Source organism: Passer domesticus, chromosome 4 (assembly GCF_036417665.1).
Source record: "Passer domesticus isolate bPasDom1 chromosome 4, bPasDom1.hap1, whole genome shotgun sequence".
Classification (NCBI taxonomy): domain Eukaryota; kingdom Metazoa; phylum Chordata; class Aves; order Passeriformes; family Passeridae; genus Passer; species Passer domesticus.
The window spans coordinates 18,301,790-18,590,147 of record NC_087477.1 but is presented as its reverse complement, the minus strand read 5'-3'; the positions used below and the strand labels follow the sequence as shown (position 1 = coordinate 18,590,147).

Sequence of the window (288,358 nt, the reverse complement as noted above, 5' to 3'; positions counted from 1 at the left end):
AGACATTAGAAGCACCGTTCTGTCCTGATTTCCTGTGAAAGATATTTTAATTGGATTTAATTGTCACAGTGTATTTGCTGTGTCCCCACCCTGAAATGGGGGGCTTAGCCCCTCCCCCAGGTAGCTAAAGTTAATAAAATAAAGCAATCCTTTTCTGCATTCTTATCTGCCATCTGGGTATTGCTAGGGTCAGTAATTCCCTGTACCAGTGGAAGCACAGATGGATTTGGGGAATTAGGGCTTCACACAGATTGTCATGTAGATTCCCTGGAAATGGGAGCTTTTGTTTTTAAACAAATTAAGTACCTCCTCCTCCTCTGCTTGGTTACAAAGGCCCTTTTCCAATATCCAATCACAGATCCCTGTAATCCTTTTGTTATTGCAGCCTCAGTAACTACCTCACAGGGAGAAATTAAAGCCAACCTCTGTCTAGAAATGGTGGCAGCTTCACCAGCTCATCGAGACAGGCTGGGAGCCTTTTGTGCAGTGCCTGACTTGACATACGACTCCCTAAAGGACCACAGATGCAGTATTTGCCCTATTTTTGCCTTTCTCCCATTATTTCCTTACCATTTGCCCCACTTTGCCTCCTTCCCTGAGTCTCTGGAAAGTGCTTGAGCCTGGGAAGGGCTTTTGGAGCAAGACACCCACAACAGAAAATGAATCCTTTGCCAATCCTTCAGCTGGCAGCTGTTTGCCATCAGTCCTGCTTGGACACCAAACTACTTCCAATGGGCTTTTCCTCCATGTCTCCGTACCATGGAGCTCCTGCATCCAGGGAATGTCACAGGGCACATTGTGTTTTTAAGGAGCTGACTTCAGCCAGTGTGTGATGCTTGCATGGTTTCCAGAAAACACATGGGACAGAAAATTAGCCATATTCATCCTGATGATTTAGAGTTCCTATTAAATTCTACTTCCATTCTAATGAATGCTGAAAAAAAATCAGCTTTTTTTTTTTAATTGTTATTTATGACATCCATGGAACAGAAAGTAAGCCCACTAGACCAGAAACAATCTCATAGTCTTCATTCAAGTTACAAGTTTAATAGCCAAAAATGTATTAAATCCATTAGAAAGCTCAGTAAGCTGTTTTTACAGTAAGCTAAAAAAGGTTACAGTCCCCAAAGTTTGCCTTGTTTAAACTACATTCATCACCAGTTTGGAGAAAAACATGCATTTAGACACTTTGTCTGGCTGCAGAAGTATTTTCCAGCATCTATTATTTTCTGTCAGCTGACAGCACTGAATCTTCCAAGTATTGAATTTAATGCTGAAAGTAGAAACACTATTCCTGCTTTGCTTTTGCTGTCCCAGGGCACTCTCCAGGCTCCAGCCTTACTGCTAATCCTGGGCTGGGATTCCAGCTGGTGTCCTGGGCAGTGCTGGGGCCCCAGGGAAGGGAAGGTGGCCACCTCAGATGATTCCCTCCACCCTTGCTTTTCTAAATAACATTGGTCTCCTGCCCCAGCTGGTTCCTCCATTGGTATAAAAGTAAATTTAATTTTCACCAGGCCACAGTGAGGCAAGGAAGTGAGCAAAGAGGTCATCTGTGATGTTCTGGCCTTGAGCTCTGCTGACATCCAGATCTGGGTGAACATTATTATGGTGATCCAACTGCAGCTGGTGAAGCTAAAGGCTGCAAATTATTTAACCCTAATGTTTGATCTATTCCTAGAAATCTTATTCAATATTCTGGGAAGGGTTGTTTTTTTTTTCTTTTTTTATGCTTTTCCATTACCTGCTGAGTAAGGAAAGGATTACAGTAATGTCAAATTCTTCACATTCTTTCTATTGCAGAAGGCTGAGAAAGAAAAGAAAGAAAGAAAGAAAGAAAGAAAGAAAGAAAGAAAGAAAGAAAGAAAGAAAGAAAGAAAGAAAGAAAGAAAGAAAGAAAGAAAGAAAGAAAGAAAACTCACCAGAAGTTTTTAATAAAAAAATCCTGAAAAAAACCTGTAAAGCAGAACTCCAAGCTTCAGCAATGGGAGATGATTTTTTTTTGTTGTTGTTGCTGCTGTGTTTGAAACATTTTTGTACAATTGAAAGCCCTCAATTGAGAATGCAAGGTTGAAATTCAGATTATCCCGATAAGAGGTGGGGAAGCATACCTATAAAGGCATTCCCAAAGAGGGCTGTTTATGGTGGTGGTAAACTGGAAATTCAAAGGATGATTCCTCTCTGTGCAACAACTGTGACTGAATCTTGTTCATGAGAGCTCCCTACTGAGGCTGAGAATTATTTTTGCCCAAGGAATGAGCCTGCTTTGTCCTTCCTTCCCCAGCATCAGCAGCAGGCAGCAGCAGCAGGGGATCCACTGAACATTCAGAACCTCTTTCTCAGGACCACACCTATTTGGGGACAGAAGAAACTTTCCCACCAGAGATGGGAGAAGATTTCTGTCTCTCAGGTTTCTCTACAGCACGAGGGTGGAAGAAAACCCTGCAGAGGATCCCTGCAGCCATCCAGCCATCCTCCCTGCAGGGTCTCTGCCTGCAGAGTCGTGTTTTACACTTTGGGCACTAACACAGACTGACTGAAGTCTGTGGTCTTGAGACAGAATATTTGACAGATGCATAATGGTGTGTTTTACAAGCCTGTGCAAGGTGATCTTTTGATCTCTCCTTGGCCTAAGGAGCAAATATTTAGGTATGAAAACCCCAACCATACCTCCTCCAGTGACCTACATGCTGTGAGCAGGAATACCCCAGGCACTTACCCTTTATGGGCCTTGGAGCAATTTGAAAACATCACCTACACAGTTTTTCCAATCTTCACAAAGAGCTTGAACCCAAAAAAGAGGTGAGGGGATCATTACTAAGAAATAGAACAGGCAGTGCTTTATGTGACCAGGAGGTATACAGCACCTCTGCTCTTCAGCTGCAGGGCAATTGCTGACTGCTCAGGCCCAGGAAAAATGTCTAAAGCCAACTTGCATGAACATCTCGTGGTTTTAAAACATGCAGTACTTTCATTTTGTTTTAGCATGGTCTCCTCTGGTCCAGTGGCAACCCCAGTGGAGAAGCACTGCAGGCTTAAAAACAGTCTTAAATGTGGAAGGCAAATTCATGTCGAATCCATGTCAAACACTGAAATAGGATGCCCTTTACACTTACTTGTGTGTAAGGAATCTTGATTGTAAGGGATTAGGGTGCAGCAAATATAATAATCAACTCAATCATTTGACTGGGCTCCTTGCATGATCACCAAGTGTGCTTTTTCTATCAATAATAAGAGAAAAATCACTTCTAAATTGAGCAGCATATCTAGTATAGACTTCAGGACAGAAAGTCTGTTTCCCCAGCTTTAACATGCAATGAACTTCCCTCTTCTCTTTGGAAATTCTTTAATTATTTGTCTTTCCCCCTCTCCCCCTAAATTAACACTTGGTAACTTGATTTGAAAACTCCTCTCCTTTTTCACAATGATGCCAAAAAAATTACAGGAATTATTTCTACCTACTCAGTGCTCTCAAATAATTTCTGTTTGATTCCTGTGAGCAGTTTCAGCTGCAAGCTGTAGTGTGTAAATATCCACCCTTTGAGTCAGAGCAGAGGGAAAACGGTGCAAGTAGAAATGATGTTTGAGGACTGTATGGTTTTCTCTACTACTTAAGGAGAAAATAGAAACAAGAACAGCAATATTTTGATAACCATCAATTATTCAAATGCTCCAATACTTTTTTTTCAGACCAGACTTTTTTTCACTACATGCTGATGCAGTCGAACAATGAACTGGAAAAGGAAGGCATATTAATCATATGCCTTGTTTCAGCTTAAAAAGTACTTGATTTAATATGAAAAATCTACAGAAGCCTGTGTTTCAGAAAAATCTAAAAATTTTAGATTGACATGGATATAATTTAACAGATTTTAACCAGGAATTATAGCATACAAATGCAGAATCACAATTCAGTTATCTACTGTATGCCCACAAATGCCCTTTGTCTGCTACAAACACTTGATTTTTGTCTTAAGTGTACAGGCAGGATGGTGTTTGGAAGGTGAACTGACAAATTTTTCAGTCTTTTCACCCAGCTGACGTGGGTGACATTTCAAGATGATACAGATGACCTCTTCAGTGAACTGCAGGAAGTTTTTTTTCAGGTTAGGTTTCAGATACCGCGTGAAATGCTGGTCTGGAGCCATTTTCTGTATCTGACACGGCTCAAGCCCATGCAGAAAGGTCAAGTAACTTGCCCTAAAGTGACAGAGTGACTGAGTGCCTCCTAGACCTCTGCTCCCAGCTCCTGGACCTCCCATGCTCCTCAGCCACATCACACAGAAATTGAACAGCCTCTGCCTAAAGTGTTACTGCCTCAAGTCATGTCTTGCTGAAACTGTGTCCAGAGGGGGAAGTCAGTATCTAAAGTTGTAGAAAAGCGTGACTTTTGCCCTCATCAACAAGCCTGCAAATGCCTGTTTTCCCCCCCTCTTTTCCTGCTGTCCCACCTGGTCCAACATCCATCAGTGCATCTCCCCTCGCTGGCAGGCTGCCTCTGCATCAGCACCTTTCCAAAGAGGGCAGATTGCAAAACACACTTCTGCTGAGGGGCTTATTTATTTCTTCTCAGTCATAACCTCCTGGCTCATTTAATAGACTGAGTATCTGGGATAGAGCCCAGATCTTTGTAGCTGGATTCTGTTTTCTGTCCCTTAGGGCAACTCAGCCCTCCAAACAGTGTGAGCTTGAGACCCCTCTATAGTGTTCCCTGCTTGATCCAAGCAAGGACACTGAAAATGAAGGAAAAAATCCAGTCTGTTGAACCCCAGCTTGTGTTCCCAGCAAAATATTGCTGCTTTGTTTTTAAAAATGCTCATTTTTAAAAACAAAGCACATATAAAATAAAGCAGTCAAGCCATCCAGCCCCAGACCTGAAGTGTGTTAGACAGACAGGTTGGCCACGGGGCTCCCATTGACTTTAATGGGAGTTTTGATACAAGGTCTGTTTGCAGGGTATTGGTAATCTGTACATTCACTGCCACTAGAGAAAGTTTTAGAGAAGTAAAATGTCTTGGAGAGGTTCAAGCTAATGGAAAAACCCTGTGATGTCATGACAGCGTGGCTCAGATCTTAATTTACTCTTGAGTGTCTGAGTGGATTGGTGATGCCATGATTCCAGAGCTCTGGTATGAGGTTTTACATGCTGTCTTATTTCCACATGTCTGAAGAGTCCTGAAGGTTCCCCCTGCAGTATATCACAAGTCTTTGTAAATATGAGGATACAAGAGAAAAAAATTCTTCTTCCTGAAGGTAAAATGCTGTACTACTTTTTAACTTAAAGCTTTCTTTGAGGGGATTTTAACTTTTAATACTTTGCCACATATAGATAGAGGCTGTTATTTTTCTAACCCCTCTGAATATTTAGCATTCCACCAGAGGTATTTTTTTTATTGGCTTGTGCCATAAATCTCAGTGTCATGGGTCTTTTGTGCATACTAAAAAGTTAAAGAGGTTCACCAACTCAGCAAAACCACACATAAATGCAAAGCTACAAAAACAGATTGTTTCTGAGATTTTAGGAAGAAAAATTAATGCCCAGAAATATGGCTTGATGGGATAGATCTGCAAGGAAACAACTGCATTAGCAGTGAATATTTATAAGTGATTAGGTATGCCTGTTATAATGATCCTTTGGAAGCCAGACACATTGCAGTACATCTCTTTTTCTCTCAAAGGATTTACATCTTAATTTTGGACTTGACACTTCTGTGTGTGAGTGGATCAGCTCAAAGATCACATCACTTTTGTCACCGAGAACATTTTAGCAGCACCACTGTTCTTCCTAGTGCCCTCACTGCCTCTGATTTTGGAGACACTATAAAAGCAGTAAGTTTTTCTGCCAGTGCCCTTAAAAGAGAGGGGAATCAGCGAGTGAAATGAATTCAGAAATGATTTCAAGCAGTCTGTCACCCTCAGATGATTATGAGGAGGTTGCTTTACAAGGAAGGCAGGCAGCTATACCATGTCAGTCTAGATTGCATAAGAGACAAGAGAGGTAGCTGAAATCTGATAGTGTGTGAAAAAAGAGCTGGTAGATTTATTCAAAATGTGGAGCAAAGTGGCTACACAAAAGTAGGGAGAATAATTTAAACAGATGGTTCTTCAGGAAGGCTCAGAAAAGAGAAGGTCACAAATACCAGAGTGGGAGATGCCCAGGAGATAAATAGATTAACTGGAAAGAGAATATGGATTTTTTTGCTGCTCTGTAGAAAAAGCAATGCCAAAATATTCTATGTCATGCAGGAGGGGTGAACAAAAAAGGCAGAAGTCAAATGGGATCAGCTGGGGAGAGTGGAGTTCGTTCTAAACACTTGAGAGAAAATAAAAAAATATATATGGTTTATATGTCTGTGTCTAAACTGATATAAGGAGCAGACTTCTCCAAGATTCTGTTCACTGATTATCTGGACAGGAGACCTGGCCAAAATGTACTGCACTGAGGCTCCTTTTTGGCCAGTATTTCTGCACTTAGTTCCATGGAAACTATGGAGCTATGGACAGGTAGGAGGAAAAGACCTCAAGTGCACATCCAGATCCCAATCCAGCACAGATCTGGGATGTGTCCAGGACCTGCACTTGGAGCCAGAAGCTGGGAAGCACTGCCAAATCCCCCAATATTCGCATGGCCTTAGCAGGGCGCGGGAGGATCGTGAAACCATCAGTGCGATGCAGCTGTGAAAGAGGAAAAGGCTCTCCTGGGATGGAGCAGGGGAGGGATTTCCAGCAGAGATAAGGAAGCATTAATGCCTTAGAAGGTCCTTGTCTGGCACAATGTACTTGGTGCCCTCCACTTTGGAGGAAAACTGACTTGTGCAGGAAGATGCGGAGTCAGGAGCTGCCTGGGAAAAGGAGGCACTGAAGAAATCAGTTAAAGAGCTAGGTGGCTTGGTTTCCCCATAAAGGAAAAATAATCACTACATTTTGACACTTGAGGACAAAAAAAAATGGCAGCTAATTCCCATCCACTTACTCCTCAGAACTTTTCAGCATGACCTGCTCTGTCCCTCTGGAGGGTGACAGCATCACCACCAGTGACAGCTGTGGCTTGCTGCTGCTCTCCCCTCCATGCCACAGCTGCTGCTAAGGTGGAGGAGTACTTTAACTTTTCCCCAGGTGGAAGCATTGCTGTTCGTCCAAAATAGCTGTGCTGTTCAGGCCCATATTGCTTGCTCTCTCCATAAATTCAGCTACTTGACCATGGTTTTGGTTTTAATTTTTTTTCTGGCACATGGCATTTGGTCCCACAACACACCCAGTGGCTCAGGCCAAGAATGACACTTAATTTTCGAGCAGCCTTATTGATGGTATTATAGCTAATATAAATTATAGTGAAATATTTAAAATAGCAGCAAGTTCATTCTTTTGCCCAAAAATAGTATATGAAGGACTCTGTATTTTCTTTTAATAATTTTCATTCAACAGATAAACACTTTGCAAGCAATTGTTTCTAATGCAAAGCCAAGTCAGGTATTTGATAGGAGGGGTTATTAAATATCTGAGTTTGGGAACACTGAAACACTAAGAAATGCTATGTTTTCACTCAAAAAAAAAAAAAAAAGAGGCACACTAGCCAAAACCACCCCTCTCTAATGAGCCTGACAAGAGGTAGACACTTTTTAGAAGGAGGCACATCTGGGGCAAGATCACCAACTTGGGCAGCCAGCCCAGACTCGCTCGGGGGCCGCCAAATTTGCCCATCTGTGCATACACTCTGTGAAGCATTTTCCCTGCACAGAGAGCCTTCAGCACAGAAACCACCATCCAAATTCCACTTAAATCCTCAAAACACAGCCCAAAAACAGACTTAAGTGACAGAGATCCATGTGCAAACCCTTTGTGGAGGAGTAAACTGGGTCATTTTTCAAGCATTGACACCTGCGTGCACAGCTGATAGATTCTCACACCTGGCCAAACAGATGATTGGACTTGCACCTGGAAAATCCATTTTAGAAATGATTTTTGCATGTATAAACTGCATGATGTTACAGCCTCTATAGGAGTTTATGCTTAGAAAAGACCATGTGCAAGGCTGGTAATTTGAGGTAAAAGTTGCCTCTCAATGCAGAGAACAAAAGAGAAAAAAAAAATGGGGGATAAGAAGCAGAATTCTTATCCTGTGCTCCTCAACTGTTATTAAAAAAAAAACCTGGAAGCATGTTTTCCCTCCTTAATTCCATCAATACTTGAAAACCACTTAAGGCTACAGCCTAGCACAGGAATGTATTAACCTTTCTGTCTTTCCCAGGCTTTGCCAAACTTTTTAAAGTCTTTGCACCCTACAGTTTTGTATCTCAGGTTTCTCAGTCTGAGTGGAGCAGACAAAATTACAAGCACTCTGGTCCCTTGCATCCTTCCTCTGACTGAGCAGCCCAAATTCTTCCCCCCAGATCAATGAGCAAAAGTCAAATGGAGGGCTAGGCAGCAGCCCTGAGGCCTGCCTTCCCTGCTGCTGCTGGCAGCAGAGAGCTGTGATGGGATACACAGGCGCATCCCCAAAGTGGCTGAGCTGCTGGGATGGAAAATCAATCTCACAAACACCAATCCCAAAGATCCTAACTTTATAATCATCATCCATGTGCTGTGCCCATGGGCTGCGGGTGAGGAGCCATGCCTACTCCAGACTTGGACCAGAGCAGACAAAACATCCTCCTGTTACTTTGGAGCCATTCTTTTCCTCACCTTCAATATTAATTGAATTTATATTTTCATCTGTCAACAATAGAGTGCAGATAATTCCAAAGGCCTCCAGGTTTTGCACTGAATAACTTTTATCATGAAAACACCCCCCAAAACATGCTGCTGGCAGCAATGCCTGGAAACAGCCCATGCAGGAGGTCCAAATAAAGGTGGTGACATGTCAGAAGAAAGAATCTATGTGTTTCTGCCACGCTGTTGCTGTAAGAACAGTCAGAATTAAACAGAAATGAAACAGAGCAGCCAAAGGCTATGGCAGACAAGGAGCACCGGGATTGCCTGGAAAGGCAGCGAGAAGCACCTCCAAGAATAATTGGTGAGTGAGACTATGCCACACTGGAGAGTCATCAGCATCCAGGACCTTGCTCAGCAAGCTAGGAAATGCCTGGGTGCAGGCATCAGTTTGGAAACGCCGATGGAATTTTGCTCCAGCAAGACAAAACAGGACTGACCCGTTAGGTGTGAGAATTGGCAGCCCGGCTGCATGGAAAATGTGGAGCTGGTGGAGGCCATGGATGAAACAGAAGTTTCTCTGCAGCGCCAATCAATCATTTCACACCTTTGTCACTTTGTGCTGCCCACAGAGCTTTGGTGGGATATTCAAGCTAAATATAGATTTACAGGAAAATGTGATGCCGCATTCAGAGGTGTCTCACTTGGGTCTGAATAGATCCCTCATTTCTAAGCTCTTCCATCCAGACACTTCCCAAAATAACAGTGATCATGACAAAGGATGAAATAGCAGAGAAGCTGGAAGAAATGAAAAAGCACAGAAGATAGAGAAACATCCTTTGTCATTCCTCTGTCCAGGGAAATGGACAGAGCTCTACCTGCAAGCTCATACCTAGATTGTTAGAGGCAGCAAGAAGTACAGTGAAAGACTGTAAGAAAGAGATGCAAAGGAGTTTGATTCCTTTAATTGCACTACAAGAAATAGTTGTACAGATCTGTGGTTTGAGGGAAAGCAGGAAAACGAAGGAACCACCATATCCAGGTCTCATACTAAAACAAAATATGTATTACTCTAAAAAGTGACTGCAAATGGAGTGCCTTGTGAGTAAGCATTACACTCAAAACTGTTCATATCTGCCATTCATTACTGTATCAAAATTGCTGATTTCTGGAGCAGTGCTGATTTCTGTCAGTCCTGAGATGCATCCAGAAATTTCAAAGTGAAGCTGAGTTTATTTTCTCTAGTGAGTGCAGCAGACTAAATTATATCTCTGGTGGATTTGCAGAAGAATAGCTTACTCAAGATCTGCAAGTGGCTTTGTTGGTATTCAGAAGAATTAGAATCATCTCCTCTGCTTTGCAGCAAAATCCACAAGGCTATGGGGGAATAAATGTCACACCTCCCCTACCTAAAGCCAGCAGCTGATTTTAAGCAAAACCCAGGAACAAAATCTGCTGACAAAAATCTCAATAAAGCTCAGGATGTTTACATTTGTAACCAGACTTTTGTCTGAAAACAGCAGTTACACTTCACTGAGGTGCACTCTCCAAGCCCTGCCCCATGGACACTGAGCCTTCCACATCTGCATCAACTCAGACCTGACCCCTCTGGGGCAGGGAAGATCATCAGAGTCCTGCCCAAACAGCCCAGCAAAGTCCTCTGCAGCTCCACAGCACTCAAGTCAGAGGGATTCTATGACTCCATAGCTTCAGAGTTTGCTTTATCCAAAGAGAGGAAGAGCACTGGCTTTGCCAATGACACCAGGCAGGAGGCTGGGAACATTTTTCTCCCACCCCTTTTTTCCCCTTCCCCAGCACCTCACCAGGTTTTGGCATCAGAGAATCAAATTGCATCATCAGCTTATTACACCTGACCCCTTGATTTTTAAAAGTTCACAAACACAGAGGGCTGCTGAAGTTTTTCCAGCTTAGCATCTGTGCCCATCAGCTCCTGTGTTTCTTTGCAATAAAGTTATTAAAACTGTGTGTTTTGTTTCTGTGGATTTATTACTTGGATGCTTTTCAAAGCCTTAATCTTGGGAGTTTTTTTTTGAGGCCTTAAAATGTTAGAGAGTTTGGGTTAATCTTTTTGCTTTTTATATTCTCATCATTTTGGTGCACTAAAAACAAAGTATAAATAACTGGCTTTACTCCTATCTGCTCTGCCTAAAGTTTTGATAACTTAAATGCAGGCAAATTCTTCTTTGAAGCCAATTAAACTAAAGACTTTTGTAAAGAACAGGACGTGAAGTGGAAAAAAACAGATATCATATATAAAATAATGTAGGATTCCATTATTTTTACCACAATAATACCCTTGAAGGGCTTGCTTTCACAAATAATTCAAATCCAGTGAAAGTGATATAAGTCAGCTGAAATCAGAGGAACAGCCCTGAACTTTGATTCACTGTTTTGCTCAAGTAGTTTAAACTTTCAGCGACGTGTGATTTAATAAAGACAGAATGGAACTGTCTACCCTGGCTGCTACCAAGTAATTGAATACACCCTCTTCTCAGCTGCAGATAAACAGAAAATACCACGACAGGGCTGCATCAGCTATGGAAATATTCACTGGAGAAGGAGACTGATCTTGGAAGTCCTTCTAAAGGAAAGTGAGTGCTGTTGCTCCCATGAGCTCATCCTCAGCAGCTGCAGGGCCAGGAGGAGGTGCAGGACCAGCAGTGGGGACCTGGGGGGACACAGGGCTGTGTGGCAGGGCTGACATGCCAGGCAGGAGTGGGACATCACTTCCATGGGAAGAGTCTATGGCTTAAGTGTGCAGCTCAAAACAGAGGAGGAGAATAAATAAAACAGTGCAAGAACTGAAGGAGCTGAAATAATAATATTTAGATATTTCCGAATTATTGATAAGCGGTTCATCCCTCTGTGTTTATGTGAAGCTCAGCAGACTGCTAAAGAGCAAACTGACATGCCTTATTCCTAGCTTTTATACCCAAATAAATGTAACAGTTCCCTGATTACAAGGGAATTGTGGTGCCTCTCAGTCCTTCTGCCCAGTCAGTTCCAGGCTGGTGCAGAAAAACCTGGAATAAATGCAATTTTTCCTTCTTCAGTGCTGGTATGGTTTTCAGAGGTGAACAGCAGTTATTTCTGTGCCTTTTCCATGACTGCCACTTCAGGGAGTAACTGATGCAAGCAAAGGGCTGGTTATAAGTTTATATTTGATATTCTAGGTACAAAATGCTGCCTTCTTGCATGCCCACTGTTAGAAATCAGACCTTAGGTGTTAATAATGAAAGAGCCAACACCTTGGGGCTAACCAGACATTAACAGGAATAAGACACAAACTTTCTAGGAATTTTCAATTTGAAAATGCCAGCAGTAACAGAGGGACTATTAAATACACCACATTTTCTCCCTTGCTGCTGCTTTTACTCAAAGAGAAATCCTAGAGGAATTAATTTGGAGAAATGAAATTTAGCTTTAAGTTTTGAATATTAAGTTTGCATGCTAGTTATAAAAATGTGCATACCACAGGCATTTTGGTCAGCAACTCCAATAATCAGTCATTTTATATTTAACTCAAAAGCATACCTTTCATATCAGAAATATTATAAGCAAGAAATAAATTATTCTTATTATTCTGGACTCAGTGAAATTAATTGATTGATTATGACAGACTTATGGTTGGTACAGGGAACATCAGAATCAACTCTTTTTTTTTTCAGAATGTGCCTTTATTGAACAGACAGAATTTACCTTTATTGGCAACACTCATGTCTATAGTCATTTATTAAAAAAATGTCAGAACTCATGAGGCAATTCCTAGGAAATGGCACAGGAGAGATAGGAGCTCTTCAAAGGATAGCTAAAAATAGCCAGTAAGCAATCCCAACTTAAAAATTGTACAGAAAATTCTTCAAAGAACATTGTTATTAAAGGTTTCTCCTAAATGACCAGAAGCAAGACCTGGCCATTAAGATTGCAGTTATTAGTGCTGAGATAATTAGCTCCTAGAAAGCTTCTTGGAGTGTATGTAACTTCCTTTCTTCTAAGGAAGAAATAACATTATTTCATCTCAGAAATTAACTTCATTTGCCTTCTTTACATTAGGGCCAAAGTAAATATATAAGAAACCTTGGGGCCGAATAATATTTTATATTACAAAAGAATACAAAGGCAAAAAAGGACCTCTATATTTAATGGGCTTTTTTTACATATAAGACCATGAAATTCATCATACTGTCCTCGTGGAGGAAGAGGTTCCAGCTAAGCACAGGGGGTAGAAGTTGCAGAGCCATATTTTCTTCTACTTCTTCTAGCAGACATATTCAAAGACATTCTTCAGCCCTGAAGTTAAATTAAAACCTCCCTTTCATTAAAGGGCTGAGTCAGCAAGAAAGAAAAGAAGTTTTACTTGCTATTAGGACAGTACCTGGGATGCAAAAGATCCTCCTCAGCCTCAATCCCTGTTTTAAGTTCAGTTTGTCCCTTTTACCCACTAAATGTGGAAGATATGTAAGCACATATTTGCACACACAGTCAGGCATGATCATTTAAGGAAAAGAGGTATCAAATACTTGCAAGATGAAATCAGAACAGGAGCTTCTAAAACCAAAGTACATCTGGATTGCAGAGGTTTAAAGGACTGTTAAGCAGTCAGGTCTGCTTTTGGAAGTCTGGGATTTCAGGATTGGCTACTAAGGCATTGTTTCATCTGGATGCACAAATCTCTCTACCTGGAAATGTTAATTCAGCACCTAGGTGTTAAGCTGGCACTCAGACCTTAAGAGAGACATTTTATTTGAGTCCCTTATTTAATTTTCCTTGTCCTTGTGTGAGGATGTTTCTGCATTTCAATCCCTCTAGGGGTGCTTCATCCAGGGTTATTTGCTTTCCAAACTTTCTGCTTGTCTCTGGCACACTCCACCTCAATCACCTCCCAGCAGTTCAGGAGGCTGATATCAAGGAGAAACCTTTGGCCTGGATGTCACCAGAGGACAAGTGAAAAATTATGTAGATGTCAAGGGGGAGGAAAGGCAAAAATACTACAGGAAGAGGGGCTAAGTCAAACTGCAGGGAGATGTGTAAGGCAATGAGCCTGACCACTCAGCTTTTCCTATGGTGAGCCCCAGATAGTGCTTGAGGCTCTTCAGAGCAAGAACAAGCCTCAGCTTGTCCTTAATTTTCATTTCTCGCCTCTCTCATATCTTTTGAAATATATATTTATAATGTTTTTGTAAAGGGTGAGAGCAAGGAACAGGCAATCAATGATCATTAATCTCCCATCTTAGTGTCAGGAAGGAAAACAGTCTTTCGACAGAGTCAATTTAATTATTTTTATGGGAGATTTAAATATTATTAAGAGCATTATTTAGTAACAGGAAATCCCCAGGAGTGGAGGCACTGGAAGGCAAATCTAAGACTTTTTTCACATGAGCATTCCTGACCTTCTCTGAACAGGATTGCACAGCCATTACCACTTCAGTTCCAGGAAAAAAAACCACACCAGATGAAGGAAAAGAGAATGGAAAAGTGCTTGGAAACGAAGCACCAGAAAGTGGATGTAATTTACCAGCCGTGTTACACGTTTGTGTGCTTGATATTTAGGTAATTTTCTTCAGCTGGATTAATCCATGGGCTCATTTGTGTGGGTCTTCCAGGTGCTACAACTCTGTCTAAAAGCTCAGGTGCCTGTTGAGGTCCATTTATGTGCAGAAGACAACAAAGAATCTGCAAATTCTGGGTTGCTGGGAGTCCTGCAAACGCAGAAGTGATGACACCCTCCAGTCTGCCAAGGGCGTCTTGACATGGACACCCACATCTACATCCTCTGAACATTTGCACTGTGAGGATGAAGAGTGTGGGGAAGGCACGAGGGCAATGGGGAAGCACATCTGCATCCTGGGAGGATCTGGTGGCCAAGCACTGAAAAGCAGAGACATAAAACAAGGAGTAATGTGCATGAAACCCTTCTGGAGGAACAAAGAAACCTCTGCCTGGAATCTGGCCCTTCTAACAAATCTTTAATCCATAATGCTTGCCTCAGCCCCGCTCCAGAGCTGGGTTTATTGACCTAAAATTCTAGGCACATGCGAGAGCGTTTAAGAGAGGCATGTGCTTCATGTCACACTTATCTTTCAGAACAGGAAAAGGAGGACAATTGGTTTTCCTCCATGTTTCAGTTTCAGCCAAAACCTGAAAGGAATAATAGGCTAGTATCGAGGTCTGCGCCTTTAGGCAGCTTTTATGCTAGATAAAATTCAAACCAGAAACTGTCCCACCATAAAAACAAATGCAGAAAGATAAAAACTTTGTAGCAGAAAGTGGAAAATGAGGGTAATATGCTGGATTTTCCTGTAGCTGTTTGAGTATCAGTAGGAAAGTCATGAACAGAAAGAAATTGAGCTGTAACATTTGGATCTGGATCGACTGCACTGAAAGTTTTGATTTGGGCCCTGAAATTCTGGGTTTTTAATAAAGGGTATTTTGAGACTGAGAGAATCTCACACTGAAAGAATTTGAGATCAGGTCAGTGAGGGAACATTTCCTCACATGGCATGAAAGGTTGAATCTGGAGGCACTAACCAGTTCAAACACAGAGCTGAAGTGGGGCTGCGGTGACATCAAAGCCAAATGTGTCCTCTTCAAAACCAGTTGCCCTGCTGAGGCTTTCTGCTCACTATTTTAATATGGAGAAACTGAGCTGCAATCCAGAGCTATGATGTTTGGTTTATCAATTTACTCTGCTTTACTCAGCCTCATATGTCAGGAATGTCAGAGCATCACCAGGAGTACAGATGTCAGCAGTTGGCAGCCGGTGATTTCTGGCTGCTGAGAGGTCGTTTTTCTCTTGGATTCCCCCTGTGAAAGGTTTCGAATTCACCATTAAACAATATCACATTTCATGCCTGCTTGCTACTTCAGGTCCAGGAACTAAATTTCTTCTGAACAGTGTAACAGTGAAAGCCAGTGGAGAGGCTGTTCTCTTTTTGATGTTGGATGTTTCTAGGTATGACTGCAGTGCCATAAACTGTTTGTACCTGTGATCACATCACACATTGTAAAATAGCCAACACACACTTCTATCCACAAATGCATCAGAAAAAGGGGAAAAAATGGAACAATATAGTTAATTTATTATCAAAATAGGAGAAACATTAAAGAAAATATTTACTGATTTTAGGTTTCATTTCATCACAGTGTTTTGTGGTGGTTTTATTTTTGTTGCCAAACACAGACAGGGTTGCTGGATATTCCCAATGATATATTTTTCATCCCTGTATTATCACTTCATTACGTTTATGTACTTGGAGCTTAGCTTGATGGGCAGGATTGAACAGCAATAATGGTACTCTCTGCTCCACATTTCAACTTAGCTATAAAGTTGGGACATTCTGGATTGGAAGGGAGTGAATCTGGCTTATGAGGAAAAAAGGAAAGTTGGGCCAAAAAAATAGTTATTTTGTTACACATTGAATAATTTGCAAAAGATGAGCAGTTCATGCCACAGACATGGAAAGAGAAATCCCTCAGAAAGTTGGAAGGTCTTGCTTGTGCTGCTTTAAGGCAAGAACACGCACAAAAATGGTTAAAATTTGTTTTACAAGGGAAAAGGTAAATCATGCTTTTAGCAGAAGATGTATTGCCTTTCCTAAAATGTTGCTACTGGAAAATCCAACCTTTTGAGAAGATGCATGTCAGTACCACAAAACCAAGGAATACAAAATAAAAATATATACATTAAGATATATACTAAGTAGGTGTGTGTGTCTAAATACCAGGAATGACCCTCAGCTCCTGATATAAAGTTCTTTTCACTCTGAAAATTAACTCTGAAATTAACAAACATGTTGAGTGTACCAGAGGTCTGTGATGTCACCCAGACAGAAATGTAATGGGCACTTTTCATCTGTTTTGGAGGCGTGCTGTAAAAGAGCAATATTATAATTATGTTTTGGGGTTTTTTTTTCCAAAAGGTGGGATAATCCACAGTCACTTTTCTGACATTTAACCAATGAGCTCATCAGACAGCTGAACTTAATAGTGTGGGGCTATGAGCTGATCATCTGAGTTATTATTGCTGATGAGCATATTCTACAATCAACAGTAATTAATCAGTTTCATTAAGAGAGTTAGTATACAGTTAGTTAGTACACAGTGCGTTTCACCTCCAATAAATCAAGCTGTATGAAAGCATAAACACACAAGAGAATGTTTACAGATGGAAACTCTGACCTAAGGCTTTAAACAGCCTCAGACCACCGGAGTTTTGTCCTCTTGGTGTTCAAATGCCCCATGCAAAGAGTTGCCTGCATGGCACTTGGGACTCCTCAGAGCAAACCCCAGGCAAAGCCCCTTGGGTCAGGAATCTCCGGCAAGGAGGGTGACATTCCACGTGGCAATCACGTGCCTCGTGTCAGCAGTGAGCAAAGTTTTGGGCTCCAAAGGGCAGTGCTGCTCAGTAGGTGCCAGGGAAAACCATTTGTGGGTGGTTACACAGGAAAATGCCCACAGTTCATTTCTCACAGCACTCATTCCAGCAAATGTCTTTAACTGAAACAACAACAAAAAAAAAGCAATGGAGCATTTTTCCTACAGCTATTTTTTGGGCATTAGGGATGAAGGGAGGAGGAAAATTAGGGTGAGGCCTGTAGCAATCAACAAATCTAAGCTGCTGAAATCAGAATAGACATTATTGCAGTGGGGAAAGAGCTTCCATATAAGCAACATGAAACTGGTTTGCAATTTAAGTTACACAAAATGCACAAAAGAGCAACAAAATGTGATGATTTACACTATGATTTGTTTTCTCAACTTCCTTTGCTGGGGGACAATTAATCCCCCTGAAGAAGCTGACAAGTTTAGCATATCAGACCTTAAGCATTGCATTAATGGGAAGAGAGGGGGAATGAGGGGTGAGGCAAAACTGATGTGTCCATTTGCAGCTTTACTTAAAAATGCCACCAGTGCACTGAAGAATGTATATGTTTGCATTTCTCACTGGAGAATGGCCTATGCAGCAAGTTTCAAGACAAACTTCCATCAAGGCAAATCAAATATGCAAATATATATAAGATAAAATATTAAATTAAATAAAACAAACAAAAAAAATAAGACAAAATAAAATATATAGGTATATTTAAAATATTGTTAGAAAGAAAAGGAATGGAAATTCCAAAGATAACAGGCTATCTCAGTGCAAAGTGAAAGTATTCTACATTCATTCATGATGTCATGAGTGATTCTGTATGATCTTATGTTTTCTCAATGGGCCTTCTAACACAATCTGCATAATGCAGGCTTTCTAATAATAATTTATATTATCATATACTCTAACAATAATGTATGGACTTTCTAATAATAATCACCTATATAATTAATTCATTGTAGAATCATTCCATGTTTTCTCAATGGGCCTTTCAGCCAGTTAATGCAAATTTTCACATCAAGTGTCTCACCGCACTGCCAAGTTCACAAAAACCATTCCCACCAATTTTGGCTCAGGGTGGAAGCTGACCCAGCCTTGTTGGAGGAGCAGCACTCCGGGAGGGGATGGCTGCATCCAGGGGACCTTCCACGGGCTCTCAGAGCAGAGTGACACCAGCCATCTTCTCCCTGCCCATGGCAGAGGCAGCAGCACGGGCACCTGCCCATGCACACCTGGCTGCAGTGCCAGAGGCAGCCCAAATCACCAGCTAATATTTTTCCCCCTGGCTTATTTATAGAAACAGAGATGGGTGATTACAGGGCCAGTAAAAGCTGTTTACATGACGTTCATGACTTTGGTTTTTAATGGAAATGGTATATTCTGTCATTTCGGCTGAGAAAGCTCAAACATTTACTTTGGAAAGGAATCATAAAGAGCCAGAGCTGCCACTGAAATGCAACAAAGATAAACATTATTTTATGGTAATTAATTGATAAGGCAGATTTAAAAAGTTTAAAACAAAACAAAAAACAAAAGTCTTGCAAGCCTGAGGTAATTTTTACTTATTTCTCTGTCATGAATTGCCTCTTTATCCTTCGCACAGAGAGAGAAAAAGTGGATTCTTTTTGGTCTCTGGCACAACACACACGTTATAAACACTGCTTTTTTACAGTCTCTTTAGCTCATTAGGGTATCAAAAGTCTCCCTCAGCTTCCTTCTGTGTAGGATGCTGGGCACTGTTGGACATGGGATGCTTGGCAGAGGCTTCAAGTGTTTTACTTTTTTACTTGCCAAACCTCTAATGCCAAGTTTGCCTTTGAAGTCCTTGCCTACTTGCCCGAGGACCACTCTGTCCCATGGTAATCCCATTTCCAACCAAAAAGCTTAACCATGAAAAGGTTCTTTGACCCATCTAATTCTTGGAGGCAGAGATTTTGTAGGCATATGTCGAGGAAAAATAGTCCCCAGCAAGTCTTTGATTAATCTGATACCTGTGCTGGGGAATGGCTGGGCTGCTTCTCTTCCAGCAGCTGTGGAGAACACTTCCAAATCAGTCACTGAGATGAACTCCTTTGTTCCTTCTGACCTGAAAAATGAGAAAGAGAGAGAGCCAGGCTCAGAGCTACACCCTAGAAAAATCTAGCAAGACTTCCATCACAGGGAGGCACCTTTCTGCAGTCATGACAGAGCGTTGAAAAGATGGTCTTGGAGTCACGCTCAGCGGACAAATACGGATTACAATTTGGAAATTTATTTTTTATACTTTTCAAGAAAAATCTTTTCTGTAACAACTAAGTTTCAAATATTTGTGGCCTAGAAATGAGTAGTGGTGCTTCATATTTTGCTAAAAACTGGGGGAAAGCAGATGGTCTTTGTATGTACTGTGTAGATATCCAGGAAGACAGGGTTTTTGAAAAGGTTTGTGCTTGAAACCCAACAGGAAACCCTTTGGTGATCTGTACTAGGGACTAAAACACCATAATGTTGCCTGGACAAAATTCACATGCCAGCTCATTTCAAGGAAATTCATGTCAGGTGTGTCTGCTGACTTACCCATGTTAAGAGTGGTGGCTCTGTTGGTTTGTGCTGGAGATCTGGGGCACTGCTTATATCAGACCCTAGGAATTGCAGTCTAGGAAGAGTGGACTGCAGTTACCCAAGGAAAAAGAAAGAAATTGCTGTCCTGTGGGACCATATGAAAGCCCTTAAACAGCATAATTGAACTTTTAACTAAAAACTGTTAAACTGAATTTATGAACTGATTATTCCTTCTTTATTCTGGTTGGCCTTCCACAGAAATTTTACCTCTTCTCCTCTAATAATCTCTACTTATTTTTTCTATTGACCCCCTTTTAGTTCCCTATAAAGCCATTTCATCCTTTTACTTTTTTTCCCAAATGCTTCAGATCCCATTCTTTCTGCAACATACAAGCCTGGTTTGATTTACTGAATATGAATATCCACTTATTTTTTTGCTTCTGGATAATCTCATGTTGAAGCTTACTGAAGATCCATCCTGTTGTTTTGCGAGATTGTTGCACCTTTATTTATGATTTTTGCTTTCACAGAATTTGAAAGCCCTAGCAAAAGATCACATTTGTAGCAAATATCAGTTATTCAGAATTACTGAAAAATAGAGGGTAAACACTCCACTGTTTTAAATCGGGAGATTTCCTTTGAACAAGAAAAATATTTTGTGCACTGCACCTTGAGAGAGTTTGCCATGATTTTTTTTCCCCCAGGTGTTGAGTGTGGAGCCTTTGGATATTTCCTTTTTGAACATACTCTGCATCTGAGGCCTCTAAAGAATTTAATTTTTAAAGACAGGAAACTAAAGCTCCTGCTGTCCTGATCACTGTCTTTCAGAACAGAGCAAGCATTAACAAACTTCTCTTTAAAGTTTTATGTCAGTGAAACCTGAAGACATTGATTTAAATCATGTTCATGGGAAAGACGTATTACAAATGGAATTTCACCAAATTAAAGACCAAACATTAATAAAAGTCACATGAAACTGCATGAATTGAGAACATTCTGCTCTCCCATTCATAGATGGGATAACAGAAATAAATTTTAAAAAACAGAAAAATAAAAGTTAAAATAAAAAAAGTCAAATGTTTTGTTTGCTCCCAAGTTAGAGCATAGATTGATGCACAAATTTATATGAAATCATGAATATATATACACATAGCTTTATAGTGTCCTTAAAAGCTGTGGGGAAGCTGCACTATAATAATTATGTTTCTCATGTAGCAGTTAACCTTTTTCTGTTTCACAGACAGTTAAACATGCAGTTACTTCTCAGTCATCACATTAACATTACTGTTCCTTCAGAGTTTTTCTCTGGCTCCATACACTTCATGCTCTAAATACTGCAGCTCCCAGTACTTACAAATGATTTACACAGATTATACACTGCTTCATTTATGTATAAAAATTATACAAATGCACTGGAGTATGAATTGGCAAAACAGAGTCAGCTTTATGCAGTACATTTTCCAGTTTCCATAGTATTTTCCTAATTCTGTCAAGTTAATTCATGTACTGTGAGACACTTGACTTTAAAACAGGCTCTGATTGTTGCTTCAAGAACATTATAATGAATGTTATTTGTTCCCCTTCATTATCATGCATTTGTAAGTGCCAGTAGTCATACTCCACCACAGGAAAATAGTTCCCTACCATAGGAGAACCCTGGTTCTTCCCCTCAAATCTGTGTGTTTTCCTTCAGGAAGACAAGCCTCATAAAACTTAACCATAAGGTGGCACCAAGACCTACCATGGAATTTCTGACACTGGTCCTGATGCTACTCCTGGTACACATTTTTGCTCTCTAGTCACATCTTTTGTACCAATCCTTCCCTACTTTTCCATTTCACCTCCTACCAGACTGGGGTTTATATTGCTGCCAGATGGTATTTCAGTTTAAATCACTGAACTAGCCAAAGATTTGACCATCCAGGTCATGCTGAAAAACACTGGAGGCTGTGGTTCGCTGGGATAAATTATCACTGAGAGCTGCACCCCAGAATGCAAAGTAACAACCAGCAAAGGTCTTGGCAGCTGCCAGCCCTGAAAAGAGAAAAAAAAAAAAAGGAATCCTATCCAAACTATTGTTAACAGAATCTGAATATTTTCCAGCTTTTCCTGAACAATTATTATAAAACTGAATATTTTCCTGAGTGATTATTATAGAACTGACAGATCCCTGGGTATTTCTACCCCCTCTTTCTCCTCTGGTACATCCAGGAGCAGCAGGATGCTCACCTGGCCACCAAAGCACCACGCCCTGAACAGCATCAGGACCAGAATACTCCTCTTTCTCCAAAAGTTTGGTGTTTCCTGGCTGCTAAAGACCAGTGAAGCTCAGGACTGGTGGTTTCACCACAGCTTTTGCCCCAGCTCGTCATTAGCTGCCCTCTCCATTGGTCATTACTCCTTAACGAGTGGTTCCATCTGTGAAAAGCACCCTGGGTGCATTTTAAAGCATTATAGGAGTATTTCAATGAAAATATTAACAATGACCTTTTTTTTTTTTCCTCCCTCTCTAATGGGGGCTGTATGCTATTTGCACTTTTGGAGCAAAGGCTATTTCAACTTTTTTCCATTATATAATTCTCCCCCCGCCCCCCCTGCCAATGGTTTATAACTGTGCAATAAAAATTCACTCAGTTTGAATCTTGGCAAACAAGGTTTTAAGTTGGAAAAAATGTCACTAAAGCCAAGTTGGAGTTTAAAGAGTGTAAAATATGAAGGGGACTGAATTTTCTTAAATACATTTTTGTGCTTACACAAATGAAAAACAGATTAATTTTTTATATTTATTGAACTTTGATTGCCATACACAAAATAAGTTCACTGTTGAGGGTGTTTTTCTTGGTCCAAAAATCCAGGCATGTTTGGTGCATTATTTATTGTCAGACTATGAAAAGGAGCAAGTTGGTACCTAGGAAAGAAAAATAATCATATGGATAATTAACTTAAGCTTGAAATAAAGCTCATAATATGAGGTTTTCTCAAGATTGTCTACTTACTTAAGCAATGAGGCAAAGCATTTATTTAAATGAAATGCAAACTGTGTACCAGGCTCAGAAACTCTGAGGCCCATTGTCACACACCATGGATGATAGATCACATTTTTATCTGATTTTTATTCATCACTAGGATGCCTTCAAGGAATCCACTGGAAGAAAATGGTCTGATACATCTCTTTGTTGCATTAGAAAGACTTTTGGGACTGGTGACACAGATTGAAAACATCCAAGAGCTCTGGATGAGTGCAACAGAACAGTCAGAACAGCACTGTAACTAAAAGGAAACCTGAAATACTACATGCTGCTCACAAAACCTTCCTTTGCTGTGACTACACAAATCCCTCATCAATGCCATGAAAGGCAGATTAATTATTGTATCATTTTGGTCTCAGTGAGGGAAGGTGCTGTTACCAGAAAAGCATCTCAGAGTGCCCAGAACTTTGTCACTCAGCTGTGTGAAACAGGTATTCACCTGTTGTTTCCAAAGCCAAGCAGATAAAAAAAGAGTCTCAGTTTGAAAGCACATGAAAGGTGTCTCATTTGATGTCCTTACACACTGTTCTGTGGATTTTTCTTCTTTCAGCACAAGGAGCTATGAGCTCTGGAACAATACCTGAAAGAGTTTTAGCAGCAATAATTTTTAAAAAGTGCCAGACCAAGGCTTAATTAGAGATGAAAAAATTATAAAGTGTTTAGTTCTATTAATAATGTTCAAATATGAAAATAAAAGTGCCTGGGAAGGAAAATGAGGAGAAACAGGAGCAGAAAGCCAAGATCCAATGGTGACACGTCCCATATTGAACTCCAGAAGTATTTCTCTTGTAAAAGATGCTCTGACCTCTCCTCTGAGTGCAACAAATTCTCTTCTGCCCAGTCAAATGCCAAAGACACAAATGATTCCCCACCTATTGCTCGCCTTTATCAACTAGTTATATATGGATATGGTGATTATATGATTCTTTCAATCAAAATACCTCAGACTTGGGAAGCTGAAAAAGACCTCCTCAGTGCAGTTTTATTATGTATTTCCTCCCCAAAAGAGTGTCCTTGTAGAATTGAATCCTAGTGCTTAATGGTTAGAATAAAGGTCCAAGAGTCACAGTTTCTGATTTTTATTGCTAATGATTCTCTGGGTTTGGCAAGTCCTTTACTTAGTTTCTCCTGATTTCTAGCATTACATTGATGTAAGATGTATAATATATCTAATATATATGATGAAGCATTTATTATACACTTTGTAATAATAGCATAAATAAACACACAAGGTAGACACTAAAAAAAACACTGAAGACCTTCAGTAGAGGTGCATAAATGACATATTTAACAACCATAATTTCAATAGCTCATCCAAGTATTTCAATGCATTGTGTGCCCTGGAAAACAGAGAATTAAAGGAGTACAGTAAAATTTCTCAAGAGTTGTAATCTCATCTAGAGATCTCCTAGGTTTGGTTTAATGTTGCACCAAGAATAAGCTGGTGGAATACAGTCTGTGCTTCTCTTCAGAGATTAATATTCATGAGAAACTAAGAAATGTATTCCATTTTGTGCTGTTTCCCACAACAGTCTGACACAGAACGTATTAGGAGAACTTTGGCAAGCGTCTGATATAATAAAATATTCGGTTTACAAAGCAGAAAGTGTGCCCCGCGCTCTTCCATAAATCTACTATAATAGGCACTTGTGGCAAAAAATACATTTCTGAACACATAGAAAACACAGATTACAGCATGATCATGATGTAATTGGTTGAAAGCCACCACGGCTGTTTTCTGCTGCGAGCCATATAAAAGCCTTCTGACTATTTTAAGTTCGGGGCAGAATGAAGTGAGAGGAAGCCTCGGCAGATTTGACTTTGCTGGAAGTCACATGAGCAGATGAAATGAGATCAACTTGTAAAGCAGAGGCAAGCTGTGGCTGGAAAGATTTCCTCATGGCTGCTGTGTTTGTAAGCTCAGAGGAGAGCTAAAGCCATGTAGGCCATGGCTGTGGAGTCAGTGAGCGCATTATCCTTATTTTCTACTGTGCTGCAGTTACATCAAGTTAATAAGGTATAGATGGGGCTCCTTCACTCAGCAGCACAGCAAAGGTGAGCCTGAAATGTCCAAATGCCAATACACGAGTTCCCAACAAGTCCTGCACATCTGGCTGTTTCTGTGAGCAAACAAGGGGATTTTTTTCCAGGAAGAAGTATTGGAAATCATTCACAAATGTGCTGCATCGATCCAAAACATTTACAGTCATTTGACTTTGGGTTTTGGGCACATGATTTGCATTTGCACTTGCACACAGGCAGACAGATCCTCCCTGTCTCTCTCCCTCTCTCACGCTTTCCTATAAAAGCAGTTACTATTTCCTGACTGGCTTCCTTCCAAATTTGTGAACTAATTTAATTTGGCACCTTTTAACTCATTCCATTATGCCCACCACGAACCTTGCCTAGGGAAAAAAAAAAAAAAAAAAGAAAGAGAGAGAGAGAGAGAGAGAAAACCCCATGGGAGCAAAGAAATGAGGTGGACAGAGAAGAAAGCTGAATGACCAGGGAGCCAAGAGTGTCTATGCTGGTGTATGAAACATATGGGACCACCAAAACTGAGCACCCTCTGTGCCATGTACTTCTGCAGAGCCAAAGGTGAGCTGGGAACAATAAACTCTGCAAGTTTCCCAGTCTGAGCCCCATGTGGCACCTATGTGATTTAGAGCCCTAAGTCAGCATCTGCACACAACCTTCTTCAGAGCTGCCTCCAGCCTCTCCAAGCAGGGTAATAATGTGGGGCAGATAAATGCCCCATCAGGACACTGTCCGTGCAGTTACGGGATACTGCCACGCTCCTGCCTGAATGGGTGGGAAATTCTGGCACCTTCTGGACGTTTCCAGGTGCTGTGGGGAGGCAGAGGCAGCCACACCTCTCTGCCAGGTGACAGCATCCCCCTGAGAGCAGTGAGGAAAGGACAAGCAAAGTGTGACTGTCACAGCTGGGCTCGGCGCCGGTGTGGAGCCAGCACAGCTGTGTGCTCCCCCTGCCCTCAGCCCAGCTGGGTGAGTGAGGAGTCCCAGCACCACCAGCATCAGGAAATGTGTGTGGCTGCACTGAACAGACATGGTGCTCCTTCCCCAGGAGCTCTCAGAGCAGTCCTTCAAAAAGTAAGTACGACATTTGGTGACTGGTATGAACCGTGCAATTTTCCCTCCTGCTACCAGGAAGAAAATAACTCAGCTTCTAAGTCTGGAATGTGTAAAAACACCTCATGAGAAAGATTCAGAATACCTGAATTAGATCAACCCCACTGCATCCTGTCCAGCTAGTGAAGGATCATGCAGCAGATGTACAGTTTTGGTGGCACTTCCACAGATCTATTAATCACCTCCAGGGTTGATGACACCAGCTCCTTCCCTGGGCAGCCTGTTCCAGTGCTTGGCAATCCTTTCAGTGAAGAGATTTTTCCTAATACCCAGTCTCAACCTTCCTGGAACCGTTGGAGGCTGTTTCCTCTTGTCCTGTCACTTGTTACTTGGAGGAAGAGAATGATCCTCCCCTCTCAGAGAAGTCTGGGACCCAATTAAAAGGAGAGTATTTGGTTTCCCAGAGCTACCACAGCTCTGCACTGAGTCTTCTGCACTGTTAATGATTTTGGGGTCAGGAGTGGTGTTACTTTTAGGGTGTGCCACATGGCAAATTCAGGATTTGCAGCTGAAATGGCAAAGGTAACTGATCCACCCAGCAGGAAGTGAGGCTCACATGAAATTAATCACCAGGATGAGGCTGGGAAGGTGTGCATGGCTGCAGAGAAGGTAACAAGTGTTCTGGTGTCCTGCAACGAGATAATCTTTTATAAACACTCACTTGGGATTCATCTCTGCATGTAATCAACTGTAAGTCCTGTCAGAAGCAGTGTCTGAGCCACTGCAGTGATGTTATACAGGACTTGCACATTTTCACAGTTCCAAAAATCCCCCTTTCCCACAAGGACAACTCCCAAAGGAACTGAGATTGTTGTCACAGTAAACCAATAAGAAACCTAAACAAAACTCCCCAAATTGCTGCTGCCTCAGAACCAGAATCTCCCAGGATTGCCTATCAACATTGGGGATGGAAAAACATGAAAGATTTTTTTCTTTTTCTTCTCCATATGGTGCTAAAGAAAGCTGGGAATGGTCTAACCTCACGTGCTGGGCATACAGCCATCCCACCTCCCATCTGCACCAGCCTGACAAGTGTGTTTATCCTTCTTAAAATCAGGTTATCTTTCTGTTTCTGTGAATTATTTTTATGAATTTAGACTAACAGAGGGGACAGGCGAAATGTCTCAGGAAAGGCAATGCAGCCTCTATGAGAACACATTTTCCTGCTTAGAATATTGAGAGAATTGGAGCACGTTGGAGACATTAGGAGTACAGGAAAATGATTTTCCACTCAGGAGAAAATAAATGCAGCTGTCAGTCAAATACAATACTGACACCACTATAACTAAAAGCAAAAGTTTTGCTAATATGACTATATGTTTTCAAAATCTTGATTAAGCTTTGTTCTCAGATCATCATCCATTGAATCCTAAGCCTTTGTAGGTTATCTAAGAAGGGAATTTCATACCCACTTGCAGGAAAACAAAAACAAGTGGAAATCTCATGACATCTGGACTGCCTTACTAACAAAGATGTACAAATCTTTTTTTTTTTCATTGTCTGTCTGTAAATTTTAGACTCACTTAAAAGAGATCCTCTTTAGGGAAGTCCTCTGAAGCTTGCATAATTTTCTGATTCGCTTTCATCCGGAATGCCTATCTGAAAATAGACTAAATAGAAGATTAAATAGAAGATCAATAGAACTTCTAATTAATGGATAACTTGTTGGATAACTTTGCTAATTAACCTCACTAAAAGTTTTATCAGAAGAGTTCTCTCTTTCTTACATTGACATCCCTCTGCTTTAGCAACATATTGTTCTTAAACTTGGAAAAGCAGCCCCAATTCTAAAATTTCTCTTCAATAAAGCAGAAACCACATATGTCTTATTCATTATTTCTAGCCACCAGCTCACAGTTTTGTGAGTCCACTGTAACTAAATACTTCCATTAATCCAGTGATCCTAGTTTAAATGTCATTATTAGGAAAACTTTGATTTTTTTCCTTAGAAGGCAAATTTTAGAAACTAAATAAGTGCAAAAAATATACTGTTAAAGTGACTGATGTTACTACAGCACTATCATCTAATAATTTCAAATTGTATCTTGTACAACTGTGACATACAGAGGCACCTCCTGTTAAATTTGTTAGAGATTATTAACAATCATAACTGAATATCCATCTGTACTTGAGTACATAAACCAGAAAACCTCCTCCTTTCCCTCCCCCTGCCAATGCCTTCTCAATACCTTGTCTCCAAAGGAAAGCCTCTCTACACAGTATCTCCATATTGCTATATGACTAATAAACCCTTTCTGCCAATGTGCACATGTAAATAAATTTAAACTAGATTTCACACATGTACGTCTCTCTTTGAAATGAAGACCGAAATTTATTCCTCTCCACTTTATGTTGAAACTATTTTTTAAATTTTTTTAAATTGTGTTTAGAAACAATTCTGCTTGAAACATTCAAAGCACAAGGCTGTTTTCAATAGATTGACAGAAGCTTTGGGGGGAATTCTCTGCCTTTACTGAAGCCTGGTAGGGCTGGCAAAAGAAATTAGGAGCAGCTGGAAAAACTACTAATGCAAAAAGAGGCAATCAATCCTAAAATATGAAGTCCAATACCCCCTTGACTTGTTGAAGCTGAGAAGAGGCAGGAATTTACCCTCACCTCCTCCAGACCAGCTCTGAGAAAGGTGTGAGGGCATTGCAGTGACACGGACACAAGGGAGATGGGAGACAGGAGGTTATAAAAGGGAAGTACAATCACTTTTCTCTCTAGCCTGAGTACAGTCTCAAGGTGTTTGGTTACAGCAAAAAACGTGCCAAATCATCAGAGGGAACAGACTATGATGAGAGCCATAAATCTATTTAGATTAACTGAAATTTTCACCATTTGGCTTCAAGTAGAAGAACTAAATATTTTTTCTTGCAACTAATCTGTTTTGACTCTATGAAAAACATTTTCATTGCAATGAAGTTATTAAAGTCTTAGCACTTACTGTTTTGTAGTTAATATAGGAACTTTTTTCTACCTGCCTGCTAGTTTCTCTGCAATAAATTTCTTTGCACCGGTCGGCTCTTCACTCTACTTCTCTTATTACTTCATTTAAGAGAATGATTTATTTTAAACCCCAAACCAAACATAGGATTGAAGAGTAGAGGTTAAGAAATGAAATAAAAAGAAAACAGACCTTCACCTTTCATTACGCTTGTCTTAAGTATCCGCTTTATTAAAATTACTCCATGTTTAAGTCTGGTTTATTAAAAACCATCAATGTTTAGCTTATGCTATTTTTGAAGCAGTCTGCACTGCGTAGTGTTTAATAGGCTGTCCAAAAGCAGATTTTTTGCTGTTGTTGTTTGAAAAGCAAACACAGAATGCTCCAAGATATCCATTTGCATAATGCAGTTAGCAGTCACAAAAGCTTGACCAATATCATATCATTAATTTTATAAACCAAAACCCGAAGTGTGTTTATTACATCTTGTAGGGCTACTCATTAAAGATATAATCTGGTTCCCTATTGGAAATCTCATCACAGACTGACATATCAGTGTTTAACCAGGCTCTTTACCCATATGAAAATCTCTTCACACTCTCAAGAACGTGCCAAGAATCACTTGTCAGTAGGAACCTGATATTGCATTCCACCCCTAAAATCAGAGCTGATGCATCAAGAATCACTTAGAATCAGCTGCACTTTACTATTTATAATATATATAATAGAATTATGTATATATTGTACCTGGTGCAATCAGTAGGAGCTTTGTTTAGGATTTAGATGAGAGGAGGATTGATGTACAGTGAATTTAGAAGCAGGATCCAGTTGCAGACACTACATTTAAAATGTTACCTCAAAGCCATTGCTCCCATGATGCTCACAGGGAATTCTGTCAAAATAAGGGACAAGATTTTGCTTATCAAGTGTTACTAGCAGTTTAATTGTATAATCTGCATTGTATCATCACCAGAAACAGGGAATTTGGTGTGAATCATGTGCATCTCTTTTCTTGTATTTTTTCCCCCTATTTCTTTGTATGACACCATTTGGAAAGCTACAGCAAAAAACATCTCCATCCAGCTGGGAAAGTCCCATTTTCTCTGGTCCTTTTAAAATAAGAAGAGTGCTTAAAACATGATAAGAGCAGCTCTGTATGGCACAGGCAGAGTCAGTCTCAGCTGAAACCCATACCCACAGAAGACAGACAGCTCCTCCTGCCCTGGCCACAAGTCCCTCTTCAGCCACAAGAGAGGGCAACAGTGTCACCAAGGACAGCATGGTCCATGCAGAGGCAAGGCCATGCCCTGTCCTTTCCTGTAAGGAATGAAGCACAGCTCACTGAAAGGCCGTTTCCAGCACCCTGTAAAAATATATCGGCGTTTTGCGAAAGCAAACAAAAAGCCCCAAACTTTGTTCTGTGTCAGAATGAAAAGTGGACATTTTTAAATTCCCAGTAGATAAGGCCGTGTTTGAGCAAACCCAAATTGCTGGACCTCACAAGTTGCCACACAGCAGAGCTGTTGTTGCCCTTCAGTCAGCTCTAATTTTGAATTAATTGAATGAGTTTTTGCCTCAGACATTTCTGCGAACAGCCTCAAACTACAGAGTCAGAGCCAAACATCTTCATCTAAAAAGCTGCTCCTTCCTCTAAACTCAGACATATTGCACACCCCTTTGGAATGCCCTGGAAAGCAGGTAAATAACTCAAAATTTGTGGCTCTCCAACTTACCCCAAATCTAATGTCTAGCACTTTGTAGAAATAACACTGAAGGGAAATAAATGCAAGAGAGGGAGAAGACATAAAGCAAAGCTCTAGGAAGTTCCCATGTAAGGTCACCAGAAGAGTTGAGGGGGTTGTTTTTCTTCTCCCTAACAGAGGAGCCTAAATTTAATTTCTCTTCTCATTTTCTACTTTACTCTGCTCTTTTCCTCTCAATCTCCATCCTACTCCTCCTTCTTTCTTCTCCTCCAGTCTGAAATTCCATTCCCAGCCATATGTTTCTCATTGTGATCCACCTTCCATTTTTGGTCATACAGCAGAATGTGGTTTGAAGATCCAAGAAAGTCAGAGCGTGTTGACACAAGGACATTGGAGTCTAGGTTTTGTCAACACTGAGCTGAAGAGCTTTGGGCCTTGAATCAATTTTAGCCTCCTTGACCAAGGAAACCCTGCAGAGAGTCAGACAAAGATCAACGAGAACAGATTTCCAACTGAACAGAGCCATATAAGTATATCTTGTATTACAGGGGAGTGGTTTTTATTTTCCTTATGATCTGCCCTTGCTCCAATATTAAATTCAAACACTGCTCAATTTTGCTTGGCATGCAGCTTTCTGCAATGAGACCCTAAAGTTTTCTTGCAGGTGATATCCAGTAATGAGAGCCCTAAGACAAACTTGAATTTCAAACATCAGATGGATTTCTTGTAGAAGCTGAGATAAATAATAAACCCAAAACTACTCCAAGGTCTCACTGTGATCCATTCAGAAAGCAAGTGATGGAGAGTCACAGTCTTTTCCCAGATGACCTGGGGGATTTCCTGCTAAATTGCTGTGCTCCCAGACGTCTGGGCATGTGAAGTGGGTCCACCAGCTAAAAGTCCATTCCCGACCTTGGGCTTCAACTAAAAACATGTGTATAGGGCTGGGTAATGGAAGAGAGTGTAAGGGAAGGGGAATTAAACTGATGTTGACATTATTTGAAATGTGCTTTAATTCATGCTCTGCCAGATAGCTGAAGATTAATCTCAAACTGTTTATTTTAATGTATCGTATTTCTGACTTGCAGCTAGCTATCAGCTAGTGTAATATAAGCTCTAATTTTGGCACCAACGAGTCGTCATTGTGTTTACATTTTCACTCACACTTTCTTTGGTTATATCATAAGCAATTTCATGATTTAATGGCACTTACTTTCCTGAGTAATAACTGGTGTAACTAATTTTTGGTGATGGGAGAGAGACTTTTTACAAACTACCTATTTTCTTTGTGAAGTTGCTTGTAACAACAAAGTCTTGAAAGATACCTTAGTTACACGGCCATTTCTGAGGGAAAATGAAAATGAAACAGAGGAGAATCTGTTTTTAAATTCTGGATTGAAGATCAGGCTGATCTGGAAAACTGGAAAAGTTTTAGTCATTTTTCTAGCTAACACTCCAAACTCCACATTGAAAATAGCACTGTTTCTTTGAGCTCAAACAGAGCTATATTATAATCCAGAAATAACCAGGAAAATGCTGTCAATATAAAATCACAACAACTAGAAAAAACAATTCAGTATTCTGCTGAACGGAGTTACTCTAGCACAACCCAGAAGAAAAGCTTGGATTAATCTGTTTGATCAAAAAAATTTTAACCACGTAAAAATGTTGCTTCTTTAAATTAATGTAAAGTTGGACAAGCAGACACTTGCAGATCCTGATGGCCATGGACGGGAAGTGCTCACTGGATGTGTAGTCAAGAGCTGCATTCCCATCTTCCTTAGGATAGGACTGGGTTCTTGCTCCTGCCAAAGGACAAGCCCAGCTCCACACTCAATTTACAGCTGCTGGTCTGGTTTTAGGATCCGTGGCAGGTTTCCAAGATGACATAGTGGGGTGCTCAGATGCCTTCAATGAGCAACAGTGACACGTCTGAGAGGAATTTTTATAAAACACATGGATGTAGAGCTCAGGGATTCATGTTTTACATGAGGCAGTGCAGTCTGAAGAGTCAGCCTTTATAATCAAGTAATGCCGAACAGTCCCAAGCTATGCTCCAAGCATTACAACTTGCAAAACACTGCAGGACCTCACAAGTGTGGAGACACACAAGCAGGAGGCAAAATACATCATGACTTCTAGCCAGATTTCTTGGCTTGGGAAAATTTCCCAGCGACAGAAAGTTGCTCTGATTCTGGATCATGCTAGAGAAATTCAAACAGGAACCATACATTTTGAAGATGCATAAAACTGTGAAAGGAAGACCAGATTTTTGCACCTATATCTGCAGATTTTGTCCTCTTGGGACAGAATTTGCATATAGCCTCTCTGGGGGAAAATGAACTGCGGAGGGGTAGCAAAAACAGAGACTGAGAAATTATAAAGAAGGCAATAAAAAGAAAAGAATAGGAGACGACTCCTAGACCTCACACAGCCTCTGTTAAACAATGGGGAGAAAATCTTCCAGGAATTCAGTAAGACCTGAGAAGAAATAGAGGGACTGCTGGAACAAATGGCTGCTGGCTCCAGTTCTACTGAATGACCTTGACTGTGCACATTAGAGCTAGCTGTTACATCAGGCACTGAAATAGAGAACAGACCATAAAAAACCCTGAACATTTCCTCCCATAAGATTCCTTTGTTATAGGACTCTTTTGTAGCATTTAGTAATAATTTCCTCTCTGACAAATGTTCTTGTGCAAATTATAATGCCATTATGTTCTGATGCGAGCTTTTCCCTCGTTTCTTAGTTAATTCATCTTTATGGAAGTTCTTCAGCTGCCAGCCAGTACTGGAAAGTTATTAATTCCAAGTGACTTTAATAATGCATGGGAGCTGAGGAGAATTTTAGCAAACTCTCAAAATATTCCTTTACCAACATTTAACTGAATATTCTATTTTCCCTCTCATTTATTCATCTGGATCTCTGCCATGGCTCATGGCTTTTCAGCTCTGACAAGGTGGGTTACCAGTAGGAAGCACAGGAAAGATGGGGAGAAAATCATCTCTCTATCCCCCATTTACATGGTAGGTTGATCATAGAGTTTCTGTAAAACCTCCCCTCTGCTCCTTTCTGCACAAAATGTGAATTTTCTTGCACACAGAGCAGAGCCAGGGAAGTCAGAATTTTCTTGCACACAGAGCAGAGCCAGGGAAGTCAGACAGAGCAAGTGAGAAACAAGAGTTGCTCCAACTATTCCTTCCTGCGTGTTTAGCCACAGCCAGCCATCAAGACAGCATGGACTTATTGCTCAAACATTAATCCTCTTCTGATTGTACACATTTTCTTCCTCTACACTCAGGTATGTCCAGAAGCTCTAACACACTCCCTAAGTTGCACTTTAGTGGTGCCAAAACCTCATAAATTATTATTCTCTCTGCTTCCCTAGCAAGTTAGCTTCACTAACTTGTGCTCAGTCTGATTAAAAACTTGGCAAAAGATGTAAAATGGCTGATGCACCAGAAAGATCGACCTTGGGGATTCAGCTAATGCTCACACAAAAAGGTGGTAAAAAGATGTTTATAAAGTAATTTGTAGGGAACTCAGATTGCAGGAGGTACCACATTCTTACTTTAGTGGCATTCATTTACCTGGTAGCCACTCAACAGATCAAGAAGAAAGATACTCTCTTGTCCTGAACAACCCCAGAGGAACCCCAGAAATGGGAGCTTACTCATCCTAAAGAATTTTTTTCTGGGGAAGGAAATATTTCACCCTTTTGTAAGTTTCCAAAAGGATTCTTCTGACTGGCTGTGAAAATCAGCATGATCTCTCTTCTGTTTAGCTTTGTTCAAGTTTAACACAAACAGCTTAAATTCTGTGTGGTTACTGGAACAAAATATACTGCCAAGGACTGAAACTATTAAATCTTTTCTTTTATCTGTTCCTCATGGATATCACATGCCCAGACAAATTGGATTGTTCATAGCAGTCTGAGCTTAATAATATTTTCCCTATTAAAAGGGAAATCCTTGTGATAACATATGCAGAGGTGAACCTCTCCACAGTGAGTTTATAGGCCTTTTTTTTTCTCAATGAGGCTCATGAAAGAAATTCATAAAGTACTTTCACTGTTGCAAGGCACAGGCATTTGCAGTGATGCTGTCTTTGGAAACTTGCTCAGGGTCTTCAAATCATAAAATGATGTATCTTCTTTCTAAGAAGCTAATTACACCATGGGACAGTTTTAGTACAATTCGAGTAAAAATACAGTATCTAAATGATGAGTTTTGATGAGGAAACCAGGAAGGGAGAGGGAGGAAACTGAAATGAGAAATCTTGAAATAAAATAGGTGCAAGCCACTGAAAAACATTATGAGAAGTTCATACAGAATATCAAAAGCTCCAAGTTTGCCTCTCAGCTGAATTATAGTTCAGCCTGACTGACTAAAGACACCTTCTGCACACAATTACTCCTTGGCTACTGTTTGTAAGACATTAGCACGATCTTGAAAACATAAAGGAAAAATAATTGCCTTTAACATTTTCTCTATTACACAAGCTAATTAGTCAGATTCTTTTTAATACTCATCACCCAAAGCAACCAGCTTGTTTGTTTTTGCTGTGTTATTTGTGCAGACATGAAAGCCATCACAGCCTCACAAAAAGCTACAGCCCTTGACCATGTCACACCACAGCTGAGTAATAGCCTGACACACTGATCTCTTCTTCCCTCACTCCAAACTGTGATAAGAAAGGACCATCTTGCTGTTTCTTGCTGTTTCTCTTTTTGTCCCAGAAAAAAATCCTGCCATCTATAACCTGCTCTCTGTTGGCAATCCAAGAGTGGGACAGACATCTTCCTAGCAGGAGAGCTGTTGTTTTTAACCTGAATAATCAAAGTGTAAATCTGACTGTTCTGAACCCCCAGCCAAACAGAAAGTCTGTTTATGGTATTTTCTGTGTTAATAAGAGAATTTAGGCAAAGCTCAAATGTATTTGCAAGTACCCTGAAACCTTGTGCCACCCAAGGTTTGTCATAGTGGTGTCAGATCTTTTGCTTGGATTCCTCTGAATTTTATCATGTCATTGCAGTGCCAGAAAATCATTCCAGCATGCTGAGCCAACCCTCCATCAGGTCAGGGAAAAAAAAAATAAATAAAAATTGGGGTTGGGCCACCCAGAGGAGGGAGGGACATAGAAAATCTGCTGATGAAGAAGAGACTAAACAGTCCCATCTTACCCCAAATCACACCAACATTTGGAGCTCTGCCAGTCACCCCTGTGCTAAACAGGACATATTTTGAAAACCTGAGCTCTGCCTTTCAATGGGGAAGTTGCTGACTTAGATCATTTTAGGCTGAGCTTTAGGATATCTGGAGCAGAGAGAATATCTGTTGCTCTTGTTTAATTTTGCAGCATTTGGGGTTTTTGTATTAAAGCTTTAACTCTATAGAGCTTAACATTTATAACTTGATATTTATAGGGTGTTTCTTTAACATTTCTTAAAGACCACCTAGATTTGCTTGCAAAAATTAGTATGAAATTCATTAGCCTTTGTTAAAATGGTGAAAAAAAATCAGAGTTAAATTGCATGAAATAACAATTAAGTTACTACCTATCCACAGAATTAGTTTCCCAAAGAAAAAGAATTTCCTAATTCCTTTAGATAAAAACTAGTAAGAACAACAAAAGAGACTGATGTAAATATTTAAATAGCAGCAGTATTGTTGCAGCTGTAACAGTCTAAAGGCATAAGAATCACTAGTAAGAAGATGCAATATTTTTTATTGGGCTGACTGACACAGCTGTAAAACACTGGAGAATAATGGACAAAGCTGAGAAGAAAAGGAAAACCCAGAAATACAGTAAATCAAACATAGATGTCCCCATGCCTCATAAGGGACATCTTCAGACAGAGCTGCACTGAGACTTCCAACACCGTAAGGTTTCACCCCTGCTGGGGTTCAGACATTGCACAGAACGTGGGACAGCAGGGACCCAGCTAAATACAGCTGTACCTGGGCATGCTTATCAGCTGAAAATAAACATATTGATGTGTCTGTTAGAGGAGGTTATACATCACCAGAGGCAGGACAATGAACTCCAGGGAGCAGGCTAAGAGATGTCACTCAACGTGATTTGTTCTCCTGGAATTTTATTTATGACTGCTGCACTTGAAAGCACACTGAAGTGCTGGCCAAAGCAAGACTTAAATTTAAATTTGGATTAACCCTGACTAAAGTTTATCCTGAAGAGGATGAATTTGTATTTATATCCAAGGCTCAAGTAAACTGTTTTCTCTCCCATCCTATTACTGCACATGAGCCACGTGGAAAAAAAATAAAGTTTACTCCTCTGCTAAGGAAGGAAAAAGATTTGCAATAATTTACAATCAGACAGTCCTGTTAACTTGTAATGAAATGTAGGTGCTTATTACTGACATAAAGTTTAAAACCTGAAACTGAGATAAAAACCAGTTATGGGCATACCCAACAACTCAAGCAGTTTGTACATTAAATCAAGATGGCATGCTACAAAACAGTGGCCAAAATCAGGATTCACTGTGAAAGAAAAATGTCATGAGGGATCCCTAGTCCATCAATTCTGTCTAACATTACAAAAAGTCTGTCTTTGAGTTCAATTGGCCTTTCCTTTCTATGCCTGACTCCAGCAGAACTCAGCTTCCATCTCCCAGGAGTTTTCCAGTCAATTTGACATCTGTAAACTTAAAGACTTACAGAATCAAATCAGATGAGTGTAAACATAAAAACCCCAACTTTCAGTCAGTCACATATTCAAAACAATTGGTTCATTTCACTGACTCTACATATATACATAGACTCAAAACTCCTGCTCCATTTAACAAAGTTATACAGGCATAGATCCACTGGTCTTCTCTCTTCCTGCCTTTAATTCTGGCAAAGATGACAGAAGAAACAGAAGAAGATAAAAGAGCATTCCCCTTTCAAAGAGCCAAATGAAAGAAATGCCTCTGAATACCAGGATTAATTTAACCCTAATTGTTTGAAATGCTCTTCCCAAGCATCACGTTGTCCCCAAAGAAACAAACGGAATTGGGATGCTGCCCTGAAGCACAGTTGTTTTTCAACTTACAAAACCAGAAGTTACTGAATGCAACTGAATGTGTAACTGGTCACCAGGAAGACAATGGAAACCTAAAACCAGGCTAGAAATGGGGAATTCAGCTGGGGAATTCAGCAACCATCCATTTTCATACAAAAAGGGTGGCTTCAGAAAGGTTTTTGTTAAAATATAGGCTGGATTTGCCCTCAGTGTAAAGAATTCTTTTAAAAACGTATTCCTACACTTCTTGTTGAATCTGTGAAGACTGTGTTGAATAACAGCAGTGCCCAGGAATTTACCAGACCTCTAGGAATACCAGGTGCTAAAAGGTATTAAGATCAAGGCATATTTTCAGACTATTTTACATCATGGGTGCTGAAAAATGGTAGGATATTAAGTTTTTGATTATTTTCATAGTTTTGGTTTTGTTTAGGTTTTTGGATTTTTTTTTTTTTGTTTTGTTTTTGGGGGGTTTTCTTTGAGCTGAACAGAGAGAATAGGAAAAAAATATTGTTAGACATGGAAATAAAACATTTCCTTCTGAATGAGAATATTCAAGCAGCAAATCTGACTGAAGCATTTAAATTCACTTTTTTGTGTGTGTGTGTTGCAGTGGCCACTCTGTGGAAAAAAAAAAAAAGTTTTGTGTTTTGTCAGACCATCACAAGTTTTGAAGTTTTTCTCAAAAAGGAGTGTGTCACAATAAGAAATTTTGTTCTTTTCTCTCCCTTGTCTTAAAAAGTTTAAGTAAATCACAAATTTTCTTGTTTTATGATAGCCTTCTATGTCAGGGGAGGGAAAACAACAGAGGATAAACAAAAACCATCTCATTTTTGTATACACAGGTGGGTTTATGTTTCAGCTGTAATATACATTAATGTAGTTTCTGTGGAGCCACATATTAGCAGGACTTTTTGAACAGTCTTTTCTGTCAAATAGCTACAGCTGTAGCAACTTCAGGTTTTATTATTCATGACTATGCAAAATATGACTGACCATCCAATAAATCTTCCTTTCTAAACTTCTGAGATACAAAAGAAATGGCTTAACTCTGTTACCTTCCTCTTTCCTACTGAATGTGTTGTAAAATGCTTAAAAATGAATTACTGTGTAAATTCTCAGGCTGAAGTTTTTATGTAAATAGTCCACACACAATTTATAGCATTCTTGTTTGTGTAACATTCTAGCTTATTGGCATTTGTCCTACGAATATACTGTTTTGGAAATTAGGCACAGTAGGGTTATAAAACACTGTTTTCCCCATACACCATTTCAAGAAAAAAGAAATAATAAAAGTCAGCCTTGAAAGACTTGTCTGGTAAAATATTTTAAATTTAAAGATCAGGGTGAAGATGTGCTTTCATGAGGTAAGGAAAGAGTAGCTCATTATTGGAATAATGACCTCTGCAATTGTCCATGTGGCTTTGGGACAGGAATGGATATTATTTACAACACAGACACCTTGGAAGTGCTGACTAGCTCATACTAACAGCAAGAATAGCCATGGCCTGAATAAACAGATTCCAAGGCAGAAAAAATGGGTGGTATTGAAGGAACCATCCTCAGGGTGCTCTCTGTGAAAGGCAGAAAGCTCCTTCATTCATATAATGACAAATTTTTTTTTGTTTAATCCCTCAATCATTCTTTCTTTGTATTCCCTCAGTGTATCCCAGGCCCCAGAAAGATAAAAAATACCAACAGGCAGCCACACCTTCCCTCAGGAGGAGAAGGTTGAAAGGGACAAAAAAGGAGAAGCCCTTATACAAACTAAAATCTGGACCAAGAGTGATAAGAATGAAATAATTCCATATACACAGAATAACAGGGACTCATTTTTGTTCTGTAAGGTTGAGATTTGGCCACAGACTCCAATTGGACTGACAAGAGGTAATGTTTTATCTTCCCAGTATATTAAAAACACATGGATCAGACTTAAAAGCACACAAATCAACTCCAAAAAAACAAGCTAAATAATGGATGAAAAAGAAGTAAATGAGGGAGAACAGTAAAATAAAAGCTAAACTAAACTTTGCAGTAATTATAAGGGTCATTGCTATATAAAAATAATTTGTCAAAGTCATATCAATCTCATGATTAGTAATACAAAGTTTAAAAATATCAATGATGTAGTATCTATAATATCCATTTGTTGGTTTTTCATTGTCTCACATTTGACTTCTGCTTTAAGTGCTCTTGATCCTGCAACAACAACAGCAAAATAAGCAGAGAGACTTTCTCATTCTTTGCTGGCTCCCTCCCATCTCTCCACTCCACTGGAGATGGAAGATGACAATTTGGATAAGGTGCTTTTCCCCAGAGAATATAAATTATACAAATTTCACCACAACACCTGAGAACCCTATAAAACAATGAAACCATTGGAACGTGTCCTTCTCCAGATCCTCGCTAATAACATGGGACTTAAACAACTCAGGCAGAGCCTGAATGCTGCTACAAGAGGTTTCCTAAACCCCTTTGGCTCCAGTGACACTCCAGCACCATCCGCACGTGGCCGGGAGGGAGCAGGGTTTAATCAGGAGGGCAGCAGACATGGAGCTGGCATCACAAAAGCATCCAGGCCCCAGGCTGCCTTCGATCACCTTTTCCCCCTCCAAATCTAAGCCTTGTGTCTTGAACTTCCCAAGAACTGACACTGCATTTTCCACATCCCATAGCCAGCTGTGGTCTCTTCTCACAATTGCTTAGCTGGGGTTCATAAGGGACAGCTGCCAACAGGATGTTAGGTGAAAGAAAGAGAATTTCATTATCATGTAATGAATTAATAAATTATTACAAACAGGCATAGGAGGGAGAGTGTGGTTTAGATCATTAGCCCAGAACAGTAATGTGCGTTTCCTCCCAGCTTTCGTGCTACAGCTGAGAAAGAAAACCTTGATAACACCAACAGACTACATGTAAGCAAGGAAGACTTGGAATATCAAGTAGACACTCCTTTACAGAGTAGCAGTCTGCTTCTAATCCCAACAGTGAGGGGAAGATGTTACCCAATGTTATCTAGTACCCCAAATCAGCATTTCTTTAGGATTAGGTCTGCAGTTTAGGTAAGAACCTTCAGTTTTAATCCCAACCTAGCCTAGCCTGCTGCATTCATTTGCTGCATTCAAAATGGATGGTACTTGGTGCTCTTAAACATTTTTTCAAACCTCTCCAGTTTCTACTGATCAACCATTTATTGCATCACTGCTGGCTGGGATTTCACACCCATCTGATATTTTGAGTGGTGAAACATTAACTCCACCTCCTGAGCAAACCAGAGCCATCAGTGTCCCCAGCACTAAATTACTCTAGGAAGTCAATGTAAAGTATCACCATCAGACCCCTTTTTGCAGTCTACCATATCCATAAATTCCCAATCATCCCTGGATCTCCTGGATTTTCTCCTACACTGTGACCATCACCTCCCACCACTTCCAGTGTGGCCCTGTGCCTGTATTGTTGAGCAATTGGCTCTCAGCTCTGGAAAGAAATTATCTCATGCTCTGAGATAATCCTCACCTTGAGCTAAGCCTGACCTACTGTGGCCTGATGTTCTTGTGTCTCCCTTCACCTTCCTGAGTAAAACATGTTTTTTACCTCTACAATACTCTTTATAAATACCAAGAAATACAGAATTGTCTGGGTTGGAAGGGACCTTAAAGGTCACCTCATTCCACACCCCTGCCATGGGCAGGGACACTTTCTGCTAGGCCAGGTTCCACAGGGCCCCATCCAGCCTGGCCTTGGATGCTCCCGGGGCTGGGGCATCCCCAGCTTCTCTGGGCAACCTGTCAAGTGTGAACCTGGAAGGAGTGGCTTTGCAAACCCTTTCCCCAGCAGGCAGGGGATGAGGCAGGGGAGGAAGGCATGGAACAACGCAGCTCTGATCAGCAGCCATGCCACACGCATCTGCTCAAAGGCTCCTGCCTCAAAAGACAGCCACAAACTGGGGTTTTCTCTCTTTCTAAGTCAGCTGCTCTTACTGAATCCAGACTTCATGGCCTTATGGTCTTGGTGAGTTTTCTGACTGATGTGATGAGGCAACGGGGTACCTTCTCTGTTCACCTCTCAGAGCTTAACCTCTGAATAAGCGAACTGAAGAAGTCTTCATTCTTCCCAGACACCAGACAAAATGATATCACCTCCAGCCCATGTATAAACAGATTTCTTCCATCTTTTCAGAAATTAATCAGCATCAGCAAACACTTAATTTCCTTCCTCTAGGAAAGCCCTCTATCTCAGAATATTTGCAGTAGGAAAGGCAGCCAAACATTTTCTTGGGTTTAGTTTTTGTGCTATTTTGTCTGCCCAAAGGGTATCCGGATGGTTGCTCCCTCCCAGCTCAGGAGCAGCAGCTCTGGCAAGCAGCACAGCCCTCAGCAGCAGATTAGACACAGCCAGGGCTCCTGCTACAGCAGCACTTTGCTGCTTCCCTGGCCTGATTCCCCAGCCAGCCTTCAAGGTGATGGCTTTGAGGAGAGTGTCTGATGTGCTTGTAAGCCCCTGCCCCAGAGACTCAAGTGCAGAGCCTCATCAGCACCTTTGAATTGATAAAGACATGCCAACCTTGGTAGCAAAGGCTAAAAACAAGGTTAGCTTAAGTCACCACGAAAGACTACATTTGTGCTCCCCTTCAAATATCCCTTTGTCCAAGTTTCTGAGGTAAAAATGCTTTTATTTTAAGCTGTTATTAAAACAAAACAAAACAAAAGGAATTCTGGAAGAGAAGAAAGAAATTAGGAGAAAAAGTGCTGGAGTTCAAGAGAGTTCCTAAAGTGAAGATAAGCAAGAGATACATAGATGTAAAGAAGAAATAATAATAATAATTTAATAATGCTAATAACAATAGCATTAATAAGGCCTCATTCTTTATAAAAGCTTGAGCCTCTCCTTTCCAAGGTCCTCCTGGCTCAGCTTCAGAATCTCCATTGGGGTGCAGCTTTTTGACACTTCTGAGAAGAGCCACTGTCCTTCATCACCCCTTCCCTGCCATGCTGATGGAATGCAGGTGGCTCTTCTCCCTGCCACAGGCTCTTGTTGCAAGGGGAATTTTCCTGGGAAGCACTCATTTTTTAACCCTGCCCCTGCCAGATCCTTCTGTAAAGGAATTTGACCCACCACTTCCTTAGAAGCTATGTACACCTGGATAGCACTCAAAAAGGAGGCAGAAACTGCAGTCAAGCACCTTTCAGTGTTTCTGCTGCTCTCCTCAGTAGCAGGGCCACAAAATGACAAAAATTACCAAAAAAGGGCTTTTAACTGAAAAGGGGTGGGATTAGATTAGATTAGATATTAGGAAGAAATTCTTTATTGTGAGGTGCTGGAACAGTTTGTCCATCCTGGAAGTGCTCAAGGCCAAGGTTGGACAAGGCTGAAGCAACATGGTCTGCTCCCTTGGGACACTCAGGGATGGCAGGGGCCAGCTGGCTGGAGTTATTCCTGTCCACCCCTAACCTTATGGACTGGTTCTAAATTTAGCCATGCCATGTGCCATCACTTATATCTGACCAGGATATAAGTGGGCATATCTGACCAGGACTTAGAACCCTTTATTCATTAAGGTGCAAAGCTGTTTCCATCCTGTTAAATTTCCTAGGTTTGGGCTGGCTCCTACAGGGGTGAATAAAGCCAAGGTATTTTTAATTTAGAGAAATAAGGCAGCTGTGCCCACTTTCCCTTTCCTCAATTAACTGAGGAGCTCCCATCCAGCTAATGAAACACTTAGACAAATTTATTCTTCTCCTTTCCTGATTCTGGAAACAGCTTTTTTGGTAACACCCAGCACTCCAAATCTGGTTCCTCATAGTCAGCAGCAGTGATTGATGACAAATAGTCAAGAGCCAGCTGAACGTGTACATCACCAATCATCTCAGTTCATGCATCCCAATATTCTTCCCATAAATTCAGCAGCAAAAGCTTATCTGACAGCAGTGCCTTCACACTGAGCCACTGAAAATCAGAATAGAACAAGGCCCTTCTGCTTTGCCTGAAATTAGTTATAACACCAGAGGATGGAGTGCAGCTCCATGAGGCAGGAGGATAGATCAAGGCAATTCAATCCCTTAATCCAGTGAATTTTCAGGGTTTTTTTCATAGTATTCAAAATTCATAGGGAGAGCTATGCTGAAACAGCAGCTCCTGACTGGACATAAGAGAAAATCAGTGTGTGTTATTAGGACTGGAGTTGACTGGTCTTGCTCACATCACATGAAATGATGTGAGCATCATTTCAAATATATTTGGAATTTAGGCCTGGAGTCTTGGCTAAATACAAATCAATGCAATTCACAGTCTCGGAAAATCAAATGAGATTTTCAAAACTCTACTCAAGGTGAGCTAAAAATCCACACTTTTTTTTTTAAATAAAATAAGTGTTTGCTTTTACAGAAGTGGGCTCTTGGCAATGGTATTTCTCTGTAGATTTGGCATGTGGTCTGACGTAATTTGGGGGATCATGCAGCCCACAGCAAAGTCCCTGCCACTTGTTTGCACTTTTGCTGTGCTGTACAAGTGCTCCAGGGCAAGTGCAGAAGGAGGGTTCATGAAAATCAGTATTTCCTTGAGGGGTCTGCTTAGGCTGTGGCACTTGTTCCTAATAAACACCCCAATGCCTTTGGAATTGCAGGGAAAGGCACCAAACTCTGGGAACTTTGGCTAGAGCTGGTTCCTCATCTAGGTTCTCCCACTCTTGTCCAAATCAGGAGAGCAGAGAGTGGGAGAAACATCTGAAATATAAGCAGAGAAATTTCCATATTGATTCAGAGTAGAGATCCACTTTATTCTTTCTCTCAGAAGAGAGATCTCAAAAGGAGAATAAAAGTGGAAAAAAGGTCCCCATGGAAAACACTGTGAATAGTTGGTTTATCTCACAAAGCATGAAGATCTCTTACTCCTTTCCAGTTTTCATTCCCACAGTACAGTTTAATCCTGCACGTTACAGATGGGAATTTAAATAAATGTCTCAGTTCCTGTTAGATCCTTTATGTCGGGTAATGACTTCTGAGAATGACATTCACACATTTCTTACAACCTGCCAATACACATAAGAGTGTGTTTGTGTGTGCATATTTTCTAAGTTTTTAAAGTGCTGTCATTGTGTTCTGTAGATTCTGTTAAATAAGCCAAGAGAAACAGAAATAGCAGCAACCAGCTATTTAAGGACAGAATAGGAAAAAAACACCATTGATACATAAATCTGGAAAAAGTGGGGAAAGGATTTACAGTTTTATGCTGCTATTTACAGAGTCGTACACCTTGGAGGGAATATAAATATTAATACCATTCTTTCAGCAATAAAGTATCTCTCCTTTTACCATTCCTCTGGTGATTGATCAGCCAACTCTTCTCCCTGCACTCTTTTAAAACTTGGGTACAGTGGACACAGCCAGAGCTGCAGAAAATTACCTGCATTTACTTTTCACCTCTCAAATTCTGAAGATGAAAAGTAGGAATTTGGGTGGGTTCTTTCTCAACACCTAGATCTCTGTTTCTGAATAGATATCCCTGGCTGGAGACAATTCCTGCCTGCTATTCCTGAGCAGTGGCTGAAGCCTGGCACATCAGCATATTATCAGTTTTAAAGTATTTTCAACTACTTTCTCTAAGGCTTTTGGGGGATTGTGACTGAAAAATCCTTTGCCAGGTTAAATATTTGTGTTTGGCTTTGTGAGGCCAGAGACCCAATTTGCTAATGTTTTATACTGATCCAACTCCCATAATCAGACAGAGATTAGATTAGGACACTCTCACAGAAATATCACAAAAATTTTCTGGTGTTCTATTTTCTTGTGTTATCTCTGAGGATCACTTTTCCCATACAAATGAGAGCTACCAAAAAAAAAAAAAAAGAAAGAAAACCCCCCAAAAAAATCCACTTGAATTTGCTGTACTTGAATAATTCCTGTAGAACGAGCATCCATCAGAGAGCTCCAATGGGACTGGCAACAGTCACTGCTCTCCACCCACTGGGAAGTTAATGCCAGATGAAAACTCCTCTTTATCCAAAACTCAGATGTTCAGTTAAATCATTACATATGTACTTTATATTACCTATTACACACGACACAAAATATTCGCCTGATTTTAATTAGACCGATGTTATTTGACCATCAGGGGGAAAAGCAGAATGAGATCAGAGGACAAAAAAAGAACAGGTAGCATTTAAACAATATCAGAGTGTGCCTGTGCTGTGGCTGAAGTGTCTGTCACACTGTAAAGATCCCCCTTTTATATTTTCCAGTAATTTTTACATTAAATTTACTTGCTGTAAAGAAGAAACAGTTAAAAAATCCTTACCAAATTGTTTTTAAAATAGAGCTGGACATGCTCATGAAAGATACATTGATAATCCAACCTTATGGGGTTCCAGCTCATCCCACAGTTTGAGGAGGTCCCATAGCCTGGCTTTGCCAAAATCAATGGGCTTGCCAAAGTCACAACAGGGAAAAATTTGCCACATATTTTTTCTAATTGCCAGGTGTTCAAACCATCCACAGCAACTCCATTTCTGAAATCAGGAATTAATTGTTGAAATTTATTAATATATTTTTATGTTGTGAATTAATTACTTCTTCAGTATCTTCCATGAGGGAAGTCCTTTCTTTTTGTTTGTACTGCTCCAGTGCCTTGTTCCAAATCAGGAGGACACTGCTAGGATGAATTTATTTAACAGTAAGTAATTTTCAGTGGAAAATCAGCCCATTCTGAAGTTGACAAGCACATCCATCCAATGATTGCCAAATGTATGCCACTCAACAATTGCAAAATTCTGATTTTCAATTACCAGAAAAATATAATCCCAGACCTTCCTGTGTACTTTAGTGATTCCTCCTAGATTGGATGTAGGAAGTGCTTTCCTTTTCCCCTACAGGTCACAGTCACTTTTATTCTGTTTAAAACTGAAGTGGTGACCTGCAATTAAGTGCTAAACAATGCAGGATTGTTTTTGTTAGACTAGAGATGGACAAATAATTGTTTTACACTGATCTGTGGAAAGCCTTAATGGAAGATGAGCAGACTGGGAAGGAAGTGCATTAGCATGAGCATTTGGGCTGTTGACAGGTTTTGTCTCTTCTCTCCTCTTTCTCACTCTTTTCCACTTGCTTTAAAGCTCCTTCTGTGGAAGATCATTAATTGATATTAATGGGTTAGGTCACAATTTTAAAAAAATCCTGAAAATGTCACTTTTTTTTTCTGTTTGTTTGGCTTTCCCCTCAAAAGAGTGCCCAGCTGAAAATGTATTCGACACTATTAGCAAAAATTCCATCTGCCTTCCTAGCAAATCCACTTCAATATTTGTGAAATGGCCACCAAACACCTCATTACACAATATCCTTGATCCCATTGCAAAGTAGGTGCTCAAAAGCAGGGACTTTCCACAGGATTAAAGTAATATTTGAGACATAAGGAGTTGGTGTCCAAATCCATCTGTAACCCTCCAGCACCAGAGCCTCTCTCGGCCAGGGACAGCCAGACCAAACCCTAGCTCTGATTTCCTGCTTTTTCCTCATTCCTTTTCAGGCTGTAGCCTTACAGCCTAAAGCACATCAGGTGCCATTTCTCATGCCTAACTTTGATGGACAAAGCCAAGACAAAAAGCTCCTCATTCCTCTTCTGGAAAGAGGAGCAGGGCAAGCGCTCGGGGTCAGGGCGCGCACGAGGAGCAGCCCAAGAGTGAGCTCATGCAGCTGAGCACGGGGAAAGGCAGCTCTGGGGCTGCCCAGAATGCCACTGCATGCAACCAAACCCTCTCCAGCCCCAGCTGAATCACAGCTGTGTGCGTGGAGACCGTGGCAGGAATGCAAGGGAATGTGCCACAGTGGGTGAGCTTGGTCGTGGAATCACTGCAGCGTCTCTGGGTTCCCCCTGAGGGGCAGAACAACTGCATCCAGATCTATTGCACGTGCAGTGGGTAAACCCTCAAGTGATTTGTCAAGGGTTTAGGGTTTACATTTGTTTATAGAAATGGGTAAATGCTGGGAAGTTGGGAAATTCTTTCCAGTCTTATCTGAAGCATCATGAACTTCCTTAAAAGGTAAGTTTGGGACTACACTTTCAGATGGATTCCTGGGACTTTGAAGAACTTGTTCTGTTTGGAAAGGTCCAACAGCTTCAGGCTTTACTGAAACACAGCTTTTCTCACTATATTTTCAACTATTTTCAATAAGTTCAAGTAATCTCAAGTAATGCTGTCATGCCAGAATCTTAAATAACTGCAAATGGCCAAGAAGCAAACTCATGCTTGTTCAGTGTGCATATATATAGGTAAATGTATAATTATTTGGTTTTATAACATGCCTGGCTATTTAGCAAAAGCAGATTTTAAAAATAAAATAATAGCTTTTGGTATTCTGGTTTTAAAACATTTATCATTTCTTATTTCCTTCAAATTACCTTTTTTCTTCTGATGACACTGAATGAGCACAAATTGAATGAGCAAAACGGCACAAATTTCACCTGTAGCATAACTAAAGGTTTCTGAATTACAGTCATAGCTCCACTGCTGTAACTTTATTTTTATTTCAATCTTAATTTTTAAGTCAGATTCTGCTCCCGAGCATGTCTAAGAAAGCACAGTCTGAGACAGAACTACAGAGGGACAGATTTAAACCCAGCAAAGCCCACACTGTGAAAATTTGGCTGCCAGCTGAGAGATTTTGGAGCTGCCTGGCTTGCTGTGACACACTGACTATGAGGTTTCAGTTCTTCTGCCTCCTCAGATACTGCTGATTTTCTGTCTGATTAAAAATGCAATCAGTGTAACTGAGGTATCAGGGAAAAAAAAAAAGAAAAAAAAAAAAAAAAAAAAGAAAAAAACCCCAAAAAATAAGGAATGGCAAAACCTCAGTAATGTTTGGTCATGTTTAACTGTAACTGACTGAGAGGAGTTAATGCCTCTCTGCAGTGTAAAAGCTGTAGTGAAAGAAACATAGGGAGAAACTGAGCCTCTGTCACTTTAAATGCAATTAATTATGAGCACAAGCTTGGCTGCTGAGTGAAGATGCCATTTGGAGGAATGGCAGGAAGGGCTTGCAGAAGCAGCAGTGCAGTTTGTGCATAGCAGATAGACTAAAACAAGTACAAATAACCACGGCAGTGCTGGCCTTCAGCACCTTCATCACAAACTATTCATCAGCAAACTGCATTTAGCTGAACGAGCAGTTTCTGGTGGGTAGAAGACCTCTCAAAGCACAGATTAATTCTGCTGATGGACCTTCCTCAGCTCTGTGGAAAAGGCATTGTGTGCTTGATGGTGATGCCCAGGGGAGTTTGGGATGACGCAAAATGCGTGAGTGCTTCCCTTCTCTTTTGTGGGCAGGGTACCATGGTGGTGCTGGATGGTGCTGCCAGGCAGTCCAGCAAAGCACAGCATTTCCAGGCTATTTTCACAGGATGTCGCACAACTGTACCCAAAAAAAGGTTTCAATACATCTTGCATCTGATTCTGAGCTCAGCTATCTGAGCCTCCATCAGAAATAACTCCCATGAAGCCAGTGGAGTCCCACTAATTTAAAACTAATGAGAGCAGAGAGTAGAGCTGAGTTCTCCCTCTGCCTTATTTTCTGCCAATTACTGCCTTCTATGGGGGCATATTTTTCCTTATGAGGCTACAAGCCTGAGGTGGATTTCATACACCAGCAGTGCTGGGTTCTATCTCTGTCACTGAGAGTACCAGGGTGGCTCTGCAGCCATGGCCCCACCACTCCTGCCCACTGCACCAAGGTGCTCTCAGCCAGGGGACACCTGGAAATGGATGATCTCAGCCAGGGGACACCTGGAAATGGACACCATCAGCTAGGAAGCATCTAGAAATCAATACCACCTCACACCATCCAGGTAACTCAGCCTAAAAAGAAAACCTGCAAACACATTTTCCAAAGCACTGAGGTCTGGGTAGGCAGTAGATTGTTGCCTTCACTCAGTGCCAGTATCAGTTTGTCTCTCTGAAAAGGATTTTTTCACTTCTGTTTTTGTTTCAAGACTATAGAAATGCAAGGCAGTTTGGGATGATTTCAGCTTGATTATCACCCTCCTTCCTGAAAAATGCAACCAAGTGTTCTGTGACCTGACATGATGCTAACAGATGCAATGTGGTTAAAAAAAAAAAGAAAGAAAAGGACACAGGAGAGGAGAAAGTCACAAAAATCAAGGGAAAATCGGAAAGAAAGGGACTATCTGAACAAACTGCAGTTTGCTAGTTCCTCGAGAGACAAAAACAGCTTCAGCAAATATTATTTTGGATGGTTCAGTGCTGTTTTCTCTCACCAGCATTTTGTGGAATGACTCTGGCAGAGTTTTACTGGTCAGACTGTCAATATATACAATGCTAATACAATAATAAACATCCAGAGTCATGACTCCAGAGGCAGGCTGTTGATAGAGGAAAGCTTTGGAAACACAATGGTTTACTGAGAGCAGTCCCCCTTCCCCCCAGTCCCAGCAAGCTTATTTATTTTTTCAGGGTCTTCTTATCATGGAATATTAAAAACAACCCTTCCCCTCCAAATAAAAGAACCACCCAGCAACACAAAGAGGAGTTTTCTTGTAAAGACAATGTGCAGATAGCAAGAAAAATGTTGCTATTTTTTCCTGCTTTAAGGTCGAGTGTTTGCTCCCACTTAATCCATAATAAGCCTGTCTTTATTTCAATGAACTCATTCGCCATATAAATGCCAGCAGACTCTTCCAACAGTATTTATGGAAATAAGCCACTTTGACAATGCTCTGCTATGCTTCCTGTTATTATGAAAGCAAACTAAAGTAATTAGGTCTGATAGCTCTGGAATCACTGGATGCTGAGTTAGGTTTTTTGATTTTATAGGGAAAAATGTTTAGCCAGGAACAGCATAACTGGCAGGAGACATGGAAGGGCCCTGCTTTATGCACAAAGCTGTGGATGCCCCACCCGTGGAAGTGTCCAGGGCCAGCTTGGATGGAACTCTGAGCAACCTGGGATAGTGAATGCCATCCCTTCCCATGGCAGGGGTTGGAATGAGATGATCTTTAAGGTCCCTTCCAACCCAAACCCTTCTGTGATTCTCTACAGGACACACCCTGTGCCCCAGAGCATGGGGTTCACGTGGGGCTGCATGGACAGGGTCACTTTTTAGTTTGGCTGTCCCTCCACCAGCACTTTGGTAAGTGCTACATATTCTCTGAAGTTTTTCCTAGGTTTACAGCTTCTGGCTGTAATCAATCGTCCATATATAGAGCACATAAACTGCTCAAAGAGGTGTGATATTAACACGGGGAAAAGCCATCCCAGGCCAGGAAAGAGTGAACAACAAATTGTAGATCAATTACCCCAGTTCTGTGCAGACTGTGGAACTAGAAAATGGGCCTAAATGCTACTCACAAATCACTACTTATATCCATGATATTTGGAGGATAATTATTTAATTTGAGGAGAAACCAGAAGGATAACCCAAAAGGACTCCATAGCCTGAGTTCTTCTGGACAAAACTTGCTCTGGCAAAGGCTGCTACATCCTCCTGATGCATTACTAAGATGAGACTCAAGTGAGAAAGCGCTGGTAGTTTTTTAAGTGTCAGGAACTAGTGATTCCCTTTGCTTTGGGAACAGAGTTTTCAGCAAGAATGTGGCACTTTTTAAATAGGGAGAGCAGAGGAGAAGAGGAAAAACCACAGCTGGTGTTCTCAGAGAAAAAAAAAAAAAACAAAAAACCAAAACCAGAATGGCAAATCTGCAGTGGGGAACTTCTTAAAAGGGTCTTTCATGTGGTTCTGCATCAGACAAAATCATTTACTGAGCTATTTCAGCATTTTTGGTTAGTGGGTGACCAGGTCATTATGGTGTAAAACATAGCTTATATATATGTTTCTCTTTGTTCTTTATTCTTGACCCCAAATCCCCACGGGCCCAGGAGAAAACTAATGAGATATATTGATGAAGGTTACTGCAGTATTTTTGTGCAGAACTTGAAGAGGGGAAAGTTTCAGTGCTATAATCTGCATCCTACTGCTTAACCCAATATCACTTCTCATGTGCTTCCACTTCATCCTATGAACTTTTGTAGGTTCTCTTATCCCAGGGAGGATGTCTAAGCACCTATATTCACCTGTAAACACTGTCAGAGGAATGTATCTCTCTTTGCTGTGCCCAGGAGCCTGGATTTGGGAGGAGGGTTAGAGCTGCTGCCCACTGCAAAGACCCCCAGCCACTGCAGCACACCCCAGAGGGGCAGACCTTGGTAAAGCAGGGGCTGGTTAGTGAAATAATCAGAATTTCCACTAAGATAACAGGTAACAGCATCTGGATTTTTTAAGAAAACAAAATACAAATTCTCCTATGCCTGTTTTGCACGCGCATGTTGTCTTCATGCACACAAACCCGCAGCACAGAATTTGACTGAGCTCTTTGTATTTCAGCTGCTTATGGAGGAATAGCACCAAATGAAAAGCAGCACTCCAAGACACCCATTAGCCTGTTCTGCAAGGCTGGGAGTCCAAAAGAGACATTTGCTAAGCGTGGTGTGTCTTTCAGCACAGGCCTGGTGGAAACACTCGAACCAGGATCAGCAACGTGCTCCTTAAAGCATCCCAGGACAAGCAGTGTCTTTGCTGTCACTCCCAATGCTGGAAGTCCTTCCACAGACACTATTTTTGGGACAGCAGACAACTCATGGCTTCAGGAACATCGTGTGGTGTCTTGTACTGAACAAGTCTGTGTGTGTGTGCACGTCCATGCCCACCAGGCAGTTTCAGTGCCTCACCACGCAGCAGCCTCACCTCTGCTTGCTTTCTCTCCTTGTTCTGCTCTGGTTCCACCCAGCAGCAATGTCCCTGCTGTGCCTGGCTCTCCCACTACTACAGCCTGTCCCTTCCCACCAACCTGGCAGCCCTTACACCGCTCTGAGATGGGATATGGCTCTGGGAACCAGGAGCCCTGCTGGTTCCAGGCTGTGAGCTCCCCCAAGCACCCAGGGTCGTACAAGAAGCCAGGTTTGATCCTCTTCTGCTTGCTTTGCTCCTGGGAAGCCAGCTGGGAAATGGGGATGCAGTAAATCAGCTGCAAGTGGGCTGCAAACACAGCAGTCCTGCATTGGCTCCAAAGCATCACAGAGGCTTTAGACCGCCAGACTCAAAATAGCAGGGATAACCTAAAACACCTGACTGCCTCATGGAACTTCTAAACATTTGGGATCAACATCGCCTGGAAAGGACCAGATTTTATAAGAATGACAGACCATCCTCAAAACACAGCATGGCCTCACCACACCCTCAGCAGCAGGAGGCCTCACAACTTGGCTTGTGCTTCATAAAGGTAATATTATTACTCCTATTAATTGTATTACCATTACCTTTAATATTAGTACCTTTATTTCTGTGGTGAGCAAGTAGGTTTGGAGTGCTAGTTTAACATGGGCAGCTGAAGAGCTGCAAGGTGATCCCTGAGCCCTAGGAGCACCCAGCCACACTCCAAAGGGCCATTTCCTCACTATAAATACCAGAAATCAGGAATAAAGAGGAAGGAATTTGTCCCACCGCAGCCGCTCCCAGGGCAGCAATCCTCAGTGATGTATGGAGTGGAAAATATGTCAGAGCAGTTTAGCAGGAACGAGGAAAAAAAATCGTGATGAAGAGAAGGGAGGCTGAGTGACAAAAGAGTCATGAAACAAACATCCAACCACAAATAATTTGTTGGTTTCACTGGTTCCCATTCTCCTGCTGACACGGCATCTTTTCCCCCTGCTGACTGTGCTTGCCATGAGGCACTGAGGCCTGGCAAACATGGGGGCTGCTTGCTCCAGAACAAAAAGTATCATAATCCACAGTAAACTCCTTGTGTGTCACTTGTGTCTGCACGTGAGATCAGCATAAGCAAGGAAAAGGGACCCCAGGATGAAGTAAAAAGGTGAAACAGAGGAGATCTGTGTGATGGTTGACCAATCTTAGCAGCAAATCTGACCTAGAAGAAAGGGAAGCAAATGGAAAGGCTCATGCTGGAAGCTGAAAGCATCCTGGTGCTTGCTCAAAGGTGGACAAGGATTTCTCTCCTCCATGTGTGTTATGTCAGTATGGAAGGTCATCTGCGAGTCACGTGTGACCCTCCCCATCACTTCTTAATCCTCAAAAAGCAGAGGAAAGAGCCCACTAGAACCAAAAGAAAGTAAAGCACAATAGAGCAGTTAAGACCATAAAGAGCCACTTAAAAGTTTTGTTCCACAGAACCCTTAAGAGTTTAGGAAAGCCTAAAGGACCCCTTGAAAACATTAGGTTGCCTGCTGCTTTTTGTTTAGGAATCTCCATCCAGCCGTCACAGGAAAGCTACACAGGCTCTTGGACACTTCCCTAACAGTTCTCATTTTAGGTAATGTAAATAACATTTTTTACATTAACATCTTATTTATGTAGGATCTTCTGTCCCAGCAGATGTCCTACAGCTGTAGGTGTATAAAATACAAAGCAGGGCTGGGGGCAGTGGGGGAGGATTAATCTCTTCCCTGTACTCAGGCAGCTGAGGAGGCAATCCAGTGGTGCTGTGGAAGTGTTAGCAGCTAATATCACACAAGTTGGATATCAGGCCACAGCTGACTAAAACTCAGTTTGTCTCATCCCTTGATGTCCCACATATAATCTTTTTAAGTCAAAGATGTAGAAGTGGTGTAATTATTTTTAGAGAAGCCATTTCTATTTTTAGGTGGAAGAGAGTAGGTGGAATAGAATCACAGGAGAGTTTGGGTTGGAAGGAGCCTTAAAGCCCATCTCATCCCAACCTCCCTGCCATGGGCAGGGATACCTTCCACTATCCCAGGTTGCTCAGAGCCCCATCCAACCTGGCCTTGAACCCTTCCAGGGATGGGGCAGCCCCTGTGCCAGGGCCTCACCACCCTCACAGGGAACAATTTTTTCTACTAATGCATGTTTCCCCTACTGCAACTACTCACAGATGTCTGTGGAGCTGCGCTGCTGTTCTTGACTAACCACAGAGAACCAGCTCTTCAGCTGCTACAAACCAGCCAAGTGCCCCTGCTTTCAGCAAAAAAGAGGCCAGTTTTGCACCAGGACTTAAAAACCCTTCAGAGCAAAAAAACACCATGAGGTAGTAGTTAGACCCAGGAATCTGCACTATTTAATCCTATTAAAACCATTTCTCAAAGGCAGATTTTAGCTTCACAACCTGTTGCTGGTTGCTGAGGAACTCCACAGTTCTGCCCACTGCCTTTGTTTTCCAGGCACTATAAAGTCTGCAGATTTGTTTTCCACCAAGTGAATGTCTCCTGCCAAAGGGCAGGGAAGTGCTGATCAGACAAGTTGGAAAAGGTTCTCTTAGTTGTCATACCACAGCTTTTCTCTTGTCACTGACATTTTCCAGATTAAAAACTCTCAGTGCTCCACAAGATTCCTTTATAAGTGTAAAAAAAAAAACCCAAAAAAACAGGTCAAAACTAGCTACAGAGAAACCCTATTAAAAATCCAGGACATGGTGTACTGCACGAGCAGAACAGTTAGATATGTACATGCCTGGCTATTTCATGGATGGAAAAAGAAAAATTGACCCAATTACAGACCTGTCATACTCCACTTCTCTCTTCAGAGTATTGAATGTCACTTAAACCAAAGCAAACAGCCAAGCTCATTTCCCGTGACAAACATCCAGGGACATCTTAAAGTCAAAACAGAAGCAACCAAAATGAGAAGGCAGAGGAAACTTTGACAAAGCTTCAGAACCTCGTCAGATGCAATTATTCAGTGAGTGCACTCAAGTCAATGAAAAAGAAGGGCCCCCTTTGCCACAGAAAGCATTGAAAAGTTTCAGGGGACGCTATTTGCAGCCTTAGCTTCATGAAAAGTTGCTCTTGGTTTTAAGAACAGGTGAATAAAACCAACACTGAGAAAAGGAAATGGGATACAGAACAACAAACAACAGAATTTCTGGTAGCAGCAAGAAAAGGGTCAAAATGAACAGAATTGAATATAATATCCTTCATAATAAATTCATGTCTAACTGTAATTAAAAACTTCAATCAAAAGTCAGTTCTGTTGAAGTAACATCAATATTTCTTACCTCTTTCATGCAACTCAAGCTGCAAACTCTGGAGAAAAAAATTGATCAAATCCCTAAACATTACAGGATTAGAAAAGCTCCAAGTGACACCCATAGCTAAGGCATGATTTGCCCCAGCTGGAACGAATTTCCTAATAAACCTAAGGCTACAAGTCTCAAGCATCACTGGCACTTACCAGGAATGACCTCCGTCAGGAGCAGCAGAGAGCAATCATCATCCCCAGGGACCTATTTGTTCCATCAGGATCTCTCTCCTACTTGTGCTTTGAGTGATTGGATGGTGCTGTAAATGCAGCCCGAGCACTGGAGACTCTGTGGGTAATTTTAATGAACGTGTATTTGACATGGATAAAATAATCTGGTTACTCGGATTTTCTGTGGCATTTCTGGGAAGCCAGAGCTTAATGCAATTCCATAAAACAATTGTTGAAATGTTGGGGTGCTCCAGTAGATTAGATACACTAATTTTCGGCTTTCAAAGGATTGCAAACTTACACGCTGTTACCTTTGAGTGCTTTCAGCTTCGATTAAATCTCAAAAAAAGCCCCTTAATTTCCAGTCTATTTTGCCTATATAGACTCAAAACCAGATATATGTGAAACTGTACAGATTCCAAACCAGAACAGCAGTCAGATGAAACCGTAGAGGGGTGATGCTGTGGATGTCCCAACCCTGGAAGCCAGGTTGGATGGGGCTAGAAGCAACCTGGTCTACTGGAAAGTGTTCCTGCCCACAACAGGGCGGGGGGTTGGAACTGGGTGATTTTTAAAGCCCCTCCTAAACTAAAGCTTTTGCCTGTCCTTTTTCCTGGTGACAGTAATGGGCTCAGACTGAAATACCAATCAATTTCCTCTCACAAAAGCATTTTCTCCCTTGTAAAAGAGCATTTAGGCAGAAATTCACAGGCAGTTAGGAATGTTGTCCTGGCAATATCAAAATCCACGGCTGCCTTGGGACACCAGCGTGGTCCAAGCATTCCGAGGCTGAGGGTGGGTTTTCTTTATCAGAACTCGCTGCTCTTTCTCAAAACTAGCAGGCTGCCTCTGGCAGGAGTTCAGAATAACATGTCATGTTGATTACAGCCCCTCCTGCGAAGCAGGGAGGTGTCACCATCACAGCAAAGGCATTCCCTGCCACATGGGGTTACACAGCTCTACAGAGTCCAGCCGGTTCTGATGATCGTGATAAATTCTACAGGTGTAAAAAAAAAAAAAAATAAAATTAAACACTATTCATTTTCCTTTTTAATATGCTTAACATCAGTTGTTTTAAGAGAGACAGACCATTCCAGCTCTCCCTTAGCTTTCTACGAACTACAAGGAATTCTTGTAAAATGATGCTGTCACATTGTTTCTTTGCCAAGGTTTAACAAATTGTTTTAATAAAGACTTGCATTATTGAACGAGAGTTGTATTTTAAAGGAAATTACAATGCTTATTTGTAAGAATTCTAGATTATTGCACCAAAATGTGCTTTTTGAATGATTCATCAATATCCATTTCTCATCCTCTATGTTCTTCTATATTAATGTTTGTTTTCTATATTAATGTTTATCTCCTATTCCCTAATTTGCTGTTCTAGCTAATTGCACAAGATATGCAAGGAGAAACACAAATTACTAAATCAGACTCTGGCTTTTAAAAGGCTCAGGGGAAATAAACCAACAAATGGGAAGACAGGGACCTGTTTATTTTCCCTGCTCCTTGTCTGATGGGCTGCACAAAGAGTCACAGGGCTTTAGGGGAACGCACGGAATCAACACAGAACAGCAGCCTGGGCTTTTGTGGCTGGGGGGAGGCAGGTTGCTGATCTGTTTTCCAAACCCAGAGTCCTGACAGGGAATTTGCAGGGCATTAATTGCCACGTGGAATGAACGTCCACGGTTCTGTGCTGTCACACATACGTGTCACACAGTCACTCAGCCTGGAAAAGACTTCCAAGATCACTGAGTCCAACCATTAACCCAGCGCTGCCAAGTCCACCACTAAACCACCTCCCCAAGTGACACATCCTTGCTTGAACAATTCCAGGGATGATGATTCCACCACTTCCCTCGAAAGCCTGTTCCAATGTCTGCTCCACTTTGTTCTCCCGACTGATGACACCACCTGTGAGTTATCCAAGACACCACACGTCATCCTTGGGGCTCACTCTAGAAAGACTGAAATGTTTTTAACCCCCTTGCTGGTGATTTGTCCTGACTGACACAAATTTTCTGATGTGGGGCTTTCATCCTTATTTTCTTCCAGCTGACACTGTTTGGTGACTCCCTAAAAATGCTTCCTCTGAGAGGATGTAAATTAAAGTTAAATGAATGTAGTTTAGCATTCCTGTTTCCCAGAGGTTAGGAGGAGCCATTTCCACTCATTCTCCATCTCTTGCCAGGTGTGCTTGCCAGCTGTAAGGGAGGAAGGAAAGCAACACCTTGCTGGATCCTCATTTTGCCCCACACTGGAAGCAGAGGAGTGAGAAAATTGTGGAATATCGGGATGAAGCCAAGCTCCAAGCAGGCACAGTGTGATCCCTACAGATGCCAATGGAATGCTGACACTCGACTGCCTCAGGCCACCACTTTGAGGGTTCTCATCAGAAAATGGGCTTGGTGGAAGCCACTTCTGAAAATTGCAAAAAATCTGCTTAACACTTATGAAAATACTTGCTTGGAATGACAGGCGGAGAATCTTCTTCTTCCCCACCAGTAAATGACAACTTAGAACAACAGATATTGGTAATCCATGTGTGGAATTACTTTTTTTTTTTTGTACATGCTCACAAATTAAATACATGTGGCCCTAAAATTGAAGAGCGAGTGTCTTGAGGATTTACTTTGTGAAGCCCAGAGATGAAGGTGGTTTTAAAATCAAAATGCAACTTAGAAAGATTCTATTCACTGCTGATCCTCTCAATACAGGACAATGAAACGTCAAAGCCACTGGAAAAAGGCTGTAAAAATTACTAGGAATCCAACCATATTTTATTGGTGGAAAAAGCTCTTGTAAGATGGTTGAATGGAAGGTGAGGTTCATGCACAATGTAGAAAAGGCCAGTTGAGTGCAAATATCTAAATTTTTAAAAAAGACAAGCCGTGGTGTTGACAACCTAAGCACAAGGTGTCAGTCATCCTCATTAAGTGCTCTTTATAGAAAACCAAAGTGAGCACATTGGGATGAACAAAATGCTAATTTCACAGAGCAGATGAAAAGATGGTGGAATTAATACATGGATGGTCATAGAAAAGGATAAAAGGGTGAACAGTAAAATGCTAGGATGATAAAGCAGGGAGATCAACATTTTCACTTTCTTCCCTCAATCCTTCTTAATAAAATAGCAATATATTCTCTTCATCATCACCCTCTCCTAATTGTCCTTCCCAATTTCAAAGGATCCATAATTACAAGTCTCTTCTAGAATCCAGTTAAGAAAATACCATTAACACATCCTAACACTGAAGAATAATACTATTACTTGAATTTTGTGCTTCAAAAACACAGTCTCCAATAAAAAACACAGAGCTCTCTCAAAGAGCTTCCACCACATCTAGTTTACCTTATGAACACTGGCAGCTCGAGTCCTTTGGCTGGCTCCTTCTCCTGCTTTTGAAGACATCAGTGAGCTCCTGCACCCCCTTCCAGCCCCAAGCCTTCTCATTCCCAGTAATGTGGCTCCAGCTGGATTTTGCACGGGTAACCGATACTCCCTGACACAGGTTGTGGTCTGCAGCACAGACTCACAGTCTGATCATTGATGGGGGATGTTTTCACCAAAACGTGGGACTCTACATTACTTTTCAATGTAACGTGTTTTACTTTTAATTTTGTGGTTTTAAAGTTACAAAACTCCCATGAAAAATACTGAGAAGTCTTGAATTGGAAAAATCTAGATTTCACTCCTTTTATTCATTTATTCATCTACCACAAATGGCAGCATTCCTGTATTTTCCTTTTCATATTTTCCTTTCTATTCTCTAAACAAGAGAATGCCAAGTAAATCTGCCATTTCTCTGTCCATTTTCATCTAATTAGTAACATCATCAGGAGAAAACATCTCCACCTGAGCTGGCAAAGACCCTTCAAGCAGTCTACCAGCAGAAAGACAGGTCAGAGACAAATTGCTGACATGAGATGTGTTTGGAGGCTCCTGTGCACCGCAGTGAGCAGTGCAGACTGTTTTTCTTTCCACGTATTTATGACTTATAATATGTCCCAGATCTTGAAACGGGACCACGTAGTTCTGATGATCAACCAGGGGAATTATGCAGCTCACTCCCTCACAACTGGTAACTTCGGATGATTGCTCCGCATGATTCACTTGGAACCCCTTGCTGATCCTCATCATGAAAGAATTATAAAAAAAGGGCAGGAATGGATCGTATGTTTAAGTGTCAAAAACAACTCTATGCCTTTCAGAAACAGCAAAACAAGGAAACCAGTAAAATATACATTTGTCTACCATACAGTGTCAAAATTTAGAGCAACGCACTGCCCCTCAATAAATTGTAAACTGTGCTAAAGTTATGACATGTATTTTGTGCAAGTCCACACTGCATATTATTCCCCTTTAGCAAAACTTTTTGATAAATTCAGAATGCTTAACAGGCATAACACAGCCCTCAATATGTTTGGTGTTACATTTAAAAGCTTTCATTTGCTAAAGTTTTCATGTGTTATTAAAATCACTGCTTGGATGTGGTACAATTTGTATTAAAGGATAATATTCAAACTAAACAAACAGCTTTTTAACAGATGTTTAATTACAGCAGCTCCTCAAACTCTGAAATCACTTGTGGAACTCATGTTATTTCAGATGAAACTATTTGCATACCAATATGGGCTACTTTGGCCCATTATCTTTTCACTTTTGTGGGGCACCGATGCAGTTGGGAGCACTTTTGGTCAAGAAGAGCTGGATCCTAATTGCCAGTTTCGGGACAAAATAAACTCTAAACCAAACAAGATACACATAACCCCCCCTTGACTTGTTGCCCTTTTTCTAAGTTCTTTACACTTACCACAAAGGGCAACCTCAGAACTCACCTCTTCCCTGCAGCCTTAACTTTTTCACTCTCTGCATTCTCCAAGAAGTTGTCCAAGTCTGACTTATCCCTTTGTAAGTACAAAAGAATGCAGTTATTTATTGTTCAACTGCTGCTTTATGACAGAAAGATCTTGTTCTCACACTCCTCACTGTCTGTGTACTGGAAAGCTCCAGCTTGGAGCAGAGGTGGAAATCATGGTTAACAAATGCAAAACCAGTTGCTGCTAATAAAACCCTATGGACTAAAATACAGCTTTTATTGTTTTATTAGAAATATGAAAGAAGATTTGATACTTTTGACATTATCTTAGGCTCAACAACCTCATGACACTCTTCCCCATCTTTCTGAGATACGTACTTGGTTCTTAAAGTCTGTTTTCTGATTAAAAAGTTTACATAGCTTAAAAACCTTATAACTGAAACCCCAAAAGTGAAGATTAGAGAGTGGAAATTAAAGAGAAAACACAAAAGTTTTCCAATAACACACACGAAAGATTTTAAATAAATATTTTAATTCTATTATTGGCATTTACAGGTAGAAAGCATACAGTATGTTACAATTTTATCAAAATGTGAAAAATATGGATGTTACATAAGTAACAAATGTAAAAAAAGTATTTTTCTTACCTTCCCTGAAAGTAAGAAAACTATTCAGCATAGGAAAATATTGATATAAAAAACACAGCTTAGGTAAAAAAAAAAAAAAAAAACCAACAAAATTTGAAGTTTTTACACAGTACAACAGGTACATCAGATCTGCGTGAAGATGTAAGGACTTTGTGAGAATCTATTTAACCTACAACTTTAGGGAATTGGGGACAACTGGTAAGCTACGTTAATGAATCTACAAGTAGTTTTCCCTCATATCTGCTCCAAAATGCTAGAGTGCAGTAATTTTCTATACAATAAATAATTCTTCAAAATTTCCACCATAGAAAATCACAGAATGCAGAAAATGCCACTCCAAGGTCACAGAGGCTAGGCAGTGCTTTAATAATAATTATGATAATACTTATTATAGTGCTTTATAATGTCGAAGCACTTCAGAAGAGTTAACTAATTAGCCCTCACAACACCCCTGTGAGGCAGGGAACCAAGTGTTCTTCCTGCCTTTCCACGGTACAGATGGGAAAATGGAGTAAGGGGAGAAGCACAGGCTGCAGCAGCAGCACAGCCAAGCTGGGAGGCCAAGAGATGTGGGAATGGACAGGTTTGTCCCTCGCTGCTGTGAGACAGGGAGCTGGGCTGGGCTGACAAATGACCATCAGGAATCACTGGGGTGGGGGCAGGAAGGGACCAGGATTAAGTAAGCATCCCCAAAAATATTTCATAGAGATTCAGAAGCTCTCACACAACTTTGTCCAAAAAAACTAAAACAAAACAAACAAGCAAAGAAACAAAACAAAAACAAAAACAAAAAAGAAAGAGACCTGAAATGAACAAATAAACAAACTGAAAAGAAGAAGAAAAAAAAAACTCCTAAAGTGCTGACTGGCTTGAGCTGCTTCTAGCACCTCTTGTATGGAATAAGACTTACAGCAAGCACTGTTGCCAGCAATTATTCAAGCTGATTTATTCCATAAAGTCACATGTGAGCAACTGCAGGATATGGTAACTACATTTTCTGAGACACCTCAATATGGTAATTCCTTCATTCACCATCTTACTTCCATGCACTTCTTAAGGAAAATGGAATCCTCAGTACTCTTGCATCGTAAAACATGTTAGTAGCTGAAGACAATATGCACATCCTTCACAATTGAAACAAAAAATTAGTTCATTTTCAGAACAAAGCATTATTAATTTAAGAACCACGAACCAAACAATGGTAAATAGGAAAACCCTTTCCAAAGGCTGCATGCCGAATATCTGGTTTGCAAATACAATGCATGCAGGAGAAATAAATTCATCCAAGCATAATTAAATTAAAAATGTCTTAAGTCTCTTTCAGCAGCATAATGGTTATTATTTTTAAAGTCTCCTCCAACCAGACTGGCCTGGGGATCAGATGCTGACCTTGGCTTTTCTACAACCATATAATGGTTTGAGCAGTCCCCGTGGCTTTGCACTGTGGCAGTACCAGGAGACAAAGCCTATACATACTGTTCTGCTTCCCCCTCCTTGGAAACAGGCTTGGCTGTACCACCTTTGCCGTCTTCACTCGCTGCTGCTGCTGCTGCTTTCTCAGGAAGCGATGCCAAATCTTTGAAAACATCCACATAATGCCCAAAGCCCGGGCCCCAGTTCAAGAGGTTGTCCCAGTTGAAGCTTCCTGCTTGCTGGCCCAGCTTCCCAGGCAGGGAGCCCTCCCCGGCGGCACTGCCCGCTGCCTGTGCCCCCACGGGCCCGCCCTCGCCGCGGCGCCCCGGGTACCGCCGCGGCTTCAGCCTCGAGCCGTAGTTGTCCTCGTCATCCGCGTCCGACTCGTTGACCTGGGACAACTTGGGCATCCTGGAGGTGTAGGCCACGGGCTTATCCCGGTCGTACTCCATCTCGGAGCAGGTGAAGGACTCGTGCGAGTCGCTGTCGGAGGAGGACTCGGGCGCGGGAATGCCGTCGGCTGGGTTCCTCGTCCGGGACAGAGGCCTCCTGCAGTCCTCCTCGGAAGAGGAGCGGCCGTGGTCTCCGCTGCAGATGCTGGGGTTCCTGGGGCGAGGAGTGTTCAGTCTCTCCACCTCTTCGATGGACAGCCCCACTGGGGGAGACGTCTCCAGCGGGATCTGCCCGATGGGCTGCTTCAGGCGGCTTCCCGGGCGGGAGCTGTGGCCCGCCATGGTCTGTGGGCTCTTGCTTCTCCTCCCCAGCCGCGTGGCGTAGTTGAAGATGCCGGGCTGGCAGACATCGCCGTGCATCTCCAGCGGGCTCCCTTCCCTGATGGCGAGGTGCAGCTCCCTGGCTGGGCTGTGCCTGTAGAACGTCGAGGATTTGGAGAAGGGTGCGGGGCTGTGCCGAGACAGGGGGTTGGGAGTGGGGCACGCCGAGTGGCTCAGGGACGTTGTCCTCAAGCCCTGCCCGTAGGCAGGCTGGTAGGTCAGGCTGCTGGCTCCCAGGGGCATGGGGGACTGCCGGGCGAAGCCCAGCGGGCTGTGCCTCTGGATGGAGAACTTGGGAGTGTGGCTCCGGAACTGCTTGTAGTGCTGGATGATGTCAGCGTCCGAGGGGGCGATGCTGCTGGCGTTATCGATGTCGTAGTGCTCGATCTCAGGCTCGGGGGAAGCCAGCGGGGCACTGGGGATTGTCTCCGTGGCGTGCGGGATGTCTGTCTCATCGTAGATGAGGTAAGGGTTTTCCCTTTCGATGATGTCGGGTTTCGGGTTCCCTTCGGGCTGCTTCCTGACAGTCATGTCATCACCGTAGGGCGGGATGTTGTCAGGGTCATCAAACGCCACATTCTCGCTCCCTTTCTTCTTCTTCTTCTGCTTCGTTTTCTTCTCCTCTTTCGGCCCCTTTGACTTCTTCCCCCGGCACTGGTTGCAGAGGATGAGGCTGAGGACCAGCAGCGCCAGGACCGTGGCGCAGCTGCCCACGATGGCCGGCACGGCCCAGAGCGGCAGGGACAGCTCGGTGGGGCGCGGGGACGGGAGGCACACGTGGCTGCCGCTGATGCCCGCCCTGCACTCGTGGCCGGGGGCACACAGGACCCCCAGGCAGGCCACCACGGTCTCGCACGTCCGTCCCGCGTAGGCCTCGGGGCAGCTGCAGGTGAAGGTGGCGTGGGGCCCGGGCTCGCAGCTGCCCCCGTTGAGGCAGGGGCTGGAGGCACAGGCGCCCGGGGGCACGCACTGGTAGGCGAACCAGCGGTTGATGCACATCAGCTCGCCCCAGCAGGGATTGCTGGCGCACACGTCGGGGCCGCGGCAGCCCATCTTCACCGAGGGGTCTGTTTTGGAGAGCGTGGCGAGGCTGTGCTTGCCGGAGAAGGGGAGGCTCTCCCCGCCGTACTTGATGTAGGAAATGCAGCCGTTGAAGCCTGGGAAAGGGAAAGAAAGGGACAGAGTTGTTGGGAGCTGAAGTTTGAGTCTGCACTGTCAACAGCGCAGTACATACTCTCTGTACATACTCAGTGCATAGTCCACTGTTCACTAAACAAGCCAAGAATTCACATGGTTACCATAGGGAAACACCTATTCTTACAGCACTTAATGTCTTTAAATTAAATTTGAATAAATACGATGTCTAATGACAGAAATACAGGATATTCAATGTAGTCAGTATATTCAATGTGTTTTGGTATATTCAATATATTGAAATATATCAATATTTCAGTATATTCAATATACTGAAATGCTTTTGTCTCCCGATTTTCCCATATTTCTAAAACTTCCTACTTCCCACAGAGAATCCTGAGCGTAGCTGGCTTGGCTGTGCTAGCATCAAACATTATTTGAGTTTGCCTACCATGCTTCAGCTAAACCTCCTGTCCCCTAAATTCACTGCAATGCTTTTGTTTCTTTGAGTCTTGAGGGGCCTTTTCCCAAACCTCCCATACCTTGGTTACAGTGCTACCCTACAAAAAGTTTTAGTGCTGTGAGAGCCCAGCGAGATGGAATTATCCCCAGGCTGTGTGCAGTGGTTGAGTGAGGTCACAGGAAAATCCAGTCTTTTGCCAGCCTAATAATCCTCTGTGTTCTCCCGACTAAATCCTTTCTGGAAGGGTTTTGAGGTAGTGCAACCTTATGGTGAGCTCTGCTTGGAGCTGTGGCAAAATGCTACACAAAGATGGATACCACTCTGTCATGAAACAGCAAACATACTTGAGCTGTATGAGATGCTATTAAAGGTTGAAGATTCAGGTTCAGTTGGGAGCCCAAGCAAAAGTGGCGATCACCTTGCTGCATGTGTGGTGGTTCCTTGTAGTACTGATGTGATCAACAATTTGTCACATGTGCCTGGATTTGGAAACTTTATTGGACACAGCAACTTCACAGCCCTGTCACCTCGTGCGTTGTCTGCCTTTAACAGCACTGCAGATATTTTTGACTCTGAGTTCATACAGAGTTTTATACCAGAGCCTTGTAAATCCTTGGTATGTCGTACCCAATGTAATCCAGTGTTAAAATAAAATAAAGTCATATGAATAAGGGATTTTGGACTGTGTGTGCTTAATGGAAGCCAGACATTCCTAATTTGTCTGCAACAGCATTGGGCAGTGGTGAGAGGTTAGTGTCCTCAATTTTCCTTGTTCCAGCTTTCCTAAAGCCTCTGCTTTTTCCACGCACATGCTGCTCATAAAACATACATGTAAAAAGGATAAAGGTCAGCACAGCATCCACAAACTTTTGTACCACATTTCATACACATTCACAATACAAAAGTGTAAAGTGTGAACTTGTTCCACTCAAAAATACTTTATCTGGTCACAATTCATGAAGCCAGGAAGATTTTTCAATACAGAAATATGTGAAAAATACATCTGTATTGTCTGGAGAATCTCACGTTTTGCAGCTAAAAATCACTTCCATCTTTACCTAGCACTTGGGAAATGATATCAAATACATGTTATCTACTTCTTTTGCCAGGGTTTGAGACAGTTACTTGAACTCTTAAGGGAGACTGATTTGCTCCTTAACAGCTAGACATCAGTCAGAGGGTGTTTCCTTATTATCCTTGCTCAGAAATAAACCCTATTCTTCATTTGACAGCAGGATAAAGTAGCAGGACCTTGGAGTTGCAGAAAATATTTTAATCATATTAAAATATGTAAATACTGCAGGCTAAATCCTGCAGTACTTACCAAATCCCTACGAAGTTTTTGTTTAGCATTTTTGCCCAGATGAAAGATTTGCCTTGATTTTCCAGGTTATGACTCAGGTAAAGAGTACATCCTTTCTTCTTCATAGGGGTAACAAAAATACAGCAATTGATGTACAGACAAGCAACCCCCCTGTCTCAGAAAAGCCCTGCAGATGGAGTGCCTGCTTTTGGAAACAAGAAGCCTGCAGTGTGTACTAAAGGAACAAAGTCTGTAATCCTTACTCATTCAATTTGTGTTTTTTCTGGCAAACGATGGACATACACTAATTACTGATGAAGAATTACAGTACTTAGGGAGAAAAAAAATATATACCTGCAGCTGTGCTCTTGAAAGGTTGGCTGGATGGAATTCCTCCCAGAGAAATGGTGAGGACGTTCAGGCCACCGAAGTCTTGGGTGGCATGGAGAATGTCCCGGCTGTGAGTCCTGTCCACTGACAGGATGGTGGCAGAGCCGTTCTTCTCCAGGAGGACCGAGTGCCACTGGCCATCTGCAGCATACACCTCAGGGATGTTCCTTTCCACTTTCCCAGCAACTCCAGCATCAGATATGTAGTGCACCTTCCCACCTTTTATCTGCTCAGAAGAACACATGACATGTGATTTTAAAGTGGTGTCACTTGAGTCCTACGCACACGTAACCAGTGTGATGCCTACTCACAGCTACAGTAACATGTGGCTTTGGTGTAATAGAAAGCTGGGGTGGGTATATTTTTCCCCAAAGAATTGCTTTGGGCTAAAAAGGCATTAATTATTTAGTATTAAAAATTTGGCCAGAACTAAATACATCACATTGTAGAAACTTCAGCAGAAAATTGCATCTTAGAGCTGCCAACCATTCAACCCCTGGCTAATACCACTGAGCAGCCAGCTATAGGTCATGCACATGACAACACATTTTAACAAGAGAAAGAATAGTTCTTCCTCCTCATTGAAGGCAAGTGTGGAAAATGCTTAGCAGAGTGAACAGATGTTGTTCTCGCCCAAGAAAACTGCATCCAGTTTTTATTACGACACAGTAGGAATGCATAAAGCATGGCTGGGCTTGAGCAAGAGCCCCATTTCATATCTGCTTTTTCTGCTAATTGGTATTTTGCAGAAAATTTTTGTGGTATTTCAGAAAACTTTCTGAAGAGTTGCAAAGTGCGTGATTTTGTGAGAATTTTCAAACAGTACTTTATTGAGCAAACTGCTTTAAAACTTGTGAACAGCTAGGGAAAAAAGGAAGAATATCTTAAGAATGATTCCTCACAATTCTACTGAATCATGAGATGCAGGATTTCAAACCTCTTATTATGATCCCAAAGTGAGATCAGTGCAAATTCTGCACTTAAGATGCAGGAGCTTAAAAAGAATCCCCAACATCCAACCCTGCCAGTTTCTCAAACAGTGCATAAATTTGGGTATGCTGGCTGACCTCCTAAGGGCGTACAGAACTGCGCAAACTCATGGAGGATGGCTCTGGGACCTGCTGCAAGTTTCCTTCAGTGCTCTGCATGCCTGGTCACACATATTCCTGCATGTTTGGTCACACACATTCCTCCATGTCTGGTCACACATATCAAATGGAACAATTAAATGGAACTGTGCCCCACTGCGGCTCGGTCAGCCTGAGATCCGTACCCCGAGCGTGCGGGACGTGCGCAAGCAGAGCCCAGGAAAGGTCACAGCCCCAGGTTTGCTGGAAGCTCTCAAAGCCTTGCATCCTTTGTTCCAGGAAAAATAAGGTTCACCTGGGAAGAACTGTGAGGTGACACACCGGCTACAAGAATGCTGCTCTAGTTTCCAGACACTGTTAAATGTTCTGGATTTGCTTCTCCGGTGATGCAAGCTGAGGACTTTGCTCAGACACTCCAGCTTTAATAAGGCTGTAAGACCACGCTCATGTCTTGGCAGCTGCCTGAATGAATGCATCTAGCACGTATTCCATTTGGATGGAGGAAACAGGAGTGGTTACTATGTGCATCCACTTCGTTTATGAAGGCAGTAATTTAGATTGTTTGAAAATGTATTGCTTGATAAAGGTTGCCTCACAGACAGGATGCTTTTGTTACTGATAAAACACAAGTGGCATGTGTCTAAACTACCACACAGCCCAAGGAAAATCCCACAGTTACAAATGCAGCCCACAGACTATTAAAACACATTAAACACCATTTCTCACAATAATTTATAAAAGGCTTGACTGAGCTGAATATATGTATGTCTGCAACCTGTATTGGTTTGTTATGTCTTGTTCTGTCTTTTGTGCCCCATAAAAATACTGCCTTGTATTTTAGTCTTTATGGAAACAGAAAGGAATACGCCATGCCAGACAATACCCTCCAAACTTAAGGGAAGACTGAGCACAGAAACAAATTTTTAATTTCACCTTAGAAAAGACCTGTAGAATTATTTACCTGCAACTGATATTTTCCATAGAAATTCAGGATTCTTTAACCCTATTTCTTTATCTTTAAAATTGCACGTGACTAATGCTAAAAGACTCATAAATAACATAAAAGGGGCATTTGGAAAAGAAAATTTCCAGAGACAAGACTGGTCCATGACTGCTTCAACCAGGACAAGATATGGAATGGTGCCTTGAAGCAGAACATGTTTCTAAATTTGAAACAAAGGCTGAAGTTGACAGCATTGAGTAACACAAATTTCTGGGTTTTATTTAAATGGCTGAGCAACTGACAAGTAGAATATAATGAAAAGAATGAACCATTAAAGCAAATATATTCCTAACTACAGGGCTGATTCGACTTTACTAATATTCCAAGTCTCATTTGCTGAACAAATTGGGTTTTATTTATCCTAAAACTAGCTATTGAATGGGATGTCATTTAAAAGGGTTATGTTCTGATTAGTTCCCACAACATGATAAATGCATAGAACCATGGAGTGGTTTGCGTTGGAAGTGACCTTAAAGATCATCCAGTTCCAACCCCCCTGCCACGGGCAGGGACACTTTTCTCTATCCCAGGTTGCTCAGTGACCCATCCAGCCTGGCCTTGAGCACTTCTAGGGATGGGGCATCCTCAGCTTCCCTGGGCAACCTGTGCCAGTGCCCCTCACACTGAAGAATTTTAGCTGAAATAGGTAAAATGTAATCCACATCTTCTACCCATACAATTAGAGCTCCATTTATGCTAATTTAATCTGACTGCAGCTGAGAAGCAAGAGAAGACAGGCAATTTCACAATTTCACCTTTAACCCACTGTATTTATCCCATTACCTCTAAATGAATTACTTGCAACATGCATTGGCAGGAAAATAAGCTGTGACAGAGTTCTAGTAATAAGGAATGCCCCACACTCTTTGTTGTAGTGGATTTTGGAGGAAGCATTTTCCATCTGAATTTGACAATTATTTAATGTAATCTGGAAACGCTTGCATCTTTCCTGGATTAAGGATCCCTTTAAATGATGAAGTCCCCTCCTGGGTTCTTTGCAGGGAGTTTACATCCATCATTTAGTGAATCAACTGCTCACAATCTCAGTGGGTGTGCTTTATTACCATTTCTCTAGTTTTACCCCAGTCCCAGCCACACCAAAACCAATTAGCTAAAAGAGGAAAAATGTGAAGGCATGGAAGTAGCCACAGGACTCGTAGCTTTTCCCAAGCATGGTTTAATATTAAAAACACATGGCAGGTTTTCTCTGAATGCTAATACTTTGGATAACGGGCATATTAAAAGACACAAAAATCAAGTTATAAAATTGTCTCTTTTGAAGACTGACAAGAATTGTCAAGACAAGTCCCTAAAGCCCAACTTCTGCACCAGGAGTGGATGGAGACGACATGGAGACCTTTGCTGGATTGGCTTCATTGGCATCTCAGGCCACCACTGAAGGGAATACTCATGGTGACACCTACTCTGGGAATGAGGAGCAGTTTAGAGGCCATACTGCACTAGCTACAATTAAATTACTGCAATTTTACTAACTAGCATCACCTGAGAACTGCTTGGCAACCAGCACCGCTCTCCTTCCTCAAACTTCTGCATCTGGTACTAGGCAAACCTCTGCTCTCTTCCCTTGCACAGCTGGGGCTGGGACTCAACACCCTCTGCTTGCTTGTATAACTTCACCAATATTAACAATAACAAGAGTGTTTGCTTAAACACAGCACCAGTGCCTTAGCCAGCAAAGGCAACTCTTTTTTTTTTTTTTAATAACACTTGGAGAGCTCACCTAGCACATTCTACTAGGGGGGGAGAAAAAGGTTTTTTCTCTCCAGAAGTCAAAAATAATGAGATCTTATCTGCTAATACAACCTAGGCAGAAACTTCCTATGAAATGATGTGGTAAAAGCATATGCCAGGGAAGTAGTGCAGACTTGCTTCTTAAATGCAGCCGGTGTGTCAGGAAAGCTTTGTAACTCTGATCAGGCAGGTGGAGGATATCCATGGGGCTGAAGCTTAGAAAGTGTGAATTTCTGTATCAGTTTCTCTAGAAGTAAGGGAAGAAAAAGTTGGAAAGCCTTGCAGCAGTCAAGGAAACTTGGAGCTTACACCAACCCAATAAAGGGGCTTGCCAACATCACTGCTGTACTCATTTAGAGTTATGAGTAAATGGACTGAGTCATCGCCAGGAACCGGACCATCGCTTTCTCTTGAGAAAGGTAACTTCTGCAGCAATAAGCTCTTTGAGGAAAGAAAAAACAACAAAAAGCCCCAAAACAGTGTGGCATTTGAAGCATTAATTTGGCTATGTATGCCAAAATAATTTGATATTGACACTGGACTGTAAGTAACCTCATGAATTTGAGTTATCCCTCACTTCCTAGTTTGATAAGCTTGAGCCATGTTGGTAGGAATTAATGAAAACTTTTTGGCAATTGTTTGCTAGCTTAAGGAGGGTCTGGGTTCAAGGCTCAAAAAAATCAGAAGATAAAAGGCCAATAACGAAATGATTTGTACTGTAAAGTGTAATGATGATAATAACCATGGCAATGAGCACTGTTCTCATCGCCTTAAAACAGTCACTATTTGGAGTCCAGACAAAACTGATTAGATATAAAACCATCAAGATCTTCTGATACCTTGGCAAATAGGAAGGGAATTGTTGAGAAGATGAATGACACTGGAGCAGTGCCTAGTCTCAGTTAAAGACCTAATATTTCATAAAGGAAACAGAAAGAGTAATGGAAAAACGCGACTTCGATCACCGCGCACGAGGCAGTCCAATCAAACCAAACTCGGCCTTAGCTGTAATCTCACCTTCACGGTAGTGAAGTTGCTGCTCTCTTGGACGTGGAGCAGAACACCGCTCTCGCTCCTCGTCATGAACTTCACTTCCAAGCGCTCCACGCCCGGCGGGCCCCGAGCCCCCAGTCTCATCAGGTAGTCCCGCTTCTTGTTGGGGCTCATGTGGTAGTCGAGGCGGCCCTTGCCCTCCAGCGACAGGGCCGTGTCAGCAGTGACATCTGGGACAAGCACAGGGAAGCGCTGAGCACACAGCTCCCTACAGCTCCAGCCATCCTGTGCCTCACCGCCACCGCCCTCGCCCGGAGCCCAGATCAAGTTCAGAGCAGGTCAAGGGCAGGGGGGAGCAGCAGTGAATGGCAACTGCAGCCCCTCTATTCTTTGGCTTCCACCAGAATGTGTGTTTGAGAGTGGGAGTGTGCGAGCAATTTACTGCTGCTATCAGTCAAGAGTAAATTAAAACTCGCTAGGGAACAAGTGAGGGAGTAAGGAAAAAAATTTGGCTCTCAGAACTGTAATTCCTTCCCGGGGATGTTACTGTTTCCATTACTGCATCGGGGTTTCATGATATATTGAACTCTAAGCTCTTCAGGGCAGAGATAATGACTTTCTATTTGTTATGGCATAAAAAAAAAGTGAATAAAAAAGGCTTGACTTTGACTACCAAATGCCGTTAAAATTATGGCTAAATTCTTTTGTAAACCGGTGCAATAAAAGCAAATAAATCAGCTAAACAATAATAGGGCATGTAAAAAAACAAAGCCCAGTCATTATACTACAACTACATGGAAATAAATCACTTTGCTCTCCTGAACAATCCCATATTGATTTACAGGGCTACTCCTATGAGAGTTAATCACCCCCAAGCGTAAATGCCTTGTTTACATTTACATTTACAATATTTTCTTGCATATAATCTACAGTCAATTTGAGGAAATGGACCTTAGTTTGGAGAAGCCATAAGCACATGAACTCAATGTTTATGTGAAGGGGTTTTTGCTTACCCTCTTACCTCCCCATAGCAGGCAAATCCCTCCTATGGGATACCTTTATTTTAGTTACAGATTATATGTTATTGGGAAGCAGGACTTTAAATGAGTGCAAGTTACCTGAAATGTGATATACTGACCAGAAAACATTATGTATTCAAAATTGTTGCCATTTTTAGCTCACAAAAGGACAACAGTCTATTGCGGAATTTTAAACTACTTAAGAGGCAACATGCTGCTTGTTTTCATTATTTTACAAAAATTCATTATCCCGTGTCCCTGAAAAGAAACTCTTAACAGCCTTTTGTTAAGCCACAGTCAGGTGTATGTTAAAGACAGTGAAACCTCCTCCTCACATTTTTCACAGTGCCTTCCTGTCAGTCCATCCTTGCAGTGACACTGCTGCCACGACCACTGATCGACACAAGTGCCACCGTGCTGGCAGGGGCTGGTCGTGCAAGCACCTTCCAGTCTGGGACACCTGAAAGGAATCAGAAAAGCAGATGCTGAAAAAAGTGCACACAAATAATTAGAGCAAATGTGCTGGGAAGTGTCCTCTGTTTAAATGGCACTCCCTTTCTTCCCCTCAGAGATGCTAAAGTGGCTCTTCTCCCCATCCCTGGAAGTGTCCAAGGCCAGACTGGATGGGGATTGAAGCAACCTGGTCTAACAGCAGCCCCATGGCAGGGATGTTGGAACTGGATGACCTTTAAAGTCCCTTCCAACCCAGCCCATTCTGTGATTCTAAGAATCTCTGTAGACAGCTCAAGTTTCTAAGCAGATCCCATTTTCAGCATCAATTCATAGCAGTCTTACAAAAGAGGAAGAAATTCAGAGACAGCCAAACTCCTACTATCTGTTATGCAAGAGAGAAGAAACCTTTTCAGACTTTTTTTTTATGCTGGAGACTGCCAGAGTCTTTGTATTACAATGATCAGTGCAAACATGGGGGCTGAGAGAGGAAGTGTGAATGAGGAAATCTGGATGGAAGACTGACAATATTGCTGCAACTGTGACTTCAAATACTGAGATGGAAAAAACAATAGAATCGGATAGTCCATCATTTCTGAAAGACCACTCAGAGGATATGAGGGAAATTCAGTGATACTTGAGAGGCAAAGTGAGAGAACAGACGTGGTGGATTAAGAGGAAATAAAAGGGAGTAGAGGGCTAGCAAACAGTATGAGTACAGTCAAAACCATGTGGAATTTATAAAGAAATCCAAGAATGGGGGCTACTCAATTTCAGCCCGCAAAGCAACTTGAATAATCATGGACAATAGAAATGTAATGATGCTGCTTTTGTTTTTAAGACTCTGTAATCTTTAGTGAACCTTTAATCCAAATTCACTTTCTTCCTACATTTTTCACATTTTACAGTAGCTTCTACTGTCTTTTTTTTCTAACAAGAAATATCTGTTGGTGTCTGAATGGAATAGCACTCATGACAGCTTCCTTTATTGCAAACGGGGTCCATTTGATCCCAAATATAGCAGACGTACTGATCTAAGATTCCTTGGGCTGCCAAAGCCTGGCTGGGCTCCAGGGGACGTCCATTGACTGCAAACTCCATTATGCAGCCCACAAAATCATGGCTTTCCACCTGTCCTCTCCTCTGAAGGATGGGCTCTATGGACCTGATGCCACCAACAGTAACTCGATTTGGCTGTACATCGAGAGTCCTGTGAAAGAGAAAAATGATTAATCAGTACCAGACATCAGAATAGTGATGACAGCACAGGAACTGCAACCATCAGTTGCAGCCTGTGGCTAAAATTCCTCTTCCCAAATTGGTATTTCACATTTATAAGGGGGCACAGAGATCAACAGCACTTGAACTAACAGTTATAGAGACTATGACTGTAAATTCACACTCAGTTTACATGTCAGAATTTCCAATCACTTGACTGAGCAGTGTGCTTAAGATCACAACAAATAAGGTTTTTTACCCAACTATAATTGAGATTATAGATGATACTTAAACAGCAGGAAGATGGACTCATTGTTTTACTAATATGTAACACCTCTGCTAGCAGGGAAACCCTGTGTGGCAGGAAACATTGTGATTATTGTAAGAAATTAGCCAAAGCAATTTGGATTAAAGTTACTGTTATCTCCAAAAATTTGAGCCAAAGACTACTGAGTTAGTTACAGTAAACACCAGAAATAAAGTTTGATTTCTTTACTGGACACTGTTTATGAACTCAAAACTGTAACAGAAAATACCTGAAAACAAAGTCAAAGTACTTACTGTTAATATTTTTTTAACAACAGCACTAATCAGATTATTTCATTTCCAACATCTTTATGAGCAATGAGAGGTGCAGTTTAAATAAATATATGACCCCAAATCATTAATTAACAGATGCTATTCTCATTTGTACCACAGTGCAAACTACTCATGGCCATGCACTTCCTGACTGCCACCAGAGCCTGGGGACAGAGATGGTGCTGAGAACTGGGGATTTCTGAGCAAACTCCTTGTTGTGATCCAGCTCCATGCAGAAACATAGCCTGAACTAGCAAGCAGCAGCACATGCAGGAAATTTAATTTGCTGCTGCAAAGATGGAAGAAACTGACACTTGGGAGCCTTATCATTATCCCAATTTTATCTGGCTTTACAGGGAGATTTCTTCTTAACTTATTCTAAAAAAAAAACCCACCCAAACCCAAACTAACGCCATAAAATGAAGAAATATTCACCAGTCAGTCGAAACAGCAACGTTGCTAACAGTGCAGTAGCCTGGCTCCTGGTCCTCAGAGCAGGAATCCACCGTCAGGGATGCTGCCTGCAGAAGGCGCACACACACAAACATGCTGGGTATTACAAGGCTTTAGTCCCCAACCACATGCACTATTTAAGTGTATTATACCAAGGACTTGGCCAGAAAGGAGCACTTGTATTTCATGATGTCACATGGGATTGCAGAGTGCTTCAGAGCCACTGCTCAACTCCGCACTCTGTCAGCATAGTGTGGATACAGAGAGGGAACCAATTGTCTGCCTCATATAGAGATAGATTTAAACACCAATTTTTCACATTTGGACAGCATTTCTCTCATATTTGTTTGCTTTACTCCTGGACACTGAAGTTATTTTGGCTCATACCATATCCTACTCCTGACATGGTTCAGATAATCTGAGCAAAAAGCTGCCCCTTCCGATCACAAAGGGAGTTTCTTCAGGGGCTTAACCATGACATTAAACATATTGAACTTGATAAAAAGCATGTTACAAAAGCTGGGAGTACATACATTGAGATTACCAGTTTAAAAAAATGACCCTGGGAGTAGAAACACTGAGATTACTAGTTAAAAACAATAACCAACCACTCAATAGAACTCAAAAAGTAACCAAATGGTAACCCCTTGACTAAGAGGTCAGGAGGGATCTCAACTTTGACAATGGAGAAGCATCTGGACACCTAGAGTGGGACCAAGCTGATGTTTAGAGAAGTACCAGGCATTACCACTACTTACAGCAGTCTTGCTCTTTAATTATTGTTGTTACTATTACTATGTTTACCCCCAAGCCGTCAAGTCCTAGACAACAACGTTGCCTCAACCTGGTCTAGTGGAAGGTCTCTGTGCCCATGACAAGGGGGTTGCAACCAGACCAAGGTTCTTTAAGGTTCTTTCCAACCCAAACCATTCTGTGATTCTGAGACTACCCATCTGACTTATTTACACTAAAGCTACTCATGGCACTTCTATTTGTAATCTATAAAAGTCTAACCAAGGCTGTCACTAAAATCATGAAATAACTCCTGCTGATTTGAAAAGGAGTTTTTATTTTATTCCTTATTTAGCAAAGAATTGTCCCCACAGTGATTTATTAATAACAGATGCGCTGAAAAAATGAAACTCCAACCAACCCTGAAGGTTATTCCTTAAAACAAATTTTCAGAAAAATAAACATAATCTCCACGTTGTACATCTCCTCATGTTTCAGCTAGATGTGTGGTAGAGTTTTACAGCAAATTTAAATCAAATGCCACCTTTAAAAATGCCTAGGTTTATATTTTGATTTAGATTGCTCTATGGGAGCTGAGCAAGCAGCACTGGCTATCAGTACATCATTACTCTGCAGAGGTTTTTTCTACTGCCTGCAAATAAGTTTGGTAACAACAGCCTGTTGAAATCCCCACAGATTGGCCATGCTAGCTCCAAATACATGCTGCAAGCTGACACACTGTATTGACCAAATAAATTCAGAGCTCTTAGCCCTAAATCATGCCCTACAGTACGATTAAATTGTTCAATCTGCTATTTTTAATGGAAGCTTATCTTGAATTTCTTTCCATACAAATGAGCAAAGTGCTTCTCCCAAGAAATGTCAGTCTGCAGTTCCAAAGCAGATTATAGGCTGTGTAAATGAAACAATTCAGAGAAAGAATAATAAGCTGGCTGCTCTGTATGCCACCACATGCATACATATTTTTCCTTCAGAACATCAACAACAAAAACTGAAATGAGTTTTTTGTTCTTAGCTCAATCAGCATAATCTCCCTAACTTACATCGCTATGTGCTCTGCAAGCCAAGCTCCAGCCCCAGCTGAAGGGCTGGATATTTGAGAATATATTTTACTTGGAACAGAGTTCATACAATTTATTTTCTAATGTTAGTCAAATGTTCCTGCTTGTTACTTAAGCATTACTCTACAGTTACCTTGCCACATTATGAGCCTTTCTATCCTGTCACTTTGCAATAGCTCAGGACTGACAACTTAATGATTTTACCAGTTTCCGATAAAATCCCACTGTGCTGTAGGAAATGACAGATTTGGAATCCTAAAGGGGGCCTATTTTATACAGTTTTGGACACCTGGGAGACATTTTTCCTGCAGCAGAAATATCTAAGACAAAGGCGATTCTCTTCACATATTGTTTGTAAACAGCTGACATTACTGAAGAGGTTTAAACATTAAAAACAAACAAATAAAAAAAATCATACAAAGGCATAGGTTGTGTTAAATATTTGCTTTTAGCCTGAAGCATTCATAGCTGAAATTTCTATAAATAGCCCTTTTTATGTTCTCTCTTCTTCTACAGTCTTCTGGCACACTGACAAGCAAAACATTTTCTTTCTCTGTTTTTTTTTTTTCTTCAGTGTACTTCATTTATTTGTTGCAACTTTTTACTCTGTGTCCCTACACTTTACCATATACATCTTATTTATAGAAGTAACATTCTACTTTAATTACTAGAATGGGAACCTGGTGCATGGTGCAAAGGTAAAGCACCTTTGGGTTTTACCATTAGGAACCCATGATGTAAATTATTAAATTTGCAAGATGCAAATTGAATATCTGATATCAAAGCTAAACCAAAGTCATTGCTCAACATCACAACCATCCTTCATCTTATTTGGATATATAAGTCCTAAAAACACACACAAATTGGATTTGCAAATCCAGCTGAAGACTGGATTTCACAGAACCATAGAATCCTTAATGTTGGAAAAGATCTGCAGAGTCCAACCACTAGGCCAGCACTGTCAAGGCCACCACTAAACCATGTCCCCAGGTGCCACATCTACACATCTTTTTAATACCTCCAGGGATGGTGACTCAACCACTCGCTGGGCAGCCTTTTCTAGGCATTGACAACCCTTTTGGGGAAGAACTCTTTACTGATATTCAATCTAAACCTCCCCTGCTGCAACTTGAGGCCATTTCCTCTTCTCCTGTTGCTTGTAACTTGGGAGAAGAGACCTACACCCAGAATAAATGGAGATATCAGCTATTGCACTACAAATGGAAATAGAGTTTAGGGTTCAATGGAGCCACACTGGGTAGAAGAGTTTACTGCTTTTATTCCCTACATCACTTCTAGCTTGACATATACAAACCAAAATGGGGAACCTCACAATATATTATTGCTCTATGACTTTAACTCCAAACATGAATTAGACGTATGCTGGCCATTTCTGCCTGAAAAGGGAACTGTTGGGCAATAGTTACTGATTATGGATGGCAAATAGATTTGGTTTCATTTCTAACTCAAACACTGCAGAGTCAAAAAACTTGGCTTGGATTCAAAGAGCATTTGGTTTATGTTCTGCTTTGGAAATATTATTAAAAAATGAGAGAAGAGGAATAGAAAACATTTACTGGAGAAAAAAAATTAAGGCAGGAGAGGGGTCAGAGTGCCAGGCATATGGTAATCAGTTGTCCCAATTTTTGGCAGAATTCCTCACCTCAGATGCATTCTGGGGGACAGAGAGAGAAGTAACTTCCCTCCTTCCCCTCAAAAAATTCTCTTAATGTAGCACCTTTTAACCCTTCACATATAAGCTACAGAGGAAAATCAGGCTCCCAATCTGATGAGATTGGAAAAATCTCTGAATTAGCTCAAGGAGGTCATGGATGCCTAGAATTTTAAGTCTGTCCACTTCTACTTTCCAAATGTTGAGAAAAATTATTTTGAGGCTTTTTGCAATTACTGTGGCTAATTAGCATTCCCTGATAATCATCCCTGTAATATACAGCAGTTAATTAGCCCTGTGCGTAATCATCTATGTCATTAATTATTCCTGGCTCTCATTTTTCACATTGAGAGTTTGGGGGCACTTTGCACATGTTTTTTTCATTACACTTTATCATCATCATCATCCCAAACAAATCACCACAGGGCTTTGAGTCACTTGGAATAAGGCAGAAACGAAGGAGGTTTTTCCCAAAGTTGGAGTTTCTGCTAGCAAACGCAACGCCACTAATTTCACCTTCCTCCGAGTTCGCCTGGAAGCCAAACTGAACGCGCCTTAAAATCCTCATTTTAGCCCTCCTTACCATGCCAGCCCGGCGGGCGATGGCGGTGTGGAACTGTCCATCAGACACCTTCTTAGCCGTGGTGAGCTTGTACGTGCCAGCGCCCAGGTTGTAGGAGAACCTCAGCCTCCCTTCCGCTATCTCCAGCGCCAGGAATTCCGCCCGCTCCCCAGTCTGGTTGTCGTAGTTGTACAGCAGCAAGGCGTTACTCTTTATGGTGGCAAACTTTATGTAGATGTAATTATTGTTGGGATCCATACTGGGGAATTCCATGTAGGACAGCTCTTCAAATCCGTAACTGTTCAGCTCGCAGTGATTCCCAAAAACACCTGAAAAATGAAAAGCAGTCTGGAATCGGGGAGGTTTTTCCTCACCGTGCCTTCTCCCAGGAGCGAAGTATGGATGTGCTCTCCACATGGCTGTGGAACCTCTAATGTACAATTAAAATCACACAACCAACAGAAGAATGCTATTACCCACAGCTGGGGGCTGAGGTACATTGTATTTAGAGTTAAAAATTGAATTACAAAGGACAGATGCATCTATTGAAAAGCACTTTGTCGAGTTCTGTGCTTCTTTGGAAAACACCAAACCAAGCCAGCTTGACAACTCTGTCAAGACATGGCTGTTAATTATGATCAGGCATTTATTAATCCAGCTATGGAAATAAATGTGCAAGTTGAGTTTATTTTTCGCTCTGCGGTTGTTATCTGAACTGTTTCTCACTGGGTGGTTCATTTTTTATACTTATGAAATAAGCATATGTGTGATTAAAATATTATGCCTCCTCATGTTTTTACTGATATTCATATTTTGGTGCATTCTACATACTTTTTTTCAGATCTCTGTCACAATTTCCCTTGATTTTTCTTTTACTGCAGCAAAAATGGGAAAAAACCCCTGATTTAATGTATGAATATTAGTTACATTTACAATGGGAAATTAATTGCCTGGAGGAAATGTACAATAAAGGAAATAAAATAGAATAGAGAAATTATTCCACATGCTAATAGAAAAACACATTCAGCATTAGTTACAAATGCATATTGAGAACTACACTTTTGCGAGAGGGTTGTCAGCAACCTTACAACACTGTAGATGATTTCTGGACATTTCTGTTTATTTATAAATTTGTTACATTTAGTATTATACTTTTCCATATGAACCATGGCAATTTTGTATTAACTATAAAAATATTGGTCTTCATTAGTAAGGTTTTGATTCTGCATTTAGAATTAATCTTGCTGCAGTCATGTAATGATGCCTTAAAATATCCATGTTGTTCTATGTTTTTATTGGGTCAGTTCCACAAACCAAATCTGGGATAATTAAATTCTAAAAATTATGAAACTATTTTGGCACTACTATATGCTTCTCTGATGTAAAATACTGATGTTATTTACAGTGGTCTTACTCTTCAGCTCCACTAAAAGTGCCTGTTATTCATCAGGAGAGCTTTGTTATCATCATACTTCTTCCTTCAGACCGAACTTTGGATATTCTTGGTGGTGAAGGCACTTCAGCCCTGATCCAGCTGTGGTTGAGTCAAGTTTCTTCTTTAGGAAGCCAATAGTCTTGATTTAAGTATTTCAAGCATCTATTCTTACTTTTGGACAGTTATCTCTATCTATCTAATCAGAAATATTCTTTCTAATTTTTAGGCACTGAGTTGTTTGGCTGGGTCTTTTGGGTTTTTTTTCTGTGAGAGATAAAGGACCTGCTACTAGGAATGACAAATATGTATTTGTTGCGACCACATCACTTTTTAACTTTCTTTTGAAGAAAAATGAGTTAATTGAACCTCTAAAAACATGCGGTTTTTCCAGACCATGAATAATTTTCAAGCCAGAAATAATTTATGCAGGTAAAAATAAACAGAAATACGACTAGGGAAAGGGGAGATGAAGGAGAGAAGGGTACTCACCAAAGGGACAGTGGCAGAAATACCCCTCCAGCCCACTTTGGCAGGAACCACCATTGAAACAAGGGTTGCACTCACAGTAGTTGACAGTGGAGTCACACGTTTTCCCTGTGTTGAGGGAACAAAAGCAATTTCCAGGTCAGACTATTCAGGGAAACAGGAAAGTCAGGCTGGTGTTGTAGGTAATGAGGTTATGAACACATGGCCAGGAGAGAGGGTGCCAGGGACCAGCTCTGGGATGGAAAGAGGAATCACAGACAGGACGCTGGGCTGCCCTCAGCCCTGCCATAGGCATAATGTGTGGCCCAAAGAAAGTAACTCCACGTTTCAAGTGTCTCATTGTGATTATAGGTACTGGTGGACTGTTGTTTTAATTGAATTACTTTATTAACTAGTGTCTATAAAAGAGAGATAATTCAATTAAAAGCAATGCTGAATTATTTCAGCATTGTAAAACTGAACTGTAAAAATGTATTTTTTTTCTCCCTGTTGAGTGCAAAGGAGATACAGACAGCCCTTGCTGGACCCTGCACAAGCAGGTCATGCTGAATAGAGGCTGCTATTGTACATTATATGATTTTTCTTATTTTTCCTCATCAATTACAACCTCCTTCCTGACTTGGAGAGACCACAGTCCTCTGGAGCTAAAACAAGCTACCCTGGATACAGTCCTTTTCTAAGCAGACATTGTCACATGTGGTAAAGATTATTCCCCAGAGAACAAACTGAAATCACATAATTCATTTCAGCAAGGAAGGGAACCAAGAGAAAATGTGAAGATTTTAACAGACACCAAATACACACACGTGTATTCCATGTATGAAACTAAAATTTTCATTGCATGGAAACATTACAAAAATAATGGTCTTCATTTCTGAGGTTTTCAGTGCTTGGCTTTGATGAGTTTAGCAACACTTCCACTACATCCCACTCTTGGAACCTGTCGTCCTATTGCCAGCAGTGCCAACCTCCACTGACTGTGCTCAGCAAAAACTTCGAAGTGTCATTATGTTCATCCTCCCTGCAACACTGCAGAAATTCACAAAAGCAGCCATAGTCTTCCAGACTTCTCCTGAACTTCATCTCAGCCAGACTATATGCATAAAACAAGGGCTAAGATTGTCCTAATGCTTCTTTCTGCATCGATAATTAATTGCTTTATTTCTTACACCATATGCGTATGTTTAAGTTAAAAGTACAACATGAGCTTGCACAGAGGGTGTCCGTTCCGTTCTTGTATGTCCCATATATCTTGTAATTTTACATCTCCCACGACAGGAATGCACCAGTCCTTAGAGGTTGCTGGTGCAACTTAAAACTGTAGCAAACCAGGACTGTGCTTTATGAACAATGCTACCTTTTTCAGAGTTTAACAACTAGGGTCACCTAATGAAGAAAACCTCCTGTTTTTCACCCTGCTTCTACTTTTTTTGTTTAACCCACAGTTTGCAAGCAGCTCTTCCATGTGAGCAGCAGCTCTCCATGTGTGACTGCAAGCAGGGTGGAAATGGAGCGCTGGAGGATTCCTGCGGTTAATACGTCACTTGTAGATGCACCATAAATCCAGGAAACTTTTCCAGTGTCTGAATCTAATTATGCTTTGGGGGTATTTATTTATGTTTTATTCTCTAATGGGCATGACTGAAGGATGAGCTAACTTTTTATGTGAGATTTTGCTGTTTTCTTTGTTTTCAATTTATGGTCTGTAGTAGTGGTCTTTGACTCATGAAGGAGAGCACATAGCAAGAGTGAGACAGATATGCTTAAAATAGCTCAGTGATGCTGCTCAGTTTTCACAAAAAATCAAGTGGAGCTAAACAGGCTTACTCAGATTTTTGCAGTTCAATCTAACTAAATACTCCTTCTCAACTAACATTAAAGCTGGCACATTTGCTGAGTCAGCAAGAGAATATGGATATTTATTTCAGCTGCACTTACTTTAACCAATGAATAACTGCATCTCCTTTATGCTTAACTGTTGTTTGAAGAGCTCTTGAAACCAACAGAAGCGTGGTTAAAATACCAGAATAATGTAACCATAGTATGGTTTGGGTTGGAAAGGGTGTTAAAAACCATCTTGTTCCAACCCCCTACCATGGGCAGGGACATTTTCCACGAGACCAAGTGCTCAAAGTCCCATCCAAATTGGCCTAGATGAAAACTGAAGTTAGCTGAGTTTATAGATAAATTCTTGGCTGAAATTCTGAAAGAAGCAAGGTATTCATTTCTGCATCAGAAAGATCTTTTTCTCAAGACCGTGAAAATTAGGAAGCATGCTGGATAATTGGTAACAGACAGCATTCAACATTTATCATTCATCACCCCCAGCTGATGTTATCACAGGCAGGGGCTTATGCAAAAATCTAAGTTCCTCAAACATTTTTTTTTTTTTTTTGTTAATTGAAAAATGTAGGAGGAACAGATACCAGCTGAATGGTCTTCAGTTAAGATTTCAGCTGATTTGGGAGTTTTAGTTTTTGTGGTTCTCTGTGTCCATCTTTAAAGTGGTTGTTCTAGCATTCTAATCTTGCATTTGAAACAACTTCACAAACTTACATTCCTTCATCTTAATGAATCCTGGAAAACAGGAAATGAAGGGTTCAAAGGAAGGGCAGACAACTACTGTAAATCACCAAGCATATTCCCTCCAGAAAGCGATTATTTTAAAAACAAAACCTGTTCATCATTAAGAGATATAATTATAACAGATTGTTCAAACCCTAATGATGTTGTTCTGAGGTAATCAGTCTTTATAATCCTATCCAGTGAAAAAAATGACATTACCTTTCGCAGTATGATGAAGTGAAATGCAGCTGACAAAACATAATAAATCAAGGAAAAGTAAGACTCAGTTTTCAGGTACACCATTATAAAGGTCTACAGCTCATGTACTCTAATTTACAGTGAACAGAGAGTCTGTCCCAGAAAATTCTAATTTCTACTTGCATGCACTACCATGTAAATATTATTTTTTTTACCAAGCATGCAAATTCAATTATGAGACTGTATTTTCATTCCAACAGAAGCAGCAAACCTATGTATATGGGGAACTAAATTAGAAATCCACTATTTTGGATGCCTCTTTTTTGTTGGTGTTGAGGCACTCGAGGCTTAGATTCATGAAGAAACAGTTTGAGACTTTATTTTTACATCTACTGTGGCTATCTTTAATCACATATGAATGCAAATTAAGAGCCCAAGCAGCTGTGTTCTCTTTCTGTTGGCAGTATAATAATGACATAATAGCCTCTATGTCAAGCATTCTCAAACAATCAGTACACTGACATTTGTTTGCAGAACCTATTGAATATTTAATTTGAAGAATTTCAAATATGCTTTTGCAGACATAAAATGTCTAAATATACTGTGTGATAATGGTGATCTTATCTAATAAGCTCTGTTGATATTAAACTCCAAAGATATTTTCTCTTTTAATTACACTGGTGCCATTTGTTTTCTGTCTGGATCAATTAATCTCAGGACACTTTAATAACTCTTGATGCTGCAATGGCCAACTGATTAAACAACATCTGACTCCCAAATAGAAACGTCTGCCTCACTGGCAGTCTATTTTAAGGTTATTTGTGTTGACAAGGAGTTTAAGAAAGCTCCTATCAGATGCCACATTTAATTCATGGCATGAAAGAAATCCAACACTTCAAACTCTAAGAGTCTCTCATCACATTCTCTTAGTAAAAATACTCATCTCTTTTTTTTTTTAAATTGTCACATGCAGTGCTTGATTTTTAGCTGACATAAGAGTTGAGCATTAATGTATGAATTTAATACCAGAAGAAATCAGCTGGATGCTTCATAAATGTTTCAAATTACAGTCTAGAGGCATACACCATAGTTTGCTGCTGGAGTTAATGAAGCGTTTTGCTTCACTGCAACAGCAAACACATGCCCATGTACTCTCTGGTGCTAACAGCCTCAAGAGTTACAGGGCATAGGTGCTCTAGAATTACTTTGCCATGCTCCTGGCAAAATAATTTGATATGCTAATACAACATGAAATAAAATCCTGGATTGGTAACTTAATTAGAACTGCTTGTCAATTAACAGCAATTGCTCCTGACCTGAGGCTCAGGAGCACATTTGTGAGATTCATGCAGAAGATCTCACCACCGTCCTTGATACTGCACTGAATATGTATCCACTGCTGCAGCTGTGATTTAAATTAAGTAATGAAACCTTTACTTTGAAATTAACTTTCCCCTCCATTCTGTCCTGCACAGACCCGCTTTAAGTCAAAAACCCAAAGGAACAGAGGATCCCTTCTGGGTTACAAGTGAGCTGTGGTGGTGGCAAGTCTCTCACAGCTGTGCTGAGCTGGGTTGCCCTGGGGCTTCTTCAATGCAGAAATACTCCTTAGAAAAGGCAATGAAAGCTTCACCTATTCTCCTCTGGTTAGATTTTTTTTTTCTGATTTCTATGAAAAGTGGCTATAAGCACTGGATAAAATTGTTCAGACCTCCCTTAAATATCCTACTAGTGGCAGAAGAACAGACCAGCCTGCTTTTCTGGGTTATAATGCTGCTGTGTTTGAATGTGGAATAAATATCAGAGAAAAATACTCAGAAGGGGTAGGAATGCTGCAGACATTTCTGCACTTAATGAAAAAAATAAATTACAAAGGGACAAAATACAGAACAGAGGGGCTGATCATTTTGCCTGAATTCTGTTTTTTTTCCCATATTCTTCATCTGTTTTCTGGTCTGCAAATAATTTGGGGCAGAGGCTGATTTTCTTGCTTGGCACACTTCTAGCAGACTTGAAATGCTCCCACAATATGCATAACAATAAGATGTATAGAAAAATCATACTTAAGCATTGGAAATGGTTTCCACACATTTAAAAAATTTGAATAGCCCTGGCAAAAATCTTTCTGTTCTAATGCAAATCAGGTAACGGAGATCTGCCTTGGGAGAGAGCTAAAATAAAATAATATTGCAGGCACCTGGGTATTCTGAGTTTTCGCACTATTAATGCCGCATTTTGCATGATCTCTTCATCCAGTGGGGATGCTTGTATTCAGACAATCTTGGGCTAAGAAGGTACTCTTGCCATCTTTTCTGGACTGTAAGGTGTATAGGGGAGTAAAAGCATACCTGTGTACCCGGTTTTACAAACGCAGTTGAAGCTTCCTGGGAAGTTCTGGCAGGCAGCACCATTTTTGCAGGGGTTGGAAAGGCACTCGTTGACGTCCCTCTCGCAAGCCATGCCGGTGAAACCCTCAGGGCAGCTGCAGGAGAAGCCCCCCACCAGGTTGTGGCAGGTGCCCTCGTTGTGGCAGGGCGACGGGAGGCACTCGTCGACGTCGGTCTCGCACAGGCCGCCCTCGTACCCCGGCAGGCACCTGCACACGAAGGGCCGCAGCGGCTCGTTGGCCACGATGATGACGGGCACGCTCTCGTGGGTCCTCAGGGTGGGCCCCACCGCCAGCCTCCTCAGGCAGCTCCCTCCGTTCTGGCAGGGGCTCTGCAGGCACCAGTCGTGGTCCACGGCCTCGACCCGCACCCCGCTCTGGCGGAAGAGGACGTCCTTGATGCTCTCGAAGAAGGTGGCCACGCCGCTGGGGTTCACGTACTGGTTGCCGCCGCGCTTGACGGCCGCCATCAGGAAGGTGTGGTTGCTGTCCTCATAGAGGCCGTAGAGCTGGATGGCCGTGCCCAGCCCCGTCAGCTGGGAGCTGGCGATGCGCAGGAAGTGCAGGTAGTGGTTGGTCAGGAAGTCCCGCACGCTGTGGGCGCTCAGGCGAAGCAGGACGCTGTTGTCGATGGTGGCGTTGCTGAAGCCCGCGAAGAAGACGCGGACGCTGCTGGTGACGGCTCCGTGCAGCCCGTCATTGCTGAGGACGGCCAGGTCAAACGTGCCATCCGTGGACCTCGCCTGCGAGTGCAGCTCACAGGTGCCCCCGGGAATGCTGAAAAGGCTGGTGACTCCTGAGGTAAGGGAGCACTGGAAGCTGTCTAGCACATCTGGATCCTGTGGCTTTACGTTGCCCAAAATTCCACCTGGGAAGAGGTTGCCATAATAATGAACAAAGATTTCTACTGTTCTGGGCTGAGACGGGTTGTCGTTTTGGTCTATTACCTTGATCTGCACAGTTCCTGTGGAAGACATCTGAGGAACGCCAGAGTCTCTGGTAATCACTGAGAGGTAGAAATCGCTGATTTGCTCCCTGTCAATCTCCCTCGTCGTTGTCAGGACTCCAGCGGTGCTGAGGCTGAAGTAGCTGGTGGCAGGGCCAGTGCTGAGCAAGTAATACGTGAAAGGACCTTGGTTGGGAGGGAGATCAGGATCCGATGACTGAAGTGTCATCACCAGAGTTCCTGCGCGGTTATTCTCCAGGACTTCTCCTTGGCTGGTGGACAAGGTAGGGCCGTTGTCATTGATGTCTTCCAAAGTTACCACTAGAGAGGCACTTCCTGTCGCAGACGGCGTTCCCGAATCGATGGCCAGCACAGAGAGGTTGTAGACAGGCAGCGTTTCTCGATCCAGCTCTGCAGTGACCGTCACCTGTCCCGTCTGTGGGTTGATGGAAAAGGCGCTGTTCTCGTTGCCAGACCCGATGAAATAGGAAAACCTGCTCCAGCTGGGGACAGAATCTGAATCAAAGGCACTGACGAAGGTGACATGGGTGCCTGGAGGAACACCCTCGCTGATCCGTACATTGTAGGTTCCCAAGGTAAAAACGGGAGGATCGTTGGCATCCAGGACTGTGATATTAACAGTTACTTCATCTATATCTGCGCCACGAATGCTCCCCAAATTTTTTGCAAGGACTTTCAAAGAGATCCGTTCTTCTTTTTCTCTGTCAAGAGGTCCTGAAACGTAGATCTGGCCACTTTTCTCATCTACCTGGAAGCCCTTCTTTCTGCTGTTGCCAAAGATGAGGTAGTGGACTTCTCCATCAATGCCCATATCACGATCACTTGCAAAAACTTCACCTACAACAGTACCTTTGGAGGCTGCCTCTGAAACCTCAAAGTAATAAAGCTTGGACACAAAACGGGGCACATATTCATTTGTCCCTTCTAACTGGATGTTGACAGTAGCAAAGCTGCACCTCTCTTCATCTGGAACATTAAAAGCTTTTACTGTTAGATGGTAACTCTGCTTTGTTTCATAGTCTAAAAATCCCTGGGTGGTGATGGTTCCCGTGTTGGGGTCAATGACAAAGAGGTCGCTGTCTGAGGACTGGATGGCATATGCAATCACAGCGTTAGATCCAGAGTCAGCATCAGTGGCGTTTAAACTAATAACAGTTGTCCCGCTGGGGGCATTTTCTAGCACGGTGGGAAAGTACTCCTCAGGGCTGAATGCTGGGGAGTTATCATTGACATCAATGACATTGACAGTGACACTGCAGTAGCCTGTTCGGGACACCCACCCTCCATCCGTGGCAGTAACAACCAGCTCGTGCTTTTGGTGTAACTCAAAATCAAGTGGTTTGGCTAGTGTCAGTGTACCAGTGGTGGTATTAATAGCAAAGATTCCAGCTTCATTTCCAGAGGAAATATTGTAGCTGATTAATCCGTTCATAGCAGCATCTCTGTCTCGTGCTGAAACCGTCCTGACCACCGTTCCAACAGAGTAGCTCTCCGGGATAGTAACGCTCATGCGGCTCTGGGAAAACTCGGGTGTATGGTAATTTTCTTCTGTCACTACTATTTCAACAGCTACCTCAGATGAGAGTGGGGGATTACCCTTGTCCTTGGCTTTCACTTTAAACAGGAAGTTTTTGTTCAAATCAGCCATTAGTGAAGATGACACAGAAATCCAGCCTGTACTCCTGTCCAGTCTGAATTTATTCGTTTTGCTCTCATCAGAGATGAAGTACTCCACTTCAGAATTCAAGCCAAAGTCCTTGTCATCCACCGCAGTAACTTTAATCAGATTTGTGCCAACCCTCACGTTCTTAGTCACAGGAGTGAAATATTTAGGGGCGAGGAAGAGTGGTGCGTTGTCATTGCTGTCTACGACGTTTATGGTGACTGTGGTCTCACTCACTAACGGGGGACTGCCCCGGTCTGATGATGTCACGATGAAGCTGTGCCTGTTGATGTTGACATTGCTGGAACCGCTGGAGTTTTGGTACCTTAAGTACTGCTTGTTGAAAATCTCTCCCGTGGTTGCGTTAATGCGGAAGAACTCAGACTGGGATTTTATGAAGTAGAAGACCTGACCATTGGACCCTTCATCTGGATCAGTGGCTGAAACCTGGGTGACCTTTAGCCCGATCCCAGGAAGCTCAGGACACTCCAGGTAATAGGATGGTTTTGTAAATCGTGGGGCATTGTCATTGACATCTGTGACAAATATAGTGACGTCTGTGCTCACCGTCCACCCTGAGTCATGTGCAGAGACCCTGATTCTGTAGCGGTCAGTGTCCTCTCTGTTCAGTGGTCTGCTGATGGTGATGTCCCCAGTGCTGGGATTTATGGTAAATGGGAGACTCGTATCCCTTATGGAGTACCTGCTGACTGCGTTCACCCCAATGTCCTCATCTGACGTTGTGACTCGTGTTACTGTAAAACCCAGAGGAGCATTTTCAGGCACAGAAGCACTGAATATCTGTGAAAACCTCGGAGCATTGTCATTTTCATCTAAAATGTTAATGATAACTTTGACAGTCGTGCTCTGGAGCGGAGTGCCTTTGTCTGAAGCTTTTATGGTTAGCGTGTACTGAGACAGTTTCTCCCTGTCCAAGGGCCGGACACTTCTGATCTCACCAGTGGCTCGATTGATACTGAAACTGTTTTCGGTATTGCCCTCAATTATTTCATAATTTAGCTGTCCATTCAGACCACTGTCCCTGTCAACAGCAGCCACCGTCAGTATCTTCCGTGGGGACAGGTTCTCTGCTATTTCTGCAACGAAGGGATCTTGCTCAAACTCTGGCACATTATCGTTGACGTCAATCACTGATACTTCCAATTTCTTGTAGGAGGAAAAGGGGGGAAAGCCCGTGTCTCTGGCCTCAATCCACACCACGTATTTCTGCACGGCTTCGAAATCTAAAGCCTGCCCGACAGAAAGCTGTCCTGTCACCTGGTCCACCAGGAAGGTGCTGCCCAGGTTACCGCTGGCAATGTAATAGGACAAGGAGCCTCCTCTGGCTGAAGATCCAGAGACGGTGGTGACAAGTGTCCCGACTGCTTGGTTTTCAGGGAAGGTGAAGGTCTCCTGCTCGGCCTGAACACGAGGAAATTCGGCTTTGTCCACAAACCTCACAGTGACAGTGGTAGAGTCTGTCTTGGGGTACCGGCCACCATCCCTCACGTGAACAGAAATGGTGACTTCGGACTCTCCTGCCAGTGGTTTTGCAGCCAGGATTGCCCCCCTTGCTGGATCAATGTGGAATTTCTCAGAGTTCTTCCCCACGAGGGAATAATGGAGCTCAGCATTGGAGCCGGCATCTGCGTCGGTGACAGTCACAGCAAACACAAATGAGCCTGAAATATAGAACAAAGCTAGGTCAGTCCTTTAATGAATGCACTGACTGAGAGAAACATCATGCCAGCCTTTCACTTGGAAGCACATCCTGGAGCAGCATGCTTTTCCCCACACTGCCCTGAAAATGAACTGCTTTTGTCACAAAAAAAGTGAGTTCAGCAAGGGGCAGGTGAGTCTGTGAGTCCACAAGACATGCACGCAGCCAAAAAATGTTGAATTGAAAAACAGGACACTGCATTTAGAGAGATGGACATACAGAAATCAGTAACTGGGAAACAAACCTGCAGCCTTTTGGAGGCCCAGCATCCTGCTTCTAGAACATTCACACAATAAAAACCATAAAGCCAGTAAGACTGAATGCTATTTTGATTTTTAAAACTACTCTTAGCCTATTTATCCATGAAAAAAACTCCACCCTGGAATTCAAGGACTATTAAGGTTACATAAGTGAACAGGCAGCATCCACGGATATTTACCCTGCACCACTGTCCCTTGCAATCCCTTCTCTTCCTATTCCCCAGATGCTGCTTCTTTCTCCCCATTAGACCCTTCTGATTTTCTGAGAGTATTCCAAGGACAGTAACTAAGAGGACTGCATTTTTGAAAGCACACTGGTGAAATAGATATACAAAACTATTGCACAGGAGTACAATAACATGATTACACTCAGACTTTTCAGGTGTTTTGAATTTATGCTTCACAATAAGCTTGACTGTATGTGCACCATTTGCATTAGCCTCTGTATTTGCCCACTTACAAGTAGAACCCAGGGTGTTCTTCCTCACCAGATTTTACAGATCTAAAGCTTGATATGTCTTGCAAATTTGTCCAACCAATTTGAAGAATACTGTTGATGTTTTACTGTTACTGAAATTTAGAAAATACCCAATTTTATATAAAAATCATACTGCTTTCAACCTCTTAAGGGAAAATCATTTGCAGGCAGGAATGGCTTTGACAGCATCCCTTAAAACTATACTTCATGTCACTATTTGTCATGTGCAGTGATTTGCACTCCAGGGGCTGGAATGTTTAGACAAGAACAGTATTCAAACCCTTGTGAGAAATGGGACAGGAAGAAAGGAGATTCTGTCCTTCAGTTATTCAAATTATAATATTAATATTATTAGTAATTCCTCTTCTTAAACACAATTAAAAAATACCAAAAAGAAAAGGAAGTTATAAGCAGTAAAAGTGGAAAATCCCTAGCTTTTTGATAAGTTAAAAACAGAGTAAACATTGCTTAGGTTTCTAGTTATAAGAGATTTCATACAAAAAGCACACAAAAGATATTGCCAGAAAACATCAGGTCAACCTCTGTGTACCCCTTGTGAAAAGAATTTCCAGAAATATCCCAAAAACAATCAGGCAAAGGCACTAGTCAGATTATACAAAGTTTCACCAATGTAATAATAAAACAATTTCATAATGTTGTTCTGGAATCAGAGAAGAATTGTAAACAAATCCATTCTTCCATAAAAAGGAGAAATAGTTGCAATTGTTTAAAATTAAGAGACAAAATCCAAGACATGGAAATAATCTTTTTTTCTGTTAAAAGAAAATTTGTTTTGTAAACCATTCGTCATGGAATCCTTTCTGTAGGAATCACATATCCATGTATGTGTATGTATGTGAAAACATGGAACATTAGCTGAACCAGAAATTAACTCCTGTGTTGAGTGAAGCAACTTCAATTTGGGTGTAGGCTCACAAAAGGAAGATTGCAGCCTGATTACTTTTGCTTTATTTTACTCTACCACTTGGCTCAAGGAAAGGCAACATAATAAACATCTGACATAGACACAGCATTTTTGGAAGAGGCTGTCAAAATCCTGTTTAGGAATTGCTCAGAGGAGACTTTCAGAAATAAAAACAGGCCATTGTGTTCCTAACCCTAGCTAAATAGTAACTTTTTTGAGTGGGTGATCATTTACAGTATGTGTACATTATGTAACTACAGGAACATAATTGAATTTGGATGGGAGGAACCCAATAGAAAAAACCTGCTAAACTGTGGACGGTAACTTGAGGTTTGTTCCTTATTCCCACGCAGAACAAAGATAATACCAGAAAAACAGCTGCAGAGAAACTGAAAGATTTCTGCTGGCACAGCTGAGCATTTCATTAAGATGTTGCCCAGAGAAGCCGTGAATGCCCATCCCTGGGAGTGTTCAAGGCCATGTTGAGATGGGATTTGGAGCAACCTAATTTAGTAGAAGATGTCTCTGCCCATGGCAGGTGGGTTGCTACTAGAAGATCTTTCAGGTCCCTTCCAACCCAAACCATGCCACGATTCTCAGTTCATGATTTCCAACCCAAACCATGCCACGATTCTCAGTTCATGATTTCCAACCCAAACCATGCCACGATTCTCAGTTCATGATTTCCAACCCAAACCATGCCACGATTCTCAGTTCATGATTTCCAACCCAAACCATGCCACGATTCTCAGTTCATGATTTCCAACCCAAACCATGCCACGATTCTCAGTTCATGATTTCCAACCCAAACCATGCCACGATTCTCAGTTCATGATTTCCAACCCAAACCATGCCACGATTCTCAGTTCATGATTTCCAACCCAAACCATGCCACGATTCTCAGTTCATGATTTCCAACCCAAACCATGCCACGATTCTCAGTTCATGATTTCCAACCCAAACCATGCCACGATTCTCAGTTCATGATTTCCAACCCAAACCATGCCACGATTCTCAGTTCATGATTTCCAACCCAAACCATGCCACGATTCTCAGTTCATGATTTCCAACCCAAACCATGCCATGATTCTCTGTTCATGATTTCCAACCCAAACCATGCCACGATTCTCCGTTTATGGAAGCGCTGTTGATCGGGTTACCTGAGGGGGTGGGCGACGGCACGTGGGTGACATAGGGGTGGTGCTGGAATTTGGGCGGGTTGTCGTTCACGTCGGCCACGGACACCAGCACGCTGGCAGAGCTGGAGAGAGCCCTAGGGAAGCCCCCGTCGCTGGCCACCACCACCAGGGTGTAGTTCTCCCTCGCCTCCCGGTCGAGGAGGGCGCTGGTGATGATCTGTCCCGTAGAAGGGTTGATGGTGAATTGGGAATTGCCGCCCCTAAGCCTGTAGCTGTTGGAGAGGAAAACCAAGGAAGAAAAACTGGATTAGTGTTTCAAAAGGCAGCCTGCTGCCTTAAGATAATAACTATTTTCTATACTCTTCAGACCACCATGATGATGGGTATCAATACAGACTGTCACATTTTCATCTGACTCTATGTCTTCACTGTTTGACTTTTTCAAATTTCAAGGCCTGTCATAAGTGACATTTCTGGGGATTTCCAAGCATAGCTGTTTAACACAGATTTCCAATACGTGAGCTGACTGAGCCTTTAGATATTTGAAGATACCACTGGACATACTCTCAAAACTGCCTACTGTAGGCATCCTCTAGCGCTGATTTCCCTGGGCTAAAGCATTAACTGTTACTCCAAAAGGCTGATACACCTCTTAACTGAATATAGTTAGAAAAAGTACCTGCAGAATATAGTTAGAAAATGTACTGTTTTTTGAGATATAATGATGACAGCTTTACAAAATAAAACGAACATTTAATATCCATATTGTTTCCTGATACTTAGTTTTGCTATTCAAGATTTCAATGTGAATTTATAGCAATTCATAGCAAATTAGTAACCACAGAGCTCTGTTAACAGAGAGTAATTGGGACCAGAGTTTAACCCTCAAACTGGTGGGTGTGTTTGTCTGTGCACACATCCCCATGTGATCTGATAAGAATTGACTGTGTGCTCACTACACGCACGTTGTAGGGGCTACCTCTGGCTTCCTACCACACTGAGTTTGTCCCCTCTCTTGAAATGCTTATCCAGCTTGTGTTCATACAGCACGAATCTCAAGGATGTATTTTTTAAGGTACTTGGTTAATATTACCTTTTTTAATAATTCAGATAATGGATTTTTGAGAAAAGAATGGAAACAAAAACTGGCTCAAATGAACAATTCTCATATTCAATATCATAACCCAACACAGCTGTGATTAGCATTGCTCCTCTGCTACAGCACAGCAGCAGCTCTTCTGAGGTATGATTCTATGAAAGGCTCAGAATAAAGTGGCTTTAATGAAAGAGATTAATATTCCAATCTTCACCTCTTTAAGACCAGAACAGGTTATGACAGCAGTAATAACACAGCCCAGAAGCTGCACTGAGCGGGTTGAGAGCCAGCCTGTGTAATAAGCTGTGGCAACTTCTCCTGCTCAGTCATTAATCTCTGCACAACGCCACGAGCATGCTTTAATTGCTTAATTATGATATAATGTGATTGCCATATGCAATTGTTCTCCAGCCATAGCAATGTGCACCTAGAATAGAAAGAATGTGCACAAAGCCTAAAGCACCACTTAGATCTCCCTAAAAAGCAGCACATTTCATCTGTGATTTGCAGTAGTTTAACCCTGAGTGGGGTATTGCAGAGACAGAAACTTTCTCTTCTGTGTTTCCACATGTTAGCACTGGAAAGATACAATGATTTTTAAATTTTTAAAAAGAAATAATAAAGACATATTACATTTGTCATAAGATATTGTGAATTGTACCTGCATGCAAACCAACTGGACAGTGTACATGTGTCTCAACAAATTGCAAAACATCCAAATTCAACCCAAAAAAAACCTAAGTAAAACCAAAAACCCTTTGAAACTCTAATGGTGGCAAGTGGCGTAAAAGGAATTTGATCCAAACACTTAAAATGTGGCCTTTTGACGCCCATGTACTGTCTTTAACAGGACTGCTCAAGTGTGCACTGCCATTTAAAACCCTGCCACCCTCCTTTAATGACTTGACAGGTTATCACCAGAACCAGGAGAACAAGAGTTGGCATGTATGGACAGGTGACAGTTCTGCAGAAGTTCACACACTTCCTTTAAAACACAGCACATTTTTTGACTTTGCATGAAAATGTTAGCCAAGGATTTTAAATATCCATATTGGAAACCAAAGGTTTACTTTTGAACAGACTCTAACAAGACAGAAAAAAAAGGAGTTCTGAGCGCTCAGCACCTCTGACATGACAACCATACATGTTCTGATCCTTCTGGCTTTCACCAGTTTTGCAATACCAGCCATACTTTAAGATCTGCTTTAAATGCTGAATCTGGACAAACCCTGTCCAAGAAAAACAAAGCCTGTTCCTGAGCCTAAAGAGTGTAAAACAAAACCTGAAAACAATGTTTTAATAGCTACTTATGAAGGGAAAAAAATATTTTTATCAACTAATTCTGTGATGCAGTACTGAGTGAATGACAAAGACTAATGGCAGAGATATTAAAGCAATTTAACCACACTAAAGAAATCCAAGAGCAGACTGATAATTTTTGATTACGGGGCGCAATCATTATAGTCATTCATGCTCTGCATGGAATTCTTTTTTTTTATAAAGGAGCTTGCCAGAAATAGTTTCTTAGACTATGAGTGAACAGAATTAAAAGCTTGATTGTTTCACAATTTAATAAATGGCAATTTTGGATGATTTTCAAATATCTAAACATGTCTAGATGTCAAGCTTCTATTTCTGGCTTGTAGCTAGTTGGAAAGAAAATATTTCAGTATTTTGTAGACAGTGTTTTGCCATAACATAGTTCTGTTTTATTTTACTTCCTTTAAAAAAAAATGACACAGTGGTATTCTTATACTCATTGAAGAAGGAACTGAGGTGAACTAACAAAGGTAAATAAGGAAGCTACTTTTATATCCTGCTTTGTGAGTTTGGAAACAGTTTGCAGCCACAATAGTTAAGTGTGGGAAGATTAAGAACTAATACAAACTTGCTTTACATTCCCTTGGCAATGTATCTGTCCTCAGTGGATAATCTTCAGCTTGTCACTGCCTCTCAGCATCTTCATTACTCTTGTCTGTGGAACTGGGAATGGCCAGTGTGCAGCCCAGTGCCCAGTTAAGTTCCATCAACTGAGCCCTGTGCAGAACTGCCAAATTCCAACCTTTAACTGGTTTTCTGAATGGCATAAGCTTTATGATTCACCTTGGGTAATTTTCATGTTAAGACAACAACTGACCAAAGCTTTACTCAAGGAGCACATTTGCTTTCAGTGAAAATTGCTCACTACATGAAAAGGTGTGAATGCAGCAGCAAGGCAGGCAGTGAGTGCAGGTGTAAATTGAACTAGCTTGCTTTTCACTCAGTAAAAAAATTAAGTAACTCCACAACTCTACTCATCCTCAATATAACTCTAAAAAGTCTATAAACAACAAAAAGACTGATTTGCCCAAGTAATTTAGTTACACACATAAAACTGTTCTATTTTTTGTCTTACAGCTTTAGGGCACACTGGTGATGGACACTGGGGAAAAAGGAATCTTCAGGCAAGATATGAGGCAGTATTACATGGAGCAACAGTAATCGACCCACCTAATAACAGCATTTGTAGAAGCATCAGCATCCGAGGAGTTCACGAGCAAAATGTCTGTCCCCGTGGGAGCATCCTCCGGAACAGTGGCAAAATACATGTTAAAGGCAAACGTGGGGACGTTGTCATTGACATCATCCACTGTGACAGCAATGGTTCCAGTGCCAGTGAGGGCAGGAGATCCTGGGGAAAGGGGGGATACAAAGTGCTAGAGGTTACAAACACCAGCAGGCTAATCGGAGCTCTGCCAGCTCCGATTTGGAGCCGAGCGCTTGAGCATGTCACAGTTCACAGAGCAAGGAAGCCAGCTCAACACAGAGGACAGGGTCAGGTTTGTTTCAAAGTCATCTTGACATAAAGTACAAGTTGTGAAAGACAAAAAAAAAAAAAAACAGTTATTATTTTTCTTGCTCCATCTAATTCCAGAAATATTTTGTAATACAAGCTCAGTGGAAAAAGATGGTCTTGGAACTGCTCAGAAAGCCTTCCTGTAACAATTAGGACCAATTTGAAGATGTGGTTGACTTTCCTGTTTCTCTGCAAGGAGACCTTCAAAGGTGGCACGCTGACAGACGTGAAGACTCCAGCCCTCAATTTATTCACCCGCAGAACAAATAGAGTGGAAACAGTGGCAAAACCCAGCTTCCCGCGTGGCTCTTCCACTGCCGGTCGCACCCCTGACCTGGGGAGACCTTCTGGGAGCGGGTGAGAAGGTTGCAGTGAGTCTCCAGCCCTGTTCAGACTCATTCTCTCCATAGAAGCAACCATCTATAGCAGCAAATAATGCTCGCTCCAATGGAATACTGGCTTACGGGAAATCAGACTGAACTTATTTAACCCAGGGCTTTCATCCTCCTTGTTATTCTAAACTTAACTCTGATGAGCAGCAAGGAGCATGAAATAGCATGTTTATTCATGTGCAATCTCTCAGTATTTGTCCTCTTCAGCTTTTCCTTTGTCAAATCCAAAAAAAGACAATGAAGACTTTTACAAGTTCATGTTAGTTTTGTGAGTCCATTCATTACACTTATTTTCAGCCAAGAATCAGCAAGACATCTTCTGCTAACCAAATTCTTCCCCTGGAGAAAAGGGATCATTCCTTTCTTTGAATACATAGAAAGGAGAAGGAAAAAGTGATAGCAGAGCAAGAAACACTTAAGTTATGGCCACTTTTACTCAAAAGACAGATGATGACCATGCCTGTTTTACCCAAGACTGCATCTCTTTCCCCTTCCAACTCAGATCCGCCAATTCAGCATTTGCTGGACTGGGATAAAGCGAGGATAATGAAATGCTTTGGGCTAAGATTGGTGGAGTCCTTGCCATGAGGCAGGCATATTGCACAGAGCTGTCACTCGATGGAACGCAGGCCACCCTGTGTGACCGCCCCAGTCCTTCCAGCCCGGCAGATGATTGGGTCACTGCTATCCAAGGTTACTGCTGGAGCTCAACCTCGGGGCTGGGAAGGAGGCAGGCTCTGCTCTTGGGTCCCATCTGCCCCTGGCAAGGGCTCCAAACACAAAGTTCTTATATAAAAGGAGAAATGACAACCCGTTTTCCCACATGTTAACCCTTGAAGAAGCTGGGAGCAGCCTCAGCACGGGAAGGAGGATTTTTCACCACAAAATCCCTTGGAGCAACGTGGTTTAATGCCCAAATGGGCTGAATGACAGAGCTTCCAATTGAAAGGCGTTATAAATCTCTCAAGGCTGGGCTTGGAGGCTGCTGATCAGAGGGAAAGGATCACAACGCCGGGGGAAGAACGTGCAAGCCAAGGAGTATAGATTTCACATCACACAATAGAGTCCTTTCTCTGCTCTGCTCTGAGGTAATTCACTCTGCCAATTAATACGCTTTCAGCCAGGAAGATTACATTAAGGCAATAAGTCTGACTCATTTTTTAGCCTTTTTTTTTTTAACTCATGATTTTGTCATTTAGCCAAACACATATAGATAGAAAAGCCTGCAAAAGTGCTCTTGATTGCTGAAATATTGCCTGTGAAGTGTTTATTATTACTGCATTAAACGAAAGAGAGTCCTCAGCGGCGTTTGCTGCGTGTGTCATCAAGGCCTGGCTTTCCAAACGCATTTTATTGACATTCATCTCGCAGCTAATGAAATGAAAGGTTGAAAGTTGTAAAGTTTCGCAGCTGATTAAACAATTTATATATAATTCAGAAATTAATCTTGGGTAAGTCACATTCAAAGAGCATCGGTAATGCAATTCAGCCTGGAAAAGAAAGCTAATCTCACAGCTAAAACCTGAAACTCGCCGTTTCAAATGTATTTGCTAAGACAAAGCCAAGGCCAGAAAATTCACACCGTGGGTTTTGTCACAAAAATGAACAGAGGTGGCAGTGCCTTTAGATCCCAGCCCTTGCTTCAATGGAAAATCCCTTTTTCTCCAATTCCCCTTCCTCCCTGGAAGTGTCTACAAGGCAGCATGCAGCGCAGTGTGGGCTCATTTGTCTCAGCCACAGGGAAAGGACTTTACCAGCCAAGGCTGAGCAGCACACCAACAAAATTAGCTGGGGCAACATAAGTAACCCAGACCTCATCAACGTTAGCTTGTGGCTGCAGAGTGCTCACAGAGACGTCCCCGAAGTCCCATTTTAATTCAGCTGTTTGTAACATCCCAAGTCACTGCTCCTCGGTTCTAAACCCCAAACCTTTCTCATCTTACTTGGATGGAAAATCTCACGTATTTACATTGGTTTCCTGTCTGTGTAGTTACCCAGATACGGGGGTTTTTTTTCTCTAAGTAAAATATCACGTCCACAAATTTACTCCTTTATTCTATTACAGCGAAAGACAAAGTTGCAATTTCACAGAGAGTCCTCAAAGCTTTTACTCAGTCAAAATTAAATGACTAGCTCACATTTCTGCAGTTACTGAGAAATATAAGAAGAGGAAATTACAAATGAAGTAATTTCATATGGAAAAGAAATAGCTCACGGCCAAATTCTACCGTCCTCAGTGAACTTCCAGTGAAAGCTGTGCTTGCATAAGGACCACAGAATTTGGCCCTTGGTAATAAGCAGGTTTCATAAAAAGTACATGTCATATTTGTGGTGAGAGAAGTAGTTTCCACGGTCAGGCTGAGTTCCCAGATTTCTTAGTTTTGCTTCAATAGCAAATCTTCCCCAAGTCAGTTAATTCTTATTATGGCAGAGCATCACCCCATTTTAATATTTTGCATAAATAACTGCAGTAAATTTAGTGTAACTTCTGCAATATTAGCCAAACACACAAGATGACCCCAAACCATTCTTAATAAACCAGACATGTTACAACGTATCTAAAATTGCTGTACACAGCCACACAAGCCTCTGAGTACTTTTAAAAACAGCCCCAAGGGCTAAAGCCACAAAGAAACATACACTTTTCCCTTAGTGAATTTGCATTAAAAAATTCTATGATTGTTCACGATAGTCTGAACTATTTTTCAGCAGAAGCAGCAAGTATTTCTTTGTCAGACACTCCTCATTTAGAGCATTTCTCTAGTGTCATACAACTAGCAGGTTTCTTTTCCAAATCCCAGAATACTATGTCTCACAGAGTCTTAGAATATCCAAGTGGGAAAAAAAGTTTTCTAGAAGGATGGAGGAGTGAAGGAACCAAATGATGAATAAGGAAAGAACATAAATTCAACTATATTATCTAAATGGAAGAGATTGACTTGTCTGTTCCCATTCAGTGAGTATCACATCTTTAAAATTTATAAGATGGTGCCATTCATATATTATTGTCATTATAACTGTGAACTTCCCATCTCTGTGTGCTGAGGTCTGTTTCTGTGAACTGCACAGTTTATTTCCTAGGTGGCAGCTGTACATATACACTAAGCAGACAGTCCCACAAATGTCCACACACGTCATTGCTGAAATAGAGATTAACCTGGGATAGTGTCAAAATAGCAACGCTGAGTTCAGGGGGAAAATTGCTTCCCACGGACGTTCTTCCAAAAATTTCAGCTTTTTTGCTTACATCTGCAAGTAAACATGTGTCTGGGGATGAAGAGAAGGAGCAGACCTTGGGAGCCTGTGGTGGAGGATGACTTACAGAGAGAGGTTATGAGAGGCCACCTTGGGCTGGGCCAGCACTGGGCTGTGGCTCCTCTCTCTGCATGGGACACTGGGGGAAGTGACATGAAGAAAAAGCCATGGGAATGTGGGTCAGGCAGGCAGCAGGATGGGACAGGATGTCTCTTGTCCCAGCAAGATGGGACTGCTGGAGAGCTACGAGCAGGTTTCCTGCTCCATTCACCCATACTTGCTTGAGGCTGATCACCACAAGAAATATGATGATATTTGTAATTTTTTTACTTAAAGAAGTTGTAACAAGCGCTCTCAATTTTTTCCTCTCCCTGTCCAGGAGAGGTGAGATGAAAAATATTGGCTCTGTGCAGTAATTCAAACAGACGAAAGGAAACAATGCAGGAAGGTGAGAATGCAGTGGGGAGAAATACCACTTAACCTGACAAACTCTGCTTTTCAGATGCTGGATAACCAGCAAAGAGAGGTCAATACACCTTTCTGGATTAACTCAATATAAACCACTCATTGCCCTCACCTAAATATTGTACTTGCGGGGTGCCCTTGTGGCAGGAAGGAATTGCTGAATCTGACTCCATGTTCTCAGAAGGCTAATTGATTATTTTATGATACTATATTATATTAAAGAATACTAAACTGAACTTTACTAAAGAATACAGAAAGGATACTTACTGAAGGTTAAAAAGATAATAATGGAAACTCATGACTCTCTCTCCAGAGCCCTGACACAGCTTGGCCCCAATTGGCCAATGAGTCAAAATAATTCACAGCAGAAACCAATGAAACAATCACCTGTTGGATAAACAATCTCCAACCACATTCCAAAGCAGCAAAACACAGGAGAAGCACATGAGATAATATTGATTTATTTTTTTCTCTGAGGATTCTCAGCTGCCCAGGAGAGAAATCCTGGGCAAATGGATTTTTCCAGAAAATATGACTGAAACACCTAAAGACTGCTTTCACTTTTGCCTTGGTCCATCCATGCAGCCTTGGAAGAAGGGAGCACCACGTGCTTGTCCCTTGTTCTGGGGAATGGGGAAGGTGAGCTGTTTGGGATCCCTGAAATCCCCCAACACGTGGCAGCATCTATTCTGGTACATGTTCAGCTCTCCACAGCACATCTGGGTGACTGGGGAATGATCAGAGCACTTAGCGCACTGGAACAGCAAGAAAAAGCCATGAAAGGAAACTTGCAAAGCCATTTAGGTTCTTCAGGAAAGCTCAGGAAAAGATGATGCTATTGGAAATTATCTCGGCTGCATGGTGCTGTTTGGCTCACAGCAAAAATTAGAAATAGGAGAATGTGTCCAGCACACCATCCACATATTGTTTGAAGCCTTAATGGTTTCTAGGTCCTGTCTGCACCATGCTTAGCACAGCAGATAGTAAAACCATCATTCCTTTCAGAAACCAGGAACTCCAAAGTTTTTGCCAGCATTAAAATATCAAAATCACGTGCTAGAAAACTAACAATAAACTTAAGCAAAAACCCCACAGACACATTTCAATAAAATGAAAAAAAAAAAATTAAAATTAAATAAAATGAATCTAAATGACTAATCAAGACTCATCCTGCAAGCAGTTTACTATGTTTTGTGGTAAATTAAACACATCATTATCCTGAAAATTGGAAAGCGATTTAACAGAAATGGAATTTTTGCCTCAGTGAAATGTGTTGCTTTGCAACAAAGTGGATTTCACTTCTCCAGTCAAACACCCAGTGAATGAGCCCCAGGACTAGGAGTTGTATGTGTTATCACAGAGAATTAACTTTTTCACTCAAGTAAACAAGGCCTTTCTCACAATAAAGTGGCCAATCTTTCTAAATGCATTTAAATGCAGACGGAGTGTGCTGAGCCTCACTCGGCTGGTGAGTTTTAAAATAAACACAGAGCTACATTCAGTGAAAATGCAACTAGCCTGCATTACACTTTACATTTCTAGTGCACACGAGGCTTAATTTGGAACATGGATGACTTTAACTAATTTTCCAAGAACACAGAAGAAAATGCGTCTGTGAAATGAGGAAAAAGTAGTCCTTTCTACAAGATTGCACCACAAATATTTGTCCTGGCTGGGTATGTTGACTGTGCTTTGTTTTCTTCTTACTCAATTTTTCACCACAGGCTATCATGCTAAGTCTTAAAAAAACCTGGTGAACCTAGATTATTTTGAGACAGAAGCTGAAATAAGTGGCCAATAAAAGATATTAAAAAGTTAGAAGCCATCCATATTCTCAATCAGTTCAGTGGCTGACTGAATGAGACATGCAGCAAACTGAGATTTTCAAAATTTCTGAGTGTGTCAAATTTGAGTTTATCTCATAGTTAGGTACAAAGCAGTAGCTGATCCCAAAGCTGATTTAACAGAACTTGAACTTCAAAAACCAAGGGACTGGATTGATAGCTGGGACAGATCTTTACTTTTGCAAGGATTATCTAACAAGAAAAAAAACAAACCCAGGGACTTTCTGTACTACATCAGGTGTTAGAAAAGAGAGTATCAACCCCCATCTAGCAGCCTAAATAAGCTGGGGGCAAATAGAACTAAATCTGAGAACATAAAAAGTGAAAACAAAATAATAAATTATTCACTAGACCAAAGACCAACCTTGTTCAAGCAACAGCACATCCAGCCACACTCAGGCTGGTGCATGTGCATGAACACAGAAACTCACACCTGCTCTGAGAGTGCAAAAGAAAACCCTGTCCCAAAACAGTGATACACAATGGGATCTCTCACCTGGTTTTATCCACACGGGTTTTAAATTTGAATACCAAAACTCCTGACTGACTGCTTCCAGCAGATTCATTAAGCTTCGGAGCTTCAGGACAGGGGCAACATCACATTGCAAGAAATGTAACATGCTGTTGAAAGAACAGGAGTTGCAGGCACACAGAGAGGCAATTTTAAGGCCTCTGGTGTATATACACATTTCCCTATCCCTGTTTTCTTCCTCTGATCAGAAGCAGTTTCCTGCAGCTGTTAACCAAGAGAGGTAAGAAAAAAAAAAAGCTGGAGCACTTTTACAGACCTACAGGAACAAAGACACAGACTGAGAACAAAACCCATGCAATAAAGAAAAGGTATAATATACTAGCACAGAAAAAGTATAATGTATATTTAGCACACCTTCAAGATGTTCAACAACCTCACACGTACATACTGCACGTTTCTTAGCCAGAAATGCATTTATTTCCAGAGCAAGAAGTTGCCTTCTACCAAATGTTTTAAAACAAGAACAATTAAGGAAAATGCTGAACTTAATGTTCATAAAAATAGTGGCACATGACAGATTGTAAGGAAGCGAGGAAGAAATTGTTCCCTGTAAAGGTGGCAGAGCCTTGGCGCTGTTTGCCCAGAGAAGCTGTGGCTGCCCCATCCCTGGAAGTGTCCCAGGCCAGCTTGGAGTGACCTGGTCCAATGGAAGGTGCCCCTGACTGTGGCAGCAGGTTGGAATTCGATGAGATTTAAGGTCCCTTCCATCCCAAATCATTGTATGATCTCCCTGTGCCTGCAGAAAGCAGGAGGTGCTGGAGGAGCTGGCATGGCCATGGGCCCCACCCAAGTCCTCTGGTGGCAGAAGTGAGATTGAAAGAAAGTGGAACAGCAAACTCAGGAGAAAGGCAGAGCCGCTAAAAAAATTATTTCCTTAAAACCATCAAATTACTCCTCTCTGTTACAAGTTATTGCTCTAAACAGAAAAAACAGAGAAGCTGACTCCTGTAGGGACTGCTGACTAAGGCAACTTTTGACAGCTTGTGACTCCTGAATATCCCACAGTGAAATTCCTGTAATGCACAATTCTGAATTATGCTTTAAAAACACCCTGTATAAATAGAGAAGATTAACCAGCAGGCTAAGTGTTCAGGCCATATGTGCATGTTTTACTTGTTTTAGCCTTGCAATTAAGGCTTCCTGAAATTGTAGCTTTGTATTTGAAGATTGAGCTAGCAGACTTACAATTTATAAGGTGTAATGTTTAATTTAAAAAACTGTTTAAGATCACCAAGGCTGGAAAAATCTTAGTATTTCTCAAAGGCTGATAAACTGCTTAACAACTACTCTAAGTACTCTTCTGCAAAACAGATTACATTCAGAGATCTCATTAGCAGCTATGAAACAGAATTTCACAGACAAGTGATGTAAGCAGAAGAACAATTGAAAATTAAGTTTAATGTAAAGTTCCAAACTAATCAGACCAAGATGGATGAATGAAGAGGTAAGGGAGGAAGTGTAATGGCTTGGAAGCTGAAAAACAGACAATTCCTTCTAACTTGAAAATTTTAAAATATTAAGCATTACCTTCTAGCTTGTTTTCCAGTTTAAATAAATGAACCTGGATTTTCTTTTTTGAAGAGATATATCTGGTTTTTTTCTCTGAAACTAGTTCGAGTTAGCTTGAAAATGAAGTGCTGTGCATTATTTTAATCTGAGTGAAAATCTTTCATTATTTTCACAGATATGCCAGCCTGAAAATAAATTTCTCCTGCACCCCACCCCAGAGGAACTTCTATACTTGGATTTAGCCCAGAGGCTCTTGCTGGACTATGTAGAAAGCAGTGATCTAATAATGAAGTTTCATGTCCAAAAAGAGGACTAAATGCCTCAAATGCCATTCAGGGGCTGCATTGTGCATCCCGTGGGGTGGTTCTCTGAGGGGATGGGCTAAAGCCCTCATCTCCTTTGGGGAGGAAACACGTCACATCCCACAGACTCTGACAGGCTCTCTTCCCTGACAATAACTCCTCAGGGAATCTTGGACTGACTCTGCCACAAACGCTCTTTCCTAAGTAGCTTTTGGAGCTTTTGTCTTCCAGGGAAAAATGTCAAAGTGCTAGCAGTTTCTAGGCTCTGTGATGGGGCAAGACCCTGCTATTACGTTGCCACAACCACAAAATGCCACTCTCAATTCTCTTGTCTCCTGATTTTAGAGGATGATAAGACAATATGAACACTATGAACGCATTGATGAGTGTCACCATCTCAGTTGTCCCAAGGTGCCATTTAGAAATAAATTTAAAAATCAGGCAGAACTACTGCACCAACAGTTTTCGTACCAGTATTAAAAGAACAAAAATAATAAAGGCAGTGAAACAGAAAACCACTAGAAGCAGGCTAGATCAGACAGCATTGACACAAGGAAGAGCTTCCATGAGCACAAGGAAATAAACGGAGCTGGGACAGAACCCAAAATGCATTTTGAAACAGTTGTGCCATAAAACAAGACCACAGAAGAGAGCAATCCTTCTGTAAACTGTGAAGCACCAAGGTGAGCAGACATCAGATTCATTTAGCTCACCACAACTTCAGCAATGGGTGTTTTTAGACATTGCACAAAAACCTGGCAAACAGGACATCTCTAGCAGAAATAAGCAAGTTGCTTGGGTTTTTTTTTTTTTTTGACAGCACCAGAATTTTAAAATAGCTAAATTTGTTCTAAAAATAATATTTGTTATTTTCAGGCAACATCTTTTCACACTGCAGGTTCTATGTTAGGTAGAAATACAGTGTCTGCTAAGGAAACAGGATGAGTACAAATGTCTTATGTCTAGCCACTTAAATCTCACACAATGTTGAGTCTTAAGACTTTCTAAACATTACTAGAAAATACAGCTGTCCTTTTGCTGTTGGGAAATATCTTGAAATGTGTTAAAAAAACAACACAACTGCACTGTCATCTTCCATTTGATTTTAGGATTGAAGGGAACCAAAAGCCTAGCTCAGAAGAGAATTCCTGAGAAGGATATAACCTCTCTACTTGGTTGCCCTCCTACATTCCTGAAGGAAAGAATGTATAAGTCAGGGACCAACATTTCCTAAAGAAAAAACATATGGTTGTTTTTCATCCAGGCCAGGGATGTATACAAAGAACAGCTAACTAAATATAATAACCATTCACTGATTCATTTCTTTCAGGACTATTTATCTAAATCAGTAAACAGGTTATTTAAGAAAATAAAATTAAACCCCCCCAAAACACAGGAACACAGCTTCTAATTAGAAACATCACGATTTGATTTTGGTTTTATTGTGGCCATGTGCCATTCTGACCAACCTAATCAAGAGATGGTGGCTGCAGTTTATTTAAACAGTAGTCCTGGGCAGTGAGCAGGTTTCCAGATGTGCTACTCCACATCCCTGCAATCAATAAATAAAAGGAGGACTGTTGGAATGCTAACATTTGCCCAGAAAATTGCTCAAAGAGTTAAAGACACGGATGATAAAAGCAGCTGCACCAGTTCTTGTCATGCTGCCAGAGTTGAATGTTTACCTAGTGCCGCATCCCCACCAGATGGGGTGGAAAAAAAAAGCAGAAAATCTCTTTTCCCAACCATTTTGCCATGAAGAAGGTACAGCAAAGCAGAAAAGATTTATGTGGTAGAAGCAGACCCGTGAAGACACATTCAAATAGTTGTGTGTAGGTTTCTTGGCATTTATGTTAGCAGACATTCTGGGGCAGCATCTGCAATCTAAACACTATCCTGTTACTCCACAGTCCATCACTTTGCCTGTCGCTGTATTTATAATTCACACACCCAGGTCCTACAGCCTGCACTGCAAGAGGGTCTCTAAATTGGGATGGCTGAGCTTTGGGGTTCAATTGTGCTTTATTTCTCGAGCAAAGCCGCAGGTGTACAGCTCTGGAAGATGCTGAATGTTCCCAGTGATGGATGCTCTGCATGTCCTCATAAATCCCCCCTGCCTAGAGCGGCGGCCGAGTCTCCAAGGCCCAGACACAGTGGAAGTGCAGAAGCAAGGGAAGAGTGATGATAAACCAAGGTAGGAATCAAAACCCTTTGTGCAGCCTGCCTTGTGGAAACTGGGCACGAGGCAGGCTGCATGGACACAAATCACTGAGCTGAGTGCCAGAAGCCGTTTTGTCCGTCCTTTCCCTCCCCCAGCAGGCAGGGAAGACTCTCCACCGACCCGCGATCCACCCTGAGGACTGAGCAGAGGATTAGCAGCCAAGGCCAAGGAATAGCTGGGCTAGAGCCAGAACAATGCATCGATCATGACCGACATCCCTGGGCCTGAGGGGAGCCCTTGCTTGGGAAAGCACTTCTTCAACAACTGCCTGGATTTCCATTGCTGGGGCTCGTGGTCCCACGGCGGTTTCCCACCTGACCTGTCCCCAGTGCTTATGAGCAGCTCAGCTCTTCATAACTCACAGGTTTTCTCACGTGCCCAGGGCAAAGATCTGCTCTGGGAGAGCACTCCTGTGTGCAGTGAAAGAGCACAGAGATCCCTGAGGGCACAGGCACTGTATCTATGCAGCCCCACTGGCTCCACACTTTACCATGTCATAATCCTTCCCTTGCTGTTATACTCGGTGTACCTGCTGCCAAAACATGCTGTAAATCTACAGAGGTGCACTGGAAGGACACCTCGAGATAAAAATAATGAAAAATTACAAGTCATCCTTCTTCCAGCAACTTCCCTTACACGGGCTAAGGTAACACAGCAAGAATCCACAGTCACAATTTGATGAAGTGAAAATAAACACAAGAAAAGCAAGAAATCCTTGATTATGGATAAGAAGACCAGGAAGACAGCCAAAACTAAGTTGGGAATCCATTAGTTCTTATGTCTAAGAGTGCTTCTAAGTATGTAGTGTGTCTGCTTCCTGGAAAGAACAGGAAGAATTGGCATAGACTTCTTTAGGAGCAGGATATCATCTCTGAATGTTTTAAACCAGTCAGTGCAGCCTATAAAAAATTGAGATGCAGACCCTAAGAAAAATGGGATGAGGGCTGGAGAGACAGTATTTTGCTCTTGATGGACTTTTCCCGAGTTAACTGCATCTGGATGTGTACCATGATTTTTATCTGTAAAAAAACCCCAAATCTTAAATCAGATGCTCCATATATGGCAAGACTGTTCTTTGGGCTGCTAAAGACTACTTGAAAGACTGTTGCAGCTAATAGAAGCCAACATCAAAGTGCAAAGGATAATACCTTTTCCTTGATTCCTTTTCAAATATAATATGGATGTGGACAATTTCAGACAAATCTGCTTTTTTCAACGCTTTGTGAGGCACAGCTTCCTTACCTGTTCTGCATGAGTATTTCTGGATGAATGGTCTGTAGGCAAAATCCTTCCTACTAAGAACTATCAAACAAACACAAACTAAGAGACTCATGGTTATGTTAGGCAAAGAGCTGGACATGCCTGTGAGAGTTTCTTGTATAAACATTTAGCAGCTGCTCAAGAACATAAATACTCCAAACGCTTTTATTATCCATTTCAAGACTGTGTCATTCCACCCTTTTTGCTAGTGCGGCAGGAAATACATCATTTAATGAAACAAGCACTGACTAGCAGCAGCCAGTGTGGTACCACCTGGATATCTACTATGCCTATGGTTCCTATCCCATTTGCATGAAATCAAGTTAAGTTTTGCCACTGATTTCTACTGAAGACTTCCACTTTCCCATGATTTAGATAAAACATGACTAGCATAGTTTTCAATGTATTCTTTGCTGGTATGAATTCAGAACAAGTCTTCAGTGCAACCAGAAGATGATAGCTAATGTTATTCACCAGCCTGGTTGAAAATTATCCCAAATGATACCAGCTGTGGATTAGACAGGTTGTAAACTGAAGCACAGTAGAGCAGCTACATTTAGCTTAAAGTTACTACTGAACAGCTGCTGCTGAAAACACTTGCTAGTATATTCTAACACTGGCAGGAGGGCACGGGAACTTGTGAGTTAGCTTTAAAGAACATAGCAAATTTTAAAAGGAAGTTTCAAACAGTGTTTAATCAGTGTGATATCTACACATTTAAACACAGGAACTCATAAAACATGCTGCTGTTCTTGTCAACTACTTAAGGCAAAGGTCCCATGCACACTTCATGGATTAACATCTCCCTGGATTACCTGAAACTCAGAGATCTCCTGACACAGGTAAATATTTTCATTTGGGACTGCGGGATTTAACTGTTGGTCAAATCTCCTGGATTGTGTGGGGGTTTTAGGAACCAGAGTCCAGGTGAAGCCCATGCTCTGGTCAAACTCTTGGCTTACACATAGTGCTAGGTGAGGGGTACAACTGAGTTCTGCTCCCCTCCCTCTTCCAAGAAGGACAATAATTGTTGACTGCAAGATACCACTTTTATCAGTTCAGTCTTTGGGTGTTTTGCTCTGTACAGCCCTCACTGACTTCAGCCAGTTTGGACTGAGCGACCTAAAAGACATCAAGACAAATCCAGCCTCGGCTTCTGAAGGAACATAAGGACATTCAAGCCCAAGCGAGTCCAAGTCACAAGTGAGCAGTCTGAGGCTACAGAGTAGTAGAAAGCCAGTGTAAAAACCATAAAGCACACAGTTATCTCTAGCCAAAGTACAAGACAAATGATATCTCAAGCCTCAAAATTGTGTTTTTCAGCTTCAGCTGTGCTCAGGCTGTGGAATACCTGAGCACTGCTGCAATAGGAAAATACAAGCCATAGCTGTTGTCACTGGCACAAGATACTGCACACAGCATGGCAGAAAACAAAACTGTATTCACTTGTCAACAAGTCAGCTCTGCTTCTATTTTTACTGCTAGAAAGCAGGAACAAGTTCTGCAGTAAATTAAATCCATCAAACCATAGGAGACCGGAGATCAGTCCAAAGTATGATGCAGGATGTCTTTGTTAATAATACTCAGACCAAAATCTGAAACCAAAATTTTGGGCTTGGACACCTCAAGTGAAAGTGTAATTAATCTTCATAACAGGACTTCACGTCCTGTTTTAAATGAAAGAACTTGGAATATATTTGGTGTTGTGGTGCAAAGATATGACTGGATGCTGAGCAAAGCAGAATATTAAAATATTGAAATGCAAATTCTTATTTCCTTTCAAGGCTAAGATTTCAGTAAGATTAACTGAGTAGTCCATAGCTGTTTTGTGGCCACTCATCAGTGGCCTCTGCACAGTTGTGATACCAACATTATACAGGGTGCTATTGCCGTTTAAATTGGTGTTTTATAGTCATGCATGAAGTTTGTATTACTTAGGTAGGGCCACTTATTACTGCAGGGCAAAAATCCACCTACCTAAATCTGTAGCAAGCTCTACCAACAGCAGACAACTGGACATAGGCATAAAATCCTGATTTCCAGAAACCAAATTCCCTTTGACATCAGGTAAGCCCAGCTCTCCCCACGGACATCCCTGTTCAACACAACTACCCAACCTCCATCCACTGAAGTTTCAGACCACTGCAAAACACTTATTTTCTGTCAAGAAGGCGATGTTCCCCAGCAGAAGAGATGCTCTGGCTGCCTCACCTGTGTCAGCAGCAGTGACCAGCAGCAGGTACTGCTCCTTGGCCTCTCGGTCCAGGCTCCGCACCAGGCGCAGCTCCCCGCTGCCCGACAGGGTGAAGGCTCCCTCCTCATTGCCAGCCACCAGCACGTAGGTCAGCTCGCTGTTCAGCCCCTGGTCGTCATCCCTTGCTACAACCTACATGAGCAATGCAAACAGAACAGATTATCAAGGACTGTAGAATTATATTGGGATAGAGGAAGCGTTCTCTGTGATAATGATCCGAATTAACGGGTTGAATTAATGCTAATGCTACAAGTATAAATTAGCTGTAATTGAAAAAAAAAATACTTAACACAGTGGTGGTGGATTTAAAAAGCATCATTTGAAAATACTAAATAGTTGATCATTTATTTTTCTCAAGTGTAAATACAGTAAGACTGTGTTGGGGCTCAGTGAAAAACACAAATGACCTGGTATAAGCTAAGCTGTGTATGAGAGCAAGCACCGCACGCCCTGCTGTTGGATTCCATTTAGTTCTCTCTCAGTATTTGGCACACAGCATCATCCCATGTAGGCAACAACCAGATCGAGAGATTTGTTGCATTGAAGCTGAGAATGAGATGAGAGGATAGAGCAGACTCCCAAAGTCCCAGTGGAAGTGTGAGGATAGGCAGGGAAAACACAAACAGAACTCCAAAGAATAATATTAACTTTTGGTAACAAAAAAACCCACCCATACAAACAAAAAGGAAAACAAGCCAACAAAGACTGCAAATTCAGTTAAAGCCAAGAGGCAACTTCTGCACTGTTTTGCCCCTTTTTAATTTTGGAGGAAGGACACTGTGTGTTAGTACCACGTAGGCATGCCAGTTATTGTCAGAGACACATTTATTGCTGAATGTACCCACCTGAAGGATAACTTTTGGGAGCGTCTCCAAATTCTCAGGGACGTTCACAGAGTAGGGGGAAAGCTCAAACGTGGGAATGAAATCATTGACATCCTTCAGGACAATACTGACTGTCGTGGTATCGGTCCTGGGGCTGCTCCCACGGTCGGATGACTGAACAGTCAGTGTGTAGGAGGGCTTCTTCTCTCTGTCCAAAGGCTTGGCCACAGTGATCACCCCCGTCACAGAATCGATCCGAAACTCATTGCTGGCATCCCCGCTGACGATGGCGTAGCGCACCTGCCCGTTTGTCCCCTCATCTCCATCAGCAGCCAGCACCTGGATTAAATCCGTCCCTGTCAAAGTATTTTCCGCCACCTCCACTTTGTAAAGCTTCTGGGCAAAGAGCGGGTTGTTGTCATTGATGTCCAGGACTACGACCACCACATCCGTAGACGAAGAAAGGGACGGCTGGCCCTTGTCTGTGGCTACCACAGTCAAGGTGTAGTTGGCCACGGCTTCTCTGTCGAGCTCCCCGGTGAGCCTCACCTCGCCATCAATGGTGCCGATGCTGAACTTGCTTCCCGGAGGCCGGAGCAGGCTGTACTCGATGTAGCTGTTGGGACCACTGTCGGGATCCGTGGCCTGGGCTTTGAACACCACCGTGTCCATGGGCGTGTTCTCCGGCACGTACGTCAGCTTCGGGGAGATAAAGCTCGGGGGGCTGTCGTTCACGTCCAGCAGAATGATGGAAACCTGGGCTGTGCTGGTGTACCTGGAGGCTGGCAGCGGGGCCATGTCGTGGACTTGCACGACGAGGCTGTAGAAGGACTGGCTTTCCCGATCCAAGGGCTGCCGGATGCTCAGCACCCCACGGTTGTCGATGCCAAACTGCCCCGCGCTGTCCCCGGACGCGATGCTGAAGGACAGCTGAGAGTTGGGACCTGGTTGGGGAGGGAGAAGAAAGGTAGATAACATGACTTCATCCCACTGGTATCCCCTAAGTATCAATATTTCTGGCCTCATTTCCACAAAGGAAATTTTCCTTCATTTCCCCACAGAAATGAGGAACGTACAACCATGTTGAGTGTTCACACTCCTCACCACCATTGGAGTGTTGAGCCTCCTCACCACCATTTTTTGAATCCATCTGCTAATTTCAGCCAAGTTTCACAGTGGAGCAGAAGCCTTTGAAATTATTATCTTCTGACAAGATAATATTCATGAAAGAGAGAGGGAGGATGTTCATTGGAGAAGCCACAGAGGGAACGACTGGCAGGGTTCATCTCTGCTTTTCATTCAGCAGGAGCTCCACGGTGGCACCAAAACTAATTTTTCCCCATCTACAAGGGTGAGGGATAAAGGATTTGAAGGGTTTTCCTTCAGAAACCAAGACCCAGTAGTTCTCTGCTCACTGAACATCTGGTTTCCTCCATTCTTCCCAGTTCAAGTGAGCAACGTTATTATTAATGTAATTATTTTGTGAATTTTTCCACTCAATTAAAAAAAGCCACAAGCAGAAACTCCTAAGCCTAGCTAGAGCAAGCCAAGAGTGAATACTGGGGAAAGGTATGCTTCCCATATATGGCATGGTATTCCAAAATATCTAATGAACAGCCCTCAATCATCTCATGATCAAAACATAACCAGCAATTATGGTCAGGGGAGAGATTTATCATTCCAGTAAGGGAAATGCAGCCTGAACCTGGACAGGGCTGTGAAATATCCTTAAATATTCATTGTAGGAAACAATGCGTGCTACTGCGTCAATTCCACAGTTCACTCAAAACAACTAATTATTGGAAACATCCAAATGTGGAAAAAGTTCTCTCCTCCATCTATCTTACCACTATTTTAATTAATTTGATAATTGTTCTTGCTTTGCGTATTCAAGACTGTGTTTAGGATTAGTAAATTAACCAACCATTAGCTACTAATTTACCTCTCAAACTAGCTTGTTCATGTAAAGAAAGCTGCCCACTTCACTGATTGCTGTGCATTTTGTCATTTTTATTCAGAAGATATTCTCTCTGAGTGAATTGCTTTGATAATAAAATTATCCCTGCATTAGATTTACTAATCTCTGCTGTTTATTATGCTCAGACTTGAGAAATCTAGTCTTATGTGTCTTTCCCCCAGTGGCTACTGTAATTGGCATCTTTCCCTCTCTCTTTTTCCTCCTGTAGGAGTCAAATTATAAAATGAATAGAACCAAATATGAAAGACAAAATATTTGAATGCAATTAAAGAAATTAATGCATTTTTCTATCAGATATTAGTGTGTCTCCATTACTTTGATCAAGTGAAGGATGGTGAAAGTTTAATGCTAATCCGCTTTCTGTTCAGTTGTATTTTCAAATACACTAATTATATGTACGAAAGTCTTGATTTCAGCAAAGTACTTTCTGGCAATTCAAGATTTTTGGAGATGGGTAGGATTTGGGTCCTGCAAAAGAAAATTACTTTAAAAAGCACTATATTTCCCCCTCTCCCTTCCAGTGTTTTCTATGGTGCTTATTCCTAAGAAAAAGTTAGTTTGTTATTCCTTATCTCACCTCCATGAACATTTCATTCTTTGTCCTGTATTCTCATAGGTTTCCATGCTGCTAATGCTTATATAAATTAAACTATGAAACAGAAGAGTTGCCTAAACATCAGTGGAGCCAGGAAGGGCACTCAATGAACTATTCTCTTTTTTAAACACAGCATGCCAAGCTGGCATTGTGCACCTCATTCATCCCCCCTTCCAAGGTTTGGAGCTGGGCTGTTCTTAGGGAGAATGTAGGGACATCCTCTTTTCTGAACCTTAGGTTTATTTAATCCAAGGTTCATCTGATAACACTCTGAAAGGGCAGACATGGAGTCACCATTTTCATGATAACACTCTTCTAAAGGGTTTTGTTTCTGTTTTTATTTATTTACTAATAAGACTAAAAAAACCCAACAAAACTACTTCCCCCCGCCATTCTATAAATACCTATAGAATTCAGCTGGGAAAATACGTAACCAAAATTTTAGCAAACTGACAAACATGTGTATGCATGTGTTTTCCTGTTAATTCTTTGTTGAAAAAAATAAAATCTGAATTTCAAAATGAATCAGTTTAAGGTAACCAAGTTCTTTAGTACATATTATTATATTATTAAACATCCAGGAGCTGTAGCTGATATTTGCTATGGAACTGTATATGAAACAGTCCAAGCTGAGATAAACAGCTGCTGTTTCCCAAGGGGTGTGCTGAACAAGAAAACGAAAATTGGAGCAGTTTCACTATCACCACATTTCTGTCTTTTATCAGTGTTTATCCTAAAACGACAGCCATACCTCATTATAAAACAATGTCTTTTCAGAGCTCTTTCAAACTATAGGATCGTGTAACATAAATAATCAACGAAATTGTATTGAATGCATTATCTGTGAGCACATGGAAGGGTATAATACTAGCATTAGCTATTTCTGTGCTCTGGATAAGCATAAGACAACACAAGATAACAAGTGTGGGCTTGAAACAGAAACAACAATAGATCATAACATTTGTAACTTAAGTTACAGTCCTATGGGAGAGCTCAACCTGGCCTACTCTTAGAATGATATTTCTGCCCTATTAATTTTAAATCCAGCCTCCTAAAAAAGCAAGCGTGCCAGAAAATATAAAAGGCAAGATATCTGACTTCTCGTTACATTGCTCCTCAAGTACTCATTTGCCTCCTTGATAACTGAGTGTGTAATGAATGTGAATTGATATGTCAGTGCTATGATACAGTTCCCATCCACTGTGCACAGATGGAAATTAATGTATGAGGTGCAACAGAAAAGGAAAACAGACTCATAACAGCAAAGTGAAATTAACTTCCAAAAAGGTTTGAAACCAAGTGCTGTAGTCCTGACAGGAAAATAAGATAAGAAAGAGGAGATAGACACAAACCCATTTATCTACAAGTCTGGAGGAACAATCCCTTCCCCAGGTATGCATGATACAAGAGCAAGCTCCTCATCCAACTTGTTTAGTTTACGTAAAATAAAAGCCTTAACGAATGTGGTGAAAGAGAGATTCATGCAAAAACAGCCAGTATCACAATGTTATGGCTTCTGATTTGTTGGCTTATCTTGGAATAGAATCTCTTGGCTATGGAATCTCTTCTCCTTTCCTCAGCTTGATCTCAAAACCAGTTACACAATTTTTACCATGGAAAGTTCCATCCATCAGCGCAAAATTTATCTCCCCACAAAAATGCTAGAGTCCAACAACTCAGCATTTCCTGTGGAAAAACTGCTTTGTTGAGCAACCTTGGTAGGTTCAGTCAATTTAGGTGCACAAACAGGGATTCCTTGAAGCATGTAGGTGCTCTGTCCTTGAAGCACATTTCAGTGCGAGACACTTCCTTGTGCTCTGCTGAGCCCCTGTCAAGTCGAGAGGAGACAAGATTGCTCAACATGTCACAAAAATAACCTTCACCTGTAAAGTCACTGAGAGTTATGAAGAGTTTTGCATTAGGTTACACAGGGTAATGTCTGTGGGCACTTCAGAAAATGTGGTACACGATGGAATGCTGTTTATGCATTTTATGGTCATATTCTATAATTCTTCTCGCTTGGGCACAAATTGTATGGCAAAATGGTTAAGAAAGCTATAAAAATTGTACCTTTAACACTCAACACATTAACACCCTCTAGATGCCATAAATAATCCCAATATTAAAGCTCATTTCAACGGGAAGTTTTCCTAAGATCTTTTTCAATGTTTTTTAACCTCCATGTATCAGCAACTTGTAGATGACAACTGTCTTCACGATCAACTTGAAAGTTATAGTGCATTTAAGATGATTGCAGGTAACATCTGATATTACCACAACCTTCTTCAGAATTTATAACAAACTTGAAAAAAAAAAAACCAGAAAAAACACTTGGCAGACTTAGGTCTAATTTAAATGAGAATTTAAGCACACGAGAGCAGCAACTTACGGGGAGCCCTAATTTTCCCTTTTTTGAGTAAGTCTAACACATTGCTAAGGTGAAGCACAGATTTACGACCACAGACACAGAATGTCAGGGAACTCCTACCGTCATCGGCGTCGGTGACGCTGAAGTTGAGGATGGCGGATCCAGGGGGAAGGTTCTCCATCAAGGAAGTGCTGTAGGAGGCCATGCCAAAGACGGGCGGGTTGTCGTTGACGTCCAGAATGTTGAAGTACACCCTGATGGCCGTGGACTGGCCTCCCCCATCCTCGGCACGGACGGTGAGGATGTAATACTGCTGTGCTTCGTAGTCCAGGGCCCGCGTCAGGTTGAAGACCCCGGTGACGGGATTCAGGAAGAAGATTCCCTCTTCATCATCCTCGCTTATGGTGTACGTGATCTCCCCGTTGACGCCCGAGTCGTCGTCGGTGGCAAGAATGGCTGCCACCAAGGAGCCTGCATGGCACAACAGCACAGCACCTTCAGGCACTTGCAACAGGCAAGAGCCAGCTCAGCATCGAGCAGATCCACAGATGAGAAATGCCCTCCCAGAGAAACTCAAGCCTCGACACTGTCTGAAGAGCTATTGCAAAAGGTTTCTCAAAGCTGTTTTTTAACTTAGATATCAACAGGGGCAAAAATACCTTTTGTCCTGCTAGGCATTGTCTCCCTAAGACTCAAAGAACCCTCCCTTTGCCGCAGACAATCACAAGTTCTGGAACCTTCTAGATATTTCTTTCCAAATGCAGAACCCAAATAGATTTCTTTCCAACCGCATAACCCAGCTCTGCTTTTTGAAACAGTGCCTTTGCAGGGTAACTGTGGTTAGAAAACTAGAAACCCTATAGGGGTCTGTTCTCTGCTGTTTTCTGAAATTCAACGCCCTGTGAATTTGTGCCAGTGTTTTCATTTCTGCATAGCTGACCTATCTGACTAGAGTTTGGAAATCAAGTGTCACTTTTTAGTATTTCGAACACTAATTATAATTAAGATCAGCTCATTTCCAAGAAAAGAAATCATTAAGTTTCCTTTCCCTGGAACCAGATGAACTACGTGCAGCACAGTTAACTACTTTCAAGCAACATGATAGTGAAAACTGCTTATATCATCAGAACAAAGAAGAGTGCTGCAACCCCCTTTAATCCAGCTGGATATGCTGGCATCTTTCACACACATTTGATGATCTCAAGCTTTAATGTTTCTTTAACTGCAAGGGGAATGGGGATTACTCTCTGGGATAGAAAGCTGAACCTCAAAGGGGAAACCTCCTGGTCCTTCCCCTCTGGGTGAGCCTGCCAGCTGCTCCCAGACTTGTGGAGAGCAGAGCAGGAGAAGATGCAGTACTTTAATACAAAATCAGCCTATTTTTTCCTTCAGCATCCACCACTGCTGAGCTGGCTATAAAGCACTAATGTACACCCTGTAAATGATTAACTAGAGAAGTCTCATTTTCACATGGAGGGAATTAGGCTTGCCTTTTCCAGGGTTATTGCTGCTGAAACAGACCTAGACCCAAGACTCTGAGAGAAAAGACCATGGCTGGGGATCAGCAACCAAAGCACTCTGTGCTATACAGACATCTCAATTACTTCCAGATCAGATTCCTGAGGCACAGCTGATTGCACTGTAATTCTTTAATGTCAAACACCACCAAATTTTGGGACACGGACTGTGGGGCAGAGTGCAAAAGTTGGAGGCATGGGGGTAACCTTAGTTCTCCCAAGCTGAGACTTCCATGCTTGTGAAAACCTTAATAAAAGCTTGAAAGCTAACACCACATAATTTGCATCTCCTTGGTTTATTCATGTTTTAGAATAAGCTTCTAAGATGCTACTGGCAGATACTGCTTTTGTACTAGCAATCTGTATAAAATCTTGGAAGTAATATTCATTTATCACCTAGAAACGTATAATAGAGCACAGTATTTGAAAACTTTTTTTTGATCTAAACACTTTTGAATTTACAGCCCCCATTTTAAGCTTCAAAAGACACTCTTGCATACGAAACCAGCTTAAACGAAGAAAACAACCACTTGAGAAGCCAGCGGTCGTATTTCCAAGTCCTGTTTACCTGGAGTGGCATCTTCTGGGATGTCAAAGGAGTACACTGGCTTGGAGAACTTGGGGATGTGGTCGTTGACGTCGCTGACGGTGATGTTTATCCTCACGTCCGAGGACTGCAGGCCGTCATCGGCGCGGACCAGCAGGGAGTACTTGGAGCGGCGCTCGCGGTCCAGGCGCTTGGTGGCGATCAGCTCGCCCGACTCGGGGTCGATGTGGAAGCTGTCGTCTGCACCGCTGATGATGGTGTACGTCACCAGGGCATTGGCTCCCTAAGCCAGAACAGAAGCGGTCAAATCGCCGCATTCGCCAGGAAAACCACAGCACAACTTGCAGCAAGGCAAGGATCGTTCCAGTAACTGCGCTTGGGGATTATTTTTCAGAACAGTTTCCTTTAATAAGCAGCCTTCCTGCCCAGTCCCTGCTTCAGCCCCACATGCACACAGTTTTTATTTATGAGATGTGAAACGATGAGATTACCCAGATACTTTGTGCTCTACTCTTCATAAAAGGATTTCATCCAATCAATACTAAAAAACTCTGTTACCTGTTTTGGTTTCAAACCAGCATCACCGAGCAGTGTGACATCGTAAAACAAGACTAAACACTGATCCTTAGCTTTGAAGGTTAAATTAAATCCCTGCCAGTGGGATCAGCTCTGCCTTTCTTGCTCTCTGGCATGGAGGGAGCAGGAGAGGGAGGAATGAAGGCATGGAAGCAGGGAGGACCTGGGGCAGGCATGTGGCAGCACTTCCAGCCACCACGCAGGGCAAGGACCACAGCTCATGCTCAGGAGAAACCCATGGAGGCCATGCTTGCAGCAGCCCCTCAAAGGTCAGTTTCTGCATGGAAATATATTTACCCATGTGAATAAAAAAAACCCCCAAGTGACAAATCACACATCATTAAAATCATAGTTCTGATCTCTTGGGTTGTGCTGCAAGTCAAAAGCATTTGCTTTTGGGTCAAAAAATTTCATTTACTTTGGGGGGAAAAAAAGAAGCATTCATGTGGACTTTGAGCATTTTGGTTGAAAGGAAAGTTAGGGAAAAGTAATGTTACACAGAAAAATGTCATCTACTTCTTTTTCCAAGACAGGCTTAAGGATACTTAGAGTTTGGTAGCCTCCAACATCATATACAGTATCTAAACCCTGTGTGCTGATGGTGCCTAGAAATTCAAGGAGTTATTTACTGTGCCCTCCTCTGGTGCCAGGCCAGAGCTCAGGTTTGACAGCTGAAACCTGCTGCTGATGTGCCAGTGGCACTTCTGCAATGAACAGCAGATCAAAGACATCAGGCTGAAAGGAATTCTAGGGCTGTTTCAAATACTCCTGCCTAAAAAAAGCAAATTAACAGAGATAAACACCTGCTTGTATTTGTGAGAGGAGAGACAAGCATTAGTTGCCTGACCTTACCACAGTGCCCCATGCCAAACTTTCTCTGGGGTGCTGTTTCAAAGAGTCAGACTGAGCTAACTGATAAAAGGAAATTTAGAAAGAAAACAGGCTTCTGCAGTGCCCAGCCCTGCAGAGCTGCGTGCCGTGCTCCATCTGTGTGCTCAGGTGTGCCTGGGGGATGTCACACGCTTTCCTCCAATTGTGTGGCTTAGCCATCACACCTCATGGGAATTTTCAGAGGTGACCACACTCTTCACCCCGTGTTTGACCAGCCACAGTCCTTCTAACAGAGTGCAGTTAAAACCACAGCCAGGTGTGATGCTGGTTTATACTTTGCCCTCAGCTTCAAAAAGCAAGGGGGAATAAAAAGGTATCTCAGCCCAAAGTTGCACATCACTAGGAAAACTCGGGCTCCTTGTAAAGAGTTTGAGTTACAAATGTTCTGGCAGGGAAATTGAAATCATTCCTTTTGATAAAAACACTGACTGATTTCTTTCTAAGGTAATAAATCACTTCCCACTGGGTGGAGTGCTTCAGAAGGGGTAATAGATTAGGGGCCGTTCAGGAATGGTTAAAGAGGCTGGAGCATTACTGCTATAATCTTAGATATATTTGCCATACCACACCACAGAGTGGTAGCTTGGTATCTACTGCTTCCTAAAAGAAAAATAACCAGCTAGAATTTTTGTTACACAAGTGCACCTTTCCAAAATCCTGGTTTTGTCTGTGTATCAGGCTACTACTGGAAAATAAAGGGAAAACCAAAATATTTACAATTACATTCACGCCATTCCTGGGGGTGTTCCCGTGGTTCCCTCTGTAGTAGTAAGATTAAGCACACCAATTAACAATCACAGGAAGACTAACCAAGCTAAAGGTTAGGAATAAAATTCTCCTGAGGAGGTTGAATTGCCCTTTTATTGGAAAACAAGAACTGCTTGCTGTTGTCAAGTGCAACTCTGTATTTTAATGACAACACAAGCTTTTTGTACTATTATATTGACTTTTTAGTCGGTTTCCTCATGAAAAAGAAATAGTTCAACCAAACAAAAATAACATGATTAACATGTTTGTAACTTAAGCTTCTAAAATAAATGAATGCATCAATAGCATAGTAGTTTCTTCATAGTATCTTAGTTGCAGCATTCTCATAATAATGAATCTCAGAGGGCAAAATTCTTTTGCAAACCGATTCATGTACAGAGCACATTTTATCATTATTTCTTTTCCCCTCTTTTTGATAAAATAAAGCCATCTTTTGGAAGGGATAATATTGATCTTTGTTAGATCTAGTCAAGGGGAAAGCAGGCATTATCAGAGTTTTACTTGTTCTCCAAGGCTTGTCTCAGGTTAATTTTATTGCACACCTTGGGCTCAACTGCAACATCTTAATTTGAAAGTTAGCTTAGTCCTCCACAGTACTGGACAGAGCTTTGTGAATGACTGCCATGATTCCTAAGGCTAAGCTCACACAAAGGGATGAAGAAAACAGATTAAACATGTCCAGAATGGCACTTTCAGTACCAACATTCAAAACTGAAATCATGCTCCTACCTCATCAGCATCCATGGCTGTCAGCTGCAGTATTTTAGATCCATCCCCTATGTTCTCCTCTACAGTCAGGTCAAGCATGTCTGTGGGGAATACTGGTGGATTGTCATTGATATCCTGAAGTGTTATTTCTACCTGTTAAAAGAAGGAATAGGAAAAAATTGGAGTGAGCACTGGACCTGAACGTTACTAATAAAGTAATTCTGAAAGGAATCAGGTAAATTGCTGTTAATCACATGAATTAGCACATTCCCAAATCATACCAACAATAAGAAAAGCTCGTCCGGATATTAAAATTCCACATTGTTATAAAATACTCCTAGGAAAACCTCTAACACAAATAAAGTTAATTTGACTTGTTGATAGCAACTGATTTTAAATGGTCCTAGCCTAGTTTATACTGGAAGAGATCCACTGATAGACTGTCATTGTAATCCTCAAAGTCAGCCCCTGGAGAATAACTGCCAAGTGCTGGGGCAGGAGATCGTTCAACCATTAAATGCTGCCTGACATAAAGATGAGGTGGTGTAAAATTCTCTCTGAAATGTTTATATATTGGCAACTCTCCGTTCCGAGAGGGGGAAAAAACACCCTTGCACTTAATATATTTTATAACAAATAATCTGCTTTTCTCTCTCTCAAAACTCTCCTCTAATTGCAAACATAAACACTGCTTTAGGAGCACCCACTAGCATCTACTCTCCTTGACTATCCAAAACTCAACAAATGTTCTTTTCACATGCCATATTTGTATGCCCTTCCAAGTAAGAATGATAGTTCCTGAAAGGTTGTTTTGTGATCTTTATCCCTAGTTTTTCATAAGCAAGATTGCTGCCCTGCTGATGCTAATTCAAAAAGATGCAGAGCTACGTTTTCTCTTGTTGCTGGGTCTGGAATGTAATATTCCAAAATAGAAAAAGAAGACACAGCTGTTTTATATTTCTCATGGAAAAAAAAGTATGGCTTTGGACCCAAAATATTAAAACAGTCACCAAACTCTCAAGAGCCACTAAGGAGAAAATGAATAGCTGAAAGAACTGAGGAGCAGAGAAAGATAAAAGGCAAAGGTATGGATGACTTGAATTGACAGACAAAATCTTATTTATGCTACAGTATCTGCTATGCCCTTATCCACAAGGATTCTCCGGGAACTCAGTTGAAGATATATGGATTGGGCTGCTCTGGATATAACCAACACAGATATTTCTGGTGATCCAAAGTCTACCATTTCTACTGTTTCTAGTCCCCTGCCATAACATTTTCTTCTCTCTTCTGTTTTCATAGGGACCATCAATTGCCAAACTGTTCTGACTCGATCACCAGGAGGATCCCAAACATACAGGAAATATTAATATAATATTGATATAAAAGGTACATGTGCTGGAAGTGGAGACAGAACAGGGGTCTTTTATAGAAGGTCATTATTTATTTATCCCCTATTTAATCCCTTTGGAGACTCAAGAATGGTACACAAAACAATTCACAGCCTGAAACAGATCAGCTCAGAAGGTTTTATCATTAAATTTATATCCCTGACAGCAGAAGCACAAGGAGTGCTGAGCAGAGTACCATGAGCAGTGACTGAGAACCACCTCACCAGACACAAACTTCCAGAGAAAGAAGCCAGCCTAGGTTGGTTTTCAAGGAGACTGTGTGACAATTAATCACAGAAATGGGAGGGACGTGGTAGAAACGACAGATGAAGGATTTTGCCAGCCCTCCTTGCCCACGGAACTGGCACAGCACACTCCTGCTTTCCTCCCCAAAGTGCAGCCTCTCCCCAGACAGGGTTTCAAGGTAAAGCAGCTGCACAGCTCTGCAATTCATCTACTCCTACCACACATGTCATTCACAGCTAATGTTTCTGCTGCGGGTGACATTTCACCACCAGAACCCATTTCCATGATGAGAGATTGCCCTTTGTACAAATGATATGAAAAATATGTGACAACTTCTGGGGGATTTGGGATAGGAGCTGTGCATTGCCTACAGCTTGAATAATGTGAAATAGTGAGGATCCAAGAACACAGATGGCTAAGGGTTGGGGGACAAATAAGTTAATTATAAAGTCAGATTCCAGAGAAGTGAAAAAAAGAATAAAAGAGGTAATTTTATTTTGAAAAATCAGTTCACAAGTAAACAAAGAAACTCTATTTTATACCAAAGACACACTTTAGATGGTGGAAAAATAAGAAATTCCCAAATAAGGATCAGAATTTTTTAGAAAAGAACACAACATTTTTAAAGAGCATTTACACCATGATTTATTACTTATCCACAAGGCTTAGATAATGGGTATTGCTTCATAATTCACCATTGGCTAAGTCTAACTAGCATCTGTGTCTAAAGCTTTCTTTTTACTTCTGCTAGAATTTACTACTTCAGCTTACAAACAGAACTGCAGACCTGGGGAGTAAGATCCTTGAATGCACTCACTCACACATTTCCAGAAATTCCACTGAAGTAATCAAAGAATCACAGCATGGTGTGGGCTGGAAGGGACCTAAAAGATGATGTAGTTCTACCCACCCTGCCAGGGATGAGGATGCCACTCACTAGACCAGGTTCCTCAGGGCTCATCCAGCCTGGTCTAAGACATCTATGAAAAAAGATTTTAGAAAAATTTTACATTTTCCCCAAACAGGAGTCTGTTACATTTCATTTAAGTGAGGATCGTACACATCCTGAATGAGATTGGATGTAAATTGAATATCCAGGAGCTCACAAATTAATTTCACTTTTAAATTATTCCCTAAATTCCACCATGAAGGAGGAGCCACAAGAGAACCAATACCACAAAGTCTTCCATTGCCACAGGGCACTGGAAGATTGCAGAGTATCTTATCACACCTTCACTGGAGAAAAAAATGAAAAGAGAAAATTCCACAAAGCTTTAACCAAAGATCTAAACTAAACCTTTTCCCAACCAACTGCTTTTATCTTTCTAATTCCACTTCACATTTGCATAAAGAAATCAATGTGTGTCACTTTAGGAAATACATGGTTTGATTACTATCACAAGCTACCAATTAAAAATTACGTGTAATTCTGTCCTGGATTTAAGGAAGGCAAAACAAGGTGGTCATGGTGGTGTCACCAGGTGTTTGCCCCACAGGAGTCACATTCAGAAGGGTGCCACAGATCATGCCCTGATCTCAGCACACATGATTCTCCCAGCTCACACTGGTGGCAAACCACCCACCAGCGACAGCAGCAAGTACAAGAATAAATATCTAGGAAACCAAAGGCCTGGAAACCTCAGCTACACCACAGGATGGAAAACAAGGGAGCTGAAGGGATTTATCCAAACCTTGGAAGGAAGGAGCCATTACATGCCAATCCCTGTAGAACTGCAGGAAGCAACGTGCCCAGGCTACATGGAAAGTGATAATTGCCACCCCCTTGTCCAAATCCATCCAAAATGAGGAATATTCCTCCCTGACCTCAAACTTGTCACTCAGTACAAATCTAAAATGCAAAGGCAGACACAAACCAACCACCTCACAGCACTCAAAGTACTGCACCATGCAACAACAATTTCTGCCACTTTCCATCTGACAAATCCTCAGTTCCTATTTGCATCAACAGCAACTTGAATACAGAACCCAAAAGTTCTTACTGCCACTCAGAGGACTCAAAGATGATAAAACACAGCAAAGATAGTTAAGTGTCTTTGCACCTTTATTATTCTCTAACTTGCCCTCTCCTGTCCAGGCACCAATGGGGGCTTTGCTCCTTGACTTTCTGCAGAAGCCATGAGAACACAAATAGTTACAGACTCTCCTAAATCTGTTAAGACTGTGATGGAAAGCTGATTAATAGATCCATAATATTGTCTTGCTTTTGTTGCTCACGGGAAAATGACAAAAACAGAAAGGTTTGGTCAATCCACATGCACATAGATCTCCACAAAATCACTCTACTCTTGTACAATTCTAGTACAGTGCTTTTCCTTCACACATTTAATAAATGTAGAAAAAAAGACTGAAAAATCAAAGCTTTCCCTCAGCTTATTCTTCAGACAAATACTCATTGCTTATTTACCAACCCTTGTAAAATAAACACAGTAATTTTACATATCAATTTCTATGCAAACCATCTTTGTGTGGGTTTTTTTATTAGTTTTGTTTGTGTGCTTGTTTTATGTTTGACTCAAGCTAAGATGCAAAAACAGAGGCATACAACAAACCACAGAGATCTGCAATATAGAAAGCCAAACAATACCACAAATTTCCCTGTGCATGAATCAAATTTCTCCTTCGCAGGCTTAATAACATTCTCACAAGAACTCCCTGCCCCTGCCACAGTTACAGATGGCCAGCCCATCCTCATCTGTGACAATTTGATTGCTGCAGCCTGTGGTCACAGATATTTTAAAAGCAGAGGAAGTATTAATTGCCTTGATCTTGTTAGGATTTGTATTTGCTGCACAAATTAGCCTCTCGTGGTTTTTTTTTTTTTCCTCCCAAAACAAATTCAGAACAGATTGAGGCAGGGCAGCACTCACCTCAAACAGTTCTGCCACAATTTACTCTGAATGTGGATGTTAGAAAAATAGTTCTTTCTCCATTCAGATAAATCTCAGCTTTTAACAGATACAGGAATCACATCAAGACCTCAAGATTTAAAGCACACAGCACTATTAAAGCATTTAGTACATAAACTAGTCTTCACCTTATTCAAAATAATTTGTTGAATTAAACTGCTAAAAGATGACGTTTCACTTCTCAGAGCAAAAACACCAATTCCACTTCAAAAATACCAGTACCCCAGGTAACTATTACTGAACAGGCTATACAAGTTCCATGCTCAACATAAAAAGCTTAAAATGAGAGTTTTATTCTGGAAAAAGAAATTATTTTAGTGGCTGGGTTTATGAGCTACAAAGGTATGTAAAATAAAACATCACCCTGCAAGGCAGTGTGCCAAATTCTAACCAATCATAACACCTTCCATAAACCAAAGGGCTCACTTGGCCAGACCCTATCCTTCTGTTTTACTACAGTTATTAACATTTAGTTTTCTTTTATTCCAAAGGAACTCAGGAGGGTTTACAGACAGAACAGCTTTCTGAAGTTCTTCCACTTATCAAATGACAATGAGGAGGAAAAAAGACGACACAGGAAACATGAATGAGCTCACGTGGCAGCAGCAAGTTTCCCTGGGAGTCCCCAAAGAGTAATTCTTGCTTGGAGCTGCTCTGTCCATGGCACAGAGTGGATCAGAGATCTATAGATAGAACACGATCTGAGGAGGGGGGAACTCCCAGATGCCTCACGCGGTCGATGCCTCTTCAAAAGCTACAACTATTTGATTAAAGATCAAACAGACAGAGTGCAGAGGCAACAGCTTTTCTTTCCATTTATATGGTGTTGAGTCATTCTTCTTCCCTTTGCTCGCTGCCTCTCAGGAGATACCCTCAAACAATCCACGAGCAGCATCGCCACAAATCACCCTGGAGACTTTTGTTTATGCCTAGGTCATTAGATGATCCTGCATCTTAAAACAAAATTAAGGAGCTTTTTCTTCTTTGCTGGAGACCGTGGCAGCACATTATCAATTTGTACTGAATAAAAGTGAAAGGATTTTATTTCCCCCTCCCTTGGTAAATATTCTAAGCAATATCATTCACGATGATAGAAGGAAAGAATACAACTATTAATTCACCCCATCCATGTAATTGACTGAAGAGCCTGGCCAACACTAGTCTATATTTTTTTTTTCTTGCCTTTATCACTTCATCCAGCAAACAATGATTCCCTAATCCTGGAAAACACACATGAATGGGTAGATTCCTTTTTTAAACTGAGGAATTCATACCAGTGAAGTTGAGGTTACACTCAGTGCTTAAGGACCAGTGCATGGGTGCTACCTCTAAACTGGAGAGGCAAGGAAACGGGGAGGTAAAGGATCAGAGTACAATGCATGTCTGGAAACACATCTTCAGAAAAAAAAAAAAAAAGAAAAAAAATCCTCTTTAAAAGAAAAAAAATTTTACAAAAATAAATAAATATAAAACCCATCTTGAAGCAGTTTCCCACCTTGCTCTAAATCACTGGGAAACTAAGAGTAAGAAAATAAACACTTATGCTTTGAAATTACTTGAATACTCAATAATAGCAGAGCTCAAGAAGGTGAAAAACCTGAACTACCGATCATGCACATTTACAATTTTCACAACAAGATGGAAAGCCCATTTATAAAGAAAATATCTTGGGACAAGGCAATAGCTGAAGCTATATGAGGCATCTGAATATCCCATTTTCCAGGAGGCAAACAATCCCAGTGCATGCTAGCACAATAAAAATCACATTAGCCTATTGTGCTGCAGGCCAGCAAACTTGTTAAATAGAAATGTAATGTTGTTAAGAATCCCACTATTAACAGGGGGAAGATTGCAGCTGGGGAGAAAATGTGGGGGGAAAGTGCTAAAAAGGCACTGTTAGGGAAAAAAAAAAAAAGAAACCTAAAAAGCCAGGTTTAAAAGATTTAATTCTGGTGTCTGAGGTGAAGCTTGATGAAAGACAGGATGTGAAAGCTGTCCAAGCCCCCACCATTGCCCACTTCAGGTGCCCCAAAGCAAATAAAACATCAACCCTGTCTACAGGATAACATTAATTTAGAATAGGGATTATAGAAATATTTCCTTTTACCTTACAGAATCAGGAATTACTACTGATCACCAGCCTTGAAATTGTTTGGAAATTTAGGACTCAATGCACTTTGGAAACGTTTTGCTTTGTCCATTAAACAAACATGTATGGATCCTTATAAATGTTGTTATGATTAATATGTAGTACTGGAATGAATTTCCCAGGTAATTTTAATCTGTGGGGTCCAACTCCAGCATTTTATCACTGCAGGACCCTCCTGGAGTTAATATCCTATTATGTACAGTTTGGTAGGGTGATTTGATGTTTTTCAACCAAGACACTTTTATAAAGCATCATTACAAAGTACTGGGAGATCAGAGCGATCAAAGCTACTGGGATTTAATTGACATTATCAGAAAAATCCTAGAATCATAGAATAATTTGGGTTAGAAAGGACCCCTCAAGACCAGGCTCTCTGCAATGAGCAGGGACATCTTCACCTAGGCCAGGTTGCTCAGAGCCCCATCCAGCCCAGCACTGAATGTCCCCAGGGGTGGGACATCCACCACCTCTCTGGGCAACCTGTGCCAGTGTTTCTCCACCCTTATCCTGGAAAATTTCTTCCTTATGCATAAATCAGGTGCAAATCTACTTTCATCATCATTTAAAATTAAAATTCAAAAAGAAGCTACTTCCTTCTCTTGTCCCTAGGAAATACTGGTCCTAGTGCTGTAAAGAAAAAGGTGCCATAATTGTTTCATTTTCTCTCCATTTTTTTTCCCCTCCTATCTGTTAAGGTGACCACTGGGAGTTGCACTGCCTGGAGTCTTGATTAAATGTTTCACTGCATCCAGAACACTTCATCATGCAGCATAGCCAAAATCTATTATGGCTTGCAAGTGACTCATACTTGAGCTATGAGAAAACCATAATAAAGAGCATTTTACATAAAAATGCCCAAAAGGTTGGTAATTCAATCTTGATTCTAAGTAGTATGCAAGGTCTCTGTGTCCAGCCTTTGCAGACAATAAGGCATTGTCTGGAAATGTGCTACCCACTGTGGTTACATCTAAGTTTTTTTTTTGCCAAAGTCCAGATGAAAGACACTGAAAAGAAACAATTTTGTCGCAGCAGAAGGCCACCAGCCAGGACAGGACACTGACATTTCCAACACAGACGATTTTTAAAAAAATAGTTTTCCTAAAGGCAAAACAAGCAATGCTAAGAGTCTAATTCTTTCCGAAATCAGTATTTTAAGATAATTTAAGCACTACATCATTTTCGGCTCCCTCAAAAGAGACACGGTCTCACATGCACCAGAGGGAATTAAAACTGGATTAGGGAAAGCACTACTCAAACCTTGGCTAATTTAACAAAGTAACAGCACGCTGACTTTAAAACACACATCCAAACATACAGAATCATAAACATGGAAACCCAGCATGATCCAACTCCACAGCAAATGAGAGATAAACATCCAATTGGTACAAGGGATAAAACCGATGAGAAATGCCACCAGCAGTCATTTTTCCCCCTTCCCTCACCACCAGAACCATACTGAAATAAAGGTTATTTTGTCAGTACTGGTTAATGAGTAACATGTATAGCTCAGCCAATATTCATACAGTTTTAAAAACATGTTGACTGTAGGAATGAGTTACTTTGAACTCCATTGCAGCAGGACTAATTAGCACACCTGGACCTCTCCCAGCTCTGCCCAGAAACTGCAACCCAGTGGCACCAAGGCACAAAAAAATGGGCTGGCACTAAGGACCACAAAAAACTTCTCCACCCACCCATCCTTTCCATGGATGGTGGATATGCACACACACATGGCCCTACAGCATTACCCCAGGTAAAAGGGGTGACTTTCTCATAAAGACATTGCTTCTTCTGCATCTTGTACCACCTCTGGTCACAAACTCAATTCCGAATACCTGCCAAACCAACACAAACACTTGGCAAACACTTGCTAGTGAGGTTGAGGAATTTTTTTTTCTTAAAGCAGTATACATTTGGGACCCATTTGGCTTATAACTTTGCATTTAATTAAATGGGGTCTACTGCCATGTAATAAGAAATGGATTGAATCGGTAAGAACATTTCAGTCTGTGCCAGAAAAAAAAAAAAAAAAGGATAAAGTCAGAAAATGCAAGCATTAGAAGTTCAAGAATGGGAATGTCACACCTCTAAATTAAATAAATCACCTAATTAAACTTACAGGTGTGACATTTAAGACACATGCAGTCATCAGGATGATGTGATAAATCCATCCCATCACTGAAGGCTGACCAAACAGCAAAAGAAAACCTCTTTACCCAGAGCCATGGTAGAAAAAGCACTGCTAGAGACACTAAGACACCGTATTTCCTGTAGACACTATATTCCCTTGCACTCACACAAAACAATCTGATATTTAAGATATATTTAAGCTTTATTTAAGATACAGGAGTTATTTAAGATATATTTAAGATGCAGGACTGAATGCTGACTGATGCTTTGCAGTTATGAGCGTTTCATATGTGGCACCTTCCTGAGAAGAATCCCTCTAAGAATCTAAATAAACTTTAGCCAATAAAACACACCAGGCCAACGTGTTTCTTTCCTGTTTCACATTTAGAAGCACAAGGACATTTTATAGAAATGACTAAAGGTTTTTCCCTCCACAGCACCAAGAGGCTGCTAGCAGGGAACTGTCAGGGCTAGAAATCCCAAATATTTCTGCATCCTCCTACAAATTTCAGGGAAATGCCTTCCTCACCATATTCCTCTTTTGCAGACTAGAGGCTTGGGCAGCAGCTTCACATCTGGTGTCAGGGAGGGCCCCTTCCCTGTGGCCACAGGCCACTTGAGGCCAGAAAAGCTTTTTTTTTTTCCTGTGGCCACAGCTGGACCTTTTCATGTGGCTGCCCTCAGCAGAGCCAGCTGGCAACCCAGGCTGCAGTGGCAGGGTCAAGAACCTCAACCCACTGGGCACACCAGCCCTCCTTTATTCTGCTTTCCTCCCATACTTCAGCATTTTTATTTAGGCAGCTGGATCTCCAGGCATATCTTTCTTCCCCCAGTCATCTTTTTGTTCCACCGTGGCTATGGGACCTTTAGTGCAATTATTAAGACAGTCCCATATGGTAACAGTAGGCTCACCAACTCCTACACCTGAACCAAAAAAACAAAGTCCTACATGCCTCCAAAACCTAGTTTTTCTCCCCAACTAAATTCAACATGTCTACATTACCTCTTCTTGAAAAAATTGCTGTTTCTGGTGATGAGGTTTTGCAATAAAGCCCTTCTTGAAGCTGAATAAAAACCTCTTTTACCAAACCATGAAGACTCAAATTTGCATATAACTACAAACGTTCATCTCCAAAAATATTCTAAATAGCTGAATAACACATTTCTTTTGGCCCAGGAATGTGAAAAGTGGCTGAAACTCCACTTACAGAGTTCTTCATGTCAGCCAACAGTTTTTGTTTCCCTCACCTACCTTTTGAATTGTCTTACTCAGCTACTGGACTTTGGATTTGACACAGCATATTTAGAAAATCAAGCACTAAAGACTAATTAAAAGGTCTTTAAAAAAACCATTTTTGAAACATGTAATTTCACCGTATCTGTAAATGCATACATGACCTTGTTCACTGAAGAAAAATCAAGTAAGAAACCCCAGACTTTCAAACAAATAGCCGGAACAGTGTGCTTATGTGGGATTCTTACATCATCTTCCTTAATAAAGAATATGAAGTGTTTTATTTGAGCATAAATTCAAAGATTTGACTTTTATTGGTTCCTAAACATCCACTACATCTTCCCTAGATGCAGCACCTACATCAAACCATGAAGTTAATCTCTCTGGCTGCTACAATCAATAATGAGAACTTTTAATAGCTCAGATCCTGACATATTCCTATATTACATCTCTCTCCCCAGCACCCTGACTCGTCAGCACAGCCAGTCTCTCACTGACTTTTTGTATTTATTTGTTTGTTTTATTGTGGATAGTCCTAAGCAAGCCCCGATTGCTGGGTCAGAAATATCACCAGCAGCTGACAATTGTAGCAAACCAAAACCTCCCTTCAATCAAGTAAAAACTTTGAGTTCTGATAATCTTAGTAAACCTTCAGAGGGGAAAAAGAAAGAAGAAAGAAATGCACTGGCTCTTCTGCATATCTTAATTTCAGTGTGGCAGGATGCAGATATACCACAAGAGAATGGTTCCCATGGTATTTCAAGCCTAGGAGAAACCAAAGAACCTTTCCATGCTCAGGTCCCTGTCTGATGTCCCGACTGAAGTGACTCAGCTATTCCTTGTATTATAGCACTTGGATTTTGTGCCAGATCTTTGATCCTTTGGAAGTTCACCACCACTGGTCATTACTACAACTCTCTGGATATTTAAAATGTATGGGAGGAATTTTAGAAAAGCTGAGAATCACCAGTTCCCTGCTGAGGAACACAGAAAAAAAAAAACAAAAAACCAAAAAAACCCCAGCAAAACAAACCAAATCAGAATAAATGTTCAAGTGTAACCAAGAGAGGTTCAGAAATTCTTAACAGAGTTCAAGAATCCCAAAATACACAACTAGAAGATATAATTCTGTCTTTTGAAGACTGAACCTAAGCTCAATTTCCTTGTGTTTTCCCCTTGTTTCACTTCCTTTGATATGTGTCTTCAGTAGGGTGCCTACGATGTGGCATGGGAATTTTTTTTCTTTTGACTACATTTTTTTTCTAAAGATCTTGTAGGTTGCAACAGTCTCAGTGTTTCTGGTTTTAACTGAATTAAGGAGTGCTGTGTACAGAATGTACAAACTGGCCCACTATCCATGTGGAACAGATTAGGCAATGATCATTCATTGTATGCTCACAATTGAAGCATTTCAATAGTTTTATAGACAATTGAGGGGGAAAAAAAAGTATTTTGAGGACAAAATTTGAATGGATTACAGTTAAATGATTATATTATATTACAGGGCAGGAAAATAGAAACAGAGCGGGCAAAATTTAATACAAAAAAACAAAGAAAGTCGCACATTAACTCTTTGTAAGAAAATTACAGAAACAAACCTGGGCATCATGGAGAGGTCTAAAAAACAATGCTGAAGGGCTTTGTTTCCTGGATTTTTTATACCATTCATGCACCCCTCCCCACCAAGATTCCTAAATCTGAGCCTGGTTTGATTCTTCCATAAGGTGTGACACCTTATTTTATTTTCCCAAGCATAACACTGCAGAATAGCAGAGCAAAACTTTTCAGTAAAAAAAGTATTTTCTAGGTACTAGTGTAATAAATCTGAAAGCTTTTTGAGGAAGTCATCAAGCAGTGAAAAGAAGGAAAATAAGGCTGGCAAAGACTTCTGAATAATTTAAAAAATGGCAACAACTCAAATGCCTCCGTTAGCTCATAATGTTAATGGAGACAACAGCGTAATTACCAACATAATTTCATAATGAACAGCTGGTGATAGGGCAACAGGGACAGCACCATGCCCCAAAGACATCATGGTGTGCTTCACATGGGATTGTTTCTCTTACAAGTAATGGCATAGGAAGTAAAGATGCATATGTTCTGCTTAAAACCATTCTAAAGCTGAAAATACCCACACCTATCTAGAAACATATTGCTTGAAACATCAGCATTTGTGAGAAATTAATAATGGAAATTCCAGCATTTATCAACAGCTGCTTTCTGCAAACTTCCAGCTGACTTGCTCCAACATTATTAAAGGCATCTTGGTAATAATAAAATATCATGGTATCTGTCTTGCAAAGGGGAAAAATAAGGGACAGAGGCATAAGGTGATGTGATTGGCACAGTGCATTCAGGGCAGATCTGGCTGCCAGCCTGAGCCCTCATCACTCCTCACTGTCAGTCAGAAAGTGACATTATCCAAAAGCTGTATGGTCACTAACAACAAAGGGAGGAACAAAACCTCCTGCAGGAAATCTCAGCCCCGAAAAACTGAAGTGTCAATTGAAGTCACTCCTTCAGTCTTTCCTATGACCAAACTATAGAGCTGTTATTTACCTTTCCTTCATGGTTTATGAATCACTGACACACTCCCTGCTGTGTGCCATTTGCTGACACGTCACATTTTGTCTCAAAAGAAGATATTGTTCAAAATTATCAACTGCTGGTGTATTTAACACATCTTCTGATAACTATTAATTGTGCCTTTTTGCAAATGCATTTCTTACATAGGCAACACCAAACAATACCCAGCAGCTTTCTTACTTTCAATTGATGGCTGGAGTCACATTTTGTTTTCAGTTACCCCAAAACAAATCCCAAGTGACTCCAGCAAGGTTAATGCCTCTCTTTGCACATATATACAGCATGGACTGAGGTACTTGGCAAACTGCTGAGTGAATTAAAATGAGCCTGCAATACAAGCAAGTTAGAAGGGTTAATTGAAACCTCTTTGTGCAGCAATGCAAACCCCTCCAATCTGTCAAAATTAATGAGAAAAGCCAGAAGAAACATTATGGCTCAGTCTAGACTGCCAGAACCTACAGCCCGCCTTGCATTAATAAATGCTATAGAAAAGAAACTCTGCTGTGAGGGTGGTGGGGCCCTGGCACAGGCTGCCCAGAGAAGCTGTGGATGCCTCATCCCTGGAAGTGTTCAAGGCCAGGTTGGATGGTGCTTGGGACAACCTGGTGGAAGGTGTCCCTGCCCATGATCTTTATGGTCCCCTCCAGCCCAAACCATTCTGTGATTCACTTTATATCCAGTTTTCTCATCCTGGTGTACAAAAAACACGGGGAAACATTTTATTTCTTGTGGCTTGATATCAATGTTATGCTTGGATGGCAGAGCAGCTCCAAACGGCTTTGTTGTGACAATGTCTGAGCTACAGAGCCACCTCTCCTCCCCAAATCCATCCTGCCCACAAAGCCCTCACTGCAGACTGGGTCTGACCCACAGCTGGAGGGAACCAGGCTGAGCAAAACCCGCTTTGATTTCCCCCACAATCTACTGACTTCAGAGAGCAACACAATTGAGGCCTTTGATAATTATACCCTATGTTGGCTCTACAGCTTCTCCCATCTTAGCCCTTAGAGAAAAACAAGCAAAAGCAAAAAAACCCAAAAAAAAACTCTTACAAAGAAAAACCTTACAAAACAGAATAAGCCTCCCAATATGACTGTGTAAGCCCAGACCAACAGCACAGCTTGGAGGGGCACAACCTCAGAAGAAGAGGTGGCCCTGAATGTGCCAGAGGGGCCCAAATGCTCTGACATTCCTTCCATGTTTTGGGGTCTTCAGGTCTCCTGGACATTCCCACCCCCAGGATACGTGAGCACCTGTTGGCACCTCTGTTAAATCCCTGCCTGCTGCCTCAAATAATTTCTTCTTGTTCAGGCTGATGAACATATGCCTAACAACCAGGAGAAATATCAACAAGACTCCCAAAACAACTTTCTACTGACCTAAAGTAGTCTGACACTTATCAAGACATCCTTCTTCCATTTATGTTAGATAAAAGTATTTTCCTATTTTTTCTAGCAGCCCCTAAAACACCAAGGTAAAACACCACAGACATCAGAACAGCATTAGAAAGCAACTTACAAAGCACACTACCTCTACTTTCTTTGCACAGAAGGTCATTAAAAATGTGCAAGTAGCTTCAAAATCATATTTATTCACCGCGTTTCAGCACACCCACAATGAACATTAAACTTTTAGTTCTTGGGCTTAGCATATGTTGATTTTTTATTAACTCTGTACTTTGCAGGTTTAGAAAGTGTGCTGCAAATCATGATCACCAGTGTTTGTGGCTCTTTAATTTAATATACAGCTACAACATTATAAATATGTTGCTGAACTAATAAAATCATCACAAAACAACAAAGAACATCAAATTCTGTATTAATTTTTATACTATACAGCATTCAGCTCATCAGTACTTTCTAATCAAGCTTCCTGTACCACACTTATATTGCTGCAGCTCATCAAATGTTCTAATTTATGTACAAGGACAGCTCAGCTCCTCTGGTTTTTGGGTATATTTACATATGCATCTTATTAAGACTAACTCGATAAACACCAATATTCAATAATCAATTTGACAAATAATGGCATCAGACTGCACGGAAACAGAGCAGCACTTTGATTTTATTTTTTTTAATTCTTCTAAACTTGAGCTTATTTCCTGGTATTGAAATCATAATTAACTTACATCAAAAATCCTGCTGCTGTAAATCCTACTGACTTCAGTGACTATGCCAGAAAGGGGTCCATTATGTGAGTCATCTGCTACAAAACAGAAAACAGCAACCATGCAACAGAATAATGCCAACTGAAAAGATTTATGTTGCTCTCACCACATGCCCCTTTGAGTTGTGTAACTCTGCACAATGGCTACGATACCATCTCTTTTTTTTTCTCTCCAATGTGACCAAGGAAAGGTGCCTAACCATTTCAATTGACGTGTTTTTCTTCCCGTGGGCCTAAAAAGCAGCTTATTTGTACAACTCAGGCACCACAGCAACGAAAGTTGTGTGTCTCATTTGGCACGGGGCCAGGTAATGCTTGCTGAGTGCCAAATGCTCCAGTAACCTAGATAATTTATACAGAGATGACGCACAGGAGAAAAAAAATCAGGTTATTACCGCATTTACTACCAGATACAGCCTTAAATTTCATTGTATGCAGGGCTGTGCTTTAGAGTGAGCCATCCTCAGCAGACACTTTTGGAAAATGCACTTGGCACTTAAAGAGTACAGTTTAAAAAGAGGGAGGGGAAAAAAAAAGAAAGAGGTAAATTTAGAAACAGGAATTAATGAGTACATCTGTAATTCTGTAATTACGGCATCTGCTCTTAAGCCTTTGCATCTGCTTGTGTACAGCTGCTCAGCACTGTCAACAATAACCTTAAACCCATGACCAGATATCATCTCACAACTTCAAGCCAAGCAAAAAACAACCCAAAAAACAAAAACATTAAATTCACAGAGTGCATATGAACACACTGATGTGACTAAGCTAATGAGCCACTGGACAAAAGCTCAGTTTTAAAACTGTGTGTAGGGTTTTATGGTTTCAAATACAAAAAGGTTTGTGAAACTGAAGAGCTGCCTTCCAGGAATTAGCAAAAGGAATAATCTCCATGGGAGAGGCTTCATCATAAGAATTCATTGTCTAGCAATTGTGCTTCACAAACAAAGCCTTTAATAAAAATGTTCTGTTAAATGTATTTTAGTAGAAATCTCCTCAACACAAAATCATGAGGACAAGCAAAGCACCACATTTTAAAACATAGAATGCTGGCAGCATCAACCCTCCCTGCTATTTTAGGAAGAAGGTTTCTGAAGGTGTCACACTGATACTCAGTTCAGAGGGAGCCTCGACCAGTTCCCAGGTGATCTCAGTAGGAGGGATGGACAAGCGAGTAATTTCAGGGGAAATTCAAAATGGGACATACCTCAAAGCTACTGAATATCCTCAAAACCTACAAAAAGTCTCAGAAAGAGGATTTCAAATACAAGGTAAAAAAAAATTCAATATTTAATAAAGACCACCTCTTTATTTTCCACTGCTAGCACCTGCGCAGAGCTGCACCCTCTGGGAATGGCTGCTCCCTCTCCCAAGTGTCCACTGGGATCATTCCAGACCTGGCAAACAAGGTTTTTATCTCAGTTTCAGTCTGCGTTCTGCCAAGTACATGAGAACCAAGTGGAAGAGGTCCAAATGTTTTTGTAGATGTGCAATTTGGTCTATCTGTGCTTTCCTGTCCTGCTGAAGCAGCAGTGGCATGCAACGTTTGGGATGCAACTTCCATGTGCCAGAAAGACCACTTGTTGGGACTTGCCCATTGTTTGTAGGTGCACAGCTCTAATTGGGTTGAGTTACCATAATTATGGGTGTATTAACATAAAAGTATGAATTAAATATTAATAATTTAGGAAGAGCCTAAGATTACTTAGCAGAGTATTCACCTAGTGGTGCTGCGGGGTTTGAAAGGTCTGACACTTCCTTAGGGAGAGGAGAAGAACAGGTCACCCGAGTTACCATTCCCAGCATCACCCACAGTTCATCCCCTCGGTGGTGCCATAAACTAGTTTCCCAAAACCTTATTTCCATTCCTTATCCTTGCTACTTTGATTCCCCTGCCATAAATATCTGCCTCTCTCTGTATGTAAGTAGGCAAACTAGGAAAGTGTCTGTCTTCTAACCACTGAAAAATCAACTAGCTCCCCCAGGCTTGCCTCACCAGCCTTATTCTCTACCTGCAGTCTTCTCAGAGCTTCTATTGCTCTTGTGTGCACGCTTCCATAGCCTTCCTGAGCAGGCAGACAGCACTGTGGGTGAAGCACAGTCAATCCACTCTGATGTTTTACAAGCAACCTTCCAACCCATGCCCCTGAGAGGGGAGATATGAGCTCTTTAGTAAGTCCCTTCTGGAGGGCAGATATGTCCCAGCACTGTGCTCCATGTCAGGATTGCTCCTCAAGGAGAAGCGAGGAGGTAAGGAGGAAGGATTCCCTGCTCATCCCAGAGCCATCAGCAAAAGGTTTTGTGCATGCTTTTTTTCCGGGAGGAACACAAAAGGAGAGAGACACCACCTAGGAAAGGGTTCACAGGCACCCAGGAGACAAGCAGGAGATAAAACCCAGCTAACTGTGTACAACAGACCTAATTTCCTGCAGCAAGGGAGCAACAAACACTTGCCACAGGGGAAGAGCCACAGATGTCACATCTCTCTGTGAGAGGGGATCATCCCATCTGAACACAGGCCAGTGGCGTGCCCCAGATGCAGGCTGGGCCAGCCACACGTATGGCACGGGGAAAAAGCCTTCTGTTCTGCTGCTCACAGGCTCACCTTAGCTACAAGCCCTGGATGAAATTCCAGTGCAGGAATCCAGGAGCTGCGTGGAACTGACAGTGGAAGTACAACCTACACCAAAGAAGGCTGCCAGCATCTGCCTTTCTTTCCCTCCAGCCCAGCCTTTTATCCCCTGATGTTGATGCCCTGCCCCTGTGTGCCCTCTGTCCCTTTGGTGGTTGGTCAGTGCCCTGGGCACTCCCTGGCTCATTGCTGTCAGTGCTGCTCACAGCTGTGCCACTGGGGATGGGGCTCAGCTGTCCCACTCCCAATCACCACGAACTGTGTGCCTACCTGGAATCAAGGGAACACACTCAGAAAAGAGGAGCAATGATGGCTACAGTCATTGAACATGACCCACAAACTGGTATTGAAAGAGATGAGATTCAGTCTCAAAAATGAAGATGAGGAGAAATTATATTATAATAACCCCAAAGCACAAAAAGGTTTGTTTTTTTTTGTCTAAAAACCAAAGGACTTACACAGTAATCAAACCAACTTAGGTTATCACCTAGGAGGAAATGCTGCAGCACTGGGAGGAAGGAGTGTCTAGGAAGAAGCAGAAGTCACTGCCAGGAACACTGAAGGCACATGAGGTCATGCCTCTGTGCTGGAAAATGTGTGGATTCCTCCCAACCTTCTCTCTGTCAATACCACAGCAGTTCAGGTGAACAGTGACTGCCAGTGGTGGGTAAGACCTGGCAGAGAAAACAGGATAACCAAAGTGAAGATTCAGACTGCAGCTCAGCACCATCCATGATGTGCAGGACACTTCCCTGCAATCCCTTTTAAAAGATGCCCAGTGCAAGCCTTTTTTCAGGGATAGGGGAGTATCAACACCACCCTGAGCACTATCACCAATAAAAGTCAGGCCTTCATACAGAAACCATCTGCATTTGATTTGCTCTTCCTGCTGCTCTGCACATCACCACCACAATTACAAACAGAAGTATCTGGCTCCTCGCCTTGCCCTTTTATTGCTTTACTATGCTTCACTGCCAATCCTTATGGCAACAGAACTTGCAAAGTCATGGACTCTTATAAAAATCTTATAATACTAAAACCCTGTACAGAGAGATTTCTCCTGCTCTTGGACATCGTGGAGTTTCCAGGTATTGTTTTTGCTCTCATATAATTTTATATTTAATATAATAGCCAGAAATATGAGTCAACAATAGTAAGTTTAAGAGTTTTCTTTTTTTTTTTTTTTCCAGTCTTAGGTATTTCCTTTCTGCTTTCCTCAGTGCACTCTGCTCTGGTTTTGTTTGTACTGCAAACTCCTTGGGGCAGAGGCAGTCTGTGCAGTACATTCTAAATCTGAGTTTACAGAAGGTAGAATATTGAACTGTGATCCCTGCTAGCAAACATTGAATGTGTCCTCATCATTTGACCCAAGTGTTGTCCAGCAGGCTGAGCCCACTGCAGTAAAATGTGTTCCCACAACCACAGTCTGAAAATAAAATTACTGTATTCATCAATACAGTAGTGTATTGATCAATACTGTATTTATCACGAGGCAACGGAGTTTGCATTAGTTCCTGTTCCTGCAATCTGTCTTTAAATCAAAGAAACAACACAGAATCAGCAAGGTAGGAAATACATGGATTCAGCTTCTTCCTCTCAGGCCAACATGCCAATCACTACCCTTGGTTTGGAATCTGAAAGTTAAAAGGTGTGCATTGGCACCACAGCAGAAGCTTGAACTTGTGTAAAATTAAACAATCTGTTGTTCCACGAGGTGGAAATCATCAAGGGAGCTCCACAAACTAACTGGCCACTAGGCTTGCAGGGGCTGAGCACACAGGGATCAAGTGGATCTGTGCAGCACTGGGATGCTATTTCTGATGGCTTGTGATTGTGGGATGCTGGCAGCAGGAAAGAGATCTGGTAATTTTCAGTAAGTTTCCCATGAGATGACAAGTTTGGAGTGTTTCTCACAGCATTAGACACGTCCCAGAAACTCACCTGCTCTGAAGCATAAGAGCTGCTGCCTGTGAGCTGCCTGCAATAACGTGATGGGAGGAATGATAATAACAGTTCAACAGATTATAAGCACCTTCAGGGTGGGGGGATAGACTAGGTCAAAAGAAAAGAGCAATAAAATTTGAAAGTTCTCCTTAATTTTGCATTACTGCTGCAAAGTGAAAAAGGCTGCCTCGTGCTGCATTCAAATTCTGTGCCATGCAGAGTTTACTTTCCAAAACCTGTATCTTAATTGTTGAAAAGCTGGGACTTCATGGCAAAAGAGATTTTTTTTTTTTTTTTCGGGGAGGGGGGGAGGATCTAATCCTTATGCACAAAATTACTTAAAAGATTTTAAATAAATAAGAAAAAAAAAATCTACATGTAAGAGACACACGTAAGAATTTATTCATTCCTCACATTTTTTAATTGAAGTTAAACTTGAATAATGAGGAAGCAGGCATTTAATAAATAAAGGGCAAATCTCAAATAGGCAAAAACAGTTTGTAGGGCTCTCGTAGAGATTTTTCACTGTGAAAAACAATGAGATTCAGATGGGACCCCAACAAACAGGAATGCTGTTTCTGGGAAAGGAAAAGTCACCATTTCCAATATGATGGCCCAGAGGCAGGGTCCAAGAGCAGTGCTTCTCACCAGGACCCACCAACACCCACCACTGCCTTTTTCTAGCCCAAATAACCAACTTTCTTTTGTGAAAGCCTACTTTTTACAGCCCTGAGAACTGCTCATCCCCATCACCTGAAGGCTTTGGAGAGGAAAGCACGGTAGGTAAATGCTGCCATCTACACATGGCCAACTGAAGGCAGCTGTGCCAGGCTTGGAAGGGAAAACGCAGGGAAACACTGCTCTGGTGCCCTGCACAAGGGTTTAACCAGGCTCTTGATCAAGCTCAAACCACCATTGCAGGCAGGAGGCACATCCTGGACAACTTAAATCCCATCAGAAATGCTAAATATTATCTAAATCTGCAGGCATGGAGCACACAGAAAGTTTGGATTTGTGACTACTGTGTCAAAAAAGGCCCATCACTGAATTATCACTTTCTTCTCCTGACCCACATGCACAGATTGCATTCTGCAATATCTCAGCTGTCAATTAGACGTTTATATGACACTCACAATATATTTTAAAATAACATTTCATACAGCAGCTGTGTTTACAGAAGGAAATATTTTTATAGCGCTCTTAATAACAAATGTCTCCCCTTTCTGCAAGGCTGTCCTTCATTCTAATTACCCCTTTCACTCTCTTCATGAAATCTGTCTCTGGTAGACATATTATCATCTGTAAAGTTCAGAGAACATTAATCATCTATTTTGGCATGCCACCTGTAAAGGACATTAGGATTTCAAGCTTCAGTTACATCGTGTGACAAAACATTCACAAAAATACAAATCATTACCCAAGACTGAAATTCTTAACCCTATTTAGGTGACAGAGCACGTGATGGAAGACAACTTCTTCAACTTCTAATCAAAGGAACACACCAAAATAAAATTTAAAATAATAACTTTTTACATTTTAAGCACAATAACCTGATACTAATAATCTTAATATCTCAGGTTTGGTTGGGCTTTTTCCTTTGTGGGGTTTAAATCTATTTGCTGTCTTTCCCTAATATATGTATACATACCTGAAAATACCATACCAAAGGTATTTTCAAAATATGTGTTTTAAAAGCAATGTTGACAACTAAGATATACACACTGGTCTAATCTTCTTATACCAAAAAAGACAGCAAAAGATGAAAGCTCTCCCACCTTAGACTTCACAGATTTGATAAGAAACTTCACACTAGCTGAATAAAACCTATGGCTTACTCAGCCTTTACTTAATGATAATGGCTTCTGAATGTGCATTATTTATCTATTTAACCCCACTTTGACTTTTTTGGGTGATGTATCCTCCTCCCTAGTGTTACAGTGGTACATGAATATTTTAGCAACCCTTGGTGTCTTTTACACTAAAGAAGATGCACTGAGAAAGGCAGCCAGCTAACCAGCTTCTGCCCAGGTTTTTGAAATTATGAATTTCTGTTGTGCCTCTCACAATGCCGTAAAAGTCAACCTCCTGTACCCATGCACAGATGCAGCAGCTGAAGAATTATGAACTCAAATCAAAATAAATATTTTTGCAAAGCTTTCATTATGGCCAAAAAAAAAAATAATTCAGAAATGAACCCAGGGGTCGGAAAAACACTGCCCTTCCTGAGACTGTGAAACACATCCTCTTGACTGAAAAAGGGATGCACATCAAGAAGGCAGCAGTGGATAAGGAATGAACCTGAAACCTCAGCTCAGTATTGTTTTTGGCAGCCTTGTTCTTGCCAGAACAATGCAGTGCCCTGGGCTGCATGTGCCTTAACAGAATAACCCAGGTAAGCATTTGCTACAGAAGCACACGTGGCTGGAAACAAGCCATTCCATCTTTTTCAATCTACTGGAAAAGAATGGGAAAAAAACATCTTGTCTTTATTTGTTTAAAGGCTACCTAGAGGGTTTACAGGACTCACAGTTATTGATAGGGAGAAAGGTAACCCACTACAAAAAAAAAACAAACCTCCTGCAATTGACTGCAATTCATTTGTAAACACCTTAATTGATTTTCCAGCTTAGAACACATTTGTTCCTATTTCAGGGCACTGCAGCTTGAATTGCAATTTATTAATTGTACTATACCATGGCTTGGCTTAAAATTTGAATACATCTGAGTTATTCAACCCTGCTAGGATTAGCAGTCCTCAAAGCAATGCCAAGGCCTTCTGTCCTGCATTACAAACACAAAAGAAGAAAGACTGGAAAAATCTGGAAATCAGCTAGCTGGTTCATCCCCATGCCCAAAGAGAGGATCAACTGTACCTGTGGTATTCCAGACAGGCACTTCTGCAAGCACTCTGAGAAACAGATATATTAAAAACTGTTTTATAAACTCCCTGGACATGTCTTTACAAAGCATCAGTAGCTTTGCCATTGAAAAGTTGTCCAACTGACTAAGCAATCCCTCCCTTGATGCTCCAAGCCCAAAATAACATTTATTTTGCTGTCCAATAAAGAGATGGAGCTGCAGAAGCCATTCTCTCATTGCTTTTACTGCTATGCAGCACCATGAGAATGCTCATACTTAGTCAGACCCAAAGTTCACCTGCTCAGGCCTTCACCAGTGCAGTAAGAAGCACCCAACTTCTATTCCATGCAGCTATCATTTTGTGAAAGAAGTTTTGAAAAGTATGGATATAAAAGTTTTTTTAAGAAAAAATATATCATACTGCAGGGGTTTGGGTTTGTTTGGACATGGCACTGCTGGGTTAATGGTTGGACTCTGTGATCTCAGAGGTCTCTTTCAAGTGAAATGAGTTTGTGATTCTGTAATTCTGAGTGAAAAGGCAAGTGTAAAACCACAGAAACAAAAAAACCACTGGGACACATGTAAGAATAAATCCCCCCACACTTCCCAGCTCCCAGCCGTTTTCAGTTCAAGGATTTCTTGAGCAGGATGTGGTTTCTATGCATTGTCCAACGTTCCCTTGAACCCACCTTGACTTGCAGCACACACAATGCTTTTTGGCAGGGAGCTCTACTGTGCAGCTCCATCAATTGTACAGAGAACCTCCTCCTTCCAGCTCTTCTGGAGACTAAAGGGCTTTCTAGCTTCTTGGATCACTTTTTTTTTCTTTAAAATGACACAAAATGTGCTGTTTCAAGTACTGCTCTGATAGATCAAGTAATCCTACTTTCATCTTGATTTCCCTCAGGACCCAGCAAAATGATTTTGGAAACAGGATCAATGCCTCAGCAGAATTTACTAACCCAGCACTGGATTAGGGTAAAGTAAACTCTCCCTGGATCTAAGGAAATGAACAAATGGATCTGCCAGGTGTACAACTGTTCAGTTCCTTGCTGTTTCTGGCAGCAGTGCCCTGCATCCAGCCTGGGCAGAGAGGCCAAGCAGCACCAGGAAGGACACTGCCAAACACTGCCCATGAGCAGAACCCCAGAGCCAAACCCTGCTCCTCAGGGCAGAAAAAGCAAAAGAATTGAGAAGTGACAAACCCAATTGTGGTTGTCTCATTATTTACAGAGAGGTCTTTCAATTGCAAAAACGTCTGTGTGAATCCAGTCCCAAAGCTCAGAGTTTTCTTTAACATCTGCACAGGTGGGTATGCTCATATAATGCTTTTTGTGCTACCTCAAAAAGTAACTTAAGCCACAAATTACAGTGGTTTTCTGTTGCAAATGTCCATTCTTCTCTCCCCACACAGGATATTGGTAAGACAGAAGTACATATGACGAGAACTACCTTCACAGCTCACTCACACAAAAATGCCACAAGATTAATCTCCTGCTTCTATATTAAACAAACAGGAAAGGTTAGAAGCAAAACCAGCCTGGAAGTTTATAGATGATGCTAGAATTCTGCTCTTTGGGTGCTACTTCTCTCACTTCTGAGCACTCCTGCTGGTGAAACAAGATCAGCTTTTCAATAAAAAACAGCTGGCTAAAGCTAAACCAAGTCATGACAAATCATATTCATACAGCCAACATCATTTTAAAGGATAAAAAGAAAATCTGCCTCTCCAATATCAGCATCTGGAGGTTTTCCTCAAAACTACTGTGTTTAAGAGTATTATGGGTAAAGTACCAACACTGGATAAAGTCACCTCTCTACCAATGGCTGGCAACAGCAAAGGCCATGGTGATGTCTGTTTGTGGCTTCTGGTCTTTAGCTTCCTGCTTCTGGTAAATGAAAAAGAGCCATGTAAAAACACAGACTGTAACAGGTCACCATGTTTTGTAGCAGATATTCAATGCCAGAGGTCTGGGACTAGACTTCCAATGTTTTTATAAGTAGATTCCTCACACAAACGAGTCTGTAACTGGATCTCACCTTGTTCTAACCTATTATGAGACTGCCCATAAGGAAAACAACTGGCATGAACAAAACCAGGCAAGGCTTTCCTACTTGTGCTGGAGGTAAATAGCTATTTAGAAAAGACTAGATATCCCAGGGACACATTTTAATAAGCAGAGGAGTCCTGCAGCCTGTGAAAGCCAGGGGTCAGGTTGGATGTCACAGTGGTCTCTCTGGCCTTTCAGCCTGATGCTATTCCTTGCCTAATCCCCTCCTCATGGCCATGGGAGATGGGCTCCTGGGCAGCACTAGACCACAAAAAAGCCTAAATAAATTTAGGAAGAGCAGCTGACATGCTCAGAGCCCACTTGACCCTAGTGGAGATTCATGGGAGAACCAGGGAAGCTTCTCCAAAACCCAAAAAATCACTACTTAGGAGAATAAACAACTACTTCCAGAAGATACTTAAAAGCAGCTATCAAGGAAATCACACATTAAAAATCTATGGAGCTGGTAATTAATTTCACAGGTAATGAATACTATAAAGGCCACTGTCTGCATCCAACTTCTGAGCATTGTGCAACTGCGTGTTGGACAAGTGTTCCTGGAAAACAATGCCCTTGCTGCCTGCCCTGCTCAGATAACCTGTGCACTCCTAGCAGCCCGTGCCTGTCTGCACTGCACACTCAGCAGTGGCCTCAGAAACAAAGCAGATTGCTGAATAAAACAGCAAGGTGCAAAGGGTGACTTTGCCCAAGCACACCCCTGCTTTTCTTTTATCTGCACAAAGACGATTCTGTTCTCTGAGACCAAAAATGGCTCCTGCCCCCAGCACTGCCAGGGTAACTTTTTGAAGTTACTGCTCTGGGTCTCCAGCCATCTATTCGAGCACATTTCAGTAACCTTTACTTCTGCTGAATAATTCAACACGGCAAAGATTTGCTGTTGGCAATTTATAATCTAAAGGAAAAAACAAAAGCTTGCATTTGGTTTATTAAAACTCCCAGCGGGGGGAAAAAAGATAACATATCTCTCCTCTTTGACCTTATTTGGGACTTTGCTTTGGGAACTGGCAGGAGGAAATCCAATGCTGTCCAAGGTTTTGATTATGGGGAAAGCAACTGACAAAACTGCAGGCCTAAGGGTTAAGGCAACAGTGACAACAAAGAGTTGGTGACATTGCTGATGACAATCCGCTCTGAAAGTCCTGGCAGCACGGCAAGGACTGCATGGACAAAGAGACCACACACTGCCCAGGTTTGAGAGGACACAACAGACTTCAAGGAAATGAGATTCAATTTTTGTGCATGACTGTAACCTCAACGAGAATGGAGCTCTGCTTTAAATCCTGCCTGGAGGCCAGGCCAGGCTCCAGTGTGCTGAAAGAACCTGGCCAGCTCATGGCTCTGATCTCACCCACCAAGGACAACTCAGTCAGTTGTTTGCCATCATCATTTTCCTTTTCAATACCTAAAACTATTCATCTGCTGCTCCAGGTCTATCAGGAGAGCACCACGAGGCAGGATGGCACCACAGCCCTCCAAAACCACACAGCATCCATCTCCCCTCAGCTGCAGCCTGGCATGAAACTGCACTGACATCATGCAACCTGGAGCTTCACAGAGAGCATAAAATCTAAAACAGAAGCCGTAATAGGATACATTTCCATTTGTTATCCCTCCACATTTAATAGAGGGGATATTATCCTCCTATCCTATGGCAAACTCACTAGTCTGGGTTCGTTTTTTTTTTCCATTCTTGATGTTCATCCATCAGTGATGACAGTACAGCTCTTGGTAAAGGAATGATGTGTTAGCTTGTGCTCCCTCTGCTGCTCCTGCTGCAGCACAGCAAAGCACAGCTGGATCCCACCTAAAGATCCCTGGGGCTTCTGCTCTTTGATTCAGTCCGTTTCACTATTTTTTCTGCACTTTTTTCCAAGGGAAGATTTTAAAACAGAGCACTGAAGTACACAAACACGTACAGTTTTGAACAAAGTGATCTCTGAGATGACAGATCCAGGTGGGACTCCGAGTCCCTTGGGATCCCAAAGTCCTCGTGGCCCTGCTGCACAGGCTTGAGCTATCTCCTGCCAGGGGGATGCAGAGCCAGTTGAAGGGTGTATGAGGGAGCAGCTCTCATCCCCCCAGGCTGCTGCCCTGCCCCTCCTGTCGTGGCAGTGGCAGGCAACCCAACTTTCTGCCTTTGCCAAAGACATCGCCCCTGCATCTTAGGGGCAGCGGGCAGGGAAGAGTGACTATGAAACTTTGGTGACCATAAAACTAACGGTGGCAGTCCATTAAAATATAAAGATTGGTAACAAAGTGTAAGTCCAGAATTACATCACCTTGCTCAGCCCAGGTACAAAGCAAGCCTTTGAGGAGAGGGTTTGTCATCGACGGGTAAGCACATCCCTGGTTCTTACAGCATGAACACCACCAATTAAACCAAGTGGCACTAACTAATCACCACCAGCATCACTCACACTCACAGGAAGACTAAGATAGTAACATTTTTTCCCCTTCACTCATAAAATTTTATCTAGAAGTACCCAATTGTGTCAACTGTCATAAAGACACTAATTTTAGGAGAAACACTGAGAAGGAAACAGGAAGCATGTCCCCGATGCAGAAAGGCTGTACAAGCATACACACACAGGTCCATTGGCTGGAAAACTTACATCCTGACTGTCTTGGCAAGCTCAACAATATAAATAGCATAAGTCTAGTATTTCTATACATGTATTTTTGCTTGGTATGGGTAAAGTACTTCCCTCAGTATCTAGGATTTTAGGATTACAGGTTGGATAACATGCATTTTTTCCAGGTTTGCTTGTATTTTTTTATGTTTTTTATAACTCTAACTCACAATTCTGACTAATAACTCATAATTCACGAAGTGCTGTCATGATGGACGAGGCAGGAGAAAATCTGTTCATGCTGCAAAGGAGTGGAGAATGACAACCAATCCTACTGTCACCATAAGCCTTATTCAGCAGAAGCAGACAAAAAGCCATAAAAATGGTCAAAGTTACAGAACTAAGCCAGCCAACAGCAAGGAGCATCGACTGCAATCAATGCACATTAAAATAAGCAGGAAGAAACTGATATGCAAATTATCCCAAATAAAATGTGAAATTAACTTTATTCATCTTCTCTTCCTGGAGAGAAATAGTGCTGACAGGAAAGGCTGGAGATTGGGAAATTTCAGGCACAATCTCCCACTTTAAATTGGATGCTGAGGCCTTGCACTGACCCGGTGATGCTTTATATTTTTTAAATGGAAGTGCATATAAATAATTTCGTTAGAAATCTATTTGGCAGACAAAAACAAGGGAAGGAAGCCTATCATTTACTGACCATAAATTGAAAAAAGAGAGGGTGTGTGAATGTATGCTTCTTTGATAAATCTTCCTCCCAAGTATACACCCATATCAGCATTTCCTCCTCCTGCCGATTTCAGAACAAAAATGTGCAGTCTAAGTGAACTGCTATTTTATGCCACAAAAAACCTATCATTCAGTGGTTAACAAAGACCACTCGGAATTTGTTTTTCTAAAAGACAGCTAACCAATCCCTGTAATTCAAAAAGACTTTTTCTCATCAAAGCACCACAGGAACACTGAGGAAACATTTCAGAGCTCAGCATCCAAGATGTGGGCATTATGTGCGACACAAAAGTATTCTGGAAGACTCAAGGCTCTGGTATGACACTGTATGATTCAACTTCTTGGCACACTCCCCTTCCACCATCATCTGAAAACCATCTGAGATAACCTCTAAAGAAGATCTGGGCAACGGCCTCCCCTTCCCTTCTCCCAACAGAGAACTGTAATCTGCTCTTTGATTTCTTTTATAAAACAGGACTACAAAGGAACAGCAAGGGGAAAAAAAGCCTGTTTGAAAAGAAGTCAGCCAGACATCCAGCCAGAGCTTCTCATCCCAGCTTGAGGGACTCTCACAGCTGGCTGCTGCCACATCTCCCTGCGGATGGCCACGGCTTCCGTCTGCTTTTGCCATCACCTCCACCTTCTGGCTCAGACAATAGCAACAGGTGCAACAACACCAACACACAAACAGGACAGCCCTTGGAATGTACATGTTTTCTGGTGCAAGGGCTTAAGTGATAGCACAGAAGTAAGTGCTTGATGGATATCACAGCCCAAAGCCCCAGGATGACATGCAGCCTCCCCACACAACAATCCACCCAGCTTTCTGACCATGGTATTTGGTAAATGCACCCAAAATATCACACTCAGGGCTTGACAGTGAACGCAGAAGAAATAGCTGGGGTGTAGGACCAGGCTGTTGCAGGGTGCCAAACACAACCACAGCCTTCAGCTGTTCTTCTGTTTTCCCACTTCAGGGTAACTGCCCACCTCTGAGTAGAATGTCACCTGTGGTCCCCACTCTCCCCCACAGAAGCATTTCTGACAGAAGGACCAGACAGAACAACAGCTGGGGAGAGGCCCACAGCCTTTCACCTTTAGGTTACCTCCTGGAGGCACCAAACAGGTATCAGATCAGTGGAAACCACCCCCTCTGACACATGGAGGCAGGGATCAGCCACAGCACACCAGTCCTTAAATTCTGGGAGGCATTACAGCTTGCAAGGAATTCTTTTTGCTTGGGAGAAGAGCAGAAGACAATGTGTGTTTGCATATTTTCCATAATTCAATTGGCTAGTTTCTGTAGGTCATTTGTTGCCTCTTTCCATCATCCCTGATGTGGACACAGCAGGAACATCTGCAATCCAGGCGGTGAGAGCTGAGAGTCGAGAGAAGGGCTGGAAACACAAATATGAACTCATGCTTTGCAATTAAAAAGATAGATGATACCAACTTCACTCCTATATGAAAAAGACTGGTTTTTACTAAAAATTTTTTCCTGTCAATCTGAATTTATTACCTTCATATTTACTTTTGAACTATCATATTCCCAAAGGATATCTCACCAAAAAAAACCTTGCCAAATATTTTCTGTCTTCAATTCCTGAAAGAACACATTTCTGTGCTTTCCAAGCTACTATCCTCTCTTAAAAACAGCAGCCCAGGCAGAAGGAGCAGAAGTGCCAAAAGCACACAGTGACCCAAAGAGAGGAAAGGTGGTATTGTCCTTAAAATTGAAGACATATGATCCAAGGCTCTGAGATCTAGAGGGGGAGGGGACTGGCACAAGCAAAAAGAGGACAGTAATTTATCATATTTTTGATAATAGAGCATCAGATGGAATAACGACGCAGGGGCCTGACCTCTCATTCCAAGCACACATCTTAACTTGGCAAGAGGAAGGAATGTGTGTCCGGCTGTATTGTCCTGCTGATGGAGCTCAGCTTCACAGAGGAGCTCTCCGCTCCCCTTTCTGGCAGCCACTAGCAAGTCATCCTGATTTTTCATTTTCATAAGTGTGCTGTCAGGAAACAAAAATGAGCCAAAAGCCCAAGTGTCAGATTCTGTGGAGCAACATGTGGGAAGCTGGGAAGCCAGGTCTGGCCAGACCACCAAACCTCACTGTGGACTTATAGGGAACTTAAAAGGAAATGGGGACAGACTTTTAGCAGGGCCCATTGTGACAGGACACAGCTGTCCTGGAGGGACAGATTTAGACCAGGCATAAGGAAGAAGCTGCTCATGATCAGCGGGGTGAGGCACTGGCACAGGTTGCCCAGAGAGGCGGAAACATTCCATCCCTGGGAATATTCAAGGCCAGGTTGTATGGGGCTTTGAGCAGCCTGGTGATCTGGAAGGTGCCCCTGTTCATTGCAGGGCGGGTTGGCAACATGACCTTCAAAAAGTCTTTCAAACTCAAACCATTCCATGATTTTCTATGAGCTCATTTTGTGGCAATGGCTGAACCCCACTTTAACCCCACCAGGCTTACTTTACTTCAGAGTACCTATAACTCTCCCAGGAACCCATTTATGCCTCTTATTGATTTTACAACCCAAGCTTTGTTCTTTGGTTGTGGGTTTTTTAACCTTTTGGAGAAGCAGCAGTTCTGGCAGGCCTTTAGTTGCTTTTCATTCAATTATCTCTTTCCAGTAAAGCCACACTTCTGGCTGGGCACAGCTCACCCAGGCATCCCGCTGTCATCAGGGCCCAGCTAACTAGGAGGGTCCTCAGTGATGCCAGGGTGACAGGGGTTAACTCCTGTGGTCAGACCTCTTTTTGTGAACAATCTGTCACAAGACTGCCTTTCCCCCACTGAGCTGCTTAAAATAACTTTTCTCAATTTATATGGGGAGGAGCAAAGACTAAATGCCCTCAAAAGAAACAAATACTGGCAGACGAAAGGAAATAATCTTATGGATAGGTGAAGGAGCTAGCTGTTTCTTTGATTACTGCAGGGAAGGAGGTCCCTAGCTCCATCACTTCATTAACAGCTGAGATTTAACAGTGTCTAAAGGTCTCCAGAGCCTATTCACACCCAACCCACAACAAACTCAGTGGGAAATGACAACCCCCCCAAGAGGAAGATACATGCCTTTCAAAAGCCAAGATGCAAACAATATCCACAGGCTACAACCCTCTGTCTTCTACCATTTATATTTTATTTATCATGCTTCCAAATCCCAGCTGCAAAGCTGAAGAGAGAAAGATGTGGTTTCTCATTAGCAAAAGCAGTAAAACCTGCAAGAAGGATCTGTAAAATAATGTTCTATATACCTGTGTGGGAAACCCCTGGGACTACACATAAACTGGGATTGGCTGGTATTTTTCATTTACTTAAATATGAATGTGAGTTTTCCTGATCCATCTCAGTTGTACCCTTTTGTTTCACCATCCCAAAATTCATTCCTGCCTCCAAATTCTTTCCCCCTGGGGAAAGGTTATAAACTTAATCCTGGAGTTTGCTTCACACATCATTTGCAGCTTGTCAATGGGCTTTTGAATGTCGCTGTGTGCAGGATAACATTAGCTGGGGGAAGGGTCTAGAGAGTTTATTTTGTTAATGTAAAAAAGAAAGATAGGACTGAAAACAAGTTTTGTGTTTTGGTTGTTTTTTTTTTTAATCAAGCTAATAAACTTTTTAGGTTTTTTTCCCTGCAATGCGAGTATAAAATTTTTTTGTTGTTCATTCTTAGTCAATTTTTCTTTTACTACTTCCTACCTGTGGGACAGAATGAAAAACCATTTGTTTAATTCTAGCTTTTTCTCCATTTCTGACTCAGTTACAAGGTAGGTTTTTCTTCAGAACAAATTACCCCATGGCTCAGTTCAAAACTGATACATTACCAATGCAGTCTGCAGATACAATCTGCCACACTAGGGGAAAAAAAAAAAAACCTGGTAGCAGTTCCCTGATATCCCAGACTACAGGCAAATTACTAGCTGGAAGTACTGGGCTTAGGAAACAAATTCTTGCCTAAATTGTCTGCTAGTTATATGATTAGGGTTTTTTTGGTTTCAATTTGTCATTATTGAGCATTTGTGTGCCTTAACAGTTTGTACTGTTAAGAAACCTCAAGAGCAAACTGTTCTCCACAAACATTGACTGCCTAAAGCTGTAATTTCTCCTAACATCACACACACTTCCTATCAAACAAATGGGAATTTTTCTGGCACTCTCTCAGGAAACACCTTCCTTTAGGGGGGAGTTAAAAAAAAAATAGAAGTTATCTTAATGCCCTAACTCCATGTAATTTAAGGAAGCACACATCACATCACACAGACCAAAACCAGAGCGAGTGGCATTCCATAATGCTTGAGGGGCTGGATTACAGTGACTTGTTAAACATCAGGCTTGCTTGAGCCTTCAGGCGGACTCCTGCTCTCTGGACCACAAGGAGCTGCTCAATTTACAGGAATTCCTCAGTGGGATTTGCCCAATCGCCTGCGGTCAGCTGCTCCTCTCTGCCCTCAGTGCTCCCAGGCTGGGTACCAGCCTGAGGGATGCAGGGACACCACTGGTGGTCACCTCCAAGGCTGATGGGCAGGGGGAACAGAGTACCCCTCACCCCCAGACAGCCCTGCCCTGCCCAAGGAAGGAGCTGTAAGCCACGCAAAGAATGCAAGCGTGATCTGAAATCCCATTAAAATGGATCCTCTAGCTATCATCGTTCCCTCCCCCAAAGCCGTGGCATTGCTAAAGATTACACATACAAGTTCTTGTCTTTGATTCCCTCGAGCAAGGCCAAATTATCCAGTAATTGGTATTTTCAGTTCACTGCTGGATAAAACAGACAGGAAAGATCCAAGCCATGGAGAGGAGCGGGTATGGAAGCAGCACTGCTGTGCGTGCTGGCAGGAGAACCGCCACAGCACCCACCTCATCTCCTAAATAACCCAAAGACACTGACAAGGAGGCTTTTTATCCACTTGGGGAGCACAGCACCCACCAAGGAGAGTGTGAGTGAGACTGAGCACAGACCAAAACCGCTGCACAGAGCACGCAGCCAGGCTGCTCCTCTCCGGATGCCGCCGCGTCAATCGCAGGAAGCAGCTGCGACGCAGGCAGCTCTTGGACAAAGCAGCCCGACTCTTGCCTGCTGGCCCGTGCCAATTTTAGACCGGTTTACCTTCACAGGAATAATGGGACATGAGAGTTGTGCTGGGCAAGACCTGAAAGCTGCTTTGATTTGTAAGGAAAGCCGCAGTGGGCCATCGCTCACGGAGTGCAGCCGGGCCAGCCATCCCCAGCGCCTTTGGCACCTGCAGCATCCACCCAAAACACACAACACTTCAGGCTGCTCTGCACTGCTGTGTGCCTTCTAAAAGGCAATTTACACATCCAAGCCTTTCTGTGAAGGAAAGCGGAGTAAGACACTGTTTGTTAGCTTTCCCTTGTCCACTTTTGAGAAAATGTTATTTCCCATGGAACAAGTGTGTGTGTGGTTAAAGACAAGCTCTGCAAACACTGCATTAGGACCAAACATGGAATTATGTACAAGCCTGACAGTGATTCATTTTAGTCCTGAAAATGAACAGTATGCAATTAGAGCAACACTATACAACTACAAGGTGGCTTTTGCAGCTAGAACAGAAATTCCCCTGTCCATACTGGATCGCCCTCCCCTGGTCTACAAGCACTGTCAGTAAAAAAGCCAGTAGGAATTAAAAATGATACAAACCTACAGGACAGCACTGGAGTGAGACTCAGAAGACTCACTTTGGTGTGCCTGTGTCTTCCCACGCTGCTGCTCATCTTGCCTTGTGAATGATAAGGATTTCTGGATCATAACCTGTACTGTTTTGCATAGGTGGAAAGATCTATCCCCACTGCCAGCTTGCTCCCCAAAGATTGCAACAAAGCCCAGCCACTCACACAACAGGCTGTCCCATGCTAACACTGCCAGGGAGAGTTTGTCTCTTCCTCTTGAAGAGATAACACTAACAACTTAATCCAATTAACACAGCACAAAGCAAGAGTCTGTAATTCCAGAGTGGATGTGCTCTAATGCCTCCGATGGCTTTGGCAAAAAGGAAGTTTGCACTAGGTTAAAGAAAATACTCAACATTCATTTTTGCTTATCATGGAGCAAAGCAGCATATAGGAATGCATGAGCCAGCAGAGGCCAAAAGCAGGGATAATGTCTGTCCCTCGTGCATAACATCTTTGCCTGCTTTAAAAGAATGTTATGTTTCTCAATGATATCACTAAATTACTGGCTTGTTTTCCATTTGAAAGATGCTGCGGTCCTTAAGCAATCACTGACCAGCTGCCAAGCCACTTAATCACTTACATGCATTGAAAATAAAAGCTGTCTAACTTACAAGAACTGCATCAGCTCAGTTGCCTATCCCAAATTGCAAGGAGCAATGTGTACCTTTATTCTCATAATGCACAGAGGAAAAAAATTGAGAAACTACACAGAGAGAATCAGCTTGTTCATCACGATCGTGAAATCCTAATTGCAACCAACAGCAATGGGATTTTTACTGACTTCAGAAAAATTACAGTTCTGCAATAGCCAACCACATAACCACTAAAAAAAAAGTACCAGGAAACTTGGGAAAACTATCAGTAATAAAAGCTGAAGACAGAGAATAGATCTACTTGAGGCCTAGCATAATACAAACAATGGGAGTGATAAATCAGAGATTCCACCCTTTCAGTGTGCAAGAGGTTAGAAAAGGGTAGAAATATAAAATACCCAGGACTTCCCAAAAGTCAGAAAGCATGGGGTGGAAAAAGGCCAGCAGTGAGGTCTGGAGCCTGGAGGATGGCAGTGAAAACACTCTCACTTTTTATAGTGGGACAGAAATGAAGGTGTGACAAATAATTGGAAATCATGTTATCTAGGAATGTCTAGGAATGACTTTGCACCCTAACTGTCCGGTTGGAATAATTCCACTAAATATACACAACTGGTTGGATCAGAAATTTTTCATTCCACTTCAGACAAAGGGCTACAACTTAAGAAATATGCTGGGTAACAGCCACAGTGTTATGAAACAGCTTGTTATGAAAATGGCAGTTGCCTGCAGAAATACAAAATCTTCACAAATTAATTTTTCACTTTTTGTGCCTTCAGTTCTTTTCAGCTGTTACTGTACTTTATGCAGCATCACTGCACCACATCTGTCTAGCTACAGCATGGAGCGCCACAATTTGTCATCTTCATACATTAGCTCTGGATTCAACGAAAGCAGATTTTCTTTTTTTTGCTTGAATGAACAGCAATAACACACAGCTTTCTCTGAACCCTCAAACATCATCTTCTCCTGACCTGATGTTCTTTTTCCAGTCAATTCTTCTTGTGAGTTTAGAGAGGCACTGAACTGCCAGAAAGGAAGGAGGCAGCTATAGGAACACCACAAGCAGAGGGAGTGACCTGAGAGCGTGGGCATGGCTGCTGGCCCACAAATCAGCTAAAAATGGATAATCTGCTGGACGAGGTGATAAAGATTACAGATCAGACCAATTACAGCAGGAAGCTGCTTCCCAGGACTAATTGATTAAGCCACCTTAGGTCTAAGCTGAGGACAGCATTTGATCAGCAGGTGCTATGGAGATCCATGGGATGCACAGAGCTTTCCTCATGGGATCGAGGTTTGCTCACGGATCTTCCAGCTGGAAAATACCCAGTAAGGGGTACCTCCAGCAGGCAGAAGCCACTTGCTGCCAGAGTCCTGTTCCTGTGGTGCCCACACAGTTGCTCTGAGCTTTCATTGCACCAGGGCCTTCTGACACCTGATCCTTCTCCTTGCTTTGCACCCTTTCAGCCCCACCACATCCCGAGCACAGAGAGACCCCTGCTCCTACCCAGGCTGAGGAGCTCACACAGCAATGTTCCAGCACTCACAGCTGCCACTTTGTGAAACACAGAACATTCATTAAAACTCAGGAGCCCACATTTCTGTTTGATTTTCATGATGCCATTTACGCCTATTAAATTATCCAAAAAACCCTTTAATTTAGCCAAACCAATTCCCTACCCTCTGCTGCATGCCTTTCCCTTTTTTTTTTTTTTGGTTCATCTTTTTTAACCACCAATAAAACAAAGACAATCTGAAGTAAATGTTTTTCCACAGCACCATCCTCAAAGCAATTATTCTGCTGCAGAGATGCAGTCAGGAAGAATAACCTCCCCGCGGTCTCTTTGGGATGGCAGGAACTGAGCGAAGTCCTCAGAAAGCCAATCTTTCAGCTCCCATTCTTCCCACACACATCTCAAATCATCTACTGCATTTCTTCTGCTCATTTGACTTCTAAAGCACAAGCAAAGCGGGGATTCAGATAAAAGACAGCGCTAGGAAAGGAAAAAGAAACAACTCAGCCACTTCCTATAGTGATCTTTGTGCAGCACTAACCCCAGGGTTTTTTGGATGCTGGGCAGTGTGGGTCGGTTTGCTTTCAGCCAGCATCAAAAACCAGGGACTTTGCCTTGGATTGCTGTTCTGTGCCTTTGCAGAGAACAGTTCCAATTCAGAGCAACTCTGTAAATTAAGCAACTCTGTAAATGTAATTGTTGCATGTGTGAAAGGAACCTCAGCTCTCTAAAAACCAAAATTCAGCTGATGGACTTCACAAGAGTTTAAAAAAAATTAAAAATTAAAGAATACTTTCATAAGACCAGCTGAGCAATTAATGACAAAACAATTTTTGTTAAAAAGCCAAAAATAAACATTAAAAAGTATTGCTTATTAAAGGAGGTAGCACTTCTCAGAGGGACATCACATGCACATCTCAATAAAACAAACAGCTTTCATATGTTTGCATATCTTGATACATATTCACCAGCCCACTACAGGCAGGCAATTCAAAATTAATGAAAATTTGCCTTAAGATCAGGCAATGAAGATGTACTTAACTGCATTGTCATCTGTGAAGTCATGCTCAGTGAAACTGTGCTAAATTGTCTAAAAAAAAGAGAGAAATATTTTTTTTAAAAACCCAGTAATTTGTTTGTGAGTCAGAAAAAAGCTACTAGCAGACAGCTCCTACCTCCTTGCCTTTCCTTTGTACTTGGAGAGTGGAAGGAAAAACCCAGCCATCACCTCTTGTCACCCTGCTCTCCAGGAGCACACAGCTAGCAGATCTCATTTCCTCACCGTTTCTTTGTTAGTTTTGGGTAAGGAAATTATTATTTCTCAGTATTTTCCAATCAGTTTCCCAGCTCTAAATGACCTGAATTAAATGAATGAAGAAACTTCTGACGCAGCCGACAAGGCTTTTGCTGCCAAAACTTGGTTAAGTGGTGAAAACCAAAAAAAAAAAAAAAAAAAAGAAAGAAAAAAGGAAATGGTTCTGAGATTTCAGGTGGTGGTTTTTCAGCATGCAGTGGTGAAACCTTTACAACTGGGTCACACAACCAGGTGTGGGACCCTGAGCAAGGAAAGAGGTTTGTTTAGCTGCTCCAAATGGTATCAACATTTTGGAGCCCCAAAATAAAGCCTGGGTGCCAAGGTGAGAGCCTAAAGGAGTGGAGACAGCCCTGTCTTAGTTAGCGCTAAGGGCCAAACTTGTTTGTTTTGGCTCTTTCCATGCTTCCTTTACCTGCAAAACCACACACAAATTTAATTTGCCTCGTAATAGCTTACGAGATTAGGCTATAATGAATTGCATCTTCACTTGAAGTGTGGACTTCTTAAGGGGAAAAAAATATTTACTTTGAATAACAATCTTGTATCCCACATGTAATGCTCAAAAGGGACCAAAACCCTCCAGAGGAAAAAGTTGGAAAAGCCACTGCAAGAGGAAAACTTGGCTGGGGATAGAGCTGCTGGCATGCAGTGAGGGTGGGAAATAATGGCAGAGGTAGAGGGAGGGATGAGAAAGACACGGGATTAATGGGATAAAAGGAGACAAATGACTACTCGAGGCCTTGTGGGCTGTGACCGTTTTGGGAATGAGCACGCAGGGTGAAGGGAGGAGGAGGAGGAAAAAGTCTGGGACGTGCTGGCAGAGGCAGGAGGGTCACAAGGAGCAGAGGACGGGGCGTGCATTATTGCCTTTATGGAGAGGGGGTGACAAGAGCGGATGAATATCCATAGGTCCACATCCAGGAACCTGGAAAGGGGTAATAGGTGGCCTGGTCTATTTACAGGAGCTCACCTCAGCATCCAGATTATTTCTAACACAGAGTACAAGCAAAGCAGGTGCCAGACGAAAGAAGTACTGAAAATATTAATTAAAAAAAACACCTTTAGTTATTGTTCTTAGCTTGTAGAACTTACTAAGAAATCTTGGCAAAACACACCTGGCTTCCTAGATTTCTTTGGCATGAGCTGCTTTTCAGCAGTGAGAAGGTGTGAAAGGGCTGACTGAGCACCCTCTCTACCCTTCCACAGCACACATGGAGGGACACGGCACAACTTCTCCAGCTCCTTTCACAGCAGACTATTCCCCACTTAAGGACAGCCCCTTTCTTTATACTGATATTTCTCCACCACAGCTCGGCGAGTCCAAGCACAACACACATCCAGCACCAAGGAGCAGCGGCCCCTCAGCCCGGGACACTGCAGCCACTGTTCCCTCTCTCTGGGCTTTGTTTTCCATCTTCCCTTGTTCTTCCCCAACAAGCCATCCCTGCTCCTGCAGCCCCCCTCCCCAAAGCCCAGCTGTCAATGCCCCCTCGCTCCGCTCCTGGATATGCGAGCGCTCCGGAGTCAATCTTCCCATGAAAATCAAAAGTCAATGACCTGCCCTTCCCTGTTCCTTAAGAACCAAAAAAAAGAGAAAAAAAAGGAAGAAAAAAGCCATAATTTTTCTTCCTCTCAGTTCTCACGTGTTGTTAATGTTCACTCAAGTTGTTAGGCAATACAAAATGCATTAATTCCTCCGAAGTGAGTTCCCCATGAAAGATTTAATTGTTGCTGATTAGGCATAGTTTTCTCCTTCGCCACCCCCCCTTCTTTTGGGGTTGGTGAAAAAAGAAGAGCAGAATGCAAAGATATTTTTCACTCAAAGACTATGTTAGCCTTATTATCTAATCAAGTGGAAAGGCCTTCGTCTGTCCTGGCCCTGCCAAAAAACAAGTGAGGCAATAAAAACCTTTAAGATTTTTCTCTATCCTTTGTTATCCCAAAAGACCCAAGTTTAGTCAATTGCTGTCACATCACTAGAAAGAAAGAGAGGAGGAAAACAGAAAAGAAAGAGAAAAGACACTGCTGTAGCTGTTTTAAAAATAGGGGGGCTTTCTGTAACCCATGAAGAAGCCCGGTCCACAAAATTGCACAGTAACTTTCAAAAGATTTGCATTTAAAAGATTGAATACAGGTCGCTTCCCTGTGACCATAGAAACATTAGAAAAGGTGGAAAATTCAGTCTACTGAACTTCAAATGACTTTATTAAAGTGTCACTAATCAGAACCCAAGGACACAAGGTTTTAGTGTTTGGGCTAACAACGTGAATAAACCTCAAAAGTCAAATGACCTTCTAAGAGCATTACGTTTAAAAAAAGCCACTTGTCAACAGCAAGTTAAGTAAGAAAAACTTGATTGCCTCTAAGAAATGAGTAACCCCATGCAGCTCACAAGAACAAAACTGGACTATGTCTCTAGAAGCAGGCTCATATTAGACAAAAATCTCCAAATCTCCTTTATACTGTGTGGACAACCAAGCATTTGCTTTCATTTGGGACAGTTTAAGACAAACTTTGAATGAAATATGTGAAATATTATTTTGAAGTTAATGTCCCCACGCAATGAAACAGGGATGATAAAAAATACCTTACAAGGTTCATTAGGAAATGGTGTTTATCCATACCAGCAGTGCCAAAATACAGGTAGACACTGAAAATAAGTTACATGCACATGACAACTGTCACTAATCAGAAGGCGACCTGAGTCACAGGTCATTTAACATATTTATTCACCCGAGGCACCATCACTTCTATCCAACAGGCATCACCTCCAGTTTGGTTCTGTCTCCGGAGTTACACCAGGTGTTCTGTGCCTAAAACTTCTTGCTCCTCCTCACATAACCCCCTGCAGGTCTGGGCAGCTCTCCCTGTTCATGCAGCAAGGATTCCTCCCATAGACATCATCCTTTTGAATCTTTACTCCTGCATCTTCATTCCTTTTTTCCTTATTCAAGTATTTGCTGTGCCTTTCACACCAGTTCAAAAATCCTTTGGGTGTAGGAACCACCTGCTAGAAACAATCACTAATAATAGGAAAGTATCCTGTAATATGGATTGAACAGTTCTAGAGGTTAACATTATGCTTCAGAGCCAAGCAGGGAGCTTTCAGAACTGAGTAAGACCATCTAGAAGGCAGTCACAATTCAGTTTGCTTATTCTAGTGTCTTCATTATGCTTCAAAACAGTGCAGTACAAACACTACCCACACAGACGGTTCTCTTTCAGTACTGAGATTATATGCTTGTTATGTGGGCTCTTTAGCTACACTGAGCAGCAAATCAGCACAACATTTAACTGAGTCTTTAGTAATCCTTTAATTAAAAGTAGTATTTAAAAGTCAAATGGATGGAAAACTTCCTTTAGACATGACCATGGGCAGCAGACACTGGGGCTCTCCGATTTTAGGGAGCAGGTCCCAGCAAACAGGGCAGACGCAGGCATAGATCACTTCCCTGCAGGGTGTGCTGCTAGGTGACTTACCTCTCAAACCAGAGGGGAAAAAACTGGCAGCACCAGTACTCCAAACCTGCCAAACACAAACACGTAAAGCTCACTAACCTGAGCTAACAGGTGACCAACACATCCGACACATTTTGGGCGAGCTGTCGCGGCGCAGACCAAGTAATCCCCTTAGCGTGACAGAGCCCGTGCTGGGACTCAAGCCCAGCCTTGTGGACCTGCACCACGAGTTCATCCCTCCCTGCAGTGGCCTTTCTCTGCTTCCCTGGTAATTCTCCTGGGCTACGGCACACAGCTGTGAGGAGCACATCATAAGGAACATTCAACAGTTATCCAAACGTTACCCTTAGGAAGACACACCGTCTTTTTCGGGGCACAGCAGCAACACAAACTCCAGTGCCAGCCATAAAAATACTTCAAAGGTGATGACATAATGATGATAACCATTTCCACCCATGCCTGTGATCCTCCACTCTTGGTCCAAACTTCATCTGGATTGAGATGTTTATCCACAAAAAAATGATGTCTCAAAAAGTAATCTGTCAACATGAAATTTTCATTGAAAATTTTTCCTCTCTGTAAGGAGAGGTAAAATTCCTTCTCCTCTACACATATTTTTTTAGCTGACACAGGGGCACACATACATCACAGACCCAAATGCAATGGTCTCATAAAGGTTCAGCTCTCACAAATGCATGAAACAGATTTTTAGTTTCTTCTTCCACCCAACATGCATGTTCTTATCCTATAGGAATGCCCATCAAAGGTGAAGGGAGCAGTTTAATTTAAAAAAAAAAAGTAGACTCTTAATACATTAATCCAAATGTAGACAATTCCATGCACTCTGTCTTGCATTATACTGGAGAGGATGGATTCCATGTCTGCCCTGGTGTCACATTCCTTGCAGGCAAAATTTGAGTGCACAAACTTTTAATAAGATATTATGCCATATTAATAAAAGGAATGGAGGCGGTTTTATTACTACTAATAATTGGCATAACAATTCTTTTAAAGTTTCACTGCCAGTAACCCTTTACCCTAGCAATTAAGGAAGTCTTAAATATCAAATTAGCTATCATATATAACTTCTCCAGAATTAATCCTCTGTATTGCGGACAAAGCAATTGGTAGTTAAACAAGTGTTAAATAACTACAACATAACATGTAGCTCCAAGCTACTTACTTCTTAAATGTCAGTGAACAAAGGTGAATGTTTTTCAACTGACTCATGCAAATAATCTCACTGGAGATGAAAGCTCTTTAAACATAATTTTTTTATTAGATCACTTCTTTCATGGGTTTACTTGATGAATATCCTTAGTTTGAAATATCTGGTAATTAGCCTGGTCAAGGACAGTGCTGCATTCATTACTACCCCTTACTCAACAAGAGTTATTTTTAGTATAAAAAGACTAGATTAAAATAAATAAATAATTAGATAAATATTTGCTCTGAAAGGGTAGTATTTATCCCATAAAGTCTCAGAGTAGAACAAACACATATTACACCAGTTTAATGACAAAAGTGCTAATTCTAAATTCAGACCAAAGCAGAATATCAGTTATGGGATTAAATTACAGGGATGAAACAATAAAAACACAACATTATCACAGGAAAAACAATGTACTTGTTATTGCAACTCGAATGTGCCTTTGATTAATGTAGAGAAGCTCTGCAGTTCCAAACTCTTGATTTTGTAAGATTTACAGTGTAGGAACAAACCCTTATTCGTGCCACTGGAGGATCAGGCAGAACTTCCAGGAGCAACAAATTATTTCCCGGCTTGCAGTGGAGGCCAGATGTGACACCAAAGGTGGGAGATGTCTGTGGCCACATTCCTCTTCACAGAGAAAAGCATGGCACAATTCCTCCCAATAATATTTCTGGGTTTCACATTCTCTGAACCTCAGAGAAAGGAAAAACAATGAGAGAGGAGTGCAGTGGTGTGCAGAGTTGAGTGCTTGGCAGATTCAGTTTAGATGTATTATAATATAGTGTAATAAAATACAGAATAATATAGCATAATAAAGTAATCAATTAGCCTTCTGATAAGATGGAGTCAGATGCCTCCTCATCATTCTCTCCCCTTCATCAAGGGTGCCCTGAATCCTACAGATGTCTACCTGAGACCAGCAAATGTCCAAGAAAAAAATAAATGCTGAACTGATTTGCTGGATGTGGGGGGCTCTGAGCACCCTGGTGTCACTGTGATATCTTATGAAAATCCTTTCGCTAGGATTTTCTCCTGAGAAGTCTCAGAAAAAAGATGTAAATAATAACTATCTGATTGCCTTGGAATGTGGTCTGGAGGTTTTTTACCAACGGGTGCATCTTGGATCGGTCTCATGTGAGTTGTTTTTACTTGGTGACCCACCACAGCCAGCTGTGTCAGACTCTGTCTGTCACAAGTTTTTATTATTCATTCTTTTCCTGGCCTGCTGATGTATTCCTTTCTCTATTCTTTATAGTATGGCACTTTTTAATATAATATAATATCATAATATAATAAATCGGCCTTCTAAGAGATATGGAGTCAGATTCATCTCTTCCCTCGTCCTGGGACCTGCGAACACAACGACACCCTGGTCTTAGTGGAAAGCATCCCTGTGGGAGTTGAACTGGATGGTCTTTAGGGTGCCTTGTCCCCAAACCATTCTATGGTTCGAATCCATAAAAATCCTTGGTTAATTACTTGTCTTTGCAGCAGCCAAACGCTCCGCTCCTTTTTCTGCCTTTGCTCTTTGCGTGTCAGCAGGACAGTGGCCCCGTGGGCACCACAGCCCCGAGCAGCGGAGCTCTGAATGCGGCACACAAAGGGATCACAGCTAGAGCACATAATCCCTGCGGAACAGAGCCGGCCCAGGGAAGGAGACCTTTCTGCTCCGCCTGCAAGGAACCGCGGGGATGCCCCGCGCCGCTCGCCTACCAAGGAGATGCCAGGCAAGTTTTTCTAAGAAAAGAACCCCGGTTCTTAAAAAAAATTGCACTGCTTCAGCAGTAAACTCACAATGAAAAGAGAATTCTCATTTGCATCAGCTTGAAACGTCCGTGTTCTGGCGCTACAAAGCCTATGGCTGATAAAGTACTCTTTCTCCTTAGCAATAATTGTAGTGAAAATGCAAAGATCTGGCAAGATATTTGCTTCTGAAATACTTCTCTATTACCATGGAGAATTTGGAATATCCACCACTGCACTGGAACAAAATGAAGATAAAGGAGTTTGAATGCTACTATTATTGTTAGGATTTCTTTCTTCTTTTTTTAAAGGCTCTGTGGATTTCAAAGTGGCAAGAATTAATCACAGAAATAAATCAAATACCGCTGCCAGTAACAGAGCAGGAAGGAGTGTTAAACAAAAACAATAAATACAAATGATTACTCAAACACACAGATGATTAACATTTGGAAATTAACAGTGGAGTGTAAGTCCCATGGGTGCCACCAATGACAGAGAAAACCAGACTAGAATTTCAAGAGAAAAGAATAGTAGCTGTCTTCTACAGTAAAAGTACTTAAATGTACCAGAGGCTCCATCTCTGCCTGGGGAAGGTGACACATCCCCTTTCCTTGCCCTAACCTGCATCCCTATTTCTCCCACAGGAGGGTCTTTACACCCTGCAAGAGGACATTTACACAACACAAGGGTGTTTAGCTGCTCTGCTGCCAGAGCTCTCAACCAGGAGCCCTCCATGCTGGGGAAAATCCCTTTGCAAACAGCCAAGTGCTCATCCTCAAGGACCACTGGGACTGCGGACAACCCTGGCCTGTCTTGGAACCAACATTCCTTCATTCCACTCATTCCTGGAATCCATTATCCTCTCAGGATGAGACAGCTGTTGCACCACTAACTAAATCTTTAGAAAACTTTCTTATTTTTTGGCAGGTTTGTTGCAAGGCACAGGTAAAACCCAACCGCTGCAGCATTTCTGGCTTCAAAAGAATAGCTGCTAAACACAGAAGTTATGTTGTTAAAAATTTAAAGCACAACTTTCTGTTTGATTAAAAAGAAATGTTTAGTGTAACTGTGAAAAAAGATATAAGGACTGAGAACAGAATTTTATAGACAAGAATAGATGAAGGCTCAGTGTAGAGAAAATCCTAAAGAAAATGGGTTATTCTGTGGCTCCAGTTATGTCAAGGACACAGTATGGGGGCCCTTCCCATTGAGGGCAAGGTCAGCCTTGCACAGGAATCCCTTCCCACCCCAAAACAAGCACACAAGAAAGGAACCAAGTCCCATGAGACTGTCCAGACACTCCAAACCTGTTGAATGCTTTTATACCAATGTCCAGTGCAGGCCATTTTCAGAAAATAGAGCCACTGTCATCACTAAAAATTAATGCAAACCAGCCTGGAGTAGAATTTACATTCCTCAAAGGACAGTAAATCCTCAAGACAAGAGACCACCAGACCATCCCATCAGCATGTCACCATCCCACCAATGTTTTCCAAATCCAGGGGAGCCAGACAAAACCTATCAGCCTGTAACACAAACAGTCCCTCAGAAGTATATGTTAGGCTGGGATTGAAGCCATAAATCTTTCTGACGAGATTTTCACACACTCTAAGAGAGCTAATGCCATCCTGTGTGGTGATAAAACAGAATTTCAAATGCTTAGCCATGCGCAAGCTGGCAACTGGGAAACTACCACTGGCTGAGCTTAATATCTTAGAGGGAAAATGACTTTTAGGGGACTTATTGGATGAGAACACTGAGCTGGAAGCTGCTGATGGGCATTGACGGTGTAAGCCTCCAATGGCATATTTATAAAGTAGTTCAACATAGGATATATCTTTCAAAACATATAAATTAAAGCCTGGTGTAACTTTCACCTAAATCTATACATAACATCTGTTAAATGGATTCAAGAGTGCCACTACATTACATAAACTCTTGTACTTGTAAAGCTGTGGTGAATCACACTATTCTCCTTCACATGACTAGGGGGGAAGGAAAGAGAGAAGAGAGAGAGAAGAAAGACAGAAGAAGAAAGAGAGAAGGAAAATCACAGCAATTTTACCAAGTGCTATCAGCTAACATAAGGACAACTCTTCCCCAACAGAGCAGAGTTTTCCAAAAATAGCTTCTCTCGAGACCCCTGGTTTAAAAGCAGAGAATTGCAACTGAGGTTATTGAACAGGAGTAAAAATTGTAGCGTCCCACACATATCAGTTTCTCCAAAACCCTGGATGTCGTGTAGGATTCATTCAGGAGCTACATAATTACACTTTTCAGCAAAATGCAATCATTGCTGGTGGTAACCAACAACATGGAATTACAAGTGGAATATGATAACCATTGTCAATTGCATTGGACAAGGTTAGAATTCCCTTACTTACAGGACAAAGTTCTCATCTCCCCAGATGACAAAAGAGTCTCATCTTGGAAAGGGCACATCTCAAGCCTTGCTACTTTTCACCAAGCACTTAGAAATGTCAAGCTAGAGCAATGTCATTTGGCTTAGAACTGGTAAAAATTTATCAAATCCCTGGTTTGCAATTCCAGCAGAGCAAAACACAAAAAGAAGCGTTGCTAAATCGTTCAATGTAGGTGTTACTTACCCTAAAATCCACAAATAGTGACAGCTTTTCTCTCCCAAAACCATCAAATGACCTGGAGCACACATGATTATATTAAGATCTTGATAGCTATCACATGGAAATTAATGTTTCTGGCTACATTTACTAGATTGTGAAATATTTGCCTGTGTTTTTATTGTGCACAACAACAACAACTCCAACTGTGCCTCTTCTACATTCTTTTATAACTGTTTTATATGCTCAGTGGGGGGACAGAAAAAGAATTTAGTTAATGATTAAGCTTTTTCTTTCTAAAAGCAAGCCATGCTGACTGTCCCAATTAATCAATGTCTCTGGAAGTTGCAAAGGAAATTGAATGCACTGTTTCTGTTTCAGAATCCTTTATTCTAAACACCAGCCTTCTGGTTTTCAAATGAAGAAATACACACACAGCTGAAGAAATACACACACGGATACTTGCTGTAATCATAATAAAATTGATTTTGGAGTGGTGGTGAAAGTTACATTTCAGCCCACTAAAAGCAGTTCTTTCATTCCAATACAACTTTCTGAAATGAAAATTTAAAACAACTATGAGTAAATTGAATTTCTTATCAGGAGACTGCCACCTAAACATGATTAAGTATTTATGAAGCACTGAATTTCACACAGCCTATTTCACACCCTTCCATCTGCAGGTGAATTTGGAGCCTCAGAAAGGTGGACCTGTCACCACTAACCTGCTCTCTAGCATTCCAGAAGGATTTGCTGGTTGCTATTCCCACTACAAACAGAAACCTGCACCTACTATGGGATCTACACTGAAATTTAGCCAAATCCCAAATATAGTGGCTTACTTTAAGCAAGGCACACAGGTCCCTGTGTGGACATCAAGTACCTACATAAGTCAGACAAAACAGCCAATTTTTGTCTTTTTAAAACTACGCCACAACAGAAAGCCTCTAAATTAATGCTCAGTTACTTGCAACTACATGAGCAGGGAGCAGTGTGTTTGTTTACAAATTACATTCTGGAGCCTGACTTTTCCCACCCAGGCTCCCCCAAAACTGCTCCCCATCAAGCAAAATTTATCCTCGGTTCTTTTCCTTGGAGTGCTGTGCTACCACCATTGCCTTCTATTCCTTTCCACAGAGCTCCAGCCATGTAGTGCCTAACTACAGGCTGCAGAAAGTCTTGATTTCCTTATTTCCTTGGCAAGGGCCAAGCTTTTTGTTAGATGTTTAGTGTTTACCCCGTGTCACTTTCAATATAGATTTTCATTTCCACAAACAGAAGGTCCTTCTCATGTACTTGAGGCCTTGTTTTCTGCTTGGTTACACCAATGTAAATTAAGAGCAATTTAACTGAATAAAATACAGTTACAGTGAAGGAAAATTAGCACAACTCAAAGGAAAGCCAGTCCACTGTTTAGTAATAATTTCTGTCATATAGTCTATATTCTCATGCTCACACATCCATTAGAGAGCCAAAGCTGTAATAACAATGTTATATTTTCACAGGAAAGAAAAGTAGCATTTTCTTACTTGCACAAAGAGGCTTTTTTTTTTTTTTTAAGAAATGGGAATGTAGTTGGAAAGCACTTATTTTTCTATTTGTAGAGTGGTAGCCACAATTAATAGTCATAATATTATGGTGTGTTTTTAGAAGAGACTGTTCGTACACGTGGGACCTCATGGCATCAGAAAAGCACATTCATTTTTATGCCACTAAATCTCAAAATTAAAGACCTTCTCCCTCCATCAGTTTTGGGCAGCTTTACTGTTGTAAATTGTATTTCCACGGGTGTTTTAAAAACACATACATGCGGGATGATCAAGGAAGGACAAAAAGAGGATCTAGAAGACAACAGACCAAAGTAGCCCCAATTTGGATGAAGCTTCGTTACACCATTAGGAGCATGGCTTTGCAATTAGGTTTTTAATATCTTAGTTTCCATGAAAAACAACTGCGATAATTCAATTTAATGACTGCAAATTGAAAAGAAAGATATATTCAAAATGAAATTTATTTGCCCTAGTGTGAAGTCTCATGTACCATTTTTCTTCCATGCTCACTGGGAAGAACACCATGCAGATAGATATCCAGCTACACTACTGCCATCATTCACAAGACAAGAATCTTAGGGCCCTCTAAAGAAATTGCCTCTCTAAAAATAATTTTTGCTTTAAATAGATGGAAGGGAAAAAGGCATTGCTTCTACTGCCTTCTCCTCAGCCTTGCCTGATGGATGGTGTTGCTCATGGGTGGAACAGCTCTGACAGACTTGGAACAGCCACCACATCTGCTGGCAGTGATTTATTCCTGAAAGCAGCTTTAAAGTTCAGGCATGACACTTCCAGATAGCAGTGACCAGTTAACTTCTAGAACAATAAATAACAAATGCTGAGAAGAACCGGGCTTTGCCCAGATTTAGAGTTTGTGGGACTTGTTATGTCCTTAACACATTCCTGTCCTGTGGTGGCCTGGCTTCCTCCTCCAAGGAAACTGGAGGCAGAGCTGGGCACCACCTTCCTGGAGGTCAGGACATTTATTTCTACATGGGTAGAAATGTATCTGTATCTGTACATACACACATGCACCTAATGTTTACAAACGGATACCATAAAGCACGGCAATAAATAAATAATCACAGTGGTAAACCACCTGGAGGTCCAGGAGACACAAAGGGGCCATGTAAGAGGAAAGCAGGTTATGAGCAGAGGCAGCCACGTGCTTCCAAGGCCTCTCAGTCCAGATTTTAGGAGCTACTTTAGGCAGTGGATGGATATTTTTCTATTAGCAGATAAGAACTGAAGGTTGGACAGCATGACATAAATCCCTGAAGATCCATTATTGCTCATTTGTTACAGAAACCTGAAAGGAGGGCTTAGCTCCAGCCTTTGGCATCCTGCTGAGGAGTACTGAATTTACACAACTCCTTTCCTACACTGTAAAATGTATCAAAATAAACACATCATACAATGCAGTTGTCTTCCCCCCCTCACCCGTCCCTCACACACAAACTCAAAACACTGCTGAGAAGAAAAAAAAATAATAAAACCAACACAATAAGAGACACCTTTATCAGCCTCAGCCATCTGTGTTCCTTTAGTCTGATCCAAGCATTTTGGCAGGCATGTGTGCAGCTTGCTCCTACCCCATATCATCCTGCCCTGCAAGAAAAAGTCCCCTCCCTCTTCCTCCCCTCTCTGCTGGTGCGGGTCAGGCAGTGCTCTGAGTTTTTTAATTCCAGGACTTGAAACAACAAGGTGTTGGTGCATATGTGTAATTAATTATGATCTCAACACAATCACTTAACCTCCTTCTGAGGAACTGCAACCCCACTTGCTAGCTTGGCCCAGAAACCAAACAGATGTCAAAAAACCCTCATAACTTTCAGTGCTGACCATAGGAATTATCTGGAGTTTAGAAATGTATAGGTAAAACTAAAATAAAACAGGCTAATTCCTCAAAAGTCTAAAATGCAGGAGCTAAGAGCACTGCTGAAGAAAGAAAACAGCAGTAAGAAAATCACCACCACCATAAATTAGTTTCCAGACAATCTGACATGACCCTACTGGGGTTAAAAATCTGGATTTTCATTAATGTGTTCACTGAAATCATAAAGGCTCAAATTCTTTCCTCAAAGCAAGCAGGCACAAAAACATTTATAAGGCAACTTGCAAAGGGACTAGAATCATGCTCAGGAAAAAAAAAAAAAAGGCATTTAAATACACTCAGAAATGCAGGTCTCAAAAGATTAAGAGTACAACCACCAAGTTTGCCTTCTGTTTCTGAACAGCCTCACAACAGCAACATGTCTTCAATATTTCAGGAAGCATGACACTTTGATAGATTAAAAAGAAATGCTGTATTGAAAAGAATAAAGAATGAAAATGGGGAAAACACCAGGAACCCTGAAGTGTAATATTATAGAAGAAAACCCCTGTGGAAAAGTCAAGCTTTAAACATATACTACAGATGTGCAGCACAGCTCTGGCATCTTATTTATTTTATTTATTTTTCCTCTGAACTATTTCAGGAGAATTCTCTTAATTTATCAAAAATGATCCAGAAAGGAGTTGACATGAAAAGCACTCAGCTCAGCTCTCCCCAAGGAACAATTTATGTCCTAGTACACTCGGAGAGAAATAGAATCATGTATTTCCCCATGCACAGTGCCCATGGCAAACATACCCCTCCAGCTTAAAGCAGAGGTTTTTTCTGTCCTAATACACATACATGCCCTGTGATGTGAACTTGGATTTTTTTCTCTCCCCAAATGCTTCAGGATGCTGCAGATCAAATTCTTGTTCTGAAAGCCAATTAGCATGGCTCTGTGCAATTCAGCGCTATCTGGTGTTGGATGCTACTTAAATTAATTTGGTAAAAGTAGGATATAAATTCTGTTCATAGCCCAGAAGGAGAACTACACATTTGGGTAGGTGAAACATTATACACATGTTCTTAGAACTAATAGTCTTCTCCTAGATTGTATTGCAGCCACCAAAAAAGTGCTTGCCTTAACACCCAAAGAGGACAACTAGGTACAAAGCACTTGTTTAAAACCTTAAATTCTCAGCTATATTTTAGACCAAAAAAAAAAAAATCTTGAAAAGGCTTCAGAAGCATTAAAATTCAAAGTGTCCAAAGAAATCCTTGAGGAAAAAACTTTATTTTTAACCAAAACCAACACTCATTAGCATAACTAATTGAGTTGAAAGTTGTATTTTGTTAATTTTTGCTTCAGTAGTAGATGATAAACTTAGAAGTGGATCAGCAGCAGTATCAGAGCAGAGTTATGACCCAGCCCAGGGCAGCTCCACACGTGACACCTGGCAGAAAGCCCCTGGCAGGATGGCAGAGCCTGCTCCCAAAGGCAGGACGCGCACATGGGTGCTGCTGGTCCAGCTCTGCTCTCCAGGAGGGAGCACAGGAATGACTGGTGAGGCTCCATCTGGTGATGGAGGCCTCCAAAAGCAGCTGCTGTCCTAACCCAGCTCATAAATCCCCTCTTGGTTCCTGTCAGCAACAGAGACAGTCACGCTCCGTATTCTTAAGATGTCCCATAAAAGAGAGATCCAACTAAGGGCCTGGAAAGGAGTCAGAAGTAACTTGTAAAACACAAAGGCTCCAGCTCATCAGTTTTATCAGTGCCATTCATGCAGAATTTAATAAGGAGGAGATGACATGAGGGCTGGAGCACCTCTTGGGTCAGGACAGGCTGACAGAGCTGGGTTGTTCAGCCTGGAGAAGAGTCCAGGAAGACTTCAGACCACCTAAAGGGTCTAGAAGAGAGTTGGAGAGGGACTACTTATAAGGCTCAGTATATGGCACACCACAAACCTATTCCCATTCATCTCACTTAAACATCTGTGAGAAAAACCCTATCTTCATGTTTCAGCTCTATTAGAGAATCCAATCAGCTTCACAGGGATCTTAGGAGTCATATTATCCTCACACAGCCACTGCAGGGACCCCAAACTTGCCCACGGGATGATGCCACCTTTGGGACAGAGTGTAGAGGACTGGAAGGTGATGAACTGCAACAAGATGCTCTTTTCCAAAAGGAGCCCCCAAAGCTCCTTCCACCTGTCTGAGCCTCAGAGCTGCTGAATGCCTTTCTGTCTGTAGCTCTGGATGGCTGCATTAACTGCAGCAGAACCCTTGCACACTTATTTAAGATCAAGGTCACTCATTAAGACTGCATCAACACAAGCCACAGCCTACCTACCATCAGTGTGCATGTGTGATGGCTCCAGACATGAAATGCTGAGGCAAACTCTTGTTTCCATTACTTTCTGCCTAGCTGTTGGCACATAAATTACCACTTCATAACAGGCCCTTTGAAATTTTTTTGCATTAACTAATGTAGCTCGATGTATTTTTACAGTGTGATCATGGCTATCAGTTTCCATCTGTTCTACTGTCCTTTTGGAATGTTTTCGCTGTGAGGAAGTAAACAAAAATAGAGCACTGTAAAAACAAACCTGCCTGACAGTCTAGACTGAGGGTCTAATTAAAAATAAGATTTATTAGAATAGAGAGAAACGTCGCAGTAAAACAAAGACACAGTTTCTCTAACGTATCTGGTATTATTCTTGGCAAAGCCCAGCCAGGCTATAAATTCACTGAAACAAATCAGTATGGCACCGATGCATCATTCTGATCTAGCATTGCTTTTCCAGACTTGGGGAACACGTGAGGAAAACTCTTTGTTTCACTTCAGCTTTAGTCACCACAAATTCCTTTTTTAATTGGGACACGAGTGTGCTAGGGCTCATCTCCACACAAAGTCTTGCACAGAGTAAGAAACCAAGCTGAGTTAACAGCAGTGCTTCTCCCTAGTCTAGACACAGTTAAAACAAACTGTACCAGCAGAACTATGTCATGCCAAGGGCTTGCTTTGATATAAATTAAATGGACACCTTGCTCCTGGAGGGGTGGGAAGTGGCAATTCAGACTTGGAAAGACTCAGAACATGGAAACTTCTGCCAGTCAAAAGGGAATGAGCATCCTTTGGTGAGGTGCAGTCTCACAGAAACCACACAAGAACAACAGCAAAGGCCTCAGCCAGCACCACCAACACAGTCTTACCCCAGTAAAGACACTGGGGACCTCAGCTGTATCTTTACTGGGGCAAAGCAGGGCCTTGGTGACCAACTCCTGGAGCAAATGGGCAGCAACTCCTTACCTCACCCAACACATGGAAAGAACACTGCACTCCCTCAGCCCTGGGGATATCATTTTACATGGAAAAGGACTCACTAACATCCATAGGACACAAGAACCATTTGGAGATTTGTATGAAGAATTTAACACTTAGCAAAAATAAGCACATGAAAATTTTGCCCTTTTTTTTTGGCTATTATTTCTAGTGTTTGCACTAGAGACGCATGAAAAATAATATTTTCCATAATAAAGAATGTTGTTTTTAGAAGTCTAGTGATTTTTAACATAAAAATTATTAGGTGACCTCACATGCAAAAATGCCCAAAGGCTGCTAAAATAGCAAAGAAATGAGAAATTCTAGATATTAAGAACATGTAGCAAGGCAGATTCATTAAAGAAATTAGAGAGGATGAAAAAAGGGCCAACTTCGAACCAAAACACACAAACTGGTTTTGAATAGTTTTCCACATAAGGAACATTCATCTCCCACTCTAGTTCAAGGACAGCTTAGAGATCCTTTTTCAGATCATGCAAATGACAGCAGCAACTTAAATAATTACACATTTCTTAGAATCAGCAATATCAGCTTTAGGAAGAAAAAAAAAGAAAAAAAGCGTCTCTGGAGCTGGGACAAGGCAGCAGATTTTCATTGTTTACTCCAACGTTTCATAAGCAGTTTCCTTTTTGAGGCAACAATTGATGTGCCATGTATCATTAAAGAATGAACTGATTTATAAATAGCATGAATACAAGGAGAACCCCATTGTTCTTATTTGCACTGGTAAATATGAGACATGCCAGATAAGACTTCTCTGAAGGGGGATTGTAACTCCCTTACTAAATTTAAAGCCTCACATTAGCCAGGGTGGCTGGAGAAGGAGCACCTTCAGTGTCTGGCCCCACCAGGTCACCTCTTCCCCTCTCCATGGGATGGAGAGTGACACCCCTGAAGCAGTACCCAGCCAAGGGATGCAGGAGTGACACAGAGCAAGCTCAGCCACAGGACACAGCCTGGGCTGAGACAAAAAGCTCCACATCAGCTGTTTACACCATGCAATCCTAGGCAATGGCTGCAATTCCTACTGAGTCAAGGCAAACCCTCCTGTGATTGTCTTTCTAGCAGGCCAGGGCCATTCACTCTGCCTTTCTTCCTTAATTTCCAGATCTTTACCAAACATTGTCTGAAATCTGCACATCTTACCTGAATAAGGAAGAAACACTTGCCCAGCTTGGAAGTCCAAGATTCCCAACCATGTCAATATGTCTCAGCTGAGATGACCACAATACACAAAATATCACCATACAATCCCAGAAGGCTTCGACCCACACACAGTCACACCACACCACTTGAGAAGGCTGCCAGCATCTGCCCTTCCTGTCCTTCAGCCCAGCCTTTTATCCCCTGATGTTGATGCACTACATCTGTGTGCCCTCTGCTCCTTTGGTGGTTGGTCAGTGCCCTGGGCACTCCCTGGCTCACTGCTGTCAGTGCTGCTCACCTGCTGCTCACAGCTGTGCCCACTGGGGATGAAGCTCAGCTGTCCCATCCCAATCACCACAAACTGTGTGCCCACAGCAGTCATGAAGCACTCCCAAGATGAAGCTACAAATGCAGTGCAGAAGAAAACCCAGAGTCCCATTTCACCCTGCAAATGAAGACAATCCCCCTCTTTTGAGAGGACATTAATATTCCCAGGTAAAAAGCACTAACAGGACCATTGATCTGCCTCTCCATGTATTTCCATTTTCAAATCAATACCACCACAAAATCTTTCATTTGAGGCTTATATACCTTCCTCATTTACACCCTTCTCCTCCCTTCCTTGGGAGCTATGATCCTATTTAAAGTATACGAAAGATGTTGAACTGAACAAGGAGCTCACCTCCCAAAGTGTTACCCTCTCTCAGCTGGCATAGATGATACATAAACCTATAAATTACATACATAGGGCCACAACTCCCTTCAAGGAAGCCACCCCCTGAAGGGTTAAACACACAAACTGGAGATCCTGTCTAATTCCTCTTAATCCTTGGTTACACAGCACAGAAGATGAGGTATTATTGCTGCCAGACACAAAGTAGGGTACAACACAAGGCCACCCAAAATATCCCGCAGCATGCAGTCCTTGTCCGGGGAGGCAGGGCTGAGGGGAGTCATGAGGTGTGCAAGTGATGCCAGCAGGCATTAGTCATTCTACATTAAATATAAAATCTTGGTGGTGAAACCCTCAGCCCTGCCTAAAAGGTTAAAAGAGGATTTATGTTGGAGAGCCAAGAGAAAGGAGTCTAGCAGTTGCTGAGGGGTTTTTTCCCCAGCAGAAACATTAAAAAAGGCAAAGAATGGCAAACTGAAGGGACCCCTTTAGGACACCTACACTACTCTTTTTTACATGAGATCAACAGTGATGATTGTATTAGCCTAATGATTAATACAACAGGGGGAAAAGCTGAGACTGATCACCAAACACATTCACACAATGTCAAATCATCTGGTCTGTCACTATAGATTATAAATAGGATAAAAAATAAAATTAAAAAACAAGCTTTCAGATTCAACAACTACTATCCAAAATTACCATATAGCTGTAAAGTACACTGGAAGAAGCACTTAAGTTTTCTTTAGAATCTCAAATATTTAGTATTTGAAGAAAGCTTAACCTCACTACTTGCATTTTCCTGACACACATCCCACCACCACCACTTTTCTTTCCATATAGTAACAACATACACGGAAACATACACAAGATAAAAGGCTAGTGATTGAAAAATAAACCACAAACTGCAAACAAACATTTTGTTTCCTAAACTTTTGTTGTTACTTTACTGAAAATAACAGAACCCTTCAGTTTCAAGGCATGTCAGCTGCTCTGGGTTCAGCAAGGATTCCCCACAGTCCTGCCACTGAAAAGTTCTGCCCTTGGACACTCTGTTCACAAAGCACCTACATACAGCCCTGGGAGCTGTGTCTTCAGTCTGATTCCACAGGGCAAACCCCAGGGATGGATGAGGAGTATTGAAAAGACACTTTCTTCCTCAGTTAGGGCACTAGGTGGATCTTTTCCATATATTTGACATTATTTTAGAAATAAATTAGTGACAGAATTTAAGAGGGGGAAAATCACACCACTTCCCAAGCACAAGGATTAATTCACTCCTAGAGCAAGTGGTTTCACACAAGCCTGCTCTTCTTTTATACTGCCTGCTGGCAAGACAAAGCTGGGCCACTGTTTCAAAACTGTAAATATCTCTATTTCACACCAGGTATCTGTCACCCAAACCCATTGCTGCAGTCTGTATTAGACAAAAGATCTATTAACATCCTTACTCCCGCTGCTCTCTTGCCAATCTCAGACAGCACGTCTAGCACCGGGCAGCTCCCCATGCTCAGTGGTTCACTCACATGCCACGGTGCAATTAAGATGATTTCTGGCACCAGGGCAGAGCAGGCAATGAAGAGTAATCACGTAGACATTGTTAAGACTATCCTATTACTGTTTTTCCCTCTTCTTTAACCATACCAAGACACAAAACCCAACACACTCCTCATAAGAGAAGGAAAAAACCCACAATATTCACATTCCTTCCCCGAAAAAAAAAAAAATCCAAACCAAAACAAACAAACAAAACCAAATAGAAAAAATATATTAATATGTGAAAAAAAAAGCTGTGCTGCTTATTCAGTACCCACTGACAGTCAGCTTGAACCCAGAATGTCACTGTAGCAATTCTTGTGCTGGACAGCAAAAGCCTTCCAGAGAAATTCCATCACTTAAGAGGAAGACTGCATATGGTTATGTTTTTGAAAGTTGAAAGCTGATTATAATTTATAATGCATTTATAAAGAAGTACAGTAAGCTAATTACATTTGGGAGAAGGCACATTTTAGAGGCTATAAAGATACAACCAGTAATAGGAAATTCTAACTCCCAATTATGCCTCTCAGTGTTCTTTACAGAATAAAACATTTGCTTGTGATTTCAGAAGCGGTTTACATTGAACAATGTAAAAGTTGTTTGAAGTTCCAATGGTTGCTCTCTTCCCTGCTCAGCAAATATGCATGTTAAATGCTTTTACAACGTGTAAGAATATTGCAGCCATAGGATTGAGTCCTTCCCGAGTCAAGAAACTCTGCTCAAACTGAGAGCTGAAGGGTTGTGATCCAAATGCCCAATGGCAAAGGCCTGACCCTAGAAACAACTGTCCATCAAGACAAAACGTAAGGAATAGTAAGGAAAAAATTATAAAGGTATATTTTTTACAAATTGTTAGCAGGGGTACAAAGCCCTGCACAACAGGAATATTCTCATAAAAATAGCATGAATTACTTAAACCAGCAGCACAGCTAAAACAGGTCCTTTTCCAATACTCTCCTGTTGGTCAAAACACGACCATCAGCCGCACACTGCACACACAGCAGGATGGGATCACATCTCTGAGATGGAACAGTGCTCAAATTCCCTGGCAATCACTTCAGAGAGGATCTGGCACTGCCAGTATAGGACAGCAACATTGCACATAGATCATACTTAACCTGCAGAAGAACCAGCAAAAGCAGCTATGAAGAGAAAAAAAATCCAGAGCTGTCAAGTAAGAATTGGAAATACCACTTTTGGTAAGATCAAACAAAAAAAAAAACCAAACCCAAACCTGAAAACCACTACAGCATCAAAACTAACACTTAATTCCCAGGAGGAAGCATGGCTGGGGGATCTGTATGGCTGTGCAGTACTGAGGGGTATGTTCAGCCAGAGAGGGAAATGGTTAAACCACTACACACTACCACCACCCTCTCCTGGCTGGCCCACTCAGCAGTGCCAGCCCCAAATTTCCAGGAATGGAAAGTCAAAGGTGAAGAAGTGCAGAAGGCAGCTGCAGGAGATGCTGCAACTTAAAGCAAGCACAAGACTCATTCTCACACCTGGCTTCTCAGTATTACCACACAAGACAGGAGGAACGGTTTGAATGACCAGCTCTGTGACTGAAGACAGAGCAAATAAAACACTTACACTTCACAGATGATGCTGCAAACCTGGTTTCCACCCAGTGCTTTTCAAGTTAGTCAAGCAGAAAACCTTTAAAGACCCTTCAGTCAAAGCAAATGGCTTTGTGATAAGGGAAGTTTCCAACTAAAATGTTACACTTTTACCACCTGTCACATCCAGGAAGAAAAACAAAACCACTTTCATACTCATCAGTCAGCTATGTAGAAAAGTAACCAAAATTGGAGGTGTGTGAGGAGACCTATCATCCCAGGGACTTAGCCAGGCAGGGATGACAAGAACTTCCATGACACGAGCTGTTCAGAGCCAATGCTCATGTTCAACACCGACACCACAACTTCAGTGAAAAATCAGCCATAATCCTGGAATTACACAGGAGTAACAAGACAAATAATTACTGAATAAACCTTTACCTCTGCTCGTTGCGTGCGGGGCAAAACAGAAGACTTCTCAATGGCATAAACATCCACCAGGTAGAGCCGTGCTCCTTGCTCCCTGTCCAGAATGGCAGCGGTCTGGATGACCCCGGTGCGGCGCCCGATGGTGAAGAGGCGCCCGAGGCTCCTGTCCTCGCACCGGACGGACACGATGTAATATTCCACCTGCGCCTCGGAGCCCCGCGGGCTGGCCGCTTCCAGGGATATCACGTTTGTCCCGATGGGCTCGCCCTCCTTCAGGATGGTGATGTACTTCGGCTGAGTGAAAACAGGCCCGTCAACCCCTTGCAGAATTATAGTCATCTCGGTGGTGGATTTTCTCCTTTCGGGGCCCAGGTCGGTGGCAGAAACTATGAGATTGTAGATGAGCTGAGAAGGCACCAGCGCTGAGGCTACTCTTAAGTCTCCGCTGTAGCGATCCACGATGAAGGTTTCGGTGTCACCATTGACTATCTCATACTCCACCTCGCCATTGGCACCCTCGTCAGGATCCGCAGCGATGATGGTGGTCAGGATGGAGCCGATCACAACCGAGGGGTCGGCTGCGAGGGCGTTCTGCGATACAAACACAGGCACATTGTCATTTTGATCCGTCACCAGAATGGTCACGTTCTTGAGGGCAAAGCGCCTGGACTCCACAGGAACGGCCTGATCGGTGGCTTTGACTGTCAACTCAAAGAGATTGGCAAACTCCCGATCGATTTCAGCGTTGGTAAATATTGTCCCTCTCACCTCATCGATACGGAAGTGATTCCCCCTTGGCATCTGCTGGATGATGGCATACGTTAGCTGCCCGTTAATATCCGCGTCTGGATCGTGAGCAGTCACGGAAATGACAGAGCTACCCACAGGAACGTTCTCAACAATTGATTTAAAGATGTCTCCCGGAGGAAAATGAGGAGGGTTATCGTTGAAATCCCTAACGTGTATGACCACTGACATGGTAGAGGATCGCGGGGGCCTTCCCTGGTCTTTTGCCGTTATATTTAGCTTATATAGAGATTGTGTCTCAAAGTCCAGTTTCTTGGCAAGAAAAATACTCCCGGTGTTGGGACTGATGCTAAAGGTCCCGTGATTGTTTGTCCCTGTAATGCTGTAGTGGAGGTCAGCGTTGTCACCTGAATCAGAATCAGTGGCAGTGACAGATGACACAAGTTCACCAACCCTCATATTTTCTAAGACATCCACTAACAAGGTTGATTTAGGGAAGGAAGGGCTGTTGTCATTTTCATCCAACACATCAATGCTCAACATGCAAGTTGAACTTAAAGGAACGGCTCCAGAGTCTACCGCTTGGATGACAAGGGAATACGACGCAGTAGCCTCATAATCTAGTCTGCCTACTAAGGTCACTTGGCCTGTGCTGCTGTCTATTACAAACTGATTTTCTTCATTTCCCTTGATTACAGAATACTGAATCAACCCATTAACCCCTTCATCAACATCTGAGGCAGAAACTCGCAGCACCTGTGTCAGATTTGCTGCCAATTCTGATATAGTAGCTTGGTAAATGTCTTTCAAAAATTTGGGGGCGTTATCATTGATGTCTTTCATGTAGATCTGTACAGTTGCCTGATCTTTCAGAGGCTTTGGCAACCCCTGATCCGTGGCTATTACTGTAAGGCTAAATACTGCAGCTCCCCTCTGTCTCATGAGAGCTTCTCTGTCAAACTGATGAGTGCTTCTGATTTCCCCAGTTACCGTGTTCAGCTCAAAATCTGGCTGCATATGCTCAAATGAATACCTGACCTCACCATTCGGCCCAAAGTCTTTATCTACAGCATTTATTTTACCCACATAGGACCCACCTCTCTGTTCCTCTTCAAAATAAAACACGTAGTTGGTACTGTTGAACAGGGGCCTGTTATCATTTACATCCTCCAGAATCACCGTAACGTTCACAGTAGCATTGAGTGGTTCTACGGCTCTGTCAGAGGCAACGACCAGTAAAACATATCTTTCCTGAAGCTCACGGTCCAGTTCACTTTTTATATAGAGCTGGCCATCTGGGAATATGCCAAAGGCATCCCCAGCATTTCCTTCAATTATACTGTAAGCTATTTCACCGTTCACTCCCGAGTCTTTGTCAGAAGCCTGTACCTTAAAGAACCTGGTATTCACAGGCTCTGACTCCAAAATAGTAATTTCATAGGAAAGCTGGTCAAACACAGGCGGGTTGTCATTTACATCGTGGACAGAGACAGTCAGGATAAAGGTGGAGGACAGCTGAGGCACCCCCATATCCGAGGCCAGGATTTCAACCTGGTAAGACCCAGCATTTATGTCAAGCGGCCCCATTAAGCTTATAGCGCCAGTTTGTTCATTGATTGAGAACAAGCCCTTTGGGTTTTGCTTAAGGCTGTAAAGGACCATGCCATTAACACCTTCATCAGGATCAAGAGCTTTGGCCTGGAATATGGTATGCCCAGCTTTCCAGTTCTCAACAACATTTACACTTTCCACCACTTGAACAAAGTGTGGGGAATTGTCATTTAAATCTTTGACAGTTATATTGACCACAGCGTCGCCAGTAATCGCCCCACCCCTAGCAACCACCTTCAGCTGGTAAAATGCTTGCTCCTCCCTGTCAATAATACTGGCTGTGGTGATCTGCCCCGTCGCCCTGTTGATGGCAAACACGCCCCTCTGGTCACCCGTCGTAATGAGGTAACTGATGTTGGTGTTGAGGTCCATGGTGGAAGCAAAAACAGTACCTACGTGGTAACCCAGGGCAACGTTTTCAAAGACAACAAAACTGTACGTGCCCTGGCTGAAAACAGGGGGGTTGTCCTGTGTGTCCAAGACAGTGATGGTGACAATGGCTTGGTTCTGCGACTGAAGATGGCCACCATCAGTGGCCACAATCTGCAGCTGGTAAGCAGTTTTCTCCTCCCTGTCCAGGGCTATTTTTGTTGTGATGACCCCTGTCTGCCCATGGACCTGAAACCTGGAGGTATCTCCAGCTGAGATGCTGTACTTGACTGTCCCATTGGGTCCCAGATCGGGGTCTGTGGCAGACACGGTGGTCACATAGGTGCCGGCTGGCTCATTCTCTTGGATATGGGCAAAATACTGAATGGGGTAAAACACAGGGCTATTGTCATTCACATCCAGGATGCTCACGTTAACTCGGGCCACCGAAGAAAGGGGAGGAGAGCCCAAATCAGTGGCCAGCACCTGCAAGGAGAAGTGAGACTGCTCCTCCCGGTCCAGCTGCGAGATGGTGCTGAGCTTGCCCGAAACCGGGTCCAAGCGAAACATCTGGCGAGGGGTCACAGAGGAGGGTCCAACTGCTACCAGCGCTGGCTCGGCTTCCTGCAGGGAGAAGCGGACAGTCCCATTGTCCCCCAGGTCCCCATCAGTGGCACTTAGGACAAGCAGCTCAGTTCCTGATGGGGAGTTTTCAGCCAAGGACACCTGGTAACCCTCAGGCTGACCGAAGCGAGGCTTGTTGTCATTGACGTCCAGGATGGTCACCACCAGCTGCGCGTAGGAGAATTTGGGCTGCACCCCCTGGTCGCGGGCACTGACGTTGAGCACCACCTGAGAAGCAGTCTCCCGGTCCAGCCTGCTGGAGCTGGGTGTGCCTGCGGCACTGCCACCCTCGGGGACAGCCGTGGTGACCAGCCCGCTGTGCTCGCTGATGCGGAACCAGCCCAGCTCGTTGCCCGAGACGATGCTGTACTTGAGGTTGGCGTTGAGGCCCGAGTCACGGTCCGTGGCACTGAGGCCCCGCACGTAACTGCCCGGGGGCACGTCCTCGCTGATGTTCACCCCGTACACCGACTGCCCGAAGACAGGCGGGTGGTCATTGATGTCGTTCACAAAGATCACCAGGCTGGCCACCGAGGAGCGGCTCACGGGAGCTGCCACCGCTCCGTCAGGGGAAAAGACGGTAGTGGGGGAGCCTGGAGGTGGCGGTGGGGCCCCGTAGTTATCCGCCACTGCCACGGTGAGGTTATAGGCCGGGATGCGCTCCCGGTCCAGCGCGGCCGCCACCTTGATGAGGCTGAGGTTGGGTACCTTACTGCTGTGCACCTCAAAGTGCCGCTGCTCGTTTCCCGCCAGGATGGACACGGAGATGTTCCCGTTGGCCGCCGGAGAGTCGGCATCGCTCACCGTCAGCAGGGCCACCACTGTGCCGGGGGCCGCGTTCTCATCCACAGAGGCAAAGCGGGAGGTGGCCGGGAAGTAGCGGAACTTCACCCGGGGCTCGTTGTCGTTGACGTCGAGCAGGCGGATGAGGGCCTCGGCCCGGCCGCTCAGCGCCGGCACCCCGCGGTCCATGGCCTGGACCGTCAGCGAGTACTGCTGCCGCATCTCGTAGTCCAAGCGCTCACGGATGCGGATCACCCCGCTCTCGGGGTCCACCTCAAAGGGGAGGCTGCCAGCCCCGTCCCCAGCACCGCTGCCATCGCCTCCTTCCAGGCGGTAGCGGATGTCAGCGTTGGTGCCCTCATCAGCATCAGCGGCGGTGACCTGGAGAACGCTGGCCCCGACGGGCGCATCCTCAGGCACTCGTGCCTGGTAAAGCGTCTGGCTGAAGATGGGCGGGTTGTCATTGATATCCTGCACGGTGACGTTGACCTGAAGGTACCCTCGCCGACGGGGCTCGCCCTTGTCCTCCACCTGCACCAACAGCTGGTAGGTGGGGGTGGCCTCCCGGTCCAGCCCTCCGCGGGAAACCAGGTGCAGGAAAGCCCCCTCGCCGCTGGGGTTGAGGGTGATGTTGAGGCGGAAGCGACCCTCCTCGTTGCCGGCCACGATCCGATAGGAGCCATGGTCCACGCCATTGGTGCCACTGTCGGCGTCAGTGGCAGTGTCCAGGATGAGCTGGCGCCCGCTGCCCGTGTCCTCCTTGAAAGTCACCACGATGGAGGGGTCGGGGAAGACGGGCGCGTTGTCGTTGAGATCGAGCACCAGGACGCGCACCTCGCTGGGGTAGGTGGGCTGGCTGGAGAGCACCACCAGGTCCACCACGTCGCTGGCCAGGCTCTCGCGGTCGATGGTGGCGCGGGTGTGCAGGGCGCCCGAGGTGGCGTTGATGGCGAAGAGCTCGTGGTGCTCGCTCAGGCGGTAGGTGAAGCCGGGCCGGGTGGCGATGGTGCCCACCCAAGTGCCGGGCGGCTGCTCCTCCAGCACCCGGAACACCTGGCGCGGCTCCGCGGCGGCGCTCCCCAGCGGCGGCAGCAGCGGCAGCAGCAGCGACAGCAGCAGCGGCGGCGGCGGCCCGCGGGCGGCGGCGGGGCGGCCCATGGCGACCCGGGGGCGCAGCGCCCCGAGGGGGCGGCCCGGCGCCGCCGCTCGCCCGGCTCCCGCTGCCGCTGCCCTGCCCGCCGCCTCTCTCGGCACCCGCGCTCGCTGCGCTCCGGACGCGGACGGCAGCGGACCCGGCGGCGCGCCGCGCTCACGGGACGCTCCGGCTCTGCCTCTGCCGCCGCTCCTCCCGCCGCCGCTCCGGGGCTGGGGGGCGGCCGGGGGCGCCGCGCCGCATCGCCGCTCAGCAGCCGCCGCCGCTACCGCCGGGGCCCCCGCGGCCCGCCGCTCCCGCGCGGTGCCCGCCGCCCCGCCGGCATGCCCGGGCGCACGGCGGCCGGGCCGGTCCGTGATCCGCGGCCGCCCGGACCCAACTTTGCCCGGCGCTCATGGATCCCGGCCCTCTTGACGCCCGGGCCGGCTCCCCCCACGGCCGCCCATTGGCCGCCGGGCCGCGCCGCCCCGCCCCGGCCCGCCCCCCGCACCTGAGGGGCCGCCCCGGCGGGACCGGGACGGGCGGGGAGCGAGGGGCAGCCCCGGCCGCGCCGGGAGCGGGGCGCGGGTCCCCCGGGACCGGCCCGCCCGGAGCGGGGAGCCAGCCGGGAGCCGGGCGGGCTGGGCGGAGCGGGTCGGGCTGCCCCGCGTACCGGGGGACCGGGCTGCGGCGGCGGCGCTTACTTTGGAGGCGGCTCTGGAGCGAACTTGCGGGTCCCGTTATCCCGGGAAGATGCGGCGCTGGCCGCGCCTCCCGCGGGCCGGCAGCGCCCTCTGCCGTCACCGCCCGGCGCGGCTCCCGGAGCATCTCCGGGGTGCCGGAGCATCCCGCGGGAACCTCCGTGCCCACCGAAAAGCCCCCTTTCCTCCATCCCAAAAAACCCGCACAAAATCGAGGAAGCTCCTTTTCCCCGCGGCGGCGCAGGCAGCAAAAGTTTTATTTTTGTGTGAGCTCTTCTTTAAATAAAAGCAGCGGTCGTAAACACAAATCTGTAGACGGCAATTAAAGTCCCAAAGGTAAATCTAGCAATTTAAGTGACAAGATACATCTAGCAATTAAAGTGACAAGGTAAATCCAGCACAGCCGCATAAGGGATCATTAAATTGCAGAGTTTATTTATCTCTGTGAGTTAAAGAACCTGGTAGTGTATTTTCCAGCATGGAAAAGTCGGAAAAGTGATAAAAGAAGTGAAAAAAAAAAAAAAAAACAGTAGGAGAGGGTAGAAGGATGTGGTGTCAAAGTTTGTTCCGCGCTAGCACCCTGGATATGATTAAAGAAAGGGAGGTCAAATGACCATTAGCAGCAATCTTGACTGGAAGCAGTACGGAAGAACGGGTGGTTGCTGTTCTGTGTTGCCATTAACACAAAGAGAACAGTAATTCTTGCACATCCCTCTCGGGATGGATCCTCGCACCCGCGATCAGCCCCGACCCCGTGGGCACAGCACCTCTCCCCGCACGGCAGTGCTGTGGTCTGCCTGCATTTAGTTTTCCATTTTTCAGCGTCTGCTGCCGACCTGAAGAGGGGCTTTTGTGCCTCGCAGCGCTCTGCCTTTCCTAGCTCAGTAGGAGATAAGTCTATCCCGGGTGTGAACACCTCCTCCTCCTCACTGGGTGAATCCGTGGGACAGCCGAGAGCGGCTGCCCCGCGCTGCCGCCCGCCCGGCTCCGCGGCGCTGCCGCGCTCTGCTCCAGTTCTTTGGTATTTAACTCCACCTACAGGCCTGCACCGAGCCTCGCCTGCGGCCGGCAGCTCGCTGGCTGCTCTCGGAAGGTGCTTTCTTCACTTCTGTCGCAAAAATGCTCGCGTCTTAGATCAGCCAGCAAAACCCAGTATGGTGCACTACTGGCGAATAAGATTGTATGGGCTGGAGGGGGAGGAGTGCAAATTAACATCAGCCTTCACTAGAGCAGGTCTTTGAGCTGGAGTTTTTTCCTCACTACCTGGGATTTTTCACATCTGTCAGGTAAATTGGACCTCCAAGTCCAGAACACAGCATGGAGAAACATTCTGCCCCTGAAAGGGCCTTTGGTTCTTTCCCTAGTTATGGTTAGAATTAGAATTAATCACTAATCAACTGTTTTTCATCTGGAACAGGCACAATCTTGTCCTGACACTGTTCAAGCTCTTCTGTGCCCATAGCTTGTGCTTCCCTGTGGGTTCTTCTCTCAAATGCCAAAATAACAAATGCTGCTGCAAAAGTATGGAAATTCAAACATCAGCCTTTTGAATATTGTACATCAGAGGTATGCAAAATGGCTAAAATTCTAGGCAAGAAAGAATATCCAGAAAGCACGAGAATATCTAGACAATAGGTTTTAAAGCACCATTTTTTGCTACTCTAGAAACTCATAACTAATGTCTGTCAATATTAGATCCCAGAATTATCATCTGTTCCCCTTGCATTATATTAAAAGAAAATGATACATTGCAAAGTCTTGCAATACATGAGAATGAATCAAACAAAATCTGTTTGCCAGTTTACAGGCCATGTAATTTAATATTTGCAATTATATCAATGATCTGATACGACAAATGTAAATATCTCAGAATTTCTTCAAAAACATAATTTGCTTAAGCCTTTTGTACCTGTAGATGTAAAACTGTTTTTCTAGATGAATCATTCACAAAAGAAAAAAGAACACCCTTTAAATTCCTGAAGTGCTTCAATACATCAAAATTCCATTCCTTAGGATTCAGAAAGTTACTTTTTTAAACCCAAATGTTTACGAAAAGTTATACAAAACTTTACAGACAATTTTCGGTTACAAAAATAATTGCAGGAAATTTTAAAAAAATAATTTTCTCATTAAAACTGTATTTTTTTTTTTACTGTGAGCTGTTTCAAATGTAGTCAAACTTAGAAGATGTTTTAAAACCAACTGTACTTTTAAAACAAAAAAAAAAAAACCACCCTGATGTTTTAAAACCAACTGTACTTTTTTTAAAAGTTATTTTAATGGCTAAGAAAAAGCCCATTGAAATTGAAGCAGTTTTGGTAGATATTAAGCAATACCTTTATTATAAAGTCTCTGCATGTCAGTGGAATTACTCTGGTGGTTCATCAGCATAAGTGTAGGTTGAGTTTTGACCCCTTTTAGATTAACACAAGTACATTTCAACAGAGTTAAGACTATGCTAAGAAGCACTCCACCACTCCTAACTTGCAGGAATGGAAATAAAGTGAAGAATAGGTCATTTTTGCACTTTTTGTCTTGCCTCCAGCTCTGTTGATAACACCTCCCAACACTTCATCAGGCTTTCACCTCCAGATATGGCAGAAGCAATCTAATCCCAACACTGTCCAGCTCACACTCCACTGCAAAGTCTTAATAACGACCTCAGTGTCCATCGTCAACAGATCAACACATCTGGCTGTCACTTTTAATGTGCTTCCAACGCTGTTTTTGCCTAAAGTGGGCCATGATGCTGCTGAAATGTTGTGCTGGAAGGCACAGACAGTACAGAAGCAGAGGGCTGATGAATGAAGTGAAAAGCATTGTAGGGAAGAAAGAAATTCTAAGCAATTTTTTTTTTACTTGGATCAGTCTGATGGAAATTGAATGCATACCTATTATCTCACACAGCCCTCCGAGGTCTCAGGGTTGCAATTGGATATCACAAGAGGGAGAGGATTTTATTCTGCAGCCAGAGCAGGAACTGGTTGTGAATTCAGCAGATCTGGCAGGTAGGTTTCTGTGTTTTATATCTGATGAGCTGAAGGTAAGAGCACAAAAGCTCTGTTTGATGCACCCTGCTCCTGAATGAGGCAAGACTGGGCACTGGGCATTCTCATTATTCCTTGAAGGCAGCTGGAATCCTGCCCACACTTGCATCACTGCAGTTCAGTTGATGATCTTAAAGGTCTTTTCCAACCTAAATGATTCTATGATGATCTACAGACCCCAACTTCATTGAACTTCACTGATGTGAGACATTTCTTTCTTAAGAGGGTGCAGGGTGTGTTTGATGAATGAGTACATCTACTTTTCTTTGGTTCTCTTACTGAACTTTGTTGGTTCCTCTTACTAACTGCATTTGAATTTTTAACAACACTTTGTATTTCAGCTAGGGACAGAGAGAGCGAAAAACACTTTTGCTTCACCATTTTCTCCTTTGATGCTCCGGGAATAAAAATATTGTTATAGTGTTTTTCTCAGGATGCAGTTTAGCAGTCCTTGAGGCAGAATAATGTTGATTTAAATCAATAGGTATTGAACTCTACCTTTTCATTATTAGATAGATAGTACACCAGGAGTCCTGCTGTTGTTATGAGGACTGAACATGGCATATCATTCAAGTTTCACTTGCTCTGACACTAAACAATTTAAATGGAGATATTCATAATGTGTCACTAAGCATCACATCCTCCCAGAGACAGCAGCATCTGACTTTTAGAGCCTGATTCAACTCTCAGTTCCCATCCCAGTCACACTAATGAGAGCTGAATTGGCCTTTTGATATTTATTACTTAATAGACTCACTCTGCTTGGAAAAAGAACATTAAAGTGTTTTCCAAGCCATGTTTTATAGCCTAGAAATATACTGGTCTGAACTCAGTAGTTTAATTTTTCAACACCTGCTCTGCAACACCATGTTTTCTTTTTCCTTTAACAGCTTGTGCACCCCACAGTGCTTTTAACTGCATATTGTGGCTTTTTTTTTTCCTTTTTTTTTTTTCTTTTAAATTAAGGTTTTGGGGTTTTTTAATAGCTCATGGTCTGGCTGCTGGCAAAACCCTGCTGAAGTCAGCAGCTACCACATTTTAAAAGGTTTTGAAAAATATCCTCTACAGTTCAAGTGTAAATTCAGCATTATTTGACTCAAAGTCAGATTCCCATCAAATGAATGGATGAATCCCATCACTCCTGAACAGAAAAAGAAAGTAAAAAGTTCCTGTAAAAAAACCCTATCAAATAAAAAGTGGAAATCTTGCAGTTCAAAGCCAAAACTGTACTGATCTCTGGCAGTTAAGGATAACTTAAATGACAAGGAGAAAGAAAGAGACTCTCAAAGCAAATGCTCGTTTTTGGTGCATTTTTGTTTTAAGTGCTCTGATTTCCTTGTCACAAGATGCAAAATCCTAAATTGCAACAAATTGCAATTGTAACAAATCTCATAATTATCTGCTCTGTAAAGGGCTTGTATAATTATCTTTTCTGTTGTCACAGTAAAACTGCCATGGATCAAATCGGGAGTTTGCAAAGTCACTGGGAAATACTGAAATATGTGGAATGCACACATATTGTTATGGCTTGGAAAGCCACAAATTGAAAGAGTAAATTTTAAAAAAAAAGGCTTTAATAGCATTTTGTCCATAATATGCCACTTAGTCATAAAAAAACCCAAAAGCAGTGCTGTCAGCTATTTTAGCTGGTTTATTAAGATGATTTTAAGACTGAAACTGTAATTTCCTGGGAACCCACAAGATGGTAGAGTTAAGCTGAGGAGAGAAACTAGCCTGAGTCTTTTGCCTGGACCATAAGCACATAGTTACTAACTAGTTAAAAGTGCTAATTTTGCTATGTTCTAGAAACTCAAACAATTTTGACCTTTTTTTTTTTTTAATCTGTTTAAACATTTGGAAAGCTTTGCTTTTCTGGCTTAGTCTTTGTTTTCTGTTTGAAGGAATGCACCTCATTACTCCTTCAAGCATCTGTATTCCATACTCTTGTTGGAGTTTAGTAATGGGATGCAATTACTGACAGCAAGACACTGGGAAAATAAACTATTTGTCTGGAATCCAGAAAATCTGAAACACATCATCCTGCAACTGTACACAGTCACTGTGAAGCTGCTGGGCACTTAGTCTTCATTAAACCAAGCAACCTAAAATCTCTAAAATCCTAAATCTCTTAAAGTCTCTAAATCAGAAATACCACCTATTATTCAGTAAAACAGCTTGGCAAATCTACAAATCTGGAAGTTAAATCTGTTCATTGCAGCCCAGCAGCTTTACTGGTAGTCATCCTGATGCTAAGTGGGGCTTTACTGACTCTCTTGTCGTGATGCCAGTTGCTCAAGGAAGAAAAATAAAGTACCTATAACACCTCAAATGCAGTTTTTGAAAAAGTAGGGCCATGAATGTCCAAATCACTTGGCACTCAGAAGAATAAAATTTTGGTTACAATGGCAGGTTGATTCAGTGTGGAGAGATTAGAGGATAAAGCAAGAAAAACTGGGGAAAAGTGAACTTCAGAAGAATTTAAGTAAGAGACAGTATCTGCATAATATTCAGAAATGTGTACTCTCTATAGGGGGAAAAAAATCTCAACAACCTCCCTCAATTCTTTTAAAAATAGTAAGAAAAATTATGAAGCATTCAAGGGCAAATAGCATACAGGCTCTGTACTGAGCAGTGTGAGATGTAAGTAGGCCTTATACTACATAACCTTAAAGTAAATTATTATATTTCATGATTGATTAAAAAAATCATATTTAAATCAGTCTCAGAATGCCACAGAACAAGTTTATTATGTCTTTACTTTTAGTAGCATATGGTGATTCATTAGGAAGACTTTTTGATATGCCAAGGAAAAACCTTGGAGTCTTTAGGCTGTGCAGGAGGTGAAATACATCATGTTTTATGTTAATTAAACTTTTAGTCTTTCACTGATTAAGGAACTAAGGTAGAACATCATTTTTACAAAAATTGCCAGTAATGTTAAAATTCCAACATATTATGAAGGGACCCCAAGGGTAAGTCACTTTATATCACTATTTGATGTCACCCTAAAAGGTACTTTCATTACTCTAACGTGAAATATAGCACAGTAAGTGCTGAATGGGAATTGTCAGTGAGAGCTGGGACTCACATCAGGTGACAATAAATGAGGAATGATTACTTGTGGCTGGAGAAGCAGCTGTAATGCCCTGTGCAGGGGAGGCTATGTCCTGAGCAAAGGAATCTGAAAATACCAAAATGACAGGTTAAGCCAGAGATGGTCCAAATAAGAACTTTCCCTTGAAATCTGTTCAAAATATTCATCATGGAGGTGGGTAGAAGGCTGGAGCAACCTGGGTCAAAACAGCAAGAGTCAAACCTTCCCCTGAACAGAGAGCAAAGTCCCTCTAAAACTCTTTGATGTCCCAGGTTGTTAGAAACTTTAATAACAAAGCACTTTGGTATGCATCATTTCATATAGATATTTATGTGTGTGTGTCTGTCTGAGAATAAAATAGCAACGGGAAGAGAGAAAGAAAAGGGAGAATGAGCCCAGCAGGTGTTTCTTTTACACCTCTTCAGTATTTGAAATGGTCTTTGACTGGAAACCAATAAAATTTCTGCCATGATTTTCCTTAGAGAATGCCTCATTTACAGACTGCAGTGCATGCTCTGCATTATTTCAGAATAGAATCCTGGAATATGCTGAGTTGGAAGGGTCCATCAGGATTATTGGGGCAAATAAATTCTGTCTGGAAGTTTTTGCTGTAGTACAAAATTGCTTATATTAGCAAGGGGTGAGGGAGTATTTATTTATTTTTATGCAAGCTTCATTTGAAGCTAAGCTGCTTCAGTTTCTTGAGGAGTCATTATCCATATGGAAAAGCCCATTTCATTTGACCCATTCCTCTGTTTTACAGCTGAGTGCTTCCATTTAATTTTGAGGTAACAAGGATTTACCACCCTCCCTCCCCAATTAAAATGTTTCTGTCAATGTTTCTGGTTTTGTGATCCTAATGAAAAGCTGAAAGCTGTTCCCTAGTCACCATTCCAGGGCATGGCAGGAAAGAGGCACAACAGGTTGCAGCCCCTTCATGGTAATAAACATAACCAATATAATTATACAAAGTACCATCAATAATTCCTTCACACAAAATGCAGAGGACACCAGATCAGGAGAGCACCTGCTTGGCCATGGGGAGGCACTGCAGGTTTCTAAAACTGACTATTCCAGACTATTTCTATTGTATTTCTGCTTTGGCAGGAGTGTTCTTTCACCTTGAAAGCATTTATTAGATGAACTCTCATAATTGTCTGTTCTATAAATCCTGTTATGTAGTTAATCCAGTGTGCAACTTTAACTAAACAATTATTTGCTCTTAAAATTCTTGTCTTTATAACCCAAGCCACATTTTGAAACAAATATTTAAAAAGACACTAAATATTAGTAAGCCTCGTATTTTCACACTGAAATAAACATTTCCAGTGCTCCAGTTTTGGTGTCTTTTGAAACCATCATGTTTATATGACAGTGTTATTGTGAACCAGATTGGTTTGAAGGTTTATGTTTAAATAAGAAGCATAATTGGGCTTTCAGAAAGGCAGGTTTATCTGTGTGTTTATAACCAAACCTTTCTCCCTATCTGGACTTCTCTTCTGCTGGGGGTGCCCCTGCCAGCCCAGCTCAGGTTTGCAGACAACGAGGTTGGTACCCCAGGTGACAGCACAGGTGACATGGGGGACACATCCAAACATTAATTGCCTGATCTGCTACCTACACATTTCCTTTATAATTTCTCTGACAGAGCACTGACCTTAAAACAGGAGGCAAAACCTGGAAGGGATGCAGAAGACCTGTGAAGGCAGAGAAGTTTTTGGTTTAGCACAGTTTCCTTGCCCTTGACAAGGAGGAGACTGCAATGCTGCAGTGGCCTTGCCACAGCACGACCCAGGCCTTGACCAGGGAACAGTCCAGCTTCTTCCCCCAGATTTCTCTACCATGGAAATGTGGTTGTTGGGTAGAGGGATGGAAGTCTGCTGGGGCAGAGCCATGGCAATGAGATAATTCCCTTCCTTGCCCGGCAGTTTCTCAGCATTGAACTCTTCCTGCTGCAAGTCATGTTTCCTTGAAATTCACTAAAACTACCTTGACTTCTCCTAATATCTGTCGTTTTCCATGCTCCATCAGGAGTGTGCAGCAGTAATTGTGCTGGGTTGGTGTCAGAGGGAGCTGCTGTGTTTATGTTTAGGGTGTCAGGGTAAGTGGCTTTGCTCACTGCTCACAGGCGAACTGTTCTTGGTTGCAGTCTGTGCCCATGGAGTTTCTCAGGCTGCTGCAAACCTGGACTTGTATGTAGAGAGTTGTACTGGGTTTGACAGTTTAGAAATGTTGTCAAATAATTTCCTAATGTTGTGCTTTTTTGTTCCTTTTTTTAAGTATATGCCAAGGAGTTCCATCTTGGCAGGTCAGATTTTCTCTGTGGCAGGAAGTGCCACACACCAGCATCTCGAATTGAAGATGGTACATATTTCCCACAGCACACTGTTCCTTAGTGTTGCCTCTACTCATCACAGAGATAACAAAGCACTGCCAAAATGCCTGTGTGAAAAACACCCACCTGTTCTTTGGCACTCCCTCTTGCAGCACAAGGGAGGGCACAGGCAGGCAGGGTGGATGCAGGGAAGGAGAACCACAACTAATCTGTTTTCCTGGAAAACTGAAATTGTTGGTGGTCATTTCCCAAGGGGAAAAAAAAAAAAAAAGTAGTTTAATAGATGTATGGATGCCTGTTTCTGTGGAATGATGTGTGCACTAGGAAGCACATACAGCAATTAGCACTAAGAGCTATTAATACACAGCCCTGGGTCAGAATAATTTCAAGAGAAGGATTTTTTTTCTTTTCAGCAGAAAGTTCTCATAAAAAGGTGCCTGCAATTGAATCCTTTTAATTCATCTTCCTTTATCTTTCCTCTCTCAGTGTTTACCTTGTTCATTGAGATCTTGAGCCATGAAGAGCAGGGACTGAACTCACTCCACATTTGAACCACCCATACCACAGTGGCATCCCTCCATGCAGGAAGTCCTTTTCTTAAGAAAAATCTCAGGTTAAAAAAACAATAGTGAAAATACATTGCAAAAGTATTCTGCCCCACTTGCCCAACTCTAGCTAAACAACAGGGAAAAAAAAAAAAAAAAAAAGAAGAAACCAGAATGCTGTATAATGAGCTCTTGGTCTCATATCATTGTGAATCAAGTTTTATAAATCATTTCTTGAGAAATCTGAAGAATAAAACCCAAGGACTTATTCAGCTTCTTCCTCTGTTGTCTTAGATCTGGCTTCCTACCAAAAGAGGTTTACAACAAAGATGTTAGTGCTGTATTTCAGATCCAAGTGCCAATATCAGTATTTTTCAGAAAATAAAACTTCATTGTTAACCAAATTTTTTTAAAAACAAATCAGTGGGACCTCTTTGTAATTATGTATGTGCCTAGCTATTTGCAAAATCTTTTCTTTATCTGTAATCCTTCAGAGGATGTAGTAGAAAAGGGCCAGTTCCTCTGAGTTTCCCCCCTGCTCAGAGTCTCAAAGGGTTTAATTGTCTGCACAGATGTTGGTCTCAGCAGGGTACAGTAGCTCTCTGTTATTTTTTAAAAGGGGGAAGAAAAAAAGTTAAAGATTTTGCAAAAACTAATACTCTAAGTATTTTTTGGAGCATCTATGTATATCCCTTTTGGCTGTCTCTGAGCACATGAAAAGATGGACTATATTTCCAAGCAGCTCTGGACACAAAGCCAGCGTTCTGCGTCCCCTGTGTCCCCCCCATCCTGCCTGTCCTGCCCAGCCCGGCCCTGGGGGCTGCCCCTGACCCCCAGCCCCAGCCAGTCTGCCCTGTGCCTGGGGATGCTGAAAACAGCTCTGGGATGCTTTGCCTTTGTGCAGATGTAGTCTCCCTTCTCTAGGAGGGGGCTGCATTGGGTGGATTTGCATGATATTTGCATATCTTTCCTAAGAGAAGTTGTGGCTGCCCCATCCCTGGAAGTGTCCAAGGCCAGGCTGGATGGGGCTCTGAGCAGCCTGGGATAGTGGGAGGTGTCCCTGCCCAAGCAGTCTAGAGCTAGAAGGTCTTTTAGACCCCTTCCAAACTGAAGTGTTCTATGACTGATTATTTTTTAAAAGTGCAAATTGTACTGTAAGGAAGAATCTTATTTCTGATACACATGTATGAAGGTACCTTGAACAAAGGGAGAATGACCACCTCTCAAATGAGTAAGAATGAAAACTGCTAAAGAAATTATTCTCTCAATTTGTCCTACCTAACACATGCCTTTTAATTTAATTTTCAACATTTTATAAACGTAATTTTGCTTTCATGCTTTCTCTTAATTTTAATACATATTGTGATTGGAAGTCATCTGCTATTATGTTTTGATCGTGTCAAAAATGAACACTTGTTAGTTCTACCACAGTTAGCTGAACCTCATTTACCACAATCTCCTTGTTTTTCAAAATAATTGCATCCCCAGAAAGCTATTAATTGCATTTAAAAGCACTACCATTAGCCAAGGCCTTAATTATGCAAACATATTCAGTGTCCCCATGTCGCTTGGATAATCAAGGTGGCACTATCTGAACAGCAGCTAGGTCTTTCTGCCCTTGGCTGAGTAATCTTCCCTGCACCTGTTGTGCACCACAAAAATAATAGGATGTCATATGAAATAATAAAAAAAAAAACCCTAAAAGATGGTTCCAACTCCGGTTCACTCCCTGAAATTATATTCAATATTTTCTATCAGCAAAGTATATGATCCAAGATATCGATTGATTATTAGCAGGCTTTTTAACAGCAGAATTTTGAAAGATGAAAGCTCTCCTTGGCTAGTCTGTTTTCTTTCAAATGCCTGTTTATAGATCAATTATTAAAAAAAAAAGAAAAGGAAAAGGTCCTCCAGTTATATGGATCAATATCCAACATATCATTGACAGAAGGGAATCCCCATAAGGCACAATTAAATTCTGCAGCAGGCAGATTCCACACACACCGGCTTTCTGACCACTGTCAGATGGGATATTCTGGAGGATATGCTGACTAAATGTAGAAAAATAATAATTCATAGCTGATTCCTAGAACAATAGCTACAATCCTTGATGAGGGTCGTCCCATTGTCTTTGGATTATAGCATGAACTCCCTTTTCACGATGAATTGTTGCCTTATTCCACATGCATTGCTTCATCCCTAAATAAATTTATGGCATAAACATGAAATGCTGCAATTGGAGCTGGTATTTTGCTCTGGAATGCTTGCTGCAGGTGGATTTGTGTGCATGAGGTGGACAAGACACCCCCTGCACTGAAGCAGGTGCCCATATTTTCGGGAATGCTGCCGAGGCTTATCCTGCCCTGTTCTCATGGGAGGTACTGCTGGGACCCCATGCTGTCTGGCTGGTCCTTCATCCCTTTGTTCCTGAACAAAGGAGCCTCAAGGTAAAAGCAGCCCAGATCCTTGCTCTGTTATCAGCATTGATTATAAAATCAGTCCATGCTACTGAGCAAATGCTGTATAAATTGCTTTCACCGAGGTGCCTCCTGTTTATCGTCACCTGTGCTGTTCACTCATTTCCTACGGCGTTTGTAAAGGCTGTGCTCAGCACCCTCAATACATCTCCATTTCTTTCAGTTTCCCAGGCTGATGTGTTTCATTACAGCCTTGCTGATGCCACCTGATAAGCCTGCTCTTTAAAAAAAAAAAACAGACATCAATGATCACTACATGCCCTGTGGACTGTGTGTTGGATCTGCAGAGCAGCACCCTGCTCATGTGCCCCGTCCTTCCCGGCTTACCTTCAGTGCCAGCAGTGCAGCCACACTTTCATTCTTTGACAGGGCTCTCTTCTTTCTCTTTCTGCTAACTGGACATCAGTGCATTGCTTTCCCATTCAAGGTTAACCCAAATTTCATCTTGGATCCTGTTACTCTTTGGAATTCTGCACCACAAAAATGAAACACCCTGCTCTGTTTACTGCTAGCTCCATGTTACCCAGTGCTCTGGAGCAGAGCTTTGTCATCACTCCTCCTAGAGCCTAAAATGATGTCTGAAAGCTTGGTGTATATCCACAACACTTTGCTCATCATAGCCTGACGAGCATCTCTCTATCCTTGCTCAGTGGATACCTGGTAAAACTGAATTTCTTTTAAAGAACATCACATTTTACCTTCCCATTACAAAATGTGTGATTCAGATGATGAGAGAAAGATCTCACCATTGTTTATACTGACATTGTTTTCTCCCTCCTTGGGATTTTCCTAATTAACCAGATGCTGTCAGTGCTGCATGGAAACATGGGAACCTGTGAAAAATTTTATAGAATTGGCTCTTACACACTTAGGAATATCAAGTGCTTTTCAAGATAATAGCATCTAGTACCAGAACCCGGAACACAAATTACACTTGGTAATAGAGGAGGTAAGGGTAAAATAAAATCAATGTCTGTGCTGTGAACAAAGAGGAATCAGAGCATTCAGTTTTTTTTAATTTAGTAGAATATCAGAGATTATTTGAGCAGGAATCTCACTGGCATATTTACTACCATTTTTTAGGTGGAGAAAATCTGATATTATGCAAATTCATCTGTTTCCAAGCATTTCCCATGTATCCAGGTATTGTAAATTAGAATAAAAATATATAGATAGGATTAATCATGCCAGGAGCTTACCATAAATTGCTGTATATGTTCGTATGTGAAATATACATGCAAGACTTTCAAAATACTGAAAGATGCCTAAGGAGATAAAATATTTATCTCACTTCTACTGGATCAAAGTCAATCTTAGCTTGATTTGAATTATTGGAAAAATTCCCAGGATTTCACCTTGCAAGTGTGTCCAGTAGGTTCTTGTAATGGCCAAAACACATTTGTAAGCCAATAAATCAGCTGGTATTAAATTTCCATGCTAATTAATCAGCAAGAAGAATGCTTTGCCCTATTTCATGCAAACACTGGACAAAATGTGCGGTATATTATGCATATGCCATAGATACAAATGAGATGTAGCCTGGAGTGTGTCTTGCTCCACCTCCTCAGCAGGGGCACTGAAGGACAGAACTATCTTTGGATGGGATCAAGCACTTGTAGCCAGAGTTGCCCTGATCCTTTGAGCTGTCCATATCATCTAAAACATTCAGAGATGTTCATTCTGTGATTATTTTCACACTGTCCATGACAAGTCAGTGAGAGATAATGATAAAAGTAAGCCAGTTTTATCAGTCTTGAAGAGACTGAAGCATTAAATTTATTTATGGCCAGTGAAGACAGGCAAAAGCCTGTCATTAAAGATCACAGAATCATAGAACCATTAAGGTTGGGAAAGGCCTCTAAGATCTTTGAGTTCAACCATTAGCCCAGCACCACCATGTACACTACTAAATCATGTCCCCAAGTGTCACATCCACACTCCTTTTGAACAATTCCAGGGATGGTGATTTCATCACATCCCTGGGCAGCCTGACCACCCTTTCAGGGAAGAAATTGCTCCTATAATCTAATCTAAACCTCCCTGGCACAGCTGGAGGCTATTTGGGAAACTCTGGGCCTGACAAAATCCGCTTCTCAGTCTTCAGGGTGCATTCTCTGTGTCCATAGCAGTGATGGTGGAGGCACATTTGGATTCAGGCAAGAGTTGGAAGTGGAAATGCAAGGAGTTGGCTGCTGTCACAGCAGTTTCAGCTGGATAATGTCTCTCCTACAGCCAGAGACTGCAGTAGCATGTGTTTACCCAGAGAACTCTTCAATAATGTATGGTAGGCTGAGGAGCACATCATAATTCTGTCAGGATGGAAAGAGCAGCAAAGAGGGGCTGCTTTAACATCCAAATTGGCTCAGGAACCTCTGCTGTGAGGGCTTCCCAGTGTGGCATCACTGTCACAGCAATCCTTCCATTTTGTACCCATTAACACTCCCCAAGAGGAATAAAAGATTATAAAAGCTGGATTTTCATAAAAAAAGGAAGCACAATTCATCTGCAGCAGTTCATAAAACTCCATAATAATAGAATAGAAGCTGCAGGGATTTAAAAGAATATGCTTTTTCCTGGAGATAGCTGCAGCTATCCCTGGCTGCAGTTTGGCCACTCTGGCTGGCTTGGCAAGGCAGGGACACAGTGTGTGCTCTGCCACTGCAGAGGGAAATGTCCACCCTGGTCAGCACAGTCTGTGCCACTCACCAACCAGGAGCTGAAAGGTTCCATCTCAGGAACAAACTTCTTCTCTAAATAATGTATTCTGTGTCCCAGGGATTGGATTAAAAAGTAAAGGATGCGATTAAAGGATTTCCTCTCTCTTTTCTCTTTTTGCTGTTTCTCAATGCAGAAACTGCCATTGAAAAATCCCTCAGGGACAGAGAGGAAAGAAATGTCTGAATGTTATAATACCTGTTCTCCTTGACTTATTTTTTTGGTCATAAAACCATAGCAACATATAACTCACTTCTATCTCTCTGTTTGTCAAGTGTCAAATGTACTGGAACTACTGAGGTGCAACTGGTGGCTAGCAAGGATTTTTTCCCAGCCATATATTTATGAATCTATCCATTTATGACAAGAAAAAATATACATGCCTGCAAATTTCATAATTTTAAAACTGAAAATTATATTTGTTCCACAGAGGCAATGAGCTCTCTTCGTTCTGCAATTTGACACTTGAAGAAGCTTCCTGTGAATTCTTTCATTTTCATTTCATTGTCTTCTCATTTTTGGCCATAACGCGTGTCCATGCGTGCATGTCACAGAGAAGGAAGGATTCAGGGAGAGGGCTCTTGATGGCAGGGGAGAGTAAGAGGGGGAAAAAGAACAAATATGGACATAATACTGGATATTAGGGAAGTGCAGGATATGGCCCAAAGAACGTGGGTGTAGTCCCCCCTGTAGCATTTAATAATTATTGACAAAACTGAAGGATATAAGATATTTTGGCTTGGCTTGCAGGTCTTTCACACTCTGCTTTTAAGATTCAAAATAAAGAGCTCTAGGGTAAAGACTGACTGTGTGTCTGTATGTTGGAAGCACTTGTCTGTACAACACTTTAAATTCAGTTGTAGGTTGATTTGTTTTTCTAAATGGCTTTATTTTGTGCTTTAATTTTAAATTTTTAATTTTAAAGAACTTGAGAGGTATGGGGTGATTAGGAGAGTTCAAAGGAATGTTTGCATTTAAGCCTAAATATAAATATTTTGAAGTGAAATTGCACCACAGTATTCTGCATTACAGTTGTTGCTGAAAAATATTCCTCCAGCTCTGCTCCCATGAGTGCTGATATTTGCCAAAACAGCCTGATCACACATCTACCAGAGGAGAGCAGATACCTCAAAGGGAATCTCTGGCACTCATATTAACACCTTCAGAAACACAACCCTGTTCTACCTACAGCGGCAGAGAGATTTGCTGAATCTGTTGACTCCTTTTGGGGCAGAAGGATAACAGATTCCTGATTTGTTAGTTGTTTGGAGTTTTTTTTTCCCCTTAGACTGCAACAGTGAGTTAAATAGATTTTTGTTTGCAGATGCCAATGACTTCTAAACAATGCCACCATTGTGAAGGCCTGCCCTCCACGCTGCAGTGCCTGGAGTGGCTTTCCTTTCGAAGAAACCACTCCCAATTATCTGTCCCCCTAATGAGCATTCCTTATTCCTGAGAAGCTGTAACCTAGAGGCTGAGGTTGTATTGTTATGACAGCACAACCGTGTATTGATGTCAAGCTTGTAGGTCCCTTATCAGCTGTCTGCCCCAGCGCATTCAGTCCAGGACAAACACAGTCCATTTACAAGAAGTCCCTGCAGTGCTCAGAAATCCCAGATGCTATCAGGGAGTCTCCACAGCCGGGGGTATAGTGTGACAAAGTGAAACCCCATAGCCCCGTGTGCCTCTGTGAGGCCGAGGCCCGAGCTCCCCTGGCGCAGCGCCGGCCATGGCCGCGAGCGCTGGGCCGAGGCCTTCACCTGTGGCAGAGCTTCCCCGCCATTCCCAGGCTAAATTAACTCTGCCCTTGAAAGATGAGCTTCCGGCTCTAAACTGCGCTTGTCTGCCGGGGCAAAGATGGGTTTGATGCCTCAGGTTTTAGCTTTTATATTTTTCAGTTTCTGAACTGCTTTAGTGTGTGGGTCTGGGCTTCATATGAAGGGATGGTGAGCTCTCTGCACAGAGCACGGAGACAAAACAATTCCTTCTCTAGCTGGGGACCAAGGACAGATGATCCAAATCTCAGGCCCAAGAGCATAAACAACATGGACTGAAGAGACAGAAACAAGAAGGATGGGACTTCATAACCTAAAACTATAACTGGACAATTAACTCCAACATGCAAATGGAGCAGAACTTATAAAAGTGAGAGACCCTGTGACTGATCATCTATTTTGTGGCCATTTTGGGTTCACTTTGGGTGTAGCCCTGGCTGGGCTCTTGTGCTGCCCAAGGTGGATCCACTGAGGCCTCCTAAAAAATCCCTACTTTATTCTTCAGCTCTGTCTAGCCTTTGTTCTAGGTCAGCCTTCACAAGGCTTCAGGTTCTTTGCACTGTTTAAGGCCTCTTCCAACCCCAAAACATCTGTGGTGCTGTGGCCAAGGCCCACCCATTCACAGGATGGTTGGTGACCATCCTGTATCCAGCATGCAGATGCAACTCTGCAAATACGACCATGCTGAAAGTATATTTTTGCACCTCCCCGGAATATTTTCTCGTCAGTGAGAAAAACAGGTTAAAGCTCCCAGGCATTGTGTGAAATAATGTTGCAAAATATTATTTGTTCGGTCCCCTTTTTTTAAAAAAAATTTACTTAAAGGGATTTATTGTATAAATCCCTTTCAATATAGCATAAAAGAACATTTCAAAATGAAAAGTGACTTTGAGAGAGAATTTCCGAATCATCTGAAGCCATCTGAAAAAAATGACTTGTGACATCTTGAAAAGAAAATATTTCTACTTTTTATTCTAAATATAAGGCTGTTGTAGCTAATAGTTTCAGGTAGGAAAAAAACCTTGATTCTGAATGACATCGAGGTATCCTCTGTTCCTGACAGAGGACTAGAATATTTTTTCCTCTCTGCCTTTAGGTGCATGAATTTACATACATCATATGCTGTACTATGCTGGGTTTATAAGGCTGATAAAAATGATGTATGAGGGTCACATTAAATTTTGAAAAGGCTGCATGTGGGGGGAAAAAAAGCTCACAGAAGAAGGAGACAAAAAGGAAGCCATTATCTGTGAATACAGGCCCAGATTTGGCAAACAAAGCTCAGCCCAGAAAAAACATGTACTGCTGCTTATACAGAAGCATGTGGCTTAATGGGGCTCATGTGGGCATCAGGCTGGCTTGGCAAGGAATGCCGCCAGAAGATTGAAACTGGAGCAAAACAGGAGGCAGATATAAATCAACTTCAAAAGTGGAGCTGAAAGAAATACTAAAGAAAGAAGTGTTTGTTATATGCAGAATTAAAACCTAGCGCCAGGGAAGTGGTCCCTTTTATCGCTAGTACATGTCACTCTACACTCACAAGTGTTTCAGAGGGCTCGGAAAACCCCAGAATCACATGTAAAAGTCAAATATTCCATCCCAAGTGAGGAACAAAAAGGCGATGAATTAACTCAGTTTGCTACCATATATTCATTCAGTCATTACACAGGTTTTCCTTGCCATCACTGCTGGGCTGGCATGTGCCTGCTGGAGTTCCTGAACTCACACCCAGTGGGGATGTCCATCCTTTCCCACCCCTCTGAGCGCTCCCCACGAGTTCCCTGAGGGACAGCCTGGAGCCAGTGGCTCTTTTTGGGAGCTCTCTTGGTGGGACCCTGGCGCTGACTGCCTGCATCTGTGCCTGTGTGGGTGTGAGAGGGAGCACGCAGGGTTCCCGATGCTGTCCAATGCTCCCCTGACAATTTCTGGGCTGGAACAATAGTGCTTTATGCGTGCAGGGGCTGACACAGGACATAGGGAGAGGCAGCCAGAAGGAGAGCAGCTGCAGCTCCTGCTGTCCAGCCCAATTCCACCACCCTCTCTGCTCTGCAGCCCTGTGCACACAAATGGAGTCCCCAAGCCACCCCTTGAGCTGGGTGGGCTTTGCTTGTGCCCCTCACCAACACCATGTATTGGCATGCTCTGCATGCCATTTTCTCCCTGGCACTTTGTGCTATTGGGATGGCAGCAGAGGGAGGTGATTTGCGAGCACACGAGACTCCTGCAGCGTTTCAGTACTGTGCCCTGTTGCCTCTGCTTTGCTGGCTATAACCGGCAAGTGGCAGCTGCATTTAAATGTAAATCAATAGGGCTTTTCTTTAGGATCCTCACAGCTGGCAGGTTTTTCTCCTCTAGGCTTTTTCTGGCATTAAAAAAAAAAGTGTCACTACCTGAGAACTAATAAGTGCTTGCATTTCTGTCTTTCCAGGAGAAAGAGGACGTGCTAAAGGGACACATCCTAACAAAACCCTCTTGAAGGTCTCATTTTCCTTCCAGACACACAACTCCAGTGGAAATTCAAGCTAAACATGAAGATTCAACTTCTGTTGTTCTTTTGTATAATTTGTGTGTTTTGGCTGCTCTGAAAACCTCATGAACTGCAATCAAAGGTATTGCAAAATCTGCCTCAATGGAAAGCCTGCAAGAAGGAACACGACTGCCTGCCCCATGGCTGCAGCGCTGCCTGGCAGGTGGAGACTTGTGCCCTCACCTCCATCTCCCAGGCTCTGGTGTGGCTCAGGCTCCCGACTGAGGTGTTTCTCCTTCTCTTCTGAGAAGTGTAACAGCTACCACAGGAGCTGGGGAAAGAGGCTTCTGTGGAAAGATGCTGATGACTCATTTTTTGGGAGCATTACCTAGCTAGCCTGCCTTTCACAGCCCTGAGCATCTCTGGAATTGGAAGCATCCTCTGGCCATGCTTCCCGAAGGTCCCTCTGAGGCTGCTCTGGCTAGACTTGGAGGTGGGGCATGGCTGAACCTGCCTCTCTGGATTGAAACGAGGGATGACAGGGCAAGGTACAGGAAACACAGCAAGCTCAGGCATAGATGGCAAAGAATAAATAATCAGGGAGGTGTGAAATCTGTCTCAGTCTGAAAAAAATCCCAAAGAGTAGCCCTCACAAATGTGGTGGCAAACCCACATTTACTCAGGTGTCACTTAACTGTCACCATTTCACTCCTTCTTACACAAAATCCTCCTTCTTCCTTTCTTGCTCCTATATATATCCAGCATATCAGCAGCTCTCAGCTGCAATTCCCTGAAGTCGGTGTGGGCTGCTGGAGACAGGTCTCGGGATGGAGGGAATTGAGCGCCACTGATTCAATTAGCCTCCTGTGACTCATGGCTCAGAGAAGTGCCAGGAATTGATGGGCTTGGGAAAGTACTTTTTTTTTTTCTAATCAGGAAGGAGCAAATCCCAGGAAGTCCAGCAGAGCATATGAACATCAAAGAATCCAAGAGAGCCAGGCCAGCCAAATCCCAGTACTGTGGAGGCGAGCCCAAGCTGCCTAGCAGGACACAGTGGAACCAAGAAAACCTCATGTTATTTTCAACATCTGCATAATCCAGGAAGACAATAAATTATTTGTCACCTAGTTGCAGAGAGATTATTTGAAGGGTAAGGTCTGCAAAGTTGCTGGCAAGCTTACAGCTTTCCAATTTGCTTTTTCTTTTTTAAGGATGTGGCTTCAAATATTGAAGGAACATAAGAAAAACAAAAGCATCTGAATAAATACAGCTCTTATTTTTCTTATTTTAATACAACTCTTCTATTCTGCAAGTCATAGACAAAGCATCAATTATTTGTCTGTTGTCAGTGTAACATTTAGTTGAATTGCCCTAGATTTTATTATTTCCAGGCTGAGGATATTCTTTTCTTTGCCTATCAACAAACACCTCTCTAATTGCAACAGAAGCTATGGGTCTTGTATTCATGCTGCAGAAGACAAGATAATGAAGAAGTCATTATCAGAAATTATAATTTTTGTAGCTACAGCTATTCTCTCATAATTAGGTTCACCACTTTCTGTAGTTCCCCCAGAGAAGGAAAATTAACTGTTGTAGGCCTGGGAAAGAAAGAAGGGAAAAAAATTACAGCAAGACTGATTTATAAAGATGAGTAGCATAGAAAAATAAATACTGCCAGTGTATATTACAGAGCCAGAAGTTTTGATGTGGTGGTGATGATGAATTCCTTCCTTCCTAAGTGTTTTAGCTGAGGTCAGAGGTAGGACAGAAGATATTAAGTCAGCACAAAAAGTGAGCTCTGCCCCACTCTTTGCCTTCATGGTGTGCATTAGTCGGTTTAGAAAGCAACAGATGGAGAGAAGTCAAAATCTATGACTATAGTAATAGTCAAAACAGTAAAGACACTGTAATTTCAGAGCATTCCTTTTCCCCAGGTATTCCGACAACTTACTTTGAGATCATTAAGAGGTAAAGCTGAGGTTATCTGTGGTAATGAATGAATCTGAGGAAAAAAGTAAATACAATAAACCCGACAGACTGGAACAGCAAAGCTGTCTCACTGAAAAAGAGGGCAGCAGCTGTGAAGGTAAAAAGTGTTCATTTCTCTTTGCTTTAATTTTTTTTTCCTGTTAAGAAGCAGAATGTGATCCTGTTTTTCTGTGTCTTCATGAAGATTCTAGAATAATTAGGACTGTGAAAAGGAGACCTGTCAATCTTGAGATCATTTCTGTTTCAAATAACTGCAGTATGAAATTCCCGAGCATAAACAGTGACTGTCACCCAAAGTGGAGGTGAGAGCAAGTCTGTTCAGCTTGGTGCTCTTCAATAGCACTGGTGTAAAAAGACACCCAGGGTGAGCCAGGCAGATGCTTCCTCCTCATCTTCCCCTCTCCATCAGACCCAGAAACATCCACTTGCATTCCTGCTTTTACAACTGCTACTTCCCCAATAGACAAACTCCTTGTCCCTGCTGACAGACCTCATTAGTGGGTATTCCCATTAAGATCAGGGCAAACATAGGTCACATATCTGTCAGTCCAAAACCAGCTTTAAAGCTGGTTTTTGTCAGGGCAGTTACATCTATTCAATTATTCTTATGTACTTCCCAAAGATTAGCAGTACATCTTAGTGTCTGCGGCAGTATTTTCAGCTGTGGTGAAGACCAGCAAGTTTATGAATGGAAAACATTAGTAAATCAGGTTGGGCTGACCTCATTCAGAAGCCAGAACGAGCCCTCACCATCTCTGCTGCTTGATTTGTCACACACTCAGGCATAAGCTCGAGTCCGAGTCCTTGGATGACTCCAAAGGCAGCGGCTGGCATTTGACAAATTTGGATGTATCAAACACGACACGAGTAAATGACACAATGAGACAGCTACATCTGCATGGATGCAGAACCATGTGGTGACCGTGCTGAAGGGCACAGGAGGGATCAGGGCACAGGAGGGATCAGGGCACGGTGGGTTTTGCGCCGTGTGTGCTTCAGGGCTGCCACAGCCACACAAAAGAAGGGACACAGCTTTGATGGGCTGCCAGCAGCTGAGCAGGGCATCTTCCTGCAGGTGTGGGAGCTGGCATCTCGCATCATCCTGGTGCTGTACCAGGTTCTGACTACTGGCCTGCTACTGCTTTTAACCCTACTGTTCATTCTGTGGGACAAACAGAAGCCAGGAGTATAAATCGAGAGAGTGGTGTACGGACGAGACATGAGTGTTAGCAAATATTCTTCAAAAGGCACTGCTAGATTTATTAACTTACTCCTTCAGTTTTCCTGCCAGAATAATATTTGGCTGAAGAGGATTGTCCTTTAAGTTGCTGAATGAATGCAGCATGGCAATATCAGTTTTAAAAATACTTTTGAAGAGCCGCCCACTGCCTTTTCAGTTGTGCTGCCATGCTTTCTTGTTTATTTTCTGCCATCAAGCTGCACTTGAACTCCTTGGTTTGGGTCATTCAACTTTATGCCATAATAATTAGCACTGCTAGCTAACAAAACACATTATTAGGAGGAAGTGGGATCAAAAGGATGATATGAAATAAGAAGCCTGGAGAACAGCATCATCTTCCTTACAGAGATTATAGCAGAGCCTGATCACATCTTCTATTGACCACTGTGCCTACGTCTGATTTTTGTGCTTAACTTTCCACAAAAGACAGTGAGCACTGTCTGAAATGGGCTCCAGTTTCAGCTGGAATTTTCTGAATGTCTCTACTCTTAATGCAACCTCAAGAGCATCCTTGTCCCAGTTTTAAAGGTGGACAGCAGAGTCACAGCTCAGAAGTCTTGCCAAAGGCAGGACTAAAAGTTCTGCAGTACAAAGAATAATGAATTAAATTATATGACTGCTTGGCCCAGAAGCTGTTAATTAAGACAAGGCTATGCAGACTATTTAGCAGATTTTGGTATGTGGGAAATAAGTCAAATGGAAAAAGGTGATTAAGACTGAAGGAGCTCAGCAATCTGGAAGAGTAAGAGAAATAATCAGACCTGTACTGAAGGTATGTGCTCTTGAAGGTAAAAGGAAACAAAAAGGCTCTTCTGGTGATCCTTAAATAATGTTTTCAAGATTTCAATTAAACAAGCTAAAAAAAGGTGGGGGGGGAAGTCACAAACAACAAGAAAAGCCATTACAGTCTTAAAATAAAATGAAGAAAGTCCTTAGAATTGCTGAAATTTGAGTTAAAGTGCAGTGACAAGAGCCTCAAATTCTCAAGAAAACACCAAAATTCTTTCAGTATGACCTAGGAAGGAGAAAATTTCCTTTACAAGTGGAACAAAGATTCATTTCCTGAAGGAAGGAGACCTTATAACACGCAAGGAGAATTAGAGTGGCTTCAAGGAAGGGAAATCATGCATTTCTGCTTGTGATAACAAAGTTGAGCAGAATACTGAGTAGCAGCCAATGCTTTTCATGAGGTTAAAACATTTTTGTGATGTCATTCTCTCTCAGAAGTAGTTTGGAAGCAACACATTATTTGTGCTATTGTTCAATTTTTCAAAGTATTATTAAAATTGAGAAAAAAAATTGCCGTATGTTAGGTGTGTATCTATGAATAAAAGAATGAGATGGAAAGAAAGAAAGAAAACATTTCAACTTGTGCCAAGTACTGCCAGCAAAAAGAGAGGATCCTTGAGACACTAATTATTCTTCTAAATTCCAAATCATTTTGATACAGTTGCAGAATGGTGAATGACTTGTGAAGCTACATTTTAAAATAAAGTCTAACAAAAATAAACCAGCAGAGCCAGATAAACCTCAAATTACCTGAAGGAGTGCTGGGGGTTGCAAAATTCAACCTGCCCAGGCTGGCAGCTGTAGGTAGGATCTTCTCCAGATCCTGTGTGGGCTGTAGTCAGAGGGAGTCTCACACATGGCAGTGCACCATAGACATCTGTGATTTCATGACTGAAAACATGGATTTTTCAGCCTTTACTCAGATGCAATCATCTTATTTTGGCTTTACAGAAAGCACTTAATAGCATGAATTTAACGCCTCATTTTTTTTTTCCCTTAAAAATAATACATAATTAGGTGGTGTCCTCCAATTTTCCTTCCAATCTCATTTTGGACATATTTAACCCCTACTTTACCATCCACTGACTAGTTTAGAGTCTATAATAGGACTTAGCAGATTTTTGACTGACATCTTCCAACCAAATTCAGCCTTTTACAGCAGGAAGAGCGTTGGTACTTTTGGAACAGGCACAGGACAGCAGGTAAGGTGGAGGCTCTGCCAGCAGAAAGGCTTCCTGCCAGACAGAGCAGAGAACAGGAGGGAAATGAAACAAATCATGTTTGCTAGCAATGATCCTTCCATTTCCAACAGTGGATAAACCGGGCCATTGTCCTCAAACCTTTACAAGGTCAGTGCCAGGGGGCAGCAGAGTGGCCAAGAAACTGATCTCCTTCACCCTCATCCCACCCAGCATCTGTTTTCCTCAGCATGTGCAACCAGTGAATCATTAAGGCCTGAAAAGCCCTCTGAGACCATCCAGCCTAGATGATGTTTGCCCACTAATTCTGCAGCAGCAGAGCACAGGCAGAGAGTCCAAGAACTTGGAGCTCTCCCTGTTTGCTACAGTGAGTATCCGTGGATGGCATAGATATCATCTGAGGCTACAGCAAAACCTGTCACTTGTATATTCACATGCTTGCAAGGTGGCTGCTTTGCTTCCCTCCTGGAGACTGCTGCTTCATCCAAGGTCACTGCAGCTCCCTCAAAAGATCTCCTTTCTACCAAAAATCTCAATTCTACCATTTTTTTACTCTCTTCTCAGAAAGGAGTTGCTTCATTGTGGCACTTTGGCTTCACAGGGAAATGACACTTCAATAATGGATGGGTCCCAAGATAAAAAGCACAGAGTTTTTATTTCTGACCATAAATTCAGGCAGATAGGCAAATCTCAGCTCAGAAGAACATGTAGCATTTTTCAATGGTTCTTGCAGAAGAATTCCTCAGATGCAAGAAGCTATCTAGTAACAATAACATTCTGTTATGACTTTCTTTAATAGAAAGCTGTAGCAACAGGGTATTCTAACCTCTACACATCTGTATCTATTTATTTAGGGCTTAACTAAATAGAAGAGAAGCTGCAAATCAGGAACAAATTTGTATGATACTGAGCCATACACACACTACTCAACTGAATGAAGACAAATATTTAATTTGAAAAGGATTCCTTCTTAAAATTGATGCATTGGTGGGTAGAAATTTCACACTGCCTTTGCAGTCCAGAATTCAGGTTGGGTAATGAACACCAAAGTGTCTTCCCTGACAGCCTTCCTAAAAAGTTTTACACTGCTAGATATTGTTATAGTTTTTCCAGGTTTCTCCAGAGACCTAATGGCATACAAAAAACAAAGCCAGCAGGTGAAGAAAGCCACTGGAGGTAGCATAAAGCTTGTGTGGTGTTTTCTTCAGAAAGTACCCCTGGAAACAAAGGGAGTAAAATAAACATGCAACTTGCAGGCTGTTGAGATTGCTTTGTGGAGCCTAAAAAAGCTTGCTTGAGGGAAGCACCTTCTGGTGCAGACAAAAGAGTTAATTCATCACAGCTACGGGAAGAACTCTCTCTCCCCCAAAGAAAAGATCTAATGGCCCCTATAAAGAGAGCCATATTGTAATGCTGTAACCTGATTAGAGGGAAAGAAGGTCTTTGTGTCTTTTAGTCTCACAGGAAAACAAGGTGCTCTGCAATAAATAGGGAACCTTTTTTCTAAAGCTTTATGGTCTTCTGTGCTACGCCACAAAGTACCCTATACACTACTCACCTCAAAAATCCACCATTAACGTGAAGTGATTCTCCTCCTCTCAGAAGTCAGGCTGGCTGGGAGAGCAGGGCTGGGAAGGAGAAAGCCTAGAGGCTGCTGCTTTGAAGCAAGCAAATGTGATACGCTCACTTTAGAATAATTGCTGTATTTTTGGGGCAGCAGGAGAAGGGAATGTACCTTGCAGCAGGATGAGTGCCTTCAGATCAGCCCACAAAAAGCCCTTTTGTGAGCACACAGGGGCAGGGATGACTGCTCTGAGTGACTGAGTCCCTTACTTTATGAAGGAGATGATTGAAAGTAAACATGCAACAAAGCAGAATAAAGGAGGAAATAAAGGAGGTGAGCTAGGCTTGCCATTCTTACAAACACAAAAATAATCATAGAATGGTTTGGGTTGGAATAATCCTTGAAGACCATTGACTTCCAACCCCTCTGCCCTGGTTAGGGACATCTTCACCAGACCAAGCTGCTCAGAGCTCCATCCAGCCTGGGCTTGAACACTTCTAGAGATAGGGCAGCCAAAACTTTTCTGGGCAAGCTGTGCCAGGGCCTCACCACCCTCACAGTAAAGAACTTTCCCCTAGTATCCAATCTAAACCTACTCACTTTCAGAAAAGGCAAGGGGCATTCAGTGGACAGGGGTTTCCTGTTTGCCATGTTTTAAGGAAAACACATGTTCACTTAGTGAGTGGTGGAACTTGCCCTGAGACATTTGAGAAGTCTAGCATGACTTTAAAAATAGCTTTTTTTAATAAAAATAAAAATCTAAACTTGAGGGGGAAAAAAAACACCCCCCTACCTAAGAAAATAGGTACAGAAGGGAGCTGTTGGAATTAGAAGTGCATACCTAGGAAAAAAAATTGTCCTCTGGGAGAGCAGTTCAAGCAAGCAGCTTCTGTAATGCATGATTCTTAACATCCTCCTCTAATGCAGTTCCTACCAACCACTTTTACAGAAAATTAGAGCTGATGGACTATTATGTTTAGTCTGTATGACTCCTGGGAGCCAATTTGTGTTATACCATCCAAGCTCCTTTACAATTATGGACAGCAGCAATGCTGTACCTGGTGGCTGCCTGTTGTTTAAATGGAGGCAGGTGAGATCTGTTATAAATCTAGTCTGATTTCATAAAGAGCTAGTTTATTTGCCTGAAATAAAAATAATTCCCTCTATATTCCCCCTTCTTCAATTGCTTTAAGGTTAAAAGGAAAATTAAGAGGCTGTAAGGAAAGAGCTGAAAATCTGGGACAAGGCTCAGCCAAGCTATGCTTTGCAGTGATTTGCACAGCAGCAGCTCTGAGTTTCCCTGTGTAGAACCTTCCTGTGTGAGCATTTGAACACCAGAGCTGGTGGCTTGAGAGGGAGGGGACAGAAAGAGCAGGAGCCAGGGTCAGGTGTTGGAGGGACCTTGATGCTCTTCCTTTGTAGGATACCTTGAGCTTGTGGGTGGAGTTCTTACAAAATACAAGTGATCCCTATAAATGCGTTTTCTCCAAGCACTGCCTAAGGATAAACAGGGGAAGGTTTATAAACACTGTGAATCCCAGCTCTGAGCACAGAGGCAGATCAGGGAGCCCTGGGATGACAAATTCCTCGTGGAGGTTTCCGTTTGGAAACTCGCTTTGGATTTGGCCGAAGAAGAATGTCCTTTAGGTCAATTAGGCTTAATTTCCCTTAGTGATGAACAAAGCAGAAATGCACCAAGTTCCTTTTCTGGTGACATTTCTAGCAGCAAAGTGGTCCTTCAGAGGACTGGCTTATCTGGTGGTATGACAGGATGACCCTGCCTGTATGTGCAGAGGTGGATATTTTTCTGCCACATAGATATCTAAGCTAGCAATCCACCTATTTCCAGCTGGTGAGAGGGAAGTGGAAAGAATAAGGTTTAGGAAACAGGGAGGTTCTGCTGGTTTTTGAGTTCTTGAAATGGTGTAATAACTATGTGATTCATGGGGGTGATTAAAGGGGGTCGCTGGAAGGAGAAATATTCCTGCCATCAATATTTGTCTCTGATAATCCTTTCTAACAAACCCCATTAAGCCTCTGGATATGACTATAAACACAAATACTAAAATTATGCATTATCTACTTACTCTGCATGAGATTTCTCAAATATTCTGCATGTTCATACACATGCTATAAATGAATAATATTAAAAAAAGCCCTCAGACTCATGCCATCCTCACTCAAGCCCTCCAAAGCATGTTCAGGGGAAGCAGATAGCAAGCAGTAAGGGAATTTGGGGTAATACCAGAAGGGAATATATCTTGAAGAAAATTAGGTCATTGAACAGTACCTAGTAAAACGGATGTTGATTGTTCATTATCTGTGGAGAGCATTCACAAAACAAAGAAATTCTGACACAAAGTTAATTACAAAAAACAGGACTACACTCTAATGGCTAATTACTACCCGTGTAGACTGGCAAAGCCTCCCAGTTTCACTATTAATAAGCAGCATCCAAGATCCTGAATTATGATAGCAGCTCGAGAATGAAGCACGTGCAAATCCCTTATCACTTTGAGAAACCCTCTCTGCACCCAGATTTAGCTGGTTCATTTTGCCCTTGTGCCTAATCTGCCCACTCATCCCCACGTCAACAGGCAGCTCATTAATCACATCTCCTGCTTTGTTTTCTTCTCATTTGATATCACAACAGGGCATTTTTCTCAGCAAAATAATCTGAGTAAACAATAATATTTCCTGGGCTGGAAATCTCTGCCCTTGGAAGGAGCTTCTGTCAAGCACATCAGATGTAAAGCAAACCCAAAAGAGGGGGGTGGGAATGGATGAGCAAGGCACCTCCTGCTCATGTGCAAGTGCCCTTGCTTGGGAATGCAGGACTTGCAAAATGCTCACCATAAACATCAATAAATATTTATTCCAGAGCTAAGGTAAGGATCACCTTCCTCAAATATATTGTTGGGTGTGTGAATGTAAAACCAATAAAGCACTTCCTCTCAAGCAAAGATAATGTTTGCCATTTTAGGCTCTGCATCCCTTCTCAGCAGGCAAGGGGGTAGGAAGATCAGCTGTCCTTACTGTTGTGTTGCCTTAAGAAATCCTTGATAATACTAAAAATGTATGAACTATGACAAAAAGCACAAATTGCAGCCAGTACCATCAGGACCCTCTCTTTTCCTCTGTGGATATTGTTTCTTATTTGCTCTCTCATCTGTTCCTTCTGCTTACCAGACACAATCAACAAATACACCTTGTCCACAGTGAAACTGAGGGGATGAGGCACAAGGCATAAACCCACCCATATTAATCCATCCTGCTTCATCCACACACGTTGCCTCAACCAAAAAGTAAAATCCCACCCCAGCTGGTTCACTGAAGGTCATTGCCACATCCCTCAAGGGCTGAGACTGCTCTATCAGCTGCTTGATACCTCTGGAAACCGTCAGCAGCAGAAAGGGCAGCTCCTATCAGGCACCTCTGGTGCGCAGCAGCAATCCTAATCTAACAGCTCATGGCAGCATTTGGGATTCAGTCGTGAGAAACATTTCTCCCCCTGCTCTGCTCAGGCAATAAAGGCATTCTAGCTGACCTTTAAAGCTCTGCAAAGGGGCATCCCAGCCCTTCTCAGGGGTAGAAACCAACATTTTCCTCCCCAGTTTAGCAATTCTCTGTGGCCAGTATAGCTTTTAGACCATGAGGACTACACTAATAATTTCTGGGTAATTAAACTGGCATGGTGGAGAACTGAAGAACAAGGCAGGTGAGGAATAATTCTAACTCTGAACCATTACCAAAGCCTATTTTCCACAGCAGCAGGAAGTCAATGATGTAAGTGGAATTTCCTACAGCCTAAGAAACAGGATAATGTAGGTTGGCATGTGAATATCTGGAATTGCCTCAACAGCAAACAAGAACTTTCTTAGGTTAAGCCATGGATTTATAAGTAGTATTCTCATCCTTTTTTAAAATGTTTTTCCTATTATAAGTAGAGCCATTATATTATCTTGGAAGCAATAAAGCTTTTTATATCACATTTTGGTTTATAATAACTTGAATGTTGCTATTTGATCTGGTTGGAACTCAGCACACTGATTTTGTAGAGCCTTTTGTGACTAAGAGACTGAAGCAGCAAGGCAAAAAGAAGCCATAGAATTTCCAGTTATTAAGTACAACACATGCTATGTCTCTTTCAGCATCTAAAAGTGGCCTGTCCAGCTTCCACCAGATTTGTCTGACAGCCTGAATTTTTTACCTTGCATTTCCATCCTGCACCGTATACACAGATCTCAAAATGTCAGAGTTTTGTATGGTGACTGAGGGCATTAAGCCCCACGATATTCAGAATGGGTATCACAGCCCAAGTGTTTTATGTATTGGCTTTAATACTATCAGACATCTCTCCTTGGGAATGGCTATGACATATGGAGGCAAATTCATTTCAGAAGAAGCAGTAAAACATTCAGAATGGGTGTTAAAAACAGAAGGAGGGTGGGCTTTTTTAAACACCAAAATTTAAAACCGCTTCTCCAGCCACATTACAAAAAAAAAAAAAAAGACAAACAAAAAAAGAAGTCACAAGCTTAATTACCATGACTCCATTTTGCACAGACTGCATTTATATATAACTGTTGTGATTGCTGCCTGGTGGTGAATTAGGCTTTGCTAGAGCTCTGATTCTTTTTTTTTTTTCATTTTTTTTTTCAAGCCTTGCAGCTGCCTCTGCAAGCTCTCCTCATGCTGACCTGCCTTGCTCTGTGCCTGTAGCCCATCAGCCAGCAAAACCTCAGTGCTGGGTGAAGTCTCTGCAAAAGGAAGCAAACAAATCCCTTGTCCCACAGTGGTTTTATACCTTAAGGTTTTTGTCACTAGAGTGTTCTGGACTTGCATCCCAGAGGAAACGATGACTTCCAAAGGCTGGAATTGAAATGGCCATTTGTATTTAGAAGTAGAGAAACTCCCTCCAACTCCAAAAACATCCCCTGAGCCTCAAGAGGCAAGAAGAAAGATGGGTTCTGTGAGATGTTCTTGTAGCCATCTGGGAAATGGTGCAGCTGATCTCCATCACAGAGAGGTGCTGATGGAGTACAGGGAATGCACTGGACAGTGTGCAGTCCAGCAGGAGAGAGTCTGTCAAATTCAGCATGCATCTGCTAAAGGAGAACACTGCAAACACGACCCTGTTTGGGCTTCGTGTAGCAGCAGGAAATAAGTGTGAAATCAGTGTTTACCTGACTTTGACATTCTGCTTTTTTCAGTAGTACAGCTGTTCTTTCCAATGGGGAAAACAATATTTGGCCTGTAAATATCTCCATTTCTCTTGCTGCCACTTTCCCTCTACCACGACCAACTAGGACCTCTTGCTGTTCCCCACATTTATATCTCAGAGATAGCAACATAAGTTATTAGATTCCTTATGCCAGTGACTTTTCCTCAGCTTTTTTATCTGTCCCTGCATACACAGTGTGCTAGGATGCCTTCCCAGAAAGAGCCAACAGATGCATCTTGCAAGACCATTTAAGTGCACCAAATCAAAGTAAGAACTTGCACAAAGCACCACTTATCTGAGCTCAGGAGCATGGTTTGAATATGCATACAAAAATCCCTCAAAAAAATGATACAAGGACCAGGGTTTGAAGTTTCAGCTTGTTGTATAAAAGGTTAGCAAGAACACTTGGTTACATACCAAGCTGCATTCTGCAAATTATTATTCTAGATGCTGTTCCCTGTTTCATTAAGGATCACTAAGAATCAGTGGCCAGTGTGGGCACATTTACTATGCCTGACCTATCATAAGAATGTAATGCTGCACTGATACATTCCAAAGACCTCACAACTTCTAAAACAAATTATTGCAGAAATTTAACTGTCCCCAAAATAATTGTTCTCTTCTACTTTTAACAGACAAAACTTCCCTATAGCATATATCCTAGAGTGACAGAAAACAGACATAAGCCAACAGATCCCCATTTTTCCTTTCCTCAGAAACATAACACCTACAAAGCATAATTCTCCTTAGCACCATGCTGGGGCATTGGCTGGAGATTAGTACAGAAACGGAAGCTCCACCTCTTAAATCACCAAAGTCACTCATTTTAGCACTTACTTAACTTTTCTTTGGAAGCTTCCCAAAGGTAGACCAGCCCTGAAAGCCTCATTCCTTTAAGATGTGGCAAGATCACAGCCTGAGACACCATAGCTGTAACTCTGTGACCCTCCTTAGATGACACACACACACACTATAAAAGTAGGAGTGCAGAGGGCCATTCTCTGAATGTTTCCTTTTGGGTCAGCCAGGTTTGAAACAAAAGCTGATTTTTGACTGCAGATTCCTTCTCCAATGTGAATGCCATGAACTTCCAGGTTGCTTCCTATGATGCTTTTTACATAGGGCTAATGTAGGAAACCCTGCACCAACTAATCCTACAGCAAGGGGAGCTGCAAGGAATGAAACTTTACAAGTTCTGGTCAAACTGAGTTCTTAACAGGGTTAATGCTCTGTGCTTGACCAGCCTTTAGGGGACTTTTAAATTAAAGTGAGCAAAGAAACCAAAGCTCCAAGTGCAAGACAGGAAACCAGAAAGGGCAGTGTAAATGGAGAAGTTTGTGCTCAGAGCAGAACGGGCTAGGATGAATTTTTTTCCGTGGGATAAAGTACAGACGTGCCAGCAATGTCATCATAATGCAAAACAAAGCTCTGGAAGTTTATTGCACTGAAAACAAACAAACCAGCAAACACAATGTGCTTTATTTCATAATCTCTGCTATCCTCCTCCTCCAGGGATCAAATCCACATCTGGTGTAAGATATAATTTGATTATGACAACTGAGCTACACTAATTTATTGAAATTTTGCATCTGTCTTTTTGTGCTCAGGAATGTTTTCAGGGTACATGCTACCCAATATCTGATGCAATCCTCACTGGCACCCACACCTGGATCACCACAGGTTGTCTGAATTCAGAGCAATGCAGCAAACAACAAAAGCATTTTCTCTTCCAATGTTTGGCCTTTTTAAGAGACTTTCATAGCACAACTCCTCTATTTGGGGTCTGGCAGGAAAACAGCTCTGGGCAGGTGTAAAGGAAGCTTGGACTGGGTCAGGAGAAATATGGCCAAGAAAGGAAATGAGTTCAGTCTGGAAAAGAAATGAGGACAAGGACATAGGGATCAGTAAGGCCAGAAGTGGGGCTGAAGCTGAAAACAAATGGAAGGGGAAACCCAGAAAGGATGCAGCAGAGATGATGGGGGGGATGCAGAGGAAACACACATGTACAGGGAGTAATTAGGTGACCGTGGTAATGAAAAGGAAACAAAAAGAATCCAAAACAACAGGAGAAAGATGTAACTTTTTTTTTTTTGTCCTCACAGGCATAAGCTGAAAGCTCTTTTTTCCAAAGAAAAGGAATAAGTCTGGCTCAGATGCAATTATCTGAAACTTCCTGTGCACATGAAATTTTCATAAAATTGTCCTCATTTGCTGCCTCTGGTCTGAGGCATTTCATCTTTAGTAGGACAAATGTGAGAAACATTTAAATCACAGGTCACTTAAATCACAGAATATTCAGAGCTGGAAGGGACCCACCAGGATCATCAAGTCCAGCTCTTAAGGGAATGGCCCATAGGGGAACAAATCCAAAACCTTGGTGCTGTCAGCACCATGCCCCAACCTGCTGAGCTCATCACACGGGATTTAGACTTCTATTCTATTGTTAATAAGTACCTCTAAAACACCAGTTAGATGCTGATCTCCTGAGTGAAGGACTGAAACACTGCTCCCCAAGCAGGAAAAGAATTGTTTTTAATTTGAAAATAAGCTTCTTCACTGGAGTGTTCTTCATAATTCTGAGTGGTACATTTGACAGTGAAATATCTCCCTGCAAGAACCATTAGAATGTACTACAAGTGATCACCTCACAAGCTTTTGTTCATGAAAATGAGGAGGGAATGCAGGAAAAAAATGACAACTTAAGAAAGAAAAGACCAGAATTTAAATTCAATTCACAGTTTTATAAAGCGACTCTTAGTTTCTCAAGAGCAAAGATTGTCTCGAGTTTCCAATTTCAACTCAAAATGAGCTTCAAAATGAAGTTAATACAGTCATCCTCCTGCTTCTGATCAATTGTACCCTGGCTCTGATGGAAGACAGGGGTGTAGGAAAATCTAAAACAGGCAATTACAAAATGCCTTCAAGGCAGCCTCTGGTTTAGAGGGATTTCCTGAAGCAAAATACTCATTGCATTGAAACTCTGCTTTTATATATATATTTTATTTTTTTTTAATCCTGGTTATTGATCCACTGTTAACAATCTGCATAGGGAAGAAGGGGGCTGAAAACCTTATCTGCAATGGAGAAAGTAATGTTGGAAGCTGTGCCCTACAGAAAGAAGTTATTTCTAATTTATGATTCTTACACGCCATGTTTCCTGGTGTCTCTTTGTCCAGAAGAGGATGAAACAGGAAAAGAGAAGCTGAATGGAAATGAAGTAATACCATTTGTAAGACAGAAGTGTACCATGTCAGGAGCCCTTTTACTGAGACCATTCCTTTCCCAAATATAAATGTGCTGCCTCAAAATGAGAACACTTAGGGGAAAAAAAAAAACAAAAAACCAACAAACAAGAAAACCCAACAACCTAATAATATTAAGAGGATCGCCAGAATTATTTAATAAGAAAAAATACTCTATTTCCTCCTGTTCAGAATTAATAAACTGTTTCTGGAATAAGCAGTAAATAAACCCACCACAAAGCTGACTTCTAACAAGGAACATTTCAACTTGCTATTTATGCTTGGTATTTGTAGAAGAAGTGAAAACCAAAAGCACAGAGGCACTTGGCAAGTGCAAGAAGGGCTGGTCCAGCCACCAGCCACCATTTTGTGCCCTGCCTGGAGCTGCCTCTCAAGACACAGTTTCTAATTACATCAGTTCACAGCCTCACTGGTTTAGAGGGGACTGCACTGGGGACCAGGGGCTACACCCACTTTTACATATAGCAGTTGGATGTTCATTTAATTTTAGTGATATTGGGATGCAGCGTTTTATGTGGGAGGAGTTCTGCAGCAAAAGCTACAGCTGATTTCTGCTGCAGGTTGTTTTATCACTATGATTACCTGCCTCAAAAGGTGCTGTTTTGTCCAGGTATTTTCCCTGAACAAGGCTGCCATTATTCCCAGAGAGCACTCATAGGAAGTCTGCAGATGATTATCTTGTACATAGAAGTATTCTGACATTTTATCAGATTAACTGGATATGTCTACTTGAGGTTTGGTTTTTTTGTGTTTTGTTGTTTTTTACTGTTTTTTTTTTTTTTTTTTTAAATTAGGGCTCTGAGACATAACCATAAATAGGGTAACCTGAGCACTGGGTGGCTCATTCCAGGGTACAGGAGCTACAATTTTAAAACAACCTCCCTCAACTCAGTCCAGTGAAAAACTCTGATAGATAAACTCATTACACAAATGTGTAAATAATAATTTTGTAGTTATCCAGCCCCATCCTCCCTGAAGTAAGAGCAGTACCAGCAGCAAAGTACCTGAGTAAGGGTACACTCAACCTCCTTTGTCCCAGTGAGGTGGCTGACCTGAGCACTGCACAGCACCTTCAGGAACAGCAGAAACATAGTTAGGCATCCCACTTTTTGCATTTTTGATGAGAGTAGAGGGTCCCCAGGGATCTCTGGCAAAGCTGATGCAAGCACCAAGCTGGGAAGAGAGATACAAACACAGAGCATCACCTGGAAGGATGACCTGACAGTGCCAAGGTCTGAGGTGGCAGTGGCAGGAGCAGCACTGACCCCTGCACAACCCAGACTTCTCCCTGGGCAAGCTGCAAGTTTTAAGAGAAAACTGCACTCTCTTAAAAATAACTTGATGCCAACTATCTTAGAAAGCCGGTCCTTGCACCAGGCAGATTAAATCCTAGTTGAGTTTTCTATGTGCTTAAAGGAATTTGGTGCATTTTCATCGTACATAAATATACAAAAGGCATAAATAGAAGACTTGGTTAGTGATGGTGCTTAAGCAGAAATAGAAAACAGTCTTTGGAAAAACCAACCTTTTGGGTGGAACCATATCCACAGATATTTCTGAACCCAGGGACTGAGAAGCTGCCACAGCAGAGCTGACTGAAGGGGCTCACCCAGAGCTGGGCAAACCAAAAATCTACATGTTAGCTGTCACACGCAGACCTAGCTAAGAAAAAAACACCTTGCTGAAGCTGGCAGACTCGCACACATAAAGGAACACACAAAAAAAGGTGTCAGGGCCGAGCTGCCTGTGTGCCCCAACACCACGCAGAGAGCCCACGCAAGGTGGCAGGGCTGCAAAAGCCAAGGTGCAGCAGGGCAGAAAAGAGTCCCACAGAAACCCCTTCGTGGCAGCAAGGTGGGACTCTAGGCAGCTTTTTAAAGGCTGCCTTTGAGGGCAAAGCCCCTTTGTGTTAGTGCAGGACAATTAGCTGGGGAAGGCTGGCTCGGGAGGCAGAAGGTGACAGCCCAGGGCTGAAGGCACAGACACGAAGGGGCCTGGCTCATGTCCTGGCTACATCCCTGCAGCTCACCCCTGGGCTTTCCAGGAGGGTTTTGTCCCTTCAGTGCCTCGTACAGAGCACTGACATAAAGCCAATTATTAGATGGGGTCTTTTGTCACTTTTCCTGTATGCTTTCAGGGAAAGAAAGGCAAGAAAAAAAGATGCAATTATTAAAACTATACCACTTTCTGCAGCTCTACTTAGCACAGACCAAATGGTTTTGTTTTCTCTTCCCTTGTGTGAGAAACCAATTGGAAACCATTAGTGGAAATATTAGCAGGAAAAGCTAATGGGTTTAGTCATTCATATGCATCAGTCACTGGCTATCTCATAAACTGCTACCTGGAGCACTGTTAATGTAATTTCCAATACTTTGTTTGTCAGCCACCTCAGATTTGAACAGCAGCAGCTCCAAGTGCACTGGCTGGTGAGGGCTGAACCTCCAGCTCTGCCCCCCTGTCCCACTAAACACTGCCAGAGAGGACAGGGATAATCACATCTGTGGGGGGTGCAAGGCTCGCTTTGGGCACACTGATGTCCAACACCATGTCCAAAGCAATTCAGGACTAATCAATGTGTGACTAATCAATCAGTGTGCAGCAGCAGACCAGCAGGCTCAAGTCAGAGCTTTCTCCAGCAGCACTTGGAGACCCACTGGAGCAGCATCCTCCTGTCTCCTTGATTGAGAAGAGTCTTGGCCAACCAAATATCTCCCAAGGCTGCAGCCACCTCACTGGCCAGAACCTGAAGGAGTGTGGAGCTCAAGCCAATGAGAGTATCCAGACCAGGGCTTTCAAATGCCCTCTATAAGGGAGGGCTTGGGAAATAAAGTTTCTCTGTTGCCACATAAACTCAGGGGTGAGTGGTCTCTGTCTCCCACCCTCTCCCCCCACATCCTCCCTCCAAGGTCTGTCCATGTTGTCACAATTTGCACTGCAACTCCAGTGTTCTGGGATACAAAGGATGCCCGGGCAGGAGAGCAAAGTCCATGCTGGTGTCAATGCCAGGGATGCAATCCCAGAGTGGCTTGCTCCCCTTCCCTTACAGAAAGCCGCTGAGGAGCAGCACCCTGGCTATGCACACAGACGTTCAGAGAAAGCCTGTCACAACATCAGAGTGCTGCAGCCTTTCCCAAAATACTTCCTTAATCCCATGATTAATCTAATCAGATGGGATAAAAGCCAGAAGGACTTCAAATGTGTGCACTCACTGCCCCATCACTGTTTATCAGGGCTGGGGAGGAGCATCTGTGGAGGCAGTTTGTTTCATTTCACTCCTCTGGAAATTACACCTGGATCGTACCTTCAGTGAGATGTTCACATGAGAAGAAACAGCTTTGCCAGAAATAAAAACAGACAAACATTTTTCCTGGATATGTCTTTCAGGGAATTTAAAAGTTAATCCCAGGCAATTAACTCCTGAGAATTTTAATTCCCCTTCCTGACACACCACCCCATAAAGTGCCTGGTTCCTTCTGAAACCATGAATGGATAATTTCGCCAAAATGATAGTGACTGGTCTGCTTTCATGCATATTATTTAATCCATTGCTTTAAATCATGAGAATTAAAATGCAATTTTTTTTTGCTATGAAATATAAAATCTATGATGCAGATGTAATTTTCTTTCTTTGTGTGATGCTTTAAAATGCCACTTGCATGTAAAGAAAATATTATGTATTTTTCTCTACCTCACTAGAGACTTCCACTCCAGCATGAATTCACTGCACAATTAAAATTAATTTAGAAGAGCCAAAAATTTTTTCCAGCCAAACAAATGTATATGAGGCATGCTTTTCAAAGAACACTTTTCCTGTTTCATCCTGTGTACTCTGTGCATAATCTGTATTCAAGATGTAGGATATTTTTCTGTGCCTCAGGATGCATTTGAAGTATTTTTAAAGTAATTATGCATTATTATGGGATAGGAAATGGCAGTTTCCTCTCTCAGAGCTGTCTGGAATTCAGGATTGAAACACTACAGTATCTTTAAGTCGCTGCTAGCCTGATCTGAAAGATCATCTGTTTCCCCTCCATAATACAGGCTCAAATACTACCCCAACAATGTGCTTTTTATTTTCTAAACTCATCACCACTGGCATTTTTTCCCTCCAAGTCATCTTCATTGATTTAAGAGGGTAGGTCACTGCCTGCAGCAGCTCATCCCTGGTATGTTAAAGGCAAAATTCATCCACTGATGCACAAGCTATTGAAGGATGTCGCTGCTGCCTGATGGCAAAAATTCTGGAGTGGAGCACAGACTGTAGGTCGAGTGAACAGCCAGCCCTTCTCACCGAGTCCCACACTCACTGTGGGTCCTAGAGCTGGGCAGGACTGGAGGTGTTACAGACCCAGAGAGGTGAGAGCGAGCTCCTTCCTCAGCTATGCAGTTCAGAGGGCAGGTGAGGAAATAAGGGGATGCATTTGCAGCATCATTTTGGGACTGTGACCTGGACACAGCCTCTATGTGACAGTGCAGACAGAAAGGTTGCTTTGCTGTCTGAGCATTTGAAATCCAGACTGTTATCCCAATTACATGCATTTTTAAAAGTCCATAGGCTTCTCACAGGCAATTTCATGGAGAGAGGAAATAAAAGGGAAAAAAAAAAAAGCAGACTAATAAAATACATTAATTGTGACTCTTTTACCAAGCATCACTAATTAATCCACTCAACAGCCCTATGGGACAGATCACTGTAATATCCCATGGGTAGTTTGTCAGTACATCTCTGCTTTTCTCCAGTTGTCTGCCCAATCTACAGAAACCATTGGACTTGAGCTTGGACATCCTGCCTCTCCAAAGTGATTATTGATAATTCACCCATACCCATAGAATAATAATGACATAAGGGACAAAAGAGTTCCACTTCAGGAACATCGCTGTTCCTTCAAGTTCACAGCCTAAAACATTTCCCTTATTACATTGAAGAGAAAAATAGCCCTGGAATTCTGTATTCAAAAGATGCTTTGCAGTTAAAAGCACAGGAAGACAGAGGTCTTGTGGCATAAGAAATACAAGAACAAAATCAGACCTTAAAAATATCTTGTTCCATTAAGACAACCCAGGCTTCACCAAGATTTCTCTCGTGATTAGGTGCTTGCAGGAGTGAGGTCAAAGTAAGCCTGAGCTGCAATTCAGACTCTGTGCTCTGCAGGGTTCCTGCATCAAGCCTGCCCTGTGGATTCCAAGCCAAGCAGGGCAGCAAAGAGAAGAATTGCAGCTCATTTAAACAGTTGCACCAAGCTTGGCAAGTCAGCCAATTTTAGCATGGACCAGCAATGTGGGATTTTACCCAGTTCCTTTGATGCAGACTTTTCCAGGATAAAACTCCACATTATTTGGCAGACACTGATAACAGAGCCCCAAATAATTAGCTTAAGCAAATGAACTACAGTTATCTTGATCAAGTATGATTAAAACAGCAGATACTTTTTATGAAAGGTTCTGAACACTAAGTAAACTTTTTAATTTCCCACTTATTGGTTTAAAACCAATATGCTCACTCTCATCTGGGTGAGACTGGAGTCCAGAGCAACATTCAGCATTGGGTTGCCTGTCAACACTGAGAGGAGCCCAGTTTGCATCTCCCAGGTTCAGGGCACCTGTCTCCAACAGGAACCTGATTTTGCAAAAACAATTTATTGCAGTGCCTCTAGCTCGATTCCCAGGAGATTTCAGCATGCACATTGAAGCTTCATTGAAATATCCTTATAATTCGTATTTGGAGGGCTAGTTTGAAGGCCTGAGGATGCCAAAAGAGGGCTATTCATCAGCATCTCTTGGTACTGCTCTCTCCAGCAGAGGCATAATGAATGAGCAGGAGCTCTCTATGGAAGCTCTAAAAGGGGGGAGGAAGGAGAGGGGAAAAGCACTGCACCACAGCCTTGCTCTGGAGAAGGATCAATGCTGGAGCTGGGAAGCAGTTTACACTCAAGTACGACCTCCCAACCTTTTGCTGCTCTGGCTACATCAAAGAAAGATGCCCTATCTGTGGTGATTTACACAAATAATCAGATCCCTGAATTTACTGGGGGTTTTCTCCCTTTCATGTGTTGCCTTTGATGTTGCAGCCTCCCTGTGCAGGTGCAATAACAGCCTTGGTCAAAGGCCTGGTGCCAGCACGCTGCATCACAGCCGAATTGCCCTCTGCAGGAAGGCATGGCAGCAAGAGGCACATGAAAACCTACCCAGGGCATGGAAAATACTTCTAGGCCTGCCCAGGGGCCAGGTAGCTACAATGGCCTGCTCCTCGCTGCTCTTTGGAGGTTCATGGGACAGCTGAAAGACGCAAGCTCACGGCTGCGCCACAGCTCATAGGAATGTCCCTTGCCAATTCTCCTCCCCGACATCCAGTTTTACTTTTACCCAACTGCTAATAGTTTTCATTACACAATGCTAAATGTTGCACATAAAACCAGACTGTTACTGTATTCCAAAACTAGCAAACCAAGTAAAGCCTCTTTAGCTCAGAGAGCTGTTGCAAGGCAAGTCCTGAACAATAGGAAGCAGCAGAGCAGGCAGGGACCTGGTTCAGACACCCCAATGAAAGCCCTAAGTGCTAAGTTATTAAGACATTTATATATATTTTATGTTAAATTTCTATCTGCCAGAAGTCCCCTGGGAGTTTGTCTTTGTTCTGGGGCTTCCAGGGACTAGCTGGAATATGCATTATTTATTAGACATGCAAATCATGCACAATAATCTTAATGAGCTAAGTATAATTGTTCCAGAAAAACAATAAATTTGTTTAAATACTGGTCTAATATAGCCATATTTCACCCTAAAGAAAGGCTATCAGTTTTCTTATTCTTTATGTAAAGTGGAAAGAAGGGTTTAGTCAGTTCAATGGTTTGGTGGGGGACTTTTTAAATGATCTTAAGAATAGTGAAATAACCTGTGACCTATGTTTAAGAATTAATAAAAATGCAAATCTAGGTTTGATAAAGCAAAAGAAACATCAATAGGCATTACTCGTACTCTTAGCCCTAGGAGATGATATTTATTCAATCAAATTAGGGTCATCTAGGTGTAAGGAAATCATCACTTAGAAATATTTCTAAATGCATAAACAACACCACATACAAATAATAAAAACACCTACCAGCAGCACACACCCTGATGTCAGCACACTACAGGAAGTAGGAAGCAATCAGTATTGTTTGCATTCCTTTCAACCACTTAGATTTGTCTACATAACATATTTTGATTATTAAAAAAATATATAAGTATTTATCCAGAATTTTCAATACAAATGCATTTTTCTTTGCTTTTCCTGTAGGGCACAAGTGGTGGTTTTGTTTTACAGAAAACAGTCTCTCCTCAGCATGAGGAGCTCCACAGTCCTCAGGTAGTACAGAAAAAAGGAATCCCCTCAGAGGTGCTGCCCAAACTAGAATAGAAAAGACTCTCCATCAATGGATTTTTTAGACCCACAGTATTTACGGCAATTTTCTTGCTGTAGTGGGATTGTATGCATGACTGATTTTACCCCGTGTACTCCAAAATTTAATGGAAGTTGGCTAAGGTTTCATTACTTTCAATTCAAAACCTACGCAAAAATAAATCCTGCATAAGATACAGTCTCTGTAGCTTGGAGACTTTGGGCACAGCGTTGAGGTTACATTTCTGGATTTAGCCATACTCCCCTGCAACATTAATGCATAATATAGAGGGATACCTGGTGCAGCATCAATTCTGCACCAGCTCCCAAAGGTGGTTGGCTATTTTCTCCCTCCTTCAAATTAATCCCCCTTGTTTATCATTTTACATAACACTCTTATGTGAAACATGTTGTTTGAAACCCTCTTCATTCCTGCCTTTTCCTTGAAAAAAGCTTTTATCTTCCTGAAAACCAGTTGAAAAAAAAACCACACCAAACAAACATTGAAAACCAATTGTCCTTGCCCCTTCTTCCCTACTTTAATTCTTCCCCTTTTTTAAGTCTGCAAGAGCATGAGGTAGCAAATGCAGTCCTAAATGTACTCAGATTTTCAGGAATTAGCACTAAAGTAGAGAAGTAGTTCATGCCACAGTCCAGGAAAGCACCAACCCACCACAACACACAACAAGCTTTGCTCCCTATACCTCAGTCAGAAAAGCAACAAAATTTTCCCACGGTTATTCTCAAACAGAAAATGCACAAAAGAGAAATTGCATGGAACCATCCTACAAGGTACCAGTTCAGTTTGCACTTCTGATCCAACAGGGTGCCCAACTGCATAGCCCAGTTGCCTTAAATGATTTCTTGGAATAGTTAAGCCATTCCCCACAGCTTTTGTTCATTCCCTTCTGAGAGTGCTCCCATTTAATTTCTCCTTGTCACAGCTGAGGTGGCCACCACAAACAGAGTATCACCACACAATTTCAAAAGGCTTTAAGCATTTGCCCAAACAAAGTAACATCTTACCTCATCAGAAGGCCTCTGGAGTCTGCCCACACAGAGCAACACCCTGTCACTTCAGAAGGCTGCCAGCATCTGCTCACCTTGTCCCCCAGCCCAGCCTTTTATCCCCTGATGTTGATGCCCTGCCCCTGCGTGCCCTCTGTCCCTTTGGAGGTTGGTCAGTGCCCTGGGCACTCCCTGGCTCATTGCTGTCAGTGCTGCTCACAGCTGTGCCCACTGGGGATGAGGCTCAGCTGTCCCACTCCCAATCACCAAAAACTGTGTGCCTACACCTCCTCCCTCTCTGCCAGAGCCCCTAATGGCCCTGCTGCTTGCCTGCCTTCCACACCATCCTCCTCCAATGAGCCTGAGATCCTGCTGGAAGCCACCAGCTGTGGGAATTGCAGCAGGACCACAGGCTCCTGTACAGCATTGCCTAGTGACATGCTGCTGGAGCTCCATCCCATCCCATCCCATCCTAGCCCTCCATCCCAGCTCCCAGGCAGAGAAAAGGTGCTATTAGCTAATAGCCACCCAGGCAGCAAAGCACAGAAGGGTCCTTCACCTCCTGGGCAGGTTTTACAGCCCATTAGTGCAGGGCAGCAGGTCCTGGGTGCCACCTCTCCCTTGCAGGAGTGCTCAAAACAGCTGTGGAAGGGTTGGGGAACCTCGGGCTCATTCACAGGGGGACAGTGTCACCTTTCTCCAGCCCAGGGAGCAGCCAGCAGGAGGAGGGGGTGTCTGCAGCACACACACCACAGCCTCCAGTCCCACTGCTCTGCAGTCCTGGAGCTGGGAGCAACAAAAGCATTCTTGGGTGTTGCTTTTAACAAAAAATTACATCAAAACAAGCAAGCATCTTTCAGGAGCTGAAAAATACCTGTTGGCTTAGCAGCTCAGCTCTTTTCCTGGTGTGTTTCCCGTGGCTTTCTCTCAAGGTCAAAAAATCTCCAACAGCAATATCAGAGATAACCCCATGTCTTCAGCAGAGCTCTAAACCAAGTTCAGCTGCACCTTTCATATATTTGGTGCCAGCATTAGCACAGTCCAGCAAGAACTCCTCCTGCAAGTTCATTTCTATTCCTTTTACATTGACTAACATCTCGGAGAAAGCATGCACAAGAAAAAACATATGAAGTTCAACTTTTGCAAAGTCTTGGAAGCAATTATGGAGGCATGGAAGCGTAACACTGGTAAGTTAGACAAGGCCAAGGGGAATGCTCTACTAATAACAAATGTTGAAGGGACTGGAAAATAGGCAGAGCTTCAGTAGATTTTATTTGACTACACAATACAGAACTCATCATCAATATTCCCTGTGCAGCACTACGATTCACACTGCAGTGCAGATGGTTCACATATTTTAAATTGTAATTTAATTACACTTTTCATGATCATACTGTATTTGAACTCAACAGAATTACTATCATGTTTCTGCAAGCACTTTATTGCAGAAATACAGCTTTAACAGCCAAGTCCCTTCCCGTAATTATCTTTTATTTTTATACATCTTTTGCATCATTAGAAAAATACAAATTAAGTACAGAATATAGGCCTTGGAAATTTATATTTTCAATAAGGCTCTGTTGTATTTTTTTATTCTATAGGCTGGTTTACTAAAACTGTTTCATGGCTTAACATTATTAAGTCAAGAGACCTTGTAATCAGTAGCAAGATAACAAAGCAGCAGTACACATTTCCTTTGCCAGTGAAATCCTGGATTTAATCTTTCCACATTTTAACTGCAATCTTAAAATTATTACCCGCTCTGAGAACCATTATGGTGGGTTAAGAGACATTGAAGGGGTCTGCACCTCCCTCACCTCTTCCCACACCTCTGAATGAAACCTTTGTGAGTTACATAAATTACCTCTCACCCTTCTTCTACCATCCTATGCCTTTTATCTTCTTTCTTTTCCCTCATACGCAGTCACAGGAGACATTTCTCAAGGACAGAAACCAGCCTCGAGTCTCACTAAACACTCATTGCTTTATTGCATCAAGAAATAGAAAATCCCTTCTCTTCTAGGACTACAACTCACTCCTACAAGTATAAGTATTTTACAAGAAATAACTTCACATATTCCCTATTTTTACTTGCTTTCTAACTAAATTAAAATAGGCTCACCTTCTCCCTTCTGACCAATCTGGCAAGCATCACTAGATATTGGCTATTCCCTGCTAAGAGAATAGCCAATATTCCCCAGATATAAAAACTGCCTTTTTAACTCTTTGTCCAAGGTTTATATTGATATAAATTTGTCCATCACTGCTCCAATGCCTTGCCTGCAGAACCTATGTCCCTTACCTGGGATGGTGGATGGGGCCCAGGGAAGTTAAAATCCATAAAATGAGCATTCAAGGCAGAAAAGGCTTTTAGTTTGGGCTTGTGGTTTTTTGGTTGGTTTGAGGGGTTTTGGGGGAGTGTGGTGTGGGTGGGTTTGTTTGTGGTTTCAGTGTTTGTTTTTTTTTTCTTGTTAGTGACTGTGGAGGAATCTTTCACATAGCGGGGTTGTACCGATTCTTAGCATTTGATAGTATTGTTTATGAGAAAATTAATCTCTCTTAGATGCTTCTGATTAATAATTTTCTGGATACTTGGAAACAAGAACAAAAACCAGCAACAGACAAAACCAAAGCAGGGCTGTTGTAGAGGGCTTTACGTGGGCTTTGTGGCTGCAGATCAGCATTTTGTGTTTCAGCTACAGCTGGGGCAGAGTGCACCTGCAGGGAAGGGCAGTGGGGACCTGCAGCATCCCCTGCTACCTGCAGGCAGCCAGCTGGATGCTGTGATTAGAGCATCCCTCACCAGAATGTGGGTTCCAGTCCCTCTCCAAATTTTCTCTAGACTTCTAGGCTGATGTAAAGAAGCAGGGCATTGGGAGAAGTCTTGAAAAACTTCAGAGTACTAGTCCTCTTGTCAAAGCAGCTCTCATAAAGAGAACACCCTAATAGCAACAGCAACCCCTTCTCTTGCTCTATTCCCAGGACATCTGGAAAGGAAGCAAATTAAAAAAAATATTTTGTATGCTAGTATCTAGGTCCCAGCACTCAGAGGGGATAATCTGTTCTTCATAGGATTTTTCACTCACATTGCAAGGACTCATCACTAAATAAAGCATCTGAAGTCTTGTAGAAGAGGGTCTGGGAGCCTCATTTTCAAACTGATAAGGGAATATCCTGTCATAAGCTATGGTTGTGCTTTTTCTGTTGCAGCTGATATCAGAAAGCAGCACTTATTTTCTAGGTGCCAGTAAGCTCATTGACCTAACCTAAAACCTTTCCAGGGTTTTAATTCAGGCCTCTATTATTTACCTCTAAACCCCTAGTTCAGGTTTACTTTAAAGAGTATTTCTTATCAGAGCACATCAGGTTTTAAAGTTTTCCTGAGTAAAGCAGTCTTTTAAAAACAATTTTGCCCATAATTGTTATGTTGCTGGCTTAAAGGGAGGTCAAAACATAAAACACCATGTTTAATTGGTTTGTTTTGGTTTGCCTTTCCTATGCCCTCATTAATGCTGTTGTTTTAATACCACCTTCAGACAGGGGAGTTCTCTCATCTCTGGAGTGGGTTCACTCCTTTGCAGGATTGACTTCTCTGTCTCCACAGAGTTGTTTTGTCCATTTCTGCTTTCTGAATATGCTTCCCACTGTTTACACTTCCAAAGGCTGGTGATGACTCAGGTCTCAAGGAGCTGAACTCCTGTTTCCTCTTTCCTGCAGCAGTGCACACCAAAGGGTTCCAGGACTATTGCATACGAGTAGCCATGGAGTTGGTATTTATTCTGTGACAGTTGCATAGGAAATAGGAAACTGCAGGTTAAAAGTTAATTTGGGAGTCACAAAGGACTTGCTTATACTTCTGGCTGTTCTGGTGCATGAGACACACACTGAAACTCTGAACAGAATTACAGATCAGCACAGAGAAAAATAAATACATGAGCAGAGCAACTGCATTTGCCATTGATGGGAAAACAATGGAACATTTATTGTACAAAAGGGCTGTATGCATTAGAGATGTGTAAATACTTCTACCATAATGCTCTGTTCTTAATAGAATATAATATGCCATTATGCAGGCAGAACAATGAACATGTCCCAAAGATAAATGTGCTTGTCTTGGATGCTGAGTCACTTGGACTTCATTTCTGTGCTCACAGCACCCCTGAGGCATATCATGCCTACCTCCACAAAAACACACTGCTTTGTTTACCCTAATTTCTCCTGTTTGCCCATTACTGAATGTTGTAATGTGGACTACACAATACTGTTTTCTGCTGCAAGCCTCCATCTTCCCTTCTTGGAAGTCACGGAGAACTCTGTTGCCATCAAAACTCCTGTTGATTTAAATAGTTCAGGACTGTGAGTCTCCAGGGAGCTCTGGGACAGGCTGGTTATGAATGGCATTAACTAAAACCTTCTGAAATGACTTATTTTTATAAATAGTCCACGGGAAACCAGTATAACTGAAAATCATTCTTTATTTCCATAAGTGGATTGAAGCCCCTTGCTGAAGTAGCAGAGCTGTATCCAAAGGGCAGTCGGTGACCCTGCGCCCACTGGTTTCAGCAGGACAGAGGATAAATCCTATTATTGGGGTTCACTGATGTGACTTCTTTGCCTCCTTGGTTTATTTTCCATCAAAATGCACACCTCACTGTCCTTCTGAGGCTCAGCAAAACCCCATCCATTCTGGCATTCCTGAAACCTTTTCTTGTGAATTAAGATTTCCCCCAAGGAGCAGATCCTGCTTATCCCTGCTGTTGGGCCATCTTAAGGTTGAAACACTGGGGAACAAAACTGGTGAAGGGTCTGGAGCAGAAATCCCCAGAGGAGTGGCTGAGGGAGCTGGGAGTGTTTAGCCTGGAGAAAAGGAGGCTCAAGGGAAACCTCATCACTCTCCACAACCACTCAGAAGGAGGTTGTAGCCAAGTGGGGGTCAGCCTCTTCTCACAGGCAACCAGTGACAGGTTGAGGAAACGGCCTCAAGTTGTGCCAGAGGAGGTTCAGATTGAATATTAGAAAAAATTTCTTCACCAAAAGCCTCGTTGAGTGCTGGAACGGGCTGCCCACTGAAGCGGTTCAGTCACCATCCCTGCAGACATTTAAGGGAGATGTAGGTGTGGCATTTAGGGACATGGTTTAGTGGTGGCCTTGGCAGCGTTGGGCTAATGGTTGGGCTCCATGTTCTTTGAGGTCTTTCCCAACTAAATGACTTTATGATTTTATCTATAGAAACTACAGGGATTTTGGAGAGTGACAGGGTTTGAGGAACAGTCATCCATGTAGGGAACCTTCACTGGCACAGCACAAATCCCTCCAGAAGGATTTCTCGGGCTGTCCTGAAACCTTCACCTTCAGTTTCCAGAGTCCAGTACACAGCCTTGACTCACTACACACATCATCACCATCAACAATTTCTGCACACCTCCCGTTTGGTTTGCACACTTCCATCTCACATTTCCATCTGTGACTTGAGACAAATTCTTCCATTTTCTCATGAGGTTCACTTTTGCATTGCATGATTACTCAGCAGTAGGTTTTGAGGTTGGTTCATCTGAAAGGGGGCAGCTTGCAGACTGCAAATCCAATGTAGGAGGGCAGAGGCAATTACCAGGCAAGCAGCACTCTTGCTGAACGGAAACTGAGCTCATGATCCCTTCTTTTTTGTCATATCAAATACTTCTGTGGCCTCTCCCATTTTTATTTTTTCCTCTCTCATGTTACATATTTATTTTGCTGCACTATTTGTCCTTTGGGGACAGAAGCCAAGAGATTTCTGTGGGCGGCACAGGAGCAAACCAGAGGAAGTAAACAAAACGCAATCCAAATAAACAGTGCAAATACACACATCACCAAGGGCTGCCTAAAGAGAGACAACTGATGGCAGGCAGGCATTTCTGAGGGTTTTCAAATACTCAGAATCTATGAACTGTCTCTCCTGAGCAAACCCACTCAGAAAAGCTACTTGGTGCACGATGATTTGCTCTGTTAACTCCTTGTATTCCTTCCCTTCCCCATTTTTGTTTGGATCTGATTCCAAGCCTGCAGACACGTTTGTGTCTGACTTTATTAATGCAAGAACAGTAAAGTCACCTGCTCCTGTTTTCCTTGTGTGTTTCTTTTCTTTGCTCCCATCCATTGCATCCCACATCAACCTGCTACCTTTGATCTCTGCATCTGATTACGGCTGGAAAAACAGCAGTGGGTACAGAATAAAGGACATCACAGTGAGGAAGAGGTACCACTTGAAAGCCTAATGCAATGATTCTTTGCACTGCAGCATTGTTTTTAGAATGTTTTCTTTCCTTATCTGGCAAATATACTGATGCATTCCCCAGGGCCTTCCCAATTTCCTGCTATTTTCCTGTGTTTTCCAAAGATGCACTGTCTCTTTTGCAAGGAGCCAGGGCGTGCTAATTGCTCTTCTCCACTGCTTGGGCTAATTAACTTTTCCTTACTGTTTCATTGCTATGAAATAAGTAATGGAATTAAAACAAAATTAAAAATATAAACACAGATTGTGCAAAACTGCAAATGAATTTATTCTCAGGAAGCCCTAATAGTGGCCACAGCTTGACAGAAGAGCAAAATCATGGATTTTGATTGCACTGATACTCAGACATTTGCTTTGTAACAGAATATGGCTGCTGTAGATTTTATTTGGGTTTTTTGCAGCTGGAGAGGGGAAGAATGCCATTTTCTCAGTTTACACTGTTTAGGAATCTTTCTTGGCAGTGGATTGTATATTCTACAACCCCAGTAAAGAACATCCAAGCCAAGACTAAAGAAACCCAGTTGAGTTTTAAGGAGTTCCTGTGTATGTAACACTCCTGTGTACCAATTTTACTGCTCTTTCTTCCTTTCAGGCCTTTTTTAATTATGGCTTAGGGAAAAAAAAAGTTAATAAATGAGAAATAAAACATAGAAAAAAATTATCATATAGTTTTCTTAATTGAACGTCAAATGAATTATTTACCCAGCTTGTATTTTAATACATAGTTCTGGTTTTTTGTTACTCATGAACCCTATTTAGCTATTCTAATATCTTCTCTATTTTTTTTTCCAGAAAAAAAAAGTCTTCTGGAAACAAAAGAGCTATCACTTGGCACTCAATCATGTAAGCAACACAGAAAATTTCTTTGACAAGTAACATCTTATAAATTAGAATTTGTGACAGTAGATTTTTTGAATCAGTTAGTCATTGGTGGAGCTACATTTTAATTAAGGAGAAATGATCAAAAAGTGTGCTAGTGCACAAGCCAAACCAATCTTCATCAAACACACAGGCTGTGCCCAATTCCTCCGGGATATAACAGGTGTTTTAAATTCCCAGTGAAAACATAACATTAAGGTTGCCTTTCCTGATTGCACATTTGTGTAGGGCAGCAGAGAGGTGTCTGAAAATTGCTCATCTCTCCCCAGAGAGCACTCCAAAATGTCATTTGCTACCCTCAGCTCATCAGTATTTCATTCCTGTTATCCCTGCACCTCAAGTCAGGACCTCGCAGTCGCTGCAGCAGAGCTCAGCACGATCACCGAGCACTTTTTGAGTGTTATTTCATCCTCTGCTGCTGCCTAAGCTCAGCCCTGGCTGCCAAACCAGCCTGAGGGCTGGGAGAAGGGAATATTGGCTTTTTTGGCTTCAGCCATGCAGCTTGGAGGGTAAACAGAGACCACCACAGTGATTCATCTGGTCTAGGTGTCCCTGCCCATGGCAGGGGAATTGGAACCAGATGAGCTCCAAGGTCCATTCCAACCCCAAGCATTCTGTGATTCTGTGATTTTTACCCCAGAGAAGGAAAGCAGAGATGAGGTTGCCTCATACCACTTCTCTTCCTGCCCCAGACAATATGTCCCACATCTCTGGGACAACTAAGTATTTCCACACTGTATCACAAATGGGGAAAGTAAATCCTGACCTGTGAAATTATCAATATGTGTTACCACTGACAACTTCAGTTTGCTCTGATAGATTCCTCTCTGCCACTGCCAGCTAATTCAATCTTTAACACAAGGCAAAATAACTGCAGAGCCACACAATTGTCTCGTGCACAAGCCTTACAAGGGAATTTTGTGGATTGCTTCCACCCAGAGAGGCTGCTCCCCTCTTTATCCAGTGTGGAGTTTGTACTGGATTTCAACCTCATTATATTCTTGGTGCTCTATTTCTCTGCTATGTGCATTATAGAATTCTCTTAATTTCATGCATGGATGGCTGTAGAAAGAAGAGATAAAGTTTCAAGTCTCTTTGTTTAACCCATACGAAATAATTAAAACACATTTTTCATCTTAGCATTCCCCTTAGGGCTTAACATATTGTGAGAAACACATCCTAATGTGAAATGAGCTTCAAGACAAATGGTCCTGGCTTTAGTTTGAAAGTCACCTCTGGAAAGAATGCATTTGTTTCCTTATTCATTGCCACTCATTTCTTTTTAAATTCTGACACGTTAAGATAAAATTGTCACAAAAAACCACTACTCTATAAATACAAAGCTGTACACTTTTATACAGGTATAAAAACCCTTCAGGGCTGGTTTGCTTTAGGCTTTGGCAGCTGTTGAAGGCTCCCTTCATCCAGCTTGCTGGCAGAGCTGCAGTCCTCCAGGGCAAGGACAAATTATTCTCCCCAGCTCCATGGCCCTCTCTTGGCACTCACCTGGTGGTGAGCACAGAGCTCTTACGGTCTCACCCAGCTCTCCCAGGAGGCACAGCCAGGCTGGGCTTGCCTGAGCTTGCCCAGGGGGCCACTTGAATAATTTGTCATTTCCTTGCTGCCTGGCATCAGTGCCTTCACCTAACGCTTGTAAAGAAAGAGGTTATCAGGAAATAAAACACAACTGGTAATCAGAAATCTCTTAAACACCCTAAAACACGACTCAAGGACACAGGCTGACTTTCTAGCAAATAGCTGTACTTTATCTATATATATATATATATTTATACATTTTTCATGGCTTATTATCTATTTTTTTAAGCATTATTTAGTGTAAGCCAAAGCATTGGCACTGAGCCCTGAGAAACAAACATATGTTTCCCCAAGTTGGGAAAATTGAGGTGTTTCCACCCAAAGTGCTACAGCTACTTGAGGAAGCAGCACGACCACGAAGGCCCACAGAAGAGAGGTTTTATTTGGGTTATGTTCTCATGTCTCCAAGAAATATAGGCTCACAACAAGGTATTATTTACTCTTACGGTATTGAGTAGGGCTGCCCTTCCCAATAAAGCCAGGAAAAGCCTGTGGTATCTCTTTCAGCAAGGTAAATGAGAGTCTATTATAGAAAATAGATCTCTTGATATCTCTCTCTCTCTCTGACTGACTTCTCCCATGTGCCTGTTTATAAATTCCCCCAGCCCAAATCCTTTCATCAGCTACATACATATGAGCCCCAGTCATGGAACACTTACACTCATGGAAATGCATCGAGCTCCCCAGTTCCCACAAAGCCTTATAAGGCTTCTGTACACTTATGAGCACAGAAAATTACTCTAATGAGAAAACTACTTAAACTTAATTGTCTCATTTAATAGGACTGTTTAAATTGCTAATCATTTTGTAAGTATTACTTTCTAAGTTGTTTTTAGAGGGTGGTTTGCCCTTTTTGCTGTTGCTGGAGGAATTCAGTGATAATTAACTGACCTAGTGTGTAATTATACCACTGAAAATAAGCTATGAGACATTTAATAAAAGGAGACTATTAACAGGATTTGAATTTATGACCTTCAAAATATGAAGCAAACACTTTATCCATGAGGTCACACAAGCTTTCACTACTGTCTGAGAATTTATGGTCAGCAGATTAGCCACAGAAAGACTTTGCTCACTCTTTGGATCTGCCGAGAACACACTGAGAAACTGATTAAAATAATATTAGACAAAATAGAGCAGTGGAAAAATGCTTGAGAAATTTTCCTCCTCTTAAACATCTATACCATGGCCTGTGGAAGGGGGACGTGATGTGGTATGGCAGCAGATGTAATGGCAAGCACAAATTTTTGGTGTCAGAGCATTTCCCTCCCTGTGGGGTTCCTTATGGAGCACCAGCCCATAATGCCCTTTTCTTAGCTAAAATTGTGGTGGTGGTATTTTAATCTGCAAACTCCACTGATCTCTGAGCGTTTTCTGTACTAAACTTACAGGACACAGTTTGAAATTAAAAAATTACCAAGCACCTTGGCTCTTCAGAGAGCCTGGCAATTTGTGCTGTGCTTTTCTCTGGCTTTTAGGACATAATGTAATTTATCAACTCTTTCACATAGAGCTGCAACAGCTTTGCTGTATTTCCTGTGAGATTTCTGAAACACTGCATTACAGATAGAAGCATGACATTTTTAGAAGTTGCTGCTCCAGCAGCATCAGTGTAAGGAAAATGAGGCTGCTGTGGTTTCTGGTTCCCAGGAATCCGTGCAGTTTCCTCAGGAGTTATCAGCTGTGCTGTGCTTTAGAGAGTGGAGCAGAGCACATCCTGTGCAAACCTCGCAGGATCTGAGGAAGAATTGCCACACTTGCCTGTGGAATCACACAGATCTTCCCCCAAACTCATACAGCATGGCTTCTGTCCCTTTAGGACTCTGAGTGTTTTGATGTCTCATGCATTTGAACAAGAGACCATGTACTTGCAGACATGCAGCACAAGGAAATAATCTTGCAGCAGATGCCAAGAAGCTGATAGCTGTAAAAACGTTCAAAAGCCAGGGGCTGGCTGAAATGATCCCAGCTCTTTCTGCTGGACAGAGAGTTTGTGAAACCCAGGTTGGGGTAAAAATTTAGGCAGAAAAATCAGAAAGCAGAGGCGAAGGGGAATAAAGCAAAGGAGAAGTGGGACACACTGCAATTGGTCATTACCAATTCCAGAGCTTCCCAGGTTAGCTCCCATCCTTCATCCCATGTACTTAAGCACCATAAAACTGAGTGTGTTGAAACAAAAGGAAGACAATTTGGACCAGAGGAATACTTGAATTATTTCTTCCTTATAAGCCAAACAGTGTAATTGAGACAAATAAAGTGGAGATCCATGACCCCCAGCCTCTTTTGCATCATGAGTGATGTGCATGGCACAGTGGTGTGGTTGTGAACTGCTAAAGTTTGGGTTGTCTGTACCTCACAGGCACATGGCTCTGTGAGCATCATGACTTTTCAGAAAAAAAAAATTTGATTTGTGGGCTGGGATAGAGAATAAATATTCACTAACTACCTTTGATTGACAAGAATAGAGACCATGTAATCAGATTTTTACAGTATACCTAAATACTAACAGCTCTTGGTTGTTTGCTGATGTACAGGGCAGAAAACAGATTTTGGGTGCAAACAGATCTGCAAGCTGTGATTTCTAAAACAAGCAAACCCACTTTTCAGCTGTAAGAGGGAGGAATGGTCTGTGTTATCAAATACAGGTCCAGTTCAGGCAAGGCTGATGACCTCAGTCAAATATTTATTAAAGGCAAAAGAAGTATTTGTAGTGACTTGTTTATTCTAGCTCTTGCTCACACTGATAGGACTTCCTCCTCGGCATTATCGTGCCAAAACCTTCTTTGTGACTGACTCTGTCTCTTGGAAATGTTTCCCATCCAAATCTGACTTTTCCTGCTTTTCTTCACTAGAAAAACAAGGAGGCCATTTCAGTGGTGGGTTTTGTGGCTTTCCCAGACCCCAGAGTGGGACAGATGATGAGGATGATGGTGATGGTGGGACAGCTCAGAGCATAAGAATGACTTCTCCAGGCAGGGTGCAGCTCAGCAGCAGCTCATGGCCAGTCTGCAATCCCAAAGGAGGGTTGGAAATTCACTTTGGTGATGTTTGAACCATCCTGCATGCTACAGATGAAACAGCTAAATACTTTTATCAGTCTCATTTGTCTCCTGAGCTGTGCTGTGGAACTAATTGCAAAATTACATCTAATTAAAAAAAAAAGAAGCGTGTGTTAAAGCTTTATGACAGATATATTATTGCCTGTGTAGTAAGAAAAGGATGCAATAAAAAATTGCTTTCAGGTCTGGCAACATTTTCCCCATGCAAGATTTGAAGTAATTTTTAATATACTTGTCACCAGGAAGATAACACTTAATGCTTTTATAGTATATTCCCTCCTGGATCTGAAAGTACTGCGCAAATGAGGGTACATGCAATTATTTCTGCAATTATAAGAAGAGATTAAGAAGCAGACAACCTGCAAAACAGGCCCAGTATGATGACAGAATTTAGTGACAAGCCTGGTAGAGATATTCACCTTTTCTGGCTTTTAAAAACTAAAAATTATCAGATATTTGTAACAATAACAATAAAAAATGGAATTGAAAGTGGTTTAAAATGATTATATCTACATAAATTAAGCATAATTTTCATTGAAAGAAATGCAAATATAATTTCTCACACGCCAGTGTATCCTGAGGAAAATTACTCCTTTTTAAAAATGATTTTAAAATAACTTTTAAAGTTTTCCGTGATTATTGTGTTCTCCTCAGATACTGAAATGCCATCAGGGATCTCATCAGCCTCCTGTTCTTCCAAGGGCAGCACTCTCAGCATGGCATTGTCCTGGTGTGAGCTTTCTGTTCTTTCTGGCCAGTGCTCACCACAGAGCAATGACAGGAAGAGTTCCCTGTTTGAGGAGGAGAATAATCTTCTTGGGCTCTACGTACAGTTTCTGTAGAGTATGTTTTCACCATATTTCATCTTGTAATTGTAATTTCTATTCAAATAATTGAAAGGTTATCCCTTCTACATTAATGCAGGCAATCTTGTCTTTACTGGTTCCAAAATCATTAAAATACATTTATATCTTAATTTAAAATAAAATTAGCCTTTTTCTTCTTCATGGGTTTCTTCATCCTAAGCAGAGTTCAGAGCATAATTCATCATCATTTTCTTGATAAACACTGTTTTACTCTCTGCTTATTACTAACAATCCAATTTGTTTATTATTTATTTACTTCAATGGCATAAAAAGCAGTTTGATGAAAGGATGCCAAGCCCAACCTATGTTCTATCAAGGAATTATTTACACTAGGTTACTAGTGGGCTGGAAAACTCTAGGCTCCAGGAGCTACAAGGTGGAGAGCCAAGGCTTTTAAATTTCAGGGACCCTCTTTCTGAACTGAAGTACATTCTGTACAGGCCATACCTTGTGATGAAAATTGAACTTTTCATGTACCACGCTATTTTTAAAACTATCAAAAACTATTAGATAACCCCAGCAGGCAACAGGAAGATATCATGCTCTGAAATCAGTTTTCCTACCCCCCTTTACTCTAGCTTTCACACAAATCCCTGTCCTCACCTGACCCATTAGAGGCAAAGTGCCTGCCTGCCAAAGCATCCCAAGGTATCCTCAAACAAGGAATGCATGCCAGGTGACCTCCTGTGCTGCCCCTGGGTCCTCACCAGACCTCCAGCACTCATCACTCCTGGGCTGGATTCATTTCCTCCACCTAGCTACACCACCAGCTTTCAGAGAAAAAAAAAAAAGGGACAATTTGGTTTCCTCACAGGCAACTTACAGGCTCAAGACTATTTTTTTTTAATACTGTGAAGAAAACATTTGGAATATTTGTGGCTAGTCAAAAATTTAGACTTGATGCTGGGATTTATTTTATTAATCTATGAAGGATGCAAACCCATTGCAAATAAGAATGTAATGGACAAAAGTAGTTTAAATTTTGTAACTTGGAGGTGCAGCTCTCAGTTTTAAGACCAGAAACAAGAGAAAATGAAGAAGGTCATTGAGTGCATCAATCAGATTGACCACCATTCACGTGTTTCAAAGTGCTGTTTCCACTGTGCTGGTTTGCTGTGGTTGGAACAGATTCCCCTTACAGCAGATAAACAGGGAACTCTGGTGCTGCTCTCAGCCGCTCCCCTGGGCTGGAGACCTGCTGGGGCTCAACACCGTGGGATTCCAGGCCAGGGCTATTCCAGCTTCTTGGCAACATTTTCCACTTAATCCCACTGACTTCAGCTTCAATCCTGAGGTATCGTTCCCACTTCAACATTGTTTACAGCTAAGAGGGACAGGAGGATTCTGGAGCTGATTTAATCTAAACACAGAGAGCTCAAGGCTGTCCAGACCTATAAAGGAAATAAATAAACTCCTTTGAAGATGGGAATTGTAACAAGAACTGTTTTGTTTGGTCTTTATTTAGCTCCAAGGAAATTAAATTCCTGTTGTAGGAGCTAGTTGTGCTGTGTTTGTTCTTAATTAACTAGACAAACTTTGCATGTGCAGTGCAAAAAAGAAAACCTTGGCACTACTCAGGCTGTGTTCCTTATGTAATTTGTTTTGATTTATTTCTCAGTAGCATTTGTGAGGTTGTCTTTGTGAAACAAAGCGCCAGAACAACATTTCTAAAAGATTAATGAAAACAAAAGACATCTGAAAATATAAATTGTCATATGGTTATGTAAATATCCATGCTTCTATATAAAGGATATAAGAAGTATAAAGTACCAGTATGTGAAAATCTAGTGTAACACAGGGAATAAGCCTAGGGATAGGCCTTTGAATTGAAGTATCCATGAGAAGGTGGTAGGTCAGGAATGGAAATACAGTTTTTTGTTTTCAGTGTTTAAGGAAAAAAAAGATAAAAGCCGCCTTTCCCATGGTCAATTAAACTAGTTCAGGGAATCCCCAGCAACAGGGAATGATCGTTTTTCTCATCATCCCTCTAAAGCAATCCTATCAGCTGAGCATCTTCCTCACTGGGCAAACATAAACAGTCAAAATAATGCCTAAACTTTTTGTATTTTTATTTTACCATCTATCAGCTCAGGAAGAAGCTGAGGAAAACACTGAGTTTTGCTTTTGCAGCTGGAGTGGTGGAAGAGTGTCCCTAATTTTCTCCTACAGGAAGCGTGCCCTGCAAGGCAGGTGATCAAAGCAGCTGGCCCTGCTGCCAGCAGTACCTGGGAATTTCTGTGGCAGCAAAGGAATGACTGCACTGGAGACCTGAGGAATGCCAGAGTCACAGGTCAAGCTTTAATGGCTCCAGGAGCCAGGAGTGAGATTCCTGCGATTCCTCCTTCGTGATGACTTTGTCTGATAAAAGGAGATGGAGTGGGCATGCCCAGGGACATGCTAGGCAGCCCTTTTTAATCTTAAATAGAGGAGGCAGGGTTGGAAATCTATGTGAGTTAATCAGGGAAGGCAAATATGGTCAAATCAGTGCATAAAAAATGCCACACAGAGGATCTGCGAAAAACCTTGCTTTAGATATAGACGCAGTAAGAAAAATAAATAAATAAGTAGCCCCAAACTGTGTTTTGGTCTGCAATTTTTAGTAATTGCATTGCTAGTCCAATAATTTCATTATATAAACCCCACTGGTGTTAAAATATACATTATGTTGCAGCCTCTCTTGAATAATAATAACTGACTGATCATTATTTATTTAAATCGTCTTTCCAGGCCATTTTCTTTTGAAGTAGTGAGCCTGAATTTCAAAACAGAGCATTAAACATTAAATTAGAGTCAGGTGGTCAGATTAAAATACAATACTGGGAACAGGAGCATCCCTAAATCCTAGTCCAAGGCCTTTCACACAAAATTTTGTTCCAAATTAAAAAGGTGACTATCTACTTATGTGGAGCCAGGATCAGCTTCTTAACCTGGTTAATGTTTACCAAACGAAAAAATTTCTTACTTTTCTAGTCAAAGTTCTAGGCCAGTACAACATATGGGGCCACTGGATAACAGTGGCAAACCTTCATGTTTTTTAGACTCCATATATGTCAAGAGATATCTGTAGGATATGTGATTTACAGCTTTTGATCCTTTAAAACCTTTTTTGTTTTGATTTTAAAAAAATATAATTCTTTGGGGATTTGATTTATAAATTATGGCTAAGAAAATATTCTGAAAACTTTGGAGTAACTATATCCCCAGATCCCTGCACCACAGACAGATAAAGGAGTAAGTAAAATGAAAGGTGACATTGCATCTCAAGTTCCCAGCTCATCAGATAGTTGGATACAGACAGATCTTATCGAAGCATTAGCCTCCAAAGAAAATAACTCTTCTTTCTAGTGTAGAACATGCAGAGAGACTGAATTAAAAAGACCTTCTCCATTTCACCACTTAAAATGATCCCATAATTTGTAGTGGGTTTGAAGGTTAAAACAAAACAAAACAAAAACTCCATTTAATATCGTACCACAAGGATGCCATTCCCAATGAGTATACATCCTTACATTTCCTTGGGAAGAATGGTCTAAAGCACATAATGAAGCAGTGATACTGTGGTGCTCGGGATGGTTATTTTATAATAGGTGTTCTTTGGTAAATTATAAACATATTTCTGATAAAAAACCTTATGTTTTGCTGAGACATCTAGTATTCTGCTTGATTGTGCTCCTCTGTGAAAAAGCTGGATGGTGCTTTGAGGAACCTGGTCTAGTGGAAAGTGTCCCTGCCCAAAACAGGAGGGTTGGAACTACATGTTCTTTAAGGTCTCATCCAACACAAACTATTTTGGTATCTTGGAAAAAGTCTTCAGTACCACACTAAAAATCCTGAAAAATATTTTGGAATCTGAAGGAATCTCTAAATGGGATGTTATACCTCCAGATGTGTGAAATAATGGAGGGGTCCATGATGGGCAGCAGTCACTGTGCATGGTCCTTCAGTATTGATGGAGACATCAGGAAACAGTGAGGGTGTCCTTTACAAACCTGGAAGACAGGGCCAGTTTTGTCAGCTATGAAGTTTTTATAAAACTATGAAACTGAAGGAAATTTATTCCTCTTGCCTATTTGTGAATGTAGAACCACAGAAGGCCCTAAGTGGGAAATGGTATTTCAGTACCAGACTTGTGATGGAACAGATGAGCTGAATATAGCACAGCAACAACTTTAATTGAGCAACTGGAATGTTCATACTTCCCAGAAATAAAATTTCTAATGACAAGATGCAGCCACTTTGCCCTGTTTTTCCCAGTTGCCTTTGGGAAGAGCAGTGCTACGTGGCAGATGGCAATACTTCAATAAATTTCAATAAAACCGTTTAGAATTCACGTCGTGTCGCACGTTGAGCTAGGTACTGTCAGCAACTCAGAAGTGACAAACTTCACGCATGACTCCAGCCCATTTGACAGTATTCAATGGGATCAAAAGCAGCTGGGGTGGAGAAAAAAAGTGGACTTTGTTGTTCTTTATTTAAATACCTTCTTGGTAAAGTCTTACTCATTAGAAATTGTTGGTTTTCATTGATTTTCAAGTTGACGCTTCAGTGGCGGCCAAAAAAACCCATAGACAAATCCAGTCAAGCAGCAACAGAATTGCACTTTGAAGACCATTTTCTAACAGATTCTATTGGGTTATGAACACTGCCAATGCCAGTGGAAACAAAAGCAGGGGAAAAAAAAACATGATTCAGAGCCCACTGGTTACATGTCTCCCTACTTATGTGGCCCTTAGATGCCCCTTTTATATTTTTCCAATGGTAGCATTGAGATGCAAAATACTAGACCAGAACAGAAAAAAACCTGAATAAAATAATTTAAAAAACCACAACCCTGTACAGCAAATAAATGGACATAGTGGGTAGTTTTTACAGTGCTCTGAAAGGTTTTAGGAATGTAGGATTAGTTTCATGGTCAGTTGTGTGGAAAGCTGATGGAAGAGAAACATAGCAGCTTCCCAACACCAACAGGACTGACCACCCCAAACAGGCTGAAAACTAAGGACAGCAACAAACACAAAGAAATTAGGATTCAGTACCAGAAAGAAAACATCTAAATTTGAGAAGGGGGGAAGAAAATAATTGTGCAAAGGTTTTGACACAGCCAGCTTAGGATGTATGTTTGGCAGCAAGTGTATGCAGAGCATGACATGCAAAGAATGGGAATGACACAGATGAAATCAAGCTAACTGCAGGGATAACATAAAGGAACAGGAGCTCTCTCCTAACAATCTGGTCACATGCAGCCTTCAGGAAGACAAGAGCTTTTGATACAATGGTACAACCATGCAAATATCAAAGGCAGGTTTAAACCTTTCAATCAATGATTTGGTAAAATTATAAAATCGTAGAATGGCAGAATGGATTGGATTGGGTTGGAAGGGGCAGGGACACCTTCCACTAGATCAGGTTGCTCCAAGCCCCATCCAAGCTGGCCTGGAGGGTTTCTGGGAATGCAGCATCCCCTGCCTCTCTCAGGGCATCATGTGTCAGTGTCTCACCACCCTCATGGCAAAAATTCTCTTCCTTTCTACCTAACTCTGCCCTATTATTCCCTTGAATTGGCTCTGCCTTGAATTCCCATGCTCGGTAAATGTGCCTTGCCATTGGCAATTTTTACAAGCTGAAGCAGAAAGCCCTCCATCCTCCCTGCCTTGCACACAGGGCTCCTCCAGAGCTGGCTCAGCAGCTGCTCAGGCTGGGAAAGGGTGGAAAAATGTGACCCCTGGAGTGGCATGTGAAATGATAACCCTAAATGCTAAAAACCCTGCTCCCACCTCCTCTGCTGCCACAATCCCAGCCATTACCACACTGCTCAGCAGAAAGCAAACCAAACCCCAGGCAGGTCAGCCTAAGGACTGTGGGAGCCCTGTGGGGTTTATCCATGGGAGCTCAGATACATGTGTCAGGAGATATGGGAGCAAAGCCAGGGATTTAAGTGGCATGCAGCAATGGAACATGGAAAAAAAAAAAAGCCTTTGCAGCTCCTATCAACAACTTTCATCTTCTGCAACTGTTTGAGGAAATAGCTGGCTTCAAAACAAATTAGTAGGGGTTTAGATGGCTGCGTTTCAATTAATCTCAGGAGGAAATGGGAGGATGGGAGGAGTGGTGCCTTTCATTAGAATTTAGACCAAAAAAAAAAAAAAGCTGGGAACTTGGTCTGTTCTGAGGTTAACAAAGACACAAATGAAATGTAAAGGTTGAGCCCATGAAGATCTGAGTGCTATCTACTGTGAAGTGGGCTTTACCCAGGGTTTTGTGCTAAGAGACTGCTGGCAGATGAGCAAAAAGGTTGGTCCCTGCCACAAAAATTTATGGTGGAAGGAGGGATGGGAGTACTTGTGATACTCAGTTAAAAATAAAGGTAATACAAATAAATGAAGTGAAGCCAATGTACAGAAAGATATGAAAAGTGAGCTGCTAGAGGAAAAAAGAGGAGAATTAAATCACAGACATGGTGTTTATTTGTGCAGAGCAAAAGCCACATACCTCAGAAATGCAAATGATATTGCTTTAATTAGACAACTGAAATTAGGCACTGGAGGGGGAGCAGAGCTGCTCCTTCAAGATATGTTTTGGATCAATTGATCAAAAGATGGAAGCATCGTGCTTTTATTTGCAGAGGGACATCAGACTACAAAACAAATTAAAGGCAAACTCTCCTTCAACTCACTGCCCTTGCTGGAAAATTTACAGCCAACATGGTAGTGTTTTAGAGCAGTATGAAAATGTTATAATCCATGGGATTTGTCACAGTGGGAAACCCTTTTAAGTGGTCTGTCTTTCCCCTTGTTTTTTAATTATCGGGTAGCGTATGAACTCTGCCATTGGTTGCTTTAAAACTTTCAGTGCAAATCCATTCAAATCTGAGAAGCAGGAGTGATAATAATTGGGTTCCGCAGCAGAAGAAATGATACTGCTAAGAGACATGCCTCAAAGAAAGAAACTTTTGGAGCTGGTGAGCACCAGCTGTCTCTCCACAGCCCTGCACAGTATCACAGAAGGCTGAATGGTTCGTGTTGAAAGGAACCTCAAAGATCATCTAAGAGGCATTGGGTTGTTTGATTTCCTCTCATTCCAAATCAAGAAAAATGAAAGAAAACTAAAAATCAACTTGCAGGCACCTGTGGCAGCTATTTGAAGCCTCATCAGCCTTTTGCTTCTACTTGTACTGTCAGAGGTAGCAGTAAAAGTAGCTGTTCCCTGTCATATTTCAGCCAGCAGACAGGAAACCTGAGAGGATGGCATGTGGGACAAGGAAAGAGGATGGAAAGGATAAGATTAATGAACCAAATTAAGGGGGGAGGGGGGAAAAGCAGAGTAAAGCCAAACCAAGAAGGAAAAAAAAATTATGTGTAATAATCTGACTGTCCTGAAAATCAACTGCAATGAATTTTTTTGTCAGTGTGCACTTGTCAGACCAGTGCAACCTTCTGGAGGTAAATGATTCTGCTCCAAGCTTTCACACAAAGGCAAAGTACACCTTTCTCGCATATCAATATGCATCAAATCATGCAATTACAATGCACTGGAAACACCATCATAACACCTACTTAAAACATGAGATTATTGCCTGAACTTTTGAAACTAGAAAAATAATTGAGTTAAAGGAGGGTTAGACTGGGAATAAAGTGTTTGTATTTTCATCTTTTATCTCTGAGCCTTTAAGAACAGCTCTTTGGAGCAACAACCATGTGCTTCTGCATAGCATTTCTGGTCCTTGAATTTCACAGACTTATTGAATGGTTTCAGTTGGAAAGGGCCTTCAATATAATTTATTTCCAAGCCCCTGCCACGCACAGGGACACCTTCCACTAAACCAGGTTGGTCACATCTCCTCAAGGGAGTTTTTCCTCCTATTTTATTTTCTTCTCTTTTTCTCCCCAGCAACAAAGATCTGGGGCCCTCAAAGGGACTTGAAGTGTCCGTGCCCTGTGTAAATTTGACTGCAAATTTAGGGAGAGGGGATCTATCTCGTTGTAAGAAGGAGACTTAAGGAGCAGGCTGAGTAAGGAGGTCTAGGAAACGGATCCCCCAAAATGACTCAGCTCACTTCTCCTCTAGGAGAATAATATGCCTGTGGATACAGACATGTGGGATTTTCTTCGAGCTGAAAAGGTCAAATTCATGCAGTAGACAGCAAGGCTGGGCTGAAGAGTAGGTGACAGGAAGCCTGTACCAGGGTGACATCACGGAGAGGCACCATTCAGCCAGCCAAAGTCTCAGACCCTCTTTAGGACAGCTGGGCATGGAGAAAAGGGTCTATCCCAAAGCCTCAGATCCCAGAGAGATGGAGCAGAGCTGTAAGGAATTGTGTCTTTGCTCAGATCTCTCTCCCTCCTCCTCCTTCTCCACCAGGTGCAACAGGGCAGCTGGGGGAGAAATTACCTGTAGGAGAGGAACAGTGACAGGAGATCCAAAATTGCTGTGTTTGCAGCCTGGTTATCACAGGCATGTCAAGGCACAATAAATACACTGAGGTTCCCAAAGTCCTCATGAAATTTGTATTGGCAATGGCCTGAGCTAAACAGACACGTGTAAACATCTCAAAGCTGTGTAGAGGCTGCACATCCTGGTTATTCTCCAGGAAACAAAACCCACAAACTTTCCCAGGCAGTTCTAAATGCCCACAGCAATCTTTGGTGACAGACCTCAAAATACCTCTGTGAGGGTAAGCACTGCTGCCTCTGTTCACACGGAGAAAGCAGGGCACACAGGGACACAATGACTCCCTCAGGTCTGCAGCAGAAATGTTGCCAGAAATGAGAATACGAGGTAGTTCTTGTCATTCCAGAGCTCTGCCTTCTGATTCTTTTCTTTCTGTATTAAGATCTGAGGTCAGGCATAATTTTATCATGCCAACATTTTTTTTTATTTCTTGGAGGAAGCTCAGGTGGAGATTTTGGATTGGGGTCAGGAGCTTTAGCGCAGATGTAATTTCTACCTGTGCATGAAAGGTACCATTGTGAAACACTTCACAGGCAGTGTACATGTTCTGTCCCTGGTATCAGTGCCCTCAAGTGAAGGACTGAATGACCTTGGCATCATTCCATGGCCGCGTGGCTCAGCCACCTTCCCTCTGTCCCTACAGGCTGCACCTGGAATGGGAACAGAATCATCATAGAATCTTCACGGAATCTTCACAGAATCACAGATTGGTTTGGAAGAATGCTTAATATCATCTAGCTCTCCTCTCTTGCCATGGTCAGGGACACCTTTCACCAGACCAGGTTGTCCAGAGCCCCATCCAAACTGGCCTTCAACATTTCCAGGGACAGGGCATCCATAGCTTCTCTGGGTGACCTGTGCCAGGGCCTCACCACCCTCACAGTAAAGAATTTCCTCCTAATATCTACTCTAAATCTACCATCCTTCACCTTAAATGATTTAAGATGGGTTTCAAACAGGATTTCAAAGGCAGAAGGAAAAAGCAGTGCCTTCAGAGAGACCAGATGATTGAGGCTTTGAAATGCCATATCTTGCCCTCCTCAAAGGAAGTGGCGTATGGGCCTTGCTGATTTTGGCTTGCTCTGTTTTGGCTTGTAAGGAGTTCCTGAAACAACATCATAATTCTTTGTGGGAAAAGGGAAATCATTCAAAATAAAGAAGTAATTTTATGACATTTCTGTACCTTTCTCCAAGCCCTACTTATTAGCTGCCCACTTCAAACAGCCCCTTGGCAAAATTAGGACTTCCAGGAGTATCACAGCCTTAATTTTCCCCCAGATTTCCTTCTTTGACACAGATTTTCCTTGCCCTAGCTGTCTGTAGTTTCGACAGCAGTTTGTACCCTACCACCACCTTACAGTTCAGCTTTCATGTGCTTATGTCTGCAAATGTTTGCCATTTCCTTGGAAAATCTTTGCTGTTCCACTTTCCAATCTCCTCCATCTCCAAGTAATACTTGACAGCAAATGAAAGCAAATGGACTAATTTGTCACAATCAGCAGAATTCTGTTGCTTGTCCACTGTATACGGACAATTTGCACAGAACAAATTCCAGATTGAATGTCTCAAGGAGTGAAGTGAGTGAGCTGAGGATGCCTGGAATGTGAAACATACCATATTCCTGTAGATGTAGAATAGAAGCTTCAGTAGCTCTAGGAAAAAGTGCTTTGTTCTTTTCAGGGTAATGTGTAATTCTGGCTGGCATTTTCCTCCAGGTTTTTACTAAGATTGGTGTTTGCAGTTCCATTTATGTGATATTTTCCAGGTCAGATTTTTTATTTTGCCTCTCTGCATCAAATTTTTTCATATGTTTACTTGAGCTTAAAAAAAACCCCTCAGCTCATGCAGTATTCTGGAAAAGTCACCCAAGCCAAAGTGCTACTAAAAGAACCTGTGTTTTGTGGCTGTCTTGCTTCAGGTTATGCAGTTGCAGTCCTTAAATGCACTGAGACAAGTGGAAAATAGCTTCTTTTCAGTGTGTGAGGGGCTTTTTTCAAAGGCAGGGTTTGCCTTTCAGGTGCTTGGCACTTCTCAGCATTGGAGCTCTGCAGATTTGGCTCTGATTAAAAAATTCCTCATGTTCTGATACGTTATCACTTATTAGCTAACATCACTGAGAAATATGGTATTTTCTTCATTTTATAATATTTTGACTTGAAGAAGAGAAAAGAAAAATTGATTTACAGTCTCTCTCTTTCCCGAGGTAGCCGATTAGAAGAGGAAAGATCCAACAGTAGGGGTACAGCAACACCTTTGACAGCTCAGGAGTACAAAACCAATGAAGTGTGGTGATAAGAGCTCTCCGGAAAGTCAATCTCCCCCAGATCAATACAAAATCCAAGAAGGCATCACCAATGCAGAGCAGAGAAAACGCCATAGGTACTGCTGGAAAATTATACGGGTTTTTGTTTCCTAGGAAATCTCAATTCCATTAAAATCAATTTACAGCCTGGTTTATCTACTGGATGTGTGCACATTTTCCTCCCCTGCCAATAGAATTGGCATCTCCTGGGACGTTGCCTCATATATGTTGTTTCCTCAGTTGTAAAACCCAGGCTGTTCCAAATGGGAGAGTCACCATACAATGGATGGCAATTACACAGCACTGGAGGGTAATCAGCAAGCAGGCTTTCTTCTGCAAGGCATTTAGTTATTGTTTGGTAGAAATCCTGTTTAGCATTCCACAGTATTTATTCAGGCCTAGCTTCCTCTCATCTCGTCAATGGCGTTCAAAGCAGAGCACCAGAATCTTGAGCTTTGTCTTGAACTGGAAAGATTCTATTTTGTTATAACTCAAGTCTCTTCTTGAAACACAGACCAAGTTGGGTTGTTTTTTGTTGGTTTTTAAGGTTTGTTTGGGGGTTTTTTTGTTTTGTTTTGTTTTCACATCGGGAGCAAGAGAGGCTTTGGAAAGGAACAGAAACTGCTGTCAGTTTTCTCCCGTGACAGCTCCTCAATTCTGTATTTACTTTATTACAGAGTCATTAGTGGGCTGTAAATCTCACTGATGAGCCAGCAACCTTTCTGTGGGCAACTCACTTCCCTTCAGAGCCCCATAAATTCTCAAAAATTAAGGCAATCTCAAGGATGGTTGGGAAAATACCATTCATAACAGAGACTTCCAGATATAATGAGCTGGATGTACAAATTGAGAGTTGGCTTATTAGATTTGCATCCTGCAACGAGCCAGGAAGGGCTGGAGATGTTTTAAGTGATGGGAGCCAAGGGGGGGATTCGGACAGAAAGGGGAGCCAGGAACACCCTGAAATGAACATGAGGGAAAGGGTGTTGCTAGATAAAGGGACAGAAGACTGAGGGTGAGATAAGAAAACAGTTTTTAATACACAGAGGGCAAAGAGAAAAAGGTTAATTGTGTATGAAGCACAAACTAATGTACTCAGCAATGTTACTGCAAGAGTTTTTTAGCCATTTGAAAAGCACCTAAGACCAGGAGATAATAATGCTCTAAACCAAATATTTTGGGAGAGGATTCCAAGCCTCTATGAAGAAGCCAGAATGTTGCCAGGTCTGCCCCAGGTATGGCTGATTTCTGCCTTGGGTCAGGGGAAAGGATTTCCCAAAGGATTGACCCTTTGGGTCACCTTCCACCCCTGAGAGCCCTTGCTCAGCTCCAGGTCACACCTCCAATTAGTTTGGCTGTTCCAGGCTCCACCACAATTCATTGTAACTCTGCTTTCTTCCCTTTTCAAACAATTTTCCCCTGTTAAAAACACAGTCAATATTTCTGCTATATCAAAAGTTCTGCGATGGAATAAACAATAACTTTATTCCCAAGATACTCATGTTGTTCACGTCTCAACTCTGTAATTCCAGAAAAGCAGAAAAGAATGTTGATATCACTGCTTGCTTTTTTTGTCATTGTTGCTGTTGGGGTTTTTTTTAAATTAAATTGGAGCGTTTCTCCCTTATAAACACCTTACACAGATTGTTTTCAGTATGTTTCTGACATGGTTGGTACAATTTGGGCTTGTTTTCTTATCGCAGTCATATATTAAAGTCGAAACAAATACTATTTCCTCCAGGTCCTTCTAGCATCGTTACGCAACAGTGTCATCCACAATTTTAATGATGACATCTCATTTCAGGACGGCATGAGCTGAATCCCAATGAATAAATTCATGAAGTTTAACCTCTCCATGACCCCATTTCCACTGTGGTTTTTTTCCCATCCCACCCCAGCTCATTAGCTGTCCTGACAAAAGCAGCTGAGATGGGATGTGAGTCTCATAGCCGCACTTTAAACAAAAAGAAACAGTGGGAGGAAGGAGAAAGGTGGAGAGAAGCATCATGCTAGGTCTGGAAATAATCTGCTGTGTATTTGTAAGCAAGCTAATTTTTGCTCAATATGACATGGTTCCCAGCCAGAACGATGGATCTCAGACTGGAAACTACCCTGACATTATATAATTATGTTCAACCCTAACTAATTTCTTTCTAATGTACTGTGAGTGGCACCCAGCTCATTGAGATGCAGACTCTGTTCCAAGGACATCCTGTGGCTATCGAAAAAAAACCTCTGTCTCACACTCAATTTCAGCAGTGTTTTCACTGTCAACTGTCACCAGTAACACAATGTTTAGGTTCCCTCTAAAATAAATCAGCCCATTTTGTCTCCCTCTTATTGCTCTGCCAGCAGCCTTGAATCATTTTAATGCAGCGCCAGTTTGGTGCCCAAGTTGCTGTTGGTGCTTGTCTCCGGACATCTACTTTCTTTGTGCATTTAGCCCTTAATAAGACTACTTAGAAACCAAAAAAACCCCACATTTCTGAGAGCCTTTATCTCAAAACATCTGCTTATGAATCAAGAGTGTATATTTTAAACCACACTTTGTAAGCAGCCAGTGAGACTCATTGCCACATACAGCATTGAATCCATTGAGTGAAGCTTTCTTTACTGTTTTTATGTCTTTCTTGTCATATTGTTATCCATATCTTCAGCATTAAAAACTATCAGGTAGGAATTTCAGCGTATGTAGGATTGGAATTTCCCCTTTGACTTATTTTTCCTTTCTAACAGAATGGCAGAGTCAATTTTAGGGACAACTGATTAAATAACATGCTAAAAGCCTGTTTTATCTATAGTTTGTTAGTACACTTCAGTAAACAGAGCTTCTGCAAAATTGCTTTTTATCTCAGGTATTAAATGCCTAATAACCTATCCCCATTTCAGTTTTCTGAAGTGTCTATGAACTACTTTTACTGAATCCAATTGATTCCAATCACAATTCCATTTACAACTTTCCATTTACAATGAAAAGGAATGCAGCTGACTCCCAGAGTATCACCATTATTGGCAATGTCTTCAGTTTTGTTTAAATACCTCAATCTGGGGGACAAATAGCAGCAATTTTCCCCTGCTGTCCTACACCAGGAAGAAGACATTAGAGAAGCAGGAGTCTGTTGATGTTAGCTGAATTTATAGTGAATTGTTACTGGATGAAATCTGTTTAGAGCAAACATATCCTGTTTACTGCAGGATTTTATGGGAAGCTCTCAAATTTGCATGCTGATTACATGAAATGTAGGAAGTCCCTCCCAGCCATACAATGGGAAAAGAGGATTGTTAAAATGTCCTCTGGAGCACTGTGTGATTTGCTCTGGGAGATGCAGCAAGGGACAGTAGGAGAGCAATCCCCATGGCTAGGAAAAAACCTGTCCAACCTGTGCAAAGGTTTCATTATGTATGGGAAGCTTCCAAATCTGTATTTCCTAGCCTCACATAAAGATTATTCTTGCCTGAGATTTCTGGGCTGTTTGTCTTCAAGCCAGCACATCCTGGACGTGATCAATAAACACAGTGGAGTGCTAGGGCACATTCATCTCCTCTTCACACCACGGCAAAGACTTCACCTGGCACTCTACCTCAGGCAGCCTCAGGCAGCGAAGCAGGGCAGTCAGGTTCTCTACCAGCCCTCTAAAACCCCTCTGAGGAGCCATGTGCCCTGAGGTTTTCCAATTAGCATTTTCCAGACACATTAGCAGGGGAAAAAAAATGGCATCTTGGGAGTATTTTTTTACTGGTAGGTTCCATATCTAGACCTTAATCATAAAGCCATTGAAAGTTTAGGCTGGAAAGGTATCTAAGGCTACCAAGTCCAACATGTCCCCAAGTGCCACATCTAGACATCTTTTAACTATCTCCAGGGGTGGTGACTCCACCACTGCCCTGGGCAGTCTGATAAAATGCTTGGTGACCCTTCCAGTGAAGAGTTTTTCCTTGGTGTCCAGTGATCAACACAAAGCAAGTATTTCCTTCAAAAATAGCTTGGAATCTGCCCTGATACAAGGCAATGGCTGGGTGAGCTGAGAGCTGGTTTGGTTACCTGGTTTGGCAACCTTCTAACACAAAAAGTCACTATTTCCTCCAATGGCAAGAGATTCCCTGAAGGTGATTGTGCAAGGAGCAAATGGGGGTTTTTCCTATTCACTGACACAAAATGATCTAAGAGTGAGCCAGAGAGAACTGGTAAATGTGGCAATAAAGGGAATCAAACAGGAAAACCGAGGAGAAAGGAAGAGAGAGCGGAAAAGGTACAGGAAAGGGGAAAATTATGTCTGGGTGTGGAGGTAGCCAACACACAGGAAGGATATGGGAGCAACAGTAGGCTCAGATGCTTAACTCTTAAATACACTGCTCCTTCCTGATAAGTTTGACATCAACAGGAGTTATAGTTCAGCTAAAGAGCCGAACACAACCCTCATAAAAAAAAAAGGTAGTTGGGGGGGGGGAAACAGAAACAATGAATATGAGACACTAAAGAGCCTTTAAAATTTCTCTACAAAGCAAAAGTGTTTCTCTTCATACCCTGTCTCCCCAGTAATAACTTACATTTATCCTGCCATTTACCAGCACCTTGAGGACGATCTTTTCTTCTGTACTGATCCAGCAACTTCTGTCAACACTGTGTTGTCATTTTGCTGGTGAAGTGCCTTTAATTCTGCTGCTAAGAAGGAACACTGATATATTTGTCTCCTCTGCCAGTGTCATAGGTGATGTCCCTCAGGTACCACGGAGCTTTACAGCTCATCTTCTAGAGGTGTCACTGTGTGAACTGTAAGCCAGTGTCAGGCACAGGTGACTGATACAACCAGTACCATAAAATCCAGATACCCAAATGTGTCCAGTTCTAAGGACCCAAAGAGGCAGAATGCTGATAGAAAAATAGCAGATAATCATAAGGGTCCTTTCATAGAGATTTAGAAGTGTTAAATGCTTTAAAGAGTGAGACCAGAGAAAGTAACAACTCAGGAGTCCTGAACACCCTCATCAGTCAAAGGATTAAGTGGTGACTTTACAAAGAGGTCCTTTGACAAAGAACTGAACCCAAACAGCAAGTCTAAATTTAGGCACTGTGGAATGCTTTGCTGATCCCCTTTTTTCTGTTAGATTGACCTTACTGCCCACAGAGGCTGAGAAGTCAACTTGTCACCAGTTACTGTTGTGCTCTGTCCCCCTGCTCGGTTTGCAGCCGCAAACAACAGACAACATTGAGCCCAGTGAAAGGAGATGCAATTCCCAAACCCCTCCTTGGAGCCATCAGCAGACACAGGTTTGAGGGAATGTGAGAACAAACCTCATTCCCCAAGGATGTAGGTCAGTCTGAAGGGCTGCTGTACAACTACAGGCACAATTTTCCCAGATAAATTATGGCTCACGGTGTCAGACAGAGACTCTAATTGAGTAAAAGGCACTGATCCTCTTACTCAACAGGGCTTTGTTTTCAATTAGGACATGGCTCCCCTTGGCCTTGAATTTTTCAGGGATGACTTCTGGATGAGAAGGAGAAGTGCTGGGGACTGAGAAGGCAAAGGGCAAAAGAAGGCCAAGGACCCTCATTAATGCTGATCTCAGCTCTCAGTGTGGATGTGGCCACATCACTGTCCCTCCCTGTTAAGACATCACCAGATAATCTTAATTACAGCTTTTGCTACATGAGGCTGTCACAGAGCTTCACAAACTGCTCAGTAAATCCGAGAACATTTAAATATTTTATTTTAGTATTAGAAAGGATCATGATGACCACCAAAGATGCCCAGCTACATAACATGGGCCATCTGCTTTCACCCCATCATTTCTGCAACAAGCCCTTTCCCTTAAAAACAGGTTTATCTATAAAAGTAAACATTAGGGATGGATACGCCTTCATAGATATTTAGGAAATCCTCAAAAATCAGAATTGTTCTTGTTCCTTTTGCAGCAAGGTATAGACTTTACCTACTTTAAGCCATTCATTGACCCTCATCTGCTCTTTTTTTCTTTAACCCTGAGTTCTGTATTTATGTTGTATTATTAGTTTTAGCCCTCTACTCACACTAGGAGATGTTTGTTACTTTTTACTACTAGCAGTCAGCTGTGTAACATAATATGTACAATTCTAGATATTCTGGAACCTGGGAAATGAATTTGCAACTACTTCCAGCATATAGCACATTCCAGCAGCAGCCTGAGCTGATGAGACTTGATGAATAATGTCCCTTCTCTGACTTGCCTTAATAATGATCTTAAAAAGAAAAGACATACAATTTTTCATGTGCACTGAATGACACATACATCCTACACCAATACAGAATGAAATGGTATTTCCACTAGTTGCAAGCAATTTTCTGTATCTTTCTCATTCTGGACGTTTTTCAATGTTCCATAACTAACAAATGACAGGAGAACATTGCAAAGGTATCATATTGAATTACAAAAGGAATTGTGTGACCTGATTGAAAAGGACAGTTATTGTTAGAATTAAGGGTTTCATTTCTTTGTCAACATAAAAACCCAAACCCACAGCATGGATCCAGACACTGAGCTCTCACAGTTTGTGCTGCTGCTTCTGCATGTGGGATTTGTACCAGAACATCCACAAAAATCACAATGGGAAAGACAGTGACTGAAATAAGACTTGGAAACATATTGATTCAACTCACTGATAACAATGGTTAACTGTAGCAGCTTTGCTCCTGACTGAAATAACATTATACCAGATAAATAGCAGCAGAATGGGAAATAATTTTTGGGCATAGACTCATTCACCAGTATGTAGATAATATAAAAATTAATAGTATGGAACTTATTACTTAGTAAAACATTAAGATCTTTAGAACATAACAAATTATGAGGAAAATTTACATTTCTTCCCTCTGAAAACTCACATTTTGTATCTCGCTACTTTTCTGACATGTCTGCCTAGTGCCAAGGGAACTGGATGCTGAAAACTCAGTTTGACCCTGGAAAGGTTAACAAATAAAGTCTGGCATGCAACATGCCAATAATTTTCCCCCTTTATAAATTTTCCATTATTTATGCCCCATCAGAGAGGGCAGGAGAGACAGAAAGGACAGAAAGGACTTATAGTGGCATGAAGGAACAGGACATGGTTTCAAACTGAGATTATCTGGTTTAGAATAGATATTAAGAAGAAAATCTTGATTCAGGTTGCCCAGAGAAGCTGTGGCTGCCTGGAGGAGCTCAAGGCCAGGCTGGATGGGACTTTGAGCAGCCTGGTCTAGTGGAAGGTGTCCCATATCATAGCAGGGGGTTGGAATGAGACGATCTTTAAGGCCCCTTCCCAAACCATTCCATGGTAAGATGTTCTCCTCACAGAGAAAACTCTTTGGAAACAACATTAGGAGAAGGATGTTTGTGGCACTAAACTGCGGTCAAAGCCAAGCCAGAGGTGACAATGTGAGCTGGAGAACTTGCAGGCTGCCTCATACTTTGGGATCTGTTAGTGTTTCCTTGGGAATAGCTGTGACCTGGTCAGCACCTTTGGAAGAAGAAGATTGCTGGGGGCAACCTCTGGTTTTTGGGAGCATTCTTCTGTTTGGGCAAACTGGAGCTTGGAGAGAAGGGGATGAATTACTCAATGATAGAGTTTTGCTGCAGGAAGAAGTGAATTGTAAATACACTTACACGTGCATTTTCTGTGATGTTTCCTTTTTAGTGCGGCACTGGGAGATGATTTTAACCTTGAATTTTTATTTCAAGACATAAACATTTAGTGACAGAGAAATATTATCTCTGTAATTTGTGCTTTTGGGAAATGGTACACAATTCTGTGAATATTAAACAAGAGTTTATATATAGCATTTAGGGAAAGATATACACAGTATGCTGAGCCAAAATTGTGTCAAAAATATTCCAGTGAACATATGTCACACATTTATGCATTTGTAGGATATTTTATACTGACAGGTCAGCAGCTGCTTTACTTTGTTCCAGGGATCTCTGCCCAAGTGCTTTGTTCCACTCCTATATTTAGTGGCACCAAAAATTTGTCCCGGTAATAATAAATTCTCAAATTCAGATTGATTTCCTTAGAAAAGGAGGGAATAAAGTCAAGGAAATTCTCTACAGCTACATTACATTAATTCCTCTCGTTGGGAAAGAAGAGTTAGTGAAATCAAAAATTAGAAGTGTATGCGAGAATTTGTAATTATATATCTATTATAACTCGGTTTGCTGGTGACCAAACAACCTTGAATTTAAAATATTTTCTCATAAACAAACCTTTTAAAGTTAAAATCATTTCACCTGAAATATAAAAATACCGCATGCACCAATCCAGATGAGGATATATTAAAATGCTGACAAGTTCTACCCTTAAAATCCTTTGGTTTCATATTTTGGGGGTTGATAAGGACTGTTTTCACCTGCTGTGTGTTCCTTTCTGTACCTACATTCCATAAAAATAATTCTTGCATAGCTGGGTCTACACAGCCATGCTCTCAAAAACTCCTGGTTGTATTTGTAGTTAAGTTTTTCCATCTTCCCAGAGCAGCCTGAAGTGTCTTGTAGTGGAAGTGGGATTGAATTAAAACGAGATCTGTATACAGTGATAGTGTGACTCCACCTAGGCTGGGCTCTTCAGCTGGTGTAAATCACAGCTTTTCATGCCTGTGATGGATACAGATTTGATGGCAGAGGTTTATACAGCAGCCCTGGCTTAAGTGGGGTCAGTACTGACAGCTCCAGCACAGCTCTTTAATTACAAATGGGGACTCATCGCAGCTGGCAGCATTTCCTGTGGATCTTTGCAGTGAGCAGCCAGGGCACAGCCAGAAATTTTGGCTGTGTGATGCTTAGCAGTGCCCTGGCCAGCAAGCTTACAATCATGGCAAAGCTGGTTTCCAGGTGGCCCAAAAGCTGACAAAGCAGTGGGTAATGGAGAGATGGTGTCTGTCCCTCTGGTGAGATCTGGACTGCTGCGCAGAGCAGGTGCTGATGGCAGATTTTGGGTGCAGAGAGCAGTTTTTTGGGTGCAGGCAGTGGGGTTTGGGTGCAGGCAGAAGGATGCAGGGCTGGGATTTGCAATGAGGATACAGCAGTGTGTTTTCCCCTGCTCTGGAAGATGTCCCCTTGCTTTTCCTCCAGCCAGATCATTAATCTCAAAATACCCAGTGACATTGTCAACCCCCCCTTCTCCAAAACCTGGGTAGACATATGGCTCACACTTGTCATTTGCACAAGTTAGGCTGGCTCCTTCCCAGTAAGTCATATTTATCCCTCAGTGCATTACTTCTGTTTATAATGGTCCTTTCACTAGTTCTCACCTCGTTCCTATGAATAGTTTTGACATTTTAAAAGGGAAGGAATATTGGTTTTCATATTGTGGTCTTTTTACCCCATCCCTTCTCACCACCTCCTGAGCAACATGCAGAGCTCTAGTCCCTGTCCATGACAGGGATATTGGACCCAGATGATCTTCAAGGTCCCTTCCAACCCAAGCCATTCTGTGATTCTTTGATTCTCTTCTGGCATAAAGTTTTTTGATACCACTGCTTATCCTCTTGTCAGATCCCCTTCCCTAGTCACCCATAGAAGATCTCAGATTCTCTGCTGTGACCTCCACAGTGGCACAAAGAGCAGTTTTGGCCAGTTGTGGTCACCTTCTTGCTGAGCTCTCTCCTTCCTGATGGACCTCCTCTCCATGGAAAGCCTGGAAAAGGCGGTCAGTGGCACAGAGGGGGGAAGGGATCAGAGATTTTCACTCAGGGAAAGTCTTCTCTGGTGATCAGTAAACACTGGGGAAATGAGACAAGCTGGGAACAGGAAGAATAACCCAAAACCCTTTAGAAAAGCCCATTGACAGAGGTAAGAGGCTTTACCTGCTGTGTCCCTTCTGTTTTAGTGTGATTTTAAGTGGATTTACTCAAACAGAAATGCTCTGGACTTCTGTGCTGCTGCCTGCTTCCCACCGTGGATGTTCTCACTGGAATGGAGACCACATGCCATCATCCTAAAAGCCAGGAAGGAATAAATCAGGATGATGATGGCAATGTTTGCACATACCAGCTGATTTAATGCTATCTTGTTTCCTTCTAACTTGCATTTTATTCCAAGCTTGTTTAGTGTGAAGAGAATATTAAACTGTTCCAGAATCGTCCAAAATGGAAATCGTGACAGATGGCAATAAAAAAAAAATATCCATCATGGGTCCCATTTTGTTTTATACTCTTAGGGCAAGGTTATTGCTACAGTTATGGTCTTAAACTCTGTTTTATTTTTATAGCTATGATAGTAGTTAACATTGCCTTTGCCTAGCCAGCTGCCTCTACTGAAAAAAAAAAAAGTCTCTAACAGCTTTGTGTAGCCAACTGGGGGAACAAACAGTGTGGGAACTGCTCCAAAGTGCTGGTTTAAAATCCAAAAGGGAAATAAACGGGATCTCTCACAATACCAGGGAAAAGCACCTGCAGGAAAAGTGGCAAAGAGAAGGAAACCCAGCTTGAAAAAGCAGATTGAGCCAGTGGAGGGGCAGAGCAGCAGTGGGGCCTGGGGGAAGCAGCACCAGAATGTCAAAAAAGTCTGTGGAGCAAAGGGATTTTGAGACTTTATCAGAACATTCACTCATTGAATAAAACTATTATTTTTGATTGAAAAGCAGCTTTGGTACACTTATCAGTAATATCAATGGTGTTTATACATTCAGACAACAATTTCTCCTAGGTTTAATTATCTGTCTTCTTTTTCAGTTACATTGAGGGTTTTTTTGTTCGTTGAGAAAATGCTTTTAAAATGTAGGTATAATATATGGGTCAGAATAAATTACACATTCTTAAATATTTTTAATTTAAGTGAAACTACCCAGCGTTGTATTTACAGATATTTTCTGTGGAGTTATTTCTTAGCTCAGATTTTAAGTTATTTTCAGCAATTCCTAATCACCAAATTGTGAGGAGAATTATCTTTCTGAGACAGGCAGTGACCCCATAAGCTAACAATATGTTTTTGAGAACACTCTCATGTTCAAACATTCAATAGCTCTAGTGGCAATTGCTTTGCCTTCCTGTAGCTGTGGGAAATCAAATCAAATTTCAGAGCATCGCCTCTAAAAACTTTGAGCTGTTTCCATCTGCAGTTTAATAAAATGCTTAGTACCTGTCTGCTATGTGTGATTATACAGAAAATAAAACACTAAAAGTAATAGGTAAGTCTAAGTGCAAATCTCCACATAAAGAAGATGGGAAAGCAGAACTATCATTCCAGCCATATCACCTTTTATACTATCTCAGAATAAATGAGCATATGGTGAATAAGGATGTGACTCCTCACCTACCTCTAGCACTAAAAAACACTAAAAAAAAATAAACACTTAAGCCAAGTCAGCTATCTGGGCTGTCTGTCACCAGAGTCCCAGCTTTCTCTGGGGTCATGGACAGAGGTAAGCACCTTGGATGTGACTTTTATGGGCATATTTTATATACTCTCTTTTCCTTTAGAGGTGTCTGCCTCTTTCACTTGATTAAAAGTAAGTCTCACAGAGTTGTCTGTAGCTGCACGTCTGAATTTTGGGTGGCTGAAGATGGTTTTCAGACATATGTGGGCACAGAGCCCTGAGTTGCACACCAGTAACTGCTCTCAGAAAGCAGGTCCTCCACAGATATGACTGGTTCTAATGCACCCACAAATACTCATCCAACCCTGCAAAGTCTGCAGAAAATGGGGTTTCATTTCAATGTGTTGCTGTACATGGTTCATTCACTCCCATTTCTCCCCTGTTGGGAAATGTGAGAGTCTGAAACAACTCAGATATTTGCATGGAACAGCACATTTCTGTCGCTCATTAGCACTTCAGCTGTCATATTTTGTCACAAAAATCTGTACTCATGCTACTACATGTAGCATATGTTGCACAGCTCTGAGTAACCACATTTCAATAACGCATTTACTATGGGAAATAAAGGAAATCCTCTTTCAGATCTGTGATCAATCATAAAATCCCCAGTTTGAAGTGTTACACAACCATCATGCAAGGGGTGTGTATTTGCTGGAGAATCTAAATTAAATTTATAAGATTCAAGAATAATCTTTTAGTTGATTAGCTATTCAAAACACAACAAGATTATCCCAAGTGTGTCTGAATAGTAGAATGTCTGGAATTTAAAGCATGACTAAGGAATGCCTTGAATTGGAGAGATTTTTGTTAACTACACCTTAAGTAAGTTTGTTATTTAAGGGCTTTTTTCTGATAGATACAAGTAGCTGAAATTATTTAAAGTGCTGCATGTCTGTCTCTATTTCTTGAAGTACTTCATGGCTGAACAGTGGTGATTATGTGATATTAAATGAAGGAATTCAGAGATGAAGAGGATCATCCTGTATTTTGAGATTTCCACACACACATATCACAGAATCAGAGCATTCCTCTGCATGACCCAGCATGGAGATTTTATTTTCAATTGCTGTATTGAAATGTTAAAAATGTGACCATTTGATATTCATCTTGTGGTCTAGCACTGTATTATGATAGATTCAGTCTTTAAAAAAAAATAAAAATAAAAGTGGTTTTGGTTTCCCAGCAGTCGTGAATTAGAGATAAGATGGACTTGAAAGAAAGCTCTGACTTTGGGAATGTGATGGGATATTACCTTCCTGTGGCTTCTTTTCCTGCTGTTGCTACTCACTGATATTTGAAGGTGGAAGATGCACGTCCCAGAGGGTTGCATGAGTTCTGTACCTCGAGGCTCAGTGTGATCTTTCTGCAGCCTGTGACTCTTTTCCAGCCTTTGCTAAAGCTGTGCTCTGCATTTGGCCTGGCTGCCAGTGCCATTTGTGTGTTATTTATATCGGGACCTGCTGCACTGTGGAACACGCTTTGCATACAACAGGCATTCTTAACCCAATCAATAAACCCTCAGCCCTTTAAAAGCCACCATTCCCCTCAGTCTGTGTTGAAAAAGAGCTTGGGCCATGGCCAGGGCTTGCAGATCCTCCTGTATGACAAGCAGTAAATAACAACTGTTTCAAAGAGAACACCAGGACCGAGCCCAGGCCGCTCAGTCATCCTCGTGCTGCCGCTTCCCTGCCTCTTACCATACTAACCACGAGAACCAGGGGGAACTGAAAGGGGGAAACATTAAAAACCACAGGCTTAATACACAGGTCTGAGCACTGCTCCTGTGGCTTTTGTCTTCCTGTGAGCCCTTCCCCCTGCGCTCTGCTGCACGAAGCGCACAGCAGTGACATTCGGCAGACACTTCAACAGCAGAGTAGACTGCAGCTGCAGATATTTAGTAGACAATTTGTATTCCTAGGCATCAGCTGAAAAAGAAGGGTTGCTCAGTGCCATTCAAACAAAACCATGTAGCAGATTTCATGTCTCTAAAGCTGATGTGCTTTTATGCCTCTCCTGGAGTTATTTCCCTCAGCAGTGTGCTTCCTGACATTAAAAAATATTGCGTTTTCCATATTTTCTTTTTCTTTTTTTCCAGGCATTTGTTTATTTTTAGTGTCATGGGTACCACATTTACAAACTGCTTCTTCCCATTACCTTAATTGTTTAGATCCAGCACAATGGAAAGAATATTTCATATTGAAGGTAGGGCAGCAGCAGCAAGCACAGCAGGTAACACTGAAGAATTCTGTGTATTTAGTCAGATTTTACTGATTAGCAGTGAGGTAGTAAAAGCCAAACTACAGCTATAGTGATTTTCAGAAGTTGAGTTTGATTTAGATTTGCTGCAAACATCAGCAATTGTATTTTGTTTAGAGGGTTTTTGGACAAAAATGCATTGTTGATGAAAATATGACTAGTCCTAAAGAGGTTGAAATTTTTTTTCAGCAAGACTGGAAGTGCAATTTCTTGTTGGCTCAGGAGCTGGGTTAAGCTCTATGTGCTTCTCCAAACATACCCTTTAAACTCTGTTGGTTCAGCCCCCTTTAGGTGAGATAAGCAGGTAATTACCCCTGAGAGCCAGGCGAGGTGCTGGCTGCCAGGGCTACCAGTGGATTTTACACACTGGGTCTTCAAAGGAGGGATTTTGCCTGTGCAGGCTGCAAAAGGGCACAGATACAAAACCCCACACTCACAGATTTTGGGACTGCTACTGAGCTCCAGCTCTAGCAAAACCTCACCAACATCCATGCAGGGCAGTAATGTTGCACTGGGATTCAGTATCTTGTCCTGCCAAGGACTTGGTGGCCTTTATGTGAAGGAAAAGGAGTGATTCTGTCAATCCAAAGTGGTGTCTTTTACCAGCAGCAGCATTAAAAAGTATCATGAAATTCTGTGAACTGTTAGAATGAGAAAATGCCATGGAAAGAATCCATTTTCTCTTTCTTTTACTTAATGTGTTGTGCTAGCACAAACCCTGGTGTGCAAAACAAGAACGTGCCTACTCAAAAATATTTCACTGAATGGTTGATATATGTGTAACAAAAGGGAAGAAAAACAAAAGATGTCAAACTTCTATTTCTGAATACGATTTTTGCATCCAGCAAGGAAATGTTGTGAATTAGCAGCCAAAACAGCCCTGGAAGAACACACCTGCAACAAGTGGCTGTCTGCCTGCTGGCAAGCCAGTGTTCCAAACATTCCAAAGGCTGACTGCAGTCAAGGGACTGCTTATCTGGAGGATGAGCATGGGAAAAGGAAGAAACTTTATTCATGGAATGCATTATTTGCCATGAGTTATTTACTCAGGACTGTTTCTGACACAGAAATCAATTGTCCTGCGAAATAAACTTCCACCAGAGCATCACTACTTGACACACTCAGGGTTAGTCTAGAAAGAGAATATACACTTGGTTGCAAGTAGTAATTAACCACTTTGTTAATTAGCTGGCTTGAGCTGCTTGAGTTCTGAGCACCAGATTTTGTTTTCAGTGTTCCTCTGGCAGGGATGGATAAAAAGGCTGATTTTGGACAGAAAAGTGTGCATACACAGGAGGACAAATGAGAGTGACTTTGATGCACTATCTCTATTTGTTGGCCCTTGCTGCCCATTAAAATAAATGTCGCGTTTCTCTGCGCCTCCACATCGATTGTGAACAAATTATTTCTCCTCTACCATCTTCCTTGAGAGATAAAATGATCTTTTTCTCCATCTACCGAGGACAAGAATACTTTATGAACCTTAAAAAATCGCTGCTGCTCCAGCAGTTACTGCTCCTGGGTGGACCCCACCTATGGCAGCCTCTCTGTGGGCACCAATGCAACGTGACCTTCCTGACTTGCTGCTCCATCTCCTCTGCAATCATTTTGTTATGACCACTCAGTCCCAGAGAGCAATATGTATTTTTTTCCAAACTTCTGAAATTCTGATCACCTCCTTCAGGCTGCTTTCTACCAGAAATGCATCAGTGTGGGTAAGCATCCTGCTGGCTCCTGCTGCTGTGAAGGGTGAAGTCTCCTGCTGAATTATTGTGCTTTTTTTGGTACAAAAAGCAGAGAACACACAACCAGCAGTCATTTCAGAGGAGGTTTTCAGACGAAAACCTGCATATTTTCCAGGCATTCAACCAAGTCGTTTTCAGCCATCCTTAAACAGAGTATTTTCATGCCCTATCAACTTCTGAGATTCCCCCAGAACAATGTAATCTGTTTGACACAGTGGCCAAAGAAGTCTAAAATGTGCTTTAAACTGCAGAAGTTCTCCCCTTGCAGAGGTGATGGTGACAAGGGGAGAACACAAGGCCCTCCAGCAGCCATCCTGGAATTTGCAAGGAAGGAGGAGAGCCAGGCTCTGCCTCTGATGGGCAATGATGCCAAGCAGGGCCAATTCCCATCACCATCTAACCAAAGCAGCTTACTCCCCTAAGCAGGTACTTTATTCAGGGAAGAGCTGCTGCTCTGATTTATACAGCAACTGGAAGCTGATATTAATTTCCAGCAGCTTCCTCATGTGCCTCAAAGTTTCAAAGTGAAGAAATATTTGCATATATATTAGGGAGGATACAGCAATGGCTCTTTTATGAGTACATCCTTGCATTTTATGGCATATTGCAGGTGATCATTTTGAAAGGGAAAAATGAGTTTGCTGCCAGTTTTGTTATGATATCTCCCAGAATACATTATAGATCCTAATTGACAGCATTATATCAAAATGCCCACAGACTTGGGTTGTTTTATGGGCCCATAAAACTAAATAATTATTCTCTGCTGGTGAATTTAAGAAAATTTTATTTGTATCTGATAAAGTGGTTTACAGCTACATCTTGGAAAGGCAAACAAAGGACTGACAGTGTTCAGAGAAAAGAAAATTTATTAGAAAATGAAGATATTACTTGGATTCTGCATGCTACCTCATTTTTTTTTTCTTTTATTTCCCCAAGTTTGATGAATGCCTGTAGAAGTTAAGGAATTTTAGAAACATCATTAACATAAAGAATAGAACAGAATTGCTCACGCTTTAGTTTTTGATTGTTCCATTAGACCACGCAGCAGTAGAATTCATATTGAGAACTTAAGGAGCTATTTTAAACAGCTAAGATTCTTTATTGACTATATACATAATGCTAAAATATGCGATTTCATGTGGCACAGTCCTAAATTTGACTCTGAGGGTCATGCGCTGTGGTGAATTCTTGTGTTTTGGTAATTTATCTTCCATTTCTTGCCAAAAAATCCCCTCTAAAAAGCTAAAATAGAAAATGCTATTGAGATACAATTCCCCCTTTTAACTCCTAAAAAGCTTTGCTCCTAAAAGCTTTTTTTCCCTGCTTTTCCGACTACAAGCATAGTTGTTTTTTTTTCTCAGCACACCACGGTAATGGAATTTTGCCTTTGCCCTGCTAACAACAAACACATTTAAACATGACAGATCGCTGTAGTTTAGCAAAGCTCTGTCTGTGCTCCAAATCCATACACGCCAATTTTGCACAGCAAAGAGTCTGCACTTTTTCCAGCTGTTGAGAGCACTTAAACCCATTGGTCTGAGGAAATGCTTTGGTTGTTATTTGATTTATCCTTGCAATTTTGCGAGTACATTGAATTTTCAAATATAGCATGCATGCCCAGAAATACTCTCAAAACTACATGTTAATAAATTTAATGTAATGGTCCAAACCTCTCTCAGCCCTTTAAAATTAATACTGAAGAAGGAACATAAATCATTAACAAATGTTTTAGGAAAATCAACCTTAACAAGTCAGATTCTGTGCTGGAACTGGAACGCCAATAACAAAGAAAATAACAGAGTAGGCCCTGTTTCCACCACATCATCAGACATTGCTCTGTAGTGTCAGCTTGCATTTTCTACTCCTACCATGGTAGGCTGAGGCAAAATATGGAGAAGTCCTCTCCAGCTGGAGATAACCATGGAGCAGCCAATGTTGGGACAAGAAGGGAAAGGTTATGGCTGACCCATAAAGAAGTGGGACATGGGAATTCTCCTTGGAGTCTTGGCTGCTGCAGGGATGAGCAGTCAGGGCTGATGGCTCAGCTCAGCAGCTGGCATTGAACGCTCCAAGAGCTGTGCCACTCTCCTCAGAAATTCCAGGAGAAGGGAGCTGTTAATGCAGGGGTTTCATGGAGACACACTGTCCATCTCCTGGGTGCTCACAAGGAGTGTGACAGTGCACCGTGCTTTGGAATAGAAGAGCTTCTCTCCTCCTGGCCATCCATGCAGCTGCATCCCACGAGGCTGAGTCATCCCATCCTTTTTCTTGGGAATTTCACATTACCTAAGGCACTGAAGATGCATGCAGATCATGTTGGGTAAGGCTGCGTGTGCTGAAACGTGAGTGGTGGAGCTGGAAAACATCACCCAAAGTTATAAAACACCACACTTCTGAGACCTTTACAAAACACTTTTGTCTATGTTTCAACTATTTCCCACAAAAATCAAACTCTTTTCTTTCCTCCCCTGGAGAGGGAACATTATTTCTGAGAAAATATTTCTTTCTTACTAATTGTCATCAAATGTTTGTCTGGGCTAAATATTTGTAAAAGTCTGTACTCCTCTCCAAAAAGAAGCTCCTGTGTACCAGTAAATAAAAGCAAAGTCACTTTATCTGGATTAAGCTCTGGACTGGCTCCTTTGAAATCTCAGAAATCTTGCATCAAAGTGACAAGATTTAAAAAACCAGAAGGCTCAAGTTTAGACCTATTTTCACTTCTACTGATAAATTGATTCATATCAATTATTATTACTATTTCTTCCTGAGTGGAAAATGCCCCATTTCTGTTCAAAGCCAAATGAAAACTAGGATTAGATTAAAAGCTGGAATTGTCCCAGTCAAAATGAGCCAATAAATTAAATATTTAATCTGTTTTAAAGACGAAGAGGAGTCTAATACTGATGCTGGACCTGTTAAACCCAGTCCTTGTGTTACCAGGAAGGTCCACACAAGTTCTCTAAATAATACTTGACCTTACAAAGAAAGCTAAATTAGGTTATTTTTATTCACAGCATGTCAATCAAATTTAATGGTATTCCACAATTTTAATGGCATTGTTAATTATGTTGAATCCCCTCATAGGTTTTCTGCTGTTACATGAAATGTTGTATATGAATACATACTGTGGATATTTCATGCTAATATCCTATCCCACAAGTTTTATGATGGTTATTTTTGCTGGTATAAAAGCCCTGAAATGTTCCATAAGTCACTTCTTATAAGAAGCTGCTGGATACAAAGCAGCTAGAAAATAATAGCTTGGTTTTGGCAGGCCTTAAATTTAACAAATAAGTCCTTAAACTTGAGTCAGGGACTCAGGGAATGCTGTATTTCTCTCTCTCTGCTTTCAAAGGAAAACTTGGGTCACTCAGAAGTCCTTTCTAATCCTTTCAAGGCAGAATAATTAATAGTTCAAGGGTATAAAAACATTCAGTTGTTTGCAGTTGCTTGCTGCTAGAGCAGCTTTAGTTTCTGTCAGCATTTCTGTTAGCTATTCTTTAAGCTGGAGGCTTGTAATTTTAAATAACACTCGCTCTGGCCTGAAACTCAGGGATATATGTATATTAATCAGAGAACTTCAGATACTTGTCTGCTTCTTTGCCACAGAGCTAGAGTTATGACCCCTTAGTTCCACTAAAGAAAAAGCTGGCTATCTTAAGGGAAAAATGTATGTATAGCTCTGGAGAAAGCAGAAAGTGATTTGCAAAAAGAGAACAACGAGAGACCTCATGAAAATCTATAAAACATCAGATTTATTTCTTGAGGCCAAAACAATCTGCAACTTTTTTTTTATTCTTTCCCCTCCATAGAGGAGATATAGGAAAAACTGCTCTCAGTGATCAGAAACTCGGTGTCTTGTGAAGTTGGGATTTATTTTCTCCCTACGTTTAAGTTCAGTGCTTTGGGGAGCTTCAGGCAGTTCTGGCTTGGAGGCAGTGGGGTGATCTCAGAAGAAGCTGACTGAGAAAAGAGGGGTGAACCACGACAGAAACAAAGAAGGCAGGCAGAGATCAGTCATTAAGAGGGACTCCCTCCCTGTGAGGGTGGTGAGGCCCTGGCACAGGCTGGCTGCCCCAACTCTGGAAGTGTTCAAGGCCAATTTGGATGGGGCTTGGAGCAACCTGGTCTAGTGGGAAGTGTCCCTGCCCACGGAAGGGGCTTGCAATGAAGTGATCTTTAAGGTCCCTTCCTATTCTCTTCTATGGCTCCGTTGTACTTATTCTTTCTACATTATGGTACAGCTTCCAAGATAAAAGATTATTTCAGAGCAGCCCAGAAAAGAAACACAAATTATTACTGTAATAGTTTTGCAGTCTTTCTCTGTAAAACCTTTCTACCAGCTGTGTTAGATGCCATTTATCATTTCTCTTTCATATCCCAAACATACAGGTAGATAAAAGCAACTTTCTCAACACAGGGTGACAGCAGTCAGTCTTTAATTAAAAAGACAGTGAAATTAACACCCAGATATTCAACTATTTCTAACTTTCATGCAGCTCATCTACAGGACATGTGTTTTATTGCTGCTAAGAAATATTCTGGATCCTCATTGATCATAACTGAATGTGGTTACAGATTCCAGTTGTTTTTAATATATCTCAGGTCCATCACTCCCAGTGTTGTTTCCTTTTGGATATATGAACCTGCCATCTCTTTTTCTTTTCTTGTTGAAACCAGCTTTATGATAAATGAACTCTCCCAAACCAGCACATTAAAATTGTGAGAAATTGGACACAATTCCCATGACAGACCAGAAGTAGTTTGAGAGAAGGTCCAGATGGAGAGTGTTTTTGAAGGAGGAAAGATTAATTACTGTTAAGGCACATAGGACAGCCAAAGAGTAGGGAAAGAACAGAAATGTGAAGAAAGAGATACATACACAGACTATAAAGAAAAAAAAAAAAAGAAAAAGAAAAATGCTTACCTTATTAAAACTGCCCCAAACTAATCTTGTTTGCAAAAAAACTTTAGGTAATTTAAATTCCCTTTAGATAATTAAAATTCCGCTTTTCTAGCATGTGAAGAAAGGTAAAACTGCCCCTGTTTTTGCCTGGTATCCTCTTAGCCCTACCCTTTCCTATATTTGCTCCTTGTAGCATGTCAAATGCCTGTCACTGAAAGCACTGTCATTTCTATGGGAGAGGCAGCGTACCATGACTAAGGTTATAAACTGCTGAGCAAACAGAAAAGGCATAAAATGGATAAGAGGGGTGGAAAAAAGAGAGAACCTACTCTTAAATAATCCTTTGAGCACTGTTCTGAACAACTTGACAAGATTAATAAGCTTTTCTCATCATAATCCCTTATAAAATGGGATGTGTAGGAACTGGGATGTGTATAAAATGGGATGTGTTTGTCCTGTCTTAAGCAAAGGACAGAGGTAGGTGATTAGGAGGAACTGATTTTGCATCTGCTGACTGGGGAATATGTGGGCCTATACTCAAGCAGCCTTGAGGAAAGACTTAATTTCCTACCTTGAAAGTGTAGGCTCTGTCACCAAAAAAACCCAATGGGGACAAACACTTAGATGTACAGATTCCCATGGACTCTGTCTTCGTAGTTCCTTCTGCCATTGTTTTGTGAGTTTCTAAAAGAGTTTACCAGGACCGGAAAACATTCAGCAAAGTTTTCTATTAAGTTTCATTCTCAACTGCTCTTTTTTTTTTTTTTTTTTTTTAAAGAGATACATTTGAAGGCACAAATGCATTTCTATGATACAAACTCAGTCTACATTTCACATCTAAATTATTCTTCCAAGATGCCAGGTGAAAGCACTTGTACTTGCAGTCACACACTGATTAGCAAGAGCATCCCTAAAGTGGAATATTGAACCCTGCAAGAATGTAGGGCACAGCCACTCAGATCTTACTGGAAGCATGGAGGAGCCATTTCCTCACTGAATTGTAGGGCAATTGTGGTTTCTGTCATGAACAAAATTTTCTCTTGGGAAATTGAAACCATTGTAGTTGCTCGAGGACAAACAGCTTATGCTGATTTTATTTTTACACCCACCCCACCCCCCCACCCCCCCCCCCCCCCCCCCCGTTTAAAAGCAGGGTTCCCTCTGAGCCCTCACATGGAGAATTAAGCTGTGGAAAGATCTCAGTTTACAGACGGCTCCTGTGATCGACAGTAACTGAAAACCTGCTTTAAAATACCAGCACAGGAAGCTACTGTGCTGTTCCCTGAGTCACCTACAGAGCTGCAAAGCAAGCCATAAATCTGCTAACGGGTCCAACACAGATCCAGCTTTCTTAGCAAGAGTGTGCACAGCCATATAACACGAGAGGCAAGCACACACATCTCTCCTTTCACCACCTGAAGCCCTGATAGCTGTTCCGCTTATAAAGCCCCTGCTGTTGTGGTGGATTTGAAGCTGCAACAAGTGCTGAGGACTCACTGTGGAAATACTTGTCTGCTCATGACCTTACAGCTTTCAACATTACAGCAAGAAGGAATGGCAGCATTTGAAAAATCTCAGACCTGCTATTTGATAGCTGAAGAATGTGCCCTGTAATTGCCCGAGGATTTGGGGGAGACTTGACAATGGCTGTACCCATTACCAGAGCAGGAGTGAGAGGCACATCCTCTTCTCCTTACCCCACAAATAAAGGAGAGGTAGAGGTTGAGAAGGCTGACAAGCTGCAGTCTGGTTTCTTTGGTCCATTTTCACATAAAGACAGAGCTTGTCTTGCATTGCTGCTAACAGCAGTTTTAATTGGAAATGCATTTGGAAGGTTCCGAGTGACAGAAGCTGTTGGTGCTCAACAGCTTCCAGGTCACAGAAACAGTTATTTATAAGTATGTTTAGGATTGCTGTTAGGCATGTGATTAGCTTCTGAGGCTTACAGATTTTCAGTTCTTGACACCTAATTCTTTGCAACTTGTCTGCTGCTGCTGTGTGAAACCAGCTCTTTAAATGTGTCTGCTCTGCCAGGCACTTCTGGGACATGTGCAATGCCACCTCTGATCCTTGACGGACACTCTCCATCTTCTCAGCTGAACTAGCAGAGTATTTGGTTCAGATAAGGAAACGCTGAAATAAGTATCCAGAGCCTTATTCTGAGTTCTTGGAAAAACTCAAGTCTAATAAATGTGACTAATTAATGCTGTAGACAATCATAGAACAGTTTGGGTTGGAAGGAACCTTAAGACCATCTTGTTTCAACCCCCTGCCATGGGCAGGAACACCTTCCACAAGAGCAGATTGCTCAAAGCCCCATGCAGCCTGGCCTTGAACAGGCAGCTTGATCCATGTAGTGCAGCAAACTAGGTCTGCATCTTATTTATTTCTCTTTATTTTCCCAGTTCTCCTATTATTATTTTTGGTTGCACTGTAATAGAGCTTGTATCTTCTTTCACTACTTTTACTTTGATACAAACAGCATGCGTGTTGCCCCTGTAAAATATTTTGTCTTGCATTAAATCAAACTCAGGAAGGAAGAAAAAATCAATTTTATCTTCACCTGGACACAGAGATATCAAAACCATTACAGTGAGAGCACAAGGTAATTTTCATTGGGGCAGCAAATAACTTCGCTCCCCGCTGAGCAGCAGCATGATGTTATTTCTGAAGCTCTCACATTCTAGTCCTTGTTTGGATTTTCTTTGGAAGGAACCTGCAGCAGCCAGTTCCCACTCGGGCCTTGCTTCCTCCAGAAGACGGACACCTTCTGTTCCTGCATATTGCCATCGTCTGTGCTGCACATGTCTGCTGGAGCTGAACAGCAGTACGTGCGAGGGGAAGCCTTGCTCCACCAGACTGTTCTTCCTGGAGAAGATCCATCTCACGTGGACACACAATGCTGAGATGTCCCAGTTTATTGGAGCTGGGGATTGATTCAAATGCACTTCCAGACACTGACATGCCCCGAGGTGTGAGTTATCCTGACAGGAGTCAAGGTCAAGCACGGGCTGTCGTGTGCCAGCAAAACAGATGTTTAATCAAAGCCATATAAAATATTTACAGGGAAGCTGCAGCTGCTGGTGAAGTGCAGCACATGACACGTCATCTGATATGAAAGGTTTAAGGAAAATCCTGAGATGTGGCCTGGCAATGGCTTAAAATAAATACTCCGTCATGAATCTAGTTTTTCTTCTTCTTAAAGCCAGGTTGGATCCAATCTGTCTAAATTAAGGTTCACTTTGCCAGGCTACTCAGTGCTCCTGCCACAAACAGGAATGATGATAGTTCCCATAAAGCTTCTTCAGGTCCACATTTCACAGCTCATCTGAAGCTGAAGGCATTACATTTCTGGCAGTTTCCAGCAAAGCATGACAGGATGGCACTGGTTTCCAGTTCTGGCTTTTAATGCTTCATGTGCTTAAGTCAATAACCACTCTTACTTTCTGACATGGTGTCTAATGATAAAGATGTGGGCGGAAATGTAACTTGGACTTCATGCAAAGAAAGCAGACGGCTTGTGATTTCCCCTCTTGACTCTGAAAACTATTTATTACCTGCTTATTAAAAATTCCTCTTCCAGTGTAAACTGGAAAAACCTTTGCAGTGTATCCTCTTTCTTTTTCTCTTAACGTTTCCAGCCAGAAGCTTGCTCAGAATTTTACACCAGCAGATTGCTCTTTCAGCTCTGTGCTGGCAACAGCTGGGGATCCACAGCCATGCAGAGCCTGCTCTGCTCCTTCCAAAGAACAGAATACCAGCAAAGGATGTTCAGCATATTGCTTGGTTGAACCCCTTTTTTAAGACAAGTGGATCTCACATTATAGCCTGCCCAGCTGGCACAGTGATTCATGCATGGACAAATTGCCAAGATAATAAAATTGACACTCGGAAATAATTACTCTTTAATTTAGGAGGGAATTAAAAACAGGGGCACAATCCTTTGCAAGTAGTTTTACTTGCAGAGTAGCTGATTAAGCACAGTCCTTCTCATTTAATCTGACTGTTCACAGGAAGAAACAGTGACCTTGTTGGAGCTGAGGGCAGAAATCCCACTGATTTTTGTTGAGCTGGGATCTTACTTTCCACATATAAGTGCAGGTGCAAGAATTTGCAAACTTAGACCCTTGAGTCGGGTTTTTGATGCATTTATATTGCATTTTTCTCTCCAGGAGCCTCATAAGCAGGGCAAAACCCACTTTCACAGCCAAGTCTTTCTTGTTTGTGTAGGATTAACTTCTGTTTAACAGGGAGTATGTTCATAGTTACTTTCTTTCCAAAACTGGTGAATAAGGAAACGTTTTTGCTTGAAAAGCCAAACAAATTTTTAATGGGATTTTTTAATCAATACTGCAGCTTTTGAGAAAAAACCGAATGGTCTTGGATTCCCAGACTTGTCTATCTTATTTTTAATTCAAGTAGAGTTTGTTTTTCCTTGCCCACGGCAGGGAGGATGAAACTAGATGGTCTTTAAGGTCCCTTACAACACAAAGCCATGACTCTTCTACAGCTCATTTCAAAGACTATTTGTGTGAGGGAACCTGGATCTTTTCAGTGCAGAGTGACATAATAATCATATATAAGCAGACACGTAGAGTTGTCTGTTTTCCTATCTAGTGTTATCACAGATTACAAAAAATTAGAAAGTTTGCCACTGTTTAAAATTTTTAAAAAAATCTTCCTGCCCCTGAGTACCCTTTAAAAATGTAACAGCAGAAAGGTATAAGAACAGAAAAAAGGTTTAAAGCCTCTTAACCTCTTTATTTTTAACTTTTTATTAAAGAGGTGAATAAACTTAATTTCTGTTGAAATATCTGTTCCTCTTGAGGGTCTGGCACTGAGATTGACCTGGTGGCAGCAGAGATCTGCAGGTCAGTTTTACCGAGTATAAAACCTGAGTAAAACTAGCCTGGGTTAGTACCTGGGCAAAGTCAGGTAGGTGTCATGGTGACTTTTTGCCTCAGATTGAGATTATGCAAAACCACATATTAACAATGTGGATTTTACCAGGATATAGTGTGCTAGCCCAGGTACCCTCCACAGAAGCCTCTTTATTTCCTTCAGTGAAATTAATGTAAAATGTAAGTCTAATTAGCTATTAAATATGATCATTTTTGTCTGTCGATGCCCATCAACACACATTGGTTCAGAGGATCCCCAAGAGATATTTTTGCATCAGGGCTGCCAAGCATTGGAATGGGCAGCCCAGGGAGGTGGTGGATTCACCGGTAATCCCTGGAAGTTTTCAAGAATCAACTGGACATGGCATTTAATGCTCTGGTTTAGTTGGCAAGGGTTGGACTTGAGGGTCTTGGAGGCTTTTTCCAGCCATAACAATTCCATGAGTCTATGCTTATCGACAGTAATCCATGTTTTTATTAAGATTCATGATCATAGAGCCTTACAGCCATTTGATATTTAGCAAACATTAATTTCACTAAATCAGTCTGTTTATCTATCAAGTCTGCCAACCTTCCCAGAGCAAATGGTTTCATCTTTAGTCTTGCAGAATTATATAAGGATAGCAGAAAGAGAGAGGGACGAGGGGTACAGGAAGGAGAGCACAAATAACACCTGGTGTCATCTTGCACTTTCCTGGGCGAAAGGAAATATTTGCACTGTGTAGCCCACACCTATTTAATTAAAGTTCAAAGCTTGAAAACTATGCCTTGCTTTTACATACCTCCGTAGGGAGAGCCGAAAGAGCGTCAACGGCTCGGGAGAGCGCGGGAATGGGATGTGGGAGACGGGCAAAACCCAGCAAAGTTACCACTTACAAAGCCACACTCAGCCAAAAAAAAACAAAACAGTGCCTCATTTTCCAGGAAATAGGGCTCACCCACAGTAACATATCTTAGCTGAGTTATACACTTTAGAATTTAAGAGGAAGGATGTTGGATGAATTCTCATTTTCTCTTCAATTAAGTAAAACACTTCTTCAGGAAAAGCAAAATGAAACCAAACCTAGGCTGCACTTTACAGGCCAAAAAAATCAACTTCACTAATGAAGAGCCTAGATGCTCTTCGAGGAAAGGAAGATTGGAAAAGGGAGGAAAAAAAACCTCAGCAGATCATAAAAGGGAAGAAAATTATGTTGTCCATTTCAGATATGGATCCAAAAAATTATCAACACAGTTTTGAACAAGTTTTAGCTTGCAAGAGTAGATTGCACGGATTTCTAAGAAGATTTGCAATTTAATTATGTTTCTCATATGTCCTGTTTCTGCATTTCCTCAGTGGTAATGGAGCATGCTGAACACCAGGGATCAGAAGAACAGAAGGGTGTAAAAGCAATACATTGCATTAAGACAACATAATCATACAGTTTAAAAGACTACATGAATTCAAGTCCTGGGCAAAAATCCATTGTACTTTAAAACTCTCACCATTTCTAGGAGAAACTAAATGAAAATTGCATTAAACCTTGAACTGCTATGCTTTCTGTTTATTTTGTAGTCTCTTCTTTTCACACTGTTCTGACCTTTTTACTGCTAGTCTCATCTCAAAAAACAATAGCACTGTGCAGACTCTTAGCAGTCTTCAGAGAGCACAGGTAGAGCTTCCTTTTTTTTGGCAAGTTGTCGGCTACAAGAAAGAGAATTTTTATCCATTTTTGAATTAACATCTTTTCAAGATGATATAAAGTGCCTTTGGAGACCCCCCCCCAGAAATAAGAAAATGTCTTAGGTGGTCAGGGATATATTATATTATTTTTGTCTCCAAGTAAATATAATTATTTTCTTTGTCAGTGCAGAGAGGTGCATAATAAAGCTTTATTAGCTCAAAGCCAGAGCTGAAGGAATAATAAATAAAATAAATCCATCAATATAGCAATCTACGGTTCATTTGGCTGCTTTGCATGTATTTTAATATATTCTTGTCTGAGCTGTGATGTCAATGATGCCTTGTTTGCATGACTTGTTATAGAAAATTTATATTCTTCTACATGCTATTGTTTGCACCTGAATGTGGCATTTACAAGCTAATGTGCAGTTGTTAGCAAAAAATAACAAAACCCTATCTCCTAGAGGATGAGAAACTCCGGTTAGTTAAACCTGGGCATCATGACCTCAGCTCTCACAGTCGGGAAGACAAGGTGATGAAGCCAGAGGCTCCCTGAGCGTGAAAGCATGTAAATGCAAATTCCTTTGTGTGAATGAGAAAAGGGACTTTTAATAGAAAATCTTCCACATGCATTTATTGAAGGACTAGAAAATTTATTTTAACTCCCCTCCTCACCTTCACACTACGAGGAGCTTAGTCCCTGTGATAAAAAAGAAATGTGGAATGCACTTTTCTCCAACTGAGTATGAAAGGAAGAACAGAAATCCATCCAGCACCTACTTCTCTGCCCAGAAAAACCCCTCCTAAAAGCTTTAAAAGTACTGAATTTGGACCAATTTTCATCTGTTTTTTACAGAAATCTTAAAGTGAATTTTGCTTTTACATGGGTATAAATGCCTGCAGACAAGTAAGAGAGTTCAATGAGAAAAGAAACCCTGGGTAGGGGGATGCTTTCAAAAGCTAGCAATCTACAGCTCTAGTGGTAATGAACAAGATGTTTTTTTTACAAATTGGGTTTCAGCCAAAGTTGTGGTCTTGATTCAGGAGCTGGATGGTGAAATTCCCAGGTGTATTTCTGCAGCACATCTGTTCTGGTCTGAAGCACCTGTTGGGCCCAAAATGGGTAGCACAATCTGAGTTCCTGTCAAGGTAATTTAGCTTTTGCTGAGCTCATACTCTCCATTCTTCCCCACCTGCACTCTCCCACCTTCAGCTGCACCTCCGCACTGGGTATTTTGTGTTCCATCAGGTGTTCCATCAGGTGGCTGTGCACCGAGCACAGTCGGTATGTTGACCCTGCTAAAATCCACTCTTCTCCTACAGGCCTGGCTTTTGGCTGGGTTTGTGAGCTGATCCCGTTTGCCACATCATGATGCACTGAGACAAGGCTGCTGATGGACAGGTACACAGCCAGGGTGACTGAGGCAGCAGCAGCAACCTCTGCTTGCTTGAGCTTTGAAGCTGCCTTTAGGGCTCCCTCACCTGCTCCCTGGATGACTTTTCATGAGAGCTTGGACCTGGCTGAGAGGTTTTAGAATTACAGAACAATTTAGGTTGGAAAAGACCTCCTGGATCACTGCCAAGTCCACCACTAAACCAAGTCCCCAAGTGTCTTTTAAATTCCTCTGGGGACAGTGGCTCTGTCATTTCTCTGGGCAGCCTGTTCCAATGCCCAACAACAGTCTCTGAGAAGAAGTTTTTTCTAATATCCAATCTACATCTAATCCATGTGTCAGTGCATCCACCACTGGATGACTCTTGGTGGATGCTGGCTGGGGTGTGTTCATGGTAAGCACCATTTCTAGCTGTACTTTCCTTTCCATGTTTAAATAGCTTGAATACGATGTAAATTTACAGTAAAAATAATACAGATTGTACAGACACTTTTTTTGCACGTGCATTAGATTTCTTGACCTGCCTTAGAAGGTTTCAGGCCTATAGTATTTTTAAGGGAAATTGTGGGAGCCCGGGGAGCCTGGCCTGAGCTGGAGGGGTTGTTAAAGAAACAAAGGAAGGCTGGAGTGGGTAGATCATTACCAAATAGCCCAGCTACACGGTTCCTGCTTCCCTAATGAGCCTGACAGCATGCAGTGCCACCTCTCTCTTCTTATGCAAAGCTAATCCCTTGCCCTCTCTGACAGCCACTATTTACATTTGCAAATGAATCCATCTTCCCACACTACCCCCCTTCCTCTTCGAAGGGAACAGAGGGAGGCAGGACCAACAGCACAGTCCTGCAAGGACAGCACCTGTCCCTTGGCGAGGTGCGACTGGGTGACAAGAAAACCTACGTGGGATGTCTGAGCTGATGCCAAATAAAAAGTTTGGCGGGGGACAGTGCTAGCAAACAGTGGTTTTCTTCCAGCATCCCTCATTTCCACATTGCCACCACGCTGAGGCCCTGCTGCCTGCAGCACGACTGCTGCTCTCTGCTCCTTGGCCCTGCACCCTCGCAGCTCCCATGGCTGGTTTGAGACAGGTTGGGGAGCCAAATGAGCCAAAACCTGATTTTTTCCAAGGAAAGACACAAGTGACTGGTGGTGTCTGAGCTGCCTGTGGCATGAGGGCTCCTGAGGCAGGGAAAAGAGGGACTGTGGGCTGGTGGATAAAGGCCGGTGTGAAGCGCCACTAGGCCTCATCCTGCTGTACCACCATTTCTTTCTGGGGCGTGAGGCAATGTGAAAAGCAATGAGATTTTGTGTTCCATTCCCATCTAATGACAGCTGCGTCATTGATTTGACTAATTGGCTGGGAATAATCCTGCAAACACATTTTTTATAGAACGAAGGCGAGAAGTCATTCCCACCCCCAACTCTGCCTTCAGCGTGGGATCTCACAGTAATCTCTAAACACACCGAGGCAGGGGAGAGAAAGGTGGGAACATATGGGCTCTGTTCCTTCCTTTGTTTCCGTGAATGAGCAGCAAGGCCGGCAAGGCGAGCAGGGCAGCGCCAGCCCTTCCTGCGGCCCGCAGCGGGGAGCGCCGCGCCGGCCGGCCGCCCATTGTGAGCCTCCCAAAGAGGGGCTTGTTCTGCCCGAATGCCAGGCGTTTCTGGAGCTAAGGTTATCCTCGGAGCCGAATACATAAATACGAGATTACTGGCGGGCCCTGCAGCCGGGCTGGGGCTGTAGGAAGTGTTTGTTTTCCTTTCTGTCACTAGGCAGCGGGGAACCCGTCGCCTTTGTTCTGCGGGTCATACTGCTGGGGATGGCAAATATTGACATACATGGAGGTGGTTTTCATTTTCACGTGTTTCTTGTTACCTCTTACAGCTGTGCGGTTTGGCTTTTCTCTTCTCTTGTCTTCCAACATCTTTTTTTTTTTTTTTTTTTTTTTTTTTTGGTCCACCCTGCTTCAATGTTTTCCAGCGCTGGTGATACCGTCCTGGATTGCATATTACAGCCCCATAACCTCTGGTGTGGCTTGTCCAAATGACCTGGGAGCTTCAGACAGGCGCTTCCCTTCTGGTCCTTTTGCGGTTGTCATTTCAGCTCCAGGTTCAGAATTGTTGCCAGGTGCTGTCTATTTCATCGTACCTGGCTGGTGCTTAGAGGCAGAAACAAATATTTCAGCGTTGTCAGACATAAAAAGGAAAGGAGGGACACACAGAAACAAGCATCTTGCCCAGTTTAGCCTTTTCTTCCCTTTTCTTCCCTCCTGCTTTGTTGCTTCAGTTAATTTTCTGTGGTGCATTTTAGTGCAAATTATTTTTACCTATTACTGCTCATAGAAAATACTTGTTTCTGTTGCTGATCCGATCCTAAAGTCAGGATGTTGTCACACAATTCAATACACTGAGGTAGAGGTATCTTCCAGGAAGAAAACTAGTCAGGTTAGAAAATTTGGGGAACAGCCACACAAAATCTGCAATACAAAAAAAAAAAAAAAAGAAATGCAGGCAGAGAGAACAAAAATCATCCTGGTACCATGACAACAATTTTGTAAAATTGATGTGCATTTTCCCTTAATCACTGTGGAAAAACAGGAAATTATAATTTACTACTGAAATAAATATTTGCAGTACTCAACATACCACATACAACGGGATCCACTTAAACATTTGACATTGTGGAAAGGAAACAGTCAACTTTTGAGTCAAAAATGCATGTAATCTTTGGAGTAATTGCTCAGCCTTTTGACTAAGTTGTGTGTTTGAGAGGGTCTGCTAAGTCCTGTGGCAACAAAATGTCTCCATAGTTCATACTGATGATAATGCCAGAGGTAAATTCCAGTTCCATGTGTCTCATCACCTGTTTCTGCTACATAATTTTGCTTTCCAAATGCTGTGCATAGAAAAATATCCCTTTCACTGGCACATCCTGTGCACATCATCCTTCTTTTCTCAGTATTTCTGATGCATCTCTGTAACTGTGGTGCCTTTTCAGGAAAAAAAAAAAAAGCCATTTTGGAAATGATTGCCTTTGCAAGAGTCGGCTCAAGTTTGCTGTGAACAAAAGACAGAGCATTCTGCTGCTGTGTGGAGTGATTGAGCTGCTCAGCCTATTCCTGTATGAATATCCAATTACCCCTTTGAGCTCCTGTAGTGGCGAGGGAGGGGAAGGAGGGAGGTATTCTCATCTTGTTGCAATTATGATTCTTCCACTGTCCTTTCTCCTTCTTCTGGAAATTACCCAGACTGGAAGGGAGTCATTACCGAGCTGATCATGATAGCGTGTATTCTTTAATAAATATGCTCACTATGGTTGGGGTGAATAATGCTAGAGCCACAAAGGATTGCCTCATAGGTGGCTCTGTGATTAGCCATTGACCTTGCGTGTGGTTTCTCTCCCACCTTGGTGATTGAAGCATCTGAAGAAGGAGCAGAGAGCTCTGATTATAAATTACAATTTCTGATCAGAACCATTGGACTGATAATAACTCATCGCGCAATCCATGAAACATTCAGGTTTCACAAACCCCTCGTGATTAGAGTCCTCACAGAGAAATGGCAACATGCCTGAATCACTCAAAATTTTAATTTGTGAACATAATCATAAATCAAGGTTCACTTCATAGGAGAGCCTTGCCCTTTTTCTGCTTGTTCAAGTGCAATTTTGTTCAGTGAGAAGTAAGGCCAAGCGCTGGGTTTGGGACAGATCTGAAAGGAGGGGATGTTGCTCTTCATGGACTCAATACCAAAGCTGTTCATCGAAAGGTCAACATCCTCCATCTGCAAACAGCACCCAGGGTCAGCTCTCTGATGTCAAAACATGCCTGGTCCAATTCAATAGATTTAGGCAGTTCTTTGAAGACTGTGTGTTTACAGGCCTGACCCAATTCTGGCACAGCTTCTCTGGCTGCTGCCACTCGAAATTTGCCATGTCTAGGACAAAAGGTAAATCTCTTTGTGCCAGGTGGAAAGCCAAGCTATTATATGCCCTTAAAAGTCTTCTGGAACGTGCTCAGGTTTATGTAACCCTCCTTCAGAGTAGGACACTTCAATAAACAGCGATCCCCCTCCTCAGAAAGGTGGTTTCCAACAGATCTCTCTACTGAATGAGGATTGTAGCTAAATTTGGCTTAAAAACATAGACTAATATTGACACTGCCCTCATCCTCTCATGTGATGATTTATTTCCTCAGCAGAATGAGCTCTCCATAAAAAAGGATGTTTGACACAGAACAATAAAGTTTGGTTTGCATCATGATTTCTCCTGCCCCAAACGACTGGCAGAGAAATTAAATTTTGTCACCAGAATGGTTTGTGTTGGAAGGGGCCTTAAGAGATCACCTCATTGCAACCCCCCTGCAATGGGCAGGGACACCTTCTATGAGACCGGAATGCTCAAAGCCCCATCCAACCTGACCTTGCCTTCCATTTTCCTTACTTAAAATAAGAAAATTAAAAGGTGGAAAATAGAAAAGAAAGATATCTTGGTGTACAAAGAGGGAGGAAGGTGTATACACTATACAATGCACTACCAAATCCATGCTTAGTGCCCAGTTTTTTTTCAACAGCATCATAGCACTAAATTATTTATCAAACAGATTAACAGTATGTACATGTATATTTAATGTAGAAATTATCATCCATTTACAGAAGGGTTTTAAATTAGCACATGGGAGAAACTCCTTCCTTGGGTGTTTGCCCTTCTTTACAGCAGCTGCGCTTCCTCAGCCTGTGAAACTCGTCCTAGTTTTGAAAATATTTCTCCAGGTTTTGACACTGTTGAGCAGGGTGCATTACCAGTTAGCCAGAAATGCCCTGATCCCACTACCTAAAAATCTTCTGGAGGCAAAACCCACTTACTGTATGACATGACAACTCCAGAAACAAAGCTTGGGTTGCTTAGCCACCCTCCCAAGCAATCCAGCTCTTCCAAGTCTTCCAGCACCAACATCTGCTCAGCTAAACTCTTACTGCACCCCAGGGATCTGCCACTGGCACACTCTGCAGAGTCATCTCACTGAGGCATGGGTGCAGACATTTTAAAAATATTGAGCTGGAGTTCAAACACAGTTCTTAAAATGAAGGTGGTTTTTGTGTATTTTTTGCAGTTTGAGAAAGATCAGGCCTTTGCAAGTCCAACTTACTCATTTCCCAAAGCTGAAAAGTGTGTGTTTTCTCATGCCTACAACCTACAGCTTGATTTTCAGAACCTGGCTTCCTCATCCACTCAGCATAAATGTTATGGTATTCTTCTTAGGTAGTGGAACAAGCATTTCTTTGCAAAGACTTGCTTTGAGTTATTCTGGGCAGCTCTCAGGAGAGGGGAAATATAATAACAAAAGGTTTAACTACAGTTTGCAGTGCTGTATCCAGGGAAAGAATCTCAGTGTTACAACTAAATATTTATAGCAGAATGCTTGCTGAAGAGCTCTGTACAGTAAATAATTACCATATTGCTTCAGTCAGGACTTCTCTGATGCAGGCCAGGCAGAGTTTGTTCATGCCACCACTTCAGGGTGGGAAGAAGCCATCCCACACATCCCAGTTGTGTGCTCCAGAGTTACTGCAGCTCTGCCCCATCCCTGATATCACCACCAATGACTGTATTAGAATGAAACACCACCTCTGGTATTAATCAGGACATCCTCCTGCCTCATTTTCTGTTCTCTTGGAGGACAAATCTGTTTTAATTCTTCAGATATCCAAAACAATCTACTTATCTTAGCCTGCAAAACTTTCATCTGAGGATCAAAAATATCCTGGTGCTTTAGGAATATGAATTTACCCTGTAGGATAATGTATTTTAATCCTTTAGTGAGCCAGCTCTCCTCCCAGTTTTAAACCAGGGAGGCCTCTCAGCAATCTAAAAGACTTGAAAGACTTGATTCTCTCCTGCATTAATGCACACACATATTATCACTAATTGTTTAGTCTCTCTTTAATCTATTTAAATGCATAATACAGACTTCAAACATATTATTCTATTTCCATTTCAAATTGCATGTGAGTCATTAAGCAGAGAGATTTGTTCATTGCTAGTTTTTAAATGTGGATATGAGGGCTAGATTCTACCATAGTGTTAGGTGGAGATAATTACCTTTTCACCTGAGTGATGGTGGTGGATGCCTCTCACAGGGAAAATGCTCAGGTTGGGTGTTCTGTTTTCATTTGTCCCCTTCTTTTCTCCTTTAGCTCATGTTAGAGAGATTAAACTTGTTAAACCTGGGTATTTGTACTTGACACCTGAATTCATTATTCTTGTAAAAATGCTTCAAGACTTATGAAACTTGTGAAGTGCAGACCTGAGGCAGCTCTTAGGTAAAGGTTTAATGACAAGGAGAGAAAAACAGGCATTAAGTGGTGTCAAAATCTTATGTAATGAGAGCAAACTCAGAGTTTTTTCTCTTATAAAGTCCCAGAGCATATAGACAAGGCAATTCAAAATGGGAGACAGCTCAGGACTGGTGGATGGTACAAGTGATAGATGGACTGCAGAGCAATTAAAAGCTTTCCTCAAATGGGAGAGCTTTCATATTTAGAGGTTTGAGAAGTTATGAGGTTGCCTCTGATTGTGTTTATTTGTGCCTACAATTCACATCAGCACAGTGAAGCCCAATGTCCAGAGGAGGCAGGACAAATAACACTCCATATTTCAGCCATCAGTTGTCCCAAGGGCATTTACCTCATTAATGAGGATGATGGCTTCAATTTTTCTCTTGAGAGTCTTTGAAAGGAGGTGATTGATGCAGTTGCATAACAGTGACATATAATTTCTGTGATTCAAGCAATAAACTCTGTTTCACCTCTTAAAAGCTCTGGGGACTATGGTAAAGTTGGTGAGAGTTCTCTGGGTTATCCTGTGAAACAGTGCCCTTAGATTAAGTGGTAAAAATAGGGAAAAAAGAGAAAATACTGAATGTGTCACGCAGAGACCCTTGTGCCCATAGTCTCTCCCAGCAGCACGGAGTATCCCCACAGGGCATTGTCAGGAGAAAGCCAGATGACACCTCAGAGACCAGAGAGCAAAAAAAGAAAAATATAAACCCCTCCCTTGATTTTTTTTTTTTTTTATAAAACAGGATTTTTAAAAAAATTTATTTTGTCTCTTTCATACAGCCAATGATTTGCCATTACAAGCAGGGCAAGCTCTGTGTATCATCAGGAGATCTGGACAACATCTTTTGTACAGATGGAGCAGTCAAAGTTGCCACGGATGGTTGTTTTTATGGGTAACTAATGGGAGATATTTCCAAGTTGCTTATAAAGATGGTTGCATGGAGAAAAAAAGGATTATGGAGGAGCAAGGCCATGGTATTTATAGGGTGATTATGCTGAAACAGTTCTTTCTGTGATAAAAATTCTGAGAAAATTGGCTGAACCTATAACAGCATCTCCTTTGGAAGGCAGAGTGTTTGGTCAATTCTGCATGTAGACACAGTAAAATATCACTGGAGATCACACATCATCAGTGCTGTGATGCAGCTTGGTCTTCAACGTAGATCTCATGGATCTTGTAGGTAATTAGCACCTTTGACTGAAGGACAAAACAGTTATTTTATATTTATATATATATATATATATATGTATATATATATACTAAAATCTCTTTATAATGAAATTATTCAGCACAAGTACGAGAATATATGCAAAACAATCCTTGGCCTCTGGTATCAGCTCTATGCTGGCTTCAACACAGCCTCCCATTCCACGAATTTCAAAGATCATCAGGAGTTAAGTCCACAGTTTAGTTTTGGTTATAATATCTCAGTGTTCTGCTGTCTTGCCATGTGCCAGATTTTCTGTTGCAAGTGTTTCACCTCCTAATGGAGTGTGAGGAAGAAAAGCTAAGCACAAACACTGTTGATACAATGAATTTGCAGCCTGCTTAAAGAACTCGGCTCTGCCCTAACAGGATTTTATGGGAAACAAAAGAAGAAAGGAAAATGGGTTCTCAGACAGAATAGAAATCCCCTGGTTTTGCTGATGCCAAACTTATCTCAGTGCCACATGACAAGATGTCCCAGCAATCCATAAGCAAGCACTGAGATCAGATTGGTTCCACATTCATGAAAAAAAACCCATTGAGCGCCATTAAATCCCTGCAATGACCTTCAGATAAAAACATTTTGTGTGGGCGTGAGTGGAGAAAAATCCTGTAACTAGTTTTATCTTGGCAATGCTAAGCTTGTTGGAAATGTCTTTTAAATAGAAACACTGGGCAAAAGCAGTCCCTGGGACATCTGGAGCGGGGAGTGTCCAGGGTTGGGCTTAGATGTGTCCTTCCCTCTGCAGGGGTGGGGAAGCTGCTGGACCCCGAACCACATTCCTGCCCATCTCCTAACAGCACCAGAGAGCCTCTGAGAGGGCAGGGACCTGGCAGAACCAGACTTCCCAGCTTCTTCTTCTTTCCCTCAAGGCAGGGAATGACCAGGGTGAGGTCAGGAGGTGAGGGTGCATCTCCACATCCACCTCCTTAAGCTGTCCAGCAGCCCTGAAGATCCCAAGCACTTATCCCGTTATTCCCTCTTGGCAAGAACACACCCCATGATTGCTAATAGACTGACATTTAAATTTTGAGACATGCCTGGTAGAAAACAAAGGGGAAAAACATTCAGGATCACACTCTCTGGGTCATCTCTGTGTTTGGTTTGAGGCAAGACTTGTGAAA

The 288,358-nt window shown here is 42.1% G+C and overlaps 1 protein-coding gene and 4 long non-coding RNA genes across 5 annotated transcripts; 1 reads left to right on the top strand and 4 right to left on the bottom strand.

Moving 5' to 3' along the window:
- Positions 1-25,691: 25,691 nt before the first annotated feature.
- On the bottom strand, positions 25,692-29,575 carry LOC135299921 (uncharacterized). The gene is made up of 3 exons (XR_010361758.1): positions 29,450-29,575; positions 27,279-27,365; positions 25,692-26,384 (listed from the first exon to the last, which is right to left on the bottom strand). It is a non-coding gene; the product is annotated as an uncharacterized LOC135299921 (long non-coding RNA).
- A 31,165-nt stretch (positions 29,576-60,740) lies between these two features.
- On the bottom strand, positions 60,741-185,512 carry FAT4 (FAT atypical cadherin 4). Its single transcript, XM_064416442.1, has 17 exons — positions 180,015-185,512; positions 122,178-122,309; positions 119,235-119,496; positions 117,270-117,620; positions 112,230-113,152; positions 111,342-111,516; positions 97,005-97,185; positions 93,440-93,690; positions 86,229-90,578; positions 81,121-81,225; positions 79,218-79,525; positions 75,131-75,216; positions 73,929-74,108; positions 72,784-72,908; positions 71,454-71,659; positions 66,558-66,819; positions 60,741-64,460 (listed from the first exon to the last, which is right to left on the bottom strand). The coding sequence occupies exons 1-17, from the start codon at positions 185,292-185,294 to the stop codon at positions 62,584-62,586; spliced, it is 15,054 nt and encodes a 5,017-aa protein (XP_064272512.1). The 5' UTR covers positions 185,295-185,512; the 3' UTR covers positions 60,741-62,583.
- LOC135298652 (uncharacterized) lies at positions 150,843-178,123 on the bottom strand. Its single transcript, XR_010360686.1, has 2 exons — positions 175,803-178,123; positions 150,843-151,209 (listed from the first exon to the last, which is right to left on the bottom strand). It is a non-coding gene; the product is annotated as an uncharacterized LOC135298652 (long non-coding RNA).
- Positions 185,513-201,696: 16,184 nt separating the features above from the next.
- On the top strand, positions 201,697-207,647 carry LOC135298649 (uncharacterized). The gene is made up of 3 exons (XR_010360685.1): positions 201,697-201,828; positions 202,176-202,327; positions 204,386-207,647. It is a non-coding gene; the product is annotated as an uncharacterized LOC135298649 (long non-coding RNA).
- LOC135298648 (uncharacterized) lies at positions 207,151-228,200 on the bottom strand. Its single transcript, XR_010360684.1, has 3 exons — positions 228,097-228,200; positions 209,193-209,333; positions 207,151-208,234 (listed from the first exon to the last, which is right to left on the bottom strand). It is a non-coding gene; the product is annotated as an uncharacterized LOC135298648 (long non-coding RNA).
- Positions 228,201-288,358: the final 60,158 nt, after the last annotated feature.

Coding starts and splice junctions, on each gene's coding strand:
- FAT4 (XM_064416442.1), bottom strand. CDS start 185,294: ATGGGCCGCCCCGCCGCCGCCCGCGGGCCGCCGCCGCCGCTGCTGCTG. Junction 90,579..93,439: donor GCCGTCGCCCACCCCCTCAG/GTAACCCGATCA, acceptor TCTATATTTCAG/GCTCATTTGTGTTTGCTGTG. Junction 75,217..79,217: donor TCGCCCGCCGGGCTGGCATG/GTAAGGAGGGCT, acceptor CGCCTTCTGCAG/GCAGCATCCCTGACGGTGGA.